This window comes from Atractosteus spatula, chromosome 3, assembly GCF_055471065.1.
Source record: "Atractosteus spatula isolate fAtrSpa1 chromosome 3, fAtrSpa1.hap1, whole genome shotgun sequence".
Classification (NCBI taxonomy): domain Eukaryota; kingdom Metazoa; phylum Chordata; class Actinopteri; order Semionotiformes; family Lepisosteidae; genus Atractosteus; species Atractosteus spatula.
In genome coordinates this window covers 60,389,386-60,651,184 of record NC_142708.1, presented here as the reverse complement: position 1 = coordinate 60,651,184, position 261,799 = coordinate 60,389,386, and the positions used below count along the sequence as shown (strand labels likewise).

Sequence of the window (261,799 nt, the reverse complement as noted above, 5' to 3'; positions counted from 1 at the left end):
TTTCCAGTTGCTGGATTTACTGTAAATTCTTCATTGTCAATAAAATCAAAGGATTCTGTATTAACATAGTATCCTGAGATCTCTTTATGAAGACTATCTTGTGCAGCTTTGTCTATGCTTTCTTATATAACTTATCAGTGGAGAAGTGGTGTACATGCATAATGCTACGAAGAGACCTACTGTATTTCCTGTCCATCCTAATCTTTTTTTTTTCTAAACTAGCGAAACAAGTCAGGGGGCTTGAGCTTTTATTATCACACTTCTGCACCTGCATTCACACAATACGTTAGAGGAAAAAATATATTTTTCACTAGTGAAAATGCCTGAAATATAGGCTTAGTTCTATAGACAGGCTAAATTAATTTGATAAATCTTTTAGAACTACACACAAGAACACAAATATTTCATAAAGCATCTGGGACATAAGTGATGATTTTTAAAAATGGGTGGAGGGTTGTGTTAATTAGACCCTTACATTGTGACAACTTGTTCATGTTGAGAATGTGACATATTCGAAAAGGCATTTGCACTTGTTAGACACTCATAGTAAACAGAATGGCAAAAATAAAAAAGTGGTCAGTGGTCATAAAATTCTGGAGAGAAAGGAATGTACATTCCCTCAAACGTTATGTGCATTGTAACTCAAAGACTGCAATGGAACCATTTCTCCCAATTGTTGTCTCGAAAAAATGGCTGCCCTTTATGATTGCATACACAACTCCCAATAACGTGAAGAGGGTATCCTGATAATTTTTCCACAAAAAGATTGTCAGTGCGATTACTACCAAAAGCAAGTAAAAGGTTCACAGGATGATTCCTCTCAAGACCACAATCTAATGCTCACAGGGCTAGACTTTGATGGATTTCAAAAAACAGATTCAGTGCAAGTGTCACGATTATAGTCCCCCCTCCTTAAGGGTGCTCCAGCCCTTTCACTAAGACTTTATTCTCTGCACCTGTTCCCTATTCCCAGCCCACCTTAAAAGCCAGGCGCTGACGCTCATCCGGGCTCTGCATCTGATTTCCATATCATGCGAGTCCGGGACCAGGAAGCGCCTGGTCCCGTTAAGGTTTTAACCTCTGTTCCCGTTCCCGTTCCCGTTCCTGTTCCCCGTCCGCCGGTTCCGACCCGGCCTTCGTGGTTTTTAATTCCTTCCTCTGATGGATCTCCTGGTTTTGGACTTACCTTCATGTTTTGGATACTCTATGGATTACTCTTTGGGATTGTTCGCCTCGGCCACGCCACGCCTCCCCCGTGCACCAGCGCACCTTGGACACGCCCCCTTGTCTTCAGCCCCGTTTTCCTGCATGACTTTTCCCTAGTGTTCCCCCACTCCGTCGGACTGTGTCGTCCGCATAGGGTCCGGAAAGAACTGTTCGTTACAGCAAGTGAGCAAGAAGTCAGGCCAGAGGTCTGCCTGCCCAGCTATGACAAGATTTCTCTTATTGTTCTTGCTGAAGCTAATTATTGGAAAGTGTCAGACCGTAAGGCTTCAAGGCTTTTGTCTTGACAGCTTAATTTTATAGGGTAATTTCCATTGCATTGAAATTCACATGAGAGTGACTAATGAAGGAACTCGCTGAATATACATTTAACCTTTGAAGGGCATACTGTTATACCTGACTTGATGAGTGTCGCAACAAGAAGCAGCTTCAAATTAATTATGGTAAATGAAGCATTGAAGCATCAAATGCTAAAGAAACAACAGTGACTTTAGCATCCTAATAGCATTTTAAATAATTTGCTGAGAATTTTTTAAAATGTACGGCACCTTGAGAAATGAAAGGGGCTATATAAAGATAATTATGATAGGGTCATAAAATATTAAAATAAAAAATAAAATATTATAGGGTCATAACTTATAGTATTTGGAATATACCACAGACAAACGTTTAAATAATACAGACATCATTCATATTTCAATCAGGCCTTGTGTATTCATAATGTATGCTACCCAAAGACAGAGCTAGCTGAGCTTTTAGTGTACACAACTTTCATCATTTTTCTTAGTATGGTTACTAGGGCTATAAGTCCTGCTTAGTTTTAAAAATATAAACGTAGTGTGAATGGCTACTGTACCAATGTAGTTGTGTCACAATTTTGCTCTTTTTCAGCTCATGTTCTGAAGCTTTACAGAATGGATATGTTATATGAATAACAAAAACTGCTGAAACATTACTGTCCTTAGTATTTTTGATGATTTTTCATTTTATTGTAATTATATTTATGAAAGACAATTTATTTGAGCATTGTCCTTCTGGATTTTAATTTGCTTATATTGAGGAAAATTCTGTTTAAAAAGAACATTCTTTTATATTGAGATTGGTCTCATTTGAATGCCCAGGCTCACATAGGCCCTCATTATATTTCCTAAGAAATTAAAATTGAAGCAGCACTATTCTAATAGTTTTTTTCCCTACATACTGTATGTATTCTGTAGGGCTATTTCAGAGCTTTAGAGTAGAGACTGCACAAGACGAGTTTCAAAGCGCAAAATTTGTTCTGGTTGTCTTGGCTCTAAATAAATTCCAAATGAGTTTCCAAAACTATGGTGCCAATTAAATAAAAGCTTTCACCCATTAACCAATTATGGTCCTGGCACTTGGTGAGCATCCATTGGGTTGAAGCAAGAGGCTCCAGCAATGAAAAGTAAAATAAGTCAATAAAAAAAGAGAAACCATATTCTATTTCTTGTTTAAACTATAACTTGTTTGGTTAGAAATGTTTTTAGTGGCAATCAGCCCAGTTCCAACGGGGGCTGCAGTGTCTTTTAGCTTCTATTCTAGTCCTCATTAACGTCGCTAACGTCACTGCTCTGATTATTAATTTGACAGATACGAACTAGCTGCTAGTTCAAAGATACCTTTAACAACAGAAAGATAGCTTTAGCCACAGCAAGACTATGGATCTATGAGATTCTGGGTTGAATACCTAGATTACTTTCAGGTAAGGAAGAACACATTTTCTTCTGTAGCACAAAAGTTTAATAAGAGAAACAAATGCATAGCAAATAATAGAAACAAAAACTATATTGTTGCATTTATTCCTGCATAAAACAACAACACTTATGTCCTAGTGCTGTGAAGCCACTCCTATGTTTCCTAGTACAGAATTTCCATGAAAACTGAATTCCCAAAACACTATCAATTAATGAGTACAGAATCAGATGACAGATTATTAGATAATAATAGAAGTGAATTGAAAAATTAATAAGAACATTTACAGAAAGGATTTGGTTTTCAAAACATATGCGTTAAACAACATACAGTAGGTGATCTTCAAAATAATTTGTTTTGTTAAAATATAATCTTTGTTTCCATTATACACTAAAATATTTATGCATAAGTAAAGAATTGCATCTTTGTAACATTAAGTGCCTTAACAAAAGAAACTCTTTAAAAATCATTCATTTCAGACTGACACACTTGATTAGCTGTCTATGCCGATTCTCTGCTACTGAATGAAAGTACAGTATGTTTATGTGATTGAAAGTAAAATGGCACAAACACACCACTCAAATACTGTACCTGGTTATATTCACAATCGGCTGTGTGATTATGCTCAAGTACACTTTACCTATATAATCAGTCATTTAAATAACTTTAATAACATAACTAAATGGAAGCCTGAAAATTGAGTGCAATAAATAAGTTCTGTAATTCAGTCGTTATTTTAAATGAGTATTTTAGCTATATAAACCCTTATTAAGGGTGATTTAAGAGAAATGTATTGCTGTAGTTCCCAAAGTAAGTAGAATGAATTCAATGAGTGTACAGTAAATGAATGTTTCTGTCTGATGCACTTTTGGAGGCCATTTTGGATTAAAAGAAAAAAAACTGTATTGGTGAAGTATTGCTAAACACACAGTCTACTAAATGTATGCTTGACTCAATGGACACAAGGTTTTGGCTTAAATGAACTTATAGTTACACATATTACATGTTAAGGAACAAGTAATAGGTTTATTCCATGCTGAAAAAAAGAAGAAAGAAAGCGCAACGTTTCAGCCGTGTGACACCTGAAGAAGGCTCCACGTCTGAAACATTGTGTTTTCTTTCTTCTTTTTTTCAGCATGGAATAAACCTATTACTTGTTCCTTTGCAGCCTACGCATTCTGATGCAGCTACCCACCTGAACTACTACATATTACATGTTATATTATTTTAGCAAATTAATATTAAATTATTTTTAAAACAAAAGGTTGCAACACAGAGGACATTAACTAGAAAGACAACTAGAAAGACTGAAGAAATGTGAAAATGGTGCCAAAGCCACATCATAATGTCAACAGTTGTTGCCAAGACTGAATATGAATATTTAAATAATTTTGAGTGAGTGACATGCTTTTTCTTTTATCCTGAAAGTATTGAAGAAAACAAGCCCTCACCCCCACTCAAAACAAAGAAAACAAATCCAGAAAACAAAGAGAATTGACAACACATTTTAAAGTCCTTCATTTTAGCTTGTGCTGAAAACAATATCACAATTGAGATTGCAAGGCAGAAGTTTCTGGGTGGCTCATTTTGTTTCATGAAAGAAAAACTAAATTAAGTCTAAATGAATTTTTACCTTGTAAAGGTTTACTACTGTACAGTATTGTTGTTTTCCAATGCGTACAGCATTCTCTTACTTTGCACCATTAGGCAAATGGATTGTATTATGGTTTGCTATACACTTTAATACTTTACCATATTTCCACTGTGACTTTACTGTTGTACCGTATTTTGGCTTATGCCCTGGGATGTCATAGTAAACCTTTATTTATACTGTATATTGTACAGTGATGTTGAAATAATAGCACTGGAATCTCTTTCATTACTTAATATCCCTCACGACAAAATTTAATTTAACACAGCCTCTCCTCAACTTGTTTGCAGTTGTTTCCAACTAAATAGCTCTAACTAACTAGTTACATTTCAGGCAGCACACCTGAATGTGGGCAGTTCTGAAACTTAGAAATTGGTACAAGTTGAGCTACAGATATTGCCAACCTGGAAGCTTATGAAACGTTACTGAAATATAAAATGGTTAAAACACAGTAAAGTGCAGTAGACCATATTGAAATTATAGTAAAGCATGGCAATGGTAAATGATAAGTGTAGTAAAGCCTAGTAAACTGTGGTTATGCATCCTCAGGCAGTGACTAGACTAGCAAGGGAAATCCTTGTAAAGCATAGAAAATGCATGAAATACATGTTAAAACAATGGAACTACCATGTGCAAGAAAGCTGCAAGTGAGCTTTGGTAAACTTTCAGAAGGAAACCTGAGACCTTAGAACTATAGTGGTTCAAGTAGAGACCTTTTCCATTTGAAGCACTCAGGAGTCCAGATGAAATGCTGTTCCGTGCAGGTACTGTATGTTGGAGTTGTGACAATTACTAAAGTCTGTTAATATTAACAAAATATATCAACATTTTGAGAGCAGACTAGATGTCTTAAATAAACTTGTTTTACCAATTACAATTTAAACTGCACACTGCCTTTGTGTATTCATTTTTCAAATGCACAGAATTTCTTAAATTGTTGGCTGTATTTTCCTGTCCTCTGAGATTTCTGATATTTCAGTCTTCAGAAGGAGCACAGTGCTGTATTAGTCACAATTAAAGTCAGATGTATTTATATATAAACATTCTATGTTAATTTTTGAGAAAGGTTGTTTTCCACGTTTCACATTTTTATGTTTATCCGATGCTCTCTTCTTTGAAGGTTGAATCTGGCCTTCGTTATACAAGACAAAATTGTGCCAATCAGACAAACGAGAAAAATCCACTAAAATAATGTGTAAATATGCCCAACATAATTTGAAGCAAAGCTGTTCCAAAAAACAGTACAGTCAGATTTTCTTCTCATCTGTGTTATGTATTGTGACTGGCTGTTTGTATTAATTTACAGCTTAAACTGTGTGAATCTACATGGAAAAAATGTTTTAATAAAGTCATTAACCCGTTATGCAGGGGATTTTACAAGATAAACTGCTTATACTGTATATTAACATTCAATAAAAAGTTTAGTCTTTGTTGAAATACTTGTCTCCTTCCATTTTATTCATGCCCCTGTAAGTGCTGTTCATCTGCTGGACGACGAGATGGATTTTGATAAGCTTGAGTAAGAAATGCATGTCCGCTTCTAGATTACATGGGTTTGGGATCAGGTTTCATTAAAGGTCGAGGTTAAATTTACTATTTGTTAAAATGTTAAAAGTGTTCTTTTCACGTTGTTGTTTTTTAATTTCACTGTCAGGAATACCCACTTCAGCTGCTTGTCATATCTTTGGAACTTCTAATAATCAGCTGTTTTTATCCAAATCATACAATGTTTTGTATGAGCTCAACGCTCATCGACCTCTGTCAGGTACTGTATGGTGAGGGAAAAACAGCATAAATCCATTTTCTCATCAGCAAATAAAACTGCACCATTCTTCCAACAGCCACCTCAGATGTTCTTTGGCCACCAGAAGATGGTGATTTTCTGTTCCTGTTGTCAGGTTACAGCTGAATATTTGTCATATATCATGCAGATGCTGCATTACAGTCTTTCTGCTGATATGTATGTTATTTCTGCTTAAAATTTATCATGCCTTGGGCTCTGTGGTGTGCAAATGACACAACAGATAGACTAAATGAACCTGTGTTGACCTTCCAGATATGACCTGTGCTTCATATTATCTGATATCTTGTTTTTTGTGAACTATTCAGCTGACCAGTAAAGCAAGACATTCTCTGAGCACCTTGTCTTTGAAACGTGTTGCTTTCAAACATCCCAATAGCAGCCAGGTAATCTTCATTACTCAAGTGGGACATAGTCATATAATTTCTGGTACTTACATTGCTAAAACATTTTTAATGGATTCTTATGCTTGACATACACATTTAACCCACTGTGTATATTCTAATTCAATTCAAATACCAAACTTTGAGCTCCTGGTGTATTACAAAATCACATGATTTTAGTGCAGTATTTTGTTATCCGGAGAAACAACTAAAAAAATGTATTTGTTCCCTATTTAAAATATTTAACAGTAAACAGTTAACATTATGTGCTTGCACAATAGCTATCGACACAATCTTACACTTAATTCTTTAAGCATGGCAATACAGTACATGATCACTGTAGCAACACCGACAGTAAAAATAAAAAATCACTTTATTTATCCACTACTACCCTCATGAGATTTATGTCTTTTGATACTACACAGGATATCTCTGAAACAATATAGAAAAGGACATTTCCTGTTACTGGGAAAATGTCTGTAGCCAAGCAAGTTAATTTTGTCACATCTTACTGAATTTAATACATGGAGTCACCTCATTCAGTAGGTGGTGAAAAAGTGGTAGAAAGTTCACTCATAAGGGAAATGTTCTTCTCAGATTGTGAATTGATTTCTGTAAGCTAGCTCTTAAACCTATGCCCTAATCAATTCTGACGCTGCTTGCAAGGGGTTTTTTCAGCATAAAACAGTCACTTTGAATTGAATTCTAATGCAGTTTATATGACAATGGCCCAGTCTTAAGTAATTAGATCTGACGTGTATCCTGTACCAGAAGTGACAGAATCTAATTAGAAAACCTTGGGTATTAGTTTATTGCAGAGTGTACTTTGCACACAGGTATGCTTTAGGTACTAGCATCAATCATATTGCCGCACATTTATTTATACCGTAGGTGTCTATCTTATTACCTTGCAGTTTGGTTTTTTTCTGCAATATTAAAACCAGATAAAAAGCCCAATTATAAATATTAATATGATTAATAAGCATATTTGTATTTTTTTGTTACAGATTAAATGTTACGAAGTGTCTTTCAGGACCCTATGCAGACAGCACAATCCGGAGGGAGTGAACAGACACAGGGAAGAGACGAGGAACTGGGCTGGTAGACAAACAGGGGGGCATGAGGAAGGTGCTCGGGGGTCCAAGCAAACAGTCCAAAGGGAGTCTGAAGGGAAATCCAGTACAGGCAAAAGTCCAGAGCCAGGTGATCCAATCCGAGACAGACAAGACAAAGTTAAAAGCTGGAGCTGGATCCGGCGAAGGGTCGGGGAGAAAAAGGGGGAACGGGACCAGGCGCTCCAAGTCTTAGACTCGGCTGGTTCGGGACGCCGGTAGGAGGCCTATGCCCTCGAGCTGCGGATGTAGGGTGACTCGGTGGTAGGCGGGCCTCCGGGCGTCTGTGTTCCATGGCAGAGCTTGGAACAGAGTGAGCCTCTGGCTTTTGTAGGGAAGGGCAGGAACAGGGAGCATGCGTGCAAAATCAACTAAAAAGTGAAAGAGCTGGAGCACCCTTAAGGGGGGGGGGGAATTACAATCGTGACATTAAAGGCTTCTAAATACATATTCTGAGTTCTGATAGCACTTTTGTTTTTCCTCCCACAAGCAGGAAAAAGTTCCATTGTATTCCTACACAGAAATAGCTGTGCATTGTTTGCATTGTAGAAATGGAGACGCAGTTGTAGGCTGCTTTCCATGTACTGTAGCACTTCTATTATTGCAGATACTGTACCTCTGACAGTGATGGCACTTTCTCAGGCTCCCTTGTGTATTTTGATTGTGGGCTAACAACCTTAGCCATCCCCCTCACCATCACTGATGCTAGCATGTCCTGAAGGGTCAGCAGAATAAAAGAATAATGGCAGTATAGAAAATACACACAAATACAGTAGAAAGCATGCTTGCCAATGGCATTGTGTGACTAACTGGTTGAAGTCTCCCGCAGGATATTGTTATGAGGATCTACTGTGAAAACAAACAGGAGAAAAGAGCAAATGTTGTAAAAGACAGGCATTAGAGTGAGTGGCACCTCTAATAAATAAAGGAATTGTGAAAACCTGTTCGAGGGACACTAAATACAGGCATCAGGTAGGATTTATAGGCTAGCCTATAAATCCCATTGCCCCAGCCTGATAACATTTCCCAGCAGTCCCCCATCTGCCCTTCACAGCTCCTCATAGCCCAGGTATAACTGGGTATATTGTATATTGATCAAATCTATACACAGTCCTCATATCAAGGTAATGGCTAGTTATGCATTTAATACTTCATTTGAGCTGTGTAGATGAGGCCCATTTGTTTTTAGCTTTTTACTGTAGTGACTTGAGCTGTATATTGTTATTAACCAGGGTTAGCAATCCTTGGCACTTCCATTCCATGAAAAGTTCTTGCTCCATCTTATCTTTAATTTTCAATATTAATTAAGAATGAATTCAGTAATTGGAAGGTTAAAAGTCCTATTACTGTACATCATAGAATGGGGGTGAAGCCATCTGCCCCCTTTCTAAACAATAAGCTGTAGCTCCCTCCATGGAGCTCCAGGTAGGAAGATCTAGTCATTAAAGTTGACCTTTAACATAATTGTTACTTTAGTTCCAGTTGATAGTTATAATTCATTTCTAAGGACACCCAAACACAGTTTCAGCTTCAGTAATTGAAAGCATGTGCCCACAAAATAACTTTAATAATTAGCTTTAAAAGGCAATGCTGTGACTTTCTATAAAGGAATTGGGTCCATAACTAACAATGCTACTGATCTCTAGATAATAGCCCAAGCCACAGGGTGCTTATAGAGATGTTGGTGAACAAAAATGATCCGTGCAGCACAGAGTAATGTGAGAGATGCACACAGGATGACAGCTCTATTACTATACTGATGATGTGCCAAAATGCTGTCATGCAGAAAAGCTCAGCCATACTAAATGGGTTCAGTATACTGTATGTTTTAAATCTGCATCAATTGACATTCTGCCCTAAAACAAGACATTATGTGATATTTCTAATATTTCAGAGGCTTGTACATTTTCTTTTCCCCTACTTTTAGCACTAGGAAAAAGTCACAAGAAAAGCCCAAGAAAAATTAGGATAAGGCTTCTGGAATGATTAGAATTAGTTTCAGCACAGAATGTTTTGCTGAAACTCATTTTGCTGGTGTTTTCTTTACACCAGCAAAATTTCTGTATAAGTCAAAAAACATTAATTTAAATAGGTAAATAGGAGTGAAAAACCTTATCTTCTACACGATTGTCTTAGGTCCACGTTTCCTGCTGTGGGCAGAACAATATTGTATTAAATGTGCTAACATGCTGGGAAAATTACATGCTTATTATCTGAAGTGTCACCCACTATATTCGTGAGAATAATATCAAAAACAGCAAGGTGAGTAAGGTATGTGCACTGAAGGAAAAATGTGGGAGGATAAAAGAAGGTGCTTGCCTGGGGAAACTAGGGCTTTTGTCATCTTCAACTGTCACTTTCCACCTGACACTCTTATTTTTGTTTAATTTTCAGCCTAGGAGGTTAAAATTATGCCATGGAGAAAAAGTAACAACACAACCACAATGACTCAAGTGTGATAGTCGAGAGGCAGAAAAAACAAAAAAACAAAGGCATAATTGACATTTGAGGGAATAAAATGCACATTACAGTATAAAAAGTAATATCAGAATTCAAAAATGATAACGCTGAGTTAATTCTGTGCCTCCATACAAATACTAGTCATTAGCCATCCTTTCCCAGTTTTAGTTGCTTTGAATCCTCCATCCCTCCAATCATTATCCTTGCAGTAATGCCTTAGCTTGCTTCTCTGGGTGGTTCCCAGGGCCTCATTCTCATGCAAGCCCATCATCTCATAACTAGCCTGTTTCGGGCTTAAGAAAACTATATTTCTGTTACCCAGCAAATGCACTACAATGTGGGATGTCTATATAACATGAATATATGTTAAACAAACTTCAGTTTGGCTAAAGATTTTGGCTATATTTTTGACTGATTTCTGTTTTGTATAAAGCCATACTGAACTTATGTGACCTATAAAAATGTAAGTATAAAAGGTTATTACAAGGAATAAGATATTAATCTATAAATGGTTTCCGTCCCACACTCATGAACTAATTATGTGATTTATACAAATGCCTAGATGAGTTAATTTCTTCGAGAGTTGGTTCTTATAAAAATTCTCAAACATGACCTGTTTCCATGCTGTTAAGTCAAACAGATCTGGCCTTGAACTAAGAAACACACACCCAACACAATGCTACGATTGGTTTAACATCATGGCCCTCTGACTCAGTGTAGTTTTGACAACCAGGGCAGCATAGCCAAACAAAGGTAATACTAATTCAAACATTCTTTGAATGTCAAATAGAAGTAATAAGTAATTAACAATATAACTTTGCATTCAGGAAATTAGTATTATAATAAACTTCAAACAAGTACATATGTAAGTTGTAATTAAAGTTTCTTTCTCTAGCAATAATAGTAGCAGTTCTTGCAAGAGGTGTATGATCTTAAGATGACATTTGACATTTAATAAGAGAATTAACTGAGTATTAAGATGTTAAAGAAATCTAAGTTGCCAGTCTTAAGGCCTTCACACTATTTATAATTTTATAACTCTTATAAACCCATTGCATGATGTATGAATGATTAGGCATTATATTTTTGCTACTGAACTAGCAAAACCTGTACAAATGCCAACATAACCTCCTAGAAAAGGTATAAAAAAAGAAATGAATGGTTTTAACTTTGATAATACAAATATTGAATGCTTCCAACAGACTGAATTAACCAAGAAAGATTTAAAAAGATATGAATTCAGAAAATACAGTATCTGTGCAGAGAAATAACATGAGAAGAAAAACATTTACGTGATACCATTTTTAGAAAGCTGTTGTCTCCACCTAGTGGTAAAAACAGTCTCTTATAATTGCTTTGTATATATTATGGACACCCACTATTCACAGGGATAGCAGGATTTTGCCATATGGGTGGAGATAGGTTTACTTATTGCAAACATCCCTGCAGTAGCATTTGTTATGTGTTCTTGTGGATTTCATAACCTTGGTGTTGGCCTGCAGGGGACAGCATGAGCATTCCTCCAGACCAATGTCAGACCCTACGTTCCCACTAGGGTACTGAAATCCAATTCTTCAGTCTGGCTAGCAATGCCATATCTTAGGGGCCGCGTGTCCAGGCCTGACTGTCCTCGCACTGCCCCCCAGAGGTAGGAGTCAGAACTGCGGACTCACTTGCCTGATTCCAGAAGAAACTGAAAACTTATCTCTTCAGGATTCACCTGACCCCAGAGGCCTGTGACTAACCCTCAATCAATATTTATGCACTTTCTGCCTGTCAACCAGCATTGAGACTCCTCAGCTATATGTAACATCCTAACACTTAATGTAAATACATTTTCTTTGGATAAAATTGTCTGGCAAATGAATTGATGTACATGTACTTTACCATCCAAACCTCTGCTTTTTGGGTGAAGATGTTTGCCAAATGACTCATCGGTATTTCTCAATATTTTTACTTTCAACAAAAAGGGAATACATACCCTGTGTTAACTTAACTGTTAACATAACTGTATTAACTGACTACCCAGACCTTTTATATTGTGTTCTACAAAGCACATCTTTGTATAAAAAGGATATGAAACCATAGATAATGGTTGGCAAAGCCAAAAGATCAGGCAAGTGCTCAAAGCATACTCTACCTTGCCTACTGTTCCGACAGTCTCTTTTATTTTTACATTAAGTGCAAGTGCAAAGTAAATGCTGTATATGCCACGCTGATGCTATTTACAAGTTGATGGCAGTATATAAAACATTTGGCTTCTGCTTTTCTAAATGCAACCATAAGTACATAAATAATGGCCTACTTATATCTTGGGTGGATCTCTATGTTATTCTTTTTGAATTATTTCCAATACAAAGGTATACAACATAAGTGTGCAATGTGTCCATTCTTTTCTAATCTGGTGGAGGGATTGATAAGGGAAAAGAAACTATATCAATTTGAGCCTCATGGGAAATCATAGTGTCACAGCAGTGATAACAACATACACTAAATGTCTTTCCAATGTTATGTGTCGATCATGAACCGAACAAACAAGCAAAAGAATGTGGTAAACTGGTTGTCTGCAGATTAGGAGAATTAGAAAACACTGTGGTGGAAATTCAAAAAAGATTTAGACAATCTATACCTGGCAGATTATGTTCATTATAAAGTCATAAAGTAAAATTTTACATTTGGACTTAAAAGAATTCATTTAGAATACTTCCCAGCACAATTTTAGCATAACATATTTTGGAACATAAGCTGCTTTGGAAACTATCCAGAAATGACCAGCCAGATGTATTCTTGGGCTCAAAGGAATGTCCTACACTGACAGATAAACTACTAAACCTTTGTCTTTTTAGAAACACCAGGATCAAGAGGAGACCTGAATCAAGCATTCAGAATCCTTAATGGCAGTTGACAAAGCTATCCATATGGCCTTCTTTTAAATCAACAAGGAAATATGTACCACAAATAAAACTATGGAGAAGAGAACTATTTCAAAAGTTCAGTCAAATCTTAATTCAATATGGAGGCAGTTTACTAGGATAACACAGGGAATAGCTAGTGCCATAGCTAGTTTATTTGGCATAACTTGCCTGGCTGAGAAAATCGCAACTTTGCTTGTGAGTTATGAGCCAGGGAGCTGCTGCAATAGCGAAGGTGGGCTGCAGGGAGCAGTGTTTAGCAGGACATACCGTGTTTTAATTAAGATATCATATTTTAAAGTTTTATATATTTTTTACAGTGAATATTTTGTGGTAAAATAAAATGCCTCAAGAGCCAAAGAATTCAAAATATTAGCACATTTAAATTAATTTCTTTCCATTAAAGGGTTTCTATTTAATGGCATAATGCATCATTATTTAAATCCATCTACTGAATGAGCATGTGTTTTACGAGCAATCTTGACAGCAGTAAGGTGTGCCAACGAGTGGTAAAGCAAAGACGGAGCAAGTGAAGGTTTCAAGATGACAGTACCCTATTTAAAATGACACGAACATTCTGTCTTTGTAATCAAGCTTTGCTATGGAATGCAAAATATCTTGCGTTAATGGGACTTCTTGACAATGACAAAGTGTGACAATCTGTTAGCATTTTTTATGTAGAAGGCACAGGTGTTGCCTTCCGAATAAAAGCCCATATTAAATATCTCATTGTGCAATACCATCGCATAGTGCAAAAAGATGAATACAGATTAGGCAAATTATAGTGTGAATTTTTTTCCCCCATGACAGAAAGAGTTTATATTATACCCTGCGGGCCATGTTAAATGGAAGGCATGTTTGTCAGCATTAAAAAATCATTTGGCTAAGCTAACTCCGTTATATTTTGGCACATAAAAAACAATATTTGTGGAATGTCTGCATCTTATCGAATCATTAAATATATTGCAGTTTGTAACCTGATCTTTGATTTAGGAATAAATATACTAATTGTAATGTAGTAACTCCTTTTCTTATTTTTCCTATTATGTCACCTTTGGAAAAGCAAAAGTTGACATTTGTCAAGTCATGTAGATAACATGGGCAAAGCTTTTTTCAGCTAAAGTGTTGAATTCTATTGTGCTATTTGCTGTAGTTTTATATTGTAGCATTAGATGAAACTAGTTTTTACAACTAGTTGTTGGAGTTATGCACTATATTTTAGTGGTAGCAATTTTCAAATGTTGGTAATGTGATTCTGAACACCTTTTTGTATGGGGACAGCTTTTTCACTTAAGCTTAGTTTTGGGAAATGAAAAAATCCTTTTCGCAATTATGAATTAATAGAACTATTTTTCCCTGAGCAAGGTGCTTTTGAAAGTCCTCCTGTGTATATAAAAGTTAATATCTAGTGCATACTGTATGTCATAAGGGGATGTCTTGCATACTAGAATGCTTGTGAAGAAAATGTAATATAGATAAAATAAGAATATTCTAAAGTATAAGAGAACCTTTGAAAGTTCCAAAAATAAATATTTTAACATTTTTGCAGTTCCTCATTTACTATAGGATATTTTTGTTCTAAATTATTCTTCATTTGCTGATTTTTTAAATTCACAATATAGTTTATGATAACACCTTTTCAATGTTTAAAGTATAGTACTTTACCAAAATCTTCTTTTGCAGACCAAAAATCCATCTTGTTTTTCAGTTAGAAAATAATTCTGGAATGTTAAATTCCATTTCAGAACTGAAGCATTTTTGCAATTTCACAGTTGATTGTTTTGATCTCCTTCATTAATTAAAAGGTTGCAGTAGCCTCATTTTAATTTTATTTTAATGGTCTGCCATACATGGGAAATACAGAAATACTGTACAGTATATCTGTTTTTTTATCAGGTAACACCTTTTGTTTCTCTTTTTTTACAAGCAAGAAATGAGAAATTGTGAATGCCTTCTAGTTTTTCTGACATGTTAGAGCTTTTTAAAAAATAAACTAGTCCTGCCCTAAAAACTGAACAAGGAGAGAGGCGTTTCTGACCTGCAAAACCTAACCAAAACCCATAGTACAATATCTCAAGGACATCAAACTCAATATTAACATGTCTTGGGAAAATCAAGATCAAAACTCCGACTCTTATTTCTGAACAATTTTGAGGAAAATGACCCTCATGCATAAACATAAGAAACTGATCCAGCACGAAACAAATGATACACTAGGACAAAATACTTCTTCCTACCACCTGCAGTTGTGCTTGCTTTCTGGGGTATTTGTTGCATACCAAAACCATACTTCACCTACAGTATGCAAAAAAATCCCTTGCATATGGGGAAATATAGACCTCGGGCCTACCGATCCTGATATTTACATACTGTACTTCCCAAACCTACTTTAGTCTGTAATTTGTTAGCCACTCCATTTCCCCTTGAATCTGATCCTGTTTGGCCAGGGATCTTTTTCAGACAAGCAAGACTATCATCCCTGACACAGCAGCAGCTGGTTTGATTTTCTAACTCACCATGAGACTTAGTCTTGTCCTCTACAGTTATAGTCTTGCCACAAAACTTTACCGGTCTAATCCTGAATAGAAAGTTTATTGAATGGTGACATTTTTTATAGAGGAATCAGTTTGCTGTCAGCTGTAGTCGAGGTGTTTCATAATCTCCTGTAAATGCAGAATGGAAACTGTTTAGCTAGTGGCCTACATGAGCACCGACACTCGATATATCACTGCTCCGTTACAGGTGGTTAATATACTATTCTTCTTCAAAGCTTCTTTTTGTACAAATACATCCAAAGCAGCATTATAGATGCCGTGTCAGTTGTTGTAGCAGAATCTTCATTCAGGATATGAGGTCCCTCTTCATTGTATTTCAAGGTAATTTTTGAATGTAGTCTCACATTACCAAGGAGATTACCAGAGCTTTTATTTGATTGCATTTACATTCACACAATAAAATGTAAAATACACACTGCACAATATACAATATACAGTACAATTTAAAATTATGTAATTATTGCATACTGTTGTCCCCAATAGCTTGTTGTTGGTGTAGCGGAGCTATTTCGGACACGGTGATGTCATCGCCCTCCCTGCGTGTAGCCTGCCTTGGCTGAAGGAGGTCACCTTTAGCTCATGCGGCTGGTTCCCTGTTGCATTACGCTGGAGACCTGAGTTTCTGCCCCGAGGTGTTGCGGGACAAAACGGGTGGGGTGGAGCGGTGGAGGGCACGAGCCCGCGCGGAACCGCAATGGTCACATTGGCTGTGTTGTGTGGAAATGAGTACCATCAGGAGGGTATTTTGTCATGAAGTGTGCTTTTGCTGCTTGCCTTGGCTGTCATTGACTCCCTATCTACTGTACTTGTCATTTTTAAATTCTGAATAGTAGTCTTTTTCACCCTTTGATTTTTACTGAAATTATTGCTCAAGCTACATCTTAAAAGTGTGTAAAGCTATATTTTAAGCAGAAATCTTCTGGTATGTATTATTTTACAAAATACAACCTTCCCTACATACTCTCACATAATCCCCAAGTGGCAGTTAGGGTGAAAAATAAAAAGTATTTTTTACAACTTTGTTGAAAAAAAACAAAGTGTTCTGACAACTTTATTGCTAGTTTCACGAAAGAGTTTCACAGTCATCACTAGGGAAAAAATACAAATCGTGTCAAAGATCATGAAATGAGCTGTTACAGGTATATTTAATTAACAAATTAAAGAATGCATTTCTAAGAAAGGATGCATTTCAGTTTTGCCTTTTTTTTTGCAAAATAAGTTAAATGATCTGTGAGATAACTTGTTGTATAAGCTATCATATATTGTAAGAAAGGCCCATTATTTTTGACAGCTGGTAGTTTTATTTGAAAATGACAGTAATGAGTGGATGCCCATTCAAAGACAGACAAACACATACTGAAGGGACTTGGAGTCTAGACCTAATGAGAAGTCAGCTTACAACTAGCATGAGTGCTGGTACTATTTCTGGTGACAAAACAGTGTATTTAGATTCCCGAGGTGACAAAGAAAAGAGAAGTGAGGTCTTTCTACAGGCAATTATACATTCTTTATGGCTGCTGCATTCAGATCAAAAATCAGTGCAGCAGTAGCAACAACAGGAAAACAAGCATGTGCCCATGGTAAATACACAAGCTGGCTACAGCAAGTACAAAAATCAAAGCTGTAAGAGAATTCTGAAGCAGCTCACCTTTTCTGAAGGGATACATTATAAAATATTGAGCTATGTTCATTTTCAAACATGTTAACATTTTTAAGAAGATATCCTAGAGAAAGAAAGAGATATTATAAAGCTCTATAATCAAAGCAAAGCTGATATTAAATTGATAATAGTCTCAATCTTATTGAAATCTTTCTTAAATTCTACAGGTACCTACAATATTGGTGATTCATTTCCACCTGTATCAATATATTATATTAGCTTTCACTGTGTTATTTAAGTATGGACATCTAATCTAATTAAATATGGACAATACAGCTTTTCAAATTGAGAAATGACATTTGTAAGGAAGCAATATCTTTCCTTGATGGAAAAAAAATTACATAATAACTCCATAAATGAAGGATATGATTCCATATACCACAGTTTCACATTTACAGAAAACAGTACAAATTCATTAGAACATCTCAATAGTGTCATTTACTGAGCTCTAAAAGCAAAAACAGAAGCATTCCCTAAAGAAAATGATGATTCATTTTTGCATATTAATTAACTTGTTGTTGCCATTGGAAACACAAAATCAGAGATCTTCAGAGCTTTCTTTCTTAGAAAAGTTCAGCACTTCTGGGAGGTGTGATAACATCTTTGAATGAAAACTTTCCCCCTCAGCTTACACCTAGATAGAATTGCATGACAGACTTAATTACAGGATTTCTTGTCCTCAGCCTACAGTTCTTTCACTTCCATGAAGAGGATCAGTACATTTTCTAGAAATTGGATCCAAACATCACACACTGTAAGCCATGTTTGTTGGCACAAGGTTCTCTTTCTATTAGTGGTGCCAGGTCTGAGAAAAAATGTGCTGTATAGTATGTTTACTGGAATTACACTGCACAGGTCTTACATCCATCAATCCAGAAAAGTTTCTCACTGACCCAATAGAAATTATTTCATAAAAGCAAATTGCTTTGCTTTGTTTCCTATTTCCAAAATATCACGTTTATGTTGCGATCATTTGGCTGTGATCCTTGAAACGTTATACTGCATGACCTGTTCAATTTGGCAGCCAAGTTCTATGCCATTTTCCTGCGTTTTTAGAGAACGAATTTTAAGAGAGAACCTCTTTCTTTTAGTTGATTTTTCCTACAGATCCTGCCTTTTCTTGTGCTATGGGGTTTTCCTTGTAACTGAACAACTATGCATTGATACTCATCGCAGGGAATCTAGTTTAGAAACTTGACCAGCAGATGTCACCCCTTAGTCACTAAACAGTAGTATGCATAAACAGGAGAGGAGTTTGAGGTTTTAAATTAAGGGCACATCATTCAAAATTCAAAGCCTGTGATTACAATGACTTCTTTCAAACCATAACTGTAGAACTTAAACCTTCTATATTACATAGAAGATATTTATAGTAGACAACTTAGTGCTTCTTTGTACTGACACTATTATATGTTCTTTAAAAACATAAGTAAATTAATTCAATTTTAATCTTCATTATATCTACAACATTTTTTACAAAGAATGTGCTCTATCCTATCTTCAGAGGTTCTGTGTTTTCTGCATCTTTGGAAATAAAATACGAATACTGAAATCTCTGAAACTTCCATCCATCCAATAAATTTTGAAAATGTATTTAAAAAATGTATTTGCAATGCTTTTTATTCATGGTACACACAACAGAGATTTTCTTGAAGGATTTTCTGCCAAGCAATCTTTAGTTCTTGTTGGGGCTCATTTTTTTTGACAGCCACTTCATTCTTCTTACAAACTAGGCAGCATTTACCCTAGAGCTGCATACTGCTGCTGTAGTGTCTTTCTGCCCACCATAATCTGCCCACAGATAATACTGTAACAAACACTACATAGTTCCGAATTCTAGTGTGGCTTGCAACAAGGAGGATGCCCTTGTTGTGCTGTATGGCAGTACAAAATAAAAAAATAACAGGCCCGTATCTGCTCTTGGACAATAGCCAGTGTAAAAAGATTTAGGTTCTGGTGTGTAAGTAGCACCAAGATTCTATCTACATTTAATTACATCATATTCACATATATTTACAAACATAAATATCTCAAAAATAAGAACCATTCCAAATGAGAGGAGGAGATTTTGCTGATCTAGCTTGTTTGTTTATATACAGGCAACATACAGGTATATGTATATTTACATAAGCATACACATGAATATATAAAGGTTTAAAATTATCTTTAACAGATTTAAAGGAAGAGCTGATTATGTAGTCACAAGGGTAGGTATGTATTAGCAATGGACCATTATTCAATAAAATTCACTGCTCCCTGGATGACATTTAGCTGCTGTGATTCTCAGTTAATTATGTCCTCAGCTGTAAAGCTGAACCTTGCATAAGAAACCAGACCAGCATTTTTTAACCAGACATGACAGTATATGTACATATTTTAAAGCTGGAGAAAATGGTAACGTGACATATGATGGGAATATGAGGATCAGTGCTAACAATTCAGGTTGTTCATTTTATGAGATAATAAAAAAATATGTGTCTTCAGGTTGACACGAGGATCCCAGAGAACAAAAAAATACCAATAATCCATTAAATTCATACCAATGATGCTGCGAAAAGCTAGCTTTTAAAGCATGAGATTTAAAACCTTCTTTCTGCTTCATGCAGACAGACTGTTTGTCACCAGAAATGTTTGAAAAGGTTGGGAACTAATCATCATCTTGGAACAGAGTTCCTCAACTCCATCCTCAAGGGATGGATGCTGGACGATTTCTTGCTCTCTGTAATGCGTTACAGTATTTTAGACCAGTAAAAAAAGAGTGAAACTGCTCATATGAAGGGAAGAGTTTACCTAACAGTGAGAATAAAATCAGGAGGCCCTAATCACTGAGGTCTAAGACACATTTTTTCATGAAGGTCTCATTACATTTTAATTCTAAAAAATGTCATAATATCCCAGCTCATGTTGATGATCTGTGTAGACACTGGAGAGTGAGGAAGAGCAGAGAGTATTCTTCAACCTGCCCGCCTATTGAACAATTGTCATCTTTTAAAACACTACAAGCTTTGCTTATTGACATACTGACATACTGTTTGGTTCAGTGCTGGTCAGAAGATGATGTCACCACAAGACTGCAAGCATTTGAGAACTCACAGGGGTCACTACTTTCTACTGCCAAAAGACACCTTGTTAATTAACCTTCACTCCATTCATCCAATTGTGCACAGCCCCTTGGGGAATCTTGGTCACAGCAACATGAACTAGCTAACCCTGTGACCTAGTCTATTCTCAGGATGTCTGGATCACAGGTTTCAACTTACTGTATGCTCTCAGCCAGCACCTTCACCAGATCACTCCAAAACCCCGTAGGGTCATATTTTAAAAGTGGAAAACTAGACACACATACTGAAGCCTAATAAATAAAATTGTTTGTTCAAATCATGCAATGTCAGATAGCTTCCTGGCAGCACATAGCAAACGCTAAATTAATTTTTCAAACATTTAAACAAATGGACTTCTTTAGAATCAATGGTGAAGAACACACAAGTGGTTCCTACTGGGAAGCAGTTTTAAAATTGAGAACAGGAGACACTTTTTGACCCAAGGTTTGTGAAAACAAGCCATAATTTTGAAGTTCGTATTTGGTTTCTTTAAAGAAATGACTGGATGGAATTTTCTGATGAATTAGTGATCAATTATTCAATTAGCAACCAAATGAGCTACAGTAGATAGACTAAATGGCCTCCTCTTGTTTGGAACTTATGTACTTAGAAGAAACTAAAGGGTAAAATAAAAATGACTTCTGTATCTATCTTTATAAAATGGATAGTTTCGGTCCTGAAATCCGATTGGCTGACACGCTTCCAGGGTGTGCGTATATCAGAGAATATAGCACGGCTTCGAAAGCATGTCAGCCAATCAGATTTCAGGACCGGAACTATTTTTATAGTTTTATAATCAAGTATTTGATATAAGTATCTTCTTCTGTGGACGTTGTTGCGCTGTTGAGGATCCTTGTGATTTTTTTGTGCTCTCAGTGAATGATAGGGTCACGTAGTTTAAATCATTTTCATTCTTAGAAATTATCAAACGCTTGATTAAAAGCAAGGGAGATTATGTCTGTTATAGTTATAGCGCGTGTTGGCTATGGCATTACTGGAAACCCAATTTTAATGACAAAGCACTGGAGTGATATCCTGACAGGCACTGAGACCAGCACCAGTGGAAGCACTCCTGTAGCGAAAAAAAAAATGCCTGACGAACTAGGGACTGGACAGTTTTTCAATGCTTGTACGATCAATGGGAATGTTCAAATAAATCTGCTAAAGAAATAAACAAAAAACAAGTTATTTATTCCTTTATCATATTGGCTAGCTAATGTCCTCTCTTTGCTAGTTAATGTTACTTATGGCCGTGTTTCTGCGTTACGTAGCAATGAGGGACTATATTCTCAGGCGGAGGAACGTAAACAGCTTAATTTTCGTGTTAAATTATTTTTTTAATTAAAGTTCATTCTATACAGCAATTGCATACTTGGGGACAGTTTTATAAAAGCAATAAGGCACTCAGGGCCTGTGCTATATAGTGAACATAGTCACCGTTAAAAGGGTTGCCGGCGCTCTGCTTCGCGTCGGACCTAACAACGCCTTTTAACTGTGACTATATTCACGATATAGCATGGCCTCCCGTGCCTTATTGCTTAATTATTTGTACAAAACATCAATAGCCTTTCGGACTTGAGCCACAGGAAATGAGCCTGTATGTTTAGCTGAGGGAAGCTGTTTACAAAATCTCTAAAAGTGCAAAACTGCTTTGTCTGGTCTTTATGGCTTTTTCGGTAAAAACAAGCTTACCATCAGACTTCCTCTTTGATTATAGAATAAGTTAGAATGGCATTGTATTTGTTATGTAAGGAAATCTGCCTTATCAATGTCAAACAAAGACTGATATAGTATAATATTATACTGTAATAGATTAAATATTATAATAAAGATGTGAATTATCCATTTTTACAGCTGTAAAAAAAGTGTAGCAGCACCTAAGGATTCTGTCACCTTGTGATGAGTTCCAGGTGGCTTGTTAAATGTCTGTACCATGCTTACTGGGAGATTCCCCAGGGATCAACAAATCAGCCTACAGGCCCACTCACACACTGTTCACTGGAGGACAAGCTCGTTATGTGCAAAATAGCAATCTTCTTTAATGCACCCATTTATCAAAACAACAAGGCAGATTAAAGCATGGAAATAGTTGGGTGCTAGATTTATAACACCTTTACTATGATTTGAAATTTTGACCTGGATTTGGACCATGTTCATGAAAAGATCCACTAATATTCTGTTTCAATGAAATAAAACTACTTGATTAAAAAAAATAATAATTTTCAGGGGTAGTCTGGTGATGTAGCAGTTAGTGCTGCTCTCTCACAGCTTCAAGGTCCTTCTGCAACCATCTGAATTTGCCTTTTAATTTTCTATTTGCATGTTGTCTTGTAGTAATTTAGTTTCCCCCCACCTGCCTAAGACATACAAGTGTTGGGTTTGATTAAATAATTTTTTCATGACTCTGGAATGGAATGCTTACAGCCCCACCTTTCACTCTAAGTTCTAGATTGCTGTGACACCTACTAGAATTTATGCTTAATGTTAATTGATAAACACAGGACTTAACTGAAAAATAAGCAATAATATTGTCATCCTGCATCTCCCTAAGAGGAACATAACAAAAATAATAAAAAATACACCACAGGTATGTGTATATTAAGATTTAGCATAGGGTTGTTTAATATTTTCTTTTAATGTATTTGCAATCCATAGATATGATACTAAATGTATTTATAAAACCTTTTTTTCAATCTGGGAATGGTCTCTGTTCTGGAATCCTGTGCTCAGTTTTCAAAACTATAACCATGCAATATTCAAGCTCCGCTCTGTTGAAGGTATAAGATTTTATTTCCCATGCATGCTGTCTGCTTGCTTGCTCTGAGATACAGACATCATGCCTGGCTAGATCTAAGTCTGGCACATCTGTCGGGGCACAAATTCCAGGCAATGGGCAGGACTGACCAGGACTAGTTCATAAATCACCAGCATGAAGACTTATCAAAGAATCACAACCTTTTTCTCTCCCCCCCTTCTCTCAAGCCATGCTTGGGTTTGCACTGGGAGGGAAGCTGCAGGTGACTTTCAAGGGCTGAAATTAATTAGTCTTTTCCCACCTACCACCAGCTAGGAAGCCCATTAAAAGGGCTGCCTAGCCACGCAGGAAAGTTCTAATTTATCATACAGAGTTCTGAAGACAGGCCCGACTGTATCAGCTGTCTGGTGCCGTCTGCAGTCAGGATCATCTAACAGCAGTTCAAGGAGTTTCTGTACCTTATTAGAAACAATGATTCACGCATAATTTGCATCAGATGGCTCATGTTTTTTCGGGTCAGCACAAGTTTTAAATAGCCTGTGAGACATGATGTTACTTATACAGGCTGCAGTGTTCCATGTGAAAGCAATTTTAATGTGATATGTGGGAACTGATGTAAAGTACCCAAGGTGGAGATGAGAGAATTGTGCAGTATTGGAAGTTTTATTTACATAGCGTTAAAATCTGTTGCATATTGTGTGTATAGCAATGCAACAACAAAGCGATGTTTTAGAAAACAGTAATTGCTTTGTTTTTAAACACATAGCTTTAGTGAAATTCCTCATAAATATAAGACCTTTTTGAGCCTGTTAAAGGCATGTTGAGATGATGGAGATTGTGGAATTTTTGTGGAGATTGTGGAGCTTAGGAATAGAGGATAGAAAGAAAAGGATTTTTACTGTATAGTCAAAGTTAAACATAGTATGTGACAGGAACAGCAAACATATGGACAAGCTGCTTAGTATCAACTCTATCGTAATGTTAACTGTAAAGAACTACATAAACAACCACTATCTAGTGACAGGCTAAATGCCTTCCCTCAGTATAACTGGTCCTCGGATACAATCAAAATTATCCCATGCTGAATATGATGCTTTGCTTTGTATGTATGACATTCTGAAGACTTATGGATGCATCTAAAAGTACAACATGTCTCTTCTATTAAGACTAAAAACAGCAAACCATGGTTTAATTGAAAAAGGCGGCCAGACAAGACATGACAGTACCAGCAAACAAAAGTCTCTTTTGTAACAAGGATTTCAATGAAAACAAACAAGGAAATTCTTCCTAGACTGGTCTTTGTGCTGCTGTAGACAGCTACATTTCCATGGCTGAAAAGCATTCACAATTGATGTCAGATCATCCAGGATTCTGTGAACTCCGATGGAAATATTGTAAAACCTGAAAATGAGAGATTTGTACCAGCTGCCCCACTGCATAGCATTTAGTCAGCTTTGCTTCTTGGTTGCCTGTCCTTTGCTTTTGATTTGCTATTCGTTTTTTAAATGTATGTTGGAGCATAGAAATGAATGAATGAATGTGTTTGATTCAATCATAACTGGGGTTAAGAAACTTTTTCCATTAAAGAACATACTGTAAATTGCATGTAAAAATCTGTTTACTGGAAACTGTGATTCAAAGCACAAGCTGACAAGGAGTGTGCTGATATTAAATGAGGTCAATTCTATGGGTATTTAGGTCAACTCTTCAGTCTCCTCCACTGCCAAAAAACCTTGGGATTTAATTGCCTATCACTTTAATTGACAGCACATCTCACTCCCGACATGGTCCTGCTGCCTTTTATTACACAACATGTATGTATATCTACCCATTCTGTGTGTGCAGAGCTCCTCATTCAGACCCTTGTGCTCAGACTGATCTATTGCAGCTCTGCCCCAGCTCATTCAGAACTGACATGTAATCCTTTCTCTGCCTCATTTCTTCCACACAAACCCTGTTCTTCCTATATCTGCTGCCAAAGTCAGCTTGCATCACATGAAGTCCTTATCTACGGCTCTCTTCATGACTCTGCCCCCCTGTTGTCTCCCAGCATGCACCAGCTCTCTGCTCAGTGTCCCCTGATTACTTCCTGCTCTTTTCTCTCCTGTTACCCATTCTGCCCCCTTGTTACCCAGTCTCTCAGTCTCTGACCACTTTCCATCCTCCTCTTCAGACTACACATCCTATCCCATAATGCACGTGCTGTAATTGCTGTGCCATGTATTGATCACTTGTTAAATTCTTTGCTTTTGTTTTGTTCATACCATTCTACACTACATCAATTCTAGTAAATAACTATAGTAATTGCAATTTTTTCGTATTTAGGGTCTTCCTGGGTAAAGAGGCTGCAGCCACATATTATTATTATTATTATTATTAACAATTAATAATGAATAGAGTTAAAATATTAGGACAGGCCTCTCTTCACTAGCATTACCTTGTGCCAGCAGTAACCACCTTCATCAGATCTCAGAAGATAAAGCAGATCTGGGCTTAGTCAGTAGTGAGTTGGGAGACCTCTATATAAAACTAATTGGCTGCTGCAAGTGATGTTGGTGGTCTAGTAGGAGGCACTATTCCCTCTGGAGCAGAAGTTCTAACCCAATGCCCCATTAAGGTGACCAATGGACACTGCCACAGAAATTATGAGCAATCAGTTATACTAATTTCTTTTGTTTAGATGAAATATTAAAGTCCTGACTTCTAAGTTAATACATTTTATTTTCACAAATTGTACTCAGAAAAAATTGTAGGTATATTGGTATGTTTTTTTTCCAGTTACCTTCATTATTACATTTGTTATTATAATAACAGGAAGAACAATAGCAGTAGTAGTAGTAGTTGTTGTAGTAGTGTATATTTCATGTTGAAATTACTGTAAATACATACAGGCAAAAGTACTACATTGTTATGTTAATAATAATGGTTTTAAGCACTAAAATGTATTCAGCAAGACTCTAATAAGAACATAAAGTTAGTATAAAATACTTTATATTAAAGAGAAGGGTAAGAGAAAGCACTGGGCTGATAGTTCTGAATGGATGAGGGATAAAAAGTGCACTTTTTAAGAGAGGTTCAAGTGAAAACAGCCTGAGAATTGTTAAGGAGAGGGAATACAGGGGAGCAGATTGAGAGAAACAGCCTGCAGAGGTCCTGAATGTAAGGGGTCGGTTTATAGTCCTGGAGCAAAGAGGGTCAGGGAGGGGAGTGAAGAACCGTATTTAATGTAAGAAGAAAAGTTCCTTTAAACATAAAGAGTATAAATGAGAAAAGTCTATGAAGCCCTTTTTGCTTGTTTGGCTGTAAATAACATCAATATGCTTTTATTGTGGAAATGCTAATGTCACTGAATGATTCTTCGTTTTTCTCCAGAACCTTTGCTGGAGTTATTCCACCCACTCCTGACATATATAGATACACCCGCATGTAGATTGAAACAGTTTTTGTTGAGCATATCTAGCCAGAGGTTAGGAATTAAACTTTCATAGCTGTGACTATATCCTTAAAGTGTCTTAAGGGAGAAGGCAGAATAACTGAAAGTCATTATCTGAAAGCAAGTGAGAATATTTATGCTGCTTTCACTATAGATGTGTCTCAAAACACCTGCTGGAGTTGCACTGAAATGAGCTTCTGCAGCAAATTTTCCCCCAGAAATTGTCAATTAGGGGTTTAATAGTTAGTAACCCAGCTGTCTCTTTCTTGACATACTGTATGCATACTGCCTGTTTACATAAATAAAAGACTAAATAAGAATCCTAGCCACTATGTTTCTTTCATATTCTGAAATAAAATCACTTTCTAAAGAGCACATACAGTATATTGTAATTGTTTTATTATATTTTTAAATTGCTGTCATGATTTATGTCTGCCAATATCACCAGTTCTGTCAGGCATTCAAATTAGGTATTTAACATAACTGTGAAGATAAACGACAGACCATTGACAAATGATACTCCTGACACTAAAATGGTGTATATAACATAAGAATTATCTTTAAATCTAACATGGGATAAATTGGGTGGATTTTTAACAAACATACTGTATCCTGACTTCACACTCTTGTGTATCTGGGGGGATTTCTCCCAAAGAAAGAGTTTTATCCTTCTTCTGGAATGGGACTTAGCTGAATTTGGTTGTTCTGTCAGAGATCACAGGCCCCAGGTTATTTTGCAAGAATGAAAGGGTTTAAAGCTTTCAGCTTACATCTTCTTGGCATCAATACTCAAGATTTAGTTGTGCTTCAGTAGTTTCAACAGTTTGCGTTCTTTGGAAATCTTACAAAGACTTACATTTCACAACAAATTTATCCCAGTTTTCTATTATGGTTGCATACAGTGCTCTGAGGTTTCTAGCTATTTAGAAAAAAACAAACATTAATAATGGTGATGTTAAAACAATATAAACACACACAGGAGATCACATGAGGGAGAATCATACCCACAGTATTACTGTATGTACAGGATTTAAAAATCACCAATCAAACAATGCAGTATGAACCTTAAAGTAAAGGAAGTGGAATAGCTAGTTAATCCTTCTTACTCCTTCTGTATGATTCTTAATCATCTCTGTAAACCACCAAGCTTTGACCAAAAATGTGAAACCAATCAGTATCAAAAGCCCTTCTTTGGCTCTCTCCGTTGACCACTCTCATTCTGCAAAAAAAGAGGGTTTTACACTATATACAATAAAGATAATAACGGTCACTTATGTGTATAAGAACAGGTAACAAACAACATGGAAGTAAAAAAACAAAACAAAAATATATTGTTATTTTAAAAATAAATACTGTCGTTTATGAACTTTTGATGAACCTTGAGATCTGTTTTTCAGAAAAATAGTGCGTAAGCAGTGAGTAAACATTATTTAAAATTATTCCCTTGTTTACTCCGGAGTTTGAACTTTTGAGCTCAGCACTGGAATACAGTGAGTTGATTCTGCTGCAATCTTGGTTTTTCTCCAAGTATTAAAGTCAGAGAATGTGGAGAAAAAATGTGTGGACTCTCCCATGCGGCAGTTCACAACTCATTTTTAGATTACATGGAGACACTTCCTATTGAAGGTTCCTGATCCCTGATACTTATCTGTTGTCAGATTGTAAAAAGCCAGTCACTAAACCAAACAATGGCAACACTGATTCCACCTGACTACCTATCTATGAAGAGAACAAAATGAAAAGCTTGTGGTGGACAAGAATTTTAATGCATGGTTCTGAATATATTGTTTAATGTAGGATGTAAGCTTTTATCCTTCTACCTTATCATTTTCACTGCCATAAAAAATGAAAAAGAAACCCAAGAGACCTTATCTATTTTTCTATCTGTGTGTTTCATTGAAAAGCCCATTTTTCTCATTTCCATGTATGTAAGCAGTCCAGATAGACCTCCACAGAGACTGGAGCTGGAGAGGTGAGCCCAATTTTTTTTAGCACAGTAATGCTTCCCCCCCCCCCCTCAGGCACTAAAACTAAAAAGGATTTTTCACATCCCAAGATGGTGCTTTCAAAGTGAGTTAAAGAGCCTGTGCAACGATATGCAATCCTGCTTGACAGAAAATAAATAATTTTGAAGAAATTTGACATTCATGGTCACAATCAATGAACAAAGACGATGAGAACCAAAGCACAACAGAGTGGGAAAGTACAATTTGTTATTTCAGTAATTTGGTCAAACGATAATTAAGGTGGAGAGCAGCCATGGTTTGGATAGTAAGTTTTATCGAGGTAACATGCCTGGCTCTCAGGACTCTCCCACAACCCCCTCTAATGAGGGAAGAGACACAGAGGGGTACAAAGAGTGCTCCTTTTTTATGAGGGCAGGTAGGGTCCTAAATAATTATTGATACTGTACATCACATTCTATTTTCAGCTCTTCTAAAAGAAAATCTCTTCTTTTACCTTTAATGATTATCCATATCTAACTGACTATGTATTATGTTTAAAGTTGTCAATTGTCAGGTGAAGTGCTCTGGCCTCTGGCTCTAAAATACACAGTAGATTGAGATTACCTGAAGTTCTTTGTGTAAAGCATTAAATAAAAGTAAAAAAAAAACATCCAGTATGGATCAAAGACACATAAAAACCAGTTGACTTTGCCTGTAATGTTTGATGGGGGAGGGAGAAGTTGTGCTTCAGTTCATAACTTCTGCACTTCAGTGTTAATTCTCAAATACTTCTTGAATACTAATTTGTGAATGCATGCTTAGACTATATTGATGAAAATGTCTTTATAGTAAAATATTTTATGCTAATAATTGGGTAGATTAAATGAGCTAAATGTAAATGTAACAGGATGGTAATAAATGTACATAAATGTAAGCAACATTTTAAAAAATATAACATAAACCTCTTCAAAGGTTGGTAACCATTTAATATTTTTTAAAATAATTCTGTTATGTATTTAAAAGCATTAAATGAGTCTAAATTGTTTGGCTGAGCAAAAAAATAAATAATATGAGAATAATGGGCCTTTTATAGTACAATATACTGTACTGCTGTTTTTTAAAATCTAATATGCAATTTGTCAAGAGACCAAAAAAGATAAAAATGTTCTAATGTACAAAATAAGAGCTGTTTTTAAAGATAAAGAAAAATCAAAATTAATTAATTTAATGACTAAAATTAAATGCAGTTTCCTTTCTTCTAAAGGTGAAGAAACTAATCTTCAGTAGAGTATTTTATTTTCTTATTTTCCTTGTGTTAATATTTCAAGAATGTCTAAAACAGGAAAAAAGGTCTAAGGTAATTCATAGATGGTAATGTCCGTAATTACAGGAGCACTGCAGTCACTGCATACCCACTGTTAACTACAGAACACATTTGGAATTCTATGATGCTAATTAAGCCCCAAAAGTTAGTGTGGGTGTGCCAGCTCATTAGAATCACAAAACGCCCCTGTCAAATCTACCTTCCTACTGATTTATTTACTGTTCTAAATGATTTATTTCTCTACACGGGCAACTTTAACCTGGACGTGCCTCTTTACTAACTTTACTACTGTGTGGTTTATTGCTACCTGACCATCTAATGACAGTTTAAAATGATGGAATTGAACTCATTCTTGTTGATGTTAAGTGTCTGGTGAGTTTAGACCTGTGAAACCTGTGAAACAGTATACTGACAAATTTCAGTATGTAACACATATTTTTTCCAAGGATTTCTTGGCCACCATGAATCACGAGAATCAATTATTAAAACATTGTATATTCAGGAGACGACATCTGACATTTATATCAGCCCCAGCACCAATATACTTTGAAAATATAGCAAAAAGTAATCAAATTATTTGAAATGCATTCATTGCATGTTATTTTAATAAAATATTGAATATTTTACCTACATAAACTGTGTGAATGTACTGTACATTTATAAAATCCATTAGAAATACTGTTTTAAAGCATTGCTTTGATTACCCAATACCATAAATATTATATAGTTTAGTGCCCTTGCCTGGTGGTGAGGAGCACCCAGTCGCTGAGGGTATCGCAGCGCAGGCTGGGAGTTGTATCCAGGGGGGAGTCCGGGGGGCCGTAAGATGACCAGCAGCTGGCCCTGCTCACGTAAATAGACCTGTATTAGCTAAAGTGTTCTCTGAAGCTTAATGTCCCATAAGTTAAGTGTGTAGAGTCTGTTAAAGAGTTACCACCCTAAACCTGGGTACGTGTTCCGTCTGTCCCCTGATGTGTCTGTAAATCCTGCTGTTGGTTTTAGTTTTGTAAAAGAGAATAAAAGCAGGTGGTTGTGTGCCTACACCATCTCCTCTTGTCCTTTATCCTGAACGAACCTGTAGTCGTTACAATATTATTTTAATTATTGAACAGCATACAGCATGCCTCAAATACATTAATTGATGTTATTTGGAAAATATTAGAAATATCACAAACATATATTTTCATAAGTGTAAGGCTGAATTAGATATAGGGTATTGTTAAGCCTGGTAAATCCATAAAGCACACATATATTAAAAGTGTAGGAAAATGTGTAGGAATTTTAGAAATAGTGATCATAAACTAAATTTCACCTTGTCATGCGAGAGTTTGAGAAACGGCACAACCCCCGTGAGTTTACTTTTGAAATTTGTTTTGTTTCCTTTGCATCCTCCTGTCAAAATCATCATGGGCTAGCCATATTTTTGGCAAGCCTTTAAAAGAAACAAAAAATGCTATCCATAATGACAGCTGACAAGGGCTGCTTCTGTATGACAAATTTCCACTCAGTTTTCTCCTTAATTGCTTTCTGCCCAGCAGCTAGCTCTAGAGGATCAAGGCTCTGTTGGAAGTTAATCAGTTTCTTACTTCAGCTGTTCAGGATAAATCATTAGTTTTCCTTTTAATTTACTGTACATGGAGATGATGGAAGGCTGACTTGCTACCATATTGCATGTGGTGTTTTGTTCTCCAATATGCCTGTTATGCCTGTTCTGGCTAATTTCAGCATGCCAGATTTAAATCCAGTCTCAGATTTTCAGTGTCAGATTAAAATTCAGTCTTTAAATCAAAATTCCAGTTGAAAGGGCATTGTTATTTTTTGGCTGTATTTGTCACACATTCGGTTGTGTGGTCTTCCATGCATACTTTGGCACTCCACAATGAGAGATATGTGGCTGGCAGTATTTTTGATAGGCTTCAGCTTACTGCAGTCAGTACTTGGGTAAAGGTAGTCTATTTCCCTTTAGTTCTATAGGCCTATTATTATCACATGTTATTAAAAGTACTGGAATAAGTGTCCGTAAATGGGTAATGGACTGCACTACAGGTAATGTTCTGTCTGTCCAAAAGACCAGAAAATGTTTATATCACCTGAGTATCACCAAGTCAGTCAAATTACAGATCTCATATTAGAAAAATAAATGATTACATAAAACATAAAATAAATACAGAAAAGCTTTTTTCAACAATTTATCTTGTTCCACATTAGCAGAGTTCACATGAAAGCTGTGAAAAGATCAAACACTGTATATAGGTGATAAAGGTTCTGTTTGGATTTGTTTTTTGGAATATATACAGTATACTATGTTTACAGAAGCAATCACAAATAAAACACTAGCAGTTTAAGGGGGTGAGAAATTTAAATGGTAAACTAAAGAAGCAAGATGACTTTAAAAAACAATCTAAACTCAGAGGCTCTATGCCAGTCTAAGTACATCATTAATATACAGTACTTCACATGGAATCTAGCAAAAAACTTAGTGATGAGAAACTGTTGGCATTGTAGCCAAAAAATATTCCTCATGGAACTGATGGACTGCTTGCTTGGGAAATGAGAATGAGACTGCACTCCCATGCCACTCAGTTAATAAGACAGCTCTAGTGAGACAGAATTCCAATCAATTATCCAATTAAGGACATGGAGCTGATCCGTTACAGAAACACAAATAAGAAATTTACAATGAAAAATTAATTGGACCTGCTGTTGAGTGTGGTGGCTGTTCTCTCATGTTCTTGACGGCCATGTCCTTAGGGACTGGAAACTTTCAGGTCAATCAAGGAGATTAAATGCTGCAACGTGTCTAAACACATCATCCTGACTGAACAGTACCTACATCATATTCATTGGTGTCAAATCAAAGTTCAGCCTGACAATGACTTGAACCACATGGCCAAATCAACCACAAGATTCGTGGTGTAAATTTTTTAAAATGGTATATTTGGTTTTATGATTTTCTGTTGAATTATTGCATTTTTGGAAACATTAAATGTAAGACTGACATTAATAGTCTAGTGCATGTTCTTTAATCTATGTTGCTTATATAGGGGGGCAGACATTTACAGTACCACTACATTTTCGAATTCAGTATTAGTAACTGCTTTAAATGCCACTGTAATAAAGAAATAAAGGCATATAGTTTATTATCTCACTAGGCCTAACCTGGAAAGTCTAGAGGACTATATTCTCTTGGTATTTTTATTTTGGTTTTTGATTATGGTGACTCGAAATAATCTTCTACTGCTCATATAGTTAACTGTCTTAAAAGGTCAGTGTTATAGTTTATTATGCAAGCATATGGCTGATACCACCAGTTTAATGGTGTATTGATTAAAAAAAATCTCAACTGTGTTACTTTTAAATAACATTGAGCAAGAAATGTCAAAATGTAGATCGATATACTGTAGCACAGAAAAAAAACAACCACACAAATACCTTGTGAGAGAGTTTGCCCCCATTACAGGCAGATGTTACACAGATTACAGTGCTAGTAGAACAGTTCTGCGGCACAGCTGCATTTATTTTCCTTCCATCCACCCATTGTCAGAAAACATAGTCCTTGTGAAGGAGGCAGCAACCTGTAGTCTATCAACATACTGTAAATATAGGGTACAATGTGGGACTACACATTGGACAGGATTTCAGTCCATCGAAGAACTTCTTTTACGCCTTTGGTTTCCAACAGCTTGAAAGCCAATTAATCTGGCTGAAGTTAAATTTTGGAAGTAAATTAGAGACTTTGGCTTCCAGGGGCGTCCTAGTCTCTGGTCATGTTACTTCTTGTTTATACCTCTAAAATTATCAGCTCAGCAGGGTTATTTGCCCCAGTTAGCTGAATTCTAATGAGTTTTGTTTGTTTTGGTAAGAAGAATGGCTCAGCACCCAAAATAATGACCTTAAACCACAGAGATCCATAACATCTGGAATCGCAATGTTTTCTAACAATAACAACTCAAGGGCTTTCAATTTCCAAACAGATTTTTTTCCTGTTATACCTCACAAATATTTACTTTGCAGCTTGTGACTTTATTTATTCTCAAGTGTAGTAAATTAAAAATAGCTTTGTGGGAGATTCTATTCTCCCATAGTTTCATAGATTTTTTTTGATAGGCCAGCTGTGTCCTATTGTTTGGACATGTAAGTAAATTGCTACATACACAGGAACATGAGAGCACACTTCCCTACAGTCTGCCATTCTCCATGAGGAAGCAGTTGTTTAGCCTGCAGATACCTTAGCCCTGTCTGTCACTCTGGGAGTTGATCTAAAGCCCTGCAAGTGTCTCTTTAAGATTGAAGAGCACTATGTAATGAAAACAAAAGTAGACATCTAGAAAAAGCAAGCAAAATATGTTTGCAAATTAAAAATAATGCAGCTGCAAGTTTTAAATTGTATTCCACTTGCACTAATTTTTGTGAATACAATACTGGTATTCTGCAAAACTGCACTCAGATTATAGTAAATTATAGAGATGTTCAGTTTATCCCGTATTAAGAATTTTACTCTTTTATATACTTTTTTATTTGTTTTATTTAAACATTTATTCAATTGGGTGAATCTATTGAGAACCATTTGTCAGTTAGATTGACAAATTGTTATGGTGACAAAGTCAGTTATTGCAAGTATCAGTGAATAATGATTTAACTCTTTAATTAAAGAGCCCTCCAGATACAAAGCTAGATAGTTTTAGTTCACTTTGTAAATTAATTACAGTAATTTGCTGTGGCAAATGAGGAAAACTGTGCCCAAAAGCAGTAATTGTCAAGATCATTTGTCAAGTTCCAGGTTGACAAATGAACTTGATCTTAAATTAGAAACTGACACAGAGAACCACAGAGAATTTCACAGATAAGAAGACGTTTTACCAATGACAGTTCTGTAATTCTATAAATAAATCTAAACCAGTGAGTTTAGCTTTATTACATCAAGTACATCAAGTATGTAAAGGAGGCCAAACATTCAGTGTTTAGGGATCACATTGATGGGTACAACAAGCAACACGTAACGAACTTAAGGGCATGGTGATATTTTTCATCAGGCCTTAACTGAGTATGAAATACAGTCACAATTTAAAACTGCATAAAGTGTATTAACATAAAGCTCCATATTACTTGGACAACATTATTACTCTACTATTCTTCACTTAGTCTACTTCGTCTTCATGTTTTTGTCAGTTAATTTTGGCCACTTAAGTTATGTAAAAATTTGTATTAGTACAGTAAGTATCATTCACACATCATACATATCACATACTGTACACACTCACAAACATATAAGAAGGTGACAGGAAAGGTATTGGAATATTTAATATTCATTTGGAAAAAAAGGCATCCTGTCACAGACAGATTGCAGAATTGCTCGATTTAAGCCCCAGCTAGGGACAGGGTAGTTAGACATTTTTTAACCTCATGGTTGTATTTTGGGGCCCAAGTGATCTTTAGGAAGAGTGAAACTTTTTGCCATTCCTCACATTTTTGTTTTGGCCGCTTCAATTATATTGCACATTTCAGGATGTGTGTTACAAAAGGAGTTGTATTACGTGTTAAGAAAACCCCTTTCATTGGGAAAACTCAATTTGGTCATTTCAAGCGGAAGCAGAAGTAGAAATGGCCTCAAAAATCAGATGGTTCTGGTAAACCTAACCCCGGGCTGGCGTGAAATCTTTGCTTATGTACTGTACGTACAGTGTTAACGGCATTTTTCAGCTGAGAGAACCTACTTATAAAAGATAAGTTATTGAAAAAGATGAATATACAAAAGTATTTATGAATGGATTGGGTGCATTTAGGTTCATATTTGATAGAATAAGGAACATTTTTAAATTTGATGAGTGGAATGCTTATGAGACAAATTGCAGAATGGCTCAATTAAAAAATATTTACATCTGTTAGTTTAAATGTGTCTGAATAATTTGGAATCATTTGGGTAACGTTTTGAACACAGCTATTTAAAGCAAGGTCTTTGGTTTATGTTCTAGAAGTGCCCAAGCTAGGGTTAGGGTTTGAACAACACCTAGACAGTTTGTGGTGCACTTGCTGTGTTATAGGATACATTTGAAATTCAGCAAAGCTGTTATTTGGCTGGTTGGTTGAGAACGAAACTGGGCCCAATTTAGCAATTTTTGCTAAGCCACGCGCCTGTCAAAAATGGTCAAAAATCAAAAGTTTGAAAACACATTTTCAATGTGCTAAAATCTCTTTTTTGTTGCATTTAAAAACAAATGGAAACCTGATTTTAGCCAAACAGAAGTGGTCATTGTTATCCTAGTATCTAGACGGCACGAAACATGCTAATTTTCTTCGCCATTTCAGCAGCAGGTTGCAAAAAAAAAGAAATGATGGAAATTATAAACAGGTTCACTGCAGATACATTTAAGATACTTAAAATTGTGAGTTTACATGTTTCAGGCTAATCTCGAGTCATTTGGGTAACTTTTTGAACACAGCTTGTACAGGTATGATTTTAGGTGCATGTTCCAGAAGTGCCCGAGCTAGGGTTAGGGTTTGAACAACACCTACTGTATACAGTTTGTGGTGCATTTGCTGTGCTTCAGGATGCATTAGAAATGCAGCACAGCTGTTGTGTTGTTGTTTCCTCGACAGCGAAATTTAGCCTAATTTTACAGTTTTTTGCTAAACCCTGCCTGTCAAAAACAGTCAAAACTCAAAAGTTTGAAAACACTTTCTATGTGCTAAAATCTCTTTTTCTTTGCATTTAAAAACATATGTAAACATCAGTTTAGCTAAACTTAAGTGGTCATTGTCATCCTCATCTCTAGACGGTATTAAACATGCTCATTTTACACACCATTTCAGCCTGGAGGTTACAATAAATGGCTGGATATTTTAAACATATTGCAGAATTTCTCAGTTTAAACCCCAACTAGGCTTAGGTTTAGCAATTCTACAGTAGGTATACATTTTTAACCTCATGGATGTATTGGGGCCCAAGTGAACTTCAGAAAGAGTGATACTTTTCACCCATCTTCACATTTTTGTTTTGCATATTTTTGGCCTCCTTAATTGCACATTTCAGGATGTGTTTTTTAAAACTGAGTATTATTTCAAGTTATAAACAAATTCTTTCCATTGGGTAAACTCTCTCAATTTTGTCATTTCATGTGGAAGTAGAAGTAGAAATGGCTTCAAAATTGGATGGTTCTTGTAATCCTAACCCTGGCCTGGCCTGAAAAGTTTGTTTATGTAAGAACAGTTCTAACAGCATTTTTCAGCTGGGAGAAAACCTGGCTATAGAAGATACAGTACATTATTGAAGAAGATAAATGTAAAAAAGAAATAAAGCTGGAATGGATTTGATGTTTTTAGGCTCACATATTTTGGATTGAGGAACATTTTCAAATCTGATGAATAGAAGGCTTCAGAGACAGATTGCTCAATTTAAGCCCCAGCTAAGGTTAGGGTTAGCAATCCCACAGTAGTGAGACATTTTGTCACAGGAGCCAGGAGTCCCATGAAATGTGTAGTTAAACATTTTTCATGGGAGCATTTCAGAGTCCCGTGAAATGCGTTGTTAAAGACCCTATGCGAGACGGTATAATCCGGAAGTGACTGGAATAGGACATCAGGGAAGAAACAGCAGGATTAGGTTGGGTAGAAACACAGGGGGGGTTATGACGGTGGTGATCTGGTGAAATCAGGGCGCAGTCCAAGGTCCAGGTGCCAGGAGATCCATCTGAGACTAACACAGGGATTAGGGAACTAGGAATACGAATAGTCAAAAATATAACGGGACAAGGCGCTCCGAGCCCCGGACTCAGTAGGTCAGGATGTCTGGGGAAAAGGCCTTGCCCTCGGACTGCTCCTGAGCCCTGTGGATAGGCGCCCAGAACTACAGAGACACCGGGCTTAAATAGGGAAAAGGGAATAAGTACAGCTGGGAGAAATAAAGCTGGAAACACAATGAAAAAGGTAGGAGCGCCCTCTAGAGGAGGGATGATGACGGTGATACATTTTGTCTAAATGGTTGTATTTTAGGGCCCAAATGAACTTTAGGAATAGTGATACTTTCTGCCCATCTTCAAGTTATTGTTTAGGATAGTTATGGCTGCTTCAATTATATTGAACATTTCAGGATGTATATTTAAAAATGGAGTCATATTACAAGTGTTAAGAAAATCCCTTCCATTGGGTAAACTCTCAATTTTGTCATTTCAAGTGGAAGCAGAAGGAGAAATGGCTTCAAGATTGGATGGCTTTTGTAACCCAAACCCTGGCCTGGCCTGAAATGTCTGCTTAATTAAGTATGGTGTTGACATCATTTAAGTCCCAACACAATATCTTGTGGAACTTTCTTACTAACTTAATAGAAGGTAAAACAAATCCATCTGATGTTACAAACTATTTGTGTTTTTTTTTTGTTAATTATCAAACCAAGCAAAAATATGACTATTATGTAAGACCAATATACAGTTGCACACCACATTTAAATAAGTGAATGATCTAGACGGTGAAATGCTTAAGTTAAATATATAAAGACAGATGTCTTTGACAAATATCTCAAAAGCCATTATTATATTATTCAAAAAGTTCAATATTGATGTGACACAAATGTGCTGAGATTTGAACCCAGACTCCATTTCAGATGATAAAATAGAGCACTCTTAAAAAACCTAAGGTACAGTAGTTGTCCCCACAATACAAACACATTCTAGTAATTTAATTTTCTTTTGGGAAAATTGGCCATGTTGTGAGTGTGTTTGTGTCTGTGTTGTGTCTGCCCTATGATGGACTTGCATCCTGTCCAGGTTGTATTCCACTTTGCACTCATTGCTCTCCGGGATAGGCTCTGACTCCCCTGCGACCCCAAATGGGAAGGAGCAGTTGGAAAGTAGATAGGAATTCAGAAAGCCATATACTGTACAAGGTTATAGGATGTTGAAAAAGTTGCAACAATCAACATATTCATACATTAGGGTATATTCAAACACTGTATTCAAACAACAGAATATCAGTGCAGAGATCATCAATAGTGCAAACGTAACAACAGATTCCAATCACAGCTTTGGATTGAGTAATACAGTACATCTCAATATAAGACTCTTTTAGAAAGAATTGAAAGAGCAAAATATATTTTTGGATAAAAGTTATTAAAAAAATAACACATAATGTAATACAAAAATGATCACACAAAAAACTAGAAAACCACAACTTATAAAATGATGAGAATTCTTTAAACGCATATATGTAAAACTCAAATTATCAAAGAAATTATAGTATTTAAAATGTCAAGGTGCCAGTAATGTATTTCGTAGGCATTTTGACAGTGGTACAAGTTCGTCAGTTTATGCTGGTAAATGTGTCATGCGTCAGCAATGAGCAACAGGGACAGTTACAATTACAATAGCACAAGCACTCATCTGTAGAAAGTATATAGCAATTATGCTTGAAAACAGTTTAGAAATTATAATCATTAGCATTGTCTTTGAACCTTAGCCAAACAATGTAAATGTGTGCTTGGCATTTACAGTATATAAAGACATTTGCTTCAGGCATCTCTAAAAACTGAACTGTTATGTACGGTTTACAAAATGCATGATAGTTAGCAAAAAAGGTGCATTCAACCTAAGAAGACAGTTAATTATCTGAGATATTTCACAGCCACTTTAACTGAAGAAACATAACTATATATCACAGAAGAAGAAGAGTACTTAATGAGGAATGTTTTTATCCTTCAAGTTGGAAGAAAATGAAATCTCCAAAAGAAGAATCTTAAACTTTTGCTAAAGTGTATATTAATGAGCCCTCAAAGCTGGAGTGATACAGTAAATCTTCATTCACAGATAAGACAGAAATTAATTGAAAGTTTCAACATAAGTTTCTCAGGAGGAAGAATGGCCTCAATTAACTTCTGTGCCAATTTGACTATTGACTAATCGGACTCTTCTTGAGAGACTTAGAGAAACAATTAACATTTACTTCAGCATCCCTCTGCCATCTCCATTCACTGTCCTAACATCTTAGTAATTATTTGTGCATCAGAGCTATTAAAGCCTTCAAGCCAGGTAGGAGCCGAGTCAATCACTTCTTGTTTGAATGTTCTTACGTAGATATCTTCCAATGTTTTCACATCAGCATGCAAACTAAGGGATGATCACATTGTTAACAGCCAAATAACACATTCCTCCAACTTAAGTAAAATAAGAATATGTATCATGCAATGTTTTTGATGGTTAAATATTGCTATTGTTTATTCAGATTTTCGCCTTGTAATTGTTTTAAAAATACTGTTACTGATTATACATTCTTTTTATGTGCTTAAACTTGTAATTTACCATTTAACCATAACCAACACTGCATTACATCTGCAGACATACTGTAGATAAAGTGAAAAAGCCACGGGTCAGGCTGGAGTTATTGTAGTGTAAACCCCACAACACCAATGGCGGAAGTAAGGCGTTACAGATAGACAGATGTAGTTTATCGATAACTCTACAAGTCTCATTAATTTGCTGGTTTGAAACAATGTACTGTACCCCATACTGTGAAATCAGAGTCATGGATTTATCCCGTATCTACACCAGGCATTTCTGTACTCTTGGGTGCAAACTGTGGTCTAAGAAGGAGAGCATTCATATTTTACACCTCTCTATGACCCAAGGTTGTGTTAGAATAGTGATTCATACATTTCCTTAAATTCAGTAATCCCCAGTGTAAAAATCTAACTTTAGAATATAATGATGCCTGACTTTTGTTTTTTGGGTGGCTGACATGCGGAATAAATGTTTGCATTTGAAGTAAGAAAAAAAGCAAAGTCTTATGACTGGATTGAAAATACTGAGAATAGACTATAATGGTCTCTTGTCCTTCTTTTAATACGAGGTTTAGAACTTTTTTTTTCCCCATTATACTGTATGTGTCAAAAGAACCCAGAAGAGGCAATGATTGATGGGTCAAGAAAGAACAAAGTTCCCTTTTCAAAGTTACGAAAGAAAATGTCTTCACTTGAACTGAAATCACAAGCAGAAGTGGAAAATGACCCCTGAGAACACTGCAAACAGTGAATCATGAATCCAATACTGTATATTTAAGCCTCAGTTATTAAAGTGGCATGCTTAATTGCCTAGCAGCTTGTGCTTGGCAGTTTGTCAATTAACACATATCATTTTGCATAATATAAAAAGTGAATATGGAAAAGAAAAGGATTCATCCAGAAGATTCATGGAATAAACAAAATCAAATTATTGAATAATATATAAATAAAATATTTCATTTGTTTGTAGTTCCCATTCACCAGAATTCTCCAAAAAGTATTAATATAAGACTAATATATACATATAAACTATACATATAAGGAAGCTATAGTTCTTCATACATTTGTATTAGTTTTAATGATACAGTTACTGTATACTGTACGTTATATCAGATTATCGTATTTTATATCTGCTTCGTCTGTTAGAATAAAGAAGTTGCTTTTTTGTAGATGAAAATTCATTCTTAATGGGACCGATTTTGAATCCTCTAGAACTTAGTCATTTTATATTATTAGAAATTAAGAGAATGTTAAAGTAATTTAGAAGAGGTGGTAGTAAAAATATGGAATAAATACTGGGGTAAATTCAGATGTTATTTTAACTTTTTATGCTATGGTATCATCTATATAACACATTTTATAATGCCACTGTTTATATAGTATTTTCTTAGCCCCTCGCACAATACAGTAATTAAGAGCTGCTTTTTGAAAGTTTGACATTCTCTAAATTTTTCATTTTATAGAATATTTTAAATGACCGTGTACTCCTTCATGTATAGGCAAATGCATACACTATTCTCTGCAATATGTTAGTGTCTTGGTAAGACTAAAACATCTAGTAACCAAAACTGTAGGTTATGGACTTTTTGTTATTCTTCCTCTAAAGATTTGTTAATTTTCCTTAAAGCTCAGTGTAAAGGATTTAAAGAACATGGGAATAAATTATTAATGAAGCTAGGATGATGGCAAGAATGTTGATTAAACTGTGACCTTTGGAAGATGACAAGACATTGTGCCTGAATCTTGTTAAGCTAGTTCTGGCCCCTTTTAACATGCACTATAATCTCTAAAGACCCCTTGCGGCTACTTTACTGGGCTTGGCATGAGGCATGCATAACTGAGCAATAAAATCAATTGCATGGAACCTGTACACTTTTCACTGAGCTCTGCTCCCTTCTCGCTTTGCTTCCTCCAACTTTAATTACCTTCTCAATTAACAAAGGGCCCATAGCCCATTGAAGGTAGTGTTGCGAGGGGGTTGGGGGTGGGATGTGGGGAATGTGAGTGGATTAATGAGTCCTACCATATGTAAGCAGGCATATGAGTTTTTAAAAAGTATTAACATTCCTCAGAGGCCTGTTTGCACCACACAAGCAGAAATCTATCCATAATTAGAAAGCAAATGAGGTTTAAATATTATAAAGGAACTGGATTCTTGGTAGGAGACATACAGTAGGTACTACTGTAGCAGCAACTCTGGCTATGTAACCTGTAGATGTCATCATGTTTTACTATACATAGACAAGGGATGTTTCTTGGGATGCTTCAAGGGATGCTTCTGTGCTAGATATGAACATTCCCAAAACTCCCAATGAATATTGGAAAGCATTGTTGGCCTCTGTTTTCTTTGTCAAATCTTCTATGTGAAACAGCCCAGCTGCCTTTATGTATTCCTATCTTAAAACAACATTTTTGGAATGTTAAGTGGTGTAAAGACTAAATGCACAGAGACTTTTGGCTAAAGTGTATGTACATACTATATACAGTATACAGTACAGTACATTTATACTTCCATTCATCCAATTGAAGGCTAAACAAAGCTGACATGAAACGACAACATTTTACTTTTAAATATATTCTATAAACACATGGAAATATGATATTTTCCCCAAAAATTAAAGAAACTGCTGGTGATTTTGTGATTTAACTTTTTAATTTAATAGTGTATAGGATTTAGAAATGTGTTCTGCAAGAATATCTCCGCATGATAACCACAATTTTATTTTGTTTTCAATCAAAATACATTTATTTTTTAAATATAATTGTTTAGCACTGATGGGAAAATAATTAATTTGGCAATCCAAAAATAAACTGTATATTAAATTGTACTGATCATTCACAAATCCATATCTTTTGACTGTAAAGCACAAAGTGTAAATAACAGTCCAAATACTTTTGAAGGGCACCGTACAGCTCAATGTAAAAGAAATTTGTGTTCAAAACGAATTATGAAAATTTATTTTTTGTCTACGTGTTAATTAAACACTGTTTTGTTAACTTTTGTCTCTGGCAGGTAAACAGAAACTTGGGTGCTAAAATCCCAGTATTTAATCAACCTGCTCAAACACTGCTTTTCTTTTAACACAGAAGTCCTGGAGAACCCCAATCCAGTTAGTTGTACAGGTCACCCTATATCATCTGTTATTTAAGAATTAGCAACACTTGTTTAAGTTATTGATCAAGCAAGTAATTTGTCCAATTACGTTAATTAATCTGGTCCTTTAGGGCTGGATAGCTTTCTGTTGTTTCTTTTAAAATTGTCTGTAATTTACCTTACTGAACACACCACCTGCTAAAGTGATGATGGTTACATTTCTCCAGGTCATAGTTAAAAATTGGTTTAATATGTGACAAAACAATTCTGTACTGGCCAGAACCAGATTTGCTGGCCCCTGGTTTATCGAAAGGAATGAGCTTGATATGCACAGGGTAAGTGCCAAAGTCCTTATCACCCTGGAGGTGATGTTCAACTGTATGTAACCACCAAGAGTAGGATTTGTTGCTCTTTTATATTGTTGATGGACTTCCAGCTATAATAAACCAGGGCTTTTTATGGTCTGTTCATGGATTTTTTATGTCTAATCACAGTAATAATGTTTTTAGACATTAAGGATTGATTCCACAATAAATGTAAATAGTTGGGGATGACATTTGTCATTTCTTTTTATCATCATGTAATTTCTTTAAAACTTGTTTCCAGTGTGAAAATGTCTCTACTGTATAAACCAAAATTAAAAGGAGGATAATTTCTGCATTTTCTCACAGAGCCTTTTTAGAATTAGTTGCTTTCTTTATAGCCTCTCAATTTAAAAAAAAAGCCTAAATCCCCTTTCATTTACTAATAAAAACATTGTTTCTTGGACAAAGAGTAATTATTCCAGATTTCATCCTGACAACTTCTGAGATAGTGAAGATACCACATAATGTTGGATAGACACAACAACCTTTTCAAAATTAAAATACATGTAAAAAACTTCAGGAACTGTGTTACAGTGATGTAAAAGTGAAAAGAGGATTCAGACAACAGTAACAGCAGAACCATCATTGGGTAGGTTTTACTACACAATTCACCTTGTTTTTCAGTTTTTTTTCAGTCCTGTGAGTCTATATTACTGCATACAGTATTTTACAAAATATGCTGAAATACATGAACTGCAAAGTTATTTTTCTGGTTGATCATACTGTTCCAAACCTGAAATCAGACAAGAAATCAACAAGGCTCTTACTGATCATTGTGAAATGGTCACATTTAATGGACAACTGCTCCTTTTATATACATCTATAAAAAATTCTGATACATGTTACAAGAATCTAAAGCTAATACATACATTATTAAATAATAAACTTTTCATGTTAAAGATACGTATCATAGTTTACAAAATATGATCAGGGGAATTACGCACTTATATATGCCTGTAAAAACTAAGATCCTATATGTATATTTTATTTAATAATAAACAAATACATAGAGCACAACAATATTCCTTGAATAACATAATATTAAATTATGGAATCTCCAATTAAAACATAATGTAAGATGCTTTTGTAAAGGCAATGGAAAAAAAGACTAGCTTCTATCAGGATTTAAAGCAAAATAAGCTATGTTGAAGCACCTTACAATTTTGTAATGAATGGACTAAAATATATTGCTTCTTAGTAAAAAAAAATGCAGTCCGCATCAGGCACATAAAACCTAATTGTTTTAAACACCATTAGTATAAGAACTCCGTTATGATAACTGGGCTCATATCTGAAAAAAAAAATAATAAAGGAAAATATCATTTAAAAAATGTTAGTCCTGTTTCCATAGATACGGCAACACTGACAGCTGTCTCCAAGTTGTGTTAGTTTGGGATTTGTCCTCACTACACAGGCACAGGGTTGTGGAAAGCTGAGGATTATGGGTAAACGGTTTCCGGGGTAAGTCTTTGGCATGATGAGTTAGCTGTATGTAGCTGTGAAGTGTACGTACAGTACCAAGCTACTTGTATTCAGGTGTTTTTCCAAAACGTGTGGCCAAAAAAGAAAAACTTCTTCCTTGTGCTGATGTTTAGTGTACAATGTATTTTTAATAACCTGGCTCCATAATTCTTTTGCTTCCCTTAGGTTCAGTCCTGTCTCTGTGTAGTTTTTGTTTAGAAAGTTTTCTTCATTTTTTACACTTTTTACATTCTTTGTGAGAAACTTAATTAAAGAATCAATGCACGATATCCATTTAAACATGTGCAAAATAGAAATAGAAGACTTTTCTCAATTTGTTCCACAGGAATGCAACACAGATATCTGAAAAACAGAAAAAAAGGACGTCACTCACTCACTATATATATATAACTGAATTGCATGTTATAATATTATATATAATTATGATATTTTGATATTAATAACAAGATATAGGTTTTACGTTGAAAATTCTGTTCATTGCAAAGTAAAATCCCATCCATGTGGAAATAGAATTAGAAGTGCAGTATTTTACAAGTGTAAAAGTTCTGTGTGTACTGTATCTAGAGCAATATGAAAGATGTGGGCCAGTGTTTTGATGCCATCATTGTGAACCTGTCAAATTTTCCATAGGGACAGAAATGTTGACAAGTTTGTTCCTGTTGCAAAATTTAATAATAACAATAAGAAAACTGAATTGTGCCCTGGATGCCAGTATTTTCCTTTCATCGCTGGCTAATCCATATCAATAAGAAACGCTTAATGAAAGAGTCATATTAACCATATGTGTTAGGTGGTGCCATGAAAAGATAGCAGCAATAATGGGCATGCCACAGAGACTGGCAAAAACAGTGTAAACAGCTTAAACCAGTGCATAATTACATCACTGATTGCAATATTATCATGCATTATTGCTTTATTAATGCAAAAATTAGCATGTGATTGTTTCTGTATAAACAGACACATAAACAGGTGTGTCAGGGTAGTTTGATAGTCACACACTGTAGCCTAAAACAATGCTTGAAGACCATGATGGTTCAGATATGGCAGTGTAAATACCACGCATGATAAGACTGCACCAAAGTCTTTGGGTCTTTAACTATTTAGGACACCATTTCATTAATCAAACCCTGGATGAGATCTAGGAGACTCCAACAGGTTAAATGACATATTTCCTACACTGAATCTCCACAATCAAAAAAGCCCTTTGTTGTACCTGCTGAATGGTATTTCCACTGAGGCAAACTTAACATCTGAACAGCAAAAAAGTTTTTGCCTCATAAATAAATGCAGCTTTTACTAAAGCATTAAAACACGTAGAAAATGAATAAAAAACACTAGGATGTTTTAAAACTCCATGCTTGATACAAAACTATAAAAGTAATGATCCAGTGTAGGTTCCAAATGTGCTGAAGACTCATGTTTTGTGTCAGAATGAAAAAAGTTTTCAAAAGAACTGTACTAGAAATCACAAAAAAACATAATACAGCAGTTTAGCAAAAATACAACACAAAGGAGGACACTGGACATTAGTTAAAATGCTTCACTGCTATGTTCCCAAGAGAGTACAAGCTGAAAAGATCCTAAACTATAAAGTTTGTCTGATGCTGGAGGCAGCTTCCTAAGAGGCTGACTGACCAGTAGCCTTTGTAATGTCAATCCTACAGATCTAGGCAGTCAGTACTTCAATTACTTTAGAGCAGGGCACCTTGCTGACCAGCCACAGATAACATATACTACAATAGACATATAATTAATCATAAATCTTGGAATAATGGCTACCAACCTAAATTCAAGCTAATGAAAAAATGAATGGGATATAGAATATATCCCATCTGGTTTTCACCTGGTTAGGGAGATACAGAGGCATAATGCAGAGGCAACGTTTTAACCTACGTGTTCTTCAATCTGCTAATAGTTATCTGTTTTAAAGACAATTTTATTTTAATTTTATGCAAACTTGTGCAATTTGTTATTGACTTGAAGTATATTAAATACTACTGTAAATTGTCCTCTCTGTGAGCTCGGTATATCCAGAGCTACAATGTACAGTATATGATATGGGGCTTATTAAGAAAAATGGGATGTTTTAGCTTGTCTGTCATTTGATTTAACAAGGTCACAAACGTAACCATATCCTGACTTATTTTTATGGAACAATAACTCTTCATTTACTATCAAGTACAGCCAAATGTTTTATTAATAGGTTCGGCAGCTGCCGAAATATTATTTTACACAGTTGGATAACACATGACCTCCAACTGGAAAGATTTTTGTTAAGTAACTCTAGCAAAAAATAATAAGTTTTGCTCAGAAACACTTAATGTTTAAAACAAAACTGCTGCCCTAGCTAATGTAATTCTGACCTCATGATTACATTACACTGAGTAGTGAAAGCTGTTTCATTTCTTTTCTTGTTTTAAGTCTGTCTATGTTGTGGTTATAATACATGATAATCTACTTAATTAGAGTAGTAATGAGATACTTTCATGATTGATTACCTAACAGTCAGTGAAGGCACAACATTTTAAATGAGAAATTTTAGAAACAAGCATCAATCATAATTTTGCCTTCATTTAGAAACTATTGACCTACAGTAAAGCCACTGCACAATGATATCCTACCTGGACCTTTGTAATCCTTTGATGATAAAACAACACAACTATAAATGCAGCATAGTGCCACTGGGACTGCAAGACAAATCCAAATATTTTGTAAGTCAAATATTGTCCTTTTACATCAGAATACCTTCAAGTACATTACAATGTGCACAAATCATTGAAAAAGGAAAATAGAGTTATTCTATGTAAGTGATACAAAAAAGAACAGAGAGTGTGAAATTATTTCACCAAACTGTGTGATCCATTATTTCTAATCCTGTCTCCAGAAGACTATCCAGACATATCCTGGGATTTAAAACAACTCTTAGACACCCTTGCCTACCATAAAGAACCAAATTATGGCAGTAACACTGTGAAATAATGTTGTTAAATGTATCCTGTGTCACTGTGACGCAAACTTGTTTCCTCTTCAATTGGAAAACATACTGTAATGATTGGAACCAAACCTTCTGGGCATTCTGATTTTCGACAGTAGATGCCCTGAAGCTATGCAAAGAATACAGTAGAAACCTGGCTCTTAAGAACAAGTACCATTCCATGAAGAAAAGTAAAAAAAAGTATATTTTCGTACAGTGCTGCTAGAAAGTTTGCGAACCCTTTAGAATTTTCTGAATTTTTGCATAAATTTGACCTAAAATGTGATCAGATCTTCATCTAAGTCATAAAAATAGATAAAGAGATCCCAATAAAACAAATAACACGCAACGTTTGGTTGAAGTCGTTGCTGTTCATGCATAGGTTCACATACTTTTTCCGACAAAGACATTTAATGTTGGATCATTTTGATCAATTAATAAATGAAAAAGTATATCCTTTTGTGTTTTATTTGTTTTATTGGGTGCTCTTTGCCTATTTTTATGACATAGATGAAGATCTGATCACATTTTAGGTCAAACTTATGCAGAAATTCAGAAAATTCTAAAGGGCTCACAAACATTCTAGCACCACTGTAAGTCTTGAAATGCTGTATCCTGTTCACATGTGGCACACCCAAGTCTTAGTTCTCATGTTCCTGCTTTTGCCCTCATTCCCCCACATACCTGAAGAAGGCTCAATAACTGAAAGGTTTTTCTTCTTTCTTTTCAGTTTTTTGTGTGGAATTAACTTTGACTTTCTATAAAGTTCAGAGTGAAGATAATAAAAGTGACACAATCAAAGTTCGTTTCATCATTATGTTCATTCTTCTGCTTCTATTTTGTTTTTTTGCTAATGTTCTAACTCAATATTTCATTCACACAGTTTTTCATGTGACAGTGATCTTCATAGAATATTCAAAGACACTAAACAAATATTCTACGCACTTCGAAGCATCCAGACCTTTTGGCAGCAGCTGAAATGCATGAAACAACTGGGACAAATTGAAAAATCCATCTTGGTTGTCCTGGATTTCAACTTGTACAGAGTCAGCCATAATGAAAATATGACATTGTTTTGAATTCTTTGTTGTTTTTTTTTTTGCTGTGCACATTTCTGAAGTCTACTCATATCTATCACCCTGTACTGCCAAAGAAGAATCTGTTCACATCGTCAGTAGGTCCTGATTGAAAAGGATGGCTGTCGATAATGTCAATATATAATTTTACACATCATTTAACTGGCTATTTCTTTCAGCTGCTCCTAGTATAGTAAATCTCAGAATATACACACAGGAAAGAGCTTCTTCTCTCACTAGCTTACTCTGCTAAAGGTCTTCTTTTACCTTGTTCTCTCATCTGAGCAGTGCATATCCATTACCATAACTAATTTGGCATCTACACACAACTGTACAGAAGTTCAAGGGCCTTTAGGTTGTTGAACTGCATTCTGCAGGGAATGTTTTTCATTTATATTTATATGCACTGTGCTTTTGCAACACCTCAAATTTATCTTGCTTTATATTATTTTCCTGAAAAACTTGATTGGTGGGGTGGTTATGTTTTTATATGTGTTATATTTATATTTACTTCATTTATACATTTAGAATATATTCATCTTAAGTTCTAGATGCTGTTAAAGCCCTTCATGTTTTCAGAACTTCACTGTTGGTGGTACCAGGCTTTACCTTGAGATCACTGAGTACAAAACTCCTCGGATCTCACTGGTATTTGGAGGCACTTTTAACTGTCAATAAGCTGCTTTAATTCACACCTTGTTTACGGCCCTCTATTCCCATTCTGTCTACAGTAGGAATATTGGTAAAAATGAGTGTTGGGAATCAAATTGTAAATGTGAATTTAGCTAAAGTCTTTGGAATTTTTTGTTACTGAAAAACACCCTGGACTGCCTGTTTATACTTATAGTTATAGGTTATAGGTTAAGCATTTGTATTTGTTTACATTTTATAAGAAGCTGAAGAAAGCAGACAAAGTTAAACCTCCTTAGTCCGTGAGGCTCTATACCTACCACATAAGAGAGATGACGACAGAGGCAACAAGGAGACTGGCTGACCACGCCAGTGACGAAGAGCCACCCAGAGGGTTTCCCAGTCGGGGCTCTGCTGATGCTGGAGCTGGGGATGGGGTGGTTTCTAAAGCCACAAAAACAAAATCTTCAGATATTAATATTATTTTAAGCAGGGTGAGATACCTTCAATACTCTATACTGCATTTAATCACCTTCTATTGCATGATGTGAATTAAGGATAAGAAACCTGTTCTCCAGTTGTCAATTGACTAGAGCTTTACCTAGTTGCTCTGCTACCATGGTAACACATTGGTTTCCTTTTTTTTCTCCCAATCAGATGCTAGATGACAACATTTATTTGTGAGAATCATATTATAGTACACAGACATCTTTTGTAGTTTTACATTTCTATTTTTGCAAGGGTGTGAAGGCTCCCAGTGTGACATTGAGTTGTTGAGAAAGGAATTATTTTTGTGTGTGTGATCAATATTTCAAAATTTTAGGATGGCAAATAAATAATGCAAGAAAAACTTTTTTTTAAAAAAGTATCTTAAATAGTAACAGTTACATTTATTGTGAGTTACATGTTTTATTCACAGTGTGACAACATTATTTAGCTTGCCTTTTCACTTCTCAATGAACTTTGCTAATTTACATTTACAGTATACTGTACTTGTGAGGATTCAGAAATCCACATTTCACTTCCCGTGGAAGGGATGTAACCTACAACACCATTACATATTTTTTCTTGTTACTATTTTATTTGTATTATACATGTATACAGAAGCAAGAAGTGATTTAGGAGAAAAATATTCACACATTAAATTGAACTGTAAGCTTTGGTTTGGATATCTTACAACATCTTATAAATAAACTCCAGGAACATTAGCATTAATCTATTTTATTAAAACAACAATATACTTTAGGTTGATAATTTTTATATACTGTAACTGATGCTGGATATTTTTAAACTCATAAAATACAGTATCTTCATAATCAGAAAAAGATCTGAGATAACAACCCCAAAGGACCTTCCTTGCTACTTTAAACTAAGCAATGATACAATAATAAGCAGCACTAATGAATAAACTAATTAACAAACATCCCTAACAACCCTTCACCTAAGCTACCATGAAATTAAATGAACCAGATCTTAAATTGTCAAAAGTGATGCAAATTGAAATATCACATATGCCTGGAAATTTTATACAGAACCACTTACAGTATCACTTGAGGAAGAAAAACAAATATTTTGATACAAGGTAATGTTCAATAATCCACAAATATTGCCCCCCAAATGGAGTCTGACATCCATATCACACGAAATGTTACTTTTAAAGCATTAAAAAATCAGTTAATTTTATCAATTATGTTCTGAAGCACAAACTTCTTCTTAATTCATGGAATGCAAACAGTTAATTGCTGATTAAAGACCGCGTAATCTATGAATTTTATGGGTAGTGTTAATATTTGTTTTTTTTTTCAATTATTACCTAAGGTAAGCCAATATACAGTAGTATATATAGTACAATATAAACAAAATAAACCTACAAAATGTATTATAATGTGTCACTTAAAGAAATACCAGACAAAAAAACAGTAAAGCTTTCTTTTTGTTTTAACCTCTTACTCTTCCAGGCCCTTTTAGCCAATGTCCGCCTGGAATTTCATCCCCTTAAACATTTTATTATACAGTATCTCTGCAGCAGAACATAGCAGGAGCCTGGTTCAGTTGTTAAATTGAAGCTAACACCCTTGGCTGTGAGTGTGAACAGTCAAATTTCCTTTATTTCTTAATGTGTCCAATCAGCAGACAAACATATAAAAAAAAACAACAGGCGAAAAAATTGTTTGGTCTTCAGAGGTCACTTACCATTCTAAGCCTGTCAGGTACCTGAAAATGCTTGTAGGCCTTGTCCTAGGTGTCTACTAGCTTGGATAAACATTTGGGACAAATTGATCAATTTGAAAAAAAATCTACATAACGTTTTATGAAGACTGGACCTTGAATTACCCCTTCTGAGTCAATGATTGACAGCTAGAAGGCAGGTGGAATGCAGCCTGAGGCTTCTAGAGGAAGTGTTACCTCCTAAGGGCTCTGAATGGCTGAAAATACAATGAATGACAGTGCTTTTTACCAATCAGATCACCTTATTTCAGGCGGTCCAGTTTCAAATATCTATTCCAAAGCCAATAATGTTCAGTTTCCTCCAGGTCTGGAGGTGAGTTAGTCTAGTCTTTTGTGGATATATATTGTGCTTCAGAATAAGGTAAAAACATGGGATATATTATTTTTTTTGCTGGTTTTTTGCTTTTGCAGTCATGTTTTGTGGGCTTATTGATTTCCTTATCAATGCACTTTGTAAGTTTGGAAGTGCATCATCAGATAAAATTGTGTCCTTGTGATTGATTGCCTTGGTGTTTTTCGGTTCTGTAAACGGTTTTGTAAAGGTTTTGTTAGTAAAAAACGATTAAATATGACGCAGGTCTCAAAAGTAAAAATTGACTTAGACTGTGGTCGTATACGAGTACACGGCGCACAATCATATTTTGATTAAATCACCGTGGTGTTTTTCAGTTTTGAAAACAGTTTTGTGAAGTTCCAGTTGTCCCTTTTTTTAAAAAAAAAGGTTTTATGCAAAGGTTTTGTGGTTTTGTTGATGTAACACGATGAAGTGAGATGCACCTCTTAAGTAAATATTTATTTAGCCCATACGCGACTATGCCGAACATTAAGAGATAGTCATAGTTTTGCAAATAGCTACAACATCTCTGTAAGACATTTTTTCTAATATTAAGTTAGACCAAACAGTAGATAATTCATAAGCCCTGGTATTTTACTATGGCAGTAGATGGTGCCATCTACTATGGTCATATGGTTATAATTTCGTTGTGGTGCTGTGGTTGCATTACCATGGTAGGAGGCAAACACACTGACATGCCCATTCTTCCTCATTTGCATACACTGCAAGTGTTTTAAAAGTTTTGATGACAGTTATTGTCTTTTACTGGCATGGAAAATATGAAACTTCTGGCGGCAAAAGTATAGGCTTATCAATGGGAAAGGTTTAATGTTGTTTTTCTCTGCTTTTGAGTGACTGATGTGATGGTATCTGACATGACAATTTAGTATTTAGCAATTTAGTTATTTAGTATTCATTTTATTTTAACATGTATATATGTGCTGTCAGCAACTTTATATCAGCAAAGTATTGTAAGTGAAAACTGGGAGCAATTTTAATATCTGATTGTGACATCAGTGCAAAATAATTAAAGTTGTTATCAGGGGAAAGGGGATTTACTTTGTCTTTCAATTCGCTTTCCCCTGTTTCTGATCAAGACTCGAGAAAGGCTTCAGCTGAACAGACCAAGAAACTTTACGTCTTTGTCAGGACCTGGACAGAGAAGCAGAAAGCAAAGCCTTGCAGAATTGGGCAGTTTTTGATTGTTTTGTGATTTCCATTGTTTTCAGTGATAAGTGTTTGCCACTGCAAGTCTGTCCATTTAGTATTTTTTGGCAATTACATGTGCCCCCTTTTCCATTGTTGACCAGTTTAGTCTTATTGCCTTTAATTGTAACTTGAGAATACCTCCTTTGTTTAGCTTTCACAGAGTGTCTCCAGTGTAACGTTTTTTCAAAAGCCCATTGCTAACTTTGTATGATCTATTACTCATTTTGTTGCATGGTGTATGGGTGACCCCAGCCCTCCTAGTTCACATCCTTGAATGTGCTTGAATATGGTGCTGAAAGGCTTTTCTTTTCCAAAGTTTCATGAAACTAGAAATGATACATCTGGCAGTAAGATATCCTCTGAACACGTAGGTAATAAGGATCCAAATCAGCCAGATGATCTGAAAGGCCTCCTCTTGTTTACAATCTTAATGTTATGTTCTAATTGAGATATTGGAAGTTTGGATACAAACTGCCATGGTTTTTTTTACACAACAAAATTCTGTGACTTTTTAAAATTCAAAATATTTGGATAATATACAGATCTAATTTTTTATATAACAAATTAATAGTGCAAATGTAAAGCATCTGTGCTTTAGCGATCTGTAAAATCACAATGAGGATAGCACAAATGATTTTGATTTGGCTTACACTTTTTTGCCTTTGTAATCCATAAACAAAATGTGAATTTACATGTAATTTCCTATATGAAAAAGGGTGACTACTGTATGATGTCCCGGTATTACCACCTGTTTAACTCATTTTTTTAATTGTTTATATGGACAATTATGAGTACTCACTACTGATGTTTTTCTTTTTTAAAAGTGCTACAGATAATGTATCTATCTTATCTGGAAGCTCCTCTCTTAGAATAATAAGCCACTGAGTGTTAAACAGGGGCTTTTTTGTCTTTCAGTCATATTAATTAAATTCCACAAGCTGTTTATATTTGTATACCTCATGTACCCCAAGTATGATATAATGTACTGCACCATGGAAAGCTCCATATAAAATAATGGTTATTATTATTAACAATACACATGATCTTTAAAGGAAATTGAACTGATTTTTCCTTACAAGGTCATGTCACTCTACCATCTTATTTTAGTGCCACTCCAACAGTTGGTTTATTTCAGGATGATGACTTACCAGCGATGGATTCTGCTTCTGTGGTGGAAGTAATCTGTACAGGCTGCTCCATCCAAGGGGTAGCATGAATGGCTACACTCCAGTCGCTCCAGGTTCCAATCTCAGTGTCCTTGGCAGCCACTTGGATTATGTATTCTTTTCCTGCGTAAGCATCTGTGATGGTGTGGGAGGTACTTTCTGAGAGTTCCACCTGCCAAGGCAGTTAAAAAACTTAACAATGTGCATTCTTTCAACCACAACAGACCATGAATTCAAAATGGCTTCTGCATAGATGGCAAGGACTAGGATGGACAAGCACCTTAATCCTAGGCGTGAGTGCTTTTGATTTAATTTCAGCTTTAGCTGCAAAATTAGTTTTCATGTACAGTACATGCTTTGTTAAATGGAAGGGAATCGCAGATCTATGGGAGTCAGGAAAAAATACCATTTCAAATAATTATTTATAAAAACCATCCTATGACACAGAGTATGAGTATGATACAATGTTCAGAGCTTCTCTGATAAAATACCTCAAAAATTACATTTCCATAAAAAATAACTCCGGTAGTATAAGCGAACAACATGTCTCTTATCTCTTCAAGGGTCAGAGGGATCTCTGTGCTCCAGAAATTTCTAAATGTAATTACATCGTTATGTCCCACTGTGTGCTCTGTGTTTGTTTTGTTGCTGTGTTTCACACTTCCTGACCTTGATTGTTCTGCCTCCCCCATTGGTCCATCATTACATCATTGTTTCCTTGTGACGAAGTCATCATCAATCAGCTTCTCAGTCAATCAGAGTGCATATTATTTAGTATATAAGTTGGGGGTTTTCTGAATGAAGGGGCCTTTCGTTTGACTTCGGCCCCGCTCGGCTTAGCTTCGATTTTGCTTCGCTTTTGGTTTTGCTTTGGCTTCATTTCGCTTCATTCCTGTGTGCTTTTGTATAGCTTTGGCTTTGTTGGTTTGTGTTCGTCTTGTACTTTCGTTTGTGTGTGTTTATCGTTTATTTTGCCATTACCTTGCCCTAACGTGTTATATGTTTAACCTCTGTGATCTTTTGTACCCTGTTACATGTGTCTACTCTCGTTTGTATTCGTAGTTCACTTGTGTATTTGTGTGAACGTTTGTGTATAGGATTAGTTTAGGTTTTGGGGCACATTCTACACACTTTTGTATTAGTAACACTAGTTAGTACAGGTGAGTGCCGTTTATCTTTTATAGTTTTGGGTAATCAGTAAAGGTTAGCTAGGGCGTTTGAAGACGCCAAAGTCCGTGTGTTTCGGGTTTTCTTTTGTAGTTAGGTCAGCTTCCCTCACTTTCTTAGCCAGTTCCATTTTGTTTGTTGTTTTCTTTTCTTTGGCACCACTCTAGTTCCCTTACCCCTGTGCGTTATTGTGTCTTATTACGTACCAGTCACTTATTCACCTTAAATCACCTTAAATCATCACTTTTTGCACCAACCCTTGTTGTCACATTTCCTAAGTCCCTCACCAGAACCCACCTGCATCCAAAACTATCCTAAATGTTACACCCCTTTTCCCCTAGACACTTGGGGTCATAACATACATGTTTGTGAATTGACAATTTCTGACATTTTCAGGCATTTTCGGGTTTAAAACAACAGATGAGCCTCATGTTAATCTACCTCCTTAGGAGAAGGTGAAGATTGAAACCTGTCCATTGCAGAACTTTAAAGACAACCTCAAACTAAAAGGCGATCTGCACTGGATGAGAGAACTCCTGCAGCTTGATACTTGCAATTTAAACAATACTACTGCAGCTGGGCTGTCCATGAGAACAGAAAAGCAGCAGGAAAGAAACAGTGTGAAATATTTCACCAGTGGTGGATGTGCAAAAGGTGAGCATTTCAGCGGTACCCTTGTGTGTCATCTCATGTCTGTAGAGGAGGTAGTGCTGCTCAATAATTCCCAGAAGAAAAAACAGGGCTAGCAAGCTGGCTGAGGGAAATCTGATCTGCTTAAGATATCTTCCAAGCTATGCTTTCCTTTGCAATTTGATAAAATAATTAATTTTCCTGATTTCAGCTTCTCCTGCCTCTCTAGCTTAAACAAAATAATGTCTGCCCTTTTTGAATACTTCTTAAACACGTAAAAAAGACAATGAATTCCTAGATGAGGAACTTGCATGCTCATGCATTTTTAAATTTGTGAATCCTATTTTTCTCTCTATTCTGTGGAAACAACAGATAATGCAGGGGCCTTTCTAATGCATTGTTTTCAGCAAGGCGTTTTTAACAGCTCTGCTGGTTTTGTTTGATCTTGTTATTAAAAGTAAAAATACACCCCCCTCTGTCAGCATTTTCCATTGTAACTTTATACCCGGCATGCGGCCACATTAATGCGTTGTTTTGATAAACAGGCAGGCACTATCAAAGGCTGGTATGGCTCACGGCTCTGCACTTTGTGTATATAAGTCTGCTGAGGAAGTGTAGCCTTTTACAGGGCTTTGAATGCACAGTCTCAGTGGGGCTTAGAAATCTGCCAGCTTCTGTCTACTCTTCAATAAAGTCTATAGGCTTGACCAGCTACTGTCTGATATGTTATCAGTTACACTGCTTTAAGAAAAGCAGATGTTGTAAACCCATTAGAGAGGTTGTTTGTCTGGCTCAGAACAGAACCTTTATTTAAGTATGATTCTAACTTGTCTCCTTGACCAGAGAATGACTGAATGTATTTACTTATTTTTGCTTGACTTGTTTGGAAAGTTACATTCAGCACCAATCAAGAGGCCCATCTAGAGTAAGCAAGCTGTAAGAATTATCTAAATTGTTAATTTACTGGATAGGGTTGGGAGATTAAACTGTGCAGTGTATGCAGTAAAACAAGGTCTTCATAGAGCTTTTTTGTCACACATTATTTTAATTTGTCAGTTTTTGCATTATTAATAATCTTAACATTTTTTTTAGAATATTGAATACCCCTGGAAAATGCAGAAGATACCCTTTCTGTACTCTGCGTATTGCATCAATCAACTTTTGGTGGGTTTGCAGTCCATGCAAACACACTCCTTAAATGGAAAAAATATAAAATTCATATTATTTCCTGCAAATTTAAACCACAGTTGTCTAACATATCTCTATCATAGAAATGCAACTATTTACAAAAATGTAAGAATAAGGAAATGCAAAAATACATTTAAAATACAGTGTTTAAAAAGTTGATCTGTTGGATTCACTGCAAATTTTATTTACTACATGCTAGTTACACTCTACTGTGTTGCACTCGATTGTCACAAGCATTGTCACAAGGGTTCCAGAGCTATTATTTATTGCAGTAATCCTTACAGTACGCAAGTGTTAGTGCACAAACACAACAGTACAGTTATGCCTGCATGTGATCATTCCCACCACTAGATGTCACTGGACTGGCAGTTCAAAATGATTTGAGGCAACAGTCTATATTTGCCCATAGACTACAGAAAAAAACAGTAGTGTTAGATTTTTACATACCATTTCACATACACTTATGTATTCTAAACACTGCAGTAAGTAACAGATCATTTCACTCTCAACTTCAGTAACCCATGTACAGCTTGAAAACTTGAAAGAGGTCCTTGAATGACTGGCTTGCTTAATGGTGCACAGCATGCTTAGAGACAACTGTGTCAACTGTGGCCACCAAACCTTTTATTCTAATAAAAGTGCTTCTCTTTTTCATTGAAATACCTGAAATATCTGTTTTGGTGTGTTCAATTCATACCCAAACATGCTCAGCTTTAATATCAGCACACTGTACATTATTATTCTCAACTGCTTCAACAGCATCTATAGCTGATTCAAACATTCTTGTTCTTTGTAGTCTTATATTTACACTAGCATTTACTTATACAAGAAAAGACGCAGGTCTAAACTTTTGAAGTCTTTACCATTGATATTTCTGGCTTACAAAACCAGGCAAAGATGAGGAGACATAAACATAATTTTAGTTTCTAAAACTTCAAAAGAGACCTTGAAGCTCCCAAGCATATTGCTTTATCTCTAGAGTCAAGCAATAAAATGTTAAGCTAAATTTAATTAGAGCTATGCAGTAACAAATGATTAATTTAGTTATTTTGTAATTTTGTTTTCCCGGGTAACATCAACTGGAAAATGAACATGTGTTTCTACTATGGTTATTGACCATTTATATACAAATGCATTTTCTTTTTTGATCTGCTGCTGGACAACTGTACACACTCTACATTACACAGAAGGGCATACAGTATGTGGTTCATGATACTTTAGGATTTCAAAAGCAGAAGGTCTATGCACTCTGGCTTTGAATGTTTATGAGTTTCTTAAGATGTTCATTTGTACTGTACATGTCTTACACTGGAACCCTGCCACTATTTCACAGCGTATTAAGAGATTTTCAAACATGTTTTTGTAACTAAATCCTTCCCAACACCATTAGCCAAGTGCTCCCCTCTTAGAAAACCACAAATATATAGCAAAACAAACTTAAATAAATCTCTTGATTGTGCTGAACCTAATTTTAATAATTTACTCTAAGGTTTTGGCACCAGAAAAAGACCACATCATGGGAAAAGCAATGATGTAATGAAAAGCTTCTGAACAATATGAGGACTGAATGCAACTGTTCTGTCAGAAAGATTCTAAATAGCTTTGTTTTTCTTAGAAAACAGCAACCAAGTGGGCTTCAACAAGCACATATTCTTAATTTTAAGCTATAGGCCCTTCCAGTGCCACAAAGCAAACTTTACATCTAATGGGACATTGATCCATACCAGCTTCAGAACAACTGCGACATTAAAGCAACATTTTCTGGGCATGTGGCCGCTGGGCATTGGCCAGTGCTGATGGCATCCAGCATATATATGAATGAGTTTTAGTGCTGTCACCTTAGGACCACTATTTTGCAGATACAGTATGTGGATATAAACAGGAACCCTTTGTAGGATGTCCTAGGGTCCTCACCTTAGAGTATCCTATAAATTGTCACATGCATTTAACAAAAACATAAATTATAGAAATAGGAGAGTAACAGTAAGATGTAAGATTCTAAAAGCTAGGTACAAAAAAGACAGGTGTCTAAATTTTCAATTAATTTTCATCTTCTAAAGAATACATAAGACAAACAACGATAGGATATATCGGCAGAACTGCTGAGTTGGAATCAAGAGATTTCATTTAAAAGTTTTGCAGTGTATTACTAATACCTTGTGTAAGTAAAATATTGTGTACAATTTCACCCACCATGTTACAAAAAGATATTGGTGCTCTGGAATCAGCAATCTTCAAGGCTTAACCAATAGTAAAACCTGTACCAGAGGACACAAGTGGAAATTATGGGGAAATGCATTTAGAACCAGGTTTGGAACACATTACCCAATAATGTTTTCAAAGCTGAAATTCTGGCTTCTTTAAAGAAACATTTTGGTGTAATCTTTGGCTCAATTTGCTAGTAGAATCAAATGATAAGATGAACCAAATGGTCTCCTCCATTTTGTAACCTTTCTTATGTTCTTAAAGGCAGAGGAAGAATGGTTCAGGTGGGTGTTCAAGTGGTATAAATGCACAATTATTTTTTGTGGTGGGAGAGGTGGCACTGTTGCCCCACAGTCCCAGTGGTCTGGACTCAGTTCTAGCCTTGGACTTACAATTGTGTGGAGTCACTTATGTTCTCTTCATTTTTGTGTGTTTATTCTAGGTGGTCTGGTTTCCTGCCACTCGCCAAAGAGGTTAAGTTTAAATGCCTCCTTTAAATTCTCCCTTGCTGGGATCAATCCCTGGTCCCTGTGAGGAAAAGAGTTTGGCTCCTTGCCTCATCCTTCTACCCCTTCAAGAGTGGCTGTGGCATATCTGTCTATACTCTGCTCTTGGAAACGAGTACAGGTTTCTTTATTGGTGGCTTATGTTCTATTATAAGTATTTGAAACATTTGAAAACATATTCAAATTCTTTGTGTGTGGTGATATACCTGAAGAAAACAACAAGAACATTAGAGAATGTTCCATTCATGTGAGAGACATCAAATCCATAGAAACATATTCTCAAAAATCCTCTGCAGAATAGCTTTTCCCATTGACATGTTAGTCTTTGAATTATGCAACCAAAAGGAAAATTGACCAGTGCTTCCTCAATAATATGATTACTCAGAGTAACAGTGCTTAAGACATTCTGGTCTTAGCTTTTTAAAAAGGCGTATAATTGAAAAACAAGGAAATAGACTGATTGCTAAGAAAGGGAAATCTGAAGCTTATGTAGTAAATGCTCTGTAATGCCCTGATTTGTTGTCATCTATAGTGTGTACATTATTCTAATGCAAAATAATAGCACTCTGAGGAGTATCATTAGACAAGATGTATAATCGACAAGCATCTGTCATAAATGAGGTATGCAAAAGTAACTAAAGCAAGCCATATTTCATAATTTTATTTCTTAAATCATAGGATTTACTAATTATACTCACAAACAATTTTGTATTTCTGAACTATAGAGAAGTTCCACACTCTGTGAGTGCTGTGAAATATTTATAAGTACTGTATTGAATATTATATTAAATGCATTAAGTATTATGAATAATTAAGAACTATGAATAAGTATGGTAAACAAGTAGGGACAAATTTTATAATTTAAATGTGTACAGTAATACAATTTTATTTTATGCACTGTGCTATATTAATTTATGCTTTATATCTCTGCTGCTTTCCTCTCTCTCCCTCACACCTGAAGAAGGCTTAACAGATGAAACATTGTGTTTTTCATTCTATCTACTTTCAGCATAAATTCAACCTTTACTTATTACTTTGTAGAATACACAGGCCGATGCAGATCTCCACTACAACTATTTCATATTATGTCTTATTTTTATTCCAAATCCTTCCTTATACTAAAAGAAACAAGCTAATTCCTCGTAAGGGTCACTGCAAACCAGAGATTATCTCAGAAGCACATGACACAAGATGAGACTATACCCTGGACAGGATACTATATTAGACAGATTAATTTCATTTTTGTCATACTCACATTAAGAACTGTGTTTCCACTATATTTGGCCTTTTAAAAGATAAGTCTTGGGTCAGTTTACAAGAAGAAATGATGGTTGAAGTGAACATACAACCTACTTCAAAGCAATCTTAAATTCTCTTATTAATATAAAAACAATAGTAAATTGGGGATTTACAGATTCTTTAGATACCTCTAAAAGAAGACACATCAGAGCGAGCTATTCAATATGAGCATTAAGCTGATGTCATATATCACATGAAATACTTGACACTATCAGCATGCCATTTAATGCTGACGCATCTCTGTTGGGGGAGGGAGACAGTAAAGGAGAAATAACTTCTTGAACATTTTTGTTTATGTTAGAAAGCAGTGATGCCTCATGTCATAAAACTAGAGATAAACAGCTTGGATATATCCCTGATATAAATTAAAATAAATTCTACAGCTGTTGTTCTGCTATTTATTATTTGTATTTTTTTATTTTTGAAACCGAATAAAGGGTTTCACCAGGTGTTTTGATCCTCTCTCACCTTTCATTAACATGTTAATTAGTGTCTCTAAATTTACCCTTTGTGGTTGCCCCACAATGGACTGATACCACATCCAGGTTATAGTCCTGCTTTGTTCACAGTTTTCCAGACAGACTCCATCGTATCCATGAGCTTTATCAGGGTTAAACAGCTTTCTGAATAATGAATATATCACAATATAATTCTGAGAGGTTTAAATAAAATCAATTGTATATTTCCATGTTTTGAATTCAGGAGTAGTTTCTCGATCAAGGAAACTCTCAGTTAATGCTAATATACAAGAGTGTGGTCATCTTGGGTCTTTGGCCTTCAGAAATTGCTTTAAATTAAAAATAGTGCATATTCAAATTAAAGATGACACAATACAGAAAACTACAAAACACAAAGTGTAGCAAACCACAGTTAAAAGGCTCCAGAGCATGTACTGTGGAATATTAATTTATGTTTTAAAGCCTGCTTTCTAGCCCTTCCTCAATACAGCTCATAAGGAAGATTAAAATCTGTGTTTTATAAGCCTGTTTATTAAAAATTTTATTCTAAAAGAAAAGAATATATATAGGCGCTAATAATTTTGAACTTTAATATACAGATTGAAACCAATCTATATTTTAGTTTGAGTACAAAACTATAGAAACATAAATGGTGCCAGGCTCTGTCATGATTTTATTCATGGCACCTTATAAAAAAATTAGAAAAAATTTTATTTGGAAAAAAATTGTTAACCATAAAGTATAAGATTTGGTGTTCTTACAAAAGAATAATTATACACAGTACATTTATTTTAACTGTTATTCGTGTGCTGTGTTGATTCAAAGTCTAAAAGACCAACAAATAACTGAATGTGCTTTCGTTAAACTTTTCTTTAACTAAATTTAGGTTTTGTATCATGATTCACCGTGCTTTTCTCTATCTTTTTTAAGGATTTGAATAGACTTTGTAGTAAATGGCTTGAAGATTTTTCTTTGCATATTATTTGCATTTTTCTAAAATAACTTTAAGTCTATGACGGGTGTTAAGATCAGGTTGATACAGTGGGGGGGAAAAAAGCTTTTTAAATTCTTAAGAGATTACATAAGAGAGAAAGAGTGACCCACATCTCATTCTGATACGCAATACAATTTAACTATAACATTGAGGCTTGACTTCATCCTTTTGGTATTTAAATCAACTTATTGAGGAAAAAAATTCCTTTATTTGTGACAGAAATTCTTCGGCTGCTTGCTTAGTGTTGTGTATCCAGGGCCAATTCAACAGGAACCTTCTTTATATTTTTAAAGTCTTTAACACTGGCAGGCATTAAACCTTTAGCTGGTCCCAGATGTGGGCCAACTGGCGTTGGCCAGACAACCTTCAGCCCCATGCCTTCTCCGGCTTCTGTGATTTACTGTAAAATAATTTAGACACATTGGCCAAGCATGACACTCTTTAATTGGCCTCATACCACCAATCTGAAAAAAAAAACTGTGGCTTCACTGTAGCTCCTCTCTTTCAAAAAGCCTTTGCCCCTCAGAAGAGAGAATGTAAATAAATTCCAAAGCCAAGAAGAGAGGCTGTCTGCTATCATGAAAAAAGCAATGATATGCCACATCCACATTCACGTCTGACTTGCTATTGATAGGATAAAAGCATTTGGGCAAAACAGGGGCTTGTCTATCAAACTAATGAGCCCCCTCCCCCCTGCATCACCACCTCACACACAATCCCACTCTCACACATAGAGCCACTGAACTCAGCTTTCTTGCTCACCACAAATCAAATATCATTTTTTCTTTTATATCTCTTTTTGTTAGCTTGCTTCCGCAATTATAATCTAAACCTCCACTGCTGGATCCTGGAGAATTTCCATTAAAAGCTATTTGTTTTGAAACTGGAATCCCTTTCATATGATTTTACCATTATTCATGATGCCTTATTGCTTTCAAGTATATAATCACTACTTTGTCAAATAAACCTAACATGCTGTTTGTAAGTGACAAAATAAAAAAGAAACGTGTTTATAAATTGCCAGGTAAACAAGTGTGTGTTGTATAAACATTATTGAAATTGAATATACAGACATCAAAATTCAGGGAATGCAGAAACACTTTATGGGCTGTAGGTCATAATTTCTGGTGTTTAGCTTCATTCAAACAATAGGACCTTAAAATGTTTTTAATCATTTAACAGATATGCAGACTTCAATGCAAGAGTGAGAACTATTTTATTTTGTTGGTTTAGTTTGTCTGGCACTGGTAGATGACCCCTGTTGGTGGGAAGGGGAAGTGCAATTGATTCTTGCAAGACGACAATAGCAGGAAAATTATTTCCCCCAGCTAGTCTGCTCCTCTTGAGAAAGAAGAAAATGTTTGACTGCAGTGTAGTTGAATGGCATTCTAACCTGGAGAATGGGATGAAACATTATTGAAGCATGCTGTACTAAACTTGATAAATTTGTCATGGGACATTTGCTATTGGTAAGCATCAAAGGCAAACATCACAAAACGACACTGAAACCAAGTTTAGTTTTATATTTCTAAATACATGTATTTCAAACCAGCATGAGACACATATTGTAAAATGTAAAACAGATTAAATTTGCCTTTTTATATATTTTCTGGTATGCAATTGTACAGTTTAGAACCATACAGTATTCTCCAGATAGTAAGGAATAGAGCTCTTGCTTTTCACACAGTAATGTAACACAGTTACACATTGGTTTAGCATTGTAATTTGCACACTTCATTCTTCATGCAGTTTTAACACACCTAGACACTGCAAAAAGACCATTTTGTCTGTCATATTACTTAATAACATTCTTATTATTACAGATGATCTTAAAATAATAAAGAAAATCTATGAGTTTTTAATAAACAAATGTATTTATCAACAATGGTCACTTCAAGATAAAAGCAAAGTTTTTGCATAACTCATGTCATTCAGGCAGATTACCCATGGAACAATAACAAAACCGATCTTTTTGTGCAGCACTTTTTCCACAAGAATAACACACATGTTCTGGTGTTAGGGAACTGTCACTGTTGTGTGACTGAGCCTTCCTTTTCTGCAAGTTCATGCTTTTCATTTGTCTACATGGAGGAGGGCACTTTAGAAAAAACGTAAGCTGTGCTCTGCACTCCACTAGAGCCTTTCTAAACCACAAGTGTGTGAACATGCCAACAAAATTTCAGAGCCATGAAAACAGATAGTTCTGCATTTAATGTCAGTTTTGTATTCCAGTGTCTCTAGGGAGTTTATGTTTTAACCACCCTGCCCCCCAAACCCATTGTATGTTATGGGAATAGTTAAACACCAGCGATCATGATGTAGTTTTTCTTTCCTTCAGTCCACAGTTCACATGTAAACCTTTTCAAGAACAATTTATATATTTCCAGTTAAGCTGCTGTAAATCTCTTGGTATCATTTTGCACTTCTGCCTTCATGGCTCACAGCTGTTTATTTCTTATCATGTGGCTACTCTCAACATTGCTCAATGTATGTAAATGTCACTTCAAACAACATGAAACCACTTGCGTGTAAGTTTCAACAATCTTTTAAAAATGTGTTTTTTTACAGTAACCCAGAACATAAAAACACATCACACATTCTCAGATTTAGGGATGGACAAATATATACTGATATAATATGATTATTGATTATAGTATATTGGTTTAATCATTTAGCATTGGACGTTTCAAACTTTTAAAGTAGGCATCGTAAGGACAGCGTGATGAAAAATACATACAGTAGCTACAGCTTCAATTTGTAGTGTGTACATTTTTAAAAAATGAAATGATGAAAAAGTTCAAGCAGAATGTTTCAAGAAGTTATATCTGGCATACATAAGCACTACTGTACATCTTCCACAGCTCCATTTTTGTGGAGTTGGAATCAAAAACACAAAGCCCTTGGCAGTAAACTATTGAATGTTAAATGTACTGGTAGCAACTGAATTATTTTAACAATGTTTATCTGCAGTAGGCTCCAAGTTGCTTCGACCTTTATCAAGAAAAAACAGTTTTACCATATTGGATGGAAAGATGAATGAAATAATTAATGTATTAGTCCCAGTTACATAAGCTATGGTTCTTTGTTGGTGCTCCATGCTGGATTAATTAGGACATTTTTGGGCGTGGACTTTGAAATCAATAATGTAATGCTGAAACTTTCTAATGGAGACCTTAGAGTGCTTGTCAATTAATTTATCACCAAGCCACCAGTCTGAACCTTGACATCTCAAGGTGAGATTTGCATTTGCAAAAATTTGTGCTCTTGACAGTTTTCCATTTTTTTGTGATAGAAAGGTACTGTGTAAAATGTTAACTAATGTTTGCCCTCTAACCTAAGGAAAATGAGATATAGGCAGTGCAAATGTCAACAATCACCTTATTTTAAGTAAAAAAACTTAGCTTAACAATAATGCAAATTATTCACTTTAGATATACTGTATCTCACAAAACAACTATCAAAAATGAAATGTTTGTGTGAACAAACACATAGTTAACAATTATCAGAAGATCTAACTGCTGCAATCACAGGCCCTTGCATGGAAATGGAACTAGGCATGAAAGTCAGAAGCAGTTTGAGTTGAATTTGATTCATTCCAGGAAACAATGTGGTCTTCATTCGCACAACACTATGCTGCATTTATTATAAAAAGCTGTGTGTGTTTCACAAAAGTTGAAAAATAATCTCTGTGATCTCCATGAATTACATTCACAGTGAAGCATACTGTTAATACGTCACATTATTATCAGGAGTTCAGAAAGAACAACATCTAATTCATTGGAGTGGTACATAACAACGTATAATGCCATTTATTACCCTGGTGTGGTAGCCAAAGTATAGCCCTTCAAGTGAAGTCTGTAAATAATGTTCAATACATTGATGGTAGACTCTAGTATAGAAGGTTGATTAAATATACTATGAGAAGAGACATATAAATGGAAACAAGAAACACCATTGCTTTTGTAATTATAGGTGGTCCATACTTGTTTCTTAGAATCACCAAATGCAGAAAATGATTCTAAACAGATTTTAGGGTCATGGTCATTATCAGCATCAAAGTCAAAATTATTTTATTCTTTACCCATATAAATTAATGTTAAAATTGGCCAATGCAGTGAATTATAGGGTTAGACGAATGGTTAAGATTAAGATTAAGAACGTAAAAGGTTCCTAGCTACTGGGTGGTGACAATGAGTCTATTTGTCTTAGGTGAAGACAGGAGCATTCATTGTAATGAAAAAAAAGCATAATAAAAGGTTAGAATGCTCAAATGAATTCTTCCTCAAGAAAGGAATGATATATTACTGTATAATATTATAACACAGACCACAGGGAAAGGTACCACAAGACAAATAATGCAGACAGTGGTGAAGACAGCGCAGCTCATTAACGGCAGTGAGCTACCAAACATCCAGGATATATACAGTACTCAGCTAGATGTCTTAAGAAGACCAGGTTCTTCTCAAGGACCCCAATCATCCCAGTCACAAGCTGTTGTCTCTCCTACTGTCCGGTAAATGGTACCGAAGCATTCGGTCAAAGTCCAACAGATTACGGAACAGCTTCTACCTCCAGGCAATAAGACTGCTAAATAGCCAGCCTGCAGCTCCTTCAACAAATCACCCGTAATGTCTACATGGACATACAGTTTTCATTGCATTCAGCATACTACACTAATATTGCATACACCCTGGACACATAGCAGCTGCTGCATACTCTATTGTTGTGCATTTGATAAATAAACTTTGATTGATTGATTGAATGTGTCCTTCTGAGGCCCACAAAAAACACACAGCCTTATGCTTTGAGCATCAATTCTTGCTTTGTCTCTATTGTAACTTTTGTATTTGTCCCCTCCCCACACACACCTTTCAAAACCTTTTTTGGCTTATTCTGTTCCTTACTCAGTTATGTCATCTGCATATTTATTCTTTAAATTCAAATACTTTCCAGTTTTTACTAGATTCCCATAAAAAGAATCCTAACTAGTGCAGTGCACTACACACTAGTTTGACATTCAAAAACACAACTATTATTGTAATAGACCCATTTGTGGAATTTAAAACATTTTCAAAAGGTTATTTGCAGAAGAGAGCTTATTTGATCTATACAAACATATATGTATGAACAGAGTCTTATTATTTACTCTGAGGCATTGTTTATCAGAAAGCTGCTTATTCCTAGTATAAGGAATACATGGAATATAAGGAAATTGCATGTAAGGGTCACAGCAATCTGGAGTTTATCAGGGTGTAAATCAAGACTACGCCCTGGATGAGACTCAAATCCATCATGTGGTGCACACACACAAAAGCACAAAGGGAAAAAAAAATAGAGACACCCATTAACCTGTCCCCTGCTGTATGTCTTAATGTTGGTGAACCCCAGGTGAAGGAGAGGAGAGCAAGCAACCTCCACACAGAAGACGACACAAACCAGAATTGAACCTACTGTAACACATTCAAGCTGTGAGGCAGTAGTGATAACCACCTTGCCACTACAGTGTGTCTAACTGAAGCATGACAGATAAATCTATCAACCTGGTTGTTTCCTGTCTGGTAAACTCACTAGAAGATTATGCAAGTTGCTTTTTCAGGAGCAGACTCTCAAAACGAGCTTTTAAGGAGCTGTCTTCCACATTTTTATCTTTAGACATTTTACAGCTATGCCCTGACCTTGAAAAATCATTGTATTTGAGAGGACAAGATTTGTCACATGAAAGCTTAAAGATTAAACTTGATTAGCCTGGTATTGGGAGATCAAGTTACATTGTTGCATCAAAACATTGTTATTTTAAAAGAGAGAATTGCTCGTTCAGAATACACTGTTATATTTATCACCCAGACTGAGGTGTGTGTATAGCAACTAAAGTGTGAATAAGACAGATTTGGACGAAAGAAAATTGATTGTGTTGCTTATTACTTAGTCCCATAGTCCAAGCAGCCACATTGGTCTTACAGTATATTTAAGATGATAAAGTTGCCAAACAAAATACTCATTAATATTTTCAATATTTTTTTTAAATCAGTACTTCAGTGTAACTTTTAGAATGGATATGCACAGAACTTTTTAGACCACATTCAATCTGACACACATGATCGCGAACATATTTCCAGCTGTAGCTCATAACTGCATTATTACTGCTTGTAAATTCAAAGCAGTTCAGACAAGCTGCTTGTTTAAAAAGATTACAGAAGTAGTGAAACTTCAACCATGATCATTAATATTGTTTTGTGGTTACTGTCATTGACAAATTATTTGACAAACTTGGCATATACTGTTTCTGTGAATTATAGATTTTTAATGTTATACAATACAAACAATAAGACAAAGTACACAATAAAATAATATCTATAGATCACAAAGCTTAAAAGTCATTGGTTAATTTAAATTCATAACATGCAAGAGGCAGTACACAAAATACGCACATATATAATACTATCTTTACACCTCTTAACCTTTTTAACCTTGCTGTTTTGAAGCTTGCATATGACATGGCTCCATGCTCTAATACTATACACAGTATATGCATTATATTGTATATACAGTACCATTAATACTATAATATGAATATGTAATATTTTAGCTGGTTCCACTACTGTAAATATATAATATATATTCATTTTCCTTTCACTTTGTTTCTTCAACTTCTTTTTGCAACAAACCAGACCTGACAGAGCTATTGTCATCAATACAACACTATCACAGTAAAAGCCCTGACAGATTCTCTTACCCAATAAGGTTAAAATCTTTCTGTGATGTCAGGCTTGAACATTGAACCTTCACTGTACTAATAACATAAAATCCATGCCTTCATTCCAAAATTTAGGACAGCATTGGGAAGTATTGGGATTCCAAAACTGTTATTTTTTATGTTTACATGTAACATAATTTATGTTTATTTTTGTGTAATTCCATGCATATATTTACTCCTATTAGAGAAAAAACATACAGTAATATATCTAAATAGCAAAAACAGACTTAACCAATCTCTGGATCAGTGTAAACAAATTGGACAACTCCTAATACCTCAATTAACATTTCATTTAGATGATTAAAACACAAAGACCATACTACAAAATATGAATACATGCATTACCATTTGTCATATTAATTGACATGCAAAGAAAAAAAAACACCAACAAGAAAATATTTAAAGTATTGTGAACAACTTAAATGTGTTGAATTGCTAAGAAAATAATATGCTGTATCAGACCTAACACACTTGAAAATGGTGAATTACTTTTACTGACTCAGAGCTTCCTTGTCATTTCTCCTTAATTAATTAGGGGGTCTTAATGAGTCACTGAACCATATGTGAAAGGTCTAAGCAATACTGTGTTCATTTGACACATTCTAGTCCCCAGTGAACATCACTGCAATGAAGTAAGGTGAATCAACTTTTGGTGGATTGCCTTGCTTAATACTTGACAACACTTAATACTTATACTTAATACTTGGCTTAATAATGACAATCATTATGGATGCCCCTCAATATCAATCGTAGCTTTCCTCAAAGCATTAAATCCTAAATTGTACACCATGTGCCAGAGATTCTGAAAGCTCCAAACATTATCCTTTTAATTCTATTATATTATATTTACAATGAAATATTGACGGTAAGCATGAACAGCCAGCTAACAGATTTGGTGTGTATAGATTTTTCCTATACTTCAAAATTTCATATAATGTGGGCACACTGCTTTTGTCATAAAATACAAGATGGCCTAACACATTGATTTTTGGGAGCCTCACACATAATTCAATGTCTATGTTCTTGTTGCCCAAGTAACATAAAGGAGCACATATTCAAGATACTGTATATTGTATATTGTGAGCCGGCAGTGGTCTGGCACCTAACATTCCCCCACACTCACCTGTTGTGAAATACCTGACAGGTGAATAAGACTGAAACCCATTTAAATCAGATGATAGAATAACTTGATATAAAAGAGATATGCTGTAGAACAGAAACTAGACAAAAACAGAGAAAGAACAGTGCCTACTGGATTTAGATCACCTGCGAACAGCAGTTATAAAATATTCTTCTATCTTCTATAAAACACAGCTCTGGGAGTGCCTAGTGCAAGATTTGTACAAGATATTGCAATCCCAAAGTCAAAAATTGCTGGGCAGACTTGACATACTCGTACAAATAGTGAAGAATAAACCAATTTTATTAAAACTACTGTATGTACTTTGCATTATCTGTGCATGATCTGAATATGAACAAGATACATCAGAGCACATGTATGTGTGTTTGTGTTTGTGATTTGTTCAGGAGAAGGAAGGAGTTATATAACATTGCAAATCATGGCAGTATTGTACAATTACACTAACACGAATTAACTTTTCCCTGGAAAATTAGTACTATTATACATTTACTTGAACTAACATTAAATAGGTACATTTTGTATTTTTTTTAATCATCTTTGTTCCTAAGTTGTCAAGAGCTACAAAATATGACCTAGCTTTGTTGACATTAAAAATACTCACACTGTTAAAAAAACTAATACCATTCATAAAACTAATAATAATAAGACAGAATTATTTAAATGCTATTATTTATGACATCCTTATCTATTGACTGAAAAAGAAATACTGATTGCTGCAGTTCCCATGACAAACAAATGTAACCTTCCATCTCTGCTTGAATATATATATACAGTATTTAAGCAAAATGAATATAGTTTATATAAAGTTTCTTTCAAAAGTTTGGAAAACAACCAAAAGATGGAGTGCCTGTTCATTTTCATTCAACAGCATTTCCTTAGGATTTCCAAGTGCTTTAGATGCCTTTTTATTTCACTTGTACAGTACATCTGTCATTTTTGCCAAGAAAAACAAAACAAGAACCGTTAAGGATATTAATTACTGAACACACATTTTGTTCCTCTCTCTAATTTATAACACATTTTTAGCGTCTCCATGGGTACGCTGTCCTAGAATTGCAACAATTATAATTAATTTAAGTTTCTCCTGCTTTTTTAGATCTGTCAAGCCTAGGGCAACTACAGTAAAAACCTGTTGTTTGGCTACACCCCCAGTAGATGTCAGTAAAATCAATGGTTCAGTGGCAGTTACACTAATACATGAAATTATCTACAATTCCACAAATAAAAAAACACTTTTGGCAATCTAATATAGCAGTGTCTGCTAATTTGTTTTTCCCTTTTTTTACTGAATAGACTGGATTATATACCGATTATGGAAAGTAGTCATAATAAACCTTAAATTTTATTATGACAGGTGTCATACAAAATATCTTTATTTTTTCTATGCCTATTTTTTACCTTTGCATAGTACAATGTTCTTTCCATCCATCATCAGAACACCAGTTAATAATCAAACCCACACAGAAGGCTCTTCAGTACAGAATCGAACCTGGGACCTGAGCTGCCAGGCAGCAGCACTAATTGGCACTCCACCATGCCATCCTAGTAAGCTTAAGAATTATTGTTGTTACAGTACAGTGATCTGAGCATGGAAGTATGTGTGACACTCAGTTACACTGTAAGAAAACAAAACTAATGAATAAGTACAGAATGGATTCTGTGATAGTCTGGTATTCCCACCATCACGCAGTCATGTTCTCCATCACTTTTAGCTCGGGATTAAGTTTAGTACGGACCTCACCAGGGTAACTGGCTTTCTGATAATGGATAGAATTATAGATTGAGATAGACTGGTGGCTTAGAGGCTTACACATTTCTAAAAAGCAATCAATTACTTCCACGAAGTCTTAGTTAAGTCACCTTAAAGTATATGTTTATGAGGAAAATACAGCCTTAACGTTTTTATGTTCTTTTTGATTTATGTTTTTTAGGAGTTCATTTTAACTTTTAATTCTTTTAATTTCAAGTGTATTTAGTCTGGGGTCAGAATACATCTTAGTGATGTATGTTCTATTAGCAAAACATTATTTAGAAATGTTATGCCCCTGCTGAGGCCAATGACTGCAATTAATTATGAAGACTATAATCAAGCAAGCATCAGCATATTGCAAAATAAATTTACATCTCAGCATTCATAGTTTTAGTAAGGTTTGGGGAAAAAACGTGTTTCTGCAATGAATTCAAAATTAATGGAAGTCAGTGCAAATCTCTCCCTTCTGTAATCTTGTAAACTGCTAGTCTGTTCCACAAAATATGCTCAAAAACACAAGAAAAAAGATCACTGTTGCAATGGAAGAAGACATTTTTGGAGGCTTTCAAACAAACATCTGTTTTCATGGGATTGATGACCTCATAAAAGACAAACATCAGTCTTTAAAGCCTTTCAGCACAACAACAAGGAGCAGGAAGAAATAACACAGCAGATATACACTGTAGTTATAATTTAAGTATTTATTTCTAAAATGCTGGTACGTTAACAACAAACGCTTAAGGATTATGAGTGTAACTCTTTCATTATGCATTCAGATAATAATAATAACAACAACAATGATCACCATCATAGCCAATATTTTTGTGAACGCCAAACTACTCTTCTGCCCTGCACTATGATTTTTTATGGGAATCTGGTAAAAAAAAATGGAAAGTATTTGAATTAAAAGAATAGATATCCTTTAAATAAATGCAGATGAAATAAATGAGTTAGGAACAAAAGAAGCCAATATAGGTTTTGAAAGGTGTGTGTGTGGCGGGGGTCTGATACAAAGGTTAGAATAAAGACAATGTAAGGGTTGATGCTCAGGGCATGAGGCTGCATGTTTTTTAGTGGGCCTCTGAAGACACTGGACACCTTGCCCTCTGTGTGCCTGTGGGATTTGTGGGTGCTTTCTTCACAAGCCATCTGGACATCTGGGTCGGGCGTGATTATCATTCTGTTTATGAATAATGGCTACCTGCCAAAGCAGTCATTGCTAGTAAGGATCTAGTCAAATGACATTAGAATGGTCATTTCTCTCTTGAGCGTGCAATGTCAGACACCACAGCCTGCATAAGTAGTTCAGACTCTGGGGAGGGGGGTCTTATGTGTGCATGTGTGTGCAGTGAGAGGTTGTGTGTGTTTGCATGGGGTGTTGGGGGTGCAGGGTGGAAGGCTAGACTTTCATGAGCTAGATGTCAGGGGAGACAGCTGAAAAACCTTTTTTTTCTTTGCAATGCTAATGGCTTTGCAATGCTCAGGCTATTGATTAATCTAAGTGCTGGTTTGAGGATGAGAGTGACTTTTGGCAGACACACAAAAGCCTATTAAAAAGGTAGGGGGTTGGGGTGGAGGCTGTCAAGAAAAAAGAATGAATGAAAAAGAAAGGGAAAAAAACAAAAACATCTGAGGCAGTGGTCTTTGTATCTGTTTGGCAGAGGGAACGCAGATTAAAGAAATGAGTATTTCTTTGATATTGTCTCTTTTCTCCTTCCCAGTGCTTTTATTAATGGCCCTTTCGGTGGTCCACTATATTAATGGCCATATGCTGTGGTTTAGCCACCCGCTAGTGTCCAGGTTACAATCTCATAACTAGAACTGCATTTATGCAAGTCTGATTTATTATTCTAACCAGGAAAAAAAACAAAGGAAGCCATATTTCTTAGGCTTCCACAGATCTGATTCCATATATTTTCAAAATGAAAGTTAGTCATATAATTGTGAACAAATTTAGTTCATGCATCTACCCCCCAAAATTAATTTAGCATGTTTGCTGAGACAGGTAAACTTAAACAGTCTTGAAAAAGGTGGCATCTTCAATATACTTCAATATACAGTACTGTATGTACAGCAAACTATCCCTTAAGGTTCATGGTGAGACAACAGAAAAAAACTTTGTTGTTGTTGTTTGTTTAATTTTTAATTGTTTTTATGTGTTAACTAATCAACTAATCAACATAGTTGTATATAACTTACTTATTTATTTCTATATTAGCTTAGGAATATGATGTTTATTATAGATCATAAAAGATACACCTAATTCACCAAAATAAACACAAGTCACGACTAATTATAGAATTTTGCTCAGCTCTTTTGTATGAAGCTATACCTATTCAACCAAAATAATTATTTAATATTGCACATTTAATAACAATCACCCTAAAGCATTATGTAAAACAGAAAATCCAAATAAACACACACACATACATATGCATAATTTATAATATAAGTTCAAGGATAACTAGTAGATTATAGTCAAAATTATTACACAAAAATACTGGAGAGATTTTTAGTTTAAAAATTCTTGTTCCCCCTCATTTGTTGAAATGTACAGTAAGTGTTCCAATTAACTGGTTTAGGCAACATTAGTCTGTGCCACATCAATCCCATATGAAAGTGAACTAAACAAATTATATTTCCACCATATGTGTGCCTGTATATACATATTAAACTATTAAGTTAAAATGTTCAGAAAAGTCTGAATGTGCATTAGCACATTACCCTGTCAACATGGATACATGAATCTTGCTTTGGACAGAAAAAGAAATCCAGCTTCTACAAGCTGCTGGTTGTGGGATGTATTGTAAAAAACATTTTTTTTAATATTAAATACAGCCAACCTATTTAATACTAAAGTCTGAGGGCCTAATAAGTCAACAATAACATTTTAATATGTATCCTTAATTAGTGACCAATACAAGGGATCCACCAAAGAGGAAATATTGTCTTAAGAGCGAAAATGAGTTAATGGCTCTATATAGAAATTCTAGTCTAACAAGAACAGTGATGGAAACATCAGGAGACAAAGTAAATTGCTGTAGTAACAAAAGCACAAACCTGTCCTTCAGTATTAGCTAAGGAAAATCAGGATTTTAAGCAAGTAATATTTTACTGGTGGAAAAATCCTAAGTTATATCTATGATCATAAAGAACTTTAAGCCATGACATGATAAGTACATTTTACATGTTTTTACAAAGCTGATATGGGCAGTTTTTTACCTTAGCACAACCAGAATCGTTGATTCCTGCAGCTGTAGGTTAAGCGTCACTTTGACATATTCCAGTGAGTGCAGGTTATTAGCTTCTCACAATGCTCACTGACTGTAACATTTTAAAAACTGTTTTTTGCTCCAAAGTCATTGCACTATTCAGTATGCAATTAGAATAAAACAGAGCTCCACAGTACTGGAGAGTTAGAAACAACAGTGAAGGGCACATGCAAACGTTTTAGAAGTTCTGGAAAATAGATCTATGGAATCATATTATACATGAACCATAAATGAAAGGAGGGCAAAGCAACTGTTTAAAGTTATCTGAGTCCCACAAACCTATTAGAGAAGTGACCTAGCAAGCTGTTACCACTGCTGACAAGCCAACAGAATGCACTCTTAGTTCTTATACTATATAGTGCAGTGACTGTCAAGCTTAGGAAAATAACAAAATAATTAATTAAAGACAGTTACAATAAAGAAATATGTTATTTATGTAATTATGTGATATGTACATAATAAATAATAGACAATACAAAATGCATAAATACCATAGGTGGCATATTATGTTGTGTATTAATACATGATGTATATATTCAATATTATACCCCTATGTCACTTGTGTGCACACAAAGTGATACATATTGCTTTTATGGGAGACCCTGTGTTCCTACAAGCAAGGCAAAATTAGCTTTTCAGTTTACCAAAAGCGTTGGTCCTTCTTTCAGTTTGCAAAGGAACAAGTAATAGGTTTATTTCATGCTGAAAAAAAGAAGAAAGAAAACACAACGTTTCGGCCGTGAAGCCTTCTTCTACACCTGAAGAAGGCTCCACGGCCGAAACATTGTTTTCTTCTTTTTTCAGCATGGAATAAACCTATTACTTGTTTCTTTGCAGCCTACGCATGCTGATGCAGCTACCCACCTGAACTATTCTATCAGTTTGCTACTTTCCTTATTGAGTTGTCTTTTAACTGAACAAAAAAAATCCTTAAAAAATGTTGCATATTGGAAGGGGTTGCATTCCAACTCATAAAATTATAGCAGCATGGAATGGTGACCCTGCAGAAGCACCTTTTAGATCATAAAATAGCACATGATAATTGTGCACCACAGACAAAATTAAAGGCGGTAATTATTTAAGGGTGAACAATCACAGCCATTTACATGCTTGACTTCCCTTTAAGAAATAAATTATACAAATGGCATTAATTTATTCAATGAAATAGGAGGAAAATATGTCCCTAGTTTAGCTTTGCGGTCAGAACTAATACAGAAAATAATATACTTTATTATTATGTATCTATACTAGATAATTTCCTCTTTTATCCTCTTGTCTGTTACTCATAGTTTCTTATTAGATAATCTAAAATACCCTTAATAATCTTACAACTTAAGTTACAAAACAATAGTTACAATAACCCACACTACAACTTAAATGCTGCTGTTACTGACATTGATTGTAAGTAACAGAAAAGACTGGTATTGTACTTATTCAATGAAAGCTGGTTTCTGCATCTAAAATATGTTATTTCTGAAATTGCACAATCATCACAATAAGAAATCTATTTAAATATTGAGAAAGAAGAATTTAGCAACTGCGTACAAAACAGAGGAAGTGACTTGCCCCATTTAGCCTGATTGGTAATTAGTAACTGATAGATTCAAGCATCTCATCCATTCTGTTTCTTGAAGGAAACCAGGGTATGGGGTTCAACATGGCAGGAGAGAAGTTACTGTTCAAGTCAGTTTAGGTGTAACTAATTCTACACTCAACTATACTACTAAAACACATAAAAAACTGTATTGAGTAGAAGTGCCATGATTGAGTAAAAATGTCAACAGTCAAGGATTATTTGAGGTGACAAAGAAAAAGTACAATATACAGTACCTTACTTAATACACGATTGAAGAGGATTTAAAATTCATGACACCTATTGTTTGGTAATGAGGTACAAGTTATAGCCTTTCTATTTTGATTTGCATTAACTGGTTCTGCATGACCTTTATTTTATATCTTCTCACATACAACATATGCAGACAAAGGGGTTTGTGTCCTTAAAACCTTCAGACATGGAACAAGTAAAACACAAGTCAAGCAGTAGAATAGCTTCATTTGTATCTCCTGTGCCTTGATAAAGCATTCAAGAGAATCAGTCCCTGAAGATGAGAGGAAAACAACTTGTGGAACTTTCAAAAGCACTTTGTGTGTAAAAAAGAGGTCAACAATATAAATACATAAAAATCCAACCTTGGTATATAGACAAAACATCACTAAGCAAAACCTGGAGCAGACAGAAGAGTAGCAGAATGCAGTAGACTGGCCTTGTGCATCCAACAGGGCCTGACACAGATGGCCATATAAAAGATTGCTATTACTACCATGCGTACAAAGCATTTTGGGGAAAAAAAATATGATTCCACTATATGTAAGAGGGGCAACTTGTAAAATTATTTATAGTATGACTGTAAGTGCTTTGGGCCAAAATGTGTATTTTGCTTTTTGGACCACAATTTCTTGTCCTTTGACTAAAAATAAACAACAGGCCTGGAATTATATTTTCCTTTCTTTTGTTTTTGTCTGTATGACCACAACCTTCTTGACATTATTATACTATAATTTTCATGATCTGTGCCAAAAGGAACAAAAAAACATACCTGTAGTTATTTACAAAACTGTGACTTGGTTTCTTATGCATTCACCCTGGGCTATGAATATACTGTATGCAACATTATACATGCAAATCTTTCCTCCTATAATAAGCTTATTAATTGACTGCTAATAGTATATTAAGCCTGACTGCTCAATAAACCAGCAAAAATACCAGCAATTTAATGTTTAGGCAGATATCAAAATATCGGTCATATAAAGAAAGTTTGTAGATACGTTTGAGTGAGAGTATTAAGAATACGGAACTGTATCATAAGCAACAAATAAAGACATATATATATATTTATAACCTACACTTAAAAATCTAAGATAGGCACTGAAGTCATTCTAAACATAAATAATATCTTCTTCATCGGTGTATGTGTAGAATGTGCAGTGCTGTAATGGGACTAATGCCAGGGCAGCCTTGTTGAGTGATTTTTCAGACTCATGTACCTGGATCCGAACCTTTTTAGCTCTGCTCATTTCTAATTAGGTTGAATGCTGATTCCTTGAAATGGAACATTTAATCCACAGTTTCATTTTCAGTAAAAGCAGAATTTCTTATCTGACAACTGACCTGATGCGTGAAAGAAGAAAGAGAAAACATATGTATGCATTTATGTTCTCTTTAAACTTTTTCCTTTTTTTCTCAGCTACCTCCTGTCTATTATTTCTCCCAGGCAGATCAAAGCAATATTTGGGTTACCAATGCTGTCCATTGTGTGGGCCTCCTGATCTAGTTACATTTTTGGTGCTCTGTATCATGGATGAGGGGATTGAACAATCGTCACCAAATGCTGCTAAAACAATTTAACCCATATGAAAGTGTAAAATTAGAATGATAAACATATGTATGTCTCAATGGTTTTAAAACCACAAACCATTGAAAAAAGAAATTTTAAGTACTGTGCCCCAGGATTCAGGAACTTGTAAACTGCAAAATTAGGGTTATTCCATAGAGAGTACAGTAAAAAAGCTTACTTTAAGTTCACAGCAAGCAAAGAAATCATCAAAGAGCAAGCAAGCTCATAGTATAGTATACAATTCTGCCCTCACAAAAGCTCTTAGTAGCATTAGCATATAAACCATTGATATAAATATACTGCATAGTTTTACCATAGTAAAATCATACTGATTTTGTAAAGCACAGTGAAATAATGATTAAAACTTACAAAGCACAGAAGGGTATAATGAAATATAATACCCAATAATTTGTATTGTGGGAGTGTAGAACAAGCTACCTAACTGTGTTCTTGAAGCTGATACCCTGGCTTCTGAATAGCTGGATGAGATCTTCAATTAGCTGTCAACTACCAAATGGGCTAAATGGACCAAATGGCCTCCTCTCATTTTGTAATTGTTTTTATATTCTAATATATTACCCATGCCTTAAAATGTACAGCAATGCGGAACATATACAAGGAATAAGCTTGATTCAACCATGGTAAAACAGTGAAAATACTTTAACAGTTCTAATTTCATTTCATATGGTGGTTTCTTACACCATACTGTTTAAATAAACACCCTTGCTATTTGTCCTTCCATCAGCTGCTGAGACATTGCTACTTCCTAAATCACTGCAGGACCCTGAGCACAGCTTCTGTCACTTTGTTTTATGTACAGGAAGCCAGTGGTAGTGGGCCAAGAAAATCACTACCAAGCCTGTTAAACAACTAGACACTTGAGTATGAATGACAAAAGTACGTACATATTCATGTCATTAGCCATGATTTTATTTCTTTTGTGACTGAGGACATCACAGAAACACATCAGGGATTTTTAAACATGGTTCAGCATGTGGTACAAGATCATGTTTAAATTACCAGGCTAATGGTGACTCATTCTGTGGATTAAAATGTATTAATTCTGACTGGCAACACTCAGTGGAGGTTAAGAAGAGAATGAAGCTAATATTTTTATTTCTTAAATATAAATAATCTTACAGATTCACACTTCCATTGAAATTTCCAGATGCTCGGTGTATAGAGAGAACTGTAGTATTCACAATGATCACTTTGCGAGTAGTATTTTCATATAAAATGAATGAACAATCTACATCCTGGAATAAGTCAAAAGTCTGTGAGAAGACTTTTTTTTGATCGTTGGGGCTGGTATGCTTGCATTTCTTCTTAAGGTACAGTATGAATTAAAACAAGGAACTTCAGACCTGAGAATTTGGTAACCTCCTAATATGAATTAAGCTCTTAGAGGGTGCATGTAATTTAGATATCAGTTAGCGTTCTAGGATTCTGAATGCAAAGTTATATTATGGAAACTGTGGTGTCACCTAGTATGATACTTTAAGTAATGTTAAGGGAGGGTTGGAATGGAGGATAATTAAGGTTTTACTGATCAACAGGGTCTTATCAGCTCAAAGTGAATTTCTCCTATCAGTAAGCCAGATACACACTTGCATTTTCTTCTCTTTTTCTCTTCTCTTCTCTTTTTCATGTAATGGTTTTTAATTGCGTTATCTGGAATCTTAAAAAAACATTACAAGGGCACAAGAACCTTTTTTCAAGGTATTGATGCGTATACAAAAAAAAAATTGAAAAAGAAACATGGCAATATCTTCTCACACTGTCAGCATATTCAGGTATTAGAGATACAGTTTCAGTAAAAGTCACAATTCAGCACTTTAAGGTCATTTTTTAGAAAGAGTAAATACTCTATAAAATTATGGTACTGGAAAAAAATATGTTCATCAGGACCACTGTTATGTGGAGTGAACCTGGGTCTTCTGTAAGTGAATCAGTTCTGTTACTGTATATTAGGGGGCCAAAAAATGACATTAATTCACACTATGGAAGGAAAACTCAAGAAAACTGACAGAATTATAAAGGACTGTCTGACAGGTATGACTGATACATCATGTAGTTTGTTGAGTCTAAGCATATGACTAACTATGACTTGTGACACACTTAAGGGGAGGTGATTAGTCATGTTTGGCAGTTATACTTGACACTTGACACTTATGACACTTAAAGTTAATTTCCAATTCCATAATGAGTGCAAACAGGGCATCCCTATCAGATTATAAAGTATAATAAATATGTATTTATTTATAATAATTATTTTTATGTATGTCAACAAAGGAGTGTTGCACAGATTAAAACATAATGTGTCACAATGTGTGAAAAAAAAGAAACTTTTATTGTAGGTATTATCAAGAATCTGTCTCAATCACACAGCAGAGTCTTTGAAGTCTCTGCAGACAACACTTAGTTGTGGGTACAACACAAACATAGTTTTAAGTGCTCTGGAACCTTGCAAACAGTTTAAAATAAAACAAAGAGAATTACACCTCTGCAACACAATTATGTACATCTCATTCTTTGCATTGATATTTGTTTGAATTTTAAGAGGGAATAGAATTATTTACACAAAAATCTAGAATATCAGAAACTTTTATAGTTGATTCTGATGGATAGTACAAATGCAAAGAAGAACTACAATATCTGAAATGATTGGGGAGTGTCATTGCTAGGCGGAATTGAAAACAATAAATCTGCAATTAAAAAGGTCATTATTAACCTTGTGAAGAAGAAAAATAATCTGCAAATCAACATGTTATAACCTCTCAAAATGTAAATAGTTTGCATACCATAACATTCAGCAGAAACAAACTCCTTTGAGTCCTTGTGTTATGGAAGATCTAAATCTCTGATTCTTTCATCAAAGAGCTGCCAGCTCCTCTATTCCCCTGCTAGCATGATTGTTTCTAGAGAAGAGCTGTCAAAGATTTTGTATTTTCTTATTAGCTTTGATAAGTGCTTTGGAGACAATGGATTCTGTCTGCACAATCTTTTTCATATGCTGACCACATAAAGTCTAGAAATCTGGAAAACAAGTAATTGTGTATACTATACTGTATATGCTAACTATAAAGAGATTCTGATTCCTCCTGTTGTTGTTAATTAACACAATCAGATACATAAAAAGTTTAAATGGTATTTTAATGTGAACTCTAATATCATTAGTAAAAGGTGACCATCACTAGCATCACTACCATCATCTATAAGAATAAGAATAGAGACAGAAAATACAAGGAGCCCCATTAGATGAATACTTCAAATATATTCTTAAAAGTTATCTTTGGAGTGAGCATGGGGAAGTTTCCAGTTTTGACATTAAAAGCTCTTATACAGTGATAAAAGTTATCTCAAAGTTAGTAGCATTATATTAAACACTACAAGAGGAGGTAAAGCTTCAGTTATTCCTCAACAATGCTAACATTCTTGTACTCAGTATGCATTACGGCTCCCTACCTAGTTGCTCTTAGAAAGGAACACCAGTGTTGTGTTGAGCCTCCCTTTAACAAACAACCCTGTGCCATTGAACCACTGCAGAGATGAAGCAGAGTAACTAAATGTAAATGTGAAACTAAATTTAAACACATGCCAGATGCCAGTCCCTTTGATTAGCAGACGCTTGTTTAACCTAATGTTCACCTCCAAGCCTTCATTAACACAGCTCATTAATGCAATTATTTTCATGAAAGGTTTACAAAGTGACCACAAACTGTTTACATACCCAAAAATCTTAGTTCAAGCCCATTACATCAAACAGTTCCTATTGATTTCACTTGCTTCATAGCAAAGCATATACTGTACGATAGTTTTGCCAGTGCGCTCCAAGCTAAGAAAGCTAATTGTAAGACAAATGAAATGACCCCAAACCTTTAGAGTTTCAAGAAATGGACTCCTTAAATTAGTTTAGTTTTACACCATAACATTTGTGGATTTTGCTTTCTTGAAAGAGGAATGTCTTTTTCTCATTTTACTTGAAACTCGTGTTACAAAAAGAAATTGCTAGTGAGCAAGGAACATTTCCCCCACCATTAAATCATGAACCAACAACTTTGAAAAAGTAGAAAGTTATATTATGCATTTGTTTTTTTGGATTACAAAGATATCATTTCTACATTTCCTGAGAAGTTTTTCATACCAAAATATAATATTAATATTATAATATTAATAACAGCAAACAAAACACTCAATAATGTTGATTTATGATAAAGGAAGCCTACTACTTTACGATTACTATGAAACTATAAGTGCAAGATTTACAAATAATCTATATTTAAAGCTAACCTGTCATGTAGGGAACACATACTGTAGTCACACTACAAATACTTTGGGCCCACAACAAAAAGGATATATTGAAGACTTCTGGTTTAATATTCAGTTGAATGCCAGAAGTGATATAAGTAAATGCTGATGAACATAACATACTGTATATAGGAATTGTGATTTTGTCAGTAAAGCTTTCATGATCTTCGTAGTCTTTTATATTGGTATTTTTTCATGATGTTATTAGTTTAAACTCCACAGGGGAGAAAATAATTTGATATAAACTGATTTGTTCCTTCTCTTGTATATCTCAAGTGCTTCTGAGTGCTTACAAACTAAGTTACTAATCAGACCAAAAGGTTCAAGAGCAGTTAATACAAGAATGACCTCTCAAGAGTGCTATTATAAAAATTAGGAAACAGAATAAGAAATAATCTAAGCACTAGCATTACAAAAATGTGATTAAAATTATTTCATAATTACTGAGAGCTACACCCTCTATGAATGCTAAATCTACAAGTGTAAGAATCAAAGTTTTCAAAAGATATTCTTTCTATAAACTAATCTCCTCTAATATTTCAACCATGTGCATTTAGCAAAGACATTGAGAAATAACCTACAGTATCACATATTGACACTCGAAAAAAAAATATTTTAGATATAATTGAGTCATCATTTGCAAATAAATTAATTAGACCATACAAGTCATTTTTGTTTTTGTATACAAATTAAATCCATGTATTTGCAGTAGCTCATATTCAGGGCAAAAGGAAGACCCAGTGTTAGCAAGTGAGTATGGTTTGGGTAAATTGAGGACGTGCCATTAAGTCATAATCGTGAAATGCTTCATTCCATTAGAATTTGCAGTTCCAGCAGTAAAAATTGCGTTTTTTGATTTTGGATTCCTATTGGTTTTTAAGTAGGTTAACATGGAAGTGTCTCTATACATTCTTAGAGTCAGTAATGCTGTTTAATCCAGAATTCCTTTGTAATCAACCAAAGTGAACACATCATTTTACCAGTTCTTAAGATATGGAAGCCTACAGTACAGTATGTGTTGTTAACTGCAAGGGAAATTAGATCAATGTTTTAAATTCAGTTTTCTAGAGGTAGTAATCAGATAACCAAGGAAAAATGTACTAACAAAATCACTGTATACTAAAATACACTATATTAAACTGTGGTAAGCTATAGCTTGCAGTGGGTCATTATAGTTTACCATAGTATCAGAAAGAGAACTGTGACAGAATGGCTTTAATGTGTTATGTTTCTCTGGGTGGATGTAAACATCCCATTTGTACAAAACAACAGAAAAATAAAACACAGAATATATCGAATTAATCAAGCTCCAGCACTACTGTTGTGTTAGGAGAAAATGCAAAAGCCTTTCGGGAAAAATCATTTCAGGAATTTGAGGAATGGGTAAAAAGCAAAGCGAAGACAAAAAATGACATGACATCCAAGGACACATTACATGCAACCTTATTCTTTACACTATGTCACTCAAGGGCAACATTGAAACTTTTCCTATGCGTGCTGTCAAAAATGCAGCGTACATGCACTTTTCATACTGTCAAAGCTGTCTAAGGAAAGAAACTGCAGACTTCCTACCACATTCTATTGGAATAAACAGCTTCTTACATCTTTCTATCACAGTATGCATTAAATTAATGTAACTGTAAACAATGTAATTTTGCAACAGACCTTTTTGATTTCTAACAAATTGGTTGTTTTCAGCCAGAAACCTTTCTGGCAAAACAATGGCTTTAGTTATCCTTCAAAACACAAGACCCAATTTTGGAACGGACAACTTGGTCTCACTTCCAGGGTTAATGCATCCAATACACTCTTGAAATGATCATTTGAGACAGGCAAATTTTAAATAAACCAAAAAAAAAATCTTTCTGACGTGGGAGTCACAGTCTGTGGCTGTGATATTTCAAAACTGTCTTAGGACTTACAGCACTAGAACTCATCTATTTCATTTGATGAGTTATAGGGATCAAAAATTTCATATCACTCTAAATTCTTACTTAAAATTGTCCAAGCCAATTACAAATGATATTTTTCATATTGACTATTAGTGGAGAAGTACTAAAAATACATAAAGCAAACAAAATATCTTTAATGTTGAAAAAGTGACTTTTATCATAAGACTCATTTTCCATCATTACTTTGTTTTTATGTTTTCTTTGTTTTGCAAAGAATTACTTTAAGTTTCTTCATTCTAGGACCTTGCATTTTATGTGCAAAATACACATAAGAATCCTAACATGTAAAATATGTTCAGTTAGTAACAACTCATTTGGGAAAAGAACAAAACTGTTCAAGTCAAGATATCTACAGTATGTTTAAAGATCAACACGTCAAACACTGACATGAAGGACTGGTGCAAAACATTTAATTAGCACCATTGACAGATCGACAAATATGCTAGTTTATTTATAAATAATCTCAGAGAAATAGGCACACAACAATATTCACCCAAACCAAACTAAATTTTACAGTTAGACTATTGTATCTTGAAATATATTGCCGTTAGCACATTGTTTGTACTGTAAGTCTTACGCACACATCATAATAGAAAGAAAGAACACTGACTCCACGTACTATTTTTAAGAATTCCAGATTTCACATTTTTCTACATTTTTTACTGTTGTAAAGCAAAGCCCTTGCTAATATGAGCAAGCTGTTGTACTGCACATCACACAGCAGTGTGAAAGGACATACTGTACTCACATGTTGCCATTGGTCAAGGATCAAAGGCCTGTACCGGAGAAAATACTTCAGGGGGAAATTGTCCACCTCTGGCCATGTGGATGGGCTCTTCCAGGAGACTTCCAATCTCCGTGCATTGTTGATGACAGGCCTGGCTGAAACCTTTTCAGGAGGGTCAGGTTTAACTAGAAGAAAGAAGATCACAGGAACTTCAGATTAGTCCTCTCTTTTCAGAACTCAGTACAGTTCATCTAGGCTGGAAAGAGTTGCTTCCCCTAACTGATAAAAGTAAATCAATATGAGTGTGCTGAGTGCTAAAACCCCCCCCAGAAATGATAAGTTATGCAACCTCATCACTTGATCATTAATGTTTTTTTAATGATGTGTGTAGATGTGACAAGTGCGGTTCTCCCTGTCCCTGCCGGGGTCGTCGTGGGATCCAGGGATGCACAGTACTGTTTCCTAGACAACAGACAACTCAGCCACACGAAAGGACCAGACCCTCTGCCATGACAGTTCTACAGAGTCAAGATTTCAGAGGTGGGTGACATCACCTGTAACTCGCTTGGTGCACTGAGCCCTGTTACTCTGAGAAATATTACACATTATTAGAAGTTAAAAAAGAAAACTCCTCAACTGGAAAACCAGGCGTGATTTGTATAAAGCAATTTTGCAGCTTTTGGGACACCCTCCATCATTTGCTCAAACTAAAATCTTAATTACATAATTAAATCAAGTAATTATCTGACTAATTACATCTTTTTAAAAATTGGTTTCACTTCAAAAGAGGTTGAGGTTAAATTTGTCTGTAAATGTGGAAGCTCATTTGGGACAAAATCAAAGACAATGCATTCTCTACCCTGGGCTTGAGAAGACATTACAATATGTTCTTAAACAATATAAGTAAAGAAATGGTGTGCGGAGAAAAAAAAAACATTCATTCATTTTGTTAAGAAACACAGTATCATATTTTTCAGTCCCCAGCAGTGACAGCATTCATGAGAAATGTGGATGGAGACTCAAGGCACTGTCCCTGAAGTAGGTCATATCACTTAGAATTCATAACTGTTGTTTTGTAAGGTAATCTGACCACCTGCTTTCTTAAAAAGGAAAAAAATCTGGCAGGGAACATTGTGTAAAATTTGTTATGCAGACAATCCACTCTTTCCCTGATCTGCCTGCAGAGCTGAGATGGTAAAAGAAAAAAAGAATGCAACAGTTTCTTTTCCTCAGTGTTACACTGGCTGGGAGATCAGTCTGTTTGCACTGAGGTTTAGCTTGTATACCTCACTTGTGTCTCAGACAAAGAGAGCAACAGAGCAGCTGTGCCTTCCCACCCCCCACTCTTTTGCTATGAATGGAAATGAGCACAAATACAGAGGCTTAGCATTTATGTGTTAAACCTCATTTTGGCCTTTAGAAAGCCTGAGATAGTTATATACAGTGTATATGTGCACACACAACTGTGAAAACAAAATGTTTGTGTTGTTCTGCTCTTTTCATACAGTGTATTTTCTCTTTTATTTAGAAAAAAAATCTATGGCATTTTTAGCCACTGTGAAATCCTGATAGATTTGTGTAGCCTTTTGGCTTTATGAAGGTGTAGAGAGGAACACTTAACAATGTGTCCATTAGATTGGATTGAGAAATATAATGGATTAGCTATTGCACGCAGCATATTTGTGGCTAATTTCTAGTTCATTTTCATTTATTTTGATAATGTTTTTCAAGATTCTGATCAGTGTGAACTAATTGTTTCTTAATCACAAACAATGTCTTCTCATCCAAACTAAGCTGTATTAACAATGTAAATCACTAGGGGAAACTTAATTATTGATTATATGAGTGAATTAGTTCATAAGATACAGTGTATTGTAATTCCTGATTGTATTTAAACAATTTTGAATATTTATGAACAATGAAAATGCAACTTTCTAAATTTTACATACAGTACATACCTCACTGGGCACAGTTGAATGTTATTTATGTTTTAAATCAAGAGTTGACAGGCTTGTTGATTCTTTGAATATTATAATTATGTTGGGTTAGAGTTAGACTCATGTGACATTATATATGTCAGATTCTGAGTGATATTTAAATTGAATGCCAAAATGATTGATTAGGAATTTGTCAAAACAGCAATAGCAAGAACAGCTCAAGTTGCTTATAAAATGGAGATCCTCTGGTTGCTAACAGCATGGTTGAGGGCATCCTGTCATAATGAGATGTTTCCCAGAGAATGAGATATTCTGCTACAACAATGAATGGACTAGTGCAAAGAAACCAATGAAACCATTCTGTGTAGGACAGAACCTTTCTGGAAGGCAGGGGGTCACCACACCAGCCTAGGACCATCACATTCATCTGATCTATCTAATCTGTATAATCATCTACAGACTGCAATATTTACAACATGTGAAATAACACGTGTCAGCAGATTTGCTAGACCTTATCGTCATCTACATGCACAGAGTTCATTCAGGGATAACATGGCAACAGCTGACAGATGAAATTGATATCTTCTGTGGTCAGACATCATTATAACATACAGTATAGTATACGAAATGCTTGGGGTCTGATCTTCTAATCCAGGAATCCTGATGACCTCACCATTTATTACCAACTCATGTACAGTATGTGCACGTAGCCATCAATGTAAACATTTAGGAACTTATTTTATAGAGGATTCTGGGAATTTGTAAGGAGAAAAACTCATGAATTCACTGAGGAGGAAAACCAATGCTGTAATCTGTGATAAGCAGGTGCTCAAGTGGTGGCTGCAGTGGTTCCCAGATGGTTTGATGTCATACAAGAAAATCCAGATGTTATGCAACCCGCACAACTTCCCTCAGGCCAGCTGTTATGGAGCCAGATTTAGATTGAATTGTGGCAAAATAACAGCCAAGAATTTGATGGCTCATTTTTTATTAACCTTTTCATTTTTAATTGTAAATGCCTTGGTTCTGACTTAGTTATACATGTGGCCATACATTAATTAAGAAAATCCAGCAACTCAAAACTATTGTTTGGTGGAAAAAATAAAAGTTAAAATAAACTTGATTTTCTAATTGAATTAATAATGCATGTTTGTTATGCATATATTTTTTGCAGTCTGGATTAAGTACTCCTTTAAACACTTTTAGACTTATTAGAAAATTAATTTTGAGGGAAGAGATAAATTCTTGCCTTTTGTCAGCAAGTAACAAAGTTATAACATGTAAATGGTTACGAAGAGATCCCCCAGCCAAAAACTGGATTGTTATTATTTCAGAGATTTATGACATGAAAAAAAAAAACAATCATATAGGACTCCAGAAAGAGGTTTTGAGAGATACTGGGAGAGGTGGATTATTTATATTACCTAATGATATTATTGGAAGTTTGTTTTTTTTAGATGATTGGCAACTTTTTATTTATTTTTTATTCCCTTGCATGTTGTTAAAAACAAAACATACAGTATGTAACAATAATAATTGTAAAAAAATAATTTTCAAATATTGTAACTAAAAGTTGCAAATAAATACATTACTATTCTTGAAATGGCATGATGGTTGATCTTACTTGAATACTATTTATTCCCCCACTTGTTTGGCTTGTTTTCTAATGATCCTTCCTTCCAAGACATATTGTGCAGTTCTTTGTGGTATCATTTAAGTTTAGAGTTTATTCAAGTCATTCAGAGACATAAAGGACTCCATATTTTGAAACACATCCCATTCTCTGTAGACCTAAAGTGAACTGTGTTACAGGATACATTCTGTATGGTGTACCAATGCATAACAGGCATGGGCTGAGCTCAGGATCATCATTTAATAATGATGGTGTAATACGTTATTTGGAAAGGTCTTTTACATAAACAACGTGCTTGAATAGATTCATATTTGTAAACTACACCTTTTAATATGAACTGGAAGAAAATGGAACTGTCATTTTGTATTTTCTACATTTGTATTTCCATAGCTTTATTTCTTCTGCAATTGTATCCATTGGTTTTTTAAAAAATGAAACGCAGAGACTTCTACTATAGATGTTACTACATATGTTGCCTTGGATGAATGAAAACCTGCTGAATTCAAATATGGTGTGTCTAGCCATGAAAAACAAATTTAAAGGAAATTCTGAGCTACAAAGTGAATATGTCTTCAATTTAAGTACAAATATAGATAGGTGTATAGAATTAAAAATAAATTCAAGAATATTATTTCGTTTTTTCAGTTTTGCATTACTGAGTCCTCTGCACAGTTCTTAGAAGGAGATGCATACCCCAGGAGGAATGCATAGCACAGCGTAAAAGCTTCTGGACACTGGATTGCCCTGACCAGTCTTAAGCAGGGTTGCATCAAAAAGTAACAAAATTGGAAAAGTAACAAAAACCTTTAACAGCACAGATCTATAGCAACATTCCACAAGGTCACAGAAACAGATGGAACCAGATTGTGGCTGTACGGTGTTGCCAAGGTTCGCTCTCACTGGTGGCCTTACGATGACACTGAGAAACCGACTGAACCATCTGTATAGTTGCAGTCACTTCAGTTTTCCACCAAGACGGATGACTTTGCATGCCTTTCAGCTAACAAAACATAGTTACTCAACACACAGCTTAGAACAATGTTCCCTTGTCCCCTATATTTCAGGGTTCTTGTATGAGAACATAGATATCTACAGTATTGAACTACTGTAAATATGAATAATGACAGTTTTTAGGACTTTCAATAGGATATTCTTAATGACATGTTGTCAGGACAATATGTGAGGAGGCTTCATGCACACTGATTAGCACCAAAGTGAGACATTGAAAAATGAACAACAAATGAAAAACAAGACATTGGCAAGACAAGTCACAATGTTACCTATTGCAGACTCTTCAAACAATATTGCATTGGAAGATTTTCCCAGCGCATTGATTGCAGTGACGTTCACTCTGTACTTGATGGGGGAGAACAACTCGGGGAATTTCACATGACACCGGTTCTTGTGGACAGGGTCTCTCTGCACTTGAAGAACACTGTCACCATGTCTAAGAAAGTAAGATAAAAGAGCAATAGTATTACTATTTGCAGTGATATTAATGACGTGGCTATTCTTAGTACCCCTACTGATGGTATGGCTGCCCCTGCAGATATTAGAAATACTAATACTGCTACTACTTCTTATCCTACTGCTGCAAAACAAATGGTTTTCGATTTCAGTAATAATAATACTTTAGTAATAAGAGCGTCTGTTAAAAAAACATTAAAAATACAATATCCTGCCATCTTCCATGATGCAATGCATGGTTTCTGTCAAGAAATAATAAATGTTTGTGTTCATACTCTTATTTTATCACTGATCTATTTTACGATCCACTGCTTGCAACAAAAGTACAGTAATTTCCTTTAGGATGACCTGGCTAAAATGTGAAGCCCAGGTTTTACATCAATCGTTTGATCTTCCAGTAACAAGTTGAATGCTCTATTGACCTCCAATTGACTTCCATGCCCCCAATGTCTGAGGAATGACACAGGGCTTGCTAGGAGTGATTAGGAGAGACAGGGACACCAGAATCTTGCCAACTAGAATTGTCAATACACTATTTAAAGTGGAACACAATACACATGATTTTACATTGTGATTTTCTACGCATTCTTTATACCTTTATATTTTATGTCTTCAATATTGTGATAGGAACACATTGTTTTTTTAATCATTATGTCCCATTGAGATTAACTGGCCAGGGTGAATTTAGTAGGAAACTGACTTTGACCATAACAAATGAATGAGTTTAGATTGGCCAAGTTTTCTTTTAAATTTGACCACATCACAGGTGTCATCACCCTTTTCTTTAAAAAAAATTATACACTCAACTCAGTTGGTTAATCCATCCTGTTACATATGAATTGACCAAGAAGCCAGTTGCAGCATAATTCTGCAATGAGTGGACTGGAACAGATTCACAGGTGTTGCCACTTTGGTTATGAAGAAAGACTGCCTACTAGTTATCCACATCACTTAATCAAGGTACAAATATAAGATATGTTTGTACTGTAAGTGTTCCTAATGCAAATATATGCAGACACATATGTTATTTTTTTCTGTATCACTATAATTGCACTACTTTGCAGTGTATTCCATATTACTGGATTGATTTTTCCACTAACTCTTTAGTTAGACATTTGTAACAACTCCTAAAAAGTCTCAGTCATGTTTTCTTTTTGCCATTTATGGCATTGATAAAATAATAATTTGACTCTTTGGACAATATTCTTGGATCTATCGTTGCAGTGATTTATACAACAAATCAAACTTATAAAAGCAATTAGTTCTAATAAATCTGGACACTTTTGTCTCAATATCAGAAAACATGGAGCTTTCTAAATAATATATTTCGGAAATGCCTGAAACATACTGTACTCTGGAAACACAATGTGATTATCAATGGAGGGTGTTTCACAAGATTCATTAGTGTGTTAAACTACACTTATCTCAGAAAAAAAACATTCCTCTGCCTCAATGATCACACTGTAGAAATATTTTGCCTAAACTAATAACATTATTAGATGAAGTGCATTCACTTTCTTTTCTTTGTCTTTGTTTACAAGTATTTGTCCTGGAAAATTTACCGTATCAATGTTAAGAATAGAAGAAAGGTTAAAAATGTGTAGAGGCCATTTAACGTATTTACAGTTGTACATTTTATTGTCACTAACATTTTGATTGACTAACTTATATGGGAATCTTACCCAAGTGTTCTTTGAAGGAAGCTAAGGCATCAGCTTGTACAGATATACTGTAATGATTTATGTGAACATTTTTCTTATACTGGAAAAAAAATAATTTGAACCTATAATATGCTGCACATCACTCATGCTATGATAAAGAGTTGGAAAAATACTGTTAATGATTTCTAAAGGTAGAAAGCATAGTAGACGATTTTCCGACATGTAGTTCGCTTAAAACTATAGTCCATATATAATCATTATGCGAATATTTTGACTCTAATATATTAGTCTTTTCATTATTCAAATATTGTGCTAATACTGGGTTTTGGAGATGCTGAAGATGAAGCTGAGCAAAAATGTAAGAATTGAGGACAATCTACAAAAAACATTGAGCACAAAGGAGACATTTTATGTCTTTCATGGCTCTGGTACTTCTGAAAAGTACTCTCCTTTTATCCCCCCACCCAACTGAAAAGCAGGAAATCCCTACAGAAAGAAAGCATTTCTTTAGCTCTTTAGAATGCCATTACATTGTTAACACTCTCCATGACAGGATTTCGACACTCAATTCCCAAGGGCTCCAATTCCAACCTGTTTTTAACACATGACTCTTACTTAACGTGGACTTCAAATTCTGTGGGGATGTTCGTTGTGTGCTGGAGGTGCCAACTGCAGTAGAATCCATTCGGGTAAGTGTTAGACCGGCATGTCACTGTGGGTTCCTTTGGAGGACCTAAGGGGGAGGAAGAGGAAGAAAAGAAAATTACAGCAAAGCACTTTCGTGCTGCACAGCCTTGGCGAGAACATCAATCCAGACTTCTTGAAACCCCTTCGAAAGTTAATTTCATTAATCGTTTCAAAATGTTCTCCCACACAACCAAGGTAAAGGAAGACAAGAAAAATTTCTTCCAACCCAATAACCCACCGAAAGTCCACCTAACAGATTAGACCCCTTTTTTACACTGTCAGTGAAGCATGCCTGCTGCTGCTAAAATTGAAACTGATGACTTAGACCCGTTGTCAAGGAGACAGATGCCATTAGCTTATTTTTGCTTAGCATGGTGTGAAATGCAGGGGCTAAGCTGTAATGGCTGGCAAAGTTTTCTATCATTTTGTCACTTTCTTTTCCCCTGTTTTCCAACACATTGACATGACTAGAGACAAAGCTGCTTTGAAGCTTGGCTTCTTTTTTGTTTTGTCTGATTTAAATATACAGTATATTAAGCTGCCCCCAACATGATTTCACTGGGGGTCTCAAATTTCTAAATGGCTGTGCTGGAACAAAAGAAGGCAAAGTGTTTGCCCAGAAAATCACAGGGCTTTTGGCTTGACTATCACTCAAATAGTCTTCATCTTTCAATCATTTTTTTCTATGAACAAAGTTCTTCTCATTGCTATACAGTAGCTGTTAGTGACTTCCCTGTGAAATGAGGGCATCACTGTCAATCAAACAGTTTCAGAAGTTTATGATGAATGAGTGGCATTATTTTAGCATGATTACCTTTTGAATAAAAAACAATAAACAATAAATTTACCAAAAGCAATACAACCAAGCAAATGCTAAATGATTTAAAATACTTTTAGCAGTAGTACCTAAGAGTTTTAATTATTACAAACTACAAACATTAAATTAAAATCGCAAACAAAACTTTTTTAAATATTTTAGACAATTCATTAGTTACTAGGAGAGAAGTACTTTAGAGTCATGCATCAATATTCATCAGAAGAATGTTAAAACATATCTCCTAAGAACAATAATAAAGAAAATGCTTGGAAAACATTAATTTTAAAATTTTCTTTTAATTTAATACTTACAAAGAATTAGCTTTGAAAGTTACTTCATAAATAAATAATAAATGCTGACAAGAAAAACAATATTTTACTTTTTTGGCCGAATACTCCAAACACAAAGTAATTGTTTCTAAAACATATTTTGGAAATGTATATTTTATGTTACTGCTCTTCAACTTGAGTAAACAATGTCTTTAAAATTCTCATATTGAACATACTGTAGATATTTATTAAGGTAAAATACACCAGCATTTAATAAAGGGTATTGTGTTTGTTTTCACTCTTTTCCTGTAAACAGCACTACATTTGTATAATGGGAGGACATAACACATTTAGTATCAAACTTTCCTTTTTGATATTAAGAAAACATTTGCTGTTGTAGTAAGATTACTGGCTCATAGTGTGTTTATATTGTCTATTCAAGTACTGTAGCTTTATCATGAAAACTGCGCACTGTGGGACAATGACATTTAGAAAATACATATCTGGAACCAAAGGGAACATTTTGCCATGGCCAATAACAGTACACCAGAGGGTGCTATACCATTTCAATGTATCCATCTATTTTTGTTCATGATGCGCTTACCTGTATCCTCTGGTTAGTACCCATAACATTAACAGTTACTGGAAAATGCTTTCACTTAAAGAAAAAGCATTCCTGATGGTCCCATTTCTACGTCTGTGTAAGTGCATAGTTTATATAATACTGTTGTGTGAAATAACCAAATAACTTTATAAGAACTGTACTGTATATATACAGTAGAATACACCACATTTGAGACAGCATCACATTATAATATTTATTTTGTTTAAGGGTATAGGAGGAGGTGAGTGAGGAAGATGTGCTCGACAGAGACAAGTGGAGAAGAGCAACCAAAGCAGCTGACCCCAGGACAGTCTGGGACTAAGGCTGTGAAAAAGAAGAAGAAGAAGAAGAAGAAGTATAGGAGGAGGGAGGCTTTTTATTATTGAACAGATGGATAAGATATTGAACTAAAGTAAAAAAAAAAACTATCTTTGTTTAATTATTAATAAATATTAGCCAAGAAACATATCCTATGGATCCAAGCTCATTTCCACTTCTTTCTGCCTCTTCACTTACAGTAACTGCAGAGTATAACTCTCTCTTAGCACAAACTTCATCAGACTCACTTCTACAAATTGTTTCCTCACAAATGAACTGCTAATTTCAATTGCTCAGATTAAAATACTACACTTAGTATACAAATGAGAGTTAAACTGAATTGTACCTCAGCTGGCTCCTTTCATAGTCTTGGTATTATCTGAAGAATTAGAGCAACATATTAGCTAAAGTTATAGAGGTGTACAAAATGTACTGTATGTGAGAGTTCATCAGTCATCAGTCTATTACAGGATAATTCTGTTGGTGAATAGTGAAAATTAGGAGTGTGCCTACAGAAACTTTCTTAGTTAAACGAGGGACAAATGCTCTAAATGCAAGGAAAATTAGACATGATTAAATTTTATGTTATCCTGACTAAATGAAATGTGTTTTATAAGAAAAAAGTACAAAAATGTATAAACACAATGCTAGGACATATCAGGAAAATACAGATGTAAGATAAAGGAATGCTGTGATTGTCTCTATTTTTCCCCACTAAAAAACAATATTTAGCTATATATTTTTAGCAAATAAAAACACATCTTTCCTTATATTTCAGGGAAGGTTTCATTACAGAGGAGACACTTTCACAACCTCTAGAAAAAAAAGGATATTGAAAATGTTTTTTTCTTCCTTGTCTTTAATTATATGAGTCTAAACTGTTCAGTGGATGCCAAGACTTTACAGTCTAGTGAATGCTATCTATCCTCTCTCAGTGGAGAGAGAAAGAGTGTGAGAGAAGTGGGGATTAGTGTCTGGGAACTCTGATACCCTAAAGGCATAGCTTCCGATTGTACAAAGTGCGTGACCCAGCATTCCTGCATTCAGTGTGGTGGCCCTGCTTGGACTAGCTCACCTCAGGAGGTTCATTCTGCTATAGAAATAAGACCTCGGGAGACTTCCCTTCAAGCCAGAGGAAAAGGGCACAGAGACAGCTGATGACTGAAGTACCAGCGCTACTGTATATTGTATTGAAACCAATTCACCAGAAAACGTGCAAAAGATTAAAAAAAACTTTTCTGCACTGTTTGCAACCTAGCAACAATCACAGTGTTCTTTGTTTTCCTGAATCCAATATATTTTCACAGTTTATAACAAAACTGGTGCTGTTTCTTTCCCTTAGAAAAATTATATTGATTAAGCCATTCTTTCAAAAGGATTTTATATCTGTAGCCCTCAATGATCTACACTGCATCTGGTGTAGATTTAAATACAAAATATATGGTACAGATGTTTAAGATTTCTAATATAACACTTTTCCTTCGGTTTGTGGGTATTTGCAATTCACAACAAATTTTATATATTTGCACTCAGAATCACCACAATGAAGTAAAAGCTTGGGAAAAATGTAAATATTGATGACTATGTGTAAATCAAAATTAACTGAATAAATATCCAATTTGTATAAAAAGCATATGAAGAATTAATTATTTTAACATTTTTCCGGTTTCAAAATACAGTATATGCAGAGAGTGTCATTTTAATATTTTACAATCAAATGCAAATGTATCACAGGCACTCTGATTGGAAGACAACATTATCCTTATTCCAGAAACAATAAAAACAATAAATGTTTCCATTTGTTAAAATAGATTTCAATCAATCAGATTTTTGACTGTGACTATAGAGAAAAAAGCTGAAATATAATTTCTCTTCAGTCGCTTTCAAAGATTTATTTTTGTTATAAAAGAGGGAACCCATATAAGAAGAAATCCATCTTAAAGTGCTTTTCAACCAGAAATGGATCCAGTGAACTGCAGTTGATTAAGAATAAATTGTAAATCTAGCAGTTGTATTAATAATTTTCTATATCTGAGATATGATATTAAATTAATTTTTTAAAATTAATTTTAACTGTTCTTAAAACACAATTCCTTAATCAGTTTTCTGTGCTTTGGAAAAGCTAAGACATTAGCATTGATCCACCTTGATACCAAACCCTACAGTCTGATTAAAAATCCCTACATCATCACAATCAAATAAAAAATCAGAAACAAAAAATCAGATGCAGGATACTTACTGTATAAAAGTGAATCTAGAAAACTGGATTACTCCAAGATCTCAGGCTATCACAATCTTCCACTTGGCCATGTAATGCTACTACAAATCATTCAAGAACAACAACATAGACAATACCACACTGATGGACAGGATAACCATGAATAATCAATATCAACAGTAACATTAGGGTGGGTTATAAGAACAGTTACAAGAAGGAGGAAGCCATTTAGCTCCTCAAGCTCAATTAGTTTGGTTGCTAGTACAGTATACTTTATGATACTATGACCTGATCTCATCCAGCTGTTTCTTGAAAGAAGCTAGATTATTTGCTTCATCAACACAGCTGGGTAGCTTGTGTCATAACCCCGAAAACCTATTGTGTAAAGAAGAGCTTCCTGTTCTCAGTGTTTAAATGGATCTTCACATAGTCTAAGTAGCATTTATTGATTATAATGATAACAAGAAAAAGAAAAACACAACTAAAACTGTAGTTGAAAACTTCAGAGCTGTTAAAATCAATTGATCTTAAGTAAAGTTGAAATTTATAGGGCTGTTGAGGAATTATAACTGTGTGGCCTCCATTAAAAAAAAGACAGCATTTGCTTTTCTACCCCAATTTCATCATTATGATCACTCATCTGTCACAGCTCAGCCTGGCTGACTGATGGATAGACAGGGCAGCATAAGGAGTGCCCCTGGCGATTATTAGAACAACGAGTGGAGAGAAAGTTCATCTGGTAATAGACTATCAGGGAGATGTGGGATGAGCTCAGGGCTGCTGACCTCATGCACCAATTGAGGATGTATCCATCACCAATATCTCTCTAAGGGCCCACACACCTTTGAAGACTGGAAAGAGCAAACCCACAGCACTGCTGCCTCACACCATGTGCAATGACTCCTGTATTTGGTTATAGTATGTTATTGAAAACAAAACATACACTTGTCAAACAACCACTCCACATTCTGGTACTGTGCTGACTAAAGTTGTAGTCAAAATCCTGAATATTGACACTATAAAACTATCCTAAGCATTAACACTATAAAACAAGCAAGAGCAACAACAACGAAAACTTCAAAACACCCTTTTGCTACTGTTCTACTAGTGCTGTTTGGCCTGTTCAAAATCATAATATACAAACTTCACCAATTCACAGTTCTTATTTCTTCTGAAAAACATAGACCTTGGTTATTGTCACATTGTTATTCTTAATGTTCTTAAGCTTTCAAATTCAGCTTACACCTTTTTTGTCAAGCTATTCAGAAATGTTTTATCATTTTATTCTTGAATGTACAGTAAATGGAAAAAGGAAAATTGAAATGGTGATAGGAAGTATGAATATGAGGAACCTTAACAAACCAAAAAATATACAGAGGAGATAAAGAAGCACTATATTCCAGAACTGCAATAGAAAATTGAATAAATCCTCACTAGAGTTAATGGCATGCTTCTAAAGTCATTCCAGAGGAGGTAGCTGCATGGCTGTTGGTTTTAATCTGTGCACCTGATGTCCAATAAAAGAAACCCAATAACAACAGCTCAGGGATTTCCTAGTGAAGGCAGGCCCATGACACTGCTTGGGTTAAGCTAAATGAAATGTTCCTGTGAATCTGAGTATAAATCATTACTTTAGATTGGTTCCAATGTATATGTCACGAGTTCCACAAGTGAAACAGGAAGCTGCTTGGCTGAAATGCTGCAGTGAAAAACATTTATCTCTGACACAGTAGAGGACATAAACAAATACCAGCTGTATGTCTTCCAAGTAGCAGGGAATCCTAAAAATCTATTTTTCTTTTTAGATGTATTAATTTCTTAAATAAAACAAATACAATAATTTATAGTAAACATCAAGGGAATAATACATTTGCAGGCAGTACAAAAAATGCATGAATAACTTATTGCAGTAAAGAAAACAGTTGTACAGCAATATACTGCACATAATACATCCATTGAAGGCTTGAAGGCTTTTCTCAAAATACACTGATTTACTATAATAGTTAAGATTTATATGGACTATAAATAGAATGAAATTTGTTCAGGGTGTCCATATACTGGACTTCCAATATGAAAAATTACTCGTGCATCATGACCACATAGGAAAAACCCAGTCTGGGCTTTACTATATACTTATGTGTTTAACCTGATACGCTTATATATTCCTCAATATTTGTGAATAACCACAAATCTCTCATACAATAATCTTTTATTTAGACTGCTTACAATCAAGAAACCAGGCACAAAGTAAAAGCAGATTTTGACTTCATACAAAAAAAAACATTCCTGAACAAAATGGCTAATCCTTGTAAATCTTATCCAAGTAACATTACTGAATATAAAGAACTAGGGTTCTTTACAAATGAATTCTATGTGGGGTCACAGATACAGTATACAGAAGTAGGGTGCTTAAGATATATACTGTATAGAGAGATAAGAGATATAATATAGGCCTCTTCTCATTTAAATATTAATTAAAATCTAAATAGAAGATGACATATTCAATTAGTTTTTAAACAACAGTACAAAAAGACTGAATATCAACAGCACATCAAAAACTTTTGATGGGTTTCATTGAAGGACCACTAACCTTTGGGTTTTCTAATTAGAGCAAAGCTTTTTTTTCCCCAAGTCTGGGGTGCTAAGATTGACATTCTAGGTAAAGTGAAAAGGTCAAGTTGTCTGCAAGAGGTAAAAACTCCCACGTCTTTGAAATTATTACCAGTCTAAATTGTCTGTTGTTGCTTTTTATATATTTTGAGACTGGCTGAATCAAATCCATATCACAATCTGGATGAAAGTTAATTACATAGATATGATTTGCTGTGAGAAAGTAGATTGTCCATTTAGATGTATTAATAACACAACAAGTTCAATGAGTGGAATTTATGATAAGAATAATTAAATTCTCTTCCTCACAACAGGGATTTTTTAAACCTATTAGCTACTGATAGTATTAAACGATGAATACTATTTTTATTTCTATGATCTTGGAGCAATTTAGGAAAACAGTTGTGAGCACACACATTGTTTGAAACTTGTGGTTATGTTATGGTTAAATACTTTCATATTACTCACTACAAAAGTAACTTTTGTGACAAATTAATATCTTCATGGATGATTATACATTGAGATGCTCCAACAAATTTAAGTAACAGTTCTATTTATGTCTTGCGGGGCAGTTTCATAACACAAATTAAGTTCTCTGAAGGTTGTTCCAAACAAAATGAAACAAACTTCTCCTGTACTCCTTAAACAGTTTGCTGGGTGGTGGTCAGCCCAACCTCATGCAAATTAGGTTGAACTGACTTTTGAGAATAAGTCATATTAACAATGTAGAACAAATACAAACAGCTTATTTTTAAATCCTTATTTCAAAAGTAAGAAATAAAATAAAAGCACATAATGGAGCCATTAGTCCCTGCTTGTCAAGAAATGAAGCTTTGTGCCATGAGTATGTTGCACAGAATTTCTTGTCATCTGGGGTGTTCACAGCCAGTACTTCCTAACCTGACAAACATGTCAATGTCTATCAATAATAGGTCATGATTTGGGACATCACATGTCACCTCGATGAGACAAGATCAAGGTGGAGGTACAAGTGTGATTTTCTGGGGAGAAGTGTCGACTTGCTGCAGAACTCCAATTGTAGTGATTGATGGCAACCTTCCTGCATAGAGCTGTATTGGTCAAGTTCTGCGATTTCATTTGCTGCCCTTCTGAAAGTAAAGCCCTTCTATCATATTAGGAAGAGGTCTAACACCTATCTTCATGCTGCTTGTGTAGCAACAGCTTTCTTGCAATATGTGAACATGAGAGTTGTGTTGTGCTACATTATGCTTGCGCCATTTGCCAGATATGATCTCAGCTGAACATTTGTGGGTTAAGCTGAGATGACATGTACAATAGCATCTAGAACTCAAAGGCCATTGAACAGGCACATGCTATTCCAGGCTTTACGAGAGGAACGGGACAGACAGTATCTGCATTCTGGTGCAATGCATGTGTGCAGCTTGTATTGCTTCCAACAGCCATATCCAGCAGCCATATCAACCTGCAACTCACAACTGGCCACCCACTGAAGCTAAGCAGGTGTGAGCCTGGTCAGTACCTGGATGTGAGACCTCCTGGGAAAAACTAAGGTTGCTGTTAGGTGTTAGGGGGCCCAGCAGGGGGTGCTCACCCTGCAGTCTATGTGGGTCCAGTATAGTGGCGGGGAGACTATACAGTAAAAAGGCGCTGTCCTTCAGATGAGATGTAACACCGAGGTCCTGACTCTGTCCCAGGGCATTTCTCGAAAAGGGTAGGGGTGTAAACCCGGTGTCCTGGCCAAATTTCCTATTGGCCCTTACCAATCATGACCTCCTAATAGTCCCCATCTATGAATTGGCTTCATTACTCTGTTCTCCTCCCCACTAATAGCTGATGTGTGGTGAACGTTCTGGCGCACTATGGCTGTCATTGCATCATCCAGGTGAATGCTGCACATTGGTGGTGGTGGAGGGGAGTCCCCATTACCTGTAAAGCGCTTTGAGTGGAGTGTCCAGGATAAAGGCTATATAAGTGTAATATATAATATATATATAATAATTATAATTATTAACAGTGGTCACACTTCCTACGTGTGACTTTCTCAATAGACATACTAGTCATGATTAGTCATGTTTTTTAAAGCTTATTGTACATAAGGCTTGAAAAAGGTCTTATAAAATAAGGATATTATGCATAATTCAAACATCTTGAAAATGTGATTAAAATGACCATTTTATGTCTGTTGTTTTTTGGATATTTATGAATTAATTTAAAAGTTGTATTGTTTAATATTGCTACATACAGTATGAAAGGGATTCTGGAAATCTAGAACATGCTGCCCAGCCATTCTATAGAAGCCAATAAATTGGATTCTTTCTGATCAGCTACTAGCAACCAAAAGAGCTATGGCCTCCTCTCGTTTGTAAGATTTCGTATTATCTTAGGAATTATACCAGAAATCGTGCTGGTTCTATCATTTAAAAGAAAAATACTTTGATTTGGGTTATCCTAGTAAAAAATAAACACAGCAATAAAGACGTACTATTGAAATTATAAGACATTTTAAATGCTCTATTTTGAAGTTGAAAGAAAAGTCACAAACTTTCTAGTACACACCACAAAACACACACTGACCAATGGACATAATGGCTTGCAGCTTTAAAGGTTTCTTTTGCTCATTTTGTTTTTTTTAAAGTTTGATCTAATTGCATTTTGGAATGTATTTTCCATGTTATTCCTGACCTAGGTCTCACCCCAGTCCTTGTTTGTTTGCTTGTTTGTTTGTGAATGGTAGTGGCACCGAGACAAGATGTTGAAACTTCATATCATCTGGTGTGGTTTAGACACAGGGGAGGAGCCTGCAATTGAAGACGTCACTAACAGCTAATTTGACAGTAATGTAGAGGAGAAGATCGATGGTTTCGAGGCATGCGCCTGAAAAACAATGAGAAGGCAGGTGGAAGTGCAGCTGAAAAGGGAAGAGGGGGCTTAGTATTGAGCTCATCAGGCCAGCTAACCCAGCATTTGGGTGGTCCAGCAGCTACTGTCCGATGCATCACCAGATTAGCTCTTCTTGGGGGTCTCAGCCCTCCTTCTCCCTTTTGTTAGGCCCCTTTGAAGAAAAGGAAACCTTTTTAATAGAAATTACTCCTGAATACACAACATCTCTGCATAGCAGTTAAGGTTTGTGCTTTGTTGCGTGTGTGCATTTGTGTCTCTCTGTGTGCAATGAGTAACTCGTTTCCATTAAGGGTATTCAGAGAACACTAGCTGTTCCTCATTCACATGCATGCCCCACTAGGGAACAAGAAGCTCTGTGTTCTACATTACACATCCTGCCACAAATGTGCTATCTTAAAGTATGACGAAGAAAAAAAATAAATGGTCACAACGCTACCCAGATGCAAAAACTTATCTGACCCAAACTTTGGGTGAATCTAACCGCTGACACTAAAAATAGCCTCTTTCATGGTGGCTAAAGGAAATTTGCAGCTTTCTTACATATTTTTTTCATATTTAAAAATATCTGGTACAAATTAGGACACAATACATGGATTTTTAATATTCAAATGATTTTAAAACATATAGAGACACAAAATTACCGACATACTAAATTCTTCTAAAACAAGAAAAAGTAAGCCAAAAACGTGGGTACAAAAGCTTAATGAATTCCCTGTGACCAGAACACAATAAGTATTCTTTGACTCCTAGTCTCCTAGCCCCCTAATTAAGGTAAGATTAAAAATTAAAGCTTTGGGAATCTCAGACTGGTTTCTTGAAATGAACCTGACAGTTTGATGATTCCCGAAAGGTCCTTCAATTAATAGATAGGTTACAGCAGAAAACAAATGTGTTTTCTTGACAACTAACTCAAATTAAAATGTATCTTCTGCATTTTATAATTAGGTACAGTACATTGAAACATATATTCCAGAATAATATCACTAACAGTGGATTGGCATAAATTCTTACTATTGTCCACCAGGCTCTGTGCCATTCAAAAGTAATGCTAATCAGCCTAATCTGACAGGGTGATACTGTGGCTGCCTCATTTCCCCATTCCTGAGTCTACACATTCTTTCACTGTTGTCACTGAGAAGAAACTGCCACATTACATGCCTCTTAGTGCCCATTGTGACACAAGCTTCCCATCCATTAGGAGTGAGACAGACAGGCCTGTTTTATCAACCAGCCTGGTGGTTTAAGACACCCCCTGGGTTTTATTAGAGCGTTTTGCAGCAGGGAGTCTCGCTGGATTGCCCTGAATACCCACTTCTCATTAACCAGGAATTACCACTAAAAATAGGTGCTTCATACAATCACTGTGGGATTTCACATTTGCTAAGACTAAATCATCTTTAACTGAATTAAAGAAGTACTAGAAAACCAAAAGTTAGACTTCACATTGGAGTATATCTCTAGTGTTGTGAGTCACTGAGACTGTGTTAACAGCATCAGTCCTGTCCATAAATATTATGTACAAACTGGGAAACAGCAACAGGAGAAGTGGCAATGTCACACTCAATATCAGAAACAGCAGTATGTAAGTAAATTGAAATCTCTCATGCCAGAATCCAAGATCTAACAAACTGCTCTGAATAAACATTGTCTCAGAGTTAAGAAAAAATATACAGAAAGCTTAATCACAGGACTTTGATAGATCACTGTTCTTTTGTGTTAATACAAAGAAATGCTTACAAAAACAATTAAACTGAGGATTACAGGTTTCTAAAAGATAGCAGGAAGAAAACATAAAAACATCCAGTCATAATTAAAATTGGGCAACTTGCAAAATGATTTATTTCTGCGCTCTAGATCCTAGAGCAGCAACAGGTACATTTTTATTAACACAATTACAAAAATAAAAATGGGTAGAAACCTAATTGTGTATGACAAGTAACTTTAATGATTTTCAGTGATCTTTCAAAAGTGAAAAGGTAACATTAAAAACTATGATCTGTAGTGTCAGAGAAAATAACTTTGAAGATCACGAGAAAACATCTGGGACATAATACAAGAATAATAATTATTAGATTCTAGGTGGCTAATGTTCAGGAATATACAGTATCACTAACAGGGCAAGATGAATTAATCCCAAAGTAAATTCAAGCTGCATTAATAGAGGACTCAATAGCTCATCAGAGTAATTAAGAGAACAATTATGATGAAGAAGGCAATGTGTTGATTACACCTAAGGGATCAAGATAAGAAAACATATACTGTAGTGTAAGTATACTGTACATAATAGCTAGGAAAACAAAAAACAAGATGAGAAAATAGAAAAGGCATATAGGATATTGCAATAATTTTAAGAAAAACAACAAAGAGAAAAACACAGACCAAAATAAACAAAGACTTAGTAAATAGAAAGCAATATAGGAATGTAAAAGAACTGGTCATTGAATTTATTAAATAGATGTTTAAAGAAGATGTATACACATGAATATGCCCCCACATTACTGATTGACCCAGCACTTTTTCACACAGGCAAGACCGAAGTAGATGAGCAACTAGAAGCACTGAAACCAATAAATCACTTTAGCATGATGGTAATTAAGCAATTGTAAGTAAAAAATGCAGGATGTCACACAAAAGCTACATTTTTAGAGATACACTAAAAGACAGGCTGTACCAGAGAATTAAAATCACCCTTATAATTCCTGTATGCAAGAAAATGGGAGAAAAACATTAAGGTTAATTATAGTCTATTTGGCCCAACATCTATTACTTTAAAACTTAAGAAATCAATATTAAGAGAAAAAAGGATTTCTTATATGGTAAGAGCATTTTAGAAGATTGTTCTAATATTTTATTTAAGAAAAATGCCATTTTGACCAACACACTTGCAAACTTGTTTTTGATGATGCAGTAATTACTACAGAAAACGATTGCAGATGATTCTGATAGTATATGAAACGTGAATTCTTCTGTGCAAAGTGCTTGGATTACAACATAATACCAGGATATAGATAAAGAAGTGAGTGATACACAGATAACATACTTTCATAAGGAATAGAATTCCTCTGGAGTAAAGTCTTTAGAGGAGTACCGCAAAGACCAGCATTAAGACCACTGCTCTAATGTACATAAAATAAATTATCTGGACTATGAAAACATTAACAGTCTTTTCAAATTTTTAAATGAAAAAAGTTATAGGTCTTGAACATACAGTATTTTGCAACTCAATCCAAAAGCATTTGAACATCCTTTGTATATTCAATACTCAATGGAGGTGAAGTGGGATTAATACATTAATAATGGTGTGTATTAAGAAAGACAAAGCAAGTAAGTTAAATGTTCAAAATAAAAATCAGTTGTCATAAGATGATGTGTGTAAATATAATGTAATGCATACGGCTGCCATTGCAGGTTGTTCAAGCCGGCTTACCAGCGCGGTGACGTCACCGCCCTTCCTTGTGAATAGCAAGGACCGCAGCCGCCAGGCTGAGGGGAGATTAGCCCAACTGGCTGGGTCCCTGTTGAGTGATGCCGGAAACGGGTTCGAGTCCCCAGAGGTGGGGGGGCCAACCTGAGGCAGCAGCGGCGAGGGCACATACCCACGTGAACCCAAGAGTGCTACAATAACTTCCTCTTTGCAGTAAAACATGTTAGTGATTTTTGTTGGCTCATCAATAAATGGATTCCAACAGAGTGGAAAGTCGGCAAAAAGCTAACAAAATATGGTGTAGAATAAACACTTGAATTCTAGCCATGTACTGCAAGTACAGTACTGTACTGTATGTACATAAGTACAGTGTGTATGTGAAGTGTTATATCCAGGGCATGTCACTGGGAAGAGATACACCACAGCCACGCTTCTAATGGACTAATGGATTTCCCCTGCTTATTTTCATAAGAGGAGTTACAGGGGGGTGAATAAAACATTACTGGTTAAACATTTGGATATATTAGTAACTTTGATTAATTAAAACAATAAATTAAGAAATCAGGTACAAAAGAAAAATAGAAAGTCTCGTGAGTGTGAGTGTTCTGAGAAGACCTCATCAAGAATAGTGTTTGCAGCTCTGGTCAGCAAATTAAAAAGAGTTCATATATATACAGTGCATACAATAAATACATTTATATTTAGATTTTCTAAAGATTTGTAATCTTGTAGAAGTTAGTCTAGACCTACTGTATACACAAACAAGTCTATAAATTGTTGATTGATAGAAAAGTAAATTCTATAATTTAATGACTGGTAGTACCAAAGGTTTGTGGAATAACAGATTAGAAAAAAAAATCAACTTCCATTACCATAGAATTTCACATGGTCTCAAAAATCAACTAGTTATTTCAGACAAAAAAAATGGAAATGACTTAAATCACAGACTGGAGGCATATCACAGTGAACAAGCTGAAATGTTATTGAACATTGAACAACAGAATTGTACTTTGAAAGGACAAGATACTCCCCAGGGGTTACTCCTGTCACAGTAATTATCATTGAACTATCCACAATTGTAAAAGTATCATACAGTATATTTAATTTTTCTGGAAACATTTTAAAAAGAAGAATTTCAGATATAGGATTGGGTGTCACACTTGATTTCCTGATAACATGTGAACTCAAAACATTTTCTTTTGTTTTCGGAGATATCAACTTATATCTAACATTGAATAAAATAACGTTACTAATAGTAACTAATAAACGTTTCTAAGAAATTCAGGCTGAGCCAAACTACAGCACAGATTAATTTAATGAAGAATTTAGAAGTTGGCTCAAATCAAGTGAAAATGAATTAGGGTAAGGCAGAGAAGGAAGCATGTGCCAGAAATAAAGTGATGATACATTTTAGTGAAGGGATGCATTGTTAAGTTTGAAGTTTCATGTGGAATGGTTTTATAATTAGAAAAATCCTCAGCCACTTCAAAAAATCTAAAAACATGAAGTGCCAGGGACAAATCCTTTTGGATTTATGAACAACAGTTTAAGGATCTTTAAATAAATGTACATGAAATAAGCTCTTCCCTTAAACATTAGTGCCTCCTTCATTAATCTTCCATATCTTTTGAAACTGAAGTAAAGGTCCTAAGACTTTGGTGTTTTCTTAGACTAAGCCACGATACCTTGTTTTGAATTGGTTATCCTGCAGTAGAAAACTGACATATCATAAATAAAGATTGGTAGCATTTTATTCTCCAAAATCATACAGGCTAGGGATATGACTGAACAGAATGGCCACCATTTGCTTGTTACCTATATGACAGAATAAACTCCATAGCTGATTTTTTACATTAAAAGAGTTCAAAACCCCACTGGACCACAGTTACTCAATTCATTTGTGCCTTGCCTTGGTAAAAAATCCAAATAAAATGATATTAACGTCTATTTAAAATTATGCTGTTTAAGAATTAAAAGGGTAAAACTTTGATGTTTAATCCCCTGATTTAAATTGTATAATTCCGTAACTGTAGGCTTCGTACTTTATATGTTAGTGGAAAATTTTTTAAACCTAGAAAATCAGAAGGCTGTGTGCCTGTTCATTCCTTCTTTGAACCATTTGAGAATATAGAACAGGCTTAACCGTAACTATCAGGTTCACTGAGTAATTTCTCTCTCCTATACCTTTACTTCATCTGTAGATATTCAACTGAATTTAAGTAAGTTTGCTAAAACCAATTAACCAGAAATATTTGTTTCTTGAAAGCAATCTTCTGTCAGCAAATGATATACTGTAGGGCACAGTCTATTGGAACTTCAGAGGGTGTGGGACTGGGAGCAAATTGTAATTGAAAGGTTTCAAAGCATATTTGTGTACAATATAATTCAGAACTATTTTGACTACCGGACATAAACCACTTCCCATCCTCTGCAAATGAATTATAGAAGACAATGCTTCCAACATTCAATGTGAATCTCCTGACAATGGAATGACAATGGACAGTTTTAATGCCAAAGATCCAGATAACCTTAAGCAAAAAGGCAAGGATAGGGATGTGCAAAATGTACTATCAACCTTAACTTTATGGGATAAGATTAGAAAAAAAATCAACTTCCATTACCATAGAATTTCACATGGTCTCAAAAATCAACTAGTTATTTCAGACAAAAAAAATGGAAATGACTTAAATATGTCTTAATATACTTAAGTATGTCTTATATACTTAAGTATGCCTTTATTTCCATCTGATGGATGCATATTCGTACCACATACTGTAGCTGCTTCCATCTGAATAAAGTAACCTTGCCCAGTCTTGAACTGTCCAGATTCCATGCTATTTCCTTATCTTTCATGCAGAGTGGCTTCCAGACAACCAAGATGGTTTTTTTCCTTGGGTTACATCCTATAAATCCACCTTCAGTTAGACAAGAATGGATACTTTACTTCTTGCATTTCATTAATGATGTTCTGAGACAGTCTCTGATGAAACAAGTTTCAAATTCCCATCTTAAGAGATGCTGTGATCCATTTGCCCCTCTTAAACCATTAATGTGCATCTGCAGTCCTCAATGGCCAGAATTTATCAGGTTTCCGATATCTTCTTTAATTATCAACAGGTGTAGAACTTTGAGAAGTGTTTAGTTATCCCAGTTAAGACTTATTTAGCTCCATTAAGTCATTAAGTACAGAGGTGAGCCCCTTTTCCTTCAGATTGTTCCATTGTTTTGGGCATTTCCACATTGTTGAGCAATATTGTGTATCCTGACACCAACCTAAGTACTTAGTTTTTTTTAGTTTTAATTTTCTTAAACTTCAGAACACAGACTATACAAATGCATTTAATTTAACAATTAGAAATTTTCACAAAACACAACTTTATTTGTTATCTATAGAAAAATTATTTTGGAAAGATGAATGCTCTCTAAATGCTCTTGAAGATGGTCAGTAATTTGAGGGGAAAAAAGGAATAAGATCACCCTATTTGATAAGGTTGTGTCCAAAGGACAAAATACACAGTGACTTTCACATTATTTCTCCTGGTGAGATGAGATGAGATTTTAATCCATTTAGATCCACAGAAACTGATCCCCTAAGTATACTTTTTAAAAAGAGATTTAAACTTAGCCTACAGATTAATAATATAAATGTTATGACACAAATGTACAAACCCTGTGCAAAGTTATTTCATATGATGAACACTGGGAATTGAAGTGCACTAGAGGGACAAATTACTTGTAAAGATATGAAAACTGACTTTTGTAACATTTTAAAATTGTAATTACAAGCTACATACTGTAGCCATTAACATCTGTTTATTTAGGTGTACATAGATCCTTGCAGAAACTCCAAGTATTCTGCTTGAAAATGTTCCCTTTAATCACTTTATGCTTCATTCACCTTGGATTGCCAACTCTTGCGTCTTTCGTCTTGTTTTTTTTTTCAGATATCACCATGGAAATGTTCATAAAAATAAACAAGTACAACACATATAAAACTATAATAAAGAAGAAAACTGCAATAACTGATAATAAGATAGCATACTAAAATATTTTATTGATATAATAGACTAAAAATAATGTAAGGTAATTATTTTTGCACTGTGCAAAATGGAACAAACAGTAAACCAGTATTAACACACAGGCGTATTTAAGCAGTCTTGCGAAAATAGACTTAGAAAATATTACAATAATGTGAGAGAGAAATTCTAAAGCTCAGTTGAACACAAATTGATTTTGTTACATAGTAAATGCAATACTATCCAGGTAAATACAGCTATATCCTTATAATCAGATCAGTTTTAGTCACTGGAAAAATAAATGAGTGGACGTTACTACTGATGTGGCTCTAGACACAGAATTCAAAATGGTAGATGTCAAAACTACACTTCATTAATGTAAGTTCTACTACAGATGACAGGATAGATAGATGAATACGTATGTGATTGCCTGTTGTATTTCAATATATTCAGAATACCTAATGTCAATGTCGCAGAAGTCTAAATAATACAAAAACACACCAACGTACTTGAAGGAAGGCTTAGGACAACCCCACCTCATGAAACACACATGCAAAATATCACTCCAGGGAAACAGTGGCTTCCCTATATTCATTGTCAGATATAAACTTCTTTATTAAACTTATTGTTTTGTTGGTTTCAATAGCAATTCTTTTCATGGTTCAAAGAGTTTGTGATTTAAAGGCTGCCATTGCCCTGTATAAGGAAAATGTGGTTAATTTTAAATCACTCTGTTGCAATTGGGAAGATAAAAACTATTATATTCAACGGGGATCTGCTGGTACGAATACTCTAGGTTAAGAATGTGGAGAGATTCTTGATGATTTCCAGCAGTTCCTGCATACCAAATGTTAGTTCAGCACCCTGTTAGTAGTGCTTTGTACATTTTTTTAAAAATGGTAAAAGCATGTAAAAAATCATTATATTAAACAGCTACATATCCAGTGTTTGAGAGAATTTAAAGGGTTACGGTCATGTGATTTCATTTAAACAATATATATGCAGTATATGAACATGTAACCTTAGTAATTTAAACAGGACAATCTTACAATGAGAGAAAATTTCAACATGAATAAAGTAAAAAACTTTAACCTTTTTTTATTTGTCTGTGTCTCCATGTTCAGTGGGAAAATGTTGAGTTTTCTTTTCTACAATTACCATATTAAATTGGTCAGAGATGTTTCCCTCATTAGAGCTCTAAACCAAGAGGTAAGGCTGCATTCATCTCTCTAATGCTACTGACTGCTATACTCCAGAAGCATTATGATAACAGTGGAGTAGGTACAAATATATTAAATTTAAAAAATACAGTTTTATTACTTTTCTTTGTAACAAATATGATTTGAAATTAAATAATGCATCACACAGTTAGGAACTTATCTTTCAATAGTTATTTTGTTTGTTATAATGTTAATATATACTTTTTACTATATATAGTAAAAGACTTTCCTATTTCCTATTTTTTCCTATGAGCATACTATGAATTGCATATAATGATTATGTGCATTTAAAAGCCAACATTATGTTCCTGTGAATAGAGGTACAGTATTTATAACGAAACCTATTAAACTGGATAGAGGTCTCAGATCATTAAGTATCACACATTGCATATCTATTGCTGGATAGAAAACAGCCTTTTACATCACCTTTGGAAAATAAGCTAGAATGGTAAAAAAATCATTTTAACCTAATGGTAATCATAGCTCACTCTCCAGTAATTTATTTATATCTGTCTCAAGGCTACATTTATATCATTACAATACGACCACAATAAATGGTTACTTCTTAATGCTTTTTTTGTTGTTTTTTTTGTTAATATACAGTACCATTTCTTTAGATGAATATTGTCAACCAAGTTGGAGGGTGTTTGACTAGAGAAGCATATTTCTTTCTGATAGCTTTGCATACTCATGAATTGCCAGAGAAAAATACATACTCTGTACCCTCTGCTGTATTTAGCAAGTGCATATACACCAATGTGGATAACAAAAGTTCAGAAACATGTTTCAGTTCATTACAGTTATTTTCAAGCACGTAATGTACGTACAAGCTTAAAATATTTATAAAATTATTCAAATGCTAAACTGATATGTATTATATCATATATTATTTGAGGTTAAAGGATACACAGCCCACTATTGATACAAAAAGGGATCTGGGATTTCTTGCATGTGATACTAGTGTGTAAATTTTGCTCTTTGAAGTGTTCTAATTGTGTAACTGTCTAAATGTATAAAAAGGTCAAAGTGACTATTTTTGACAACAAAGAGAGCACTCATGGTGGATCAGCCAACATGCTTACGATACCGATAAGTCCAATAACCATAGGCTATTATCTCAAAAAAGCAGGATAAAGCCAAACCAATGAATCCATACCTTCTCAAAAGACTAGAAATTGTGCATTAGTTTTCCCTATTCATTCTTATTTGTGGGATTCATTCACTGTGGGATTAAAACTGGCGTTGATATGCAGAGATGTGGTCTTTACAGACTCGGGGCTGAACATTTAAAGAAGAGAATCCAAAACCTTTACATATATTTCACACAAAAATCCAAAGCAAAACAATTTTTATTTAATTACTTTGACTTTTTAGAGTTTTTAATTTTTAAATGTGGTTTTAAAAATTTAGGTTTAGAAAGAGATGAAAATACAGGAAATGAATAAAAAACATATAAAACAAAAAGTAAAACAAAACCAACCTTTGAAGAAAGCAACCATTACAATGTAAACAAAAGTGGGATTTTAAGTGTCTGGCTTTGTTATTGTTATTTTTTCATTTTCAATTTCTTATTTTTTTATTTTCCTGATTTCTCTTTACTGCCCCCGAGTAATTTGGAAATGTGAAGAGTTTCAGAGTAGGTTACATTCATTGTAGAAAGAGGTTTCACCACAGCAGGGCCACCCCAAAAAAATGCAAAATAACTTGGTGGAACTGATTCATTCCCCATCTTTTTGATGGTGTTTCTAATACTGGCAGCAGCAGAATGAACTCTGAGGTGTGCAGAAACATTTTGTTTTTTTATGCAGAAGAAAATGCTTCCATACATATTGGGCAGAGCTTCACAAAGCTGTATGACAATGGAAAATGAAATGAAATGAAAAAAAGGATAATCTTAAACTGGCCAAGTCAATCACCAAGTTTAAAATCAGTTGAGCATGTGTTTTACATGCTGAAGAAACTAACTTCATAACACCCAAAGAGTAAGCAAGAACTTATAGTGGCTACAGAAAACATTTAACATAACATTAAATATGATTATGCAAAGAGTTTAATGAGCTCAGTGTTCTGCAGACCTCATGCAGTTATTGCAACCAAGTACTGACTTTCACAAATAAATTTAAATTTTGCCCCAATACTTACAGTACAGTGAAATCACTGGGTTAAAAACAGCATGTTTATGATCAAATGTATGCATAGAGTTACTCCAAAATAAATCGTATACAGTATATTATACTTATCCTATATACTGTATAGCATAATATATATTATATACTATTCTATAGTATTACATATTTGTTTACTTATATATAGTATGTAGGGATGTGGAGGGAAATTTTTTTTAAAGTCTTAAAGGTCTTTAAAAACAAATTAATCAGGAATGAATGTCTTCCAATATACAGTATATACATACTTTTTAATATTTATCTGTGGTCCGGACAATAAAATCAGGATAAGGAAAGCTGAGTAGTCATGTTTAAAAAGCTCATTCTACTAATATTTAAGTGAATCATGTCACTTTTTCACTAATGATGTTACAAGGCAAGGTGCCGTCTGTGAAAATGAATGTCACAGACAATATAAATTAGGACAAATCACCTGCTTGGTGAAAACATTCTGTTACTTCCTCCAGAGATTATAAAAGATCTGCTTACAGACATCTGTTCCATTTAAGAATTGGGAAACATAATGAAAACCAAAATGCTCTCAAAGTTTCCATGAAATAAAACTAATTTCCTCCTTCATCTTCTACTGCTGTCACTTAATTAGGTTAGTTTTATATAAGAGTAGGGGGAGCAACAGATCATTATTAGATTTTTTGTTTTGTTTATTTCTTGATATATTTGTTCTTTCAAAGAAATGTACATACTGTACAATAGGCTAATTCTGAGCCAAGCACTTCAAAAAGTACTAGAATGAACCGCATTCACGAGCCATCCTCACATGATGAAGGCCACTTACTTTTCATCCAGATCTGTCTGCAAAACATGATGACCTTGGATTGCTTTAATCCTGTTGGTCATTACAGGAGCTTCATGGCTATTTAATCACCCTAAGCATGCATGCAATATTTTCGATGATTCATGCCATTTTTCAGGTGGTAAGTAGATATGTGTCTTGGTTAGAGAAATCCTTCATGATTTCCCTCAAGCCATAACATCTGCACAACAGATGAGATCTTGGTTTTATGTTTCAAACTAAAGACAGAAGCTCCAGCAGGATGTAGTTCCTTCATATCGGAGTTCCTTTACGCCACACTCAATCACAGATTTTGATCTACCAACTGAATTTGTCTCCATGTCCAGCCAAATACCATGCGTGACGCCCATGTGCAGCTGGAGAGAGTATTCTGCCTTTAACAAGTGTTGGGGAATAGTTTGTTGGGGCTCAGGCACGTAACAGCTAAATCAAAGTATGGTATAGGAATAAAAGAAACTTTAAGCTCATATGTGTCTTAATTGAGGAATCACCACAAGTGAAATTATTTAGTAGAATGTCTATAGGAAGCACCATTTTTGAATGGTCATTGCTATTTGTCTACAGTGAAGACAAGTAGGTACCTGTAGCTGGCTGAAAGCAGATCATAGATATCATCAAAAAACACACATACAGATGCAGCCATTCAAAATGTGTGGAAAAACCCTGTACTGCACTAACATATCTGCAGATTAGCGCATTATACCACAGTACGTGATTGGCTGGCCAAAATGGCCGACAGACGGCACTCGTGGTGCATTGGTTGTTAGTGAAACAATTGCTTCATTTAATCTCTTTGGTAATTTTTTACCTCTTTACCGTAATCCAGTTTCTTTGTAAACATCTGCATCAATTTGACTCATTCACCCGCGATTACCTGGAATCATTTTGCCTGCCCTTTTCAGTTATAACTTAAGTTGTCAAGTGGCGCATTGGTGTAATGGTTTTGGCATGTGACTCACATGCTGGAGGTTGGGAGTTCGAACCCAGCTCCCAGCCTGAGGTGTCTTATAACAACTAATAACAACACCTTATAACAACTAATAATTTCAAATTGCTTGTTTTTTAAAATTGTATTTTGTCTGGGGTGATTTGTCACTGTTTTCACAACCTTCAATTTATAAACATCTATTTTAGAGACAGGGTGTTCCAGACCTCCAGTTTAATTTCTGAAACTCCCATTGCAAAGGGTTCAACTGCAGAAGCCACAAATAAAAAAAAAATGAACTTTTTTTTCTCCTGATGGTAAATGTAACAAATTTTCATGTTTCGCTTCCTCAAGTAACAATCATGACATTCTCATGCAATCAAAGGTTTGATGTTTTTTTTATTTTGAAACCAAGGATCTAGACATGCAGGTGTGAAGTAAAGTTAACAGCTTCAGATTTAAAAGGTTATTAATAATATCTTCCATGTCGCATTAACATTGGAATTTTCTTACAAGTGTAAAAAGAGGCGATACACAACGTGTCTCCTCTATAACTCTTCAGTTTACAGAGAAATTCCAGCAGAGCCACACAACATTGTCCAATAATACTCTTCTTGTGTCTAATTTCCAAGGAGTAACCCTGTTACAAAGGGGAACATTGCATCGGTCCTTGACTATGGTTAAACAGTATATACAATGTCTGGAGTTTCAGCGTTCACTTTCTGTAATCTGTACAGAACCGTGAAGTCTCATCAATGTTTGGTACCAATAAACAGGGGGGCTTCACAGACTTCCTTCTTTGAACTCAACTGCACTTCAGTAAATAATGTACAGTTTATCACCTTCTGCAATGCTTCTAGTTTAGCAGGATTTGCGCGATAACCACATTGCTTAATTGGGATGACATTACCCACGTCTATATCACTGTACAACACAGGTTTGAGTCAGAGTATCTGTTAATAAAACAGAGCGCCTTCCAATACATATACTGTACTGCATGATTTCTTTATCCGTTTCAGCTAAATGAAGGGAATCAAATCAATCAGAATCTCGAGGGGGACTTGTAAAAATTGTAAACATATCCCTCCTTTGTTTAACTTAAAGAATTTAGTGAAGAAATCCTTAGTCACAAAACCATCACTTAATATATCCAGATATACAAATTCATGCCAGAGCCAACAACAAGCTATAATAGTGGATTATTTTTATGTATTCACTATATAAGAAACAAACCGAAAGTAATACTCTGATCGCAGTTTGAACCATTGGGTGCAGTGCTTTGTCCATTACCATTACAAGGATGATAAAAGTTTTTTAAAGAGAAACAGATGTCAAAATGTTTCCAAAATGTCCACCTGTGATATTTTAGCTGCTTAGTTACACGATTCCATATTAATATTACTATCAAGTGGTATTAAATACAACTTTTTTTGTATAGATAACACTTTGCTAAAATTGATAAAAAATAAAAACGATTACAATCTAATCTTTTCACATGTGATAACATTAGGAAGTACAATACGCTCCTGCTTTGTTTAACGATGGTATGAAAAATAAATCTAAATGGTGAGAAAGCTGTTTAAAGTTAATAAAGGGACTTAGAAGACAAAGGTAATGATTTACGTTGTTTAATTTTAAAACCTAAGTGATAAATGCAGACGTCCCCCTCCCCCTCCCCTCTGATGGAGTGCTGTATTTTCACAGCCTGTGATTGGGAAATCTGTGAGCTCACCAGCAGACCCCAGACTGTCAGGATTGGCAACCTCACCTCCAACACGCTCACCCTTAACACCGGTGCCCCTCTAGGCTGTGTGCTCAGCCCACTGATAAAACAACTTGCAGACTGGTGCTGAACCAACAACCTATGTCTCAACATCAGCAAAACCAAAGAGCTGATCGTTGACTTCAGGAGACAAGGAAAAGTCCACACCCCCATCTACATCAAAGGGTCTGTGGTGGAGATGGTGAATAACTTCAAATTCCTAGGTGTTCACATCTCTAAGGACCTCACTTGGGCACTCAACACCTCCAGTCTCATCAAGAAGGCACAACAGCGGCTGTACTTTCTGAGAAGGCTGAAGAAAATACGCCTGCATCCACAGATCCTCACCAACTTCTACAGATGTACGGTGGAGAGTATACTGACCAGCTGCATCACAGTCTGGTACGGCAACTGCACCGCATCCGGCCGAAAGGCACTGCAGTGGGTGATCAAAACTGCTCAACACATCATCAATAGTTCCTTACCACCCATCCGGGAAATCCACACCAGAAGTCTGAAAAAAGCCACCAAAATTATGTCTGACCCCACTCACCCCAGTCAAAACTTTTTTGTCCCCCTACCAACTGGCAGAAGGTTCCAGATGCTCCAGTCACACACAACTAGACTCCAAAATAGCTTCTTCCCCTGTGACAGAGGAGCCTGTCACGAGGTACAGATAGCATGGGAAATATATATTCATACACCTTCCGTTGAGCGGTTGCTAGATAAGTTCCTGAGGGTGCACACTCAAGGGCTTGACTCGTAACTGCTATTACTTAATTTCATATACAGTACATTCACATACAGTACTTAAACACAGGTATGAGTGAGTACTTTAGTGTGAATGGAGAGCACTCTCAAAACGGATGATACTCACTATTTGTTTGGTGTCAGTACTTCCAGGGTGGGTCAGTCTATGGTGGCCTCAGAAGGCCAATCCTAACCCCAGGTCTCAAGGCTTATTTAAGGAGATGGGAAAAACCATGCATTGAATTGGAGAAATGGTTTGTTCCAGAGGGGGAGGGGCTTACAAGCTATTTAAGCTGGCTCCTCAGCCTAAGAGGGAGTTGGTTGTTGGTGGTTGGTATGTCAGGTAGTGTGACTAAAAAAAGAGAGAAAACAATATGGTGGATTTATTTTCATTTGAAGAATTAGTTTTGTTTCTTTTTGGGGTTTTGTTTTCTGGTGTGGGGGACTGGGAGCATTGTAAATAAACTGCACTTATTTTACTTGAGTGTTTTTGCGGCGGAGCCATTCTGTTATAAAATGGACCTACTTTGGTCTTCCTCTGGCCATTGTGTGTCAAGCTGGTGACGCCCCCACACCCACCCACCCATCATACTATGATCTCTACTCACTTCTTCCTGTGCTCACAATGACAGTACTCCAACACCACTACATACATGACAACTGAATGTAAGCTGTAATTATACTTAAAACTGTACTAGTTTTAATATTTATTAACTACCGTATTTTTGCACTGTTCCCTGAACTACTTTTGCACTGTTTTGGTCCTGTTGTATTCTTTTCTCTGTTTGCGTATTTGCACAGTTTTGATTACACTGTTATGTTATTACACTGTTATTGTTATTGTGTTACTGTCTATTGTCATGTCTTCTGTTCTATTTATATACTGCACCTAAGAGACTAATGAGAGACACTTTTCACTGTACTATGCAACCGTGTAAGAATAATGACAAATAAAGTTGAATTGAATCACGTACAATAATTCATCCAGATACACACGCCAGAGCCAATTTTTCCAGAAACAACCTCCCAGAGCAATTCAGGTGCCCGGGCTGAGGTCTCCTTAAGCTCAGCCAGCTGGTTCTCTGTTGAATGTTGCTGTCAGACCAGGTTCAATCCCAGCTGGTTTTTTTTTTAAATTCCAAGTTTAATTGTTGGCTGATTACTGGCTGCTGACATTTGGATTAAAACAAAATATAGATTTTCTTAATTCGGATGTAAATCTGAAAGAGACATCATGTTCACAATAAGCTATAATAGTGGACTATTTTATGCATTCAGCTATATGAGAAACAAACTGAAAGTAATGTTCTGATAGCGCTTTGAACCGCCTGGGTGCAGCTCGTTACATTACAGTGCTCATTACCACTACAAGGACAATAGACATTTTTAAAAAAAAAAGAAACGGATGTCAAAATGTTTCCAAAATGTCCACTTGTGATACTTTAGCTGCTTACTTACACAATTCCATATTCGTATAACTATCAAGTGATGTTAAATCACTACAACATTTATCTTTTTACAATAACAGCAAGTGGTGTTCTTACTATGTATTCTTAGAAAAGGATGTTATAACTTTTTATGAAGTACAGAATATAAGCTTAATAGAACAAACATGTTCAAACTAGAATGCACTGGAAGTTACCAAGTTAAAGACTTTGAGGCATAAAATTTATGCAGAATTAAATTATTTATGATGAAGGTGGAAGGTTGTATACTTTTGTCCACCTGAGCAATCTTGTTTTATAAAATATACTGACGTTTTAATGTTTAATGTTTAACATGTTGTAATACACAGTATAAAATGATTAAAAGTCTAAACAGTATACAACTTAAATTCTTGATTGGAAAATCTTGATTGTCCCTCAGCAGTGACGGGGACTCGAAACCGAGCATTTTCTGATGACAGCTCAAATGCTGTACGTGAGACATTAAGCTTTATTAGCTCCACCTGGTGGTTTTACAAGGTACTTCCAGATACTATTATCCTATTTCAAGAAACATGCGGTATGTTGTGGTATGAGGCGGTATGTTGTGCTACGTCCCCCGCGTTTTAACGCAGCCTACCTCAATCATTTTGAATGGCTAGATCTGCATAAAGATTTTCCTTCCAATTACATTTTACTTGAAATACAAGCATTAATAATAGTAACATAAAGGTGCAATTACACAAAAAATATAACAGTATAATTTAGAGAGTTTTTAGAAAATTACAGAACGTTTATCACTTTATGGTTATTATGCCATAAACTATGAGCTACTGTACATCCAGAATTGTCAACCCCTTGCAGACATATACATTATATGTACTAGTATTCACATTATATATTGTATATACTAAAGAACCTTTTACACGATAATTTCACCCACCCATGATACAAGATTTATGTATGAAAATCAATTATATAGAATAAATGCTACTGTAGCTGTCCTGCAAAAAATTAAAAAAGTGTTACAGAAAAGGATTTACCTTGTGTATTTGGAATTGCAAATTTACATACCATACAATTTCTTTTGATTCAGTGAATATGCAATTTGAGCTAATGCTGCTTCTCTGAAAAAAAAAGATTGTGTCACTCAAGCATTGTTTCCCCAAATGGTTGAAAGTTCTTTTGGGAGTATTGAATTTGTTACATTACATTAAGGTGAATGAAGCCCAATTAATTCATTGTTTTTTTGCTGCTTTGTCCTCCAGCATCATTTTAAAATCATGTTTCTTTCTTTCATAGGATTAAATGGTTTTCTTAAAATTGATGTCTGCGATAATTAACAGGATTATGAGATTATACGATTACTGTTAAGAATCTTAGCTAAAGGACAAACCAACAATTTACATATCAAAATACATCTGAGATGGTCACAGTTCCCTTTTTTATGAGTGTTTGATAAATGTACTTGTACAGAAATTCTACTCTACTCACACCTTTGGTTTCAATAATGTGACCAATAATGTGGTCAGAAAAGAAGTACTGCAAAGCAAATCTTATGCCCGTCTCACTTCTCTGGTGAATAGACAAAGGATAGATAGAAGCATAGTTATTCAAGGTTAAGTTCATGTTCATACTGTATATCAGTGCCTTCAGAAAGAAAATATAAAACACAAATCTATGTGGCTGTTTGCCAGAGCAAAGCTAAATTAAAAAATGGTAGTTCAGGAGACCAAATTAGCCACATCATCCTAAAAATTTGATGACCAGACAGATGACAGAGACAGGTGTGTGTGTGTCAGCATGGTGTGCATTTTTGCTTTATGTTGGGGCCATAGAAGTTAAACTCTGAGCTGAGTTGTTCAGGAACTGATGTGTCACTCTCTTTATCCATGAGCAGGCAGAAATAGGATGATGTTCTGCAGCCTGCAATAAATTAAGCACCTCCACTCCTCCCACCTTTAGCTTTGTACTTTTGTACACAGCGAACATCAGTCAACTACCCCTGCCACTAACTGGGAGGTAAGCAAAAGGACAAAAGCATTAAAATTAACTGTGACCCTGAAATGCACTGTTGCTTATTATTTTCTCAACATGCCTATACTGGATGACCAGTGTGGCAGTGTGGTGCAAAATACACTTCAGGAGTTGTGTTCGCACACAAATGTGCAGTTCCACCTTAGGACTCCTGTCCTATAGCCCCACTAAAAATCCACTTGTAACAGTTATCCCCAACATTGTTTGCCTGTATCAAGTGAAGGGCACCGGTTTGTATAGTAATTGCATGTGAAAAGCAAGAACGTTCACATTCAAAGAACAATAAGGATCTGGGCATCCCATAGATGATTGCAGACACAAAGGGATTATGTTACACAGGGACAAGATTTTTTGAAGGAAAGAGAGGGTCCCAGAACTGGGTGACGATTTCCATTTGGTAGAGGCTGGAAAGGCCACGGTTCTCTCAGGACTTTGATTGAATGTGACAACGCTAATTTACAACACAGACCAATGCAAACTTAATTTGACTTGATGAAAGAAATTCTTCTTTCAAGCCACATTTTCTACAGTCACAATTCTTAGCAATTTAAGGTCAAAGAGAGATGAGCTCGATATTTCAGCTTGCATATGTTCTAGTTTTTTTAAAAGCTTAACACAGGTCAGGTAGGGTAAGGGGTTGTTCAGATTAACAGGAATTTAGAAGTGTAAACATAATGGCACTTTGAGGAACTAATATTATGTGCATTTTGAAATGCAAGGGGATACAAAGTGGCTACATTACCATATTATTTGTTTAAACACATTTTGATGTATTACTATGTAGTCCACCTGCTTCATATGCAGTGCACAAGTTGCAAAAGTAATTGCTCTTAATCTTAAATTGCATTAAAAGCTTGAACTTTTCTGTAATCACACATTTTGAGCATAAATAATTCTAAAAGAGCAGCAATTAACACTGACTGTGATACCGCTGCCACTTAGTTCATAAAGTTGAATGAGGTCATATAGACACTAAAGTTGCATACAAATGTGTTACTGCATGTCTGCAATTACAGTTTATATAAAGTCTCTTGCCAGCAACACAGCTCTAAACAGCATCTGTTTATTTATATGCACTCCAGGTCAAATGTTTGGAAATTGGCAAATAAGTGAAAAAAATCAGAAAAAAAACAAAGTTCGCACACACAAACACAAACTCTCACCAATTGCAGATCCTTCCTAGAAAAGGGTTATCCTTACTGTAAGTAATAATAATAGATATTATTTCTCTGTGACAGTTTACCCATTTAGGATAAGTTGAAACCAGGAGTGGTTATCTATTCACTTAAACAAACAAATTGAACCAACCAAGAGTTTGGAGGAAAAGGTAAACATTGCTGAGACTCCATTCAATTGTATCTTTGTTAAATGTTTAGACTGTGATGAACCACGAGGATGGGGTCTGTCATTGTAAGCTTTTGAGCTTTTTGAGAAGTCTTTCCTTTTTGATATTCAGAATTCTGGGAAAGCTTATAAGTGGTTCATTTTAACCAACCTTTGTAATAAGGTTCATACCTTGGTCCCACTGGTCAGGCTTTAGTTGTAATATGATTACAGGAGTAATCTTTCTGCTGTTTTGTACTGGGAGAGTAAAACAAAGAGGAAAAGTTATCTTTAGTATGCTGACTAGCAGACTTGAAAGGCAAGTTTTTTAAATTGGTGGAGTACTGATTGGAGCTGACAGAGCTCTTAGAGACCACAAGCTGTGAGATGCCAGCTGCCCAAGTGACTCAAGGGGAGGGATGAAGATGCTTTCTCAAAGCCTTTGGTATGGTTTTCAGGAAATGCAAACTCAAGCTGAATGCTCCTAAGCATGCTGCAGCTGTAATGAAATGACTGTGCTATGCAAGCCTCTCTTGAAAATTAGAACATACTGTAAGCAGCTAGATTTAAAGGGCACATTTAGTTATGTTTGCTGAAATTGTGGAGGGTATAAAATTGCTTTATAAAAAGGTCAAACTTTCATAGATTAATAAAGAAGTGATCCAGCATATTTCCATTTTTACATTCAACATCAAAACCAGATTGAATTGCTACGGCACATTACAAAGACCATGAGGGTCAATATGTACAGTAGGTGGCATTTAATCTAAAGAGCTATATATGTTTTTTCTTATGCAACATTTTTTTACCTGCATAGCTCTGTAATCCTTTCATCAAACATCAGCAATTGATCAATTAAGAAAATAAAGAGGAAGATCAATGCCAATTAATTTATTTTGTCTAAATATGTGAGTTTGGGCTTTCTGCTAAAGCAAATGAAAGCAGAGGGAGTCATTCATTTAATGCATATGCGTTTGTGTGTGTCCAAGCATGTGGGAGGTCAATACCTCCATCTCACAAGAAATCGATCTAATGATATCTATCCCACCCCCTAATCAACTTGTCAAGGCAATACTCACATCATCACTTGCTCCAAGTTTTAATGCCTTGCCTTAGATAGTCATCATTTTTATAGCTAGTTTATTAGGCCTCTATTAAGGGAAGAGGAGTTAAAAACTCTTCCAGATATCTGCACATACATTTGGCTGTAAATAGACTCCACTTTCTCACAGAGTGATGTTTTGAGCTGGTGAAACTTTAATGTTAATTACTGTATGTTGTATGTTTGGTCATTAATTTGTGTATCCTGCAGTATACTGAATTATTAAAGGCTTATTATTAACTCAAAGCATCATCATGTTTTATGATGTGTATTTTCACATCCAAAGTCACTTTTGTTAGATATGACAAGCTTAAACAATTACGGAATCACACATAAATGCTTCTCTCATGATTTGCAATGAGGACATTAATACAACATTTATGGTAATGTTTTACTTTAATGAGGTTACAAAATACTGTCAAACACTGTACGACACAGTATAACAATATACATATTCTTTATGACTATTTGTGCAAATTGCACTACAGGCATGCAGTTATTCATAATGGTTCATAACAAAACAGTTTAAGCCAAAGGCAATGAGCAGAAATTGTAGAGAGAAGTAAGGTGAAAATTCTGGGAGACTCCGTTAAGGTCTTCAGACTTTGCAAGGACTTTCTGCAAATGCAGCTCAGTGACAGTGTGGAGTGTGTATGCAACATTTATTGTAGTTGTATGTAAACACAATGTTTTATTGTGTTGTGTAGTATTTATTAAGGACTAATGACACTGTATTTAAACATGTTCTCTATTTCTCTTGACTAAGGGATGCAGAGAAAGAGTTAGTTACAGTACATGACTGTAAATCACTGGAAACATTGCTGCATAATCAGGAAAGTGTCTGAGCCCTGTAAATAAAATTAGAAACCTGAGATATAGGAAAACAATATTAATGTTTTGCTAAACTGCACAGAGCATAACACATATTTTTTATGCCTTACCTATTAGCACAAAAAGAAAGGTGGCTACAATCCTTTTCAGAAACATAATAAACTTAGCTTCATGTAGCAACAATAGTATTTAAATAGTATTTAAATTAGAGTACCAGTCTGACTAGTGAACATTAACTGGCCTCCATAAATGAAAGTTAAGAGCACAGAATGACAGGACTTCAAAAGACAGAGAGAAACATTATTGCAGATTGGTAGTAAGTAAACTAGCTATTTTTGACAACAAGGATATTGAACCCCCTGAGCACGCATTCAGGAATTAATAGGTATGTGAATAATCAGCTAATTGCATGATAGACCTAAAGAGCTAAATCTATTTTATTTTAATTGTTTATTAATTACTTTTGCAAAGAATGAATCCTCTACAATTAGCATTCATTGACTTTAATATGTTGCTACACCATACTTTATCTTGGGATTTCTGGACTGGTAATTTAATTTCATGTTTTGAAAAATAATTCTTCTGAGGTCAGTGTTCTGCATAGCATACTTATTTTATGGTCTGTCAATTTTTTTGCACCCACACAATTGTAAAGGTTATTTAGAATTTCATGGGTTGTATTTTATGAGGGGTAGTTAGAATTCAAACAGGCAGGATCTTTAGCACTACACAGAAAATGTCTGCATGTACACCTCATTTACAAACCGGCCAGATGCCTCTGGTGCCTTGTTCTGTTGATGTGCTGAGTATTACCCCTACCAGAATATTGATTTCTTTAATGACATCCATTAATCATATTGGTCCGGTTTAAATCACTTAACCACATGCATTGTTACTGAGAAGGTGGACAATCAATACTTTGCACATACTGTAGCAGTACATGATGGCCCTAATCAGATATCACTACAGCTTAATTCTAGCTCAATAACTTTTTTGACGTACTTGGAAGAATATGTCAGGGAACCAATTTGTATTTGTTGACTTTATAAAGCATGTTTCTAAATATATCAATCATAGTTCTAAAAAAAAGCATCTTTGCTCAGAATACCGGAGCAAAGATTTATTTACAGTCTATTTACAGTGCTTTCACCAAATGTTCATGATAACAATAAAACTCTAGCTTCTTTTTTAAATCTTTAAACTAGATTCCTACAAGACATTTACCAGAAATAATGCTGACTCACTAACCATGGCCAGGCAACTAATTTGTTCACCAGTTCACAAAACAAACAAAAAGGAAAAAAGAAAAGGCTCTGGACTGATCTCTTAATCGGCTTCCTCTTTACCATCTCTCTCATCCTTCTCGTCCTTCCCTTTTCTCCAGAAAGAAGAACATTTTCATACTGTATGTCTTGTTCCTCCCATTTTATACAGTCACTTAACAAATCACCATGGCCAGAGGTTGGAGGAGCATGTCCACAAATACCAATATCCACAGCAAATGAGGAAGTCAGAGGTCAGTTCAATATTACAAGGGCAATGACTTCCTCTCTTAGGTATGTGAATATATAATCATATGCTCTGCTGAAACTTAGGAAAAGCCAAGGAAACCCAGACCACCAGAAAGCCCACATATATTATGGGCTGTAACCCCCTCAACAAATTATCAAAGAACATGAATGCACATTAAATGGAGTGTGGCTCAAATGGCATTATACAGTAGTACGTGGATGACGAGGAATAACATTGTGCAAATATACATGTGTGTCCCCAAGAAAAGCATTACATTTTTTGGGGAAAATTCTTGTAAGATGTTTTCTGACTAACAATTTTTAGCAGGTTGAAATAACAGTTGTCAATTTTCCCTCACCTACTTTAAACACTTTAATTTGGCTTTTGTGATTGTCCCTTGCACTCGTTCATGGTAACTGTGAACACTTAATATCCCTGACTGAATGTTAAAATGAAGAGATGACCCTGTATCACACTTCAGTACACAAACCCTGTAAAGCTATTGTTTCCTTCCATTTCCTTTTGTTTTAGAACAGATTTTCGCACTAGAATTTTTTTTCTATTTTTTTCTTTCCATTGTGTACTTGTAGTCATACCTGGAGAGAGCAGTTGAATATATGTGTGCTACAATCTTTCAAAGTCTAGCTTATCCTGGCTAAAAGGCATTATAATCAACCTACAAGCAGATCTGTAGCCTCTCTGAGTAAACCGACCATTCTGAATTCCAATCAGCCAAAATCAATATCGCTGGTTGTTATTCAGAAATAAAATTGACTCACCAGAAAGCTATTGGAAAAAGAAAAGGACTTATTTTCCTTTATGAGCTAAGCCGCCCGAGATAAGTGCTTCCATATTTCTGTTGAATCCAATACAAAAAAATGACCTTTTTTTCCTTTGTGAAATTAAAAAACAATTTTCATGAACACAGGCAATCTATTTCTCAAACATTTACGTAAAGTAGAGCTCAGACGGTAAGTAACATTTTTCATTTCTCTATGTATTTCATTTTCACAACTCATACAAATTCTTTTTTTTTTGCTTTTTTTCAGCTCATTTTCCATTCATTTTATTTTCATTACCTTATTGGTTTAGCCCAATGTCTTGAACCAACAGACAAGACCTTGGACCATAATTCACTGTTTTTTATCAGTGTATGTTCCACTGTTTTGAGACATTTTAACAAAATAATGATGATCATCATTTTTAAATATTAATACCTTAAATATTGATACTGGTTTGTAATGTTAAGGTTTTTGTTAGAAGCTGTATTTAGAGTCAGGAAGAAGTACAGTATACTCACCCCTAAAGTGAGAGAAATGACACTGAATATAACAGATACTGATTTGAATTGGGATTATCAGCCATGTCACACAAAAGAGAGATGAATAGAAATACTTGTTTGTCATCACTTTATTTTCATTTTTGTATTTGAAATACATTAAGTAATTTATTTTCTTGCAAAATAAAGATTTATTGCCACATTTATTATTTTGAGTTACACGAAAAATCTGAATAGAATGCATTACAACTTTATCTTAAGTGTCATTAGTTGTCTTAAAAAGCATTATTAATGATAAGGAAGGGTATTAAATACCATTGATAAAAAGTAAGAGGTTGCTAACTAAGGGTTAATCAATTAAAGGCCATCCAACTTGTGCTCCACACTAGTTGTAACATCCACACATAACAAACACATACTGTAGCTTTTTTAAGAGATGTATGTTTTCAAAAACCCTCAACAGCTGGAAAACAACAATTTCAAGCTAGTGAGTGGAAAATAAAAAGTTAGAATGGATTATTTGTGTAAATTACAGTTGAATTTGGAGACAATTGCTCATTTATTTTTCTTGTTTATGCTTTTCTTCATTCATTAAGGCACTAACACTTTGAATAAGTTAATATAGGAATATTACAGTGATGACTTCTACAGAGGTCTGACCGACAAGGAGGTAGAAAATTCACTCCTTACACTTGCTTGCATTATTAGAGAGGAAGAATTCTGAAGAAAAGCTAACAAAAGCACAGGTTTTATTTGGTTTTCTGTCCTTTGTGTACACTTTTTCGTTAGATTTTTCTTTCTCTTACTAGTTACTCAGAAGAGTGACCCCAGTGGGCAGTGATTCGTCAAATATACGTATATTCACGGCGAAAATACGGCTATACGTATATATACGTCGCCGCGACGTATAATCAACATCGAATTGCAACCGTAGAATCGACGACATTAATAAACGCTTATATAACGTCGAAAACACATCTAACACAGTGCCTGAGGCTTTTTACTGTATATATCGTGTGTGCCGCAACTAGGAGTATACGGCACTCTGCACAGTGTACAAAGTAAGTTATTTTCGCAGTAATTAATTTATTTACACGTGTATAATAAATATAGTAATAAATATAATAAATAAATTAATTACTGCGAAAATAATTTACCTCGTACACTGAATATTCGACGAATCACTGCCCAAAGCTTGGCATACAAGGGTTTTGCGGAGGGGGTCTTGCCACCTGCCTGAAAAAAACAGTAAAATGTTTGAGTGCCTATAGAGTTTCTATTTTTATTTTCTTGAGAAAAGTTGATACCATTTCCTGGACACCCCGTCCCCCATCAGTGCGCGGTGCCTGGGGGAAAATCTGTAGGGGGGTGTCTGAAATTCTGAGGTTGGGGGGTGATATTTCGGTTGAAACGGAGCTGTACGGTGCAGCTACCCAAATGAAATCTCGCAGCTATGCCATTGATTAGTGCTTCATGATAGAAGATAACGACTAGCAATCTGGTATTTGTGATGAAGTTCAGTTTCACATTTTTCGTCACTCTCGTGGTTTGTATTGCCTGGAGCGAAAAGTACCATAAGCGTTCATTTTTGCAGCTACATCGATGGAGGTTCTGAATCGTTAAGAAAAATTTGTTGTAAAACCAACAGAAAGCACAGACTGCTATAACTAGTCCTAGTTATATAACGATTTTAAGTATAATGATAAACTACTGCAAGGAATCGGTCCACCTGAGCAAACAGGATCGTAATGTTGACACTCACTAACGACACTGATATGTGCCGTTCCTGGATGGATAGCCCTCCTGCACATCAAACAGTCCGAGTGACTGTTAGTGTCATTTAGTGTTGTCTGACCATTGACAAAGTACAACTATTTTTTTAGGGTGCAAATTAAGTTAGGTAAATCTTTTTGCCCAAAACTGAAGGGGCAACGCTCCTCCCTCCCCCCGTGATGCCAGGCCTGTCCCCATCCTATTCCATAATGTCATTATATATAATACCATACAACAGTGACCGATCCTTACTAACTGCATGCGTTAAAATTGCACATCAGCACATAGCAGGGGGCACATAGCCGCGATGTATTATCAATGTTAAATTTCAACCATAATATCAACAACATTAATAAACGCATACGTTGAGAAAATATCTAACCCAGCATATTTTCCGGTTATATACCACAATGCATTGCTAGTATTCGTTGGTCACCATTTTGGACACGTTTTTCAAACGTAGAAGATTGAAGTATTCGCAAATATCTCAGCAATCCTCTTTTGACGAGTAAGTATGAATAATAATAATACTATCTGAATACATACAGATCTTTCTTATTATTTAATAATCTTATTATAATATTATTTTGATTAAAATAGTACGTGAATAAGCAAAAAATGGCACATAAAAATAGTGTGAATGGGGAAGATGACACAAAATCGTTTTGCCGTTTCTCTAATTATTCTTATTCTATGTTGTACTTTCAAACTTTGGGTACTTTTTAATTAGCACAGACTTTATTGCTCAACTGCTATGATGCAAGCCAAATTTTATACATTTATTTCAGCTTTGAGCTTAGTAAACCATTCATTTTTTAGATTATACTAAAGAAGATATTAATCATCATTTATTTGGGAAGTAATATTATATAAGTTTCTCCTAGCTGCAGTGCTGAAGTCCCACCCTACATCAACAGAAAAAGAAATAAAGGAGCACGCAATGCGTTAATTGAAGAATGCATATGCAAGGCAGGGGGCCAGGAGATCTGAACACTGAAAATAATAGGTTTCTGGTTCTAACTGTTAGGACAATTAGACAGGGTTTGCAAATAGTGGACAAAAATCGTCTTAACTTCCATTGTAATATTTTTTTTCTTGGAAATATAGAAGTTGTACATTTTAAAATTTATATTTGAATCAAAATGTGGTTTTGAGTTAGTGTGTTAATGTAATTAGTTTGTGTTTGTCATTACTATACTGTATATTGCCATGTTACCAGAATTTGTAGCTGAAGTTTAAGACTAGTTGTGTTTTTTATGATTATTGCCCATATGTTGATTGTTGATTGATTGTACAGAATGTATACTTTGAAAAACGTATTTTTCAGGTGTGAATGTGTATTTTCAGAATAAATTTCTAAACCAAATCATTGGCTTGATTTACTAGTTTCTACACCTGTAAAACCTATCTTTGATGTATAATAGACCTCTACCCATATACGTATAAAAGTCCTCTAAAGTTATCCGTATAATAGACCTCTAACCATATACGTATAATAGTCCTCTAAAGTTATCTGTATAATAGACCTCTAACCATATACGTATAATAGACCTCTAAAGTTATCCGTATAATAGACCTCTAACCATATACGTATTATAGTCCTCTAAAGTTATCCGGAACTCCAACCATATATGTATAATAGTCCTCTAAATTTATCCATATAATAGAACTCCAACCATCTACGTATAATGAACATCTAATCATAGACGTATAATTGACGTATAACAATAGACGTATATTAGAATTTCATTCTAGATGAATTGCGGACCACATTTAGACGTCTAAGGTATGCATTTAATAGACGTATATTATACGTCTTTTGCCCACTGGGACAGCCTTAAAAATGAAAAAAAAAAGCATGTTTCAGCTGTGATCAATAATAAGAGGTGGGCCCTCCCTTAGTTTCTCATACCTTCATCACATCTATCCTTTAGCAGTCCTTCCTCACATTAGACTACTTGGCCTTATCTTCGCAGCTGTTTGCTACAGGAATACCACGGTTGCTAAAGGCATTTTTGTACAGTGACATTACCCATGCGATGTTGAAGTTAAAAGTAAATTAGAAAAAACCTTTTCAATGGAATATAACAAGAGCTTTGTTCTGAGACAAATAATGAAATTTTCATGGTAATATGACCTGACTACATCTGTTTGCACAAGAAGATGCAAGGAAAAAATACTTGGAACTTGTTAGGGTTTCACGGTTTTCCATCCCTTCCTTTTTGAACATTGACGACGATTAAACTCAGTATGTTGGTAACACTGTACTTTATAATATCATCTGTTCATGTTGATTAACATTTAAAATATGTCTTGTAAATTAGATTCAGCATATGACTAAAGCATTCAATAAAAATAAGTTAAATGAAGTAGTGACATTTCAGTGTTTGCTTATCACATATTCTTGACCATAACAACAGAAATGTATACTTTTGAAGCCTGGTAAAGTTGAGTAATTATTTCTGAATGCTAGTACAATATTTTACTTATTGATCTGGAATGCTAAGTATGTGTTAAGACTCATGAAATTTTCTGGTAGCATAATCTAACAATTTCACCAATCCAATTAACATCCACATTGAAAATAATATTCAGAACAGTTCTGTAGATAGGATAAGGTGCTAACAAGACTTTCATAAATGAAACAGACTACAGAATAGTTCTTGGTGGTCTTGGTGAAACCACGTACATTTATAGATGCATAGAAATGTATCATTTATGTTCTCTGCCTTATACATAACCTGGAAAGAAGGTAACTTTTAAAGTTACCTTTTGCAATCAGACAGCTAGAGCACACAGACACAAACCATTGGCAGGTAATTATGGTACAGCATTTATTTTGTTGTTTTTCATACAAATGTTGTTAAAATAGTCTTGTTAAGAGAAAACAGGGAAAAATAATCTTGGCACTCAGCTTTTCGATTCACTCTTAAACCATGCTCTCTTCAGATTAAAGGAAGAAACATTACTTGGTAACACCATGGACAAAAGCTGAGCCTTTGAAATGAGATTTTGAAAGAGAAGCCCTGACTAGCTAACTGGGTTTTAAACAGATGCATATGTCCCCTGGATTTTATTTTAGAATTAGAGAGAGGCATCTCAGAATTAGAATTATTTCTGGTAATTTTCAAAGAACAAACTATCTTTACTGAAGCCGCAATGTATTTTCACAAACAGAAACATTCTGTTGCTTTTTAAGTTTAGAATATCATTTGCCGTGATTAGGGTCTCCTACTGCTTATTTGTAACTACAATTGCACTGTACAATTATTTGTCATATCTGAGAAGTACAACAGTTCAAAGTTGATCAACAGGAATTTTACACTTCAGCATAAAGAAACATTTAAAATGAGTAGATCAGAACAACACAACAAAGTCTGAAATCACTTCATGTATTATCTTTGTGGGAGTTTTGGAAGTGTTGTGTTATTCAAGAAAGAGAAAACAATGGGCCAAATAAAAAATGGTTTATTATAAGTTTTAGGTCCAGAATCCTCCATTATAGTCATTTGGAAGTAAGGCCATAGACTTACTTCAAGAGTTGTCATCATCAGTGATATGAACACAGTCATGAAATCATCTACAATGACATGAAAGTGCACTTCTGCGAATTTCAATGAAAAGTACAAGCAACTTGGTTTTGCTGTGAATCTTGCTTCTTTTTGTTTCTATTGAAAGCACTTAGAAGGCTACTATTATGTAAATTAAGGTCTAAGAGGACAAAAACAATCATTGGAGAAGGGCCAGCCTAAACTACGGCAAAGTTCACATATGTTTCCTCCCTCGAAAGGGCAATGTAATAAAGCTATTCCTGAAATAAGCATTTTCTTGAGCCCAGTGAAAGAAGACACATATTAAATATCCTTTACGCTTTGTTTATCTGTGGAGTCAAAGGTAACCAGATTACCAGAATAAACAGTCGCATTTTCACATACAGAATCTAATTTCCTATTTTTTTTCAAAAAACATGTTTTTTCATGGGCTACAACCTTAACGTGCCCCTTTTACAAACACTGACTGACATATGAATGTGCCATTGTGTTGCTTGCCTATTTTTAAATAATTAATGAGAATGTGTAGCTTTAAATATAATGTAGTCATTTTTATTATGAAATCGACCTCAATTTCACTTACATTTTGTTGGATCTCTCACAAAACTAACAGTAAACACATTAAGGAAAATATTTAGTGTGTGCATGATTTCATCACTGTGGTCATACCACTTGACTAACATATTGGCCACTGGCACTTTGAAGAACAGCTGGAACTCTACTTCAAGTATCCTTCCATCTGTATTAAACTCAAGTAGCAAAAACGGAATTGAACCAATGTGCCAAAGAGGACAAATTCTCTCTGAGACAAGGGAAACCAGGCCAGTGAGTTTAGTTCTGCATCTCTCAAATCCTATATTAGTGTCGTGACACAGTATCATTCCCTTCCCTTTCTCCTTTTGTTGTATACAATCTACAATAAAAACTTGTAAATTTCAGTTCAAGATACAATACATTTATGCTACTTGTTATACAACATACAAAACTGTGATAGAAGTATTGAATAAATAGCAGTTTGATCCATTTCATGTTTTATAAACAGAGGACTTATCTGGAAATCTTGTTGAAGGAGCAAACAAGAATTAATATTATTTTTACTCCATGTCTGTCTACTGTATATCAAATGGTGAAAGAGAGCAAGCAGGAATAATAGGAGAAAATGTTTGATTTTAAGGTCTGTTTGATCGTAGCAAAAGAAAATCAAACTGTAAATGCTGGGGTATGTTTTAGAATAAGGTTTAATAGTTAATTCTATTATCATTCTTCTTATATTCTATTAATCATTAATATTAATCAATTAACTACCACTTGTGCTCTACAAAATATTAATTAAATATTTGTATATACAGTATGTAGTAGTGCTGAAGTTAAGGTTAGTATGAACATTACTGTATATCTCTACATGAAACTTAATCTAAAGCCTTACCTGTTTTTTGGGTAAAAACAACCTTTTAACACTTCCAAAATAGCAGTTAATTTCTCTAGCTGTTCAATAAAATGTAATACAATCTATTGGTATAAAATCAATTAAAAACAAGGAATTTAATATACATTTTTTAATAATAATTAACTGTCTTTTTTTTCTTCCTTAGATCATACACACCTGAATCTCCAGAATCTACTAAATTATTTATGCTTCAATAAAATACAAAGATATTTTTATAGAATAGAAAATAAAAATATTATCAGAAAATCTTGCAAACTCATTCTTCTGCTTGCACCAGATGCTCTTATGACTAGAGTCTCTTTCTTTTTTCATTTCTAAAAACAGCAGCACATACAGTATAAGTGGCAACTGAAGAATTGAGACCCGCCTTCCTTCATGTTTTTCAATTCACAGTACTGTCTTCTAAATGCTAATTACTGTATTTGTAATTTTTGCATTCAGCTCACCATGGAAATGACACACAGCACTAATGGATCTGTTCATAAAGGTTCCCTTAAATTCTGATTTTATATGAGACATTAAATATAATGTGAAGGAATAATTAATTTGAGGTTTATCAAAAGCAGTAGTTTTTTAAAAACCTCTAATAGATTTTTTTCAAAAAGTAGGGGTCTCTGAATTTAAAACAGAAATTCAAGGTGAAACATTAATAGATCATGGATGTAACTGTAAGACAAAATTAGGCTTGCACCCATGATGGTATTATTATGGTCATAGTATTTTATAGTGCAGTTAAATTAATGTAGAAAGCAGCAATGGTTTGTGTTATGGTGGCAATATTTAATGATCTCAGTATAGTGGAGGTTCATACTAAAACTCAGCAGCCATGCTGTTGTGTGGTGTTATGTGAGAGAATGATATCCAATTCCTGCAATTGTTTCTGATGATTGATAGAAGGACAGCACTGCTACGACTGGCAGAACTGATCTTCACTTTTGTCAGGGTTATGTCACAGCTGCATAGTACCGAGACAACATCTTCATGCATCATAGAATGTCCTTTGCCTGCCATCACAGTGACAGACACATTTCCCATGTTGAACAATACCTTAGCTTTCTTTTTTTATGCGCTGTTAACAAATCAACCCATTAATGCTCCAGCTCAAGGCAGAATATACTTTGAGCCTGGGAGTACCACTGATATCATTGCAGGACATTTTAATGGTTCACAATTATTTCCCCATGTCCTTTTAAATAAGTGAGTTGAATTTGTTCATAGAAATCCTTATATGCATCATAGCATATCTGAGTGTCCCCTGTTTTGGTTGAATAGCATAGAAAGGGAGATATTGTCTTGTTTTCTTGACAATTACTGTATATTTACTGTATATCTTGTTATACAGTACAGTATGTCTTCCTTGAATGACATACAATAATTATTCATGTTAATTGCATTGCATTGTTATAGTAAAGATTGTGTTAATTGGGCAGAGAAAATAAGGGAGTAAGTAAGCAAGTGCAAACTACTTGTAAGTGAATCAACTAATGTTATATACTGAGTATCAAATAAAATATCACCAAACTGCAACAGACTCCCATTATCAGTCATTATCAGGAAAATTGAAAATGTTTTTTCACAAGGCATACTATAGTGATTAACATTTTTGTTAGGCTTTAATTATATCAATATAGGTTGATATAATTAGGGTCTAATACATTGGAGTACACCTGTTGATTGTATTTATTATTTAAAAAATAATTACCTTAATAACAGCAAAAATATAAGAAGATAATATCTATCAGAAAAGTATTACAGTAATGAATTGTACCTACAGATGCAGCCATTCAAAATGCACTACCCACAAGCCACCACAGGGCACCGCGGTAAGTGATTGGCTGGCCAAAATGACCGACAGGAGCACTCGTGGTGCATTGGTCGGTAGTGAAAAGATTTAATCATTTAATCTCTTTACTGTGCACATTTTAATCCGCTTAGTATTGAATATTTATATGAAATTTTACCACTAAAGGGAAATTTTAGTAGCTGAGCATAAAAAGAAGAGGAGCATAACGCATCTGAAGGTCATAAACGATATTAATTTAGGAACATAAACATTACTGTATGTAAACTGTACTGTGTATGGCTTGTCTTGGTAGTTTAAAGAAAAAATACACACCAGTCTTCCATTTCTCCCTAAACATTTTAAGCATGAAAGTTTTATGAAACGGTACCCAAATATGCGATTGCTGTATAGAATGAATTTTAATTTAAAAAAATTATTTAACACGAAAATTAAGCGGTTTACATCTTCCGCCTGAGAACGTAGTCACCCGTTGCTACCCAACGCAGAAACACAGCCACTAACTAGCAAAGAGAGGACATTAGCTAGCCAATATGATAAAGAAATAAATGATTATTTTGTTTATTTCTTTTGCACATTTATTTGAACATTTCCATCGATTGTACAAGCACTTGGAATCTGTCCAATCCCTAGGGCATTTTCTTTTACACTGCGGGCATTTTCCCGGTCTGGCGCCGGTCTGTGTCTTCTAGGATATAATGCCAGCGACTTTTTGTTAAATTTTGGTTTCCAATAACGCCGCAGCAAACTCTTGTTTATGTCCACTATAACAGACAATCTCCTTTGCTTTTAACTGAGCGTTTAATAATTTCCTAAAATGAAAATGATTTACTTTATTTCCCTCACGGGATCAATAAAAGTATCTATCATCTATCTAAACTATGGGACAGAATTCTGGGGTCTCCCTATACCAGAGATTATGGTAGGGCTTCAGAATGGTGATTGGCTGACACCCCTCTGATTGGGGAAAAAAGACGTGTTGATCTGCTATACATACTGTACCAGGAAGAGGATTTCTTTCTATTCAAAACGTGTATTTTAAAAGTTTAATTAAGAAGTAAAAACCTTACAGCGTACACAGATTTCTAAACTGATCAGGAGGAAGAAAAATCACCCGTGTTTCGTGCAATAAAAAGTGGTTTTTAACTATCGAAACCTGTTTTATTTATTTTATTTTTATTTAGATTAAGAGTTCCTGTCACCCCCATTCCCATTTAAGTCACAAACCCGTGTTTAATTAAATGTATTTTAATGTAAATCGTTATCTTTGCCTTCTGCATAATAATGTTCACCACTCTGTCCAGCAAATTAATACTAAACTTTATTTTATATAGTGTTTTAAACGAATAAGTAATTAGATTGCTCATAAACCTAATCACTTATTCTACATAAACACAGTGTAATTGCTCTCTGAAAATGCTTTTTCTTTTTATTTAGGCTCAGATTTTAACTATAGATCGTACACTTATTACTGGCAGTAAATACTGATGTTTTGCTCCCTCTTACCACAAAAATATTAAAAATAATGTATTGTAGCTGGGATGAACTTTTTTTCGAACGTGTCTCTACCTGCTGCTACTCGGAACTGGTTAAAGATGGCGACAACTCAGGCACCCAGAGATGGGGGGGCGTCTTTCCGCCTCCATAACTAAAATGCCAAATAGGAGTAGTTTTTAATTCAGTTTGAATTATAACTGTACGTACTGTCTTCGTATTTGGCCAGGGCTTTAAAGAGAAGGCGCGCCAAAATTTTTCGGTGCCGTCGTCTGCGCTTTAAAGGTACCCCTGTCGCGGAAGAATTTGACCTCGGAACGTTCACCCAGCGTAATTATTGTTTCATTGCACTTTGACAGATTGTCTTTAAATCAATTGTTGTCAGAATATCCCCACCTCCAAACAAGAACAAAATTGCAACGATTTTAGTAACTGGCTGTTTCAGTAACCTAAAGTATATATCTAAAGTAATAATTTAACAATATATTTAAATGTTTTAAGATATGTTTATGTTGTGAATGTCTGTAGATTGTATCTTATTTTTAGTTTTTGTTTTGTTTCAAATGGCCTTGCAGATCAGATACTGTATCAAGGAACAAAACAATTATCGCGCCCGGCTCCTCAATGGAATCGCTTTAACATGCTAATGCGTTGGTGTAACACTCTGTGTCTACAGTACATTGTGAACAAATCGGTTTCACAGGTATTGATCATATTTTTCCTCCCAGAACTTGTAAATTGTTGTTGTTATTGTTGTTGTTATCCTGTAAATCACTTTGAGAAGCATACTGTCCAGCTTGTCAGGTGCATTCTTTTGTAAAATAATAAGTAGAGCTTTGGGCTTATTAGTGCTCCACTTACAGCAACCCAATGTAAATACATTTTGTCTCCAAATCCACCACCACTTGTATGAATCATAGCCCTGCCAAATGATGCAAATTCCGCTGCAATGGTTGTGTGCAGGAATTATTCAGTATGGCATCTCCATGTTCAAGTAAACACTGTTCTGTGTGCAAATGCAAATGCATTTAAAAAAAGTTTTTTTAAAAAAAAGCCACCTTTAAAGGCGCTATATAAAATAAAGTTTATTATTAATATTATTATTAATATTGATGATATTCTTCCTCCCAGGACTTGTAAAATTGTTGTTGTTATTGTTGTTATCCTGTAAAGCGCTTTGAGAAGCATACTGTCCAGCATATTGTATTTCATTGCACTTTGACAGATCGTCTTATAATCACTTGTTGTTAGAATATCCCCCAAGAGCATATTCCCCCCAAGAGGATATAGAGGATATCCCCCAAGAGGTATCCAGGTAACAGTGAAACGGACGTACAGTCTGGGGAGATCGCCCGTTTTCCATGTAAATAGTTCCCTGGTTCCGCACCCCTTGGTGTCTCTCTCTCTCTCTGTCTATCTCTCTGTCTCTCTCTCTCTCTCTGTCTCTCTCGGGCCCGCGCTCTTGGCGGGCTTGTCTTGTGTTTCTCTCTCGTCTGGGTGCGGGAGTGCTGCTGGCGGGTGGTGACATAGAAGAAATAAAGCGCAGTTTTTAACTCCACAGGTTTGAGTCTCTGTGTTCATCCTCAATGAACCCAAATTCATTACATTGGTGTTAGAAGCGGGAGGATGGACAGTGAACAGCCGATGATGTCGGACTCAGAGAAGCACCGGTTCCCACAGCAGCCGAGTGACCCCCTAAAGCGCCTTTTGGGGGCGAGCAGCAGCCGCCACGGGCCGGGACGACCCCTCAGCACCGCCAGTGGCCACAGCCCTTATCAGGGCTACCCCACGGTGACCTACTCAGCGGAAGGGGGGCCTTTTCCCGGGTCGCCTCAGGCCATGTGGCAGGAAAGAGACGCCAGACCAGCGGGGTCCAGCCCGCCACCCCTGCTCCAGCCTGCGCCAGTGAGACCGAGCCGTTATAATGGGGAGATCCCATGGCAAATGTTTGAGGCCCAGTTCCAGATGGCAGCCTGGGCAAACAGCTGGTCTCAGGTGGAGATGGTGGGCCACCTCGCCACCGTCCTGGAGGGGAAGCCCTGCCAGGCGTTGCTGGATGTACCCGGGGACCAGCGGTACAACTACGCGGCGTTGGTGTCGGCCCTCCGGAGCTCCGATCACATCTCCGACCACATTATCTTCCGTGTTGCATTAACATTGGAATGTTTTTTTTTACAAGTGTCAAAAGAAGCGATACACAACCTGTCTCCTCTATAACTCTTCAGTTTACAGAGAAATTCCGCCAGAGCCTCACAACATTGTTCAATAATACTCTTCTCGCGTCTAATTTTTAGTTAAGCAGGATTTGAGCTACAGACCATAACAGACCAAAAAACAGAATCCACCTGCGATTCGGGTTTTAACAAAACATGTTTACAAAGAAGGTGAAATACAGTAATACTACCAGCTATATAGATACATAAATTTGGAAATTTAGATCCTTAAGTTAATATCATGATGAATTTATTTAGATACGTGCTTACATATTCTCGATTATAAAACAGATAATTCCGGTCCTGGAATCTGACTGGCTGACACCCTTCTGAAGCGGTACCATAATCTCTGGTATACGGACGCCCCTGAAATTTGACTTGTTACTGTGTGATAAATTTTAAAGATGTAGATAAAAAAAATTGGATTCTCATGTATCTGGTACAAGTATCTTTTAAAACAGTCTTTGTTGTGCTCTTGAGGATCCTTGTGATATTTTGAGCTCTGGTTGAATGATAAGTGTCGCAGTTTAAATAATTTTCGTTGTTAGAAATTATGAAACGCTCTGTTAAAAGCAAGGGAGTTTTTATGTCTGTTATACTAAAAGAAAATGCCCGACGAACTAGGGATTGGACAGTTTTTCAGTGCTTGTACAATCGATGGAAATGTTCAAATAAATGTGCTAAAGAAATAAACAAAAAAAGTAATTTATTCCTTTATCATATTGGCTAGCTAATGTCCCGTCCTTGTTAGTTAGATCAATGAAATGCTGTGTTGTTACTTTTTGTCGATGAAAAAATAAAGTCTTTTCATTTAAAATGACGGTTACAAATAATGTGGACCAGCGTAATACTTTGAGTTTACAGCTTGTCCAAGGTCATTCATTATTAATAATATGAGTAATATCTTCGGAAAAGGCTTTGATGCATAAAATATTTCTGCATAATTAAAATATTTATGATAAAGGTAGGTTGTGTACTTTTGCCCAACTGAGCAATCTTGCTTTCATAAAATATACCAACTTTTTAATGACTGATGATTAACATGCTGTAATACACAGTTTAAATTTAAAAGCTCAAATGCTTTACATGAGAGGTTAAGCTTTATTGGCTCCTCCTGGCGGTTTTACAAGGTGATTCCGGATACTTTCCGGTATGACGTCAAATGACGCGATATACCGCGTGATACTGCGTGATACTGCGTTTTGATGTGACACGCCCACCGGGGTATACCGCGAAATACCCCACCCATTTTGAATGGCTGCATCTGTAATTACAGCTTAAAGAAAGCTGCCAACTGTAATACCTACAGTTTCTTGTAGAGATATGGACAAGCACTTGTAATGGTGCTAATGTTTAGGTCCTCAAGAAACATACTTTTCTAGAGGACAACTGTTAATAAAGGCAGTGTATTTATTGTATTTAATGAGTTAGAAAAGATCTTCTATTATTCACCTTACCCTATATAAGAAACTGGCAGTCAGATCACTTACTATGAAGGTCACAACAGAATGAGCACTAATTGCATCAGCAAGTTGGGTCACAGAAAAGCCAGACAGGTTTTTAATCACTTCACAGGGTTTGCACTATGTCACATAGTCCTGAATCCATGTTTCTTGCACCCAGGAAAGCTAACCTATCCCACTCACTGATGTCACAGTATCTTGTTTGTCACACTGTCATTGTCACTCTTTTAGTTTTCATCAACAGCAGCCTGCGGTTCACACACATTGTTCATCCTGGATGAGAAAGCTATTTGATCCTTGCATGTTCTGTTTGTACCAAATGTGCATCTCTCACATTGTGGATTTGTTCAGATACTTTTGTCAAAAGAATATACACTAAATATGTTTCACATTTGCATTTCTTCAGTAATTCTTTTGTGAAAATCATAGAATAATTTAGCAATTTCATTTATAAAGCAACAACACACATAATTGCTTGTCACGTAGTCTTTTTGTGTACCAAATGTCCAATTGTAATGCTTGCTTGTTTTTTCTATTGTATTCTTGAAACAAACAATACTAATCTAACACTACATTATACTACATTATCGTATTTATTAATATTTATACTTTAAGAGGAGAGGAAGTTGTGAGAAAATTTGCCTCATCACCCAGCCACATACCTCCTTATCACTGTTGAGTCTGTTCAATGGATGTGGGAGAGCTATTGAATCTTGGAAAATGAAGCTCAGACAGAATGATCTCACACTAATGCAATCAGGCCTCTGTCCATTAAGCTGGATGAAGTGAGATCGACGTTCACCATTTTTCTGCTTTAAGGTGTAATATGGAAAATTATGTAAAATCATAATGAAAAAGAACAAAAATATATCACAATATATAAATATATAAACTAATATGTTTTCTTTGTTTTCCAAGTTAACGTTTCATTTTTCATACAAAACTGCTCTATTTCTACTTTTTTTTTTTACCCTTTTAAACTCCAGAATAATGAAAAACAAAATGATTACAAAGTAAATAAAAAACCTACTGGAATGTCATGTTTCACTAATACAGAAAGACAAACGTTTTTTTCAATTTGTGAATAAAGCGAAACAAACTGGTTCCTTTTTCATTAACTTTTGAATAATGAAAAACAGACTTGTTTGTTTCCACCTTGCCATCTCTTGCATAATGAAAAACAAACCGGTCAAAAATGACATCACAAATAAAACAGGGGTTGGTTATTTGAAAAAAAAAATACTGAATATGAATCTGAACTTGCCTCACATGAGTAAACAAGAAAAACATGTTATTAGGTAGCAGCTAAAGGTGAGCAAGAAACAGAAAATTAATTGGTTTTAAATTTGCTATACTGCACAAAAAATTATTGGTATCAAATGGCAAAAAATAACAAATTGCAAAGCTATGTTTTGCATGGTGCTTCTATTAGCTATCAGCTACTGTAATTGAAATCCACCTTTTCTTTCTTACATACTATATATTAATAAGCAATTACTCTTGTTTAGTAGTAATTAGTTGATTATGTTGCAGTTTAATAAAGCATTGGGCTTAGAATGAAAAGCCTCAGCACAATTTTTTGTGGATACGCAGAATTCATAAACAATATGCCAAGGCTATATAGTTCAGTCAAAATGGAGCTTCATAAAAGACAAGGACACTTTACCGTGATTTTATGTTTATTTGCTTGTACATGTAGGTTTAATTTATGCTTCTTTCAGAGTTTATTCAAGATTAGTCATGTTAAAATTCTGTTACATTTGGCTGAACTGGTTGCCATATTCCCAAGTGGTAATTAATCACAGCAATCAGTTAAACCCTGGAACAAAAAGGGATGAACTCACCATTGTGGATTAGTTTCTGGGATTTATTAAGAAATTAAAACCTCCCAAAACAAAACTATAAATTACTCTAAATATATCATATAAAACTTCACGATCTTACCATGTAACAGTGATAAGCCAGAAAGACACAAGGCATAATAAATTGTGGTTGGTCTTGGGTGGATGGCTTTTTGATAAAAGCTGATCTTAAATTAATTCTGCATTAATTGTGATTGATTCCAGCACCTACTCACAGAGGCTACTGCACATAGCTTGCTATACTAAAAAGTTTTGCAGCTTTTCAAGAAAAGCACAAATGATAGAAAATGCAAGCAGAATGATGAAACTACACCTTACAGAAAGTTGCCACAACTGGTAAGAAGCCTTGAGAACATAGTTCTGGTCCAGGTATGAAATTAAATATGTCTGTGAGATAATGAATGGCAATAAATTAGAATGAGCTCCATGAGCATAAAGGAAATTCAAGCTGGCGATGTGTAGTTCTATAACTAAAGGGATTTAGTTGCATGCTTTTCAATTAAATTGTTTTTTTTCTGTTTAAGATTCAGACATGTGGTGTTATGCTGGACCACAAAGACCTCATCAACACTGACAATGATTCCTGCCCTAATACAGCTCCATGAACAGGAGGACTGCTCTCATGGCTTGTGGCCTTGTAACTTCTGAGCCCAATTTCCATGTTTTTCTTTTTTCCCCTATTAAAAATATAAATCTTATTTTATATAGTTTATCCTTTAAATTCTAGGCAATGACCCTAGTTGTCCATTTTCATAGGATTCTTATTTTGTACTGGAAAATAGGTGTAGCAATGAAGCGAAAAACTGGTAAAATATTTATTTTCTGTTCTCTGAGAAAAGATCTGCTTTATATCATCTTCCTTCCAGGAAGATGGAAAAATATATATACCAATGTAAGAAATAGCAATTATCCAGCAACAAATTTAATTAAAAATGCTCTTTTAGCATGATTATTGCTTGTTCAGAAATTCAAATAACAATTATTTATTCTTTCAGTAATAAGTGTACTCCAAAATGTAATACTTTGTGGAATTCCCCTGATAAAGGATGGGACCGAAGTTTCTGAATGCAGCTCTTTTCATTTGGTTTATGAGAATCAGACACCCAGTAGGGCAATCTAACGAAGTAGGGATGGTGCGTAATACAATGAATTAATACTCAAACAAAATAGAGTAATGGGCCTGTCATTATCTGACACCATGCTAGAAAGATCTCTGTGTTTACAGAAAGGCGGGATCAGAGTCACGCTAAGGGATAACGAGATAAGTGCTTTGCCAAAGTGATTGAATTTAAAAAGTATGGGCTCTATCCCCTGGATAGGGCTGAGATATTGTAAGTGTGCATCAAAGATGTTATACTCAGAAGGCACTGCCAGAAGTAAGGGATTTAGAAAAATCATAACAGGCTTGGGATTGAGGGGAGACAGCACTCTCTAAGGATCACCTTTGAACAGGCCTTTCCAAAATGTTTTTTCATTGTAAAACGATATGAGGGCTGTCAGATACAGTACATGAACTGGCATGAATCCTGTAAATAATTAAAAAACAGAAGCAGAGCTTACTTTTGCAAATTAGCAATCAGTTCCTGCTTAAGAAAATAAATTACGATTTATTTACTTTTGCATATGAATTATAATGACAAAAATGTACTTTTTGGGCATTCTTCAAATGTGTGATATATTTAACCCTTTTTAAAAATGTAATATCATCATAAAGATTCTTGAGTTACATTACTCAAAGAACTTGGGTACATTTGACAAAAGTGTCAAAACATGAAAAATGTCAAAACTATGTGGAATGAGCACCACCCCATTCAAAGCTTTGATCTATTTGTTGGATGAGGTTCATAGATATACTGGTACAAGAGCTATTTTTCCTTAGAGGAAGCCCTAACTAGTGTGTCTTTCACTAAGCCTAATTGAAATATCATGTCATGGCATTAGTGATGGGCTAATGTCTTTCTAGTGTAAGGCTTTAACAGACTACCAAACAAACCTCAATTTGGTGCAGAGACAGGCAAGGTTACTGCAGGTCCTTTTTCACTGGAGACTATGGTGCCTTTGTGCTATAATATGTATTATTGTTTTTGGATTTTATAGTTCATGTTCACATTTTAAAGACAGTTTTGATCCTCTTCATCTAAAAAATGAAAGTTAATTGTACATTTATAAAAGTTTGTTAAGCAGGTTGAATCAGTTTATATGTGTATTAAAACTATGGGGGTGTGGTAGTTATGATTTAAAAACATTTCTTCTTACCCCAGTTTTCCCTGCCTTTCCGTGTCAGCTTATACATTCTCTATTTCTCCTGTAAAATGCAGAACCTTCTGTTAAGCACGGAGGAATCCCTTGTAATAGGAATCAGCAGGGAACAAGGCTTTAATGCTGTGTAAGTCCTCAGCGCTGCTAAACGGATTGACATGGTTTATTATTACACAGCATCTTGCAGCAGATGTAGAGCTAATAAAATGTGAAGTTATGACCGACAGCCTGCTGTTCCCGAGTTTGGATCCAACAACCCCAAAACATTCCCTCGTAAGTCCCACAGGCACTGCCTGAAAACCTCCAGAGCTAATCCATTGGTATCTGTGACTTTTCAACACTGTGGCAAGCACCTTGTTACTTGAGCATTTTTCAAACTTCACCATCATTAACATCAACAGAGCCTTCCTTATGCATTGAGCTGAAAAGACTTGTTCTAGTATAACTACTTGCCTAATTTCTAAGGTGCAGTTTTGCAGTGTTAAACGACACCTACATACTGTAAATAGGTAATCGTATCACCACAATTGCTAAGAGACATTCGGGATTTGTAATGCTTTACAACATGTTTTGTAATATTTTGTGTTCTTTGATGTCATTAAAACTCTTCTTTTTTTTAACAGTTTTTGTTCTTAAATTACACTGTTTTCTTACTGTTTTTCTTAAAACACACCGTGAGAATATTCACTTTTATAAACATGCTGAAGAAAGAAAAATACTGTATGTTGGGAGGGTTGTGGGAGTCAAACAAACTATCCAATCATGTTGTTGACGCAGAAATTCTGGCTTCTTTCAAGAAACAGCTGGTTAAGATCCTTGGATCAATTAACTACTAAACAGGCTAAATGGGCTGAATGGGCTTCTCTCATTTATAACCATTCTTATATCCTTGTAAGTCATTACTGATTAAGAAGATAACACATAATAATACTAAATAACCAAAATGGATAACCCAAATAAAATGTCATACCACAAACATTTTGTTTACCATGAGAACAAAACAAAAGAAGAAAAAATGAACTGTACAGTCAAATATACAACTCACAATGAAACAACAAAAAGTCGTATTTTATCAGTTCCATTGCTTGTGTTTTACTTACCTTTTTTAAAAAATTACAACACAAAAGAGAACAATATTCATATTGATAATCTCAGCTAAATACTTTTTGTCACAATTTTACAATATACTTCATAATGTTTTTTATACAAAAGTGGAGAGGTAACACAATATTACAGCACTCAAAAAGAGCATATTACAGCCAAGCAGTCAACATCAGATTTTACTGTCTTTCTTTTAATAGAAATGAGATGAAAAATAATGGAGAAATGAAGAATTAAAAACTTTCTATATTGCTCATGGTTTCCAGACTCTGAACAAAGAGGTAATGTTTCACCATAACATTTTAATGATATTGTAAATAAACTAGATGCTAATTAGTAGACATATAATAAGAATAATGTCCTTTAAAGAACTCGAAACATTATTTATTTATGTAAGATACAAATGGAGTTTATAAGAGAATTTTACAATATTTTAAGGAATAACTCTTGTTTTTGATACCCGTAGATGCAAGTTTTGAATCCAAATAATAATTTTGAAAAGAAAACCCATTTTGTCATGATACATCATCATTTAAGTCACAACTTTAAGAAGAAGGACATTACTATTAACAATGGCTCTTAGTGGTCAGCCAGTCTACACCAACTTGAAGATTGAAAAAAGCACCAAGATACACATTTAGTATCTTACCTCTAAAACAGAAAATAATGATTTAAGGGAACAATCAGTGCAGTTTTAATAATGTGAAATTAGGCATGACTAAAGGCAAGTTATAACCTGTCAGTCATACAATATTAATGCTCTAAATTTATTACAAGGAAATAACCGTTTACATGTGTAATTTATATACCCTAACAATAATGTGCTAGTGGAAAACATTAAGGAAATATTTTGTAATAATTTACAAGAGTTATGACCAAAATGTTTTTCTTCTGGTTTTGAAAATGTAATGCTAATAAAAATTGGTTCATTAGTTATGTTTCATTAAAAAAATACATATTGAAACATAACATTCAAAACTATTTGACTGTAAGCTAATGTAAAAATATCTAAATGGTTGGACTGGATTTTTTCAATGAAGCTTATAAGAGGAAGTGAAGGTTACAACAATAACATATTTCTTTATACAAAATGTAAGATATATAATGGAAGTAAAATATCAACAAAGTGAGGCCATAGAACCCCCTTTGTCAAATTAAATAATAAATTAAAAACTACAGAGAAAAGATTTCCGTAAAGAAAGAATTCTTTCTAAGATATATAGATAAGGCAGGTTTCATAAATATTGACAGTGACAGAGACTCTAGGATTTGAGCAATGAGATCCACAGATGTGGTGTGACACAAGAGATGTTTTTGGTAGAGTAAGAAAAACCTGAATCAGCAGACCGGAGATTAAAGTGCTGAAGAGCACAGTAGTCCATACTCATCCAAAAAGCTATTATGGTAACTTGGAACAAGACCATTCAGTTACCTTACAGCCAGACAACACTGAAGTCTACTCTAAATTTTACAGGAAGCCAGTGCAATTCCCAAATGAAATGAATTATATTCTGATGAGGAGTGTAAGAACTGCAGCATATTGTAACGCTTACGGCCGACAGGTACTGTGTAAGAGCCGGCGTACCAGAGCAGGTGACGTCACCGCCCTTCCCTGTGATAGCAGGACTACAGCTACTGGGCTGTAGAGAGATCTCTCTTTAGCTCACGGGGCTAGGTCGCTGCAGAGAGACGCGGAAGTCCCGGGTTCGAGCCCCGGACAGTGTGGGGCCGACCTGATGCGGCAAGGGCGCCCGCCTGAGCCCCCGTTGCGTTACATTATTATGAAAACTGCTAAATGCTTAAATGAAACCCTGGATCAAAAGGATCAAAAATATCCTTCAAGGGGTTAATTTTAGCACTACTGACAATGGCACTGAAATCAACGTGTTTAACTTTACAAGGCTAATGCTGGGTTCTAGGAGCTTAACTTTGCTTAAAGTTTATCTAAAGAATAAGAAATATGTTGTATCCATACCCTAACATTAGATTGACACCTGTAAAGTGCAGAAACTGCAGAAGAAGTAACTGATTTGGTCTGCAGATAAATCTGAGTATCATCAACATAGTAATTAAACTCCAGTCCTTGATGCCAAATAATCCTAACCAAGAGACAAAACATACAGTATGAACTCTAAATAGTAAGTGTCCCAGCACAAAACCCTGAGGAACACCTTGAGTACACCTTAAATCAGCATCAGATTTTTAAAAAAATCAAGATTCTTCAGCTAACCAAAAAAGAGCTGAATCAATGAAGTCAGGTACGAGTGATGTGTAAACAATTTCATTCACACTCCTCTAGAGTGACGGGATTGACAGAATCACAAAATGCATTTATGTCCAGGAGGAGAATAATATTAAGTGGCTCAGAACTGGAAACTGTCAGCACATTACTGACTAAATTTTTAAGCATTGTTTCAGTGTTGTGTCTTTGTCAAAAGGTCTAAAGAGCTCCTTTAGATGCAAGATTAAACTGTAATTTAGCTGCAACTGTCAGTTTCAGAATATTTGCAAAAAAAACTGGAAACTAGATAGTATCTGTTTAATACTACAATACCAGTTTTTTTAACAAAACCCATTACAAGACTCATTGAAAGTCTTTCAATGGACAAAGTATGAAATACGTACTGTTAGTATGAAATGGACAAAGGAAAGAACCTCGCTTTGAGTAGGGACATAGGAATGGGGTCCAAAAAACAAAGAATAGGTCTTAATTTAGCTGCCATCTCAATCAAAAATGTAAAATTGCCAGTAGTAAAATAAAATAAACTATATCTTGATGTCCCAGAAACCAGTACAACTTCTGTTGAGATGGTGAAAAATGTGTTTATAGTAACAAAGAATGGGTTGTTTCTGACCATGCAAAGAAATTTTCATGGAAAGCTTTGGTTTTGTGAGTCACTGACATTTACCACATAACCTTTGAGACTTTCCTTCTGGTTTCTTGATATGAAAGCTGATTCACCGATGTCAATGGATATGAATCTATGACAGTTTCACTGGGAGGGGAGTACCTAAAAGATCATTATCCATTTCATTTATGTATCATGTAATGTACTGTAACTGGTTTCTAATAGAATATTAATTGAATGCAGTGGAAGGCACATTAAACATTTTGAAATTAAGTATGAACTGCAGTAATATTATAATATTTAACAGAACATTGTGATATGCAGTATATAACAACTTACGAACTAAATTGAGATTAGATACATTGAAAAAAACACTAGAAGGTGAATGCAGAAATAAACAAAAACTTTTGTACTCACTTCCCACACGCAGCGTAATTTGATCCCTCCGGTCTCCATGTGGATTCTCGAAGCAGCTGTAGAATCCATTGTCGCTTATGTTGGCCCCTTTCAGGATAAGCCTTGGGCCTTCCTCCACCTTTTCCCGTTTCACGTCAGTACCGTTCACTTTCCACGTCACGGAGGCATCGTGGTCTAGTGTGCCACACTGCATGGTTACGTCACTTCCAATTTTCTCATACTGGATTCTCGCTCCTGTGGGGCAAGAGGCCAGCCAGTTTAGTCTTAAAGTGTACAAAAATATAAGGGAAATAGCCACCACATAATGTTACTTATAGCTCTCTCCTCAAATAAATGAACTGTCTTTTCCAGAGCCTCCATTTCCTGGATACGTGTTGCTTCGGAATCAGCTTCCTGCTCTCAGTACACAAAAACATTTTCAGATTCCCATTAGTAACCAAGCCTCAACATGTAGAAAAAGCAATAAGAGGTCCAAAATGATCAAGGAAAAAATGAGGAAACATAGCTGTAATTCATATTTGTTTTGTCGGGGATGGTCGTACAACCTGTAAGCAAAGCAAAGGCTCAAGCAGGAAACTCAGTTTCTGTCCACAAAATACAATATAAGAACCTCGTCAAACCATATCAGACATTTCCAGTTTACTAAATGTAACTGCAAGCAAAATATTTTTTTTAATGTTAGCTAATGTCAGTAAGTTTTTCTTGCTTGTTTAAATATTCATCCAGCACTCCCGTCTGTGGCTTTGATGTAGAATGGGCAGCAATACTGGGATGAGGACTTGCTACTGTTCAGACAACCTAGTCAATGACTAATTACTCCGAGGACAGGCACAACTACAAAGATCTCAAAGACCAAACAATATAATCACACTGGAATGTGTTTAACTTGCCATAACTGATTTAGTTAAATTAACTGTGCTGACCAAATCTGAGTGTTTTTCATATTTCGTTTAAAAAAGAATGGGTACAGATATTTTGGTAAATTGAGGTGTTCTTTTAAATGCAATCTTTCTTTTTCTTAATTTTAGGATTTGTCATTATTTACCTTTTGTCAATTAATATGTTGACAAAAACCAACTTACAGCAAGGGCATAAAATCAGTTAATTGAAGTATTGACAGTCAAGGACAACCATTACCACACACTTTTTCAACTAATGTAAAATATATATTTGTGACTAAATGAAAGCCAGATTATCACAGTGATTGGTGGTGAAATAAAGTGAAAATCAACAAAATCTGTTGAACTACTTCGTGAACAGTCCTCACTGTTTTCCTTGTGTGGAATCTAGGTTATTACAAAAAGTAAACAGAGAAAATTGCTTTTTTCATTTTACTTTGGTAAACAAAAAATGTTCACTATCAAATGGAAATGGCCTTTACTACAGTACAAATGGAACTGATAGAACTGTGCTCTCTCAACATTCCCTGAGGAAATACAAGGTGCTTTTCATGAACACAGTGATAATATTTACAGTATAATAAGGTATTATATCCTTGTTGTGCACTCTGTGGTCAAAATAAATAAATAATTGAATAAATGAAGTAGCCTAAAAATCAGAATCAGAGTATGTTTGTCTTTGTTAAGGCTACTGTTCAAAAACTAGCTTCAAACACTCATTATGGAAAACAAGTTTCTTTGGCAAAAAAATGCCTTGTGAAGTTTGGTTTTAATGTTGATTCAGATAAAGCACTGTCACTATTGTAATAAGGTACATAGGAAAGGTAGATGGATTCTGAGACACTTAATTGCTTTTAAACCAGGTTCATGACAAATAAGCTTTCCTTATATGGCCCAAAGACAAGAAACACTTCATTTCACTTTTGTGAAGCAGGTAAAACTTTAGTTTACATTCATAAATTTCAATTTATTAATATAATTCTTTCAATAGGTTTAAAAATGGTTATTAGCAGAACTCGTAGTTTTCTGTATACTGTATGAATGCTTTATTAATAGGTATTTCATCCAGCCTAGACAATATAATAACATATTGGTAATCGATAATTATTTTGTCTTTTTATGCTTCAGCAGAGAAGTATGGTTCCTATCCCATTTACTCTTAGCCTGCCAAATGAGATACAGTACCTTTAAAATGAGCAGAGATACAACTCACTAAGATTGATTCAACACTATCACTAAAGCAAATGGCCAACAATGTACTGTAAGGGTTCTAGTCATGAAGTAAACTTTAGCATCCTCCAAGCAAACTGCTTTCCATCCAGTCTCAGCAATATTCAGATTAGGTTTTATGTACTTCAGTCCTCTGGAATGCTGTAGAAATGTAGGACAAAATCCTCTGAAACCATACTGTGGAGCTGTTTTTTCCATGCATAAGTAAACAAGAAGATAAAAATCACTGTGCACAAATTGGCATTGCTAAATATATGCTGCATCTTATTTCTGTATTGAAAATAAGAAAATGTTAATAAAGTCTGTTAGAAATTTTAAGGTTTGTATGTTTCTCCTAAATATTTTCTGACACGTTTATACATGGGAACAAAAAGTTGTAAGACATAAAATGCCACTCTGGGAAACTCATACTAGAAAATTTCATTTTCAAACTGGAAAGGCTTTCCTCTTCTGTAGTTAGATCATATTATGTGATTTGGTTGGAGAACAAAATGGATATTATTGAAAGAATGTAATATAGAATCCTAACATAATAACTGCATATCAAAATTCTAAAACTATTTTTTAATAATTCAATAGTGAATAATTTTGATAAGCTTTGGAATTTCATCATGTATTTCCACTTCCCTTGTCTGCAGTACATTCTGATTATATTGGCTTGGTTAATTTCACACATAACTGGTATTAAACCTATGCATGCAAATGGAGGCTTCACAGTCCTTTCTTAAACTAATTGTGACATTTTGTTTCTGTATTGAATATACATGAGCAGAGTGTTGCCATCTTAAGAGACTAAAAGCCTACAAGGAATTTCCTACTAATAAGCAAAAGATTAAAATTAAATGAAGTTCTCTCTTTAACACTACAAACATTCCATATCCATTCACTGTACCGATTTTTTTAGAATGAATGGCTGAACTGTCCAACAGCAGCTATTGATTATTACAGCATAAACACGGCTTATTTTTAAATCTTAAATTTCTTTTCCTATCTTTTCAATATTTTCCTCAAGAAGTACAGTCTCATTGGCTACATTTTTCTTCATTTTTGTCAGTTTAGTCATAATGAGACACAAAGTGTTTTTCTGGCCCTTATCTCTAAGCACTCAAAAATGGCAGGGATAGAAGTGATCTTTTTCAGTAAACAATATCAAGAATTTTGTAATTCATCACAGCTGGTATGAGTATAACTCATATATTTTGTTGTTTGTTATCAACATCATAAAAGTGTGACTCTGTAAGACCTCTCTTTTAAAAATTTTGTGTGTGTTTTTGTATCGCAAAGATTATTCAAGAGATGGTACGATGTTCTTCAAGAGATGATTTTTACCTCAATTTTATTAAAATTCAGCAAGTCATTTTAACTGATATCTTGATTTTCAGATAAAACCTGGGGGTTGAAGGAACAGAGGAGAGCCGTGAGTGGGGCCCAGGTGACTACCTTGCAAGTGAAATTTCGACTGAAACTTCATGAGCCAAAACATCAAGCTTGGAAAGATTTGGAGAAATTTGGCTGGGACTGCAGGGCAAAGGGGAAGAGGCAATGTTCTGGGATGATTAGGAACAGCTGTCCTTCCCCTCAGAATGAGCCTAATAACTTAAGGAACATGATAATGGAAATACAATGAAAAAAATCATCCATGATATTAGTTGTCCCCTTAAAGTATTAAGAGTGACCTACTCTCAATGTAAAGTTGGACATTGGTGGTGATGTCACTGGATCATAGAATGTTTTCCTGGATAGCCAGGAACCCCATACCACCAGAAAACACTAAGCCTTGGCTCAAAATGTAATATCCATTCCCCACACAAAACTCTTAAAAAAGCAGTAAAGCAAAAGAGAAAATTCAGAAGACAAAAGGTCTACTTGTGAATGAAATTAAGGTAGTTGCATTGTCATGTATGGTGGTTTTGAAATGTAGATTACATATGGTGCATATTGTGTAAAGGTCTTCTGGGATAAATCACAGAACGTCGACATGATTCTACCTCTAAGGGAGTTACTTCTCTTTTGTAGTGCAACTATAAATTAATATGGGACATGTGTGGATGAAACTGGTATTTTATTTGATGTGAGATTGGTACAGTAATCATTTAGTTCTTTAGATATACAGTACTGTATCTCCACACCTCATAACCTGGTAAAAAATATTGTATTTACTTCCATCCAAGGCCCAATTATTATAAACTAATGCAGTCTTGAAGTGAGAATCTACAAAAATAAAATGAAAATTACATTACAAAGAGTTCTGTGGAAATAATGTCTACAAAATTCTAAAGTGAATGTCAATAATATCTTACCTTCTTATGGATAGGGAATATTCTTAAATATTGCACTCACTTAACTGGTACTGTATGTTTGAAATCGCGATTGTCTGCTGCCTCACAATTCTTGGGCACTTGGTTCAATTCCAGGCTGTGGATGCGAGGAGTTTGCATGGTGACCCCATGTTCCCATGGGTTTTTATTCAGGGCTCTGGTTTCCTTCCACTGTTCAGATACATTCTGTCTAGGTTACTGGTGGCTCTAAATTTTCAGTGAATACGTCTGTCAGTATCCTGTGATCCACAGGGCGAGGGCAGGGCTGGTTTGAGCCCTGTTCATTTGTCACAATCCTCACAGGGATGAACAGATTGCAGATATACACATTTTTGTTAGCTTCTTGAGAGCTCACAGAAAATTTTAATTTTATTTTATTATTAAAAAATATTAAATGTGCAGTAAAATTATCACATTTGTTTTGTAAGCTCACTAAAAATTATATCATAATCAATTAATCATAAACATTATATCATATCAGGTATGATTGCCCTAAACTTGAGCCAACAAGCAATGCTGTAAAAATTCTGACAATTATGTATTTGAAGTCTATCATTCATTTGACTGTATTTTGTGTTATACTCTACTTATACACAGAAGTACATTTTTGGTACTATTTCCATGGAATCTCAACGATAAGTAATAACTAAATTAGTTTTATGTTCGGTTATGAGCTCAGATAGTTAGTGTTCTCACCATCTTCAGGGAAATTTGGAGTACAAAAAATCATTAGAAGTGCGTTCTGCTTTGAAGGTCTCAGACTTATGGCAGCTATTTTTTTTTTATGACTAATTCTTCTACTTTGGCAGCATCCCCGTTATTCATTTGTAAAACTCTCCCCTGACACAAAAAGTGGTTAATGTGGTCTAGTGGCATGAGGTCTGTGGTCTGGGGCTTGACCACATTTTTTTATGTTCAAAAAGTAGTAAAAAATACTGGGTGTACACTCCAGGAATAACCAACCAAAGATAACCACCAGACCTCCACTGGAACTTTTGAGCACTCCAGATTAAATCAGTGCTGAACAAAAATGGATTAAGAATAAAATGTGATCACATTTTTAATGCATTTTAATGCAATATTAACAGAAGAATATTTAACATTCATCAAAGCTCACAACAACAGTGGCCAGTAAAAAAAAAAAACTACATGTTGACAAGTAAAAATGTGTTTTTAAAGGGAATAAATAGTAAAGTTGCCATATACATAATAAGAAACAGAAAATCTGATGAATCCTCTCAATAAAAATAGTTCAAAGTGTCTAAAATAATCCCTTGTGACATATGCAGTGAAGTTAAAGAAAAAGAATCGCATTTGTCTTCAACAGAGGAGATAATGAGAGTAGAGTATTAACAAGGCCATCCCAATGGATTACATCAGGTTGAAGTCCAGGAGGAAGTGTATTTAAAATTCAAAGGAGGGGTGGGGACACTTCTTCACAATTACCGAGCCATGTCATTGAAGGTTACTCCCTGGAATCATTCAAGAAAAGTATGAATAAGATTATCAGTTCAATCTGCTACTAACAATCAAACAAGAATTGTGGGCCAGATAGCATTCTTTTATTTTTAGCTTTTCATATGGTCTTACTTAGTAAATATATTTGAATTGAAGTTCATTCAATTTTAAATACAGGCCCTCCAAAATGTTTAGTGACATTTATTGTTTAAAAAAGAAGAGGAAAACTGTAGTAAAGCAAAGAGAAATAAGTTAATGACGATACGAAGTATGACAGCACACTACGATATGTACTGTAAAAGTAGGTGTTGTAGACACATTGAACTGAAAAGAAAAGCTGTGAAAAATTTTGGTTAACTGTCTTAAGGGACAGTATTGGCAGAAAACAAAACCAATCAAGTTCTGACACAGAATGCAGAAATGTGTGTAGGCATACAGTACATGAAGTTTCCACACCAAGTTTTGCTGTCCTGTTGACAAGGTGTCTGCAAAAGCACTTAAGGCTTCTCCTACTCCATTTACTGTTGTCAGTGCTACTTGTTTGGCATTACCGATTTCCTAGGCACTACCAATCACACAATATTGTCAGGAGATTCTACAGTACCACACTATTTGTGATCTGTGATGAAGAAACTAAGCAGAGCTAGCACTTACTGTAAATGAATACCTTCTTCAAATAAAACCTGTTGTGGACTCATAAAAGCATTAAATTATACAGCATGTGTTTAACAAGCTGTATAACCAGTCCCTTTTTATTGTTAAACAGAATTTATTTGAAAGGCATATCCTGTGGTTATTTTTTTTTGCTACTTAGCGAATCCCTGAGGGCACAAGGCACGTGTTCCAATGTCGCACTGGTCAAGCCATCAGCAGCACCGCGTAACGGTAAAAAATAGTTCTCATTGAAGCAAAATGATCTTAAAGAAAAGAGGCTCAAATCATTCAAGTTACAAGGATACTTCACAAAGAGTCTCATATCCTTACGGAGTTGTTGTTTAATAGCGTCCAGTTGCACATTCCAAGCGCCTACAACTATAGAAGCAAACACACATTTCCCAGACTCTCCCCAGTTTCCGCTTAAGGCACCCTAAAACTTTCAAGGTTTCAAAAGAGTGTAGGGCGGGGCTGCAGTTTATAGCTATAACACTGGAATGTAAATAACCTGAGGCTTTAACAGATGTGTTCTTACACAGCCCAGCGTGCCTGCAGTATCACCTTATAACAGTTCGCCACTCCAGTTTACAGCAGGATACAGTGATGAGCCATGTGAGAGAAGGCTAAGAAAACACCTGCATGTCATTAAAGAGTCTGAAATCAACAAAGTCCGTACACAATATCATGTAATAATAGAAGCTTTGCCATCAAAAATAGTATTTTTGTTTTTCATTCACTGAGCTCATATGGATGAAATGCCTTGAAAGCATTTTTTCAATGTTTTAAAAACAACAAAAAACAGCATCTTTTGTGTTAAAAAAAAAATCAGAACCCAGTATGATTAATATCAATTCAACTGTCCATGACAGTGTAGAGTTTGAATACTGAACCAATGCATGCTGTATGTTGCCTGTCGTACTGTACATACTGTACAAGGGGCAAAAAGGCTTGTACAAATGTGATGTGCAAAATTAGTTTTCATTACACTTAAAAAAATAGGAGTATTCCACATGGAAAATGTGTTGTACATTTAAATTACCAAAAGACATTGAAGCAAATTTGTATTCAACAGGAAAAATCTTCAGTCCTGCCTAGTGTCATGCAGCTTTTAAAAGCACAATATTGCATTTCACACTTTTTCATCATTCCTATTTCATGATTCAGCAACAATCCAGATATAATTTATTGACTGTGTTTGCTGAGAGGAAATAATTTTTTTTCCAATAAAAACTTAGCCACAGTAAAAGCCCACTGGTAAACAGGCTGCCTTAAATTGGCATGACAGTGGTACGCTGGACAAGATGGAAGACTGAGTTAAAAATACTCTCTTCTAGAATAGTCTACACTAGCTATTATTATATGAAATATCCATGAGTCTCCGCTTAGCAATTGATCAGGTCTGATTTTCTTTCTGCTGCTATTTTTGTGCTTGTCTAAGTTGAGTACGGCAACTGATATGTTGTCTCTGAGGAAATACCGTATTTATTTGGATTTGGATTTTAAAAGCACATACAGTACATGACATAAGGACTCTAAATAGGACATAAAGAACCTAAACAGTTGAAAAGACTTACATAAAAACAGTTAGGTACTGTACATTTAAGACATACTGTATTGTAGAAATGTGTTTCTCAGAAAAAAAGTTTTTTATGAAAGGAAACAAAAAAACAGAAATATTGGAGTGACCACTGTGGCACTTAAGGTTTTACATCTTAAAAGATGCAAATTAACCAACAGGGGAAACTGTAACATGGTAGAAAATGTTTTAGAATTATAACTCATATTTTTTATTCAGAGAAATGCAGTCCATTTTGTTCATTTTGATGTTCAGTGTTCAGTGAATCTGGCAAAAGTCTGACATGGATCTAGTTACCTAAACCCAGGGTGTCCCATTCAAGAACAGTCTGGAAAGAACAGATGATGAGAGGAGAGATAACAATGGATAGCAGTTGACATCCATTGGACATTTGGCTGTCATACACTAACAAAAGGTGAGGAGCAAAATTCCCTGCTAATAAGCAAACCTTTCAACTCACTTCTGCCCCCCACACCATCCCCCACCACTTTTGCACAGCCTCACCTCTGTCAAGTGAAGGTCATTTTTCTTGATTGGATTCCAACTACAGGCCTTCAAAGGAGGTAGAAGTCGCCAAAATAAGCCCACTGTGCAATTCAACCAATTTTCCACCTCATCTGCCTCACCCTTGTGTTCAGCATTTGAAGTTCTCAGTGCTAATTAGCCACACACTGCTGGGGACAGAGGGCCGCCTTAATTTGCCTGCACACGTACACCTTCTGCTGAGACTCCACTTGGGTTTTGCTTGTGAAAGGATGGGTGTACTTCATTTAAGTTTTGGTCAGTTCTCTACAGGGAGAAGGGAAGCAAAGTAAACAAGAACGGATTTGTTCTTTTCTAAGCCAGACTGGTTTGCAGATGGGATGAGAGTTCTACTGACCCCACCGGATGTGGGAAACCCAACCACTATCTGCAGTCATATCCATCTGTTTCTGTTCTCACCAGATTTGGAAGAGATGCTCAGTGGTTGAGAGTGCACAGCTTTGCACTGGAGCTGAGACTGGCTTCCTGTAAAAAGGCATTGGAATTTGAGCTGATTTAGGCCTTGTTCAGAATGCATTTCCTTAAATCTCTACGTCGTATTCAACTGCAGTCTTCAGCTTTGATATGGCTTCCTCTGTCTTCCCTAATGCCTTTGGAGAAGATTTAAATTCAATGCAGGTATTTATAGAAGGGGTAGAGAACATATCATTAGATTGTTAGCTTTGTTATTTGAGACACAGAGATAAGGCTTATTACCTCAGACAAAAGCCGAAATTCAATTGGGTTTAATTACTGAAATAAATAAGGAACCACTGCTTTTGAAACATTTCATAAATTCACCAATTACAGTCCAACATACCACTCTGTGCAACCAAAAAGATGATTTGGTTGTCATGTCAGGAAATGAAAAAGAAAGTTGTGACATGGATTTAAAGTTTATATGCAAAATATTAATTCAAAAAGAATCTGCTTTCCACTAGTCCACTGGGGGTTGTAATAATTTGATCCAGAGTTTTTTTTTCTCACTTTTACACATTTTTTTTTTTAGTCTGGAGATGCATCTCTTCTGTGTTTCAATGTCCATAGTGCTTGAAACACTCTTAGAATAAAGCCTCCAAAACCACCGTGTCTCTTTTTCTTGTGTTGTTGGTGTCACTACACTGATTGGAGCTGCTGTCTTCCTGGTATCTGAACTTCAGCATTTGTCATAGTGGCTGCTGCCTTGAGCTTCTAGGTTGTGAAGTGGAGCAACATGTTTGGCAAAGTGATACTATAATTTAATATCTCGTTTATCCTATGTGATCAATGAATTAATTTACCCCCCACACAAAAATAATTCTTATGTTTTAGTCAGCGATTTCTAATGTAATACCCTCAGCATGACAAACTTTGTGTTTACGTTTATACTTTGTGAGTGCAATAATGACCCTAAATAATGACGTAACAATAACATAATAATGACATATTTAAATCACAAAAGTGGAAAATGTGATTTTGAAGTTGATATACTGGGGCACATTAACCTTAACACATAAGCAAAGAAAAGTGTAACCAGCCTGAATATACTGTAGTTTGAGACTTATTGAGTAGAGAAGAATAGATGGAGATATAGGAAGTTGTGTGAAAGAACTGGTCTTTTCTGTTCTATATTCACAACATGTATGGTCATTTGCTTTGTTAAGTGCCGTGGGGCAACCTTGTTGTGAAAGGTGCTATATAAAAATAAATTGAATTGAAACTAAACTGTATGTACTGTAGCTCTTGTTCCCAACCAGTGGAGCTGATTCTTTCTTTGTTAGTTTTATTCCACTAGGATTATCCTCATTGTTTTAATTTCTGTTGAATAAATTTTATAGGAACAGTACTGGTTAAAAATGAAGCAGCAATAACAGTAATCTAAATCTCAGAAATTACAGGATGATCAAGAATGATTCAAAATCTTTTTAACTTAATCACAGCTTTTATTGATTTGAAGTCTTTACAATCTGTTTGTTTCTACTGTGAATGCTGTTAGTTACAATGCTGTAATACACAAATACAGAAGTAATGAAGATTTATATCTGTTATGCTCTTGCGGCTTCTGAAAGAAAGCATTCATCCACAGAACTCAATTTTTCTTTTTTTAGCCAATGTGCTGTGGGCATGAACCAAGTTATAAACCAGACATTTTTGACTGTACTTTTCTGTGCATCTCATTCAAAAGCGTAGGGAAATCCCATTTAACATGGTTAACATCTAGATAATATAAAATGAAATAAAATCAATTGAACCCAGTAGAAAAGCTATAACTCATGGATATTTATTGTTGGCAAATTTGGAAAGGATTATTAAAATTCCTCAATGTATAGGTATTGGTGGACTTCTATTAAAAATTATTTACTGGAGATGCTTTACTGAAGTTCTCTTTACTCCACTGAGCTTATTAAGCAGGTACTGTAACAGAAACTGTAACAGATATATGCCAAATACTGTTAATATATACATTTATAAAAAAGGGTGGACAATTCTGTGGCTATTCCCCTCCACCTCTGCCCCTGTAGTACAAGTCAATTTTGGTCTTGAAAGCTAGCTGAATGTTTATGGTCCCCTGCCTTCCACACAGAAAGGCCTATTACCTGCTCCTTCATAGTTAGCAGGGACTCTATTTTCTTCTCTTCCTAAATATGCAGCAGGAAGCAGTGCTGTACTGTGTTTCATTTTCCCTGTCTCCCACATAGCACATGTGAACCTATGGGCTTCAGACTAGTACAGTAGGTTCTAAAGATTCAAATATACAGTCATCAGCAAAAATACGATGACCCATGCAAGGACAGCTGCACTCCAATTTGCCAGTGGGGGGTAACTGTATCTTCTCATGCATGCTCGGATGCTCCCTGGACTATCAGTGGTAATTCAAACAGCAATGATAATATGAAAGAACTGGAAATGTAAACAATGTGGCCGGGCGGATCTTTTCTGGTGTTGTGTCAGAAGGTAGTCAGATTGCAACCTTGGAGGAATTGCAGTGGTAACACATATCCCAGCCCCCGTACATGCTACTTAATGAATTCTGATGCGTGTGTTTAGTAGCATTAAGGAGGGATTCAACAGGCGTCCAGGTTTTCCCACTTTGAGGAAGTGAAATAGGTGAGGTGACAGAATAAGCTCTTCCATCTCCAGACAGCTGTCAAAGCAAACCACAGCAGACACTCTGATGTGAGATGTAGCTCTCTTTAGTGTAAAGAGAAGAAAATATCCTTTCTGTGTTGCAAGAACTTTAAGAATTGTATAAGCTGCAACAGGAATACTTGTTTGTGATATTGCCTAAACTAATGGAGCTTTGCAGATCAGCTTTTAGGATTAAAATAATAAACCAAAATAATCCTTTAAGCTGCCTCCAGTATATCATATTGTATAATAGGATTGGGCCATTATATGACATTTGACAGTCATTCACAAGTGATTTCTCTAGGATTCCAGTTACATTATTATATATTAATAATGATCTAGTTCAGTATGAGATAAAAGTTCAGTGCAATCACACTGTATTATACACATACAAAAATACATCTGTAGGGATGTATAGTTAAATTAGTGCTAGAACTGAGCAAGTGTGGAAAGGAAAGCATTTTCAAATGGACGATGTTTATTTCATGAACTCAACTTAATTAATGTTCTGTGTATTTATTGTAAAATAGGCTTGTTCTGAGACCAAAGGATCAGAACCCTAAAGATACATTTTCAGCCCCCCCACTTAAAATATTTTGTTCAACTGCACAGAAACTATATGCTCAATATCTTATCATGCTTCATTCAATGCTACTCTGAGGATTTCTCTTTCTTCACTTGAGATTCAGGAAGTCTATATTTCTTGATAAAAAATAATTTTCAGCTAGAATTCCATTGCCTGACATTTCAGGGTACATGCTCTTTGCTGAAAATGTACTTCTGGAATGCAGATTGAGTAGCACTTCTGGAATGCAGATTGAGTAGCAATAGTCATGTTGGAAATGAATATTCCAGAAGGTCATTCCCTTTATACATATAAAACTTTTTTGTTCTTTTCGCTGCATCATATTGGTATGCACCGAATTGTTTTAGACTTCATCAAAAGGTTGTTTGCTCTCTTTCTGCTCCTAGCTCCAGTCTGTATATAAAATGTGAAGCTGTCTCCCTATTATTATAGGTTTCAATCTGAGAAAGGATACGGAGCACTCTCCAATGCCCAGAGGCTGTTTTTTTTCTATTCTGATGAAATTTGACCACTACAGAGTGGCAATTGTTGATTTTTCTTCTCATCTTTAAATCAAACCCTTGCCTTTCAAACGAATGCTAACCTTTGCTGGCATGCATACAAAACAGCAGGCCACTTAAGAAGCTTTACTGTAGAACAGTGTCATGAATAACATTTTTTTCTCTTTCTAAAAAATTCAATCCACTCGGTGCAAAAAAAAAACCTTTATTAGAAAATGCAAAAACTTTCCTAGTCAAGGGTTACAGCTCTCACAGCCTGCCCTAGGAAAACACATATTGCTTTCTTTAATGGTGCTGTGAGTGATTGACAGCATTTTCATTACACACTGCTGAAGCACAGAAATGCCCATACTAATCCTTCTTGTAACGCCTGGCTCGGCTAAGTAGTTTCTCAAAAACTATTTCAAATGCTCCTGCAGCCTCAAAGTCACATTAACACTTTTAGTTAAAATCCTGTGTGTCAATCAGCAGAAGAAAGAAAAGCAGCAAATGTAAATTTGTAAATACAAATTTACAATTGCATGATTAAAATCGGTACATTTTTAATTTAAACTCCTGTTTAAGGTTTTTGCAGGTAAACCACAGTATATAACTTATGACGTAATTCACATTAGCTTTCTCCCTTGATTGTGGTTTGTTTTAAAACATTTCATTAGACCATTTTCTACACAGCAAATGTCCAAGCATCATGGAAAACTGAAGGATACAAAGAGGGTATCTTTTCTTTAACATGCAAAGAAAAAGGGCTGTATCATTGACAATCCATAAGGTGTCATTTGGCTCTGACAAAGTTGTTCAATAATAACAGCATCCTATTTGAAGAAAAATGAATAAAAAATTTAAATATTGACAAGTCTCTTAAATACAAATGTTAACATCTGCTCTATGTTAAATGTTACCATCTATTTTTTAAGCTTTTTGCTTCAGAAAATATGTTTCCAACATTCCAGAATATGATTTGACTATGAAGGATTGAGGAAAAGAGAATAAGCCATTTTTTATCCAAAGCACTACAAGTGCTTCTACAAGTAGCCTATGCATTAAGAAGGTACAAACATTGGGGAAACAGCAGAGATTTTGATAGAACCTGGAGAAGAGACAGAAACAACTTTTCATAAAGAGTCTCATTCCACTGGCAAGTGGAATAATGTAACTGTCATTCTCCTTTACAATGATGGAAAGAAGAACAACCTGACGAACTACAGATGCATAAGGTTTCCTTCAATGCATAGAAATGATACTATGCAGACACTTCACTATCTCATTACGTCCAAGAGGACTTGGATTACACCCAGCCAAGACGACAGCTAGACTTGGGAGCAGATACAGAAATTTTTCTCGATGAAGTTGACCTTACTTTTAAAAATGCTACAGTACATTGTGTTCTTCTGTATCCAAACATGGAAAAGAGAGGGATAAAACTGTCAACGACTTCAAACTGTGTGGTCAGCTTCCTTTCTTTGTATGTAATTGCTTTGACAGCACAACTAGGTTCTTTGCATGAATACTGCCGTCTAATTTTTTGCTATGTTCATTGGAGGATGCATGTGGGAGAATATATAGTCCATGAGAGCTAAATACTAAAGCTGTGTCTGTGATAAAATGCAGACACACTGGTCAGAGGTAGGATTTTTGTTCAATACTCAGACTAAGTTTCCTACATCTCTACTGTAATATTCTGGCAAGAATTCTTAAATCAATTTAAAATTTCCCTGGAAGCAGGTGACAGTATGCCAAAGTTGGGGATTCATGTTGGTAAAAATGTGTTTTTGTCAACATTCACAGTGAACTGAAAACCCTGGTGTAAAAGGACTTGAAACACACATCTGTATATGAGAGATGAAAGAGCCAGCTCTTTAGCATCAAGTACAGAGAAAGAAAATTAATTAGTTCACAGAAAAGGCCTTTGGTCCTTGATATTATGTATTAGAACACAGACTGTCTGAGCTTAGGCTAATATCAAAACGATGTAAAGAAAAGTGGAAAGAATAGTCATAAATCACCATAGACAAATGTATAAACACATAAGTACAAGAAATGCAAAGTACAGTATTTTAAAAGAATTGCTTATAACATAAAAATAAATGGGCCCTGAAATTCAGATTAAAATTAAATCCACATCAGCCATTTTTGGAAAATTGCTAAAAAAGCAAGCTTACTTAGTGCACAGCTTTTTGGAACTGATGCAATAGCATCATCTGCAAAGGCATACTGATAACCCATTTTAAGGAATTTCTGCTAATGTAATTCTCTCATCTGAGAGTCTCATGACTCTTAACAGGAACATCTGATTATGATTTTGATGTGACAGTATCACAGGTTTTGAAGCTGCTTTTCAAATGAACCAGAAAAAAGAATGTAAGTAAGAATAGATTTTGAATTACTGGATATTGCACTGTAAAAATGTCTTAAAAATATACTGCAATAAAATACGTATTAGAAACATGAATATTTAGACACACACAAGCACTTTTAGTGAAAGACATTGGAATCAATAAAATGTATTGTGTTTTTAGTGTCTCTCAGTATATTTAACATGTACCGTTCAAAGTAGCACGTTGTTTCTGAAATTTAAACAGTTACTGTATGTAATACATTTCCATATATACTGTATTCGATTTTATTCAAGTGTGTTTCAAAACATTGTAGTTTTCTAACATTTTTTAAAAGATTGCAATTATAGATATGCACACGCTATGTAACATATAGTACTATAGGGTATGTTTCTTATATTGTGTTTCCCTTCCCTATGGGGCCCCAGTAGAAATGTTGCAAAAAGCACAAGCTGCTGATATTTCTCTCTGGAGAGTGATGTCTCCTGCCGTGATATACCAGATTCACATAAAAGTCCCAGACAGGTTCAATACATAACAATAACAGGAGACACTGCACTAAACTTCAATGATGTAATGTAACCATTCTGTGCCATTTTGTTACTCTTTAAAACTAAACCAGTGCAGACATGAACCCATCAAAAAGTTGTCATTTCCCAAAGAATGGTGAGCTGTCATATGCTGGCTGCTCTGCCTCTTCCTATTAGCCTACAGAAGACAGAATTTTCAAGGAACACTGTGAATAAACTGTCTGGCTGTAAGTCTACTAGAGGGTGGTCACAGAAGTCATGAAAGTAGGCTAGACACAAAAATAAAGTGCAAAACCAGCGATTGTTTACTCAAAATGCTCTTATGCAAGGGAAAGAAAATCTTTACAAGAGGAAAACAAAGCATACCACAAAAGTAATAAACTGGAGTTTATTAAACTCCAGGGAGCTTCTCATTATTAGTTCTAAAGAAACAGCTCTGAAACAGCACACAGACCAAAATACTACCAAACAAAAAGACTAACACAACAGTATTTGTTGCACCATGACTGCCAAGTTAAGTACCCTAAACTCTAGCTATGGTTCCACATGGACCAGTGAGCCTCTTTGTGAACTGGAGGTGAGTCAGGTTCTGTAATCTGACATACTGTAAGTGGTGGAACAGACAGGAGACAACGATAATACTCTTGTGGAAGAACAACAGGAAATAATATATACATAACGACCAATACACAATGGAAATGTTAATATTCATAATTGCAGTGAGAGTGGATATACCCAAAGATTCAATGTCCTTCCTTTACATATTTTCCAGGATGACAACCATGATAGGTGAATAATGAAGATGAAAGATTAAGAGAGACCTAATTAGAGGGTATGCAATAGCCCTTCATCACAGCTATTAGAAAATGCTAGAAATGATGTGCTTTTACTGTTTATGTTTTTAAAAGTACACTTTAAATGAGGTTTAAATGTCACAAATTTGGTTCATATATTTGCATTTGAAACTCTGAAACCCTTTTGAGATTGGCTTGATTGTTTTGAACATGATTAATATTGATTTACTTATCTATTGATCTCCTGAACCTAGTTGACAGATTAAACTTTTTAACCACTGTTTGGCAGCATCTGAGATCTACAGATATTCAGCCCTCAGCTATTTATATTACACTTTACAGAAAATAAAATAGCAACCTTAGTTGGAAAGAATGTTAAAGTTAGAAGAATATTTCTCAACTCATTTATTCTAAGATGGTTTTAAAGATTTCTTTCAGTGTGCATTGTTAGCTATATTCCAGATACAATAAACACTTCAGCTTTTATCTTCTGCCTCCACAATAGGTCAAGATTCTCTACAGCTGAACTGAATAGTCTTTGTAAGACAGAAATCTTAGTCCGCTGCATAGTAGAGAGGAAAAGCAATTTAATTCTAATTCACTTTAAACCAATTTCAAGACTGAAACCATGAATTTCCTGCTGAAGGTTGGTACAAAAAAAACGAATAGGAAAGCTATTCTTCAAAACAAAAAAGGTTTTCCTACTTTAAAAAGAATATACAGTACAGTATCTAAAACATAGACTCACTCTACAGCTGTAAAATTAGAAAACAAACAATGATGTGAAAAGGTCTGTAATGTAAAGACAAAAATCTTGATATTTATTCACTCTCAGAGCTGACACCTCTGGTTTCTTGAACAAGTAACCACAAAATAGGTGTTACCAAAGACAGAGAAACCTGCTATATTACAGAGAGGGTTCATCCCAGTGTGTTCACCTCTTTCTAGAAAACCTAAATTATGGGGGATTGAGCCACTCAGACCCCTCCAATAACAATGACATCTCTTACACAGCTATGTAAGCCAAGCCTCTGTTGTAGAAATTTGGTGCTATTGCTTTCTTGAGACTGGTGTCACTGCAACAATCCGTGAGAACTGTTACAGTTGCACATTAAATCTGGCTTTTTCTTCTGAAGATACAGTATAAATATTTTAAACAAGGACATTCTTAAACAAAATGGTGGTATACTGTGTGTGGTTCCTCTTTAAACCATCACATTAATAAAGTAAAATTAGGAGATAACATAAGGAATAAAGTTTTGGATCATTGTTATTATGTTGTGATGAGTACAGTATGTTACAAAATTGCAATGTTAAAAATAATTTTGCCAATCTGTCTTGAAAAGCTTCTACATAGCACAATAATTTCTATCGGAATTCTATCGTAAAATGAAACTGCATGAATGAGGTTAACTTTTCTTCAAACACATATTCCATTTTTTTTTTTAAAAAAAAGCTAAACAACATGGAAATCTTGCTTGACCGAAGGTTGAAAAATTCTTCATCAGATTATCCCAGACGTGGGATTAGTTTCTAAAAGCTCCTTTAATCCTTAAATCATAGCGCCCTGGTTCTTTACTGCTTTCTAATATTGCTGAATGTTAAGAATGCTTGGTACTTATGTAAGAAACACACCAGATCAATACAACTTTTTTTAACAGCTCAAGATCAAAGACAGCATCAGGTTTAGAATAAGCAGTGCATTAAATTCTAAACATACATTTCTTTTCATTTCAGGACATTTTTTCACATTTCTGTTCTCGATTATGTATTAATTAATTCCTTTATTTCCTGTGGCTGTAACCAACTCGAAGTGCAAGCAAATTTTCATTGCATTGAGGCAACCAGCGCAGGCATGCATACATATACAAAAGGTCTTTTATTTTTTATTTTTTCTTAAAAAGGATTCATATCACATTTCAATAAGAAGAAATTAAATGAAAGCAGCACAGGAATGTATCTGGTCGCTGTCTTCCAGACCATTTCTGGATTCCAGAGCATTAATGTTGTTTTTCTAACATTGTGACCAGAATTGTACACAATACTCTAAACATGGTCTCTCTAGTGCATTTCACAATTTTTACGGTTACATCCCTTGATTTAAATTCTACATTTATAATTATATATCCTAACATTGTTTGCCTCTTTTATTGCTTTCACACACTGTGTAGAAGATGAGGATGAAAAACACCAAAAATAACCAATGTGAATCACCTACCAAGGGCTCCTATGTGGTATATAGGAATGTATGTAGGATCTACAGTACATTGTGTAATATCTAGAAATTGGAGACCAGTGAACAAGTGCATACTGTAAGTGTCAAGGTCCTACAAGAGGAAGTGAACAGAATCCTACAAGACAAAAAAAAGCTTCAGAGATGTGCACAGATGTATTGCTTCCAGGAGTGACCAAACAATATGCTAGCGTGTAACCTTCACAGTAGACACTCTTGTTGATGACAAATTCTAAACTGTGTAATGAATTTATCCAAGTCTATGATAAACAAAATGTCAGCACTCCTGCTGCAAAAAATATTTTCCTAATAGTAACTTTGTAGATTTACTGTATTGTGCTTATACGTGACAAGTTTCCTTTGATCCTCAGTATATTTTTAATCTGTTTCTGTTTTTTTTCCTAAGCATTCTGGATCATTTCGTTTTTATTGCAAAGGCTAATATGTCATGTAAATTTCAAACTATTTTTAATTATATACGTATCAGGGTTTAAATACTTTTTGAGCAAAGGGCAGTCAAGATGATATTGGATAATGGCTGGATACAGACAGACCCCCCATTAATTATTTTAGAAATGTTTTAAATTGTTATCTCTATTTATGATCTGAGATATAAGATGTAATAGATTACACCCTATGTCTCTATGTATTTATTCACATATCTTTTTGTAATGAATTGACTAATTGAATGTCAACATTTCTTACTTATCCAGCCAAATAGGGGTTTCAAGCCATGGTTGTAGCCAAGACTTATTTTACTGTATATTCCAGAAGTACATTGAGTAAATGTCTCCTCAGCCATGTGAGAAGTACTATTGGCACCATACGTAACTTGAACAAGGTTAAATTTGCAAAAGACTTTTAAATTCATTGCAAACTCCCAAGATAATTTCAAAATGGTATGCAATGTTATTAGCATACAATCTCCCATGGAATGTTTGGAAAAGCAGATTGTTCTATTTTGCATGATATTTCCTCCACTTTGCACAGGTCTTTTGTATTATTGATAATTTCAACTTGCATTGTGCTGCATTTGGCCTATGCAAACCTGTTTATTTTTTGTTTATATAATCTTGATTAAGTTACAGTACATCAATTTAAATCTGCATTGTAAATATTAAATTCCTTTTGGATTCCTCTGCAAATTATTCATAAATATCATTCTCAGATTTCTGTTGATTAAGCTTGTCTTCTTCTTCTTCAAGTGAATTATACATTCTTAGAAACAATTACTTTTGATTAAAGGCAAAAATAATAAATAGAACAAAGATTTAAATAGTCCATCAGAACAAATGCCTGTAGTAGTAGCAGAAAGTGAAAATTATGGCTCACAAGACACTCGATATCAGAAAGAGTTGTGGTTTGACTCCTCCAAAAAATAAATAGTGATTTGTCAAAGATAAAGGCTTTCCAGTGTCTTCATTTATTTTATTCATTTTTGTTATTATTCAATAATTTATATTTATTAATTGGAACTTGATTGGTATTAAATGCTACAGTATGTGCACCACATTGTTTCATCAAGCATCTGAATCCTGTTACAGTTAAACATACTATACTGTATATCAGGAGGTAAATGAATTGTTTTCAGCTCAATCTAATTCTGAATAATGTTGAGAGTACCACCTTGTAAAACAGGACACAGTTTTCTTACTGGCTAAATTATTCTTGACAGAAGCCTAATTTACAAAGTACTGGTCATTCTTTGTCACTACATTCGTTGCATTAATAGAACATGCAAAAACCAACATCTGAGGATGTGTAAAGATTAATAACTCCTTTGTAATTACAATTATTTTAAGGTCCGTGTATTTTAGGGAAGATGTTGCAGTTTTAGTACATAGCTATCCATTTATGTCCACTAATATTTTGGACAGGTATTATACACATTATGCCTTCACACTATACAAAAATACAAAGGCTGGCCTGTCCATGTCCAGGACTCTAACATTTTTAGAATATAACATGTAAAGCAAACACTGTGAGATACTTGTCCATCTCCATGTCATAGTTACATCACAGTCCCAGTCCTGTTCGATTTTATTCCATTTTGTTTTGAAAATGGATACAGTGCTTGCTTTATAGAGAGCAGCATTTTTTTACAACAATATCAAATGGACCTAGTATGACAACCCATTGGAAAAATCTAAAATCAATCCAACAAATAATGAAACGTGCATTATTATGAATTGTGGTTACAACCCATTAATTTATCTAAACTCAAATAATTCCTCTGGTGGAGAGTAGTTTTGTCTACAAGAGGGAGAAACAGAATTGTTATTTTCATAAGTATCCCAAGAAAAAATGAGAAAAATGTGATCCTGAATACAATCACCCTGTGATATTTTTAGCCAAGACAGGACTTACCATTACTATCTGCTATGCTGGGACCAGACCTAAAAAATCAAGCCCAACATTCATACAGTTGTTGTATTTCAATCATGTTCTGTATCACTAATGTCATATGTTGAATGTGGAAAACATCACACAGAATGTCCACTGTGAATTTGCAGAATATTTGTACTTCCCTAAAGTGAAATAGTTATGTGAAGGAAGTACAATGCAATATTGAAAAGAGTTTTGGTCTCCACAAAACTATTCTGGAATACGTTCTAAGTAGAGAGACCATGCTTATTTGGTCCTTAAAAGGACCATGCAGTACAAGTAGACTGAAGGATCTCAAACACTTTATTTTTTAACAAAGGAGACTTAGAGGGGACTTGATATACGAATTCAAGATAATCGTAAAGTCAGTCCAGAGTACTACTTCAGCACAGCAAGAGAAATCTGCGCCCATAGACATAAGTGGACACTAAGAGGGTAAGTTACATAGTTTGAAAAAAGGAGCTATGTGCTGCACAATGTGTTGAGTGTCTGAACAATGCTGCTGAAGCAGATGTCCTGGGACACTACAAGAGTGAGCAGGTTAAGCTTTGTACTACTGAACTAGCAACTAGCAAACAAACAGGATGGACAGAATAACCTCCTCTCAGTTCTGTTTATTTCACAGAACAAGGAATCAAATGAGCATGAATACATATACTAGCAGATTTCACTAATAGACGTTGTGAGTTTTTTACTTGTAATGGACAGGTACGATTTTCTAAAGAACTCTAATATAAGTATGATCATTTCTGGAGAGAACATTCTGTTAACACAGTCTCCCTTTTTAATCTTTTTTTGGATATTCCCAGAGGGCAAATCTTGAGACAGCTGGCACACATTTTGTCAGTTCCAGTCATGTTTTGTGATTGACAGTTGTGGGAGTAAATAAATCATATCTGAGAAAAAAAAGTCTTCTCAAAAACATGCATTCATACAAGTCACAAAAGCAAGTTAATAAAGAAAAATAGAAGCTGCAAATTATGTATTATATAATTATATATCAAATATAGTTCACGGGCAGGAAAGCTGTAATTTTCCATTGCAGTCCCTTGGAACATCTACAGTATATACAATACATCTGCCACCCCTTCACAAGGTTATGGATGCCCTAGTGAATACATTTTGTTGGTTGGTCCCTGAGCCATATCTGTTCTGTGCTTGGACCTTGTTGTCATCACTGAGGTTTTTTTTACCTCGGACAGCTTCCTAGACTGCATAGCTGTTGCCCTGAGGATGAAGTCATCTCTTTGAGGCATCTTTTTGTCACAAGACAATGTGAGTCCAGGAGCTTGGTTTTAATCTTTTATTTCATCTATCTAACATCTGGATCTGGTCAATTTCATCTGTTTGGCATGATGAAGAATGTTCTCTGTGTTTATAACTTCAATAATAATAGCAAGGTTCAAGTGTCAGTGCAGGAATGACACAGTGAACAGCCAGGATCATTTTACTTTTTATTAGTGGGTAACAGGAGAATATGGATATGCAAGCGAACAAACTTAAAAATGATAAATAGCCTACAAACCCGTAAAGCACCCTTGGCAGATAATTCTCAAATTCACTTTAATCTATCTAAAAAATATTTAATAGGACCATAATATATATGCAAATAAAAAGAAAGTGGTTTGTAACTGTTATTTCCTACTTTAACTGGACAAAAAGAGTTTTGACCTGTACTGGTACTTTATATAAAAGGGGCTTCTCACATAATGTTGTCTTTCAGCCTTTATTACTAAATGGCAATTCACAAAATCCTCTCGTGCATCATAGGATATCACTGAAAAACAGACGCAGCCAAATGCTTAACGAACAAGGTAATGAATAAAGTGTTTTTAAAAACAGGCTATATTATAACTAGTTTATTATTACTACTGACATTACCACATAGTGGCTTATATTACATTAAAGAATAAAATAATATCTGTTTTTGAAATATAAGGCTTGCATTTACTTTCCTTTGTAATTATCCTTGAACAAGATGAGTCCAAAACAAGCATTCACAGCTGTGAATGGGACTATTTCAATAAAACAAGTGTTTCTACCAAGAAGCTGTGCTTTTTTTTAATGGTGCTCAGTCCTAATGTGTATGATACTTTTTTGCTATATGGTGATTATCTATTTTGACTACCAGTCCTTGCATTAGAATGTTAAGATCTTTTTTGCTTTTCTTTAAAAGGAAGAACCAAATGGCTTCTACTAACAATTAATTTAACTAATACATAGCTAAAGATATACAGCAGGTTTTTATAAACCCATATTACTGTATATTAAATTTCAAACTTTTTTTTAGAATTAGCATGTAGTCTATTGTCTGTAGCTGATAAGACCTAACATATCCTGTCAAAGTCAGGGCAAAGCAAGGGTCCAGAAACCAGGAAACAAACACAGCAAGAGCTAAAGAACTCTGGGCAAAGTTAATAATACGCAGTACTTTTCTACTGTAGTATGCAATTTGTGATGCCCAAAATAAGCTATTTCATATTTTAATGATTTCTTGCATTTATATAGTGTTTTTATCCCAAAGCATTTGACAAATACAGTAGGAGGAGAAAAACTTAATCTAAAGTGTGCCACCCACATGGGTGTGCTTGGCAGTCATTGTGTGCCAGTAATTCCACTGCCCAGCAAGGTGGAGAAGTGAGAAATCAACTCGTCAAATGAATTCATGGGAAATTTAAGGGAAGGCAAATTGTTTAAGCTCAGAGTAAAATTTAGCCAGGACAGCAGCTTTAACACTCCTACTCTTGCAGACAGAGACATGATAACATCTCATCTGAAAGGTGACCTCCTACAGTACAGAGTCCCCACCTCAATAAGAATATTAGATATTCCAGACTATAACTCTTGGCTGTAAACTATAAAAATAGTCATTAAATATATAGCCTCCATACTTTAGGAAGAAGTGACCTGGGCACAGTTTGTGACATTCTGAACTGAGAAAAGAATGGGAAAAAAATATTAAATTTCCTGTTGGATTGTTAGCTCTGTGCAAAACTATTACAAACAGGATATATATTTTATATATATTTATAAAAGTAACCACAGTTTTCCTCTGTAAACTAATTGTGTAGTAGAATTTTTGGTAAAATGTAAAAGTTTAATAGAAAATAGTAAATATTGAAATAAACATAATTTTTTGGGCACTTTGTTAAAACATCCTCACATTCTGGATTGCAGCTAATCGCAAAAATCTTTTGGAAGAGTAATGTTATTGGCGGCTACATGAATTAGTATAGTCCTAATAATCAATTACAATATCAATAAATAAGCAATTAACTGATATACACTTCTACATGTTTTTATTAGTTATTTCACATACTGTAGATTCCAGTCAATATGTGGTTATTTGATTTCAAACCATAATACAATAATGTGTCATGATATACAGTACAGTGTTCAGTCACTTGGAACTATGAGCTCTTAAAGCTGTTTCAGGGATGTAGGGGAACAAATATATTCCAGGGGACAAAGAATGCAGAGGAAGTAAGTTAATAACAATAAATTCCTGTCTGGCCAGGCATAGCATTGTTAAGGAAAATGCTAAATGAGACTCAAAGCACCGTCTTGCAGAGTCGCACAAAAATGATGCAAATATTTGAAGTCTATTAGAACATATAAAAAATGCACTCTTCACGGTCAATATTTTTGCTATATGAGTAACTTTGTGTGGCTCAGCTATTAATGATAAGACAGGGTTTAATAAGTCATTGCATTAGAGGAGACCTATTTTCTTTCTTGCACTCAGTCACTGGGACATTTATCTCCCAGAAACACAGCTGCCACTGGTGAATTAAAGGGAGAGTGCTTGTATCTACAAGGTAGCCAATCATACCTAACATCTCCTGTCAAAGTCAGGGCAAAGCAAGGGTCCAGAAACCAGGAATCAAACTCTAAAGAGCTAAAGAGCTCAGGACGAAGTTAAGAATGTAGCAGGCTCTGTAAGAGTTCCCAAGCACTGCCAGTTCCATGGTTATGTCTTTTACCACCTATGGCAGGAGTGGTGGATAATTGCCTCCAGGTGGTGGAAGATTCCAGTTGAATTAATTACCATGTTAACCAGTGCTGAATGACAGGAAATGTTAGGTGTGGCCTGCTACTGTGTAGATACTAGCTTGCCCCACCACTCATCCATGGCGACAGGCATGGCATAGTGGCTATTTTCTCTGTGACGTAGAATCCTGCCGAATTGTCTTGAAAAGGCATTGATTTCATTAATTTAGTTATATAAACTACGCATTTCATTAAATGTGCCAGTATTTGAATTGCCAATTGACTTTGCCAATTGAACTGCAGTCCTTAAATTAAGACTATACTAAATTCGTTTGATAATTTATTATTATTTAAAAGACTTTTTCAAGTGATCATTATTATGTAAAGGCTCACATTACCCTGTCGGCCTGCTGAAACACCATGACTTGTTTAGCTGGAGACATAAATGTGAGGAAGCCATAGAGAGCAGCAGTTTAATTGAAAAGCACACCTTAGACATAAGGACGTACCAAAGACTAAAAGACTAGTGGGTAGTGTGTGTGGCTTGTTTGCTATTCCTTATTACTGCCAAGCCCCACTGTACAATCTCATTATTATTCCTGTACTTGAACTTAGCTCTTAAAAAAGCTACAGCTTTCCATTATGCTGCAAAAAAGTTTTTTTTATCAGAAAGTCACCTTTTCTAAGCACACGTGGATTTCCCCTCTCTCTCCATTGCTTTCTTTAGCCAAGGCATGAGAGAGGATCTTCTTTGGAGATTTCGTATTGCAGCTTTTACTGCACAAATAGCCTACTTTAAGTAAGTTGTGAAAGATGTCAACTCCGCAATGTCACTTTAAAGTAGGTCCTCACTTCTGTGGCATGTACTTAAAGGGAAACCTGAACAAAATGCTTTTTCAGGTTCATCAAGAAAAACCTAGACACACAGGCACTGTAACCCACATCTCCTTCATTAACATGAACAAGCAAGCAACAAACAACAGATTGTTAGTCTATACCTTCTCTAATGAGTGCTGCAAATGAATTTGAGTCTAACAAATGTAGACCTGCTATTTTGCAGCATGCAGACTAACAGGGGAAATAAAAAGAGTCATGTACATCAGCAACAAAATTACCAAACAGGGAAAAATACTGTAAAATAGAGTGTAGTAGAAGGTGTGACCCTTGTAACTACACATCACATAATTGATAGTCTTTGCTACCTGTATTTAACCTATTTAAATCAGTTCAAGACAACACACACCTGAATTGCTTTTAAACATAATGTAAACACATCTTCAGTCTCTTTTCTCTCTTTAGACTCCTTCCTCTACCCACTCCACTTGACTTCTTTCTTCAGACATGTTGAACCCCCTCACTGTTCTTTCACTTTCAGAGCCCATTTAATTTCCACTCTCGCTCCTCAATTAGTGGAATTAATTTCCCACAGAATTCAGAAGAGCTCTGTCCCTGACCACCTGCTCAAGTGCTGAACAAACAGCACTTTTGATCTCCCAGCTCTCAATATATATTTTAATTCTTACACTGTATTTCATTGTTTTAATTTCCAAATTGCATTTATTCTTTGTAAACATGGAATGCAGTTTACATTACTGTTATCATTACTGTTGTTTATTCGCACAATCTAAATACTGTTTTATTTCACATTGTGTTTGCACAACTTTTTCATTGCTCTTTGAGATTGTGCAAGCCTTATTGTAATTTTATTAAATTAAGTGAACATATTTTCTTATGGGTGGGTAGCTGCATCAGCATGCGTAGGTTGCAAAGGAACAAGTAATAGGTTTATTCCATGCTGAAAAAAAGAAGAAAGAAAACACAACGTTTCGGCCGTGGAGCCTTCTTCAGGTGTGAGGAAGACAGGGCAGGCTCCACGGCCGAAACGTTGTGTTTTCTTTCTTCTTTTTTTCAGCATGGAATAAACCTATTACTTGCACATTTTCTTATTGCAACTGCACTATTATTGTATCTACACAATTAGTCCTTAGACTTACATATTAAGTAAACTTATATTTCAATATTCTATTTTGTAACATGCCCTCAGATGAGGGTACCTGTGAAATAAATAACTACTGCAGCAACAACATCAGAGTACTGAAATGAAAGAAGGATGACTTCTTTTTTATTATATGAAATAAAACATTGTAATGAGACCAAATGTGTGCTTTTAAACAAACCTTTAATCTGGAAACACTCAACAGTGCGTGATGTAAAACAGGCCCCAGTGTTGTAGTATTTAATAAAGACCCAAGCCTATGTCCATAATAAAGTTACAGCAACTCAATCAGATGGCATAATATTTGGAAAAAAACTGAACACATTAAAATATATTGCCACACATATATTTAAACATAAGAAGTTTTAGTTAAACATTGTTAGCAAAATACACATAATTGTTGCACTTCCGTTTTGATTCATTTGGGAATTTTATCTTCTTTAGATTATTTTATATACTGTACATTTCTGAATAAGTTCATATTACCTGAAATGCATAACATTTTTTGTCATTCCTCAGCTGTCTTAATGCAGCTCGTGGTTTGTATAGGCTGCTGCAAAATCAGGAAACCTCCTCTCTTGTAAAATCTGTCTTTTGTTAACTTCATAACTTCTGAAGTGCTATGTTAACTAATCATATTAAAACCAAGGCTTATAATATAAATATATAGTACTTCAAATATTCATTGTTTCCCATAGTGGAGGCTTGTAATAACCTAATGAATTTCTGCTTTTAAGTCAGGTGTCAAATTAAAGATTTACTGTATAGACAAACTGAAGATTTACTGTACAGACCGAGAGCCATCTCTATCCAGTTTTCCTGGAGGCATTACACATCAGCAGATATTTATTTTCTTCCATAAACAAAGAACCATTATAAAAAGAGAAAAAAAGATTAGTTAAGGGGACTTAAAAAAGAGCTAATGTTTAAGCAAAATTAAAATGCAACAGTCAGATTTATTTCAATAGCTCATTTAGAACATACATATTGTAGTGTTATTTTAATTTAAAAAGTTAAGTTTGCGGATTGCTTAAGTAATATTTTCCATGGGATAACAAAATACAGAGTTCAAGCCATAACTGGATAAAAATAAAATATAGTGTTTTGGAATTTTGTTTCTGATTAAACTCCCAGAATGAGTTGATTAAATATCTGTGAAAAGAACCAATCAAAAATATATTATTTTAATTCATGCAATAACAGTGAAATATACGAACATGCTCCACTCAAGCAGTCAAGATCACATGTCTGCTACCAGCATGACTGAATGCAACCTGTCTGCGGGGATGAGAAGTTTCTTTTCAGCAATGAACAGGCTATTTCATAGTCTGGGAAACAGATTCTGTGGGAGACAGGCCACATCCTGGAAGATTGAGGGCCACACAGGCCCAAGATTGTCACATGAATGTGACCCATCTGCATAATAACTGCAGTAGCTACAGCAGAAGAGATTACAGGAAGAAATAATCTGCACATCAGCTGTAGCTTGCTGTCTGTATGAAAATGCTATGCATGTTCAGAGGCCATTCACAGATAATATGTTGACAGCTGTTAAGGAAACTGCTGTTTTCTGTGGGCCACAGAACACTCAAAATCGCTTTGTGTTTTATTCACTGATAAATACCATTGCCCTTGACAAACCTGACAAAGGATACTACTTGTGTGGAGATGTGCTGGTGAGCATTATGCTGCTTGTTAAGTTGTCAACCAGTCAGATGCTGGAAATATGGTGATATGGAGAGGAATCTCCTTTAACAAAAGAACAAAGACATCTGCCTTTGGTGCAGATTGAGAGCAACCTTACTACTTAGTGATATACTCATGAACGTTTGGTGTTTTCCAGCAGGACATTGAAAGACCACACAGTGCTGGGATTACAATGGCACAATTTCAAGAGAACAATGCTGAAGATTTGCTGTAGCCTGCCTTTTTTTAACCTGAGTTAACCAATGCCATCAATATGCGGCAGCTTCAAACTACCGAAGGCTATAATATATCTAACATACAAGGTTGATTTTAACTTTATAAGCTCATGTATCATTCTGAAAAGTTATCATGATTCTTTTATCTATATTTTCTTCACATTTACTGTAATTTTTCTTGATTCCTTAATTTAAAAAAATTGAGTAATTTTATTATATCTTCCTGGTAGTTAATTTCTGACACCAGAAATATGCATTCACAATAACCAAAATACCACAATAAGTAAAAAATAACATGATTCTTATTTTGCCTCCAGTCTCTTGTGTCATGTACTGTATACTGCCTGTCTACTTTGCATTATCAGTTCAGTTCTCAGATTAGAAGAAACTCACACACATCCAGGTTATTGAATTTAACATAATATGCTCCTGTTATTATTGTTATATTTCTTACTCATCACTACTGCAACTTATAAGCAGCAGGAGGTATTATAAGCGGCACTGTATTTATTCGAGTACTAATTAAACAGTTTAAGAGGGTTGTGATTATTATGAAACACTGAATCCAATATGGAGACCTCATTAGAATTGACATTGAAAGTAATAAGGCTTAGAACAAATCATTCACTGATGTCACCTTTGAAAATAATTTCTGTTCTAAAAGAATAAACCCTGGTTATGAATAATGAATGTTTTATTTTGGTTTGTTGAGTCAGAAGGAACTGATAAGCCAATCTGCTCCTTTTTCTGCATTATGTTAGGAGAATGAATAATTGGCATGATAGTCCCAATGCAAACTTGATTCTTTAACAAACAGTATGAGCCCATAAATGATCATTAACAGATGGAGATGTGAATAGTGAAAATATATATATTTCAATTGCTTACAACAGAAAATAATACAAAAAAGTCAAACACGAGGAAAATAACCAAAGTTTTGTTGTCCTAAGGCAAAAGTGTCTCAGCCCCACAAGTAATAAATCATATTACGGGTCAAGTCCATCATAGGATATATTCAAGAAGTCTACACATCTATTAACTAGAGTGAATGTATTCCTGATTTGGTTATTTTCTTTCCACATCATTCAAATGCCAGTTCCTGAACTTTGTCCTGTAGGGGTAAACCCACCTAAAAGAACAAAGCTGAACAGAAACTTCTCTCTTCACTCATTCTGGGCCGATCATTTTCTTTTATTGTCTTTCTAATACAACAGTAATGCAACATTGTATCCCATCAGGTGATCAGGTGACCAGCATTTGAGTCTCTCTATTGATTGGTCTCTAGAATTAGGAGCCGATGTGTAATTTTTTAAAGGATTTCTGCTCAGCCCTGTGAAGACGGGCAACGCCATAAAAAGTCAGCACAAGTTAAAAACATTCTGTTTAGATTTATTGTGATGTGAAGAGCAAAGACTCACCCTGTTGGCTGCGCCTCTGTGCATACACAACCACCACTGCAGCGAGCATCACACAGCAGGCTGATGTGACAATATTTGCCATCTGTTGAGGAAACAAAAGTGCTTGTTAGGGTGGTTCAAACAGACAGCTCCGAAGCGGCGCTAGGGAAAACAGAAGTGAAGCACTTCTTGTCTTGTGCAGCTCATCAGTGAAATCATCTTCCCAGGGGAATGCCCCTTTACAAGCTGCAAGGCCTTAAAGAGACAGCATTGCCTGTTCAACCCCCTTGGCTCTTCAGTGAGATACATCACCCAGTGATAAAAAAACCCACACAATGCTGGGTTCTGTTTGTCAAAATGTATGCTTCCTGTTCAACTTCTCTTGCACTCAGGAGCATTGGAGGATTGGAGGATTCTGTCCTGACACTGAAAATTCACTATTAATTTTTAGGCGTTTTCTTTTGTCTTAAGAATATAAATATTTTCATGTTGCCTGTACTGCATGAGACATGGCATGAGTCATGAAACAGACTTTGGTTCAGCAGATCAATCAAATGCCTAAATCTCTAGGTTTTAATGTTTCTCTACTTATACAGTATTTGTAATTTATTTTGCTGGAAGGCATGTTTTGAAGACTGAAAAGGATTTGTTAACCCTGGATCTCTAAAAGAGAAGAGTCAGTAACCAAAGGGATACTGCTTCTCCAAGGGATGGAAGAATGAACATTTTCACCAACATCATTAGCAAATCAGTCAACAGAGTGATGCCCTAACTTCTTCCTCTCTCCTGAGATATTGTATCAAAGGACTATATTATCTCTCACTGCATTTTGTATTATTTGAGGTATAAGGTAAAAAGGAGGCTCACTGTATTGGTTTTTCTCGCCACTTGTATTACATTAGAGCTGAATAAATTCACACAGGTTTGTTTCTGTTTATGATCACGCTAATTGTTGTTACAGCCTTTTTAGATTCAAGAAACATGTAAGAAACATTTTTTGGCATCACCCTTTAAAAGTATTAGTTTTTTTTAAATCAGGGATCATATAGGTATAAAATAAACCACTCAACAAACACTTGTAATATGTTTCTTTCTATTTAATTGCACAATAGTCATTTTTATTTCAATCTTTGTATATCCTACCTCTGTTTTGTTGCTTCTATTTTTCTCTGCGTTCATTCTTCCTATTTTACTTTCTTTATCAGCACTATAACCAACTTAAATGGGTGATGAATGATTAAGACAGTATTTGCAGAATATTATTTCAATGCACCTTTCACAGTACAGCCTAAGCAAAACTAAAAGGCATTAGAATTTTACAATATACATTTTCTTTTCTTATAAAACTAAACAAGGGATTATTATGGTTGAGTAGCCCCACATAATTTGCTGCAGGGGATATAAACACAAAAACCATACTTCTGATGACACAATAAACCAATCCCTGCTACTTGGTCAAAACAATCCCATAGCACTTTGCAAAGAGTAGGGGTGTTAACTCTGGTATCCTAGCTAAATTCATCTCTGGCTTGTACAAGGGATGACCTACAGTTCCACGTTAATTCCATAGGTAAAACAATATCTCATTTCTTCTCACAAATTTAGGTGTAGTGATGATGCTGGTATATAATGTCAGCCATGCATCACTTAAATGTGGACCTGCCTTCCAAACGTGGGTGGCATGTTCCCTCCTATGTGTAAAGTGATTTGGAATTAATATTAATAAAAGCCACTCCTCTCATCTGTATGTAATAAAATGGGAGCCCAGCTTCCTTTCCCAAGGGAATAAACCTTAGGTGGATAATTCAGATCAATCAAACTTTGCCTGTATGTCTTTAGAACAAAAAGAAAGGAGCACCCAGTAAACACCCATGGGAGCACAGAGACAAAGTGCAAACACCATACTGAAAAGCACCAAGAACCAATATTAAACACATGACTCTGGTACTGTGCTAACTGCCATTCCACTACTGCTAAAATAGTATAATTTGTTTTTAACTTTAACATTAAAAATGTTCCATTTGTACTATACTGTACATTTATAATCATTAACAATGGTGAATTCTAGTTCTCAGGTATTAATTACTTTCTGCTTAAGGTGTAAATTACTCACAGGTGTTTGCCCGTGAGAAAACAATTATGTTAAATCTCTTCACTTCTCTTAATTTAAAGTGACCACAAGCTGCCACATAATCCTTCTCACTTTCACACTCTTCTGACTGTAAATGTAAAGGTTTTTGACTTCAGGCTTATTTTTTTTCAGGCTAAAGCTTGGTTTTGTAGTCTGTGTCTTTTTTGATAGTGGGGATTATCAATTTCCTAATTATCTGTGTTAAACATTTAACTACAGAGAAGAATTAAATGCTCAGACTTAAAAGCTGCTTTTAAGTTTAAGTCCTTTGACATGTACTGCACTGAGAATGATTAAAAGGTAGGAACTAAAGCTGGCGCACTTATTATGTAAACAAATTTATACATAGGTGGTATGTCTGCACAGTGAACACTTTTGAAAAACCTGAGTATTCTGTAAAATCTTATAAAAATAAACTTCCAAAAGTTTTTCATTCAGATCTTAGTAACTCTGCTTTGATATTTAAGTTTATAACAACATTTATCTACAGTGTGTGTTTGCTTCACATTACATTGTATCATGATTCCAATTTATTCTTGATACAGTATGTACTATACATTTTTAACAGTAGCTATGAAGTAAATAAAGACATTAATTTTAAACATAGAACAAAGGGGTTTATCCTTTCTTTAGTATTTAAGATTTATTACTGTCCAGGTTCTGTAGAAACTGCAAAATGGTTAATGATACTTTTTAAAGACCTCTGTTCAACATTATTTTGAAACTGAGTAACAGAACCGTATCCTCTCTCTACACTGTGACCAAGGTAGATGAATAACATCTGGGAAGTTCAATATGGATGCCAACACAGCACCAGGAGGCCAAAGCTTCAATGTCTAACAGCGACAGTTTTTGAAATTCAAGTGCAAAAAAAAAGATGCTTACCTATTTCATTTTAGCATCTTGAGAGAATTAAATGAAACTCAACAATGTTAGCTATTCCAGACAGAAGAAGAGATGGCACAGATTATCAATATTGTCACTTTGAGGTGTGTTAGTGGAGCTACATAAGGCTCTAATTTCTTAGTGTTAATACAATATCATGAATGGCCGGTAAAAAAACCCCTACACTATTCCATGAAAGTCAAACACATTGCTGTCAGTTTTGATACAAATGGCATGTGTTTCAAATTTGTTCTGACCCGTATTGTTTCCTGAGACTTCTGTCTGTCTCCAAATCATGGCAATGAATAAAACTGACAGCAGATGAGCTGAAATATCAGCATTTCATTTTCTCCATAGAAATGTATCCTGCTTGATGATAAGGTTAGGGGTGATTCTGTCCATTATTTTGTTTTTATATAGTTTCTGGATTGGTTTTGGTTTTGGAATTCTGTTTATGGTGTGCCCAAAAAGACTTTATTGATACATTTAGAACAAATGCATTTATGGAATACCAGTCAAGAGTTTCTTTGCTCCACAACAGATTCAGAAAATAACAGATTATTAGTTCATGCAAAAACACTTGAAGCAAACCCTGTTAGAGAGACTGTGCAACTGCATTATGGCATCAATAGATGGGCATTTACATTTCATGTCAAAATATAATATGCATTACAGTGTCAAAACTAGCATGTTCCCTATTTTTGACACAGTGAAAAAATGAAAATTGTTATTAGAAGTGCAGTCTCAATTCCCAGTACCAGTTAAGTGTAAAAGAGCCTAAAGCACCTTTTCTATTGAGCTGAATTGACTGCACTGCTAGTAACTGGTAAGAGCAGGAATCTATATCAAGAGTTTCTGTTAAAACAAAGGGTGCAAACACTTATGTGTGAGAATGATCAATAAAGGAAGGGAATTCAAGATTGGGAATTATGAAAGCATAACTAATTGAGGAAAAGAATGGACAACAATAACAAAAGAACATAAAAACATCAGAAAGTGATGAAAGAAGATCTGTTCTTTTTCTCTGTAATTGCAGAGCTACAGTAGTAATGTGTTGTTTAGCAGTTCTATGTAACACAACATAGAAGAAAATGAAAAGGAATTCACAAGTATTTTGGTAAACATTAACCTTATCTGAGCAGGTAGACAAGCGGCTTTAGTTACTCATCCGTATATTAGCATGTCCCAAAACTATTTCTTTAGTTTGAACAGGAAAAGCCCTCAATCTGTTGCAACCTACTAAGCAGGAGAGCAAAATGATTAATGTAACAGTTGATTTAGCAAGGTCTAACAAGCATGTAATAATGCTGAATCATTTTTGTTGCTGCAATAAAAAAGACTAAGAAAATTAAAATTATAGCATGCATTATGTTCCAGTATGTATCTTAGTGACTCAGTAACAGTTAAAAAAGACATTTAGCTATTATCATTTTACAAATGCAGTGGGTGATAGGTGATTGATGGTTGGTATTTTTCAGCATTGTTAAAATGGAATAAGCTGACAAGTAGGAATTAAATTGCATTCCAGGTTTTGGTTTTTATCACTTCCTGTCTTCCATTCTTCTGAAAGTAGTTCTGAGCTTATCATATCAAGTAACAATGAGTCTCATGTATGACAGCCCAGCAAGCCTCACTCAATAGAAGCTAGGCTGAACCCTTTCGTACTCTTGAAATTTCATTACAAGTCAAAAGAAAAGCTTTTTGTGTAGCAGAGGTTTGGACGCATTTCATAGAGTTGTTAATTAAAATATATAATTCATTGCAGTATTGAAAGATTTTTTTCTTGCAATGACCAGCACAAATTTGCATTTAAATTGGAAATATAAAACTGTAATACAGATGGGAGCAGGTATGAACTACCCAAAATGACAGGTTAAAATGTCAAGGGTTGCCTAAATAGACATGGATCCATTTTGATAAATTAATCACTGGGTGGTACAGGACTCAAATTAAAAAAAGATGTATTGTAAATGCAATTACATATTTACCCAACATTTTTATTTGCCTTTGCTAAAAGGTGTTTTGCAAAAATAAAAAGCAGAAATATCCAATAGGATAAGAAAAAGGTAGGTTTTCAATACAAAAAAAGGCATTTGGGCCATTTGCATAAAAAATTTCACTGGAAGAACTAACAACAAAGATACGGAAACAAAAACATTATAGAAGTGTGTCAAATAACCCTGGCCAAATATGGTGCCAATGTAGATTTCAGACTCAGAAGACTCCCAATTAAAAATTCAAAAGTAGCAAATTGTGTAACTGTGAACCGCCTTACTTCCAATCACTGTTATTTGTACTTTGAATTAAAAAAGCAATAACGCTCTTTTATTTTGTTATCTTGCGTATGATTACATAATCCATACATATGGGCTCCCTGAAAGCCACATGCACAAATAGGCTACATATCTAGCATAACACCTGCATTTTCCACAGGCATGATTGGTATAGTATATACAGTGTTTGTTTGTATGCAACCTTTCTTGCACACATTTAGTCTATTACGGGTATGAATATTGATTAGGTCTACAACTAATCGCAGTGCTTCGGAAGGAGGTATTTCTCATTCTGCCTTTTTTATTACATAAATACAAAGTTATCAGCCACACAGAAGGCACTTTATGTTCCCAGAAAGGCAGCTTTAAAAGATTACAAACCAATTATTTCACACCATTTCAGTCCTGCTTTTGTGGATGATCATCCACAGACTTTTAAACAGAAAGTTCACTAAACTATTGTTACAGTTCTCAGCCAAAGAAACCTTTGTCTAAAACATCCTGCTTTTTAATTATTTAAGCCTTATGTACAACATAAAAAAACTTTCATTTTATTTTATTTAACGTGTCTACAACTATTATCCAGTGCATTCAGTTATTTAAAACACTACTATTTTTATACATACATTTCAACATATTTTTCAAACTACGCACTGTATAAAGACTTAAAGATTTTGTGAATAATGTGCTTGATGTACTGTATGTCTGTGAAACCTGTGAAAATAAGAATTGTTTGGAAAGTTTGGACACTAAAAGCTTAAAAACTTTTTCTAAGGGTTATTCTGTGTTTTTGTTTGCAGAGGACAATTAGGTTCTGCATTTCATAGCTGCCTTTTACTTTGTTCCTATTTTATCCTTTCTCTGTCATTTGCTTGTTTGTACTTTGAAATGTTGAAGATGTCAGGTTTGCACAAAATTTGATTCTCAATCCATTGCTCACCACTGAAGATACCAATGACACCGACCATTCCTCATAATTAGTGTCCTTCTCCCTGGCCCCTCTTGACACTGATTCTGTCATTAATAAGGTTGTATAGGATGTCCCAGACAGATTACAAATTATTTTTAAAGACACATGGCATTTGTTAAATAATTGAACTTTCAGAGTGGGCCACCTGTAACTCTATACTGACAGAGGTAGAATATAATTTTTTCTTTGCCTTTCTGACTTAGCCTACATAAGTTTATAAGCTTCCAATTTAGTCTTAAAATGGCTAGGTTTCACTTAAGTCCCTTGAGCATCTGAGGATCATCAAAGTCTAAGCCGACACCCTCTGCTTACCTCAGAATGATGAGGACTTCTTACTAGGCTGAAAGACATCTTTAATTCAAGACAGCTGCAAAGCTTGTTGAAATGATCAAATTTTATAAAATGATGTTGAAAATTTTAGTTCTTTATGTTGTTTTCATTACAAATATTTGAAATATTTAGAAATGTAGAAGTGATGTGAAATTATTTTGTAACATTTCTGTACTGCTTGCATGTTTAATATACAAAGTCACTATGGAAATCTATTTCCACTATTGAGAATTGAATTCCTTTCTTAAAGCATTTAACTGATGTACATCTCTTTAACATTCAAAGACATTTAACATTTAACATTTTTGACAGAAAAGACTAAACAAACGCCCAATTCAAAGACATCTAATCTCATATTTGAAAAGATACATACTGTACTCTACAGTATGTAACCTATGTTATGTATGGAATTGTGTATCTTGGGTTCCTCTGGCACTGCACCTGTTACAAAAGTGACACTACATACTTTAAACCGGGATGGTCTCTCTTTTAGCAGGAGACCTGGCCTTTTGATGTCACAGAATTCTCTGCTGTCTAACCATGATCAAAACCTTGCAGGGACAGAGCTGCACTTGTGAAAATTACACATTCATCTATGCCTAACTCCAAAACTGAGCCCCGAGTGGTGCCCTGGTCCTTCTAGTAGCTAAAGATATAATCTATCTATCACTCTAAGATGTATCAGAGTATATGTGCATACATATACAGTAGTTACAAATCACCTTACTGATACAATTCCCAACTCTATTCTCTATTAGTATGTGAACAAAAGTGCATTTCCATAGTGATGAAAATCTATTGTAGGACTGTCAACTGTTCAGGATTTCGTAAATACATAAACATTTTACTGTACACAAAAGGATGCAATGCACTTTTGCTTTGAAACTCCATAGACGACCCATTTGTTATGTGCCTGGAGTTCAATTGAATGATGAAGAAAGCACTCCAGATTGCCCTGCCAACATGCTCAATTAAATACAGAACCAAGCAAATACTTGTTTCTCTTGAAAGCTGGCAATTACACATGGCTTTTTCCTATTTATTGTTGTTTTCCTTCAGTTGGCAAATGGCACCAGGAGAAGACCTCAATGAATTAAAGTGTGACCCAGGGCCACATGCAGTATTTGTCTGGTGAGGGTAGATGTACGACGCTGGTTTGTTGTTGTTTTTTAAGGGGAACTGGCTGGCCCGTGCAGGATGCCATTGATGCCAAGTTAAGAGGGCTGTGGTGACCTACACAAACACACTCTGCTTTATTCCTAGCCACTCCTCCAGAAACCACTCAAACAAAAAATATAAAGCAAGGAAACCAATGTGAACAGAGTGAGGCATGCAGCCTGCATTTTCTGCCAGGATGTCAGTAAATTCAGCCTTTGCAAAGCCTTGCTTTGAATTACCAGCAGCTCAGCATTGAGACCAAATTTCATATCAGTGCAGATTTAATTAACTGAATTTTATCTGCTCTGGATATTAATAAGCAAATACTTTTTGACCTCATGAAGTTGAAAAACCTCTTTTTGTTTGTGAATATTACTATAATCTATATAATTTATCTATTTATAAATGATAAATTATAACTATAAACGTATAACTATAAATTCCATTCTATGTAAATTACATCACCATTTTTAATTATCAATGTAGTTACTTTTATCCAAAGTGATTTACAGAGACTAGGCAGTGACCTATCCATCAGCATCTACTGTTGAACGAAGACTTCAGTTTTACAGCTCAAATGAAAAGTAGGGCACATAGAGGTTAAGGAACTGGCTCATGGTATTAGACACTGAATAGGTAAAGAAACCTCCTGGTACTAAGACTTATTCTAAACCATTGATCCACCTACCCTCCTGCCTATATGTTTATATATATACTGTATGTTTTTGAAGTCATTGAAATCTCTTAAATTCTTCATATGAAGAGTCTCCTTTATTGAGAACCTTCAGAAGGAGAAGAGCTTACTGCTGTTTGGCACTTCGCAATCTTGCTTCATCTCCTCTGGTTTTAGATTCACTTTAGCTGGAAACTATTAAACAAAAAATACGATTTAGATCAAAGCATCTTTTTGTTCCAGTCACATTAAAAAACACACAGCAAACCAAATTATTTGAAGAGATTCGGCAAGATTTAATAGTCTCATACTCTCTCATCATTTATTTACTCAAGGCTCATCTTGATTAAAGACAAGTTAAAGAGTTACAATGATACTGTTATTTCAATCGCAAAACACAAAATATTACAAACCACAGAAATGAGCCAATGACTGCCTCATCTCTGAAACATCATAGATTCTATTTACAAAAAAAGGCTGTTGGTTGCTGTTCACACTCAAGCAACATTACTGATAAACAACTATCAACCCCTGACAAATTCCAGAAACATTACTCAAGTAACATTAATTTCCCAAAATGTCAAATAACCAACACACAGTAAATAAACCTTCAATGGCACATTTTCAGATAGGACAGGTATTTAGCATGAAGATTTCTATATTAGTAGTTGATTTTTTATGTGTACATAATAAAGGAAATGGCATTAGGCTTCATAATAAAGCATTGAAAGCAGTTTGGAAAGACTTCCTGACTTCTCATCTCTGCTTACTATCATCCTTCATAGTGCACCCAAAACAGATTAAGGAACACACATTTGTCATTTCCTTTGAATGTAACATACTGGAAAAAGTAATCAGCAATTAAATTGTGCATTTTCACTAGGTCAGTCTCCTATCTATAAGACTCAGGCTCCTCTATTTCACAGATCCACAACCTTTAAGAAAGAACAACACACTAGGTAAACTGTAAGGAAAGCCTATATACTCCAGCCACATTCAATAATGGATTGGACACTGTCTCTTAGTACAACCCAGGAAGATACATGTCTGTCTCTCAATTTGTGTATGAGTTCGCGTAAAGGTGCATCTACTCTTTCGTACATAGTCTGCACAATTTGTCAGGAAGGTGTCACAGCAAACGAAGGCTTCGCTCTACTGCTAAAATGCATGTAAGTGAAGGAAACTGCATGTAAGCCCAAACCTGATCATCTGATGTTCCCAGGCTATTGAGTCCAAATGGAAGACTTTTATATTGTCTCACCAGATATCTCTACAACTGATACAGTAGCTCTGTGGTTTGAGCTGTATTCGTCTTTTAGTTTCGATTTTAATTTATTTTTAAGAAAATTGATTTCCAATATGCCACCTACAGTATAAATCCTAACAAAAGGTTTGCAAATACATGCTACTAGGAATTTGTACTAAGGGCACTAGTCACTCTCTTGTTATATGATAGATTTGCACAGGAGACAGATGATGGTAGAAACAGATTATTGTATAACATTGAGTAATAAATGCTTTGATTTCAATAGGTTATTGATAGTGGGCTGTAAATGTGAGAATACCAAATAAAGGCATTCTCTTTATGCAGCAGGGCTTAAATTCCATTCAAACCTGAATAAAAAGGATAAAAAGAAAGAATCCTCCTTTTTATCCTCAATGGAAAAGATATAATTTGACATGATAGTCATCTAGCTATTAGAGAGCAATAAAATAAGCAACAGTGCCCCATTGTCATATGTACTGAACCACCCACTAAAATATAAGGATACATTAAGAAAAATTACTAATGAAAACAGTTTCTTATTTAAGAAATAAATCATTATCAGACCAGACAGGATTTTATATTCCAGCACTAAATAAGCATCACATTGCAGAAAAATATTTCGTTTATATAAAAGTTTATATAAAAAATGAAGATCTTTTCTTTAATTTTTGAATATATAAACAAATGAATCCACTTCACCAAATTTCATAAATGCCTAACATGTTTTTAAAAAGAACCACACACACAAAAAAGCAAAGGTTTCTCCAAAAGAGCATTTTGTAGCAATAATACAGACTTGGAAGTGAATGATGGATCAGCATTTAATACATATTTTCAGGTACAAATGTGCAGTTATTGCAGTTTCTATTATCCTCTCCCCCTTTTAGACTATTAGTTAATCAACCATTCATTACATATTGAAACTGAAACTGTCCATCAAATGGACATACAGTATAATGCATTCTTCTGATGTCCAATATGGACTACAGACTTAAACTAAAACCTTGTGTGATAAATGTCACTAGTCACAAGTTTCAGACAGATACAGTATATCTTTGTTGTAATATAGACTATAGCAACTCTGCTCAATGGGAAAGTCAAAGAGTCTCACAATCATTCACTATTGGAAAAATTCACCTTTTTCTCTTTTTTTGAAAGGGAAGTAAAGAAATATACAGTATTTAAGATGTAAAACAGCTTCATTGAAGCAGTATTGCACTCATTACTGTACAGTGTTTCAAGGTTTAAAATGATGCATTTTGAAATTATATTTCTATAAGATTAATAGCCAGTCTTGATTAATCTTTGGTCTTGTTTTCTGCTTTAGATATCTTTATATCTGTTTGGGGGTTGTTTTTTTCTGAAGTGGGGTTGTTTCTTTTGTTTGAAGATTTTTTTTATTATTTCAAGTAATCCAATGTACAGAATACAGTACATACACGGAAAAAATAACCTTTCTATCAGGTATGAAATGACATACAGCATTAAGAACATCTTTTTACATTTCCAAATACATATTTATGGATACATGTATCTACTGTTGAGCCATATTAAACATTATTAAAACTGTAAAAAGTAAATATAAGCTTTTTCTTTTAGAGGGATATTACCACTCTTTCTTAGTTTTATCTGCTAACCAGATATTAAACTTAAAGAAATTGCAGTCAATTCCAACCATAACGAGAGTGGATCAGGTGCTTCAATCCAGGATGCAAAAGCCTCTAAAAATGTGAAAATCAAATTATAGTAACAGCACTGTTTTGTGTCTAATGATTGTAACCTCTTCCTGACCTTCTCTGCACAGTCTGTAGCACAGTAGTAAAAATACAGGGTGCACTTTCATGCCCCTTTTGCAGTGCAAATTGCATTTTCATGCCATCTGACAGCCACATTAATAATGTTAAGGTATGTATTCATAAGCTCGTTATTAAATATTTAGAATGAATAGCGCAGGATTGAAAATTGACTAGCAAATGCACTGTAAAAATGCTTTTTTTTGGCCTTAGAGTAGTGTTTTGAAAAGGATCCATTTTGGGCTTAACACTCTGGCAGTGATCTATGTGCCCTGTAATGTAATCATCTTTTTCTCAGTCAAGATTTCACCCGCAGGCAGACATCTGTCACAGGATGCCCTAACGTTCTCTTGTTGTTAAGTGCTGATGACAGCTTTTTAATAATCAAAGGTGTCCATAAGAATCCTCAAACCTTTTTTTTAAAAAAAGGCTAGCCAACATGAGTGCTTTCTTCAACAACTGATGCAAACTGATTTAAAAATCATTTATTCTCCAGGTCACTCATTTTTTTAAATTTCTTTTTTTTACTTAACTTAAGAGTTCCATTTTGCTAATCCTTATTCTCCACTTCAGCCACATATTCCTTTATGGAGGCAGTTAACTGTCAAGGATAAAATAAAATAACAACTATTGAAATACTACCATCTGGACAAGCAACAGAAGTGCATTCTTGACTTGCCCCATGGGTTTTAACGCTCCAGGGAGTGATCTTCTCAATGCTCAGTGGAGGAACCTCCTTCGAAAATACAGTAATTAGATATTGACTAAAGAGTTCTTAGTAATGTGATTTTTAATAAATTAGTGTGTACTTTAATGCTAAAAAAACATTTATTTCTAAAAGCAATTGCAAAATAATTAAGAATTAGGCTAAAATATTTAAAAAAGTGATCAATTTGATCAAATTGATATCACCACAAGGTTTGTCAAATAACGTATGCAATATTTATTTTATATGCAGGAGTTCTTTGAAGATCAGGCATCATGGTTTATGAGCCTGTTACACTAATCTCACTCTACTGAGCTGTTAAAAGTGCTCAAACTTCTTTTATGGGGGCTGATTTTCAGGGTATAAACTGGGATTGATGCTTGTATGGAACATGGATGAGAAGTTTGGAAGTGTGTTTCAGTTCAGATCCATTTTCATACCTCGTCCTATAGTATCAAAAAAAGAAGCAAAGCATAAATTTATTATCACTGTTTGGGAGTGTTCTGCAGAGATGAAAATCAATTAAATAAAAAAAAATCTAATAAAAACTGTTTAAAAAAACAGTTACTTGGGTGTTTGTGTATATTCAAAGCAAAAGCAAACATACAGTCCTATACTTTATATGAACTAGATGTACTGTAAATCAAAATTCAAAATTGTCTTATGGTCATTTTTAAAAATATATTTAAATACAAAAATCACTCCTCTTTTCTATTTTCCTGTCCATTATTATAATGGAAAATGTATACGTACAAGTTTCTCATCTTTGGATTGTCATGTCATTTCATTTACCAAAACGCTTTATACCATACGGTGTCACAGGAAGCCGGAGCCTACCCAGCAAGCAACGAGTGCAAGGCAGGGTACACCCGGGACGGGGCGCCAGTGCAACGCAAGGGCAAGTACAGGCCAATCATACATGGGGAGAATTTGGAGGCTATGGTAAAGGCCGAGGGGGGAAATTTGACCCGGACACCTGGATAACTCCCTACTCTTATAGAGAAATGCCCAGGGATTTTTAATGACCACTGAGAGTCAGAACTTCAGTTTGATGTCTCATTTGAAAGACGGCACCCACTACAGTATAGTGTCTGATTACAATGTCTAATTATCAAATAGTTGTCTTTGTAGAACCTCATAATTTGAAATTACTATGTATCTTGCTCACAGCTTAATGATCAGCCCATGAGGTTATGGTGAAATGCTGAAATGTCCTATGAAATGTTCTTTTACACACCCTGTGATGCACAATGCATGCCATCAGTTTGAGGAGTGATGTTACTGTTGACAAAACAGCAAACTCTAATGCAAGGAGAAGATGTTCTGCTGTAGTCAATCACACCCAGCCCTGTTCTAACACTTTTGCACCTCCACTTGGAGAATCCCAGTCACAGATGCGTAATGAAAGCTCATTGTGCAAAGTCTGAATTGTCAATGGGTTGCGTTCTAATTTTAGTTCTAATTTATAGAAAGTTCTGAAGGCAAAATCTTCTTTCGTTTATAAGGGCTCATGATATTTCATCTGCTTGAGGGGTTAGAGGTTGGACAGTTGAAAGCTTTGGTGCACAGAAAGAATTCTTACAGTTTTAATGAGATCTAATGGCTCCATGAGAAAATGCTGCAGGTGCCAGAATTCTCAAGGCAACCTTGCATCCTGTGTATTTTTTTCAATTTTATCTCCTCTGCCCTTAGAGTAACAACACACAGGTCAATGAAGTTTTAGGTCATTTTTATCCTGACTTGCTTTCCTTTCCAATTACTTTTCTTCCTTTTTACATTAAGGGAAGTCCAATTTGTGGATCCTATTTACAATTCAAACAAAGGTTATTTTCTTTCAGGACGTAGCTTTCCGTTTTTAGCCATAGACCTCTCAGGTCCCTTCTCATCACAAGCTTGACAGAACCATTAGAATTCTATTCCCAGCACCCCAGACCTTTCACTGCTTATTAGCCAGACAATCCATTTGAGCAGGGCACAATATTCAGCTTTTTGCCCTGTGCTAATTTAAAGACGGGTGGAAATATTCTATCAAAGCTACTACATGGTCTTTTTAACTTACTGTATTTCAATGCCTCAACCAATCAAGGCAAAAAGAAAGAAGAACAGGAGGTAATGACAATGATCCCTTGAAGTTGACAGAAAAAGGTCCTCTTTATAAGTGGATGAGGCTGCAGAGTGTTTAACACTTCCTCAAAGGCCATTTCTACACGTACCCTTTGTGACAGCATATTTCTCATTTTCCCGTGAATGAATAAGGTGATTCTCTGTGGTCAAAAATGAAGCATTAGAGCATTAGATATTCCTTGACTGTGAATTATTATACAATGTTTTTTTTATTTGTAGATATATTCTTATATTCATAGATTTAATATAGTCTAAAATTAGTCCACTGTTAGTCTAAAAGTTCCACATTTTCAGTATAGCCATTAAAATAATTTAAAGTAAATATGGTCACAAGTTACAAACTGGTCCAGCTGAATAGGATTTGCTTTGACTTCATCTTTCCACAGAGAAAATGATCTACCTTCATTCAGAAACCCAGTTTGCAAAAGCAATAAAAAAAATGATGTTGAGCTTTTAGTCAGAGGATATTTTATATCCAGTTTCATTTATGCTTCCACTGCAATTTATAGTGATGAGAAGTAAGAATCATATATCAGCCAGTATATATCCCTATATAATAAATATATTAGCACACCGATAAATGCTGTCTTGTCTTCCTGAGCTGTAGAAAGGACTAGGCATGAAATAGCTGGGGTGGGGGGGGGGGGGGGGGATGCTGGCAGGATAAACTAATCATTCTAGTGTATCCAAAATATATTTAAATCCAACTTGTTAATTTCTGAATTCCGAAGAAAGGCACCACTACATCAGCTCAATGATGCCATCCGTAGAAATAAAACTCTGACCTACAATTGCTGTAAATGACCAATTTACACATGATAATGTATGTTGACAAACTACACAGTAATTTTGTTTGATCTAAAATTGCTAAGGCAAGGAATTCACAGGTGGTCAAAATGCCAAATGTCCAGGCACTTTCACCATCCCACTGCACTGCTGGCTTTGTTATTAGCTTGATGTGGTTCTCTGAATAAACCTGAAGTGAAATACATCAGCACCACGGACAGAACCTGCAGCCACTGGAGCTACTGCAAGCCTGGAATCGTGTCAAGCACTTAACATTTTCTTTGAACTCATATAAAAATGTTCTCCTTTCAGTTTTACTGTGCTAATTCAGTCGCTATGAAATTAACCTTTTACTCATTTAGAAACAGAAAGAACACAGAGTCTGTGAACTTCATCTTTTTTTATGTTTACTAATATGTTTACAATACTAAAGTACTGTACTGTAGTTCTTGTGGATCCACAAAGCCAGTTCTGTTTCCTTATTTTCTGTTGTGACTGGGGCATGGGCATTACAGTATGTTATTTTGTCACAGCTATTTAGTTCTGTGCTGCAGTTTGCACTAATTTCTTAAGATAGAACACCTCCTTCAAGGCACCACTCAGGTGCTGAGGGCAGCAAGAAACTTACATTTTAAAAAAAGTGCATGAATTAAAGTAAGAGAAGCATCTACATGAAAGGACTACGCAACTTTGTGAAGTAGTGTTGCTGCTGTTTTCCTATAGGGGATTGTTTTTTTTTCATTTGCTTCAGCTCACACACATTGTATTTTGTGCCCTGGCTCGTTTTCAAAGTAAGAAACGAGCTTTGTTTCTCACTGTGCTGTCAGCGATAAAGATCTACCTCCTTTTTGTACATAATAAAAGCCTGACAGATGACAATCTAATGTGGCCAGGCAGCTTTGGCAATACCTACATCCAAAACTATAACTAGTTTTTGTTATAACTTTAAAATTGAATCAGGTTGCTTGGGAATTGTAAAATCCAGATTTTTTTTTATATTTGAATCAAAAGAAATATTATCTAGACTATTAGATGCATGTAAAGCACTAGGCTTTTTAAAAGGGGTGGTGTGTATGATACAGTACTGTATGTCTTAGATGCAGTCAATTCAGAATACAGTATATCTATTTTATGTTTACTGTACATACTTTCCTTTGAGGTACGTACACTCAAAACCAAAATCAAAAACCGAAACAAAATCGACCATCCTTTCACAGTAACATGAAAAGGGACAAGACAGCATACATTTGGGAAAGAGTATCAAGCTGTGGAATAAAGCAAAGTTCTTTCCTAAACATGTTACTGTATTGCAGTTACTGTACATACACAGAGGACATTGGTTTGCAGTGAGATACAAGAAGAATGTGCATAAAATATTAATATTAAGTACAGGTATTTTATTTATATTAGTATGTTATGACATCTACATTTGTGTGAGATTACATTAACTTGTTATTGTTCTAGACACCTATAGACATGTTATATCTCTGCAGAAGAACATAGCCGAAGCCTGGTTCAGGTCTTAACCCTTTAAAACTAAGGGTGTGAAGCAAAAGAATATTTTACACATCATAACAATTTCATTTTATTACTTTTCTGCATTTCTTATTATTCCTTAATACTTAGTCCCCTTGACAAGGTGTTTTTTTTTGTTTGTTTTGCTTCAGCAAAACAACTGAATTTAAAAAAGCAAATACAGGCAGATCAAAATCTCAAGCTGATTTTACTTACATGCAACACAGCAAACCCACCATCACAACTGCTAATGGTTTGCTAACAGGCTTTATAATGGAGTATATTTTGGTTTCTTTTTTGAGCTTGAATTCAGTTCCCCCACAGCTAACATTTACATCTGCAATTGCTATTCTTTACACCTCTTGTCAACAAGATTGCTTTCAGTTTGTGAGTTAATACATTTTGAGCTGCAATGAATCATTGATCTTCCAAAGCCTAATAACACACTAAAAAACTCACTTTGCATTCCAAGGTTAAATGATATTTGCATTTTTATTGTTTGGAGTAATTTAATTTCTTTTTAATACAAAGTCATGGAGAAAGGTGACTTCTCAGTTTGACCATAATATCAATGGATTTTAAGGGGAAGCGGTCAAGTTCCTAAGGCATCTACAGTACCTGCAAAATACAGGTATATTAACCACAATTTAATTATAAGTACAATTGCACTGCAAAGAGTATTAAATACACATAAAATCCTAGTATTTGAAAAAGAATGGCTCCACCAAATTACTAGAAGTTAAGAACATGCAGTTTCCTTCAGTTAAATGTTATATAGTTTAGTTGCATTACGTCTATAATTAAAATGCTGCAAAACTATGCACCATTACTGGTAACTCTGAACTTTGTTATAATGTAGCACCATAAGAATATTTTGAGTTCTACATGTAATACATGCACTTACTGTACATTGACCTCTTCCATCCCATGCAGTGGAATTTTCAGATTAGCGTGCTACTCATTGGTATTACAACTCAGAAATGGCAGAACATGTGTAAAGAGCAAGGACTGCAGGCAGTTCCTTTTTGCAGATTAACAGTGGGGAGGAATGTTGGTCTCACCAGCATCCACCAGGGCTCTGGCTTTATATTTCAGTCTCATTTTGCTCTCGCTCACGTGTGGCAACTGCTGCATATCATCTCATGATTTTGCATTGAAAATTGTAAGCAATCTATATTGCAATCATGTCAGAGAAGCACTCAAGGGATTTCATTATTTACTGTGTATTTTATTTCATGCTTAATTACTGAACAGTACAGAGCAGGGTAATGAAATGTACTATATTGACAAATTTGTTCAATGGTAATTTTCTCTAATTTATTTACTATTGTACTATATATTTTAAGCGAATGCAATATTTAGTGTGTAAGTGTTCTAATTATAGGGTTTTAAAGGACTTTTTTATTGTTATTAATTTCAGTCCCCATATACTGTATAAATGGGAGTAGTTTCTCTGCCTCATGGACTGTTAAGCTGCTGCTACACTCTCTTGCTCTCCGCCTCCGTCTATGATTAGTACACACCCACCTGTTAACCCTTAAAGTGGAGCGAACCCTTGTTGAACCTGTAAGTCTGCTCTCCTACCCTTCCTGTCTCACTTGCAGACATAGCTTGGGCCAATAAGAGAAGATCGCTGCAATATCAAGAATGGTAATTCTCTATGTGTGCTCAAACAACAGTTCAGAAAGGGTTGCTCTCTACTTACTGTATGTTAAATCAGGTAAAGACTTATGGAGCCAAAACTTAACCTTACCCAGGAGAGGATGTGGGTGTATTACCCACTGCTGTTTCAATGTAATAAAACTGTAAATAAAATGTATTTCAAAGTGTACCCAGCACTCAAAAAAGGATAGTACTGAATAAATTACCTAGAACTTTCATAGTGTGGACTGGGGGGTCTGTGGAATTGTCAATTAGCAAGAGCTGTGTACTTGCATTTCAGTTTTGAAACTTATGGATTGAGGATCAAGATACTGCAGTGAAACTGAGTTAAGTAAATGATACATTCAATGCTGGCTACCTTTAAAATACCCCAGATAATGGGGGGCAATTCAGGTCATTTTCATTAAAACAACAGTGCTTAGTTACACAAATTTGGCATAATTTCTCTTGAAGTATTAATCACTTTTTCCATGAACCAATTTTCCAAAAATAACTAAATAAGGACAATTAAAAACAATACAATATTAAAGTATTTCTCTGTGTCTGTGTCTCTGTGCAAGAGTAAAAACAGCTACACACTAACTGACCTGTTGCTCATTTATTTACCAATTATTTACCTGTATATCCTGTAAGGCTCTTATTGTTGGTAAATAATAATGAATATGGTAAATAATAAATAATTAAATTTCACATCCTACCAATTTGGCTATATATTAAAGGGGTATAGTACATGAGAAATGGTACACATTAAAATTGAAATTGGAGTAAAAAAAAGGATGCTAGTATACAGTGCCTTTACAGGTTTACATTATTTGAAGGAATGCATTTCATGTTTATTTAAAGAATAATAGGTAAATATTATTACAGTCCTACAATTCATTCTCACAAAGGTAAGAATGTAATCAGTGATAACATCTATTTGATTTTCACACGGGTCATCATTTTAAAATTCAGATTTAAACCACTGGAGGTTAAGTGCAACTTAAGCACTGATGTCTGCACAGGCTCTAGAGTCTTGTAAATTGAAATGGAGAATATTGAAGTTAATGCCACGTATATCCTTTGTCAAACAGGAGCTAATCAATGGGGAAGTGGGAGCAGAGGACAGCACACTCTCAACAACCTGGATCAGATCATGTCAAATTGAAGACAATACAGTAGCTGCTTTAGCAGGAATAGTATTGATCTCTGAGTAGTTTTGGATTGTTCTTCTTCTTATTATTATTGGTGAAAGTTCATTTGTTCCTGTACAGTGTTTGTTATTAAGATACTGATGACAACATGTAATCTACACTAACTCTGCAGCAGAATGCTTGCCACAGTGACCTGTTATACTGGCTGCACAGACAGCCCCATTTTTAGTGATTGTCAACTTGAAAACTCACATTTTGAACAATCGTAAGATGAATATTTACAAAAGAGGGAATTGTGATGTGAAATCTATGATTTTAATTTAAATTTTAATATATTTGTTTACTGAACCAAGCAATGCACTTCTGTCACATAATGCATGTTTCTGAATTTCTTTTCAGAGCAATGACCTGCTGTAAAATAACCACAGAGCTGAATTAAAAATAGCCAGGCAAATGGAAAATATGGGACTAAATGTATGCTTGTTTCTTTACTTCCAAGTCTGCTAATATAGTGGTTGACATATTCATTTAAACATAAGTACTTGTATTTGTTTATCTTGGAGCTTTGCATGCACAGCAGTCTGTACAATAAAGAGTTTTTTCTAGAAAGCACGAAGCCTGCAGACAAGCTAAATGGCTCTTGGAGTTATTGTAATTTGCCACTTATTCCATACCTTGACCCCACGTCAGACTCTTCCACCCCTGCCTTTGTGAGTTTGTTTTGTTTCGTATTTTGCAAAGACATTATTTATATAGAAGGCTTGATTTATCATCCATACTGCAATCTAATTGACATCATTTACCATTAAAGAATGACAAGCGCCAGCCCTTTCATGTTGTACTATAGATATAATTTGTATTTGTAGACATATTAAGCTTCATTTCTTTCTTCTTACCTGTAATTATCATTGAAATCAACCTTTCAGCACTCACATGAGAACATAAACAGGCTACAGATGAGAGAAAGCCACTATGCTTGTCTAACTGCTAGAAGTTAATCTTGAAGGATTTGAGACACTTTCGTCAGTCTTTATATTATGCACTCTAGTAGTGGGCACAAACAAGGATCAACATGTTGGTCTTTATCCACTTTATAAACAAGGGGAGTTTGACCCCTGTGACTGGATGGAGGCCATTTTTCCACTTGATAGACATATGTTAGACTTAACAAGCTGAGGAAACAGTGCAACCAGTTTACTAGCATTAAGGGAACAATGTAATACTAGACTTACACTGTAAAAGCCTCATATATATTTCAAACAACGAGCACTCTTTATGTTGTTGTCTAAGTCTCCCATGAGCTGGAAAAGCATTTACTGCTGGGACATTAGTAATAGTAAAACCTGAAACCAAAAAAGTCCTTATAAAAACAACACTATTCCCTGTTTAAAAGATAGTGAGTGAAATCAAATCTTAAATGTCATGAGTTTTCTTTTTTGGTTTTTCCTGTGTGCAAAAAAAATCATGTTCACTGTTCAGTGTTAAGGAGATAATAAGTACACAAATTAAAGTGTGGAACACCCCAGTCTCTGATGCAATTAATTAGTAAATGCAAATTTGGGAATTGACACAAAAGACTGAAAAAAAAAGAAAAAAAGGAGTCAGTTGCAATAGAAAGTGTACCGAAATATCTTCAGATTCATCTTGAAGTCTGCACTCATTTTAATTCATCTTTTTGAGTTCTGCTTGAAAGCACACTCGCTAGGAGCTGGGTATTCCTGTTTGTGGTCTTTTGTGAAATGGGAGGAAAAATGCTTTCATGGGATTGTACAAATTGAATTTGGAGTGGTTCTCTTTTCTCCCATCTGGGTGAATGAATCTCTTAAATTAAGCTATTGTGAAAATGCCACCTTAAACAAATAATCCACAACAGTTTAAACTTGAATGAGTTAAAGCTGTGATACTAAATTAAATAAAATAACATTTCACAAACCTTCATTTGCTAAGAAATAGAATTATCTTGAAAATGAACTTATCTGACTGCTATCAAGTTGGAGTCTGATTAAAATGAACAGTAAAGAGCAAATGGATATTTTACTGAAAGTGATTTCATAGCAAAACAGTGTACTTCATAACAAAATTGCTAGTAATGTTTTGTAAATATAAAGAAATTATAAGTTGTTAAACATTATTTGTTGTCCCTGAATCTTTAGGGTTTTAAGGAGGTTGTTCAGGGACACTTTTCTATAGAAGATAGCGCCATGGAAATATGTAGATTTGGAGATTAAATGCCATTTAGAGTTTTTTTCCAACAACTACATTTTCAGACCATGGAAACAATGCAAACAATTTTTACCACAAAAATATTTTTCCAGCACTATCATTTCTCCAGTCATTAAAAATAAAATGAGTTGATGGTGGCATTTGTTTACACATAAAACAAAGGCTTCTGGATCAAGAAATTTAGAAACAATGTAAAATTATTGTAAAATATTAAGGGAACAGATAAGAATAGACTAAATTCTCAAGTATGATGTATACTGTATTTGCAAATCTGTATTGTAAAAGGATGGTTGTGTAATGTCACTTGTACTTACAGTAAAATAGTTTTATCTGTTCTCTAAAATAAAAAAATAAAAAATACTGAAATGCTGGTAAATAAACTCTTTGCAGGAATAAAATGATGCGGTAATAAAAAAAGATTGGAAGGCAGAGGAATTGTCGTGTGTCATTTTTCCGTTACTTTCATCAAATGTTTTGGTTCACAATCCTTAAACTATATTCTTCATAAAAATGTGTTAGTAATTTTAGATTTTCATCTATTTGGTCTATAGTATGTAGGAAAGTCACTTTTAGTTATCAAAACTGTGCCCGTGTCAGCTCTGCGTCCCCCATGCTCAAAAATCAAATCTAACTACCAAAGAGGCTAAATGGGCTGAATGATTTCTTGTCTGTAAACTGTTCTTACCTTGGTTTTAAAGCTGACACACAGAACAAGAATATAATACCCCCTGCTCTAAAGAAAGTGATAGAAAATGTTACAGTGGTATCCATGATTTACCCTCTCACTTTAAGAAAAGCCTTTTTTTCAAAAAAAGGATTTTCACAGTGCTCGCTGTTTCACCTGGAGCTAACAGAGCTCTAACTGACTAATACCAACCCCATATCAACCTCATCTCCAGCGTAACTGAGCCAATTGTGTGTTGCCACTTAAGGAATCCTGGTCGTAGTTAGCTAGTAACATGACCTAAGTTCAAGCTCATGACTTCTCTATCACAGGGCTGAACCTGTGCTCAGAGGGAGTGCCTTTACCAGTCAAGCCATTTAGAAGCCCCTGGGTAAAATCATTTTTTCTTAACATCTTATGAAATGTCTGAAGGAAAACAAAGTTTATAGACAGTGGAGTGGATTAAAAACAGATTACCTCAGCCTGTTCTATACTTTAATGTAAACAGTGTATTGTTGGGTAAGAGTGTATTTTGAATCCTCCTATAAAGATATTACAGAAGAAGCTTCAGATTTTGAAATACTACAACGTATCATGCATCAGATGTGTGAAAGTCTACTGTCTTTCTGCTCTGACATGTTTTAACAATTTTCATTATAGAGACATTAGAAAAATGTGTCTCTGGTAATTGTTCCCATCCCTGAGCTCCAATAAGGGTAACCCCCTACTGTTTGGGACCCAAGATAGCTGCCAAAAATACCATCTGAAGTCAATACTATAGCTAGAAGCTGCAAACTTAATATGTTTCCTTTCACTCTGCAAATTCGCCTCCACCAATAGCCTTTCTAGTTTTCATATGACAGTGAGGTCGAGGGCGTCCAGTTTCATTCAGGGATATCCAACACATTAGAGAAACGTATGAAGAAAACAAACCTAATATTATGATGACACTTAAAAATGGTGTTAGTGTTATTACAATATTTAATTATAATTATATTTCTAAAATATCAATTTAAGAAATATAATTATAATTATACATCACAAAAGTAAATTTGTATTCCTTGTTTAGCATATCCTTAACATACTGTACTGTACATTGTTAACATGAGCTTTTCATTTTTAAGAACAATGTGAAATATTTTAAAATTCTATTATTTATACATTCTACAAAGTTGCAAATATATTAATATAATATATGATAGTTTATATAAGGCTTTTTGAAAAGTTTATAGCTTCAAAATAGACCCCCTGAGGAATAGTTGCTGATTTTAACCGATGTTGCAAAAACCACTATACAGTAGTAGTGCTATAGATTCTTTATAGATAATTTGTGCTATTGATTCCCACCTATTGATTGTATTTCCATCACATCCTAGATTTTACAGTTTTACAATTACTAAAAATGTAAAAGCAAACATTGTGGTTGGTTGCAGTCACAAGAAAATAAAAGCAATAAAAAGGGACAAACAATTCGTAATTTATTTGTCCTCTCGCTCCCTACATATTCAGCTCAACCATGCAGAATAAAAGTATTTTCCTTTGTGATAATTGTCGTAATCTATCTTGAACTTGCAAACCAAGAATCTTAGTTGATGTGCAATGATATCAGTTTTCTTTTTTCAGCATAGAACAACTTTTGCCAGGAGAATATCATTAATAACGCAGGGAAGAGAAACGGACAGTTGCCAGAGCAGCACTCTCAAGTCACCACAAATCCGGTTAGATTATCATTAAAAGTCCTGGGGTGGATCAGAACGAAAGAAAAACCTTGTGAAGATGGAGGCTGATAAATTATTATGTGCAGTCACTAAGAAGGAGTTCAAATGAGAAAGTAATTTTACATTTACTACATAGCACTAATAATTTGCAAGTCATTCAAGAATTTCTCAAAGAATGGGGGAGGAGACAGGGTATGAAACTGATCCTGATATGGAGCTACACAGAAAAAAAAATATACTGTGGCTTGTGACAGCCACGCTTGTGACAAAGTGTAAAATTGAAGTGCTTGAGTGTAAGATTTATCACTTGACCTGCAGGGCTGGATGGTACAAAGCCTTTTGAGAGTGAAACATGAAGCATTAAATAGATTTATGCAACAAACCAGCAAGTGTGGCTCTGGATTAAAGATGGAAAATTCCTTTAATTTACAAATGGAGTGGACGGCAGTCTTCAACCAGGTCAAGCATCCCTTTTTAATAAGCCTACCAAATACTAGGAAAGCCTGGAAGGAAATAGTTTAGCAACTCTAAACTGAGACTAAATGGATTTAATCTAGCTAAACCCATATTTTCAATGTCAAAAGTGTTAATGCATAGACTTGCCTAACCAGAATAAGGGAAGCATGCTACTTAATGAAGTACTTTTTTTCTTTAATAACTGCAAGCTAAGAAGACTGAAGGTCAAGGAGCACCTTCCAGTTTCACTGGCTACAGCTGCTTTTCTCTTAAAAAACAGTTACCCAACTGAACTGTATAGATATTGGAGCCACAAAACACAGATCAGCTTCAGTGATCATCTTCTTAACCACATGACCTGATTAGTAAAGATCACTGGGATGGTAAGACAAATTAGACACAGCTAGCTTGCATTCCACCTTGAAGCCTAATGTCATCTGGACCCAGATGCTGAGCACATCTGGAGATAGTTAGTACTAGGTTATCAGAGAAAAGAAAGCAAAATCAGGTTGCTACAGTACATGGTGTGGCACTGGTGGAACAGTAGCTGGATTTCTTCTATCTGGACCTGAACTTCCTTAGCAAGGTAACAGGGATCAATGGTGTTGTCATTAAGAGTAGATCTTAAGCACAGTGAATATAATAGTCGTGACAATTTTCACAGGAGCAGCAGTGTCAACCTCGATGACTAAATCCAGAAACAAGTTATATACAGTATCTCTCCTGCCTAAGCTATACCTACCTCGTAAAGAGTTAATACTGTGTGGGATACCTTCCCCGGTTTCTAGTCTTCTTTGAGAGGGAAGTCTTCATCTGAAGGCAAAGTTCAGTTAAGCTGTCATGTTGATGGTATTTATCCTTAATAAAGAAAAGATGACCATAACTGAAAATTTCTCAAAAATATCCCATGAGTCATGAGTCATCTTTGTGGGTTTTCCATATTAAAGGACCACAATGAAGGCTATGATATGTTGTCCAATTTATGTTTATCTTATTTTAGCATTAAGAAGTGTATGATACACTCTGAAAGCAGCCTTACCGTGAAAATTATTATGTGGTTATTAGATATACTTTAGATATATGTCACAAATAAAGACATGTTCAAAAATAAACATGATTTCAAATTAACAAAACTGTGAAGATAATACAAAAATATGGGAAAAACATTCCAAACTGAGGCTGAAACAAAACTCTCACTTCACCCAGATTCTCAAACTAGAGAAACTATTTGCTCAATCAAACTGAACATTAGAAAAAGTCAGGATAAAATAACCTCTACATTGCAAAAGGTTTGTGGATGTTAGGAGCAGACAATAGATTTACTACCTAGTTATTTTAAGGAAGTGGCTGTTTCCTAATATACTGCATTCACAGTTGAATGTGACAGACAACAACAGTTATTTGGAGTTTAAGCCATATTAATACTGTAGGTATATTATTTTAAGATTTTGTAACAACTCAAAACAGAAACATTTTCCTGCAGTGAATATCTTTCCACCAGCAATCCAAGGAATCCAATCTAAAAAAGTCTAAAAAACATCGAATGCTATAGCAGTCACATTTGTCGTAATGAGACGCACTCAAAATCAAACACTGAAAAATTTCAGATTCCCTTCAATGAAACAGGACCACAATGCAAAGGTTCTGAATAAAAGACAATAGTTTTGAGAATAAGGATTTTTGTTTGTAAATGTACAATTTTACTGAACCCCCATACTTTTAATATACAGTATGCCAAGAATTGTAATGCTTGACAGTAGTGGAAATCACTATAAAGCATGATGAAACCACAGAAATCCATAGCTAACATAAAACTAAAAAATGGAAAACGTGCTAAAATAGGATAAATTCACCATGGAAAACATTCAAAGGAATGTTTGCGTCTTTAAGAGGAAAAGACAAAAAACTTTATGAACTGATGTGGACTTACAATTCAGTTAGGGCTATTATCCTTTTTTTCCACCCACGCATTCCAAAGTTCTGTCTCAGATGCTCAAAGGAACATCATTTAACAAATATATTGCTGACTCATTTCCAAAAGATATAATATGGAGAGCATATGTTTTCTTTTTCTTGGATGTTGTTGGTAAACTTTTGGTTAAAATATTTAAAAAGTAACCCAGAGTAATAGTTTCATCATTCTGGGTATCGATCCAAAACATTTATGAATATTTTTGTATTTATTTCTGAAGATTGGACATTACATTACTTAAAAATCATCCAGCAGTGTGGCACCACTGTACTGCAGTGTAACCAATCATATCAAACCCAAGTTAATAAATCAAATAATACACTTTTCAATATTGGAACTGTATAATTACTGTATATATATATATTTCTAACTACATAGTTGAATACATTACTAAAGATCAATAAAGAAAAAATAATAATTTTTGCAATTACACATTTTAAACTAATTCCAAAATAGTGTTAATATCTCAGATATTATCTCAAATACCTCAGTGTAGATTAAATATTTTTTATGTATTCAGATTTTTTCAGTGCAAATGAAAGCAGAGCTTTACTGCCTGTTGTCTTTAGTACAAGTCATTACTCATATGATGCCTCTGTCAGAAGGGTGGAATGACAGTACAACCACAGAAACAGGTCACCCATCTCCAGCACTTGTAAAGTTAAAATACTAACAACACTATTAAAGCCAAGTGGATTTATATCAATAGCTCATTTTTTGCCAGTTCAGCAGCACGCATCCCAGATTTTCAACAGACACTTGTAGAAAATAATGATATACTACAAAGCCTTTAACTCTCCAAGTTTCACACATTCCACCTGGGAAATAATTACCAAGGAATGTTAAATAGCAGGAAAACTCCCTGCACAGAGCCTTGGAACATAAAATACAGTAAGTCTGACTTAAACAAAATCATGTTTTGATGATGTGATGATCAGTTACTAAAAAAATATAATTACAGTACAGTATGTCTCAGGATATTCTAATTCACACAGCATAACAGTGAAGAAATACAAACTCAATTAGAATATTAATGGAAGGCTTTGTCAGCTTATTCAGATTATACAGCAGATTTTCTTCATTATAGGCAGAAATTGTAACCTAATATGAATGACGATTGCCCTGTCCTTTTTTTATGAAGTTCCTAAAGTCTACAAATGAGTCATACAAATCACTGACCATTGTGAATTCTGTATTTGCTGTGACTTGTCATTGAAACCCAACAGAGCACACTTCCAAAGGAACACTAAACGAACACAAGAGTCCAAGATAACAAATAAAAAATAAAGAATAAGCTTTCCCTGTGGGGAAGCCTTGAAGGACTCACCACGTCAACCCTCCCAATAAGATGAAACTAATGAGAAAAAAAGTATACTATTAAAAGCTTTATTATTGCTCCACAGGGCAGTTTTTTTTTCCTTTGCTGCCTTTCATTAAGAATTGATTTTGTAGAAGCACTGTTACTGCAGTTCTTATGAAATGTTAGCTCTACGGCTCATTATCTAATAAACATATTAGGACTTTTAAAACAAATATAGACTTCACAATGGAGATTACACTAATGAAGCCAAATGTGGCACACACTGTCACAACGGTATGTTCACTGTGCTTCTAATGAGGCTAGGGAATAATTAGAACAGATGGAGCTCTCAGGACGAGGGAATTAACCCCAAATGGCTATCATGATCAGCATATAATGAATACCCCAAGAATGGAATAGGATATACCAGCTCTTCTCCACACAGGGAAACAAAATATTTGGACACGCTTATTTATTGTAGTGTTTAGAAATGAGTAAGAAGAAGACAAAATAATTGTTTTCAGCTTCTCTTAATTACATAGTGTTTGATATCTCTTGTTTTTTTGTACTCATACTCATTACAGACTTCTAATGAAATTCAAAATGAGGAATGTTGATGTACAGTTTTTCTTCATTGAGCAATGCACTTTTTCCTTTTGTACATCCTGTTTGATGCTTTTTAAAAGCTAAAAGACAAGGAAGGGTAGAATCGGGGAAATTTGCTCTACTTGCTCTTCAACTGCTTTCATTTCATCTTCAAATCTCTTACATTTGTCTATTAAAATTCCTTAACGTTTAGGATGGCAATGCTGTAGGGCCCTAACACAATGCACTGTTTTGTCTCACGCTAGGAAGTGATGTCATTGAGCACCAGCAAAAGTCAAGGTTAGAACATTTAAAGTGACAGTCTTGGCACAGCCTGGCGCTCTTCAGCAAAAGTTACCCAAGGCTCCCACCCGTCTTTGTGGCACAGAAGTTTCTGTGAAAGTAGACAGTGTTGAGCCTAATCTTCTATTGTAATTAGACTTACAACAGTTTTAAATGTAATTCAATTGAACAGGCCCTGGTATAGAGTGAACTCATCTTCTAAATGTCCCCTTTTCAATACTGTTCAGATTATTAACATTCAATTGTATATTGTTCAGATTATTTACCAGAAAAGATTTTCAGGTCTACTGTTAAGCAGAAAGAACAATCTTTTAAATTCAAAGAAGAAATATCAATATTTACTTCTATCTCATTAAAGTGGAAGAGGTGGATCAACCCAGAAACACATAGAAAAACTACACAGTCCTTCCCTTAAAATGAGCAGTCTAGCAGTGGACATACTGTAACACATACGCAGGATGACACTAAGCACAAATGCGGCAGTTACCTCAGTATCAAGAACCTTAGCCTTGTTGAACATTCAAGGTCTCACACAGAAAGGGTTTCAATTTATACCATGAGGTTCAGAGTATTGCAAGAAAGCTAGGAAATTACTGCGTATTTGGGTCAATTCATTTTGCTACTCCATAAAAGGGGAGACTATAAAACTAGATGACCTGTAAATGAGCTTTAAGTTTCTGGGGTTTTCACTTACATTTTTGTGGAAATACCATTAAAAATACAGAACAATAACTGATGTGTGAAGGACTCAAAATGGCCATTTGATGTACATGACACTCCTTTTTTATTACAGTAAATAAACTGCCACTGATTGGCCACACTTAACCTGAGAGATCCATGAAATACAGCTGAGTAAACAACTCAATTACATGCCACTGTTGTATTCTTTGCTGAGAACTTAAGACTTGTAAAAATGTTTCATATGGTTTTTGTCTTGAGCCTCTCAAATGAAACCATTGCGCTCATCCGTTTCCGAGAACGCAGTCTTTGAAGCTTAACTAAAATTGATTTTTTTCCATTTGATGTCCTTCAACAGCCTGTTATTAAAACTTCACTCACCCCAAAAACTTAGCCTTGATATAATTTTTTAGCCATATCAATTGACTTTATAGATACAAATGAAAATTGTATTTTTAACTAAAAAAATCAAAATGCTTACAGAAAGTCCAAGAGCATTCCAGATGTTTTGTTCATGATAATGTGTTTTTAATTAGTATCCCGAAAGTGCGACTGAAGAGAATCTAAAATTAAATTCTTGTTTTTTAGATTTTATGGTTGAGTAGATACATTGTATTTCACCCAAGCTTAGCAGTGTGCTTCTTATTAAAAATGCTTTGTTGAACCCATAATGTAAATATTCTTAGTAAATCAATCTAAATCACGTTTAACCATCACCATGGTCTTTAAAAGGAAGGTTTCTTCCTGAAGAGAACAAATCCTAAGAGTGTGGTGACCATGTGATTAGTGACTGTACACTTTTCTTTAGTGTACTTAATCCCCGAATCCCTGTGAATCAGAGTATCTCAATTGAAATGAGTTTCAGCTGAGAACGGCATTATTAGAGTAAGAAGTAAGAGTTTAGAGGAACTAAGAGAGGACAGGGGACATTCATTAAATCCAATTATTTGTAGTGGCTAACAATTGTAAACCCACAAAAGTAAGAACAATAAACTAAAAAAATACACACCATAACTAAAAATACAATATGGATTAATGGGACATTATATTAAGGGCAATAATTAAAACACATTATCACATAGAAAACATCTGGATTGATTTTGATTCCCTATTCATATTTTAAAAGTTTCTTTGGTATCAGCAAAACCTGTATGATGCATTTAAAATGATACCAAGACCTAATCAGCCGGTCTGTGAAAAAATTATAATGTTTTTATGTGCCTACCTACAAAATGGCTGACACTGATATTATACAGAATGTGTACACAGTACAGAACATAACACAAAATTCAACAACACACTGATATTGCTAACTTAACAGATTTGAGTTGATTTGTTTCAAAAGAAGCTCCTATCACAGGACAGAGGTTCCTATCACAGCTGGGGTAGTTTGCTTTTTCAGTTGGTCATGTTAATACCGCTGTATATTATCTACAGTATAAATGATGTTTTGTGAAATCTATATAAATTTCCAGTCTATTTCTTTAACTTTCAACAGGGTTTATTCATTTAATCCTACTGGGTCACCAAGTATAGAAGTTTCTGATACTTCTAAAATTATGTTTTACCTTTTTGACACATCATTCCATTAGTGGATAAGCCTTAGAAATGAAGGAAATTAGCACGTTTATTGGCAGGACCCAATAACTTCAGCTGCCAACAATGAGTTTATTAGCATTTGAAATTCTGTGTACAGAAAATATGGGACAATGATTAGCTATTACAGCAAAAATATTCAGTCTGGGCTGAGAGTGAGTGAAACTCATAACTTTGCAAAACTATCCAACACTGAAATTAATGTCCTGTTCAAGTCTCTATGATAGACATTTCAGTCTAACTTGTTTACTCATAGCTTTAAGTAATTGTCTGCAGACATTATACATGTTGAAGCAGTTAAATTCTGCTGTCAAAATTAACATGGCTTTTCAGGGGAGGTATTCTAATTTGGCTTCTACAAAACTGGCTGAAACAACAAAATCTGACACATGAAAAATGACAGTTGTGATTTTTTTGTCTCAGACAACATTTTCTAAACAGAACTCAATTACTGTAGTCAGATAAAGTGGAGGGATACCCCCAAAGTGTTACATTTTTTTTATGGAGTAGGCAGATGGCAGATGGAGGCATGGAGGCAGCTCAGTCTTCAAAGTAAATGTTCCTGAAATGTTCCATGTTCAACTTGTTCTCACAAATATTGCATTTGCGCTTATTTTCTATCAGCATGGCATGAATAAACCCACACTTTTGAATTTTATTGACCTTGTTTTTGGATCTTTTCATGTGACCTATAGGCCCCCACCTCAGTGAATTCAACATGAGTACTGAACCCTCATCTTACAAGGGAAAGATCTACAGTACATCTGACTACAGTCATTCTGTATTGTCTTATGAGTAGAACAGCTTTAGAACCCTGCTGTGTCAGACATATGATATTGTCACGTGACATGAGGTAGGTGGAAGGAAAATTGACTGTAGGAGCAAAGGAAATTCTATAATTGGCTGAGGATAAGCTGCTTGCTATAGATATTTGGGTCTCTCTCACCAAACATAGTTCTCTAAGGCCTTGGATTGGAAAGGGGTGGATAAGTGACCAATGCCTCTTTTCCACCCACATAAAAACTGAGCAGTCAGATGTTGCCCTACCCCCGCACCCTTCCCCACCATTATTTGGAACACGAATTACAGACTAAAAACATCCAGCTTGTTGTCATGACAAGTAGAGAAAAGCAGAAAGAAAACTGTGTGTGGAGCAGGGGCTTCTGAATATAAAGAAAAGTATAAATATGTTGCAGTCTTAGAAAATTTACATATAAAGTTAATTTACTTTATCTCATCAAGACTTTCTATGGTAAACAGGATGCATCTTAACAACAGATCTCTTTTTATCTTTCTTGCAGTCGAGGGTAAATAACAGAGTGACCATTCTTAAAATGGGTTATTTAACTCAATCTCACCTTCAGATGGAAATGAGAAAAACACTTCTAAGAAGTGTTAATGAAAACATAAAAACTTAGGTAACATGTCAGGCAACTTTTTCTTACTTTTCTGTTAACCTGTATTTCCTGGCATATACAGTACTGTATGTAGAGTATAAAGATTATAAGCATATGGCTTTAGTCTCCTACAAAAACAATACAAATAAGTATATATTAAATAAATATTAAAACCCGAACGACTTTGAAAAATAAAGAACATACTGTAGGAAATAGTGATCAAGTTTAATTTACAGCAATTAAAGCATGGTGAAGTGAATGGGTCTGATAAATGTAGGCTCTTCTGATCATGTTAACAGAAGGTTTATTAATTTTGTCAAAATAAATAGGAATGTAAAGCATGACAGAAAAATGAGACCAGAAAACCTTAATGGGCTCTAATGCAGAGTTAATATTTCATCACAAACCGAAAAAAGAAAAATACATTGTGAATGTATCATGAATACAGAGAGCTTGCTCATGCTGCTCAACACTTTTGAAATATTCTCTAATGACCTATTTTCTGTGTGACAAAACATACTTTTCTTGGTGATAAATACAATCAATATCTGTTATTACTTTGTGTAAATTTCCAACATATAGGTTGATACACAAATGTATTTAGTACTGTTTAAATAGAACTGCCTTTTTTTCTTTAAAGAGCCCAGCTATGTGCCCATTGAGATTTACTGATGTTACTGATAATATACTGAGAAGAAGAGTTATTTTGATGTTTTCCTTCCACGATAGCCACAGTACCTTGGACATGGTTTTGATGTGCATAATTTTTATTCTGCATGCCACTTTAATAAGAAGTTACAGGTGTATTATATTACATATACAGTATATGGAAATAGACAAATAAAGGAAAAATTAAAAGAGGAAATAATGATTTGTAGTATGGTGCTGCATATAAACTATGCATAAATGACAAACCCACACAAAGGTTTTTCTTATCTTGACACACAAAGAATCAAGGCATTATGGAAAACAATCCAAATTTAATTTGTACTGCATGTTTGCTTTACACTGATAGTGCTTAATATTGTCTGGCTGTGTTATTACTCTTTGACATTGAAAGGATTAATTAGAAATCAAGGTGCTTTTTCTATTTTTGAAATTAATTTCTTTGGACTGTTTTTACCCTATTGCATTGCTTCATTAAAAAAACTATTAAGTTCTTTCCCATTTCTTGGCAAATGGTTCCAGTGGAGACCTACAGTAACTAGAAACCATACAACATGATGTTTGAAGAAGCTGGCTGACAAACTGGGGGTAGTTTAATTTATACACGCTTTGGAATAATTGTTAGCTTTGGAATTCTGCAGCATTTCATTTATCATTCCACTTTGAGTATTTTAAGCTGTTAATAATGCACTATTATGTCCAAACGTTCAGATACAAGTATTGCAATCACAAGTAGACTAAACTATTTATCGCTTGCTTGCAAGATATTTATTTTTGATTAAGAAAAAAAATATAAAAAACCCATACATAAAAACATTTTCTTTACATTAAAACATCAAAAACTATGAAAACTGATATAATATTACAGTGCTTATCCTGACTTTCAAAAGCAAGCTACAGTTCTGGACAGCTACAGAACTGGAACATCACCACAGTAAACTTTGTAAGGTTCAGCTCAATTAAGAGCTTGTGCTTACAGTTCTAAAAGACAAGGAAATTTTACCATAACTCATTAAGCAAAGTCAGATGCTGAGAAAGTTTCTCGAAAGCTGGATTTAAACTTTACTTCCTACATCATCCTACAGATAATTGTTGCCCTAATTAGTGCCTGAGTCCACTTTTGAAGTGAAGGAGATGAAAGCCTTAATTGCAAAACATTACACAGTTTCAAAAAACACTTTATCATTGACACTGAGGCCATTTATTTTATTTTAATGTTTACAGTGCCTTTCTAAAATTTGTGGTTATGTTTTTCTTCCTGCAATGATCATGAAAAAACCTTTCTGAAAGAACTCAAATTAATTTGCTTGTGTTAATTATAAGTTTGAGTTTATATCAGAGTGATGAATAATCTTGTCGGAAGATTATGTGTTAATGGAATCTTCTTCTGCATATGAACTACCCGTATTGATCCTCATTAATTATATATTACAGTTTCTGTAGCTCTGTAGGCAGTCCTATAATGTTATCTCACTGAACAACACTTAAAGTCATTAAAATGAAAAAACTTAGAACTTGGCAATGAGATTCAAAGTACTATCACATGACAATCCCCTGTCTGAGGCGCTCCAGTCTGGTCCTTGAAACAAAAACAATATGTCATGATCTGTAGTCAGTGCAAGATTTATATACATTTGATACATTTGCTTCATTAACAGATTACTTTCCCCTTTGGGCTTTACAAAACTATTTGCAACTATATTGTTGAGATTGAGTACTAAAATGAAACCAAATGGTAGTGTGAATCCCCCCACATACACACACAAACCCTGAGGAAAACCACTTAAGTAATTAACGGTTGAAATCAGTCATCTCCAACTCTTGGAGTCTCCAGAGACAAGGTATCAGGAGCACAAAGCAGTTTGGGGAAGACCTGGGAATGTATCCATGCCTTCTTTCTAATTTATTCTCGAATGCAAATTTAATTTTTCCCCACTGTTTAAAGTTTATAATTCTTTTAGTGGGTTTGCTAAAGAAAAAAAAAAGGAAAACTGCTTCGGGCAACTTGAAATAATTTAATATGCCTCAAAAAAATAAATAGAGAAGAGGCCCGAATATATCTCTGCTTCCTGCGGAAAGCCAACAATACATTAAGCTATCATTTATCATGTTTGTCATGTGTCTGCTACTAAAATGTTTAATTTAAGCTTGGCACAATATTTCACTCTCAGGCACTCAGCTCAGACACATTACGCAAAAGCAGTTAGAACCACTTAACAGTGAACGCCATAACCAAAATGAAAATTGCTCATAAACCAAGTCCATGGTTTGCATTTTCTGACATGGAACCCTCAAACCCAAATCTCCAATAGTAAGCCTCTGTAGACTCTTCTGTCTTCTTGCACTCGAACTTGTTATTTTTTTCTGTTATATTATTTTTGAGAGCATTCCTGGAATGACATGCATCATTTTCCAGTGGGCAACATACACACAGTATAGACTTGTATCCGATTGGCAAATCTGATTTTGAGCAGTAGGCCCAGCTTTTGAACTTTTTTTGTCAATTTGTTTTTTGCTTTTCATCTGAGAAAAATAGCCATGAAGGTTCTTGTCCAACAAATGAATCACCTTCATGATCTGGTCCGTGATAACACTCTCAAGTGCTGTACTGACACATGGCATGTATAAAGAAACTAAAGCATACCTATGAGAGAAAAGCAAGGAAGCAATTCACTGGAGAGGTTCTGCAGACATCAATAAACCATAAGAGCCAAGCAGAACCCCAAGAGTAAATTACTTCCTTGTGTGCCCCTCTCTGGTATGTATTTTTAAAAATAATATATAGTATCACGTTGCTGTTCTCATGCTATTTCATCTGCTAAGCATGTCCCACCAAGAGAAAAGTGCGGCAGCTTCTGAAGAGATCAATGCAAGTTCCTGCTTTACTGAAGTGTTGGCATTTCCTTGGTTTTACAAAGAGACGTTCTCCTTCAGAGTTGGGTGTTTGCAAGGAGAGGCAAGGTTTGTCTTTCAGTTGACAGTTCTAAGGGAACCTGTGCATTTCAGCATTGTGTTTTGTAGATTTGTTAAGCGTTCTTAAAAAATGGGATGTGATAGAGAAAGTCCAAGTGGCATCAGGAAACGATGACAAAAAGGCAATGACAACCTGGTAGTGTGTTACCTTACTAGCTGATTCCAAATCTGTACATGGATTTGCAGTACAGGATGACTAATTTATCTAACGGTAAGATAGCCTGTGCTTCATATATCAATTACTTCTTACGCTTATCAAATCTCTTTTGGTATGGTCATTTATGTTGGTTTTTTTTTTTGGTGGATAACTAGATTTTTTTTATCAGCAGAAAAAGATTTATGGAGGATTATATCCTGTTCAGAAACAGATGGATCAGTGCCACTGGATATAGTAGTGATGTCAAGTAAATGTAGAAGGATGATATTGGACCATCACAATTTCAATGAGCAAAAAAACAATGGCTCTTGTAGACCAAAGGCCTGAGATGGGGGGCCTCCCTATAACAGAATCCTTGGTCATCAAGACTGCTGGTCAGTCCGGATGTTATACAGGGCAAACTGGTAAACTAAACTTTGCTGACACCAAAAGTAAAGATGAAAAGCTGTACTTGTTTTTTTTATTCCTTATAGTACTGTAAGTCAAACTTGTGATGTGGACAAAGTGTTTTATCATTTAAAGAATATTTAGTAGTTTTTAGATTTTAGAAATTATTCCTGAAATGTTATAGGATTTATTGTGTCCTGTACTCTATGTTGTATAGAAAACATCTATTTAATATTTAATCATACAGGTTTAAAAAATACATCTCCTGTAAATGGCTAGTGTTAATACTGCAGGTTTAATAAACATTAGGAAGAGAGTAAAGGACAATACATCACCACAGTTGTTTCTTTTGTGAAGAAACAGAGGCTGAAATATTGAAGTTAATTTAAACACAAAAGATGTAAGGCAGTTCTTAAATGAACCTACAAATGAGTTACTTCCAGGGCAGTGTAGCTTTTGAGGAAGAATGTCAAATAGCATGATAACCTACATTTTAAATGTTGCATTTTATAAAGCATTTGCATGAAACGAAAAACTCTGATTACAAATACAGTATAATTCCAATTTAGTTAAATACATATTAAAGGCATACTGACTTTGCCTTCCTTGGTTTGAACTAACCATACACATGGACTATTATTTTAAAGTGGGCAAATACATAGTTCCAAACTCAGTTATAATTGTTTCTGTGTTATCATAATTACCTCATTTGGTCAAGAGAGGTAAAAACTAGTTTTGTTCACAATACCAGCTTACAGTATAGTAAATGATCAATACTTGGTGACTCTTTTCAGTAAAAAATCTTGCTGGTACTGTAGGTACCACACAGAGAGTTTTTTTTTCAAATCAATTGAGTGATTGAGTGTCTAAGGAGGATTGGTCTTCAATGCTTTTGCCTTTGATGCAGTTCCACTTCCAAACTGGCAGGATGTTAAAATACCATTTGACACTGCACCCAAGGGCATGCTATTTTAAACGTGTTACTTTACTCGCACTTTCTTCTGGGGAATTTGCCATTCCATGGTCCTCCCAAAATTAATAGACCCTTCTCCAAGACCACATCACCTTTATCTTTAACTATCCTTGTGGCAGTAAACTGCAATCTAGGGAGTGAAGGCCAAGCTGCCTTGGAGGTATTCATTTTACTGTTGACAAAGAAATCATTGAAAGGGCTGTTTTCTTGCTCTGCTTTATTCTGTATTCTCCCTATAAAAGGATAAATATAGACAAGGTAGAGTTATGTAGCATGTTTGAAATGTAGTTTCAGGTTACATTTAAAAAAAAAAATATTTGTCTTTCAGAGATATTTTAACACAATTTCCCTTATTATTAGAACAGTGAAGATACTCTTTTATATTTTTTTCTGGAAGGGTGATCTATAAAAAAATAAAAAGCAGACATTTTTTCAATTATTGCATCTCGTACATGGCAGTGTTCTTAATTAAATGAACTGTCAAGTTAAAAGAAAAAAGGTGGCTTTTCTTCCAAATAAATTCCAGAAAGTAAACAAGGCGGAACAGCATAAAATCAATGCAAAATAAATTACATACAGAAGTCACAATACCGATAGTATTTTTTCTCTGTGTGACTGCAATACCAGTTGCTTAGAATGATGTAAGAATGATTTCCTCTATCTTTGGTTTTCTAATGTGAAATATTCATTCATGACCGTGATTTAAAACTAGTAAACATTTATAGAAAGCATAGTAAACAAGGTTGCCAATCCTGGAATATTTTTTACACATTAATAACCTGTGTAAACAAATTGCCCAGCAGCTGACAGGCTCCCTGAAAGATCAACCAATCTACTGTAAGATTGATTTTAATAGACTGTGGCCGGACATGTACTGTACACTACACCCCACTCTCATTTATACACATACATACTGTAAATAAAGACTCACTGTATAGAACAGCACTGACTTTCACACCTTCCCAGTCTGTAACTGCAGATTTCCCAGTTTGCACCTGTCTCAAACCCATTTGACCTGTCCAGTTCTGCATGGTTACCATCCCATCACACTGTGCATGTATCTTGCATTGAGCTACTTTTCCATTTCATTTGTTTAGTCAATTTATTTTGTTTAATCTGTATTGATCCTTATACAGCACTCTGTAACTTCTGCGCAGCACAACCTAATTTTTAAATATCCACATTTTAAATTCTCAAAGTAAATTTCAACATTCCTGGAATTTGGCATTCTTCCTGTTCACATGACAGAGAAACAGTAATACAATAACTATTACTATTTATCATTATGCTTCCAAGATATAAAGACATGCGTGCTGTTTAAGCTTTGCTTTTGCATTGTTAAAGTGCATAACGGTCATGTAACATGTGACTACATGGGAGATAGAATCACAACTCAGATCAATAAAGCTTTCACGTAAGGGAAATTTGAATTCTTTGTAATTGTTATGATCTAATTTCATTCTCCTCTTATGCTGGGGCACACCAGCGTCGACTTTATTGATTTTCTGACAAGGGTGTAGAAAACCTTTTATTCAGCGAGATGTGAGGCCAGTGGTCCTCTTAGAACTAATACTTATATGGATATTAACACAATTCTTGCACTACCTTTTAAGTTATGGAAATAAGAAAAGTGTTTATATAACCTTATGTGCAATTTAACATTAAAGTACTGGAGGGACAGGCAGCCTGGGCTAAAAAAGGAACCTTTGACAGGCATCACTGCAGGCCAGATTGTTTCTGCATCTTTTTTTACAGCCTAGTTATTGCATTGCTACCTGCCTGCATTGGAAGTATGCCATTGAAATGGAACATGCATGCTACAGCATACATAATTAAAAATATATACAGAAATACTTAATGGAAGTGATAATACAGGTATTTCACATCAAAGCTGCGTTAATACATATATCATAAGCAAACAAATGCACAAAGTTAACAAGGTGATCAAGGGGTTCTGGAGATGGGAATAAATAAGAGAAATATACAGTAGCTGAAAATGCAAAAAATAGACACAATATGAAGACATAAGTACAACCAAACCCTTCTGAATGCCACAAGTAAATACAAACTGTTTAACAGTGTTGCATTACACCACACAGCGGTCATAATGAAGGCGTTTTTAGCACGCTGTGTGGCAGATCAATTCACTTATGCACCAACGTGTCATTTTAACATGCTGAATGAAGACTCCGTTGAAACACAGCAATAAGTTGCAACGCAATGCACTTGTCTCGCGGTCACAAAGGTCCAGGAAGATAGCACACAACCCCTTACTGGTTCAAACTGCGATCAATTAGGAAACTGCAGAAGCATGAAATATGAGACTGATATGGGACATCTACAGAAGAGGGTCATGAGGTTTTATTAAAATCAATAAGAAAGTCATGACTAAGAACATTACAATGAAAGTTGACCTTGTGAATGGCAAAAAATAGCCCCAACACACTCCTTTCTTTAGCAAACCGTACAGCTGCTAAGTGCCCCCAATGCCTATTACATTATTGAAATTTACCTTTGTTGTTATTCGCAGCCACCCATACTCAGCCAGCTGCTGACACTATGCAATCATGTCATATAAATTGGAGCCATTTCTAGCAAATTCCAATGTGACCGAGGAAGCTGTAAATAGGAATACAGTATAATTAATGGTACACTGTTGCAAACACACAAATCTCAAAATGTGGGGCACATACAGTATTTCAGTAACTATTACACTACATGCAATAAGCAATTTGGGACAAATAAGTATAAAGTCTCATTGTGCTCATTATTTTAGGATAGAAAATGAAACCTAATGGCAATAAGTAATCTTGCTATTTGGGCAATACATTCATGTGCTCTTGTGCTTTGCTGGCAGTAGTGAGAAGAAACGCTGCATATACTGTACTGTATCTTCGTAACACATTTCTTCCTTTGTGTGTGAAAACTGGAAAACCTACAGATTTAAATGAAAGCACTGTTTGAAAACTTCTAACGTTTCAGTTACAGCGTAACAAGCACGGTAAAATAAAAAGACCTTCACTCAACATCTGGGTTATTGCTTTGAAACAGTTGGAGTGCTGTTGATTTCGACGTTATCCCCTTTGTTAAGGGGCTGAATCCAATGTTAAATCCGCATGAGGTTAAACAAATAGACAATCTTTCTCAGAAAATGAAGGTGTCTCCTCCAGAAATTAAAAATCATCTCTCATTTTATCAAACAGTGCTGTTTGATAATACATACAATTATGTTTGGAAACTGTATCTGAAACTTCGCAGGATTTTAAAAATCTTTTTTTACATACGACCGAACTTCTAATAAAGAAAAAAACGGTTGGGTTCCTTATAAAAAATATGAAAACATATAAATCAAAATCTACACATACAGTACAAACTCATGAGCTTGTTTACTAGCTTTAACTTTGTATACACAAAGTGGAATAAGAAGTTAGTTTTCTACGTCATGAAACGGTGAGTGCTAGTGTTCGCATTCCCATAATTTATATCAATTGCTTGCTCTTGAAAACTTACTATTTAGTATTTTGAGTTAAAAGGATATCAAAAGCTAAAACCAGAACTTTATATAATGCCCTTTTTTTTTCATTCGACTTCCTAACTGCTTCAAAATTGTCAGTGAGAAGGCAAGAAAACTGATAAAAAAAACCCAAAATGTTCTCATTGTCGCCTACGGGAAACAAGATAAAAGTTGCAAGAGCTAAGGCTTTTAACACAAAAAGTCACGAAACTAAATAGGTTTAAAAATGATGAACAAACAATTCTTTATCCGCATGCACAGAAGCAATTTACATATTTACATATTATTTATACTAATTACAATATTATTATGCATTAAAATAATATATATTATACGTTTAGGGTATTATTTATAAGTATACAGTATATACTCATTATAAATGCATACATAACTATAATATTTACTTTTCTATGATTCTACATTGATGAAGTCAAACACCTGACAAACTTTTCTGTACAATTCGTAAATCCAAGTATTACGAGAACAAGTAGAGTACAAACACGTCTTTGGAAATCTGTTAGTACTGTATATTATTATCTATTTCGTCTTTGAATTAATTTATATAATTAAGTCTTGTAATATTTCATTTAAAGCATTATGATCTAGGTGTCATTGTGGTCTCACTTAAATGAGTAAATAGCACTTAACACGATTTCCTACTATACTAGTGATAAAAAATAATTTAAGATTTAGTGACTAGGCCACTCATTTATTAGGACGATTTTTGGGAATTAGCTTAATCTACAAGGTCTGTATAATTTATTATGCAATGTTGATGCAACGGTAATTTTTTATGATTATATATTCATTGTTAGTCCTTGTACATGCATAACCTTTTTAAATTACATGACCAGAATATGACCTACAATTCCAAAATATGTTTTACATGTTGTGTTTTTCCCAGAAGTATTTGCTTTTTAAAGAATTTCTCACCTCGTTCAAATGTGTTCAAATGGCTCTTTTTTAATATTTTCAGTTATTTTTATTTTATTCCGTTTGAATTCTAGATGTAGGAAATAGATCAAATATTCATGTTCTGGGGAGCTCTATGGCCCAGAATGCAAGAAAGGAGGCAAACCATTAAAACTACCAGACAAAAGAGGGATTTGCATTCATCTTCCTTTCTTAGTCTAACTCTGCATGACTTGTTTTGTAATCTATTTATTCGTCAAAGAACAGAAGAGACAGTCTTGGAACAAAACGTTTGAGTTGAAAGTTTTGTTTTGGTATTTGAAGGCCATTATGCAAAAATGCCGAGAGAGTAGTCTGTCAAAATACAGCAAATGCGTGCTCTCAACTTTTCCTGTTAGGATTTTGTAAACAAGAATCTTCCTTTAATGACAAGTTTGAAAGGAATACCATTGTTTTATAATGCACTGTAAATGTGCATATGCACCTGTCTGTTAATTGTCTGGTCATTTAAAACAAACCCATTTTTATCAAATTAAAATGCACATGGTATAAAATAGCGTCATAGATCTTTTTGTAATTCTACACCAGCTTCACCATTGTATTTAACAATCAAGGCGGCCTTCTGTACAGTATGTGTATAAAGGAATATTTGAACAAAAAGGTGTTGCAGCATTACCAAAATGCTGTGTTTAAGCTATTAATCACCTCATGCAAACCAATGAATTCAGAAATTTAACCAAAATAACCATCAGTATAGTCTTCAAGAATATTGTTAATTACATGGTAGTCTGCCGCCAGTTTGCAAGGTCAAATGCAGCAGTATTTTGAACTGCACATATTATTATTATTGTTGTTGTTATTATTATTATTATAGTTGTTGTTATATGTCATTTGCTTAATACTCTGCTTTTAATACATTTCATTTCTGAAATCAAGCACTGTTTGGTTGAAATGTCCAGATTTAATTCAGATCTGCAAGGCTTCATGTCATTTGAGCTCTAAGAACCAAAATTGAAAAGGTACTAATCAAGAGGTCTTTAAGAAACTCTTATATATATGAAACCTGTACTGTAGCAAAAGGTCTATGACTGGCAGATCCTTTTCCTTAATATTAAACCAAAACTATTTGGAACCTTTTAGTTTCCCTGCAGCAAATGGAGGCAGTGCCTGGTTTGATTCCTTGGAGTCTACTTCATTAAGTGACCTTAAAAAGGTCAGTGCTCGTGCTGGTGGTTCCATGCAATGGTATCTTTATTGTCAGACCGCGAAACCAGGTGTAGTTCTTAAAAAAACAGAAGGAGGTAAATCTGTAATGCAGATTTCTGTAATGCAGCTGCTGGTAAGCAATCAGTTTAATTAGCTTTTGGGGTCATAGCAGGCGAACGCTGGCGTACAATTGACCGACAGATATTGAATCTGCAGCTTTAGCAAGCACTACATACAGTAGCAATTTATGACATCTATTCATTTTGTATTGTTTGTCACCATAAATATGATTAGTGACTGACAGTGCTCTCTCAAGTCAATGTAGACACAGTAATTATCCTACAAACAACAGGAACTACTGTATATTGGTAACTTTGATACAAACACTAGCTTGTCACAAGAAGACTCCCAAGTTCAAGTACAGGTAGTTAAATAATTACATGTTCACTTCACTTATGAGACCCTTTTTATCCCTCACTAAAGCGCAGCACCCACCTGGGTGGTGCAAAACAGGCATTATGCATCAGCAGCCCCACTATGCAGCTGATGAGGTAGAAAGAAGTGAGTTATTGCTTCACTAGCAGCAGTACATTTAGGTAGACCACACTGTACCATCTTAAAAAGGAATTTAACCAGGACACTGGAGTTAACACCTCTCCTTCCATGCTTTAGATAGTAACATGTTAAAACGTGGTCACAAATGGTCTTGTTTCCTCTCGTACAAATTTCAACAAACTGTAGTTTTTTTAAAATACAGTACCATGGGGGTTTCAGTACATACTCTTAGAAGATAAGAAAGTGAACAAATGAAAGAAAGCCATCTCTTGAAAGAAGCCAGGGTATGAACTTCAATAACATGGCTGGGTGGCTTGTTGCAGACTCCCACAATCCTTAATAATGAGCGATAGTAAGCTGTTCCAAGGTCAGTTGGGAGACTCAAACTTACTTCTCTTTAAGCAGTTATCCGTAATACACTGCGCTTTAGATTGCTGGGCTGTTATTTCATATGGGGCTGGAAAAGCAATGACGTTAATTTTTCACTACAACATACAGTACATTTACACCACAGTATATCTACTGATACCTCACCCTTTCTAGATGGCTGCATTTGTTGACATCTTAAGTATAAGACTAATTGTTTGCAGTTTGGTTTGAAAGAATGTATTTAATTTGTAATCACAACTTTTAGTGAAACGCCCCAAAGGATTAAAATAGTTGTATGTCATAATTTGTATTATTGAAACAAATAGTATGTATCAAAGTGAAACAAACAAGTCTTTGTTTTAAGTTGTTAATTGGTAGATATCTCCAATTCCTCAGGTTGAAGTCACACAGAATTTCATACAGTATGTCTCTCATGGATCATTATAGTTCTCACAGTCAGACCTCTGGAATCATGGAAAGACTTCTGACAGGCACCGACATATTCAAAATTGTGGTTTCCACTTTATTCTGTGAGCTTTAACATTTAACTGTCACTCATAGAATTAGACTTGAGAGGAACAAAAGAGGTACAGATCCCAGTTGCTGGCACTACATAAAACAAAATGTGTTGCTTTTTTCCCCAAAAAAACAAATTTGTAATACCCTATAGCATAAGTGTCTCAGCTGACAGGTTCAGTAAGGAGATAAAAGATTGAACCACTATTGCTTTCATATGAGTTTGGTTTTCACTTGTGCTGTGCAGGATTACAAGTACTGTTTTAGCACTACACCTAATTTACATTAACTGGGTTACTTTACAAAAAAAGTTATGTGTGTTACACACAATTTTTAGTATGAATTTACCACTTGGGCTTTGCATAGGAGTTTTTCTAATACAGGAATTTCCTGAAGGAAGCTTAGTAACTAATAATTCAAATGCTTAACCTTTTTCCCTCATTTCACTCTGAATTTTAATTACCTGAATTAATTATTGCTAATGCAATAATGCGTTGACTTTTTTATGCCAGATCGGGTGACAACTGCTGCAAGGCTATAATGTTGAGATGCAGCAGTTGTCAGAAGATGTGATAAAGTGCTGTAGCCTGAATCTGAAGACGTTTACACACCATAGCTGTCAGCATTGTATGCTGTTCTGGAAGTGTTATCGCATTTTTTTTTCCTTGAACAGTTTTACTTTGAAGCTTAACACTTTTGCCTCCTGCTATGCACCAGACTAAGAATTCTCTCTTCCGTAGGCATAACAAATAACACACAAGTGTAAGGCAGTACTTTTCCCAGCAGCTAAGAATTGGAATGTGTATCAATGGCAAAATGCAAAACATTTCCTACACTGTGGACTGATTGTGAAATCATAAAACATCACAGGCCTGTTGAGGTTCCCCTGCAGATCAATAGGATTTCATTAAAGTGTTTGATTTTAGAAATTATAAGTGGTATTAGTTTTCTTCATGAAATGAAGCTTTATGACTCATAAAAAGCATCATGTAACTCCAGAAGGGCCACTGCTGGATAATGCACTGGTTATAGTTCCTGGAGCACATTATCTGATGTGCTACAGCAATAGGGTAAAATGCATTAGGAGGGGTTCTGCTACACTTTCTTCTGTAAATGGAATTATGTCTAACCAAAAGAAAACAAAATATAGCATTTTTATTGGGCCTGGTTCTTTAAAAATAATTTTCTCATCAAAAGCAAATCCGATTTATTCATTTTGCTATTCAATAGCTTGGTGATGCAATGGTGAAGAGTCATGAAACCTACTGCTTTGGCTTCATCACAAGTTAATCATTTGACATAAACAACTCCACTGTGCTCCTGTTTACACGCTTGTGTACTTGTTCAGGAGATGATATTTTAAAACCATTTGCCTGATTGGGAGCGGAAAGTTGTAATAAGCTAATCAGACCTTGGGTCATGCCGTTTGGAGGTAAAGGAAATGCAGCTGCCTTTTTATTTCTTGCCAAACCTCAACCACCTACACACATAGACACCCTGCACATCATGGACGTCAATGAGAGAGAGGGAGAAGAACCGAGAACAAGAGACAGATGCACACAATGAAACTCATCAATTCTTGTGCCATGATAGCTGCAGGGAGAGAGGATGGAAAGGGGGGCCAGGCAAAAGAAAGGCAAAGCGTTTGTGTTTTGAAGCTTAGTATTAATATGATCCTTTCATACTTGGTTGGAAGCAATTTTGTTGCATTAATAATGAATGGCACATAATTAACATGGTGCATTAATAATCCTCTACTTGTCTATATGGTTTCCTTTCTTTAAACATGTGGTGGTAGTTATTTATGCAGAGACGGTGCATAATGGTGTTCCAGACTACCACATAGGAGGGACAGCCTTGAAATGAATTGTGAGAGGCCGAGGTATTATCATATTTTTTTACTTTGTTTGCTTTGGGTACATATTACGTATTATTAATTTAGGTATGTTTATGTATGACTTGTAACAATTGACAGGGACTGTTCAGCAAAATGTGTACATTTTTCAAAGGGATTTGAAAAGTATGGGAGACAAAAGGCTTGAAAAAGAGTATAATCCTGCTTTATGGAATGAGAATAACAGTACCATAAGTTGCAGAATGAGACTTCTGGTTCAGTTTGGGGCTCACAATGAACAAAAAACATTGCCTATCTGCACTTCTCCTTGGAAGGTGTCAACTGGTATGCCCTGATTATTACAGCTGCTCTGCTTGAGAGGAGCTGCATGTAAGCAATGCTGCTGATGCCACACATGAATGAATGCAAAAGGTGAAAGTGATCTTCAGGTATCCATCTGGAGCAGGACAGAAGCTATTTTCCAACACCACCATCAGGCATGTGACAGAATGAAAGCAAGCAAGATTCTTCACTGTCAGGCAAAAGATAGCCTAATACCTTAAGAAAAAAGATGCTGATAGGCAAAGAAAAAAATGTTGGTAGATAGCTTTTGAAGATCTATGTCCCTGCCTGGATGACGCTAAATATCTAAGTAAATCAAAATTATTAAGTTTCAGTAGAAATGTATTCATTTTTTTGTGTTCTTTACAAATATTTAGCTTAAATACAGTATGTTTCTATAATCTATTATGATGACAATGCTTGTACAGTATGTGCCTTTGCGTAAGAGAAAGCTTTGTGGCAATGCTTGGAGAGTTTGGGTCTATCTTCGGTAATATCTGTGTTGACGTGACAGAATGAATAACAGACAGAAATGTTGTCTGCTGTCTTGTGTATGTGTTTAAAGCAGCTTCCCAAAATTTTGGTTCTTTTACTAAGTCTGGTTAAACAGTTCAGCTAATACTGTGTTGCTGTTTCACATTAGAAAGCAAATCTGCAATATGTTCAGTTGAACATTGTTGTGTAATATCAAGATCAACATTTCAGTGGATTGCCTTTGGGGCTTATAACAAAAGTATTCTATTATTTTGTTATTGTAAAGGACATATAATAATTCATACTGTATTTTATACATTTGTCTTTATTCAACAATATAACAGAGAAGAGAAAAAGGTTTTAGTCTTTTGCAGTCTACATTCTGACAATGTAAGGATAAAAAGTTAGCTATGGCTTTTAACCTCTTAAGCTTGTCAGTAAGCTTAAGAACCTTAAAAGATTAGCCCGGAAGAGCCTGGCATAGTAAGAACAACTCACACATAATGATAATAATTGTACTTGATAAATGGTGCACAAACCAAATGGCATATTTAAGAAAAAAAAATCCCTAACACAAATATTTCATACACTATAAATTCCAATCACACAGAACATTTGGCATACTTAAAGATGGCCTCATTTTTACTTTTGTCTTTATTTTACAAGGAAGTTACCTGGAGAACTTTCTCTTAATATAGTGGAAGAGGTACCACTTGCAGATTGAAATTTAAGAAAACAAAATCTTGTTTCAGGATTTCAGCAAGAAAGTATCACTAGAGAAAGCATCTTCCATGGCATAGCAAAAACCTTGATTTCTGTATTTTCCTATTTGCAGTCTTATTTACTAAATATGTCCAAGGCCATATTTTGTACATATTATATTAGACGAAAAAAGCTCTGTTTATTACAAGCAGTTTGTTCAAATGTGAATAACCACGAAAAAAACCCTATGATTACAGAAAAAAATATTTCATTAAGTCAGGCTTGTGATTTAAGCTTAACACCAACACCCATAGAAATCGTGTTTTAAAATGTGTCATGTAGTGTACAAGTGAGGCTAAATTTAGGTTCTGAAAGTTAATGGGTGTCACCTTCAGTTTCTTTGTAATCTGGAAGGTATCTCACTCGAATGAACATCTGAAGGATATAACACGGTCTGCTGTCTTTGTGTGCAAGCTGTAGCAGTGTGCTTCTGACTTCTAAAATTTAGTGTTCAAACATACAAGAAAGTATAAGTCTAAGAAAGGTACTGCATCTCAGAAAAAAATTAGCAGCACAAATAACATTGGATAATTTAATTTAATTATTTGAATACTTAATGATTTCTTTTGGGAATCAGACAGAATCCTGGACAGCAGGAGTGGTTTTGTCTTGTTTTAGGTGTTCTTCTGTTGGAATCTCCAGTGGTGAACATCTCGAGTGGTGGAGGGGGGATTATGTTGTATTTTCTACTTATATTTAAAATTATTTTTAGAAAGCAGAAGAGAATGCTGAACAGATTTTAAAATAGACATTACCATTGTTGATGGCTTTAATGTGCCACACATGCAATTTAATTGAAAGTTAGAAGGGATGATGAAGAACTGTACACAAATGTGTGTAGTTGTTTCAGAGTTCTAATTGGACAGCTTACATTTTTGTTAAAGAGACGTTGCACCAGAGTTGCTGAAAATGTGCAGTACATAGACACAATGCCCAAACGGTTTTACTCATACCCAGGATGGCCATGATGAACATTAATAAGACTGTGAAATTAGATTAATATAAAATTACTTAATGTCTTATTTCTGGATTTAATTAATGTATTTGTATGAAAGCTCATACAAGTTTTAAACGACATTTCAATACGTTTATGCCATATTGTATATTTAATATTTGATTTTTCTTTCTAAAACCCACAGTCTCAGGCAAAGATGCTGCTCAGTGTTTATATAGAAAGCAGAGGACTGGTTTAGTGACACACACTAGCTAACAGTCCTAATCAGCTGCACAGCCTCCACCTCTGAGCAATAAAAAGAGATAAATCATGACCAATCTCTTCACCTGACTAAATCCTAAGTCATTACCTCACAAGGCGGGGCTGCTTTTGCTTAGTGAAGCAAAGCATTTCCTAATGATTTTCCCTCCCAGGCATGATTGAGGTATGGGGAGGAATTGGGGGTGAAGTTCTTTTCACTTACTGGAATGGGAACCAAGAAGAGGTTGTGAACGTATTCCAAGTCTGAAATCCCTAGCTGCACATAGCATATTCAAGGGGCAGAAGCTGTTATGCTGTCACAATACCACCTGAATGTTTCAATGGAGAGCTACTGTATAACCTCTCTTAGATGTTACTTAACTCCACTCCATCCACAGTTTGAAGGAAACTCACCTCTCTCACTGAAAACAGACATACTGTACTGTCTTCTTGACTCTGTCATATCTCTTCTCCAGTGCACACTAACTCAGCTACTGTAATACATTTGTCAAAATTCACAACACTTTCTTTGGATTACTGACATTACTGTTAAATAAGGAATAGAAAAATTGCATCTCCTAACATATCATTTAGCTAAGTTACCTATTGATGATACCTATTACTGTGATCTGTGTTTATAAAAGTTTGTCTTAATAAAATGTAGACTAAAAAGGGACTAAAAATACTTCTACCCCCATAACAAATGATTTTTGCTCACTTAGTTTTTGTTCTGGATGTCAACATAGAGGGGAAGAGAAAAGCAGCTTTTTTCAAATTATTCTTTAAAGGCTGTGCCTATGTTGTTCTAATGTGTCAAATAAAAATAATATTATTAAAACTGTAAATCTCCACCATATATTAATCATATAATAATTAAAATACCATTGAATATACAAAATCAAACTGACTTTATTTATTTTATCAGGATGATGTTTAAGATCAATACTGTATGTATTTATACAAGACAGTAACTGAAGATTTTGTTTGAAACACTGTCTATCCATTGCCAAAAAAATCACTATGAATGTTTATTACATTACTTAAGATAATTATTGTGATTAAAGTGCTTCTTTTGCTTTATGACCCAGTACATGATGTTTTTTATTTTTACTATTTTTCTTTAAAGGTCTTTCCTTATTCATGCTCAGAACCTATGTTGTCTGTTTGCCTTTTCAAATCGTGGTTCTCAGCAAAGGAGTACAGAGGTTAATGGATCACCTCACTGATTAGGGTTAGGGTAGCGCATTGTGAATCTATGGAGTGAGAGTAGATCTGTGCTTAGTAATCCAAGTGCTTTCTACTTCAAAAGATTGCTCTCCAAAAGAAAAAATGGCATAGAAATGAGTAGAGTAAAATTATCTTTATACACATGAAAAAATCATGCCTCAGAAATAATTAATACTATTAATACAAATATGAAACAGATTAAAAAAGTACCAACAGCTTTGGTAATATATAGTAGTGATTGAAAAGTAAAATTATAGGCATTGTGATGTCCTACTAAAAATACCTTCTTCATTAAGGTTGGCTTTTCTGTGTAATTACTTTAAATTTATCTAAAGCCAGTGGTCAGGCTACATGATACAAAGTTTAAACAATTAAGTGTTACCATGTCCATCTGCATCCCCCATGGCAGAATTGAAGTATACACGTTGAACAAAATTCTGAACACTATGAAAAACTGCATTTCATGCAGGGTGTTAACATCACTGCCGCATTTATATTGCTGCATAAGGCACTCTGTTCAGGGTAAATTGCCCGGAACCATATTTTACAAAACACGGGCACCCAACCTGTCATTGCTATTAAATTATTATGTCTTTAATGCAGTCTTGTCAACTGCCATAATTTTTACAGCCAAACACTCATTTGCTCCTATCAATCCTGTATTACTTTCCCAATTAATCTGGGTCCCTATTTCTAGTCATTATTTTAAAAGACTGAAATGGGACTACGGTGTTTTAACAGCAATTAATTAGTTTGGTTTTCCGTCATCTACCACCAACGTAGTGTATTTTTCAAAATCCGCTTGTTTAAGTACTTCAAAAAGGAGCAATCTACTGTTTATCCTGTTCTTCAGTCTCAAAAGTCTGTGTTTAATTGAGTTCACATGTCTTCAGTAATGACTTTTCTATATGTGATATGAATCATATTTAGTATGGTGTTAGTACCATAAAATTCCACTCAACAGCAAAATGATCTACATTGCTAACTACAATGTATTTATGATATCATTTAAGCTCATTAATGTCCCTTAAATTCAACAAATCATATTTAATGCCTTGAGGCATTGTCTAGTCCATTACATTTGCAAATAATATTGGATAAACTATGATTATTCATCATCACTGAAAGGGTCATTTTATAAGTGGAAATAACTGAAAGAAGAAACAAATAGTAATGCTGGCTGTGGCAATAAAAGAAGTTAGGTTTTGGTCTGCTTTTCATTCATTTTATTGCAGATTTACAAACAATTCTTCAGTTTATTAGTTTTCAAAGGTAAATAATGGGAAGGTTCAATTCATATGTTCACAAATTCTTTATTAGATATAAAAAGGTAATTACAAATATAGCAAAACCAAAGAGTTTTAAGCATTTTGTGTAAAAACAGGATGAGGTAAATGTGACCAATAGGGTTTAAACGTCATAACCTTAAGAAAGTAAAATCTTTTAAAAATATATGATCTCTTAAAATGTACTTATGTCCATTAATGTGTTTCATTATGGTGCTTGGATTTTCAATATATGGTGTCTCTATAACTAATTGAAATGTTGGTGAACATTATTAATGCTGGGATTTTATTTTTATTTGTCTTTTCTTGTCTTCAAATAAAAATATATATTATTATAGTAACTAGAACCATTTGTCTCCTAAGCTTATGATGGCCCTTGATTCTGTAATCACAACATATGTAATAAATACATTTACATTCAGTAAAAACAATAGTAAGACACAATTTTAAAATAATGAATCTATAACATTAGCTTTGCTTTCCATCAAATACAAAACACACCCTCTCATCTTATCTCAGTAGAGCTTTCACCCAGGAAAGGAAGTACGCTTGTATATTATGGCCAGCAGCCATATCACTCTGCAACTGACAACTGGCAGCCAATTGAAGCTAAGCAGGTGTGAGCCTGGTCAGTACCTGGATGGGAGACCTCCTGGGAAACACCAAGGTTACTGCTGGAAGAGGTGTTAGTGAGGCCAGCAGGGGGCGCTCACCCTGCGGTCCATGTGGGTCCTAATGCCCCAGTATAGTGATGGGGACACTATAGTGTAAACAGGTGCCGTCCTTCGGATGAGATGTATTTATTAAAAATCCCAGGGCATTTCTCAAAAAGAGTAGGGGTGTAACCCTGGCGTCCTGGCCAAATTTCCCATTGACCCTTACCAATCATGGCCTTCTAATAATCCCCATCTAAGAATTGGCTTAATTACTCTGTTCTCCTCCTCACTGATAGCTGATGTGTGGTGAGCGTTCTGGCGCACTATGGCTGTCGTCGCCTCATCCAGGTGGATGCTGGACATTGGTGGTGGTGGAGGGGAGTCCCCATTACCTGTAAAGTGCTCTGAGTGGAGTGTCCAGAAAGGGCTATATAAGTGTTAGCAATTATTATATTGCCTCTCAAAAAAGAACAGCAAAACTGTTCAGCAAAAAAGGATGCAAATCCTGGCAGTTCATAAAACTTTAGACAGCAGTGTGGAATAATAGAGATCTGGACCTGGGGGGGATCATCAGTTTCAATCCCATGTAGGGTGTTGCTATTGTACCCTTGAGAAAGGTGCTTCATTCATTTATTTTCAGGTCATTACTGCAATCAGGAATTTGCTTTCAACTAACCTACAGTTTCTAGCTAAATAATTAAAACCTGCATTTTACATTCACTGATATTTTATTCTTTCTTTCCCTCATCATTCAAATTCTCCATCTGCTGTTTTGCTGTGTCTTTCTGGAGGTGATAGAGAACACTTACTGTATGCTCCCGTAAACTGATAACTCAGCAACACTTGATTTAACATCTCTGTATGCAGAATGACAGCAGACAACTGCTGGCAAAAACAGCCACTATATCTGTTCAGAAGAGTGTCACACAGGTGGAAAGACAGGCAACAGAAGAACCTTGGAGTTTATGAGTGGTATGTTAGTGTGATACTATGAAATGCATTTGTGGACATCTTTTCTCATTTTCCTGAAGGGAGAGAAGTAACCATAACCATTAATAATTAGTGTTATCTTTTGACAAAAGAGTCAAAATTTCCAATTTTCCAAAAGCAAAAAAAAAATGGTCGGTCTTAAAATAGCTAAAAGCACTACACACACTCACCTCCACATTATTTATAATTCTATCCTTATATGGAATAATAATTTCAGGTTATTAATACTAATCCAGAGTTATTTAATGAGATTTATGAACACTCTGTATCTAAACTGGAGAACACTGCTGGAACTTAGTTTTGCTTTAATTTTTTTACAGTAGATTTAGTAAAGGATCATGAGTTCTCTGTGTGCTTTTCTGTTTTCAGCTGTTTTGACAACAGTACCTCAACAAAGTCATGTCAGTGACTATTAGCCATTACTTTAGAGATTAACCAAAACATTTGCTAAAGAGTCGCTAAATTATAGTATTGCAGTTATCACATTTTGAAATGCATATAATGCACTACAAGCACTGAGCTGGGTCCTGCCATTAAAAGGAAAGCAGTGTGTTAGATTTAAAGTGTACCATTGCACCCCTAGTGGATGCTTTTTTTGGCCAATGTTCTTTTTGAAACTTTATGCCCTGTGTCTTTCATTCTTTACAAATGCAATGGGGAAAAAGGGTGATTCCTACAGGCAGTGCTGCCTTTCCCTGTATCTCTACATACAGCAGACATCAGTGCTAAAACTGAAGAGCAGGTTTAATCCCACAAACAGATGTGATTTCTTATCTTGAAAAAATTGTAAAACATCTTGCCAAGCGGAGTATGCATACCCGTCTCAACCCAGAGCAAAACTTTGAACATATTCCAACGTTAAAGCACATGCATGAATTAGGTATGTTAATATGATTGGGTCATAGATGTTACCAGGTGAGAAACCTTTAGTTTTCAAGGTATAACAATAGAACATTTTAAATCTGAACAGATTATGTGAAATAGTCATGGCAGGTTGGGTTTAAATGTTTAAATATTTGCCTTTTTGTTCAATGTCTGTGCAGATAAATGCCTGCACACTCACAGCTGTTTTTTATTTACAATTAATTCAGACATTTATCCATTCATTTCCTCCTCTTTTTCCTTTTTTAAAAAAATACTTTAATGGCATTTGGATCCTTTCCAGTTGCTTTACTGTACAGTAGAAAACAGGTTTTAAGAAAGTCTTAATCTGCACGACTATCATTGACAACAAGGGACCCATTAGATTCATGCTGTTCTTCAATCCTGCATTGATTTACTCTTATCTTCACTAGTAACAATACCTGTACATGTAAAAGACATGTTCTTTGAACTTGATGAGTGTGACTGAAAGAAATTTACTGCTGAGAGATGTCATTAAATCACAAACACACTTGTGCTTGTACAGTAAACCATACCAAAAGAACTATAATTGACCTATGATTAGTTATGGGTATAACTATTTCCAAAGCTACTAATTGACTTTGATTTTGATTACATCCAATAATCCTTTTAATCTTTTAACTTCCAACAATCCCACTCAGTTCCTAATCCAAATAAAGTGTTACTAATTTGTTACCAAAAGGCAAATATAAGGAGATACAGGCTGTTGAAATCTTTCTATTTGCAATAATAAAAAATCCCAGGTAGAGTCTCTACTTCAACATATGTAAAAACATGTTACAATTGAGAACATTTCATTTTTTATTTTTGACACAGGACTTCTTTGGGAGAGTGAAGTCTTAAGATCACAAACGAGAACAAAACTCCTCAGTTTTGCAAAATACTTTCAACAACATAGGAGGTGAGAGGTTGCTATGGTGACAGATGATAAAAGACAACTGCAGGACAGAAAGAATGAAAAATAAGCTCTAACTTTAAATTGCGAATTTTCTCAAAAGCTACCAAGACAGCAAGATGGTTCCTTTTTCTGGTCTTTTCATTTGTTTTGTTTTTTTCTGTAAAATGCTGGTGAACCTTTCATTGCAGTTTACTCATTTGTTAGTTGCTGGTTTTTATTTCAAATCCCCTGAAGTGGATTTATTTCCTTCTCTTTGATTAATCTTATTTAAACCAAATGCTTTTAATCCTCCTTCCACATCTGATTACTGAATTAGGAAAATATACTTTATAAATATAATAAATAAGTGACTACTATTCACATGCTATATCTGTAAGATATGCTTTTGAAAGTGCTGGGCTAATTCTTCTTTAGCATTCTACAAAATATTTTCTACATATTAAAAACATACCCATTTACTTTCCCTTTCTTCCTGTGAAATGTTTATATATGTAAGTGAAAACAAAGGTTTGCAGCTGGATCTTAATTTTTTGGACAAATGTGGTGACTTTTTCAAGAGCTGTTCCTTAAATATTTGAGAAGGAGAGCTGGCAACATTGCCCACCACTGGTAGCAGGGGGGATCTTGCTGAAATCTCCACAGATTCAGGAAATCCTTCCTGTGAGAGTGTTCCTATTCAGAATTGGGGAATTAGTCTTGTTGAGTTTTTTTTGTTGTAAATATTTTTTCTTATATATATGTAATTCAAATATTTGTGAATACTTTTACTGTATATACTGTAGGAAAGACACCCACTCAGATCTCCGTGTTTAAATCTATGATTTAAAGACTAGAATTTCCTGTTCTAGTGTAGAATCAAGTAGCCTGTATTATATACAGTATATATCCCAGCGTCATATTTCTGTTAAAAGAGGAACAGAAGGATAAACTGCAAGTATAGTGCAGATACATTTTTTTACCATGTACGCAGGTATTTGATGCTTTTCAATTTGATAACTTAACAACTCCAAAGGCCCCTGGGAGTTTACAGGTCCTAGGAGAGTGTATCGGCTATTTGAGATATGGAAGGACAGGGCATTTAAGATTAATTGTAAAGTTGATTTATGCATAGTCAACAGAAAAAAGAACAACATCAACAACCTACTTTTAAACTGAAAAAGAAAGTCCTGTTCTTCCTCCTGGAATCCTATAATGACATTTTATACAGCATACCTAGAGACATTAAAAACACAACAAATGAAATTGGTTCCTACTGTATATTCATTTCTTGCATTTTTGATGTCACTCAGTATATATTGTATACTCCATTTATAATTCCCTCCAAAATATTTGTATCACAACAACACATTTGGCATTTATTCTGTGTATGCAAATTAAATAGGAAGCTAGTGTATATCATTATTCTTCCAAATACATTAAACATAGGAAGCTACAGTATATGCTTCTTTAAAAAATTAAGACTTAATAATAATAATGTGTTAGAACTGAATTCAACAACCTGTCTTCATCTTCTGCATTTTTATAGTAAAGAATACTCTGTGGTATAAAACAGAAGTTCAGCTTTTAGAATTTCAGATTGTTCTTGAACAATCAAGGTATAGTATGAGCTCTAGTTTTTGTATCATTTCTTGGTGCCACACCATGCCCATTTAACATTTACTCTGAACATTCACTCTTTATACTGAGATGGCTGTTCAGTCCAGTGCGCTTCATGAAAGGGCAGAATGCAAGTGCAAAGTTCTTTGTTACTGTAATGACGGTATGCTTCAGTTCAACTCTTAAAATGTGTAATATGGAAGGCAAGCATTAGGGCCGAAAGTTTGGCAAAGACAGAGCATTTTGGCAAAATGCAGATGCAACTGCCTCATCATTTTTAATAGAACGGACCCATTCCGACTGAAATTTATCTCCTTCCATTTTATAAATAAGCCTGGATTTTCAAGGCAAAGTCCAACTATATTAATAATTAGAGCATTTGTTGACAAAATAAAGTAAATATAAAGCTTTATTATAACAACGAAATTCTCCTTATGCTTGCAGAGGCAGAAAGCCGTAAAGCTTTTCAAAATGGAACATCCAATTGGCCTGTGTGATTTATTTATTTTTTCCTCTTCCTTTTAATGGAAATATAAAAGCTAACATTGATTAGTGTTTAAGGAATGCCAGTTAATAGATTAAAAGCACACAGTGGCCAACAAAAACTCTGCACCTCCACTGTTCAGTTACAAGACATTCTTTTGTAGATGATGCTAATTATTATAATGATTGTCACTCTCTTTTCAGTTTTCATTTATCAGAATGAACAATGTCAGGTGAACAAAGCTGAGCAACTTTTAAAAGGTTATTGTGCACTTCAGAAGAATACCACTGAGGAGCACTCACTTTTTATACACTATGTAATTAATTCATATTTACATACTGTATACACACAATTACGTATAGATGTAAACAATTTTATCCATTGTGCAGTTAAATAGTATTCCCCAGCCTATTAATCAAAGAGCATGTGGTAAAAAAATAACCAATATGTAAAACTACAATAAGTTCAAGAACATGTATTAGTTTTGCACATTAGAAAGCTGGAGAGCCGAACAGATTGACTAATTGATTTATACAGGTAGCTAACTTTTACTGCATGTACAGTATTAATGGTTCCTTCAATAGTGCATCACAAGTTAGTACATCAGTCCTTACTGATGTATTCATGTTTTTCAGAGTTTAATTTTAAGTTACAGCCTGCTAAAACTTAAAAACATAAAAACAGAATGTCACTCTGTCTTGAGACTCAAATGTGAGGATCACATATTTCTAAACTTTGATCTGTCTTTGCGAAGTTGCAATTTATGCAGATGGGATTTCAGTCAAAGTATGTGGTCAGTGAAACCCGCTTCTGTAGAGGAATTTGTTTCAATTCAAGATGTTTTGTCCACTGCAGTTTGCAAAGCACTGTGTCCTAAAGGAAACACCTTCAAATTGAAATGTTGACCCATGTTATTATTGTGATTTAAACTCCTTATTATCATTTTCACCAACTGAATAACTTTTACCTGGTACAGACATAAATAAGTTAAGTTTCCTTTTTGCTTTGAACAAACATTATGCTGTTGTTTTTAGCATTATTTGTGTATTTTCACAAATTGTATTTCAAAATAAATAATTTCACAAAGAAATGGCCGGGCTAGGATTTCTAATACATTTAAACCATTCTGAGTGTACTTGAATCTATAGCTGTGAGCAAGCATGCACTAAAAAAAGTCAGCATTTCATTAGTGTCTCAGTAAATTCTGCAGACAACATAGCTTGCTGTTTAATCATTTATCTTTCATGGTATCCTGTATATTCAAACATTTCAGACTGCTTGATTGCTTATTTATTTATAGAATGGCTGAGAAAAAAATGCTTATCATGCAAATAGATGAGTACAAATGTTATCAATTGCTGTGCATTGTACTTTCATAATCCTTTTAAAATGACCATGCAATTATACATTACATTACAGAGGACTGATTGAAAATTGAATATTTGTTTTCATACCTATAGGATAATTTAGATTCATTTATTTTCTATCTTAAATGTCTACAGTACACAAGTCATCAAAATGAGTCTCAAAACAGCTTCAAAGTATTCACAGAGGAACAGTGTGCAAGTCATTAAAAAAGTTATACAATGCAAATAAGATGGAACAATGTAGAAATGAAGCAGACCATATATGCCTAAAGAGACCGAACTGACCAATAGTTGTAAAGATTTAATTATGATAGATAATGTTTAATTTGCTATAAGGGTGTCTGTTCTATGTGAAAAATACAAAACATTCCTATATGCAAAAAATGACTTCATAGAATTCATGGAGGATAATAATAAAAGCATTTTCATTTTTGCTTTTTATTATTAGGCCTTTCCAATAATAAAAATAGATATTTCTTGTAAGCTCTATATGGGACAGCTATCATGGAAAGCATTCCCAATCCTCTGACCACCAGCTTTCAATTTGTATAGTTTGTGTATCTAGGGGAGAGGAACACCAGCTCCCCCTTCCTTCTGTGATCAACCGAAATCGGACATCTGTTTAGTGATGTTTATGTAAGGAATAAGTAAGCTAAGGGAAATATTATGTTAGTTTTATTTTACCCTCTTTTTTTGTTTAAATCAAAAACAAAAGGAAAAAAACGTACTGAGCTTTAAGACATGATGAATGCTCTTCCACTAGCTATGCTTACACCTTAAAAGAGTTTCCCCCTCAGCCCTGCAAAACCCAGGTGCAACTGAAAAATACATTGCTTTTCTTTTCACAGTTAAATGAAGTAACAAAATCTCCACAAGTTGGTTTCCAGCTTAGTACTCAATACACAGGGCACTGACAAACTTCCAGAGCCACATCCTCATACTTCATGTTAAGTTCTCGCCATAAATCAAGTATTTACTGGAAACACTTCGGGGCAATTATACTGTTATCTGCAGGTAGTCTGACTTGTGTATCTTTTGACTTTTGATGTTAAAAATGGCAGAAAAATAACATTGAGGTGATCTAGCCACAAGAGCTACCAGGGGGTGGTGTGTTTCTTGTCAGCTGTAAACTCCAGCCGGAAAAAATCTCCTTTTTTTAAAAGGGTGTCCTGCACCTTTTCAAGCATAATCTTCAACAAGGCATGAAACAACGAGCCATTAAGGCAATGACAAATGCCTTTCTTGCAGTCCTGACTTCCCTTTGAAGTTTATATTTACAGGCTAAACGCTTTTAGAAAGGACTGGCAAACTGTCCAGTACCAGTACTTCGGAGAAGGAAGAAGGGTGCCAATAAGCACATTGCACCCTATTAGGAAGACTGTGTTTCCCTCACACCCCATGATCTGAACGCAAGTTTTATTTTCGGAATTAATGAATCTTGTGGAAATGAAACCCTCCTTGAAGAGGGATAGACAGAGAGAGGAGGGGAGGAAAAGAAGAAGCAGCCAAAGATGAGAATGAAGAAAAGGAGAAGTGAGAGAAATAATAGCAAAAGAGAAAAAAAAGGATTTCCGCTAAAACTAATCAATCAGGAATTTATAATAGCTTCCATGCAGAAGTGCTGACACTGGGTCACCGGTTCCTGTGACCCTTATGCAAGGGCAGAGCCTGAGAAAGAGAAAGAGATAACAGAATCCTAAGCTAATTGTCCAGCCAGTGTCAGTGCTTTCAATGCATTCCACTTTCACTCTAACTCATTTTTTTCCTTTCTCTTTCAAGCAACTCCTTTCTATCATTCTCGGCTAGCATGAATTGCATTTTCTCTCAAAACACCCTCCAACATCCATCGGCACATGTGCACTGTTTGGCTCATCAGTGGGAGAAATCCTTGTGAATGCAAAGAATATACGCGCATCCCTCTGCATGAGTCCTTCCCACATAAAATACATTAGGGATAGATATCTTTTTACATGCATTAAGCATTAAAATGAAATCAATATTAATTAGAAATGAAAAACATTCACTGTCTTCAAACTCTCTCTCCTTCTCTCTGTCTCCTGCAGCCAGATACAGGGAAAAAAAGGTTAGCATCTCCTTGCGAAAAATAACTGCAAATCTTTTTTCCTAGGGATCAGAAACTATCCCAGCAGAGCAGTAAGAAAATCAGATCCTGGTACTCACTTAAAATGCTTGAGCTTGCTCCTCTCTTGTCGTTCTCTGTGGTCGTGAGCTCCAATACAAAAAGTTGCCAGTGCGATCAGTGCTATTGCTGTGCTTTAACCAGCAGCTTGCTCTGCACTGGCTAGGGGATTAAAGCACTTTTAAACTCACACAGGCACCCCATGTGACCAGGAGAAGTCATTGGTGAGGGCTCAGGAATAAATTATGAGCCGAGCCGTGCATGCACCCCCTAGCCACTGTTTCGGGAAGTGTATGCTTTAAAAATACACACGCTCAGAGATCCTTGTCTAAGGACTTGCTAGAGGCTCTACAACAGAAGAATGAGGATGATATTATGTGATTGTTTTTCATCTTTCTTATGTACTGCTGCATGCTAGCAATTGGGAAGACTGTCTATGAAGGTCCCAGCTGTAAATTGTCCTTCATAGGTGTTCCATGGTTTTACACACCTCTATAAATATATGCGGACTTCAGTTATTACAAGTAGATTATTGGGCTGTTTTAATTTGTTTAAATGGATTATTTTATCCACATATAGAATGCAATTGACAAGAAGCTGTCTACTGAATTAGAAAAACAAATGAGTGGAAAAAATCATCAGAGAATGAAGCTGTGTGCAAACAATATATTTTCAATGTGGATATATTATACAGTTGTGAAAAAATATACTTTACTTGATATGTTAGAGTGATCGCAGTGGGAAGGAATTAAAAACATGTTTGTGATCATCTTGTTCAAATCAGATTTTGGTCTCTTGTAGATGTCAATCTTTAAAATCTGCTGAAAAAGGCAAATCATTTTGTGAGTTGTGCAAAAAAAATGTAATTGTAAATTAATAAAGATTTATAGAAATACTTATATATTTTAATACTTGAGTTTACCTGGGTGAAAGGGGATGTACACGTTTACTTTTTTCTACGGAATTTAGAAGGAAAAACATGCTGACACAAGTACAACACAAAATGATGATGGTGCAATTGACAGAAAACCATGTAAAGTTAAGTACTGTACATGCAAAGATGAGAAAGAGAATATTCACATGTATCAAAACATAAAAAGGAGACAGGAGAGTTGAAACAAAATAAATGTATTTTTTTGGAATCAGACAAGAGAATTAGCTGCGTGGGTTTTGGATATGCAAAGGAAAACAAAACCAAGGACATGATTATTTAATGGCTCGTGAATATAACTGAGAGTATGATAAACTACTGTACAAAACTACAGAAAACATATCCATACAAGAAATGAGAATCTGTCACCGTTAACTGTTGCATGGTTTCCACAAGCTGTTACGTTACATATTTTTTATATATACTGTACATGTATAATTAGCATGGAGCTCAAGCTGAGAAGCCCATTTTAATTTCTTAACAGATCTCACTCCAAAGACCTTAGACCACATTCAGAGAAGGACAGTGTAACTCTGATGTCTCTTTGTATTTCTTTTTCTTAAGCCTTTCTTTTTGGTTCTGGTATGCAAAGTATTTTTTAAAACAATGCCAACAATCTAGGAGACTAAACACATAGGGTGTACATTTACAAATCAATACTGAGGTTCAGCAGCCTTTGCATTAAACATGAGCCTTCTGTAGCTCCCAGCCCTAATATAGCTCTTATCAAACTAAGTTGCTCTCGGCAACTCCTTCCTTAAAGACTCAGTGTTCATTAAGACAGGAAAACTGAACCCTCACATGATATAAAATTACTGTATATATATATACATCTCAACTGTTGCTTAAGTTCAAGTTTACACTACCTGTTAAACTAAAGTCATGCTTTAATACTACTACAAATGTCTACTACAAATATTTTAAACAAAATGAAGCAAGAAAAATGTTTAAATGCCTAAAATATGCTTTGTACGATTAAATAGAGATTCCTTTGAAAGAGAACACTTTGTTCTCTCTTGTTACTTGATTATAATTAATAACTGTCATAGATAAAATACAAGATGTCATGCTAGCCCTGAAAGAAAACTTCACAAAGGCAAAACTGCACTCATTACAAATCTTCCCTCCCTATTTTCATTTTGGTTTTTTTTCATTATTTTTTTTATCATTTCTTGATCACAGAGGTGAAAAACAAGCAGACACAGCTCAACCTTCAAGTGACCAGAGAGAGGAAATGTGGAAAAAAGCATTTATTGCCCGAGTACTACTTATGTGATAAGCTATGCATGTCTAAAGTAAATGACAAGGCTTATTTAGCATCATTTTGATGTCTACATCAACCTTCTGGCAAGATCACTGTGTTACAATGTATATTCATTATGTAGCTTCTCACTAAAGTCCTTGATCTTGCTCAGAAATTGTTATAAAAGCCCCAAAACTGCATTAATCAGCATGACCATGCTTTGTCAGTTTCCTTGCCATGCTGTGTCAAGTACGATATGCTCCTGTTCTACGCTATTGAGCATAGGTCCTGCTTTTATAATAAATATTAAAAATTTTCAAAACATTAAACTGTGATCCACATTTGGGAATCACTATCACCCTGCTCAGTGTCTTACATGTGAGGGTCAAGCCTTATACCACTGTACAATTATCAGACTAGGAAAAACAAAAGTGATGGCCACAAGAGCTCAGTAAGGGACTGATTGCAGAGGAAAACCCTGTAACCTGAGCTCTTTGAAGCAACATATTTTAAATATAATAATACTAAATAATGTAATAATACTACAACACAATGAAAAAATGTTGTTGAATTAGTGATGCATAGTAAGGGTACAAAAATGAAATACAAAAGACAAAATGGTTTATTTAAGACAAATATTAGCCTATTTATTGATAAGCTACCAAAGAAAATGTACAAACTAGAGGAGGCCATTCAATCCATCTAGCGTGTTTGGTTGTTGGCAGTTAAGTGATCCCAGGATCTCATCCAGTCTTGAAAGAAGCCGAGAGATCAGAAATAAAAACCAGAAGACAAGATGCTAATGGAGCCCTGTCTGAAAACATATGAATGTACAGTATAGTATGCTATCATTAAGAACCAGAGGAGCACTGCATTTTGGTCAGCATAAGCACTACTACCCAAAGCTTATGGCAGATAATTATATTTATAAAATGCTAATTTTTTTTCAGCTGTTTCCACTCTTTTGCTCTCATCTGCTATTATGGAGATCAGTTCTACACATCTTGCCACCAGGTGTTTCCATGAATATTGACAATATTACTTTTTATTTGTTTCATTCTTCTCACAGCTAAGTTCCCACCCTCAGCTGCCTTTGTATTTGAGCTGTCAGTAGTAAATCAGAATGGATTTAAATTTGCAGCTGTGAAAAACACAAGCTTATTGCTATTTTTTTATTAAGATAGAAACCCATCTTAATTAATCTCACAAAAGGATAAATAGGATTATCATCATCAGGCAAAAAAAAAGGAAAGGCTGTCTACAAGCTATTAAGTCGAGGGATGTAGATGAAGCGTTAGCATTTAGATTAAAAGAGTGAATATCTGAGTAATATCAATAAGAGAGTCCATAATCTTCTATACCTTCATCATCAGTGCACATTAGAGACAGTGACAAGGGCTGAAGGGAATGAGCAAAGGGTAATTTTCCATGAAATCAGATGGAGAAGGAGGGTGTGCTATGCTCAAGTGTCTTTCATACAGAATTGTCAGTGGCTGCTAAAGCCAGGATAAATTGAACGTACAATGCCTGGCCACTTTATTAGGACGGTTTATCGTATGAGATCTGGTGCTGCTGTGATTTAGAAGTTAAGAAAATTCTTACGTTTTTTTTTTCATGGCTTGACTCAAGATCTCAAGTGCTTCACTAACAAAGAAAATGTACCATCTTTGTTTGAGAAACAGATGAAAGCAATAGTAATGGCCAGAGGCATGTTAGAGTTAGCAGAAAAGTGTTTTGGCACTATGACTATCAAAGTGGCAGGCTGACTAAAGACATAGATTATAAGAAGAAAATCTGCCATAATTAAATCAATCAGTATATTTACAGTACATGCCATTGTACTCTTTAAGAAGACTACTGCAGTTAAAAAAGAAGGTATCCTAGAAAAGTGTAGTAAATGTCAGTGAAACAATGCAAAAGCTTGATTCATGGTTAAGACAAGGAATGTCACAGGAAAAAAGATACTGACTGTTTCTTATTATGGAAAATGCTGGGAAAAACAACAGAAAAAGCATGGTAAAAGTTTTAAATTACCACTTAATTTGTATCCTAGTATTCTCTGTCAGTTATGTCTTTACTGTGCGTCTTCACATTCATTTAAAATTAATGGCCTGAAAGGAATAAATTGGGAAGTAATGTCCTGTCACCTGAATGAAGTAATACTATATCACACCAGGCTCTGATTAGCCTGGCTAGTGGCTCATCCAGTTATTTGGGACTTTGGTCAAGGAAGGTGTGCAGAAAAGTGTAATCTGACTCATTATTCACTGCAGAAATCGACTGCTGTATGACAAAAACTGTCATACAAGAACACACAGTTTTGTTGTTAGAGTCTCTTAGCAGAATTGACTTGAGAATAAATACAATGCACTTCACAGGGACAAAATTATAGACATATTTCTCTTACTAAAGAGAAAATTGCAGATTTATCAATCATATTTTTTCTTCCCTCATACATTCATTGGCAAGAATGATCATGTTCCCAGGCTATAATTCAAAGGTTTAAAAACATGAAACACAGAACAATTCTCTATAGGTTTTCAGTACAAAATTCAGACACTACTGTAAATACAGTATAACAAAATGCAACAGGGTTAATATTCTGTAGGACATGAAAACTCCAGAGACTCAAACCACATTACTATTACTGCTTTAAACACCATGAGTAAAATATTACAAGTTACACTAATTACAGATGTTGTGCTACTGTTGAATGTTGCCGTTAATCACAAAATAAAATCTTAATAATTGGTGGCTCAGAAGCTGACTATGACAGAGATTTTCTGAAAGAAACATTCATCTGACAATACCTAAAGTAAACACCAGCAGCGGCAGGTTTATAATTAAAAGAAATATATATATATCAATCGGAGATTTTAACCAAATAAAAAACTTAAAAAAAAAACAGCACAAATTCAATACGGACAAACATTCAAAGAGCATGGGACCCTCCCAGGCTGTGAACAGAACTACAGGAACTGCTGATGTGGGCTCATGCAGGGTTTCAGCTTTCGATGAAAACAGCTGGTGAAGTGGGGGCTGTAAATTTAGTTAACATGACACTGTTATGGGTAAAATATATTAAATGATGTCCTGAGTTGAGGGAACTGTTCTGGTAGTCCCTGCATGAATACAGAAAAGCCATGACAAGTGGTGTCATTCTCTAACAGGACTATCAGTCTTCTGTGTGGCAGTGATGACTACATATTAAACACACTTTTCTATTGATTGCAGTTACAGTATACCTACTATATTTACCTATCCTACTTTGCATGTTTTATGACAGAGATGTTAGAATTAATATAATTCTCAATATCTTTCAAGAGATAATCCTCCATGCATTTAGCTAACCTTTTGAAAGTCGCACAAAAAACATGTACAGTATATAATGTGTTTATATACAGTACTACTGTATATAATTTATACATATGGAAATATCTGACTGTACTCATTGCTTCACAATAACTACACAATGTGCTTGTGACAGAAAAATGTTACAAAAACCAATCTCTGAATATACAGTATCAAAGCCTTGATTAAAGATTAAACGGATTGAAAGTCCAATAAAACCTTAACCTTACAGTACTTCAACACACAGAATGAAGTATGAATCTGTGTTGCATGTTGTTTTTTATTTGCAAATCACATTTCGACACCCACACACTATAGATAAGAGTAAAGCCATATGCCTTTAATCTGTGATTATACATATGCTTCATAAATGTACGTCAATATCGCGGTTAGACTTTTAATTGAGAAAAATAAAATAATTTCCTACACCGTATGGCTTATGGTGGTACTCATGTACGCACACCCATTCATGCACTTACAACAGTCATTTTTTTCTTACAATGAACAGTTTCAATGCAATTATATAAAACGACATATCTTCACATCTTCGGTATAACTAAAATCCACAGCTTAGAATTGGCACAGAACTATGTTGACAATTGCAATCCCCAAATCAAATGTTTCAGTTTTGGTGTGGGGAGAATCTCAGTAGTTGAGAGCATGGCCAGCAACACGCAGGTGTGACCTGATTTCTGTGCCATATCTCACATAAATTAAATTAGTCCTGTTAAAAGGCTGGCATCTTATAATCTGATATGTACAGTATATACTGCATATGTATTGTAAGATGTAACAGCTCATCAAACCTAGCCACCTCATGGTGATCGCCATACCTTTAGTGATCTTCACTGAATTGAAATTAAATACAGTTTTTATGTTTAGCTTTATTGTAATAGAGAGAACTTAGCAAATGGTCAACATTATTTTAAAAAGTGTGTTTTTTAAAAATTTAAAAATGTATTTTATGTACAGTAACTTAATTTCCAATACAATGCTTATAGTTCTAAAATAATTTTAGAGTTTGCACTGTAGTTATGACCTTGGGTTAAGAGTGCATTAAGCTTTAAAACATAGCACGTTTTTCTAGTGTTTAGAAAAAAAACAGATGAGTTCAACATTATAGTGAAGGCATGATCAACATTGCTGCTGATCTGACATATTGACAGGTGACATTAAATCTACAGTGAGCTAATCAAGGAGCAATCAATGTCTCAGTGGATATTGGTCATTTGTGTCCTTGTCATGTCAGAGAGATCCATACAACCCTGGATAGTGAGCTTTAACCTTGTTTGGAAGGAATCAATTACTGTACATGTTTAAGGACAGTACAACACATCTCCCTTTTCTCCGTTAATTGCACTATCTGGGTATAAAATTGACTCCAGGTGGCCATGTTGCAATTTTAGTACTAGCAAACAAGATGGATTTTGTCCATCCTTCAGGAAGCTCGAGGGCTGTAAGACCTGGAGCAGAAATAAATGTACATAAAAGTACACAAATCAAACAAAAACCTAAAATACATGTCTAGAATTTCACCATTGTGAGCAAACAAATAATTGGAGCCACTGTTCAATAAACTAAAAACCTACTTAGAAGTCAGTAAGAGGGCAGTCTAATGGCAAAGAATGATTTCTAACATGAAAGTACAGTATTTTGATAGGTCAGATTAACATTTCCTCCTTTTAGTCTAAAAGAATTCTGAGGAAGAATAGCAACAGAGTAAAACTAAAGAACAACAAAGCCTGCTTTCTATTATCATAAGCTTCTAGATAGGTTGTGCAATGTGAAATATAATCTTTCTCTATCAATTTACCACCACAAGTGCTGTAAAATAAAAACAAAATATCAGTGATGCTGATGATTAGTCCTGTTACTGTAAGAATGTAAAATTGCAATTTAACATCTAGTAATTTTGTGAAGTTAAACTGAAAAATAATGTGATGGGACACCCATATTAATAACAGGATTTACCCAACATATTCTATTACTTTTACTTACAGTACAACTACTGTTTTCTTTAGAAGTGGCACCCCCTGGTGGGAATGAAGCCCATGACACTTGGACTTCCCTTTCTAAAGGCAATGTCAGAGCTACCTGCAAGGGTTAAATAAAATCAATGCATTTTTACATCTTGCACAACACATTTATTGACATTTTATAGGTTAGCTGCTGGTCTGTCAGATTACTTTGAAGCTGACTTTATAAGAGTCTTGGAGTTGATGAAAAAACATTCAGAAGGTGTTGATTCTCCAGAAATCTTATATATTGTTGGCTATGATTGTCAATAAGCCCAGTTTAACAACAAATATTTATTTGTTCTCTTTAATAACTGCTTAATTTAGTGCAGGATTAAGGTGGACTTCCAAGTTTCAGAAATTAGTGTGAAGTCATTTCAGAACCAATCAAACTAGCAACATCAATAAAATGTAATAACTTGTGGATGACGCAAAACAGTCGAAATGAAGAAAAAGATCAACAAAATAGGGGAATAAAGATGGAGACTGACTAAAAAAAAAAGCTGTATTCCCAAAGCATAAAATTCTAGAATTCATCAGTAAAATAAACATGAAGTCAAGGACCTGGTGGTTCTTGGTACCATTATTATGGGAAGTTTGGAAAACTTTGTAAGGATATTCTGTTTTCTTTAAAGCAGTGATAGAATTTAGAGATGTTCCACAGAACCTCTGTCTTTCCATGCAGAAATATACTGTATCATTCCTTTCCTCTGTTTCAACAGGAGGGATGTTTCTTATATGAAAATAATTTCAAAGGAGCATCCTGTGGTTGATATTCAAAATACAGAATGTGACATTTATTAGACATTTAACTATATGATTGATTAAAAAAAGGCTTTCATGTGGTTATGGAAATAGAGCTGAAGTTAAGACTTATACAGATGGAAGGCTCTGTTGTATTTTGGTATTACTTTCTTTCTATATTCTTGCCATGTTTTTAAGAGTTTGTCATAACTCTGGCTCAAGAGTTTTGTGAGTGAGGTACCATATACAGAAACAAGACAACATCAATTTCCCTTCCTCACTTTTCATTGTGATCGCTTCTCTGTAATGGACTGAACGCATGTGAATTTTTAGTCAAGAACTCTTTGGTATTAGAGCTTCCCTGACTGTGCCTTTAACTGGTTGGCAGCAGCATAATTTATGTTGCAGAACCTTTATAATCAAGCAATAAAACCAGGTTTACAATAAGCTACAGGAAAACATCATACATGGTAAAAATCCTAATTCACAATTTTGAGTAATTAAGGCATATAAATGCTATGGAAAGGCCCACAAAGGTGTCTGCTTACAAAGCACATTTCTACAGCATGTACAGTATGTTTTTGTACCACTGATTTTTACCACATTTTTTGTCTACCAAGTCACAAAACTTGTTGGGTTTTTTTTGTCACACAACAGTGCACAACTAATGGGAGACATTAGCTGAATGCCCAGCATCACTTCTTTCACTTGCATTATCTCATTGCGTATCATTTGGGAACACTGACTCTGATAATGCAGGTCAGAGCTGAAGAGGCATTAGGGAGTACATTTGTGACCGAAGATAGAAAGCCCTTCTTTACACTAGGGGGTAGAAGTCAAGTCTGAATTAAACAGTATACAGATTGTTGGAGCTGATTGGATGGGATCCTTTAAGAAATGGTTGGATGAGGTCCTTGGATCATTAAACTACAAGCAGCCAGAGGAGTAAGATGGGCTGAATGGATTCCTCTCATTTGGAACCCTTCTTATGTTCTTAGGTTTTCTACTTTTGTTTCTTATCTTACTTAGTTTTTTTTGTAATTTATAACATTTTGTTCTTTTTTATTCCATCGTCACTTAATGATAATAGACTCCATTTTCCAAATTTGGTCAAGAGAATACTAATGAGTAAAGAATCAAGTAAAAAATGAAAAATATCCATATACATATGAAATATTTACATACTGTATACTGTAGATTGTTTTAAAAGTAAGGTGTCATTTTAAAAAGAAGATTATTTTAATTTAGAAAAAAATGCCTTTTACCAACTTTTAATATTATGTGTGAAGATACTGCTAAACATGTTAGAAATCCAGGAAGCCTGGAGTGATTTAATGATGAAAGAGATTCACAATATCACAGTGTTATCGATGCAGTAAAGCAGTGCAAACAGCTGTCACTATTTGGTGATGATGACGCCGGAAAATTAATAGTGTGGTATAACCTATATTTCCTACTTGTCTGTTGATTTCTACAGTGATAGAATATCACTGCACAGGTAAGGATGAACTGATTCACAGGGATCTGCTTAAGTGGGTTTTACTTCAATCATGTCTGGACATTTTTATAACGTTTGAAGTTTTGTTATGGCTATTACACTTTATATAATATTGTCTTGATATAAAAAATACTTTGCATCCGTTGCAAAATTGTAAGTATGAAATTAAATTTTACAAATGAATGCAGACTTTCTGTTCAGACTATATATTTGTCTGGAGTGCAAAGAGATTTGACCTTTTTAATAGAGGCATGCTCCTTAAGAACTACAGTATGTTTCTTTAAGAGACAACTGTCTTCTTGCTTGCATCATGCAGAGATTTATGAAAACTGTGTGAAAAAACTTCTCTGAGAACAGTTCCAACTATTTGAAGGCAACATCACACAAATTATACAAGCATACTAATAGTAAAAGACCACATTCATAATGAAATGCCTTGTATTATTCTTCAAATGAGGCATCGTGATTTTACTAATAATATGTAAAAACAATCTCTTACTTTGTGTTAATATAAAACAATCCAAATCAATAGATATCAATGCTAGGGTAAGCAGACCTGAAACACAAGAAGGGTTTATGGTAGTACTAACCCACGAGCTATGCATACACACGTACAGTATATTGTATATACCCAATCATGCTGTACAGTATATCAATCCATACTACAATAATAATAACAGCACCACATTAGACAGTTACAGTAGTTCTATACAGTAAACTTTACTACTGAAACAAAAACAATGGAAACTACATATCATTAAACGTATGCTTTCCTCTGTTTTACTAATAATCATTTTCAGTTTACCTGGCACACAAGATCAATTTCAAAACATAAGAAGGTCAGAAAAAAATATACCTTAATACATTACTCTAATATGAAAGCTGCAATTCTGTGGGATTTAGAAAAAAATATACCTTAATACATTACTCCAATATGAAAGCTGCAATTTTGGGGGATTTAGAAAAAAATACACCAATTCATGGTCTACATACACCTGAAAGCATAATTAAGCACATAATGGAAGGTAATGCAGTAGACTACTGACTGCTTAATTGTGAAAATACTTTCAACAAACACTCATATAAAAAAAGGTTTGTTGATTTTGTCATACAGAAAGATTCAGCATAAAAGATGCCGCTGCAGGTGGTTTTAATATTAATTCATGCATATTAACTACAGTGTTTTACCCTTTGCTTTGTGATACCTTAAAAAACATACTGTAACAAAAATGTTCTAAAATAAGACAAAAAATAATTTAATGTAGCTCAGCACTTATTTTTTTACATTTTTGACAGATTTACCAATGACCTTTCTGAAGGTACAGTGAGTAATGTGCTTTCAAACACTCCTGGGCTTTTCATTTTTTGAATAGGACAGTCATTTTCTCTAAAAGGACTTGCTCCTACTTAGCACCCTTTTTCTGGAGCATACAACACAGAGCTCTGTAGGCATTATAAGAAGAGCCATTTTCAGAAGAGTAATGATAAGTACACATTTTGGTCTCTTGAAGGAACTGGCTTGTTTCCTGGTGTTCTCTTATTCCTCGAGACAGGTATGGCAGTAGGTGGTGGCCTTACTAAGAAATAAAATAAGTTTTTAAGCAATGGCCTGACGAGGAGCTCTCCAACAAATCCATTGTCATGATTCCCAGGCTTGGTGCTCTAACATTAAACCCACATGTAACTCAGTGACATGACATTTTTCTCTTTTCCATATCTTACCTTGTTAGTATTTGTGTTTAACACAGGCTGAAATCTAAGTTTTCTTACGTGTCATAGGTTTTATATATATATAGACCATAACAGGCCTGTATCACATTATAGCAATTTAAAGTCTTCCTGACTATTAATGAACATTGAAAGGCCCATTAAAATGTATTATTTTATTCCTTTCTTTCTTTGATTTTCAAGATTTGTCATACTCATTTGAAATTATTAATATTGAAATTAATTGATATGTCCAAAACATGTTTTTAGAATATCTTGAAATGAACAGTAATGAAGTCCATTTCCAAGACTCGATACTGTACTTTGTCAGGCTGAAGCTTACTCTGGTTTCTGTACTGTTAAGAGAATACTGATTGCTCTATGGAATGCTATTCCTTCAGAGGGTTACACCCAGTAATGCTGGTGTCCATTTGTATAGCTGGGTGAACTAAAAGCAATTGAGGTAAAGAACTTTTTTAATACTGTACCTCTAGGTAAAACTCTAGGGTGCATGAGTAATGTCAGTAAGGGGGATTTTCTCCCACAGCCTTCTAGTGAATACAGAATACCTAACCATCAATCTACAATAAAATACATGAACGGGACAGACTGGAAGACTTTTCAAGACATTTTAAACTGAATTTAACTTTAATTTATTTAACATTTGTGACATATTGCACAGATTTTAACAAATGGTGAGCTTGCAGTATGACATCAAATTGGATACAGGATGAGCTACCACATTCGCTTTCAGAATCTGAAAAATTTCTGAATTTTCAGAAAACACTCTTCTAAAACTTCGATTGAGCCCATACAGTACATAAATTATATTTCTCATGTGCCTGAGAAATTCTGAATGGAGGCGACTGGTCATCAAAGCATTATTCCCATCAATAAATACAACAAACTACTCTGTCAACCAGTTTTGTGACCTTACTTCAAGGCTTGTACAAACTTCATAAATCAAATTGTCGGTCCAAGGTTACCCCAATCAATTTAAGAGAAGTTCCCTGCTGCTAGAGAATTTAACAAGATCCACATGTCTGAAAAATCCCATTTTTGTTAGTGAATAAAATGTAATATCATTTTTTTTTCTTTTTGATAGCTGTTGGATTTTATTGTTGGATTGTGATCTATAAATAACCATGGCTTCCTTACATTTCTTCAGTGAAAACTTTAGATAGCTATGTAATGGATGACCTTAACAATTTACCATTTTCATTAATGATTTGTGGGAGAAGTTATTAAACTAAGAAAAGAATTCTAAGCATTTTGTGTTTAATCTCTTTTGTTATTAACGCAAAAAGGGCAAGAGTGTTTGAACCTCCCAAACGGTAAATTACCCTGAAAAGTTATTAGCATAGCACAATGTTATGTCCTCCCAATCCAGGTTTTTCCAGATTTCTCAGATTTAACTTTAAAAGAAAATTTAACTTGGAAAAACAATATTGCTTGTATTCTTAAGAGCCATGAAAGGTTAATTTAAAAATTAAAATCCAGTGGAAAAAAGATTTGGAAAAAAAAATCTAAATTAAACTGGATGATTCATAATAAATACTAAATGTATGATAATATCTGAAGTGAAAATAGATTTTGTAAAGATTGAAATTAATTAATATTATTTAAAGGCATCAGGACAACCTATTACTGAAGGTTATTCTACATTAACATATTCTAAACACAAGCCATGACCCAGATTAAAGGAACGTGCTAATCACACATTTCAAAACTGGTGACAGTTTTCCACTGCAAAGGTAAAAGAAACTTCAGATGCCATCAAATATGCCATCAAAGAACATACTGGAAATTTGCTGCTGTCAGTCTGTGTAAAACTTTGTTTTAATCCAGTCACACAATAAATAAAATCTACAAAGCTATATTGCTGTTTTCAACAAAACATAGCTTAACTGCTTTGATGGAGATTTAAAGAACTCATCTCTTCAGTGTATAGTCTGATTTGCTCTAATTCCTTGCCATGTTTGTAGAAAACCTTCTTCTCAAATTGCCTTTTCATTTGATGTTGAAAGGGTTTAAAGGACAGCTGCTTTAGCACAATATATAACATTAATTTACTGTTTTGTTTTTATTATGAAACTGAATTAATTTTCTTTCTTTAGAAGGTCGTTTCTATGGTGAGGCCATTGTGTGTTGTGTTCCATCACTGAGGAACTTAAGTTAAGGATCCTGTGATACACAAGTAAGATAAGCGACACTAGGCATTTAAAGTGTATTCACTTCATCATTCTCTGTGAGGTCTTTGAAGAATTATGACTAAATCTTAACAATCTCTCACATTAAAGTCTTTTATTAAAATTGTTAGCTATATTTAATTCCAAATGTCTTTTTACATGCAGCTTTGTTTTGCAGGAAAAAGATTTGAAGCTTGTCTTGCAACATGTTATTGCTTCTCTGCCAATAACATTTGGCAATCACAGCCATTTTTTCTAATCTACGTTCTCCAAATTAATTGAATATATTGCTAGTATTCTATATAATGTGCATTATAGTTTCTTTTTATATATGAGATTTTTCTTTCTTATTTACTTTTAAGTGATTAAGTAGGTTCATCCCTTTTCTTCGGACCAATATTAAGTGTAAAAAATATTAAGAACTTTTGGACCTCTCTCTATGAAACTGCAATCAATCTCCATCACTATTATTAGGCAAAAAATATCAATCCCACAAGGTGCACAAGAATTTATGGCAAAAATCAGCAACCCTGATTCATTTCTGTTCGTGTTTCTGTTGGCCTCTGATGCAGTAAGAAATCAGAAACTCTTCCAGAAAAAAAAATAATTCAGGCTTCACACAGTGACAAATCCATTCTGAATATGATCCGGTTAATCCCAATACAATTGCTGCACTTGTCAGAAATCTTACCCTTGGGCCAGGTGAGGATATGCGAGAGTGATACAGTAGCCATGAAATCCTGTCTGACTTGAGTCCACTGAAACTTCAAAGTGTAAGAGAAAACTGTGGAATTTACTGACAAGGTGTTTCTTACCCTACTTTTGTATACATGGCCTACCTGAAATACATCTGACAATCAAAGACAATAGTACTTCTGTTTATATCCTCACATGAAATCATGTGAGCCGACAACCTTTGTGTCAGCAGGTCACACCTCTTTTGTACATCCCCTAAACGTTTTCCTGTTACAATAACACTGCTGATGCTAAAAGAGAATAATAAGACACTGCAGTTAAAAGAGAGAATGGTCCCCTTAGGGATTCTGAAACCATGAGAACTGCAGTCATCAACAGCTCTCCAGATGATATGTGATATTTTCTATTTCAATAAAAATGACTTTCCTGATGGTTTTCAAAGGAGACCCTACAATTATAATTAAATCACAGGAGACAGCTAGAGGTAAATCTGTGTGTACTGTGAATGCCACTTACCGCAAAACATTGTGAACATGGAATACATGGTGCATTTTCAGTACAGAAATACACCAGCCGTTAAAAGAAAAGATAAGAGATAGAGAGGACATTTTTTTTATAGATAACATCTATTTTATATACTTTTATTGCATTGAACTTATGATAAATTAAGAATGTCATAAAAGTATTTCTTTTCATTTTACATATACATATAACACTCAACTTCAATGACTTATACAGTAGAAAATAACATACTATACACCCACCATGCAACAATAAAAATAACCTTTTGCCCGCAATTTATTGTATTTGTACAGAATTTGTTTCATGAGAAATAAAGCACTAACCTGTTCAGAAATCTCTGTTCTAGAGATTCAGAAATGAATCTGTTCTAGTGCTCTACATCTAATTTATAGGAAATAATACAGCGATCTGCTTTTGAATTGACAAAATATTGCCCAAAGACCTTATAGCCCCCTTTGTTAGAGACATGTTTGTTATAATATCAATTTAGATATGCAATAATTTCATTATTCTTTGTTATTATCTAAAGCTGTAAAATAAAAAAAAACAGGAAGTCTGGTGTACAAATGTACACTGTTTTTATACAGTTCACCACAAATCTCCTACAGTTGCCATGCAATTAACAAGTGAGTTAAGAGTGGTGTGTAAATAATCATCATGTATAACTCTGACTAGCCAGTTTTAGCGTATAAAATAACGTAAGTAAAAAATAACCATACATTATTTTTATATTTTTAAATGTTTTGATCATGTTTTAATTTCTCCTATTCTGTTTTTTTTACTGCAATCCCTCTGATGACACCCCCTTCTGACTGTCAACCTCCTAAATACACAGCATGGATGATCGCCCACTCTTTGAAAGTTATGAGCCTTTACAACTTGATGGCTTCTACACCTTCCTTTTACATGCTCAAAGTTTTCACGGATTAACAAAAACAGGGTGGTTACTTTAGATAAATCTGAGCAAAATCTACTGTAATGTCTAGGCAGTCTACTGTAGTTGTAATTCTACTTTAGAAATGGAATACATTTGTAAGAATGAGCAACCTTTCTGATTTGGATATACTGTAAATGCCCTATTTACTCTAAAACATAAATAATCTGTCAATTGAAACATATCTGAAGATAAATTACAGTATGTACACATAGTTGTTATATGTTTTTTAACAATGAATAGAGCAATTTTACATTAAAGTTTTAATACACAGTATATTAAAGTGAATCTAATATTTTATATTGGTACACACTGTGTCAAACACATTCATTTAGATATTGCTTTCCAAAAATTAATTAATTAAAAAATAATCACATTTGTAGTGGAAGAGAAGGAGTAGAATAAAGTTGCCTTATTCTCATCCTTAATTTCTCTTACTGTATAACAGGTATGGGTATTTCTCTTACATGTTTGACCTAAACAAGTCTGGAAATGTGTGTTTAAAACCGAATGCCACTTTTGGGTGATTTAGTTTATCTGTGATAATACCCTCAAAATAGCAAAAATGTCTACTGTACCTACAGTAAATAGTGACTATAGCCGTTTTACTACTAGGGCATCCCACCATTCCTCTAATAGAGTGATGTATTGAATTTGATTAGTATTCTCCCTTATTACTGTAGATAATGTTTTTAGACTTTAATTACCTTGCAATTATATGATGTGAAAGTTTGAAACTACATGGATTTACATACAAATCATTGTGTACTTTCAGAATTATCATGTCACTTGCTATAATAAAGTACAGTATGCTGTGGTAACCAAAAAAAAGTGCTTTGAACCTTGAAATCTGTAGATATTGAAGTACAGGCTGTTTAAATGATTTTGTCCTTCATTACTATAATTTCACGTGTACAGAGCCCTGTCATATTAAACATGTGGCATCCTTGACACCAGAATTAAATACATATTAAATGTACATCCAAACATTAACACACCTTTGTGAGGTTCAACAGTATTAAGTCACGATATGACAGATTTTGTAGGTTACTTACTTCCAGCAGTAGTGACACCACAAAATCATAATTATAAGCCAGATGCAAGGTAGCCTTACTTTAATTATACTATAGGTGATTTCTTGTTTTTGATTTATTTTGTAAGCTTGAAATCCCCTAGAATAAGGGTATGGAGTCTCTCTGACTTAATAAGTAAAATTTTAACTGAGTGCTTGCAAGTCTTCTCTTTAAGGTTATGCATAATTTAAAAATAAATAAATATTTTTTTCATTGGAGTTCATACCACTAAGGCCATAAAACCAATGGAATGCCAATATAATCCATTTGTGCATTAGCATCATTTTAAATGGCGTGAATGATATATGTTGATAGGCAGCAGGAACTTAAATACATGCAGCTTGTACTAATTAGGCTCTCTGTTACTCACAACCAGTGTGTGTTGTTAAAAACAAGATACCCAGATCCTTTAAAGTACATAGTGCTTATATAAATCTCTATTAAATAATTAAATAAACTCATGATATGCTATGCTGTTAATGATCTGTAATAATTCCCTTCATTTGACCTTCTTTAGGTCTGTGTTTTAAAGGTAATGAAATACTATAAACTACCCTGAAGGCTTTGTAGTCAATGGCAACAAGTATTATATGCTGGTCAAATGTATTTCACTAGGCAATCAGGGTACTTATACTGGCCTTGTAGACAAGAATAATAAGTAAGCTCATTGGTGGCACTCCCTGCGTAACAGTTTCTTTTTAAGAAAGGAATGAAAAACTCTTTGAGATAAAAAAGTACCATTTTATGACAAAAAAACAGCACGATTATTCCAAAAGTTTATTTACTGTTAAATAAAATACTGTTAAAAATAGTTTATTCACTAAGTTAATAATTGCCTTTATAACACTGATTTCTTAATAATTTTTAGTTGCTCCAGATTAGGATTTTTTTTTATTATTTTAGGTACAGAAAACATCACTTGTCATTTATCCCTCCGTATCTGTGGTTTATTGGGGACCTATTGTATTTACCGTAGTTCAATCCTGAGCACAGCCCAGATGTTTTTAGCTTGAATAACTGTATCTGGAATTCCTATGGAAGAGTGCCACCAGGGGTTGAGTGAGCTTGAAACCATCCTTGTGCCAGTGCTTTCTTAGCTTTCTACACGTCGGGCACCCATGACAAACTGGGAGCCCGTGGGCAAGAGGCCTTCACTGCTGCATTACTTCTGCAATCAATGCTAACTCTGCTGTAGGTTCTGTGGAACCTGCAGTGTGGATTGAAAGTGGAGGAGCACGTGTGAAAGGGAAGGGTGCTAAGGGTGTTATGGTAGTCATAAATGTAATGTGGGGTGGGGTGAGCAGGGTTATAAAATAATTGGCAGTTCCAAGTTGGAAAAAATAATATACAAAACTCAAGTACAGAATAAACAGTACCTGTAATATTCTCTGTGTGTATTAGTACCCAAAATGTCAACATTTATTACAAAAACAGGGAACAGTTTAACAATGAGATGAATTCCTCAATAAAGTACTACAAGCTCAGGAGTTTAGCTTACTGATCTAATTATCCCATCAGTTCTTCTCAACTGCACCTGGTGACTCAGCACGCAAAACACGACTTGGCACATGCCAACTTTGAGAAAGGAAGTACTGTACCTCTTATTTTCTGTTTTGAATTCCATTGTACATACATGTAATTCTGATTTATATTCCATGCTCTCACTCTGCTTTGCGAGTTTCAAGGTACAAGTTTGGCTTGTCATTGTAAATTCCTCTTTAACTTTCTAACACCTAGATTAAGTCAGCCTGAAGTCTTATGTGTTCCAGCCTGTCATCTCCTCTGTGTTTATCTTAAGAAAAGCTGAGTAACACTGCCGTTCCCCCTGGGCTGTGAATCCCACATTCCATTCAGAGATTAAAAGATGTGCTTTCGAATAATTTCACAGCAAGATGCTGAATATTAACACTTCCTTTAAAATATATTTTCAGAAGTACTCCACCAATAAATTGTGAAATACATGTAAAATAATAAATGTAACCTCTGAAACAAACATTTATCCATCTGCTTCATAACTGAGTGTATCAATAGGAAAAAAAAATTGCCATGCCAGCACCACTCTCCCATATTTTGGATGAAATTCAGTTCTTATGGCTCATCAAGGATTTTAAGCCACTTTTATTTGTTGTGTGAGAAGAATAAACATGATAACACACACGGATGAATCCAATTATTCTTCTCGAAACTGTGAAATAAAACAATGCCCATCTTGCTAACATATTTGTTACATTATTTTCTTTCACATTGTCTTTCTATAAAATAATATTTATGAGCTTTTTAGGGAAAATAAATGCAACCTGTGTGTTTACCCATGAAGACTTTCTGAATGTGGCAAAAATAATTAAAAAATAATTATTAAAACCACTCCAAGGAAGTCTGAAGACTAACTGTAAAAAATATAATCTTGCTGGCAGTTTTTGTTTTAAGACATCAAGTCTTTTGCTTTAAACATAAGTTATTTGTCATCATCAGAGAGCAACTGTTATGTTTTATGAAAATGTAAAATTTTATGTAATCTATTTTTAAAACATTTACTTTTAATGACTCTTCAACCTCTTGAATCAGTCATCTTGGCTAGTTTAATGGGATCTTTGGGATAGTTTAAAACACTAACATTTAAGAATTATCCATAGACATTACAGAACCTTTTGTTTTAGTTTTTGTGTCATGCGACATGGTTAATCAACAGCACATGTGTTTCCTTGCATTTTTTAATTGTAGTTCAGGTGGGTAGCTGCGTCAGCATGCGTAGGCTGCAAAGGAACAAGTAATAGGTTTATTCCATGCTAAAAAGAGAAGAAAGAAAACACAATGTTTTCACACCCAAAGAAGGCTCCACAGCCGAAACGCTGTGTTTTCTTTCTTCTCTTTTCAGCATGGAACAAACCTATTACTTTTTCCTTTTTTGATTGTAGTTTTTGTCTTCCTTTTAGCTTTTCAGATTAGCTGTGGTTTGGTACCTTAAACTATGTTAACATTTACAGTATGTTATATTAAGATTGTAGGTAAAGTATAAGGATGTGTTAAAAAAATACTGTAAGACCTTGTAGATGGCAAGGTAGGTTAGAAATTTTACAACAACACAATCTATTACTATCAATATCTATAAAATCTATCAATATAGTTGTGTTGTGTTTTCCTTCAAAAGTGAGGTCTATGTGTGTGTTCCAGATTACAATGTACTGAAAAAGTGATATACTGATAACATTTTTGGCAAGATATTATGAACGTTATACAGTACATGAATTTCCCCATCCACAATAGTTAT

The 261,799-nt window shown here is 34.9% G+C and overlaps 1 protein-coding gene across 1 annotated transcript; it reads right to left on the bottom strand.

Annotated features, from left to right (window-relative positions):
• Positions 1 to 44,523: 44,523 nt before the first annotated feature.
• cntfr (ciliary neurotrophic factor receptor) lies at positions 44,524 to 241,789 on the bottom strand. Its single transcript, XM_088910707.1, has 9 exons — positions 241,670 to 241,789; positions 180,970 to 181,051; positions 150,518 to 150,751; positions 93,913 to 94,030; positions 91,450 to 91,616; positions 86,621 to 86,784; positions 54,836 to 55,025; positions 50,236 to 50,359; positions 44,524 to 45,577 (listed from the first exon to the last, which is right to left on the bottom strand). Coding segments are annotated over exons 2-9 (1,080 nt in total). The 5' UTR covers positions 241,670 to 241,789; the 3' UTR covers positions 44,524 to 45,576.
• Positions 241,790 to 261,799: the final 20,010 nt, after the last annotated feature.

Bases quoted from the DNA above. Each gene is read 5' to 3' on its own strand.
- cntfr (XM_088910707.1), bottom strand. From the start codon at position 181,051: ATGGCAAATATTGTCACATCAGCCTGCTGTGTGATGCTCGCTGCAGTG. The intron at 94,031-150,517 runs GTGAGTACAAAA...CCTCCCCCTTAG, and splicing joins AATTACGCTGCGTGTGGGAA to GTCCTCCAAAGGAACCCACA. The intron at 86,785-91,449 runs GTAACATTGTGA...TCTTTCTTCTAG, and splicing joins GTTTGAAGAGTCTGCAATAG to TTAAACCTGACCCTCCTGAA.